The 288,358-nt window shown below is 46.3% G+C and overlaps 1 protein-coding gene and 1 long non-coding RNA gene across 5 annotated transcripts; one reads left to right on the plus strand and one right to left on the minus strand.

Moving 5' to 3' along the window:
* Positions 1-42,893: 42,893 nt before the first annotated feature.
* LOC141192318 (uncharacterized) lies at positions 42,894-48,767 on the minus strand. The gene is made up of 2 exons (XR_012265870.1): positions 48,332-48,767; positions 42,894-44,627 (listed from the first exon to the last, which is right to left on the minus strand). It is a non-coding gene; the product is annotated as an uncharacterized lncRNA (long non-coding RNA).
* On the plus strand, positions 48,523-190,420 carry RPA2 (replication protein A2). Of its 4 annotated transcripts, XM_073661803.1 has the most exons (9): positions 48,529-48,902; positions 49,095-49,201; positions 115,963-116,064; positions 163,063-163,176; positions 163,353-163,427; positions 165,326-165,439; positions 183,211-183,330; positions 187,558-187,652; positions 190,086-190,420. In XM_073661803.1, exons 1-9 carry the CDS (start codon positions 48,887-48,889, stop codon positions 190,168-190,170), a joined length of 828 nt encoding a protein of 275 aa, XP_073517904.1. In that variant the 5' UTR covers positions 48,529-48,886; the 3' UTR covers positions 190,171-190,420. The 4 variants fall into 4 exon arrangements, with proteins under 4 accessions (XP_073517907.1, XP_073517905.1, XP_073517906.1 ...); XM_073661804.1 differs by lacking the exon at positions 163,353-163,427 and having other exon boundaries at positions 48,527-48,902; XM_073661805.1 differs by lacking the exon at positions 115,963-116,064 and having other exon boundaries at positions 48,527-48,902.
* The last annotated feature ends 97,938 nt before the right edge of the window (positions 190,421-288,358 follow it).

A 288,358-nucleotide genomic window follows, 5' to 3' on the forward strand; every position in this document is an offset into this window, starting at 1 on the left:
GCCCATACATTCTAGCTGGCTCATTAGTGTAGACGCTAGAATGTATGGGCTCCTTCCAGGTCCTGACTACAGTCCATACATTCTAGCTGGCTTACTAGTGAAGACGCTAGAATGTATGGGCTCCTGCCAGGTCCTGACTACAGCCCATACATTCTAGCTGGCTCACTAGTGAAGACGCTAGAATGTATTGGCTCTTTCCAGGTCCTGACTACAGCCAATACATTCTAGCTGGCTCACTAGTGAAGACGCTAGAATGTACGGGCTCCTTCCAGGTCCTGACTACAGTCCATACATTCTAGCTGGCTCATTAGTGAAGACTCTAGAATGTATGGGCTCCTTCCAGGTCCTGACTACAGTCCATACATTCTAGCTGGCTCATTAGTGAAGACGCTAGAATGTATGGGCTGTAGTCAGGACCTGGAAGGAGCCCATACATTCTAGCTGGATCATTAGTGAAGACGCTAGAATGTACGGGCTCCTTCCAGGTCCTGACTACAGTCCATACATTCTAGCTGGCTCACTAGTGAAGACGCTAGAATGTATGGGCTCCTTCCAGGTCCTGACTACAGTCTATACATTCTAGCTGGCTCATTAGTGAAGACTCTAGAATGTATGGGCTCCTTCCAGGTCCTGACTACAGTCCATACATTCTAGCTGGCTCATTAGTGAAGACGCTAGAATGTATGGGCTGTAGTCAGGACCTGGAAGGAGCCCATACATTCTAGCTGGATCATTAGTGAAGACGCTAGAATGTATGGGCTCCTTCCAGGTCCTGACTACAGTCCATACATTCTAGCTGGCTCACTAGTGAAGACGGTAGAATGTATGGGCTCCTTCCAGGTCTTGACTACAGCATATACCTTCTAGCTGGCTCACTAGTGAAGACGCTAGAATGTATGAGCTCCTTCCAGGTCCTGACTACAGCCCATATATTCTAGCTGGCTCACTAGTGAAGACGCTAGAATGTATAGGCTCCTTCCAGGTCCTGACTACAGCCCATACATTCTAGCTGGCTCACTAGCGAAGACACTAGAATGTATGGGCTCCTTCCAGGTCCTGACTACAGCCCATACATTCTAGCTGGCTCACTAGTGAAGACGCTAGAATGTATGGGCTCCTTCCAGGTTGTGCAGTCAGGAGTTGCCAGGAGCCAATACATTCTATCGTTTACCCTACCGTTACTGCGGGCCCGGTTGAGCCTAGAATGTATGGGCTGTAGTCAGGACCTGGAAGGAGCCCATACAATCTAGCGTCTTCATTAGTGAGCCAGCTAGAATGTATGGGCTGCAGTCAGGACCTGGAAGGAGAACATACATTCTAGTGACTTCACTAATGAGCCAGCTAGAATGTATATGCTGTAGTCAGTACCTGGAAGGAGCCCATACATTCTAGCTGGCTCATTAGTGAAGACGCTAGAATGTATGTTCTCCTTCCAGGTCCTGACTGCAGCCCATACATTCTGGCTGGCTCACTAATGAAGACGCTAGATTGTATGGGCTCCTTCCAGGTCCTGACTACAGCCCATACATTCTAGCTGGCTCACTAGTGAAAATGCTAGAATTTATGTTCTCCTTCCAGGTCCTGACTACAGCCCATACATTCTAGCTGGCTCATTAGTGAAGATGCTAGAATGTATGGGCTCCTTCCAGGTCCTGACTACAGTCCATACTTTCTAGCTGGCTCACTAGTGAAGACGCTAGAATGTATGGGCTCCTTCCAGGTCCTGACTACAGCCCATACATTCTAGCTGGCTCATTAGTGAAGACGCTAGAATGTATTGGCTCCTTCCAGGTCCTGACTACATCCCATACATTCTAGCTGGTTCATTAGTGAAGATGCTAGAATGTATTCGCTCCTTCCAGGTCCTGACTACAGCCCATACATTCTAGCGACTACACTAATGAGCCAGCTAGAATGTATGGGCTGTAGTCAGTACCTGGAAGGAGCCAATACATTCTAGCGTCTTCACTAGTGAGCCAGCTAGAATGTGTGGACTGTAGTCAGGACCTGGAAGGAGCCCATACATTCTAGCTGGCTCATTAGTGAAGTCGCTGGAATGTATGTTCTCCTTCCAGGTCCTGACTGCAGCCCATACATTCTAGCTGGCTCACTAATGAAGACGCTAGAATGTATGGGCTCCTTCCAGGTTCTGACTACAGCCCATACATTCTAGCTGGCTCACTAGTGAAGATGCTAGAATGTATGTTCTCCTTCCAGGTCCTGACTACAGCCCATACATTCTAGCTGGCTCACTAGTGAAGACGATAGAATGTATGGACCCCTTCCAGGTCCTGACTTAAGCCCATTCATTCTAGCTGGCTTATTAGTGAAGACGCTAGAATGTATGGGCTCCTTCCAGGTCCGGCAGGTCCTGACTACAGCCCATAGGAGCTGCCAGGAGCCAATACATTCTAGCGTTTACCCTACTGTTACTGCTGGCCCGGTTGAGCCTAGAATGTATGGGCTCCTTCCAGGTCCTGACTGCAGCCCATACATTCTAGCTGGCTCACTAGTGAAGACGCTAGAATGTATGGGCTCCTTCCAGGTCCTGACTACAGCCCATACATTCTAGCTGGGTCACTAGTGAAGACGCTAGAATGTATGGGCTCCTTCCAGGTCCTGCAGGTCCTGACTACAGCCCATATATTCTAGCTGGCTCATTAGTGAAGACACTAGAATGTATGGGCTCCTTCCAGGTCCCGACTACAGCCCATACATTCTAGCTGGCTCACTAGTGAAGATGCTGGAATGCATGTTCTCCTTCCAGGTCCTGACTACAGCCCATACAATCTAGCTGGCTCATTAGTGAAGATGCTAGAATGTATGGGCTCCTTCCAGGTCCTGACTACAGCCCATACATTCTAGCTGGCTCACTAGTGAAGATGCCAGAATGTATGAGCTCCTTCCTGGTCCTGACTACAGCCCATTCATTCTAGCTGGCTCACTAGTGAAGACGCTAGACTGTATGGGCTCCTTCCAGGTCCTGACTTCAGCCCATACATTCTAGCTGGCTCATTAGTGAAGATGCTAGAATGTATGGTCTCCTTCCAGGTCCTGACTGACTACAGCCCATACATTCTAGCTGGCTCACTAGTGAAGACGCTAGAATGTATGGGCTCCTTCCAGGTCCTGACTACAGCCCATACATTCTAGCTGGCTCACTAGTGAAGTCGCTAGAATGTATGGGCTTCTTCCAGGTCCTGACTTCAGCCCATACATTCTAGCTGGCTCATTAGTGAAGACGCTAGAATTTATGGGCTCCTTCCAGGTCCTGACTACAGCCCATACATTCTAGCTGGCTCACGAGCGAAGACGCTAGAATGTATGGGCTCCTTCCAGGTCCTGATTACAGTCCATACATTCTAGCTGGCTCATTAGTGAAGACGCTAGAATGTATGGGCTCCTTCCAGGTCCTGACTACAGCCCATATATTCTAGCTGGCTCATTAGTGAATATGCTAGAATGTATGGGCTCCTTCCAGGTCCTGACTACAGCCCATACATTCTAGCTGGCTCACTAGTGAAGATGCTAGAATGCATGTTCTCCTTCCAGGTCCTGACTACAGCCCATACAATCTAGCTGGCTCATTAGTGAAGACGCTAGAATGTATGGGCTCCTTCCAGGTTCTGACTACAGCCCATACATTCTAGCTGGCTCACTAGTGAAGATGCCAGAATGTATGAGCTCCTTCCTGGTCCTGACTACAGCCCATTCATTCTAGCTGGCTCACTAGTGAAGACGCTAGAATGTATGGGCTCCTTCCAGGTCCTGACTTCAGCCCATACATTCTAGCTGGCTCATTCGTGAAGATGCTAGAATGTATGGGCTCCTGCCAGGTCCTGACTACAGCCCATACATTCTAGCAGGCTCATTAGTGAAGATGCTAGAATGTATGGGCTCCTTCCAGGTCCTGACTGACTACAGCCCATACATTCTAGCTGGCTCACTAGTGAAGACGCTAGAATGTATGGGCTCCTTCCAGGTACTGACTACAGCCCATACATTCTAGCTGGCTCACTAGTGAAGACGTTAGAATGTATGGGCTACTTCCAGGTCCTGACTACAGCCCATACATTCTAGCTGGCTCATTAGTGAAGACGCTAGAATGTATGGGCTCCTTCCAGGTCCTGACTACAGCCCTTACATTCTAGCTGGCTCACTAGTGAAGTCGCTAGAATGTATGGGTTTCTTCCAGGTCCTAACTACAGCCCATACATTCTAGCTGGCTCATTAGTGAAGACGCTGGAATGTATGGGCTCCTTCCAGGTCCTGACTACAGTCCATACATTCTAGCTGGCTCACTAGTGAAGACGCTAGAATGTATGGGCTCCTTCCAGGTCCTGACTACAGCCCATACATTCTAGCTGGCTCACTAGTGAAGATGCTAGAATGTATGGGCTCCTTCCAGGTCCTGACTACAGCCCATATATTCTAGCTGGCTCATTAATGAATATGCTACAATGTATGGGCTCCTTCCAGGTCCTGACTACAGCCCATACATTCTAGCCGGCTCATTAGTGAAGACGCTAGAATGTATGGGCTCCTTCCAGGTCCTGACTACAGTCCATACATTCTAGCTGGCTCATTAGTGAAGACGCTAGAATGTGTGGGCTCCTTCCAGGTCCTGACTACAGCCCATATATTCTAGCTGGCTCATTAATGAAGACACAAGAATGTATGGGCTGTAGTCAGGACCTGGAAGGAGCCCATACATTCTAACTGGCTCATTAGTGAAGATGCTAGAATGTATGGGCTCCTTCCAGGTCCTGACTACAGCCCATACATTCTAGCTGGCTCACTAGTGAAGACGCTAGAATGTATGGGCTCCTTCCAGGTCCTGACTACAGCCCATACATTCTGGCTGGCTCACTAGTGAAGACGCTAGAATGTATGGGCTCCTTCCAGGTCCTGACTACAGTCCATACATTCTAGCTGGCTCACTAGTGAAGACGCTAGAATGTATGGGCTCCTTCCAGGTCCTGACTACAGCCCATACATTCTAGCTGGCTCACTAGCGAAGACGCTAGAATGTGTGGGCTCCTTCCAGGTCCTGACTACAGCCCATATATTCTAGCTGGCTCATTAATGAAGACACTAGAATGTATGGGCTGTAGTCAGGACCTAGAATGTATGGGCTCCTTCCATCTGGCTCACTAGTGAAGACGTTAGAATGTATGTGTGGCGCCCCTGAGGGTTCGACCGCCACAGGAATGCTGCACTTCTTCAATGGAGTGTGGTGCTCCTCCTCTGAGGTAAGGGCAGTGTGATGGTAGTGATCTAGCCTTTTGCATCCAACACCACATTTCCACCAGAGGGAGCTAGTATGCACTAGGTGCTGCTCCCTTGGTTACAGGGAGACTGGGGAACACAAAGTGGTAGGAACCAGTTAGTGGGTGTGGGTGGAGGAGCAGTTAGTCAGTGACACTTCAAATTTGATATATAATAGAATGCCATCTTTGATCTTAGTCCTTCAGTCCTTTGTTGGTTAAAAGCTTTTCCTTTTGGTCCTATGTGGACCTGTCCTTCTAAGTGGTCGTACTGTGCTGTCAAAGTACTGTGTGTAATGTGACTTCCCTCCGGGAGTGCAGATCCTGTGTGGGCCTGCACCGGCATGGGACACAGCCCTCGTACCCCGATATTTGGGACGAGAGGTAGGTTGCAGACAAGGAATGTCTTAACCCGGCCGAGGACCAGGATCAAGAAGGCCCGGGAGCTTTAGAGTGTGGCTCCCTAGCAAATAGGTCCCGGGGAGGATGCAGACGGAGCGGAGCACGAAAACTGTCATCGCCTACCTGATTCAGAGGGATTCCGGCTGCAAGAGGGGTACCGGCCCCCGACACCCGACCTTGTACTCTACGTCCAGGACGGGAAAGCCCAGTTAGGCCCTGAGGATCCCGCCGGGCTTGGGATGGAGAGGAATTGCCACCCGAGCCCTACACCTGAGAGGAGCTCAGAGGGAGACCCGGCCTATCCACACACGCACAGACAGGAAAGGGTGAAGTCTGTAGGGCAGGAACACTCTGGTGTAGGGTCGCTACCGAACACTGGACTTCCTCGGAGGTTGTCGGAACCCCGTCCCTTGTGGCCGCAGGACTCCGCGAGGAGCAGGGAGTCGCCTTCCCGCTAACGTCTCTGAGTGAGTAATGCCTTAGAACCCTATGGCCTACGGACTGTTCTTTACGCGCCATACCAAGCGACTCGGTGCCCGTACTCCCCACACTACTACTCCCTTCCTCCTGCCTTGCCTGCCCTGAGGCCTTGCTCCGCCTGTGGGGAGCAGTGAGAACTCTAGCCGCCATGACATCGGGCCTGAGCGGACTGCTAGCGGCGCTAGTGGCCCTTCACCAGAAACCACAGGTGGCATAGTCGTTAATCAAGCCACTCACCCCAGAATAGCCCACACCATCTCTTTCTAATGTGACGACCCTGAGCACGGGTCGGGCCCGGGCCACGGCTGCATCCCATTTCTTCCACACAGGGCCCGACTCCGAGTCCCCCAACACCCAGGGTAAAATACGGGCTTTCTGAGTAGAGGCGTCACATATGGGCTCCTTCCAGGTCCTGACTACAGCCCATACATTCTAGTTGGCTCACTAGTGAAGACGCTAGAATGTATGGGCTCCTTCCAGGTTGTGCAGTCAGGAGCTGCCAGGAGCCAATACATTCTAGCCTTTACCCTATCATTACTGCTGGCCCGGTTGAGCCTAGAATGTATGGGCTCCATCCAGGTCCTGACTGCAGCCCATACATTCTAGCTGGCTCACTAGTGAAGACGGTAGAATGTATGGGCTCCTTCCAGGTCCTGCCGTCAGGACCTGGAAGGAGCCCATACATTCTAGCGTCTTCACTAATGAGCCAGCTAGAATGTGTGGGCTGCAGTCAGGACCTGGAAGGAGCCCATACATTCTGGAAGATTGCAGAATGTATGGGCTCCTGTCAGGTATATATTATTGGAGGCAGCAGAGTGTATGGGCTCCTGTCAGGTATATATTATTGGAGGTAGGAGAATGTATGGGCTCCTGTCAAGTATATATTATTGGAGGCAGGAGAATGTATGGGCTCCTGTCAGATATATATTATTGGAGGCAGGAGAATCTATGGGCTCCTACCAGGTATATATTATTGGAGGCAGGAGAATGTATGGGCTCCTGTCAGGTATATATTATTGGACGTAGGAGAATTTATGGGCTCCTGTCAGGTATATATTATTGGAGGCAGGAGAATGTATGGGCTCCTGTCAGGTATATATTATTGGAGGCTGGAGAATGTATGGGCTCCTGTCAGGTATATATTATTGGAGGCAGGAGAATGTATGGGCTCCTGTCAGGTATATATTATTGGAGGCAGCAGAATGTATGGGCTCCTGCTAAGTATATATTATTGGAGGCAGGAGAATGTATGGGCCCCTGTCAGGTATATATTATTGGAGGCAGCAGAATCTTTGGGCTCCTGTCAGGTATATATTATTGGAGGCAGTAGAATCTATGGGCCCCTGTCAGGTATATATTATTGGAGGCAGGAGAATGTATGGGCTCCTGCTAAGTATATATTATTGGAGGCAGCAGAATCTTTGGGCTCCTGTCAGGTATATATTATTGGAGGCAGCAGAATCTATGATCATTTCCCAGGTATATGTTAATGAAGCTAGCAGAATGTAGCCTACAATGTATGGTCTCCTTCCAGGTCCTGACAGCAGCCCATACATTCTAGCCATTTCACTGTTAAATGTACTATAATGTAAGGGCTCCTGGTGGTATATAATCGTGAAGGCATCACAATATATTGACTCCTGCCAGGTATACAATAGAACATCAGAATCAGGGCCGTAATGTACCCAGCGGACAAGGGGCTTGCCGGCGCCAGCCCCTATCTCAGCTGAATGTGCATCCTCGAACACATATTCAGCTGAAGTGTATTGCAGCGCAAAAACTTGCCGGATCCGTGCTCCGCAATACATGCTGCTGGCCAATCATGGCAGTGACGTTATTTGCTCCTGTCAAAATCAACCAAGATCAGCTGCCAGCTTCAGATGTGGACGCCGCACAGCATGGTGAGTGCTAGGAAGGTGAGTAGGAGCGTTTATTATTTTTTTCTGTGTATTGACCAACAGCGGGGCCATATATCAGGATGGGGGCCCAGGGTGAGGGCCATATACCAGGATGGGGCCATATACCAGTATGGGGGACATATACCAGGATGAGGGCCATATTCTAGGATGGGGCCATATACCAGGATGGGGAATATATACCAGGATGAGGGCCATATACCAGGATGGTGTCCTGGATGAGGGCCATATACCAGGATGGGGCACATATTTCAGAATGGGCTGTGCATTATACTATACAGAGGACTATAGGCTGTGCATTATACTACATGCATGACTATAGGGTGTGCATTATACTGTATGGTGGATTATTGAGGGTGCATTATACTATATGGAGGAGTATAGGGAGTGCATTATACAATAGGGAGGACTATGGGCTGTGCATTATACTGCATGGAGTACTATGGTGTTCATTATAGTGTATTGAGGAGTATGGGGAGTGCATTATACTATAAGTAGGAGCAAAATACTGTAGGGGGGACTATGGGGCACTATGACTTCTGTGTTCACCCCTGGGGAGTGTAATGCTTTGCTTTTTTTTCTATACAGTAAAGAACAGCACCAGAATGGGGGATATATACCGTATATACCAGTATGGGGCTCTAAGATAAGGGACCATGATGAGGGGCATATATACCAGATGGAAGTTATATATATATATATATATATTTTTTTTATTTTTTTATTTTTTTTTCCCTGGGTGGGGGATGGTCCAAATCTTGCACCAGGCCCATCAGACTTAAGTTACGCCTCTGATCAGAATGTATATGACGTGCCCCCTGGGCCTGTGTTGTGTAGCGTTGCGCACGCGGGGAATACCGGATCCAATGGGGTTAGTAGTCCTCGTGGCGGTGACCCGGTCCGTGCCCAGGGTGTCAAACTAAGTGGCGGAATTTAGTACAAGATGTTATAGTGTTCGACTACGCCACCCGTTGAATGCGGTTATGAGACCGCCGCTGCAGGGCAGACCGCTGAGGCCGGTGGTACGGTTGTGCAGCGTGGATAGTATAACCCCCAACGGGAGGGGTATGGCCTCAGGGCAGCTGACGTGGATGATGGGGATAGCAGGATTGCCCGCAGGCACCAGGAACCACTCAGAGACGGTGCGGTGTAGTTCAGGGTCTTTACTGGTGGCAAAGGTAGACCCTCCCGGGAGTACTGGCTAGCGATCGGGGTCTGGTCAGTCCGTGAGCAGATAGGATCTCCCCCGGCCAGGTGGAGTTGTAGGCCTCCCCAACTAATTGTACTCTCCCTGGCTACCTTGCTAGAAGCGGGTAAAAGTAGCCCACGTCCCTGAGTGTACCGTGTGGTGCTCACCCGTATGGCCGGTGACTCGGGACCTTCTGGTAGCCTCCGCTCCAGGACGGCGGTGCTGGTCCCTTGCGTGTGACCGTGCCTTCGGGTTTCTTGGCCAGAGGACCTGAAATCCCCTGCCGGACGGTTTCTGCTGCTGGGTATGGAACAGTCCCCACAGCCTCGGACTCCGTGTCCGGTGAGATCTCTTCAGTCAGGACCAGCTCTACAGCTTCCAGTCCCTGACCCCTTTTATCACTGCTCCCACAGAGCTCCTGTTCTTGCTCTCCCTGTAGCTGCTCCACTCCAGACCAGACTGTGTCTCTGTCTGGGACTCCTCTTCTTCTCCTTCTCCCTAACCCCGCCTCAGCCCCAGTTTTATGTAGGGGAAGTTCTTCCCCTCCCAGGACTGGGCAGGAGGTGTGGCATGCTTAGGGTTCCTGACCAGGAGACCTCCCACCTGCTCTCAGACGTAATATTGCTATTACTGTGGTAACCAGACCCCTGGGGTGCCACATATAGGTTCCTGTTCAGGATATGTTAGTGAGCAGAGATGAGCGAATGTTTCAATGTTCGGGTCAGATTCCGAACATTGACAAACGTATTAGGATTTAATGGGGGGCAACAACAAACGCATACACAACACCTTCAAACTGGTCCAAAAGCTGCCAAAACGCATCAAATTAGCGGCCGACACCAGGAAAGTGCCATCAATTGACCCAGAGTACAAGTACTATAATTATTATTATTGCAGCGACATTTATTCTGTGGCACTTTACATGTGAAAAGGAGTCACTGACTGGTACAAGAGGAGAGAGGACCCTGCCTGCGAGGGCTCACAGTCTACAAGGGATGGGTGAGGATACAGTAGGTGAGGGTAGAGTGGGTCGTGCAGCGGTATGCTGGAGCGAGGGTTACTGCAGGTTGAAGGCTTGTCGGAAGAGGTGGGTCTTCAGCTTCCTTTTCAAGGTTTCCAGGGCAGGTGACAGTCTGATGTGTTGGGGTACAGAGTTACACAGTAGGGGAGAAGTACGGGACAAATCTTGTATGCGATTGTAGCAAGAAGAGATAAGAGGGAAGTAGAGAAGATCTTGGAAGGATGGGCGGTTGCGTGCAGGGAGACTAGGTCATACATGTATGGAGGAGACAGGTTTTCGATGGCTTGGTATGCCAAACTTAGGCTTTTTAACTGGAGTCTCTGGGCAACGGGGAGCCAGCGGAAAGAGGAGAGAAGCCGGGGAATAGCGGGATGACATGTGGATTAGCTGGCCAGCACAGTTTAGGATAGATTGGAGGGGTGCGAGAGTGGTAGAAGGGAGGCCACAGAGTAGGAGCTTACAGTAATCGAGACGGTAGAGGATGAGGTCATGCACTGGTGTTTTTGTAGATTCATGGTTGAGGAATGTGTGGATACCAGAGATATTTTGGAGTTGTAGTCGGCAGCAAGTTGAAAGGGCTTGGATCTGACGTTTGAAGGACAGATCAGAGTGGGCAGCCATTGACTTTGATGGATAGGTCAGTTGGGGGGGGTGAATGAGATGGTGGAAAGATGATGAATTTGGTTTTAACCATGTAAAGTTTTATAAATCTATCAGAGAAGAAAGCTGAAATAGCGGACAGACATTGTGGGATTCTGGTTAGTATGGTAGTATGGAGGAGATATCAGGTCCAGAGAGGTAGATCTGTGTGTCATCAACATAGAGGTGATACTAAAAGCCTTGAGACTGTAGGAGGTGTCCCTGGCCGAAGGCATTGATGGAGAAAAGCAGGGGTCCTAGAACTCAATCTTGGGGGACACCGACAAGAGGTAGAGGTGGTGTGTGAGTGGGAGACACTGAATGTCCGGTCGGTTAGGTATGAGAGATCCAAGCTAGGGCCAAGTCGGTGATGCAGAGAAAGCGGTACGCTTTGTAGATGAGGGCCAGAAAGAATATGTGCTCCAGTGGATGACAAGTGTGGCATCAAGTGGCCTGTGCTCTTCTTCCTCCACCTTAACATCACACACAGTACAGTCCTCAGAGGTGGCAACCCAATTACCCTTGTTTTCCCCCGCGTCACAACTCTCCATCTCCAACTGCTCAACTGACTGTGGGGAACTACAAATGGGCAAGTCTGCAGAGCTGTTCACACATTCTATTCCGGGGAATCAGAGGTGTGATACAAAGCTTCACAGACTCAAGAGAAGGGGAAAGCATGTGTAGCAATGCCCCAATTTTTTTTCAGTTGATCCAGGCCCAGACGAAGTAGGATCCGAACAGAATCCAACCCTCTTCATCAGACGTTAACCCCTGGGGGTGGGCATGGATGGGTTGAAGAACGAAACAAATACACACCAGAACATGGAGAACTAAACTAATATACAGCAGGGGTTGGAAAAGTAAACTACTAAACAGCTATGTTTGGAGAACTAAACTACTACACACCAGGGGATGGAGAACTAAACCACTAGACACCAGAAGATGGAGAACCAAACTAATAGACAACAGAGATTGGAGAACTAAACTACTAAACGGCTAAGGTTGGAGAATGAAACAAATGCACACTAGAACATGAAAAACTAAACTACTAGGCAAGAGGGGTTGGAAAACTAAACTACTAAACAGCTATGGTTGGAGAGCTAAACTACTACACACCAGGGGATGGAGAACTGGACCACTAGACATCAAGGTGTCACTAGACAGCAAGTGTTGGAATCCTCAATGCTTATGGGACAAACCTCTATATCTAACACTTCGTCCGATGCCTGTGCCTCCTCTAGGGCCTCCACCTGCGCCCTCAACCTCTGCCTTAGTGAGACACATGTTCCAACAGTGCAGAAAGAATCCCCCCACCTCCGTACTGCGCAGCCATAGTTCACCGCAATCAGGCAGTGTTAAAATGAATATGCCTTGGAGATCACAGTCATACAGCTGAAGAGTTGTGGACAGCTCTCCAGGCCGAGTTTGAGCAATGGCTGTCTCCACTGAACCTGGAGCAAGGGAAGATCATGTGCAATAAAGGTGCAAACCTGGTGGCGACCCTACACCGGGGCAACCTCACACACCGGGGAAACCTCACACACCGGGGCAACCTCACACACGTGCCTTGCATGTCTTGCATCCTTTACCTGATGGTACAGCAATTTCTGCTCCACTATCCTGACCTGGATGCGCTGCTGCAGAAACCACGGTTGGTGTGTGCTCATTTAAAAATATAAAAACAGTAGGATCTTTAGTATAAAAACCAGACTCGCAAATGTAACCTCTTAATCCTCGCAAGCTTTAACACAATGTTCACAAGATAGACAGCAGCAGTGAGCGGTCCCCTAGACAACGAGCAAACTCCTTCATGATGACAGAACCCACTATCTCCTTAGTTTGCTGCTGGTACTTTTCTGTGGGAATGAGCTGGTCTACAACCAGTCAGGAATATCCAGTGAATGGCACACCACGGTTTGGTATTAGCACCCAATACCAGAAATGAAGCCATCCACAATTTCCATATCTCAGGAATTTTAGTTGGTAGAATGGCTGCCCAAATATTAGTTTCTCACAAAGGAGCTGAAGACACTGAGTGGCAGTAGGTGCAAGTTACTCCAGCATGTTAGACCAAAGATTACGAAAGGGAATATAGCGGGAGATTAATTCAGAGATGTACGGAGGAGAAAGGTTATGGATGGCTTTGTAGGTCAGTGTTAGTAGTTTGAACTAGATAAGCTGGGCAATTGGGAGCCAGTGAATGGATCTTATAGATTGCAATGTTATAGATTGCTGGAGCCAGTCCACAGTAAAAAAGTAGCCATAGAGTGTCCGGGAACCTTGGCCAGGGATGCTTCTCGGCAGGGTTGCACGGGCCCACCAGTGAACCGGAGACTCCCCCGGTGGGCCCTGGCTTCTCCTTCAGGAGAGTTCATAATGCAAACCTTAAAGCTGCTATGGGGCTCTTGAGTAGGGGAGAAAGGTGGGCCCTCAGAATCAAATCCTCTAGTGGGCCCACTGTTCTTCAGTCTGACATTGCTTCTTGGTGACAATTGTATTTCACCACAGCCATATTATTTAGCTTGGTGAAAGGACTGGCATAGAGGGAAACTGAATCTATGCCGGCTGTCATTTCTCCCAGGAAAGTCCTTTAATGCAGCTTCTTCCATAAGCAATGACAGCCCGTCCAACATCAGCTCACACTTCTTGGTGGTGCTTCAACACACAAAGATGTTTCTTTGCGCCTTGAATTTCATGACTACAGAGTTGGGCAATGGCCTGATCTAAAATGCGTTTTCAGAAATAACATGCATAAGCAAAGCCACTGAAGGTCATCATTAAGCGAAACTCATACAGCTTTCCCACAGTCTTCCAAGAAAGCCAAGACTTCCCTGTCCTCACTAAGAGGACGACTGTCCATGTTCTCCTCTTCCTCATTATCACCCAATCCGCCTTGAGATAAGATGAGGCTGGGCTGTGTAGCATCACCCTGTATAGTTCCTTGCTCTGCCTGCAAGGCCTTGTCTTTGTGAGCTGCAAGCGTTTCAGTAGACAGAGAAGCGGGATGATGATGCTAATTATGGCGTCATCGCCCTCACCATCTTGGTGGAATCCTCAAAGTTTTGGAGACAACACAGATGTCAAACATCCATCCCCACTCATCAGCTGTTGTGTGGAGGCTGACCTGAATTCCAACGAGTATGTTGAAGCTGGCACTCAACAACTGCCCTCTGCTGCTCACAAATCCTTCCCAACATCTGCAATGTTGATTCCAACGTATGGTCACATTGCACACCAGTCGGTGAGCTGGAAGCTGCAAACACTGCTGAAGCACTGCCAGGGTGGCGAAAGCTGTAGCTGACTTTCTAAAATGGGCACACGCACGGCGTTTTCATGAGCAGCTCTGGCAGATCTGGGTAATTTTTGAGAAACCGCTGAATCACTAAGTTGAGCACATTTAGTGCTCGCTCAACACTAATGGGTACCCATGTCTGAAGAACAATATCATCACCAAATAATTAAAAGATGAAATGTAGCCTGCTTTATATACCACAGTACAAAGAAAACCAATTTTGATTATATCATGTGTACTCCTGTGACAATATCTGTACCAAAGAATTAATTTCACTAGATATAGAACTAGTGTAATGGGGACCAACACCTAATACAGCGAATCCAGCAAATGAAGACCCAACCAGGAGTGTTCACATTTCAAAAAATTAGGGCCTGACACCAGGGCCGGCTCCAGATTTTTTTGGGCCCTGGGCGAAAGAGTCTCAGTGGGCCCCTTTAACACATACTACGATTCATGATGCACAGATACCGCAGAGAAATTATATATTGTAAATTCTACAATAGCTCAGAAACCGGCAAATCGCTCCATACAGGATACTGGCCCCCAAATAACGCTCCATACAGAATACTGGCCCCCATATAACGCTCCATGCATGCTGTGCCCCCACATAATGCCTCATGCAGGCTGTTCCCCCCACATAATGGCCCATGCAGGCTGTCCCCCCACCACTTCCTCCCTCCCTTATAAGGCCCCATGCAGGATGTCACACCCCCCCTCCCTTATAATGCCCCATGCAGGATGTCCCTTGTTCCCCCCACCATATAATGCCCCATGCAGGATGTCACACCCCCCCTCACTTACAATGCCCCATGCACGATGTCACACACCCCCACTCCACCATTTAATGCACTATGCCCCCATACAATAATAATAATAAAAAATCCAATACTCACCTCACTTCTCACCTGCTGCTGCTTCGGACTCCAGCGTCGCTGGCATCTTCCCGTTCTGCGCTGTGACGGCTCAGGAGAGAGTGCAGTGTTAAGACGTCACCGCGACCTCTGACCTGAGACGTCACAGTGCAGCAGCCGCGGAAGAGACAGGAGCTGCTGCGGAGGCACGGGGAGAGGTAAGTATTGTGCCGGGTGCCGGAGCCCTGAGCAAGCGGGGGGGGGGGGGGGGCTGACACCATAGCGAGCAGGGGTGCGCGACGGCAAGTGGGCGCCCTTGCCTGCTCAGGGCCCCGGGTGCTGAAGCCGGCCCTGCCTGACACCACCATTTCCGTGGCCGACAGATTGGAGATGGTGGAGTTCAGTCTCTTAGCTTTGTCATGTGTAGGAGGAAACAATCTTCTGCTGGCTGCAGTGCTGAGAGAGGGCAGAGTACGGTGGACCGGACAAACAGCTGGACCGTGAGTGAGATGCAGACAGAGATGTTACAATGGATAAGGTTGTGGTGTGCTCGTTCTCGGAGATCGGTCAAAAACAGCAGGCATGTCCTCTTCCATTACAGGTGATGGGCTCTCACTCAGCCTGACTGAAGTGGGTAAAGAACCGGAGGTTCTGCAGTCAGAGACCTGCTTGACAATACTTGGCATGGTAACAAAAGAGGAGGAAGAAGCAGCAGATGCGTTTGATGGGTTGGCTTATGGTTGTTTATTGAAAATCAATTTTAAGTTTAACATGTTTGTGTACCCCTGGGTGGAGATCAATATCTGCACCAAAAAATTAATTTCACTAAAGTTTTTATAATCATATTTATATATTAAAATTATTATAATAGAGACCAAAACCTCTTCCACTACAGCCAACCCAGCAGATGGAGACTCATTAAGGAGCGCACCATCCTCTCCAGTCGTTCATGTGTCAGACTTGTACTCTGTTGTGCTGGTGCATGAGCTGGTCTAAAAAATGTGTGAAAGGACTCACAGAAATTGCTTCTGCCACTTACACTACTGCTGGTACTAATATTTTTGCGTTGATAAATTGACGTGCCAGAGGTTGGAAGTGTAGAGCTGCAATGCATTCTGTGTGCCTCATTGCTGTCTTGGGAAAAACCTCTCTTAAGGTTGTGGAAAAACGTGTTTCGATACTCCAGTATTCGAGGATCCTTTTTCAGGGCGGGAAGCATGTGGCAAAATTTACTCTTATAATATGGATCGAACAGAATTACAAGCCAGTAGTCAGCATTATTTAGAATCATAACTATACGGGGATCATGTTGCAGATAGTGCAGCAAGAAGGCACTCATATGTTGGGCTCTTCCAAGAGGTTCAAGCCCATGCTGTGTTGGTGGCTGGGTAATTCTGAAGCTTGTTTCCTCTGTCCCCTCCCACCAAACACGAACAGAGAGGGGATGATTATCCTCTTCATGTTCTGACTGTTGCTCGCCCCATCACCTCTTCCATTTCTTCTTCACCTCTTGCACCTTCACTAACAATTTGTCTGGTATCACCAACCCCCCTTCAATCGCAGTGAACCACCCTCCCTTGGCACCCTGAGATGACCCCCAGTGTATGACGTTAGTAAAAGAAGAAAGTATTTTAGTGTGGATGAGGCCTCTATAACATAGCAGATATGCTCTAAACTACACTGCTCAAAAAAATAAAGGGAACACTTAAACAACAGAATATAACTCCAAATAAATCAAACTTCTGTGAAATCAAACTGTTCAATTAGGAAGCAACACTGATTGACAGTCAATTTCACATGCTGTTGTGCAAATGGAATAGACAATAGATGGAAATTATTGGCAATTATCAAGACACATTCAATAAAGGAGTGGTTCTGCAGGTGGGGACCACAGACCACATCTCAGTACCAATGCTTTCTGGCTGATGTTTTGGTCACTTTTGAATGTTGGTTGTGCTTTCACACTCATGGTAGCATGAGACGGACTCTACAGCCCACAAAACTTGCTCAAGTAGTGCAGCTCATCCAAGGTGGCACATCAATGCAAGCTGTGGCAAGGTTTGCTATGTCTGTCAGTGTAGTGTCCAGAGGCTGGAGGTGATACCAGGAGACAGGCCAGTACACCAGGAGACATGGAGGGGGCCGTAGGAGGGCAACAACCCAGCAGCAGAACCGCTACCTCCACCTTTGTTTTAGGAGGAACAGGAGGCGCACTGCCAGAGCCCTGCAAAATGACCTCCAGCATGCCACAAATGTGCATGTGTCTGCACAAACGGTTAGAAACCAACTCCATGGAGGTGGTATAAGGGCCCGACATCCACAGATGGGGGCTGTGTTCACAGTTCAACACCGTGCAAGACGTTTGGCATTTGCCACAGAACACCAGGATTGGCAAAGTCGCCACTGGCGCCCTGTGCTCTTCACAAATGAAAGCAGGTTCACACTGAGCACATGTGACAGACATAAACAGAGTCTGGAGACGCCGTGGAGAGTGATCTACTACCTGCAACATCCTTCAGCATGATCGGTTTAGCAGTGGGTTAGTAATGGTGTTGGGTGGTATTTCTTTGGAGGGCCGCACAGCCCTCCATGTGATCGCCAGAGGTAGCCTGACTGCCATTAGGTACCAAGAGGAGATCCTCAGACCCCTTGTGAGACCATATGCTGGTGCGGTTGGCTCTGGGTTCCTCCTAATGCAGGACAATTCCAGACCTCATGTGGCTGGAGTGTGTCAGCTGTTCCTGCAAGATGAAGGCATCGAAGCTATGGACTGGCCCGCCCGTTCCCCAGACCTGAATCTGATTGAGCACATCTGAGACATCATGTCTCGCTCCATCCTCCAATGCCACAGACTGTCCAAGAGTTGGCAGATGCTTTAGTCCAGGTCTGCAACCTCATCGGGAGCATGCCCAGGCATTGTAGGGAGGTCATACAGGCACGTGGAGGTCACACACAATACTGAGCCTCATTTTGATTTGTTTTAAGGACATTACATCAAAGTTGGATCAGCCTGTAGTGTGTTTTTCCACTTTAATTTTGGGGGTGACTCCAAATCCAGGCCTCCATTGGTAGATAAATTTGATTTCCATTGATGATTTTTGTGTGATTTTGTTGTCAGCACATTCAACTTTGTACAGAACAAAGTATTCAATGAGAATATTTCATTCATTCAGATCTAGGATGTGTTATTTGAATGTTCCTTTTATTTTTTTGAGCAGTGTATTTCAAACTGAGACGCACATCTCCGGTTATATTATAGATAACTGCCTTTCTGCTCTATCTGCAGCATGTGGTCGGCGGCACAGCACGCACTCTCTAGTACTGTCCTCACGTGTGGTCAAGGGCACAGCAGGTACTCTCTAGTACCGTCCTCACGTGTGGTCAGAGGCACAGCATGCTCTCTCTAGTACCGTCCTCACGTGTGGTCAAGGGCACAGCAGGCACTCTCTAGTACCGTCCTCACGGTGGTCTGAGGCACGGCAGGCACCATCTAGTACCGTCTTCACGTGTGGTCTAGGGCACAGCCGTCACAATCTAGTAACATCCAGTCCTATGGATGTCGCTGGTCTTCATCCGACACAATCATCCTCCTCAGCTTCATGTGGACTACACATCCAACGTCAGCCACACAGCCTCTGCCATCACGCTCCTGCGCAGGCACACTTCTCTGCTCTGTGCGGGGAAAAGGTAGAGAGAAGTGCGCCAGCGCGATGAAAGACACTGTCTGGATGATGTAGGACACGTCATCCACTTGAAGAAAGAAGGACGCCAATCTCAGGAAGAGGAGGCGCCGGATTAACACTAGAGAAGCCCATTGGACAGGACCGCCCTGTAGGTGAGTCGAATAGAAGGTGTTTTTTTTCTACGTTTTGCAGATCGGCTTGGGGACTTATATACAGCATTCTAGGGCATACAGGTGGTGGTCAAACTTTATATGGGGAAAACCAGGTGACAGATTCCCTTTAAGCATGTTTTCATCTATGCAGCTTGTACAAGTGAACTTCATTGTTTCAAAAGTGGTTTACCTGTCTAAGCCATGTTATTCTAGTACTTTTTACATGGTTGACACAGATGCATCATGGGCTTTTCCTGCCCTATCAGTAAAATGAAAGGCTAAAATACAATGTGGAAACTTAATCAGAAATGTTTTATTTACATTCAGAACAAGTTTAAAAGCAAGAAATAAACGTTTGAGATTTCTGTGGTAGTGGTTAATTGTAGAAATATTGTATAAATAACATTTTTACATTATGTATAGAAATAATTCTAATTTTATAAAAGGTCATTTATGGGAGGATTGTGGGTAAGGTTTTTGGCTTTGCCACAACCCCTCAGCCTGCCTCCAGTGTCTGATGTTTCAGCGTCCTGGAAATTAGATCATGATGCCTGCTTTGGATAGCAAATCAATAGCCTTGAAAAACCCGGGAATAAGGGAAGGGGGTCTTTGGAGAAATTGGTCTCGAATATAAGGCAGCATGGCAAATTCTATTTTGTGGCTGTAGTCGACAACATCTCAGACCCAAGCGTTGTTGACTACTGAGAGCCACTCATCCCAGAACCAAAGGAGACGGCCATCCAACCTCAGAAACATCAGAGGTGGGAACACCACGTCATACCGAAGAGAATCGGCTAGATCCGTACCGGCGCTGGCGAGTTCGTTGATGCCAGGAGGGGGCTAGCCTAAAGGAAAGTCTCTTTTCCTGGCGGGCCAGAGAGTTGTCCTTTTGGCTGCTGTTCTACACTGAAAATTTCCAAAAGGACAAAAAAAAACTGGACTGTGCGTCTCTTGGGAGGAGGGCATTTGGCCCTCTGTTGCGGAAACAAAATACTCTTACCCCCCATGGCATTAGAGATCATCTTATCTAGCTCTTTGATAAGGCGGGAGCCCTGGAAGGTGAGGCTGGTGGACTTTTTGGAAGCTGAATCCACGTTCCATGATTTCAGCTATGAGGCCATGTGAATGGTGATGTTGCCGCCTGCCAGGGCTGAATATGAGGCTGCAGAGGGGGTACACACTCTTGTTATAGGCAGTGAGGTGCTACTGGGGAGGAGACATTGTGGGCGGACAACAGTCCTGGCAGAGGGAACAGGTCTGACCAGAAGGAAACCTTTTGTTACAGGAGAAACATGCAGAATGAGACTCCCTGGGGTTAGGTATAGAGAGAAGAGAAAGAAACAGATGCTAGAGGGGAGCTAGGCTGTGGATAAAGAGCTGCCACCGATGGCAGAGGTTACTCAGACACTGCATCCTGAAGACCTTGAGAGGCTGAAGGTGGGGGTGATCCGGCATAACCAGGCAATGAGGCAGCAGAGTTCAAGTGAGCTGAGGCAGTGTTATAAACTGGCGACAGAAAGATGGCGCCGAATAGAAGGAGGAGAAAGAGGCAGTAACAGGAAAAACACGTGCAGGGATCTTGCACACCAGAATGCAAAGTGTGCCCTGATAGGTGGAGGGCAGAAAGCGCTGGAGAGCCGGCGTGCGTGATTGTTTAGGCTGCTAGGGGTGTGGCCCGGCCACAGGAGAAAGGCAACACTGAAGCTGGATTTTTTAAAAGAGGTGCCGCAGGAGCCTCTGGAAAACGTGGAGGTGGCGAATCGAGCACCCTCACTGCCTGGTAGGATATATCTATAGTGAAGAACCTGAATCCTTCTTCACAAACCGATGATGAAGCTGGGCATGAGATAACCTGATCCTTCTGGATCTGGGGGGGCGAGAGGGCAGAAGATTAGTGTCAAGGACAGTCTGCCAGGGAATCCCAAACACTCTTGTTGCGTTAGGGTCCTGCCTCGTAGACCACAGAGGATACAGTAGTGAAACAATTCCACTGTCGCCCTCACAAACAGTATCTGAAAGAAAAAGGGGAATCATTAATATATATAAAAAAAAAATCCTACGGGTACATACACATTGCGTTCTGTGTCCCAGTCGGGGTATATGTCCGAAATCCCCAGCAAAACAGGGTCTGACGTATGCGGTGACGGGGCCCATAGACTGCAATGGTGATGGCAGAGAGAACATGCACTTTTTTCGGGAGTGTACGCCTACAGGAGGCGGACTCTCAGACACAGTAGACGTACAGTACAGACCAAAAGTTTGGACACACCTTCTCATTTAAAGATTTTTCTGTACTTTCATGACTTTGAAAATTGTACATTCACACTGAAGGCATCAAAACTATGAATTAACACATGTGGAATTATATACTTAACAAAAAAGTGTGAAACAACTGAAAATATGTCTTATATTCTAGGTTCTTCAAAGTAGCCACCTTTTGCTTTGATGACGGCTTTGCACACTCTTGGCATTCTCTTGATGAGCTTCAAGAGGTAGTCACCGGAAATGGTCTTCCAACAATCTTGAAGGAGTTCTCAGAGATGCTTAGCACTTGTTGGCCCTTTTGCCTTCATTCTGCGGTCCAGCTCACCCCAAACCATCTCGATTGGGTTCAGTTCTGGTGACTGTGGAGGCAAGGTCATCTGGCGTAGCACCCCATCACTCTCCTTCTTGGTCAAATAGCCCTTACACAGCCTGGAGGTGTGTTTGGGGTCATTGGCCTGTTGAAAAATAAATGATGGTCCAACTAAACGCAAACCGGATGGAATAGCATGCTGCTGCAAGATGCTGTGGTAGGCATGCAGGTTCAGTATGCCTTCAATTTTGAATAAATCCCCAACAGTGTCACCAGTAAAGCACCCCCACAACATCACACCTCCTCCTCCATGCTTCACGGTGGGAACCAGGCATATAGAGTCCATCCGTTTACCTTTTCTGCGTCGCACAAAGACACGGTGGTTGGAACCAAAGATCTCAAATTTGGACTCATCAGACCAAAGCACAGATTTCCACTGGTCTAATGTCCAATCCTTGTGTTCTTTAGCCCAAACTTGTCTCTTCTGCTTGTTGCCTGTCCTTAGCAGTGGTTTCTTATCAGCTATTTTACCATGAAGGCCTGCTGCACAAAGTCTCCTCTTAACAGTTGTTGAAGAGATGTGTCTGCTGCTAGAACTCTGTGTGGCATTGACCTGGTGTCTAATCTGAGCTGCTGTTAACTTGCGATTTCTGAGGCTGGTGACTCGGATAAACTTATCCTCAGAGGCAGAGGTGACTCTTTGTCTTCCTTTCCTGGGGCGGTCCTCATGTGAGCCAATTTCTTTGTAGTGCTTGATGGTGTTTGCAAATGCACTTGGGGACACTTTCAAAGTTTGCCCAATTTTTCAGACTGACTGACCTTCATTTCTTAAAGTAATGATGGCCACTCGTTTTTCTTTACTTAGCTGCTTTTTTCTTGCCATAATACAAATTCTAACAGTCTATTCAGTAGGACTATCAGCTGTGTATCCACCTGACATCTGCACAACACAACTGATGGTCCCAACCCCATTTTTAGGGCAAGAAATCCCACTTATTAAACCTGACGGGGCACACCGTGAGGTGAAAACCATTTCCGGTGACTACCTCTTGAAGCTCATCAAGAGAATGCCAAGAGTGTGCAAAGCAGTCATCAAAGCAAAAGGTGGCTACTTTGAAGAACCTAGAATATAAGACATATTTTCAGTTGTTTCACACTTTTTTGTTAAATATATAATTCCACATGTGTTAATTCATAGTTTTGATGCCTTCAGTGTGAATGTACAATTTTCAAAGTCATGAAAATACAGAAAAATCTTTAAATGAGAAGGTGTGTCCAAACTTTTGGTCTGTACTGTATGCCCCGACGGCGACACAGAACGCAATGTGAAAACACCCTAGGGTAGAGATGGGCCTGGGTCCAGACCCATGTCTGCCTCCTACTGACACCAAGCTAAAACGGATTAGCTTCATGCCAGGTGATGATGCACCCTTCTGGGGAAGAGCTAAGTTTTTTTTGCATAGTGTCAGCAACATACACTCATGGTTTTTTGTGTCCCCCAATGAAACATTATCCCCCCCCCCTCCAGAGGCTCCAAAAGCATGCACCATCCCCCACAGGCGTGCACCATCATCTCGCCCCCCTTCCCCAGAGCCCCCACAGGCGTGCACCATCATCCTGCCCCCCTTCCCCAGAGCCCCCACAGGCGTGCACCATCATCCCACCCCCCTCCCCCAGAGCTCCCACAAACCCCCCAGAGCCCCTAGCATGCCCCCAGAGCCCCCATAAACCCACCAGAGCCCGCAGCATGCCCCCCAGAGCCCCCACAAACCTCCCAGAGCCCCATCGCATGCCCCCCAGAGCCCCAACAAACCCACAGCATCCCCCAGAGCCCGCATCCACCCAGAGCATGCCCCCACAAACCTCAGAGCCCCACAGAATGCCCCCCAGAGCCGCCACAAACCTCACAGAGCCCCACAGCATGCCCCCCAGAGCCCCCACAGCATGCCCCCCCCAGAGCCCACACAAACCCGCAGCATGCCCCCCCCAGAGCCCACACAAACTCGCAGCATCCCCCCGAGCGCACAGAATGCCCCCAGAGCATCCCCACAGAGCCTGCAGCATGTCCCCAGAACCCGCAGCATCCTCCACATAGCCACCACCAGCCCCCACAGAGCCCCCAAGCATACATCCCACCCAGAGACCCCACGAGCCAGCAGCATGCCCCCACAAACCCGCAGCATGCCCCCCAGAGCCCACAGCATGCCCCCACAAACCCACAGCATCCACCAGAGCCCCCACAAGCCCGCAGCATCCACCCAGAGCCCACAGGATGCCCCCAGAGCATCCCCACAGAGCCACCACCAGCCCCCAAGCATACATCCCACCCAGAGACCCCACAAAATTCCCCCAGAGCCCCCACGAGACCGCAGCATGCCCCCCAGAGCCCCCACAAGCACGCAGCATCCACCCAGAGCCCCCACAAGCCCGCAGCATTCACCCAGAGCCCCCAGAGCATCCCCACAGAGCCTGCAGCATCCCCCACATAGCCACCACCAGCCCCCAAGCATACATCCCACCCAGAGACCCCACAAAATTCCCCCAGAGCCCCCACGAGACCGCAGCATGCCCCCCAGAGCCCCCACAAGCGCTCAGCATCCACCCAGAGCCCCCATAAGCCCGCAGCATTCACCCAGAGCCCCCAGAGCATCCCCACAGAGCCTGCAGCATCCCCCACATAGCCACCATCAGCCCCCAAGCATACATCCCACCCAGAGACCCCACAAAATTCCCCCAGAGCCCGCATGCCCCCACAAGCCCGCAGCATCCACCCAGAGCCCCCACAAGCCCGCAGCATCCACCCAGAGCCCCCACAAGCCCGCAGCATCCACAAGCCCGCAGCATCCACCCAGAGCCCCCACAAGCCCGCAGCATCCACCCAGAGCCCACAACATGCCCCCAGCATCCACCCAGAGCCCACAACATGCCCCCAGAGCCCACACAAACTCGCAGCATCCCCCCCCGAGCCAAAAGAGCATCCCCACAGAGCCTGCAGCATGTCCCCAGAATCCCCCACATAGCCACCACCAGCCCCCACAAAGCCCTCAAGCGTGCATCCTACCCAGAGCCCCCACAAACCCGCAGCATGCCCCCACAAACCCACAGCATCCACCCAGAGCCCACAGCATGCCCCCAGAGCCCCCACAAACTCGCAGCATGCCCCCAGGATGCCCCCAGAGCATCCCCAAAGAGCCCGCAGCATGTCCCCAGAGCCCACAGCATCCTCCACATAGCCACCACCAGCCCCCAAGCATACATCCCACCCAGAGCCCCCACAAACCCGCAGCATCCCCCCCAGAGCCCACAGCATGCCCCCAGAGCCCACAACATGCCCCCAGAGCCCACAGCATGCCCCCAGAGCCCACAGCATGCCCCCACAGCCCTCACAAGCCCAGAGCCCTCACAAGCCCAGAGCCCTCACAAGCACGCAGCATCCACCCAGAGCCCCCACAAACCCGCAGCATCTACCCAGAGCATCCCCACAGAGCCTGCAGCATGTCCCCAGAGCCTGCAGCATGTCCCCAGAGCCAGCAGAATCCCCCACATAGCCACCACCAGCCCCCAAGCATACATTCCACCCAGAGACCCCACAAACCCACAGCATCCCCCCCAGAGCCCCCACAAACCCACAGCATCCTCCCCAGAGCCCACAGCATGCCCCCAGAGCCACCACAAGCCCAGAGCCCCCACAAACCCGCAGCATCCACCCAGAGCCCCCACAAACCCGCAGCATCCACCCAGAGCCACCACAAGCCTGCAGCATGCCCCCAGAGCGTCCCCCCAGAGCGTCCCCCCAGAGCCCGCAGGATCCCCTACATAGCCACCACCAGCCCCCACAGAGCCCCCAAGCGTGCATCCCACCCAGAGCCCCCACAAACTCACAGCATCCCCCCCGAGCCCGCAGAATGCCCCCAGAGCATCCCCACAGAGCACCCAGCATGTCCCCAGAGCCCCCCCACAAAGCCCCCACAAGCCCGCAGCACTGACCTCCTCCTGCAGCTTCACCAGCAGCTTATCTCCCAGTCCCTGTGCATGAGGCTATGGCGTCTGCTGCTAAACTAGAACACGCCGCAGCATCCACCCAGAGCCCACAGGATGCCCCCAGAGCATCCCCACAGAGCCACCACCAGCCCCCACGGAGCCCCCAAGCATACATCCCACACAGAGACCCCACAAAATTCCCCCAGAGCCCCCACGAGCTCGCAGCATGCCCCCCAGAGCCCCCACAAGCGCGCAGCATCCACCCAGAGCCCCCACAAGCGCGCAGCATCCACCCAGAGCCCCCACAAGCCCGCAGCATCCACCCAGAGCCCCCACAAGCCCGCAGCATCCACCCAGAGCCCACAACATGCCCCCAGAGCCCACACAAACTTGCAGCATCCCCCCCCGAGCAAAAAGAGCATCCCCACAGAGCCTGCAGCATGTCCCCAGAATCCCCCACATAGCCACCACCAGCCCCCACAGAGCCCTCAAGCGTGCATCCTACCCAGAGCCCCCACAAACCCGCAGCATACCCCCACAAACCCACAGCATGCCCCCACAAACCCACAGCATCCACCCAGAGCCCCCACAAACCCGCAGCAACCACCCAGAGCCCACAGCATGCCCCCAGAGCCCCCACAAATTCGCAGCATGCCCCCAGAGCCCACAGGATGCCCCCAGAGCATCCCCAAAGAGCCCACAGCATCCTCCACATAGCCACCACCAGCCCCCAAGCATACATCCCACCCAGAGCCCCCACAAACCCGCAGCATCCCCCCCAGAGCCCACAGCATGCGCCCAGAGCCCTCACAAGCCCAGAGCCCTCACAGGCATGCAGCATCCACCCAGAGCCCCCACAAACCCGCAGCATCTACCCAGAGCATCCCCACAGAGCCTGCAGCATGTCCCCAGAGTCTGCAGCATGTCCCCAGAGCCTGCAGCATGTCCCCAGAGCCCGCAGAATCCCCCACATAGCCACCACTAGCCCCCAAGCATACATCCCACCCAGAGACCCCACAAACCCACAGCATCCCCCCCAGAGCCCCCACAAACCCGCAGCATCCCCCCCAGAGCCCACAGCATGCCCCCAGAGCCACCACAAGCCCAGAGCCCCCACAAACCCGCAGCATCCACCCAGAGCCCCCACAAACCCGCAGCATGCCCCCAGAGCGTCCCCCCAGAGCCCGCAGGATCCCCTACATAGCCACCACCAGCCCCCACAGAGCCCCCAAGCGTGCATCCCACCCAGAGCCCCCACAAACTCACAGCATCCCCCCCGAGCCCGCAGAATGCCCCCAGAGCATCCCCACAGAGCACCCAGCATGTCCCCAGAGCCCCCCCACAAAGCCCCCACAAGCCCGCAGCACTGACCTCCTCCTGCAGCTTCACCAGCAGCTTATCTCCCAGTCCCTGTGCATGAGGCTATGGCGTCTGGGTTGAGCCTAGAATGTATGGGCTCCTTCCAGGTCCTGACTGCAGCCCATACATTCTAGCTGGCTCACTAGTGAAGACGCTAGAATGTATGGGCTCCTTCCAGGTCCTGAAGTCAGGACCTGGAAGGAGCCCATACATTCTAGCGTCTTCACTAATGAGCCAGCTAGAATGTATGGGCTGTAGTCAGGACCAGGAAGGAGCCCATACATTCTGGAAGATAGCAGAGTGTATGGGCTCCTGTCAGGTATATATTATTGGAGGCAGGAGAATGTATGGGCTCCTGTCAGGTATATATTATTGGAGGCAGCAGAGTGTATGGGCTCCTGTCAGGTATATATTGTTGGAGGCAGCAGAATCTATGGGCTCCTGTCAGGTATATATTATTGGAGACAAGAGAATGTATGGGCTCCTGTCAGGTATATATTAATGGAGGCATAAGATGTATGGGCTGCTGTCAGGTCCTGACTACAGCCCATACATTCTAGCTGGCTCACTAGTGAAGATGCTAGAATGTATGGGCTCCTTCCAGGTCCTGCCAGCTTCAGATGTGGACGCCGCACAGCATGGTGAGTGCTAGGAAGGTGAGTAGGAGCGTTTATTGTTTTTTTCTGTGTATTGACCAACAGCGGGGCCATATATCAGGATGGGGGCCCAGGGTGAGGGCCATATACCAGGATGGGGGACATATACCAGGATGAGGGCCATATTCTAGGATGGGGCCAAATACCAAGATGAGGGCCATACACCAGGATGGGGAATATATACCAGGATGAGGGCCATATACCAGGATGGGGAACATATTTTAGAATGGGCTGTGCATTATACTATACAGAGGACTATAGGCTGTGCATTATACTACATGCATGACTATAGGGTGTGCATTATTCTGTATGGTGGATTATTGAGGGTGCATTATACTATATGGAGGAGTATAGGGAGTGCATTATACAATAGGGAGGACTATGGGCTGTGCATTATACTGTATGGAGTACTATGGGGTTCTTTATAGTGTATGGAGGAGTATGGGGAGTGCATTATACTATAAGTAGGAGCATAATACTGTAGGGGGGACTATGGGGAACTATGACTTCTGTGTTCACCCCTGGGGAGTGTAATGCTTTGCTTTTTTTCTATACAGTAAAGAACAGCACCAGAATGGGGGATATATACCAGTATGGGGCTCTAAGATAAGGGACCATGATGAGGGACATATATACCAGATGGAAGTCATCTATCTATCTATCTATCTATATATATCTATCTATATATATCTATATCTATATATATATATTTTCTATTTATTTATTTTTTCCTGGGTGGGGGATGGTCCAAATCTTGCACCAGGCCCATCAGACTTTACTTATGCCTCTGATCAGAATGTATGTGTTCCTGTTCGGTGTAACGGGTCTGGGAGGCGGAACCTCAGAGCTACTATACAAGAGGGCGGTCCTTGTAAGGGAGCGGGTGGCGACCAGGGAAGACGGGCAGGCAGTCACAGCAGGTGACCGGGACAGTCTCTGGGTGAACGGACAGGAGGTCACGGCAAGTGACCGGGGCAGACTCTGGATGAACGGGCAGGAGGTCACGGCAAGTGACCGGGGCAGTCTCTGGATGAACGGGCAGGAGGTCACGGCAAGTGACCGGGGCAGTCTCTGGGTAAAGGGTTGGTACGACCTGTGACGGCTGAGCCTCCAGGTAGGCTAGCAGGCAGATGGTAGATGTGAGCTCCCAGGTGAGCAGGCGAGAGTCTCTGGATAAGCGGGTGGTCACAGCATGTGACGGCGGAGCCTCCAGGTAGACCAACAGACAGGCAGCAGATGAGCGCTCCCAGGTGAGCGGGCAGGAGTCTCTGGACAGGCGGGTGGTCACAGCACGCGACGGCGGAGCCTCCAGGTAGGCTAGTAGACAGGCATCAGATGAGCGCTCCCAGGTGAGCGGGCAGGAGTCTCTGGACAGGCAGGTGGTCACAGCACGTGACGGCAGAGCCTCCAGGTAGGCTAGCAGGCAGGTAGCAGATGTGCGCTCCCAGGTGAGCGGGCAAGCTGGTCCATAGACAGACTGACAGGAGTCGGAAGGCAGACCGTCGGACCTCAGGCTAGCAGGCAGGTAGCAGATGTGCGCTCCCAGGTGAGCGGGCAAGCTGGTCCTTAGACAGACTGACAGGAGTCGGAAGGCAGACCGTCGGACCTCAGGCTAGCAGGCAGGTAAGCGGAATATCAGGCAGGAATCAGACAGCAAACTGGCAGGAATCTGGCAGGTAACTGGCAGGTAACTGGCAACGGGACCTGAGGGCTGAAGCAGGGTAGTGAACAGTGCAACAACATTGCTCGGGCACCTCCATTTTGGAGGAGGTGCCTCATATATGGTGAAGTCCTCCGGCCATTGGCCGGGGACTCCTTAGGACGGCGCGCACGGCCCCTTTAAGAGGGAGGGAGCGCGCGCGCGCGCGCCCTAAGCACAGTGGCCGGTAAGGAGCGCGCGCTGCCAGCAGAGCGGGAGGAGGACGCCGGGCTCAGAGCAGAGGGGTGAGGGGAACAGCGTCCCTGCCTAGCAGAGGGCAGGGACGCCGGCGCTACAGTACCCCCCCCTTTAGGCTCCCCCTTTTTTAGGCTAGAGAGAAATTTAGCTAGGATGAGAGGGGCATGGATGTTCTCACGGGGCTCCCACGTTCTCTCTTCAGGACCAAACCCCTTCCAATCTACTAGAAAAAAGGTCTTCCCTCTTACCCTTTTGGTGGCCAGAATGTTCTCTACCTCAAATTCGTTTTCAGCGGAAACCGGAGCAGGAGGCGTACCTGTAGACTTGGAAAAAGAGTTAAGTACCACAGGTTTGAGGAGAGATACATGGAAGGAGTTAGGGATCCGCAAGTTGGCCGGGAGTTTCAATTTATAGGCCACCGGGTTGATCTGACTGATGACCTCCAGAGGACCGATGAACCGAGGCCCTAACTTATAGGAAGGAATCTTGAGCCGGACATACTTGGACGAGAGCCAGACCTTATCCCCTGGACGGAATTGAGGAGGATCCAGACGTTTTTTGTCAGCATGTCTTTTCATACGCTCGGATGACAGAAGGAGTGCGGACCGGGTACTCTCCCATATGGAGGAAAATTTGTTAACAAGAGATTCCGCAGCCGGATTGTCCACCGAGGTGGAGACGGGAAATGGGATCCGAGGATGCTGACCGAAGACTACAAAAAACGGGGATTTGGAGGAAGATTCGCTCTCGTGATTGTTGTAAGAAAATTCGGCCCATGGCAGGAGATCCACCCAGTCAGAATGGTGGGCATTAACGAAGTGCCGGAGGTAACTGGTCAGGATCTGATTGATCCGCTCCACTTGACCATTGGACTGTGGGTGGTAAGCGGAGGAGAAGTCCAGGGTGACGTCTAGCAATTTACAAGTGGCTCTCCAGAAACATGAGGTGAACTGTACCCCACGATCCGACACGATGTGGCGGGGCAGGCCATGAAGACGGAAGATGTGGCGGATAAAGTCTTTAGCCAGCTCGGGTGCAGACGGGAGGCCTGGCAGGGGAATAAAGTGAGCCATCTTGGAAAAGCGGTCAGCGACCACCCAAATGACCGTACAACCGGCAGAGACGGGGAGATCAGTTATGAAGTCCATAGCTATATGCTGCCAGGGGGCAGCGGGTACAGGAAGCGGAAGGAGGCGACCGGCAGGCAGGTGTCTTGGAACTTTGTTGCGGGCACAGGAGACACAGGCAGAAACAAAGTCTATTACGTCCTTGTGCAGGGTAGGCCACCAGTAGTGCCGGGTAATAAGCTGGAGGGTCTTTTTCTGACCGGCGTGGCCAGCCAGTTTAGACGAATGACCCCAGTGTAGGATCCTCTCCCGATCAGGTACCGATACGAACGTCTTACCGGGAGGGAGACGATTTAGGCTCACGGGAGCCACCTGCATTACTCTGGCGGGATCGATGATATGTTTAGGTTCTTCCTCGAGATCAGACACCAGAAAGGATCGGGACAAGGCGTCCGCTTTGATGTTCTTGTCAGCCGGGCAAAAATGTAGAACAATATCAAAGCGAGCAAAAAACAAGGACCACCGGGCTTGGCGCGGGTTAAGTCTCTGGGCATGCTGGAGGTAAGCCAAGTTCTTGTGGTCAGTGTAAATTATTACCGGATGAAGAGCCCCCTCGAGTAGGTAACGCCACTCCTCCAATGCCAGCTTGATGGCCAATAACTCTCGGTCTCCTATGGAATAATTGCGCTCAGAAGAGGAGAAGAGTTTGGAGAAGAAGCCGCAAGTTACCATCCTCCCGGAAGATGATTTTTGAGTAAGTACCGCTCCGGCTCCAGAGGAGGAGGAGTCAACCTCCAGGAAGAACTGCTTGTTGCCGTCCGGGCGATGCAGCACCGGGGCGGAAGAGAAGGCCTGTTTTAAGGAAAGAAAGGCCTCCTCTGCTTCGGGCGGCCACTCTTTGGGATTAGTGCCCTTACGGGTGAGCGCGGAAATTGGGGCAGTCCGGGAAGAGAAGTGCGGTATGAAGAGACGGTAGTAGTTGGCGAAGCCCAGGAACCGCTGAATGGCCTTCAACCCCTCCGGTCGGGGCCATTTCTCGATGGCAGACAGTTTCTCTGGATCCATTCGTAGGCCGGTCTGAGAAATAATGTAGCCCAAAAACGGAAGCGAGGTCTGCTCAAAGAGGCACTTCTCATATTTAGCGAAGAGGTGATTCTGCCTGAGCCTGAGCAGGACCTGACGAACGTCCCTCCGGTGAGTCTGGAGATCCGGAGAGAAGACCAAGATGTCGTCCAGGTACACCACTACGCAGGAGTAGAGAAGGTCCCGGAAGATGTCATTGACCAACTCTTGAAAGACGGCAGGAGCGTTACAGAGACCAAAGGGCATTACCAGATATTCATAGTGGCCGTCCCGGGTGTTGAATGCAGTCTTCCATTCATCCCCTTGACGGATACGGACCAGGTTGTACGCCCCACGGAGGTCCAGTTTGGTGAAGATTCTAGCCCACCGCAGACGATCAAATAATTCTGGAATGAGCGGAAGGGGGTACTTATTCTTCACCGTGATCTGGTTAAGGCCTCTATAGTCTATACAGGGACGGAGAGAGCCGTCCTTCTTTTTACGAAAAAGAAGCCTGCTCCCGCCGGGGAGGTAGATTTCCGGATGAATCCCCTGGCCAAATTCTCAATATATTCGGACATCGACCGGGTCTCAGCAGCGGACAATGGGTAAATACGCCCACGGGGAGGCGTAGTACCGGGTAACAGGTCGATAGGACAGTCGTATGGTCTATGAGGGGGTAATGTCTCTGCCTCCTTTTTATTAAAGACATCAGCAAATGACCAATAGGGAATCGGAAGTCCAGGTAGATTAGTTGAGGTAGGAGAAGGACGGACGGGACAAACAGGAAGCAAACAAGTCTTATGACAGTCCTGTCCCCAGCGAAGGACCTCTCCGGTCTGCCAGTCAAGCACGGGTGCATGTCTCTGGAGCCAAGGTAGACCTAGTAAGAGGGCGTGAGAGAGTCCAGGCAGAACATGAAAAGAGATGCTCTCAGAATGCAGCATTCCCACCTGCAGAGTTATGGATTCGGTGATGAGTTGGATGGGACGTGGTAAGAGGCCCCCATCCACGGCAGCGACAGATAATGGTACAGCCAGAGGTTTGGTGGGGATGCGGTATTTTTCTACCAGGGACTGTGAAATAAGATTCCCGGCCGCTCCAGAGTCAAGTTGGGCTAGTTCGAAATAACGATTCTCCCCGCAGATAATTGAGACTGACAGCAGCAGAGATGGAGAGGATTTATTCTTGTCTAGGTCGACCTCTCTGAGCGAACCTAGACACAGGCATTTCCCGACCTCTCCGGGCAGGTACGGATCCGGTGCTCCTTACTGCCACAGTAGAAGCAGCTCCCCTCGGCACGGCGTAAGTCCTGACGGGTTTTGACCATCTTGGTCTGGTCGACCTGCATAGGCTCAGGAGAGTGTACCTGGGGAGAAACGGAGGGAGTGACGGGTTTCTGAAAAGTAGGAGCTAGACGTGGAAACCTCCTCTCATGGGTGACCTCTTTGGCATGCTCCTGGAACCGTAGGTCAATCCGGGTGGCAAGAGTTATTAGGTCATCGAGAGTGGAAGGAATGTCCCGATCGGCGAGTTCATCTTTAATACGGCCGGACAGACCCTCCCAGAAGACAGATACCAGAGCGTCGTTATCCCAGGCCAGCTCCGAGGCAAGGGTACGGAACCGTATGGCATATTGGCCCACGGTGAGACTTCCCTGACGGAGGCGTAGCAGAGATGATGCGGATGAGGTCTTCCGTCCGGGTTCGTCGAAGACTTTCCGGAAAGCCGTGAGAAAGGCAGGCAAGCCGGACATCAGGGGGTCTCCTCTCTCCCATAGAGGATTTAGCCCGGCCAGGGCCTCCCCGGTGAGATGGGACATGATGAAGGCAATTTTGGCCCGGTCGGAGTTAAACTGGTGGGACAGGAGTTCAAAGTGCAGGGTGCACTGATTTATGAAGCCCCGAGCCTGAGCGGAGTCGCCTCCGAAGCCAGGAGGTGCAGAAAGCCGGGGTCCGGGGTAGGATACCATGGTATTGGTGGGCAGCGGAGCTGCCAGACTGCGAGTCATGGCACTGGCGGTGGTTGCTGGTGGAGCAGTCAGAGTTTCCAGGCGAGAATTGACATTCCGCAGGTGACCCAGGATGGACTCCTGTTGGGACCACTGACGGGACAGTTCATGACACAGGTCCGAGAGCGAGGGAGCTTGGGTGCCACCGGGTTCCATGGCCCGAGCAAACTGTAACGGGTCTGGGAGGCGGAACCTCAGAGCTACTATACAAAGGGGCGGTCCTTGTAAGGGAGCGGGTGGCGACCAGGGAAGACGGGCAGGCAGTCACAGCAGGTGACCGGGACAGTCTCTGGGTGAACGGACAGGAGGTCACGGCAAGTGACCGGGGCAGTCTCTGGATGAACGGGCAGGAGGTCACGGCAAGTGACCGGGGCAGTCTCTGGATGAACGGGCAGGAGGTCACGGCAAGTGACCGGGGCAGTCTCTGGGTAAAGGGTTGGTACGACCTGTGACGGCTGAGCCTCCAGGTAGGCTAGCAGGCAGATGGTAGATGTGAGCTCCCAGGTGAGCAGGCGAGAGTCTCTGGATAAGCGGGTGGTCACAGCATGTGACGGAGGAGCCTCCAGGTAGACCAACAGACAGGCAGCAGATGAGCGCTCCCAGGTGAGCGGGCAGGAGTCTCTGGACAGGCGGGTGGTCACAGCACGTGACGGCGGAGCCTCCAGGTAGGCTAGTAGACAGGCAGCAGATGAGCGCTCCCAGGTGAGCGGGCAGGAGTCTCTGGACAGGCGGGTGGTCACAGCACGTGACGGCAGAGCCTCCAGGTAGGGTAGCAGGCAGGTAGCAGATGTGCGCTCCCAGGTGAGCGGGCAAGCTGGTCCTTAGACAGACTGACAGGAGTCGGAAGGCAGACCGTCGGACCTCAGGCTAGCAGGCAGGTAAGCGGAATATCAGGCAGGAATCAGACAGCAAACTGGCAGGAATCTGGCACGTAACTGGCAGGTAACTGGCAACAGGACCTGAGGGCTGAAGCAGGGTAGTGAACAGTGCAACAACATTGCTCGGGCACCTCCATTTTGGAGGAGGTGCCTCATATATGGTGAAGTCCTCCGGCCATTGGCCGGGGACTCCTTAGGACGGCGCGCGCGGCCCCTTTAAGAGGGAGAGAGCGCGCGCGCGCCCCAAGCACAGTGGCCGGGAAGGAGCGCGCGCTGCCAGCAGAGCGGGAGGAGGACGCCGGGCTCAGAGCAGAGGGGTGAGGGGAACAGCGTCCCTGCCTAGCAGAGGGCAGGGACGCCGGCGCTACATTCGGGATATGTTAGTGATCAGAGATGAGCGAATGTTTCAATGTTCGGGTCAGATTACGATTGTCGAATTTGCAAAATTCGCCGAACATTGACGAACGTCATAGGATTCAATGGGGGGCAACAACAAAAGCATACACAACACCTTCAAACTGGTCCAAAAGCTGCCAAAACGCATCAAATTAGTGGCAGACACCAGGAAAGTGCCATCAATTGACATTTATTCTGTGGCGCTTTACATGTGAAAAGGAGTCACTGACTCGTACAAGAGGAGAGAGGACCCTGCCTGCGAGGGCTCACAGTCTACAAGGGATGGGTGAGGATACAGTAGGTGAGGGTAGAGCTGGTCATGGAGTGAGGGTTACTGCAGGTTGTAGGCTTGTCGGAAGGGGTGGGTCTTCAGCTTCCTTTTCAAGGTTTCCAGGGAAGGCAACAGTCTGATGTGTTGGGGTACAGAGTTACCCAGTAGGGGAGAAGTACGGGACAAATCTTGTATGCGATTGTGGCAAGAAGAGATAAGAGGGAAGTAGAGAAGATCTTGGAAGGATGGGCGGTTGAGTGCAGGGAGACTAGGTCACACATGTATGGAGGAGACAGGTTTTCGATGGCTTGGTATGCCAAACTTAGGCTTTTCAACTGGAGTCTCTGGGCAACGGGGAGCCAGCGCAGGGATTGACAGAGAGAGGAGAGAAGTCGGGGAATAGCGGGTTGTCATGTGGATTTGCCGGCCTGCACAGTTTAGATAGATTGGAGGGGTGCGAGAGTGGTAGAAGGGAGGCCATAGAGTAGGAGCTTGCAGTAATCGAGGCGGGAGAGGATGAGGTCATGCACTGGTGTTTTTGTAGATTCATAGTTGAGGAATGTGTGGATACTGGAGATATTTTGGAGTTGTAGTCGGCAGCAAGTGGAAAGATCTTGGATCTGACGTTTGAAGGACAGATCAGAGTGGGCAGCCATTGACTTTGATGGATAGGCCAGTTGGGGGGGGTGAATGAGATGATGGAAAGATGATGAATTTGGTTTTAACCATGTAAAGTTTTATAAATCTAGCAGAGAAGAAAGCTGAAATAGCGGACAGACATTGTGGGATTCTGGTTAGTATGGAGGAGATATAAGGTCCAGAGAGGTAGATCTGTGTGTCATCAACATAGAGGTGATACTAAAAGCCTTGAGACTATAGGAGCTGTCCCAGGCCGAAAGTGTAGATGGAGAAGAGCAGGGGTCCTATAACTGAATCTTGGGGGACACCGACAAGAGGTAGAGGTGGTGTGTGAGTGGGAGACACTGAATGTCCGGTAGGTCAGGTATGAAGAGATCCAAGCTAGGGCCAAGTCGGTGATGCAGAGACAGCGGTACGCTTTGTAGATGAGGGTCAGAAAGAATATGTGCTCCAGTGGATGACAAGCGTGGTATCAAGTGGCCTCTGCTCTTCTTCCTCCATTTTAACATCACACATAGTACAGTCCTCAGAGGTGGCAACCCAATTACCTTGTTTCCCCCCGCGTCACAACTCTCCATCTCAAACTGCTCAACTGACTGTGGGGAACTAGAAATGGGCGAGTCTGCAGAGCTGTTCACACATTCTATTCCGGGGAATCAGAGGTGTGATACAAAGCTTCACAGACTCAAGAGAGGGCGAAAGCATGTGTAGCAATGCCCAAATTTTTTTTCAGTTGATCCAGGCCCGGACGAAGTAGGATCCGAACAGAATCCAAACCCTCATCATCAGACGTTAACCCCTGGGGGTGTGCATGGATGGGTTGGAGAATGAAACAAGTACACACGAGAACATGGAGAACTAAAGTAATATACAGCAGGGGTTGGAAAACTAAACTACTAAACAGCTAGGTTTGGAGAACTAATGTAATATACACCAGGGGATGGAGAACTAAACCACTAGACACCAGAAGATGGAGAACCAAACTAACAGACAACAGGGATTGGAGAACTAAACTACTAAACAGCTAAGGTTGGAGAATGAAACAAATGCACACCAGAACATGAAGAACTAAACTAACAGACAACAGGGGTTGGAAAACTAAACTACTAAACAGCTATGGTTGGAGAACTAAATTACTACACACCAGGGGATGGAGAACTGGACCACTAGACATCAAGGTGTCCCTAAACAGCAAGTGTTGGAATCCTCAAGGCTTGTGGGACAAACCTCTATATCTAACACTTCGTCCGATGCCTGTGCCTCCTCTAGGGCCTCCATCTGCGCCCTCAACCTCTGCCTTAGTGAGACACATGTTCCAACAGTGCAGAAAGAATCCCCCCACCTCCGTACTGCGCAGCCATGGTTCACCGCAATCAGGCAGTGTTAAAATGAATATGCCTTGGAGATCACATTCATACAGCTGAAGAGTTGTGGACAGCTCTCCAGGCCGAGTTTGAGCAATGGCTGTCTCCACTGAACCTGGAGCAAGGGAAGGTCGTGTGCAATAACGGTGCAAACCTGGTGGCGACCCTATGCCGGGGCAATCTCACACACCGGTGCACCTCACACACATGCCTTGCATCCTTTACCTGATGGTACAGCAATTTCTCCGCCACTATCCCGGCCTGGATGCGCTGCTGCAGAAACCACGGTCGGTGTGTGCTCATTTAAAAATATAAAAACAGTAGGATCGTTAGTATAAAAACCAGACTCGCCAATGTAACCTCTTAATCCTCGCAAGCTTCAACACAATGTTCACAAGGTAGACAACAGCAGTGATCGGTCCCCTAGACAACGAGCAAACTCCTTCATGATGACAGAGGCCACTATCTCCTTAGCTTGCTGCTGGTACTTTTCTGTGGGAATGAGCTGGTCTCCAACCAGTCAGCAATATCCAGTGAATGGCACGCTACAGTTTGGTATTAGCACCCAGTACCAGAAATGAAGCCATCCACAATTTCTATATCTCAGGAATTTTAGTTGGTAGAATGGCTGCCCAAATATTAGTTTCTCACAAAGGAGCTGAAGACACTGAGTGGCAGTAGGTGCAAGTTTGAACTGGATACGCTAGGCAATTGGGAGCCAGTGAATGGATCTTATAGATTGAAATGTTATAGATTGCTGGAGCCAGTCCACAGTTAAAAAGTAGCCATAGAGTGTCCCGGAACCTTGGCCAGGGATGCTTCTCGGCAGGGTTGTACAGGCCCACCAGAGAAGCGGAGACTCCCCCGGTGGGCCCTGGCTTCTCCTTCAGGAGAGTTCATAATGCAAACCTTAAAGCTGCTATGGGGCTCTTGAGCAGGGGAGAAAGGTGAGCCCTCAAAATCAAATCCTCTAGTGGGCCCACTGTTCTTCAGTCTGACATTGCTTCTTGGTGACAATTGTATTTCACCACAGCCATATTATTTAGCTTGGTGAAAGGACTGGCATAGAGGGAAACCGTATCTACGCCGGCTGTCATTTCTCCCAGGAAAGTCCTTTAATGCAGCTTCTTCCATAAGCAATGACAGCCTGTCCAACATCAGCTCACACTTCTTGGTGGTGCTTCAACACACAAAGATGTTTCTTTGCACCTTGAATTTCATGACTACAAAGTTGGGCAATGGCCTGATCTACAATGTGTTTTCAGAAATAACATGCATAAGCAAAGCCACTGAAGGTCATCATTAAGCGAAACTCATACAGCTTTCCCACAGACTGAAAGAGGGGTATTAAGACTTCCAAGAAAGCCAAGACTTCCCTGTCCTCACTAAGAGGATGACTGTCCATGTTCTCCTCTTCCTCATTATCACCCAATCCGCCTTGAGATAAGATGAGGCTGGGCTGTGTAGCATCACCCTGTATAGTTCCTTGCTCTGCCTGCAAGGCCTTGTCTTTGTGAGCTGCGAGCATTTCAGTAGACAGAGAAGCGGGATGATGATGCTAATTATGGCGTCATCGCTACTCACCATCTTCGTGGAATCCTCAAAGTTTTGGAGACAACACAGATGTAAAACATCCATCCCCACTCATCAGCTGTTATGTGTGGAGGCTGACCTGAATTCCAACGAGCATGTTGATGCTGGCACTCAACAACTGCCCTCTGCTGCTCACAAATCCTTCCCAACATCTGCAATATTGATTTCCAACGTATGGTCACATCACACACCAGTCGGTGAGCTGGAAGCTGCAAACGCTGCTGAAGCACTGCCAGGGTGGCGAAAGCTGTAGCTGACTTTCTAAAATGGGCACATGTGTGGCATTTTCATGAGCAGCTCTGGCAGATCTGGGTAATTTTTGAGAAACCACTGAATCACTACAGTACAGTACAAAGAAAACCAATTTCGATTATATCATGTGTACTCCTGTGACAATATCTGTACCAATGAATTAATTTCACTAGATATAGAACTAGTGTAATGGGGACCAACACCTACTACAGCGAATCCAGCAAATGAAGACCCAACCAGGAGTGTTCACATTTCAAAAAATTAGGACCTGACACCACCATTTCCGTGGCCAACAGATTGGAGATGGTGGAGTTCAGTCTCTTAGCTTTGTCATGTGTAGGAGGAAACAATCTTTTGCTGGCTGCAGTGTTTAGAAAGGGCGGAGTACGGTGGACCGGACAAACAGCTGGACCGTGAGTGAGATGCAGATGGAGATGTTACAATGTCTAACCTTGTGGTGTGCTCGTTCTCGGAGATCGGTCAAAAACAGCAGGCATGTCCTCTTCCATTACAGGTAATGGGCTCTCACTCAGCCTGACTGAAGTGGGTAAAGAACCGGAGGTTCTGCAGTCAGAGACCTGCTTGACAATACTTGGCATGGTAACAAAAGAGGAGGAAGAAGCAGCAGATGCGTTTGATGGGTTGGCTTATGGTTGTTTATTGAAAATCAATTTTAAGTTTAACATGTTTGTGTACCTCTGTGTGGAGATAAATATCTGCACCAAAAAATTTATTTCACTAAAGTATAACTATTATAATAGAGACCAAAACCTCTTCCACTACAGCCAACCCAGCAGATGGAGACAATCAGGAGTGCACCATCCTCTCCAGTCGTTCATGTGTCAGACTTGTACTCTGTTGTGCTGGTGCATGAGCTGGTCTAATAAATGTGTGAAAGGAGTCACAGAAATTGCTTCTGCCACTTACACTACTGCTGCTACTAATATTTTTGCATTGATAAATTGACGTGCTAGGTTGGAAGTGTAGAGCTGCAGTGCATTCTGTGTGCCTCATTGCTGTCTTGGGAAAAAACTCTCTTAAGGTTTTGTAAAAACGTGTTTCAATACTCCAGTATTCGAGGGTCCTTTTTCAGGGCGGGAAGCATGTGGCAAAATTTACTCTTATAATATGGATCGAACAGAATTACAAGCCAGTAATCAGCATTATTTAGAATCATAACTATACGGAGATCATGTTGCAGAAAGTGCAGCAAGAAGGCACTCATATGTTGGGCTCTTCGAAGAGGTTCAAGCCCATGCTGTGTTGGTGGCTGGGTAATTCTGAAGCTTGTTTCCTCTGTCCCCTCCCACCAAACACGAACAGAGAGGGGATGATTATCCTCTTCATGTTCTGACTGTTGCTCGCCCCCATCACCTCTTCCATTTGTTCCTCGCCTCTTGCACCTTCACTAACAATTTGTCTGGTACCACCAACCTCCCTTCAATCGCAGTGAACCACCCTCCCTTGGCACTCTGAGATGTCCCCCAGTGTATGACGTAACAGAAGAAAGTATTTTAATGTGGATGAGGCCTCTATAACATAGCAGATATGCTCTAAACTACACTGCTCAAAAAAATAAAGGGAACACAAACAACAGAATAGAACTCCAAATAAATCAAACTTCTGTGAAATCAAACTGTCAACTTGAAGCAACACGGATTGACAATCAATTTCACATGCTATTGTGCAAATGGAATAGACAATAGATGGAAATTATTGGCTTTTATCAAGACCCCTCAATAATGGAGTGGTTCTGCAGGTGGGGACCACAGATCACATCTCAGTACCAATGCTTTCTGGCTGATATTTTGGTCACTTTTGAATGTTGGTTGTGCTTTCACACTCGTGGTAGCATGAGACGGACTCTACAACCCACAAAAGTTGCTCAAGTAGTGCAGCTCATCCAGGATGGCACATCAATGCGAGGTGTGGCAAAAAGGTTTGCCATGTCTGTCAGCGTAGTGTCCAGAGGCTGGAGGTGCTACCAGGAGACAGGCCAGTACACCAGGAGACGTGGAGGGGGCTGTAGGAGGGCAACAACCCAGCAGCAGAACCGCTACCTCCGCCTTTGTTTTAGGAGGAACAGGAGGCGCACTGCCAGAGCCCTGCAAAATGACCTCCAGCATGCCACAAATGTGCATGTGTCTGCACAGACCGTAAGAAACCAACTCCATGAGGGTGGTATGAGGCCCGACCTCCACAGATGGGGGTTGCGTTCACAGCCCAACACCGTGCAGGACGCTTGGCATTTGCCACAGAACACCAGGATTGGCAAAGTCACCACTGGCACCCTGTGCTCTTCACAGATGAATGCAGGTTCACACTGAGCACATGTGACAGACATAACAGAGTCTGGAGACGACGTGGAGAGTGATCTGCTGCCTGCAACATCCTTCAGCATGACCGGTTTAGCAGTGGGTCAGTAATGGTGTGGGGTGGCATTTCTTTGGAGGGCCGCACAGCCCTCCATGTGCTCGCCAGAGGTAGCCTGACTGCCATTAGGTACAGAGATGAGATCCTCAGACCCCTTGTGAGACCATATGCTGGTGCGGTTGGCCCTGGGTTCCTCCTAATGCAGGACAATTCCAGACCTCATGTGGCTGGAGTGTGTTAGCAGTTCCTGCAAGATGAAGGCATTGAAGCTATGGACAGGCCGCCCATTCCCCAGACCTGAATCCGATTGAGCACATCTGGGACATCATGTCTCGTTCCATCCACCGGTCACGTTGCACCACAGACTGTCCAAGAGTTGGCAGATGCTTTAGTCCAGGTCTGGGAGATCCCACAGGAGACCATCCGCAACCTCATCAGGAGCATGCCCAGACATTGAAGGGAGGTCATACAGGCACGTGGAGGTCACACACAATACTGAGCCTCATTTTGATTTGTTTTAAGGATATTACATCAAAGTTGGATCAGCCTGTAGTGTGTTTTTCCACTTTAATTTTGGGGGTGACTCCAAATCCAGGCCTCCATTGGTTAATAAAGTTGATTTCCATTGATGATTTTTGTGTGATTTTGTTGTCAGCACATTCAACTTTGTACAGAACAAAGTATTCAATGAGAATATTTCATTCATTCAGATCTTGGATGTTATTTGAGTGCTCCCTTTATTTTTTTGAGCAGTGTATTTCAAACTGAGACGCACATATCCGGTTATATTATAGATAACTGCCTTTCTGCTCTATCTGCAGCATGTGGTCGGCGGCACAGCACACACTCTCTAGTACCGTCCTCACATGTGGTCAAGGGCACAGCACGCACTCTCTAGTACCGTCCTCACGTGTGGTCAAGGGCACAGCACGCACTCTCTAGTACCGTCCTCACGTGTGGTCAAGGGCACAGCACGCACTCTCTAGTACCGTTCTCACGTGTGGTCAAGGGCACGGCCAGCACAATCTAGTAGCATCCAGTCCTATGGATGTCGCTGGTCTTCCTCCGACACAATCCTCCTCCTCAGCTTCATGTGGACTACACATCCAACGTCAGCCACACAGCCTCTGCCATCACGCTCCTGCGCAGGCACACTTCTCTGCTCTGTGGGGGGAAAAGGCAGAGAGAAGTGCGCCTACGCAGGAGTGCAATGAAAGACACTGTCTGGATGATGTAGGACACGTCCTCCACTTGAAGAAAGAAGAACGGCAATCTCAGGAAGAGGAGGCGCCAGATTAACACTAGAGAAACCCATTGGACGGGACCACTCTGTAGGCGAGTCTAATATAAGTTTTTTTTTACGTTATGCAGATCGGCTTGGGGACTTATATACAGCATTCTAGGGCATACAGGTGGTGGTCGTACTTTATATGGGGAAAACCAGGTGACAAATTCCCTTTAAGCAGGTTTTCATCTATGCAGCTTGTACAAGTGAACTTCATTGTTTCAAAAGTGGGTTACCTGTCTAAGCCATGTTATTATAGTACCTTTTACATGGTTTACACAGATGCATCATGGGCTTTTCCTGCCCTATCAGTAAAATGAAAGGCTAAAATACAATGTGGAAACTTAATCAGAAATGTTTTATTTACATTCAGAACAAGTTTAAAAGCAAGAAATAAAGGTTTGAGATTTCTGTGGTAGTGGTTAATTGTAGAAATATTGTATAAATAACATTTTTACATTATGTATAGAAATAATTCTAATTTTATAAAAGGTCATTTATGGGAGGATTGTGGGTAAGGTTTTTGGCTTTGCCACAACCCCTCAGCCTGCCTCCAGTGTCTGATGTTTCAGCGTCCTGGAAATTAGATCATGATGCCTGCTTTGGATAGCAAATCAATAGCCTTGAAAAACCCGGGAATAAGAGAAGGGGGTCTTTGGGGAAATTGGTCTCGAATATAAGGCAGCATGGCAAATTCTATTTTGTGGCTGTAGTCGACAACATCTCAGACCCAAGCATTGTTGACTACGGAGAGCCACTCATCCCAGAACCAAAGGAGACTGCCATCCACCCTCAGAAACATCTCAGGTGGGAACACCGCGTCATACCGAAGAGAATCTGCTAGATCCGTACCGGCGCTGGCGAGTTCGTTGATGCCAGGAGGGGGCTAGCCTAAAGGAAGGTCTCTTCTTTTCCTGGCGGGCCGGAGAGTTGTCCTTTTGGCTGCTGTTCTACACTGAAAATTTCCGAAAGTACGAAAAAAACTGGACTGTGCGTCTCTTGGGAGGAGAGCATTTGGCCCTCTGTTGCGGAAACAAAATACTCTTACCCCCCATGGCATTAGAGATAATCTTATCTAGCTCTTCGAAAAGACGGGAGCCCTGGAAGGTGAGGCTGGTGGACCTTTTGGAAGCTGAATCCACATTCCATGATTTCAGCTATGAGGCCATGTGGATGGTGATGTTGCCGCCTGCCAGGGCTGAATAGGCAGCTGCGTGGGGGGGGGGGGGGGGGGGCACACTCTCGTTATAGGCAGTGAGGAGCTCCTGGGGAGGTGATATTGTGAGCAGACTGCAGTCCTGGCAGAGGGACCAGGTCTGACCTGAAGGAAACCTTTTGTTACAGGAGAAACATGCAAAATGAGACTCCCTGGGGTTAGGTATAGAGAGAAAAGAAAGGAACAGATGCTAGAGGGGAGCTAGGCTGTGGATAAAGAGCTGCCCCCGGTGGCAGAGGTTACTCAAGACACTGCATCCTGAAGACCTTGAGAGGCTGAAGGTGGCGGTGATCCAGCAGAACCAGGCAATGAGGCAGCAGAGTTCAGGTGAGCTGCGGCAGTGTTATAAACTGGCGACAGAAAGATGGCGCCGTGTAGAAGGAGGAGAAAGAGGCAGTAACAGGAAAAACACGTGCAGGGATCTTGCACACCAGAATGCAAAGTGTTCCCTGATAGGTGGAGGGCGGAAAGCGCTGGAGAGCCAGCGTGCGTGATTGTTTAGGCTGCTAGGTGTGTGGCCCGGCCAAAGGAGAAAGTCTTGACTGAAGTCTGGATTTTTAAAAGAGGTGCCGCAGGAGCCTCTAGAAAACGTGGAGGTGGAGAATCGAGCACCCTCACTGCCTGGTAGGATATATCTATAGTGAAGAACCTGAATCCTTCTTCGCAGACCGATGATGAAGCTGGGAATGAGATAACCTGATCCTTCTGGATCTGGGGGGGCGAGCGGGCAGAAGAATTAGTGCCAAGGACAGTTTGCCAGGGAATCCCAAACACTCTTGTTGTGTTAGGGTCCTACCTCGTAGACCACAGAGGATACAGTAGTGAAACAATTCCACTGTCGCCCTCACAAACAGTATCTGAAAGAAAAAGGGGAATCATTAATATATATAAAAAAAAAATCCTACGGGTACATACACATTGCGTTCTGTGTCCCAGTCGGGGTATACGTCCGAAATCCCCAGCAAAACGGGGTCTGACGTATGCGCTGATGGGGGGCCATAGACTGCAATGGTGATGGCAGAGCGAACGTGCACTTTTTTCGGGAGTGTACGCCTAGAGGAGGCGGACTCTCAGACACAGTAGACGTATGCCCGACGGCAACACAGAACGCAATGTGAAAACACCCTAGGGTAGAGATGGGCCTGGGTCCAGACTCATGTCTGCCTCCTACTGACACTAAGCTAAAACAGATTAGCTTCATGCCAGTTGATGATGCACCCTTCTGGGGAAGAGCTAAGCTTTTTTTGCATAGTGTCAGCAACATACACCAATGGTTTTTTGTGTCCCCAATGAAACATTAACCCACCACCCCAAATCCCCACAGCATTAATACCCACACATCAACCTGAGGGCCCCAAAGCATAAACCCCCACCCCAAATCCCAGCAGACTGCCCTCTACAAACATTATCCCCCCCCTCCAGAGGCCCCAAAAGCGTGCACCATCATCCCAACAGCCCCTCCCCAGAGCCCCCACAGGCGTGCACCATCATTCCGCCCCCCCCTCACCAGAGCCCCCACAGGCGTGCACCATCATTCCACCTCCCCCCCCTTCCCCAGAGCCCCCACAGGTATGCACCATCATTCCGCCCCCCCTTCCCCAGAGGCGTGCACCATCATTCCGCCCCCCCCCTTCCCCAGAGCCCCCACCACAGGCGTGCACCATCATTCCACCCCCCCTTCCCCAGAGCCCCCACAGGAATGCACCATGGAGCCCCCACAGGCGTCCACCATGGAGCCCCCACAGGCGTGCACCATCATTCCGCCCCCCCCCTTCCCCAGAGCCCCCACAGGCGTGCACCATCATTCCGCCCCCCCTTCCCCAGAGCCCCCACAGGCGTGCACCATCATCCCGCCCCCCCCCTTCCCCAGAGCCCCCACAGGCATGCACCATCATCCCGCCCCCCCCCTTCCCCAGAGCCCCCAGTCGTGCACCATCATCCCGCCCCCCCCCTTCCCCAGAGCCCCCAGTCGTGCACCATCATCCCGCCCCCCCCCTTCCCCAGAGCCCCCAGTCGTGCACCATCATTCCGCCCCCCCCCTTCCCCAGAGCCCCCAGTCGTGCACCATCATTCCGCCCCCCCCTTCCCCAGAGCCCCCAGTCGTGCACCATCATTCCGCCCCCCCCTTCCCCAGAGCCCCCAGTCGTGCACCATCATTCTGCCCCCCCTTCCCCAGAGCCCCCAGTCGTGCACCATCATTCCACCCCCCCTCCCAGAGCATCCCCCCAGAGCCCCCACAAACCTCCCAGAGCATGCCCTCCCAGAGCCCCCACAAGCCAACAGCATACCCCCCCCAGATCATCCCCACAGAGCACCCAGAGCCCGCAGCATCCCCCACATAGCCACCACCAGCCCCAAGCGTGCAACCCCCCCAGAGCCCCCACAAAATTCCCCCAGAGCACACACAAACCTGCAGCATCCCCCCCAGAGGCCCCAAAAACCCACAGCACCCCCCCCCCCCAAGAGGTCCCAGCATGAGCCCACAAACCCGCAGCATTCCCCCCAGAGGCCCCAGCATGCCCCCACAAACCCACAGCATCCACCCAGAGGCCCCAGCATGCCCCCACAAACCCACAGCATCCCCCCAGCATGCCCCCACAAACCCGCAGCATCCCCCCCCAGAGGCCCCAGCATGCCCCCACAAACCAGCAGCATCCCCCCCCAGAGGCCCCAGCATGCCCCCACAAACCCGCAGCATCCCACCTAGAGGCCCCAGCATGCCCCCACAAACCCACAATATCCCCCCCAGCATGCCCCCACAAACCCGCAGCATCCCCCCAGAGCCCACAGCAAGCCCCCAGCAAGCCCCCACAAACCCGCAGCATCCCCCCCAGAGCCCACAGCATGCCCTCACAAACCCGCATACACCCACAGCATGCCCCCAGAGCCACCACAAGCCCGCAGCATCCACTCACAGCATGCCCCCAGAGCCACCACAAGCCCACAGCGTGCCCCCAGAGCCACCACAAGCCCACAGCGTGCCCCCAGAGCATCCCCACACAGCCACCACCAGCCCCCAAGCGTGCATCCCCCCCAGAGCCCCCCGCATCCCCCCAGAGCCACCACCACCAGCCCGCAGCATCCCCCCCAGAGCCCCCCGCATCCCCCCAGAGCCACCACCACCAGCCCGCAGCATCCCCCCCAGAGCCCCCCGCATCCCCCCAGAGCCACCACCACCAGCCCGCAGCATCCCCCCCAGAGCCCCCCGCATCCCCCCAGAGCCACCACCACCAGCCCGCAGCATCCCCCCCAGAGCCCCCCGCATCCCCCCAGAGCCACCACCACCAGCCCGCAGCATCCCCCCAGAGCCCCCCGCATCCCCCCAGAGCCACCACCACCAGCCCGCAGCATCCCCCCCAGAGCCCCCCGCATCCCCCCAGAGCCACCACCACCAGCCCGCAGCATCCCCCCCAGAGCCCCCCGCATCCTCCCAGAGCCACCACCACCAGCCCCCCGCATCCCCCCAGAGCCACCACCACCAGCCCGCAGCATCCCCCCCAGAGCCCCCCGCATCCCCCCAGAGCCGCTACCACCACCAGCCCGCAGCATCCCCCCCAGAGCCCCCCGCATCCCTCCAGAGCCACCACCACCAGCCCGCAGCATCCCCCCCAGAGCCCCCACCACCAGCCCGCAGCATCCCCCCCAGAGCCCCCACCACCAGCCCGCAGCATCCCCCCCAGAGCCCCCCGAATCCCCCCAGAGCCACCACCACCAGCCCGCAGCATCCCCCCCAGAGCCCCCCGCATCCCCCCAGAGCCACCACCACCAGCCCGCAGCATCCCCCCCAGAGCCCCCCGCATCCCCCCAGAGCCACCACCAGCCCGCAGCATGCCCCCAAAGAGGCCGCAGCATGCCCCCAGCATCCCCCCCAGAGCCACCACCAGCCCCCAGCATCCCCCCAGAGCCACCACAAGCCCGCAGCATCCACTCACAGCATGCCCCCAGAGCCACCACAAGCCCACAGCGTGCCCCCAGAGCATCCACTCACAGCACCCAGAGCCCGCAGCATCCCCCACATAGCCACCACCAGCCCCCAAGCGTGCATCCTAGCCAGAACCCCCACAAACCCGCAGCATCCACCCAGAGCCACCACCAGCCCCCCAGAGCCACCACCAGAGCCACCAGTTGCCCCCAGCAGCATGCCCCCAGAGCCAGCAGCATCCCCCCCAGAGCCACCACCAGCCCGCAGCATGCCCCCAAAGAGGCCGCAGCATGCCCCCAAAGAGCCACCACCAGCCCCCAGCATCCCCCCCAGAGCCACCACCATCCCCCCAGAGCCACTAGTTGCCCCCAGCAGCATGCCCCCACAGAGCCAGCAGCATGCCCCCAGCATCCCCCCAGAGCCACCACCAGCCCCCAACATCCCCCCACAGAGGCCGTACAAACCCGCAGCATCCCCCCAGACCATCCAGAGCACGCAACATGCCCCCTGCATCCCCACAAGCCCACAGAATCCACCCAGAGCCACCACCAGCCTTCAGCATCCCCCCCAGAGCCACCACCAGCCCCCCACAAACCCGCAGCATCCCCCCCAGAGCTCCCACAAGCCCGCAGCACTGACCTCCTCCTGCAGCTTCACCAGCAGCTTGTCACCTAGTCCCTTTGCATGAAGCTATGGAGTCTGCTGCTAAACTAGAACACGCCCGTAATGCACAGTCAGGATACGCCCCCCGGAAATGACATCATACCTGGAAGGAGCCCATACATTCTAGCATTTACCAGCATTTACCCTGCTGGCCCGATTACACTACGGAAGTGACGTTGACTATATCCATGGTGACTAATACCATAGAGAAGAGCTGTGTACAGAGCGGACGGCTCCGGTCTTGTTGGATGCTTTATTGTCTGTCACGTGGTGGCTTGCAGGCATTTTTTTCGTTGTTATTAGCACAGTGCGCCTTTGTCATGGTCGTCTACCTCTATTCTGTCTCACTGCTGCGCGCACTTTAGCCTGCGAAGTCCTGAGCTAGAAAGCCGCTGATTGGTCGGGAGATATTGGCGCGCTGCTGGAGAAGGCTTGTGATTGGTTCTGTGTGGGTGAAGCTTTTGACTGGCTTGTAATTCTTAGCGCGCTAACAGGCCCCCCTGAAGTGTGTGAAGAAGGAGACGGGGAAACATGTGGAACAATCACGGTGAGTCCCGGAGCAGCCTGCGCCCTTCGGACCCGGTGGTGTTATGCGTGTATATTACAACAGATTGTGGATGTCCTGGCTGGTAGTCTGCTGTCTCCAGTCTCCACATATGACTGATGCTGGGGGTGCCCTGGTTGTGTGGGCTATGGCTGCTGGTCAGGCTATGACATTTCTCCTTGTCTTTCTCTACAGGAGGCTTTGATGGCGGCTACGGTGGCTCTGGGATGGGAGGAGGTGGATACATGCAGTCACCTGGAGGTTTTGGATCTCCAGCTCCTACACAGGGAGAAAAGAAATCTGTACGTATATTGCCTTTCCTATAGTGTGCTGCTGCTGCTGTCTTCTCCTCCTGATGAGGCGGCGGCGGTGCCTCCAGCTCCCCTCACACTTGTACTGATGGAGATATGCTGTAGAAGGAATGTGGGTACTGTAAGGCTGTGTTCACACGATGCGTATTTCATGCGTTTCCGCGGCGTTTTTGCAGTTGCGTAAACGCCGCGGAAACGCATGAAAAACGCATGGTAGAAGGGCAGCAATGTTCCCCAATGGAAATCCGCATGTGCTGTGCCCATGATGCGGATTTTTCCGCAGCGTTAACGCTGCGGTCAAAAATCCGCAGCATGTCAATTAATTTTGCGGAAACGCGGCGATTTCGCCGCCATTGACTTGCATTAGAACGCGCCAATTCCGCAAGACAGCATTTGTACTTGCGTAATTGGTGCGTTCTAATGTGCGGATGGTACCCGGGTGTGGAGGAGAGGAGAGTCTCATCCACACCCAGGTACCATTAAAAAAAGCTGTAAAAAGAAGAATAAAATAAAAAATAAATGTATTCTTACCTTCTGTCGGCCCGCGCAGCGCTCCCGCTTGGTTCCCGGCACTTGCAGTGAGTTGTAGGACCTGCGGTGACGTCAGAGTCATGTGACGGGTCACGTGACGCTGACGTCGGCAGGTCTTTCAATTCAAAGTTGCCGGCAGCCGGGAGAACGGAGTGAGCAGGACAGCGCGGGCCATCGGAGGTAAGTGTATACACTCTCTCGGTTCACACTGTATAAATCCATGCTGTTTGCATGGATTTATATAGTGTGACCTAGTTATCAAGCACTTTCCAGGTGATGCTAACATCGCCTGGAAAGTGCTTGTCAATCTGCATGCGGAAACGCATGTGAATCTGCATGTGGATCCGCATGTATTCTGCAGGAAAAACGCATGCACAATCTGCATGCGTTTTTTCTGCCAGGGAGATGCAGAAATGATGCAGAAATTTTCTGCTTCATTTCTGCATCGTGTGCACATACCCTTAGCTAGGTTGCCAAGATTTTTTTTTTCTGTACAGCTTATCAGAAAATCACACAGACAATATATTTTATGGACATATTGGAAGACTATAATAAATTCTAAGTGTAACATGCCTACAGCCCATAGTTATGATCTGAAGGCGTCAGCTACGCTAGCTGACCTGTAAAATGATTGTTACAGTCAAAATTATCTGTATATGTTTCTTCAGACTCAAAAAAAAAAAAAAAAAATCACAGATGCATTAAATTTATGGACAAGGTTAAAAAGTGCTGTTTTTATGGACTATCTAGGAAAATATCTGTTTGATGCGACTATGGGATTTTCTTATTGTTGCCGTTAGTGTTTTTTTTTCATCCTACTTTTTGTAGTGTGTGTTTGGCATCAGGGCTGTGGAGTCGGTAAAAAATGGACCGACTCCAACTTCTAAAATATATAATAAATTGGGTGCAGTAGTTCAGTGCAGTTTATGGGTAATATTTTTTTCATAATAATTTGGAAAAGTTATGAAATGCCCTATAAATGTCTGTCCTATTCCTGATCTAAGGGTCTACACTTTTAGCTGAGATGAATCTGTGCCACAGTAAATTTATCACTTAAGGTAACCTGTCACATCCTAGGTTCTATGTACACTGCCCCCATAGTGTTGTTAGTGAGGCAATGTGCCTCACTAACAAGCTGTTTTCATTAAAATCTGTGGTAGTATAATGATGTTATAACATTTTATATACTTTGTCTTACCTGCTCGTATTCAGTCATAGGGGTGTGATTCTCAGATCAGTCACGGGTGGTCACCGCGTTCAGTCAGTACTGGCGCCACCCATGACATTTGAATATGGCTCCTGGCAAGCGCTAGGTTTGAGGGGCGCAGTGAGGCTGTCTGATTACCAGCTTCAGTGCGCACGCGCTGTGATCTGTGGCTCCCAGCGCGTGTGCAGTCAATGTATTGTGCAGTCAACGCTGCAGTGTCACTGCGCATGCAGGGAGCCACAGATCACAGCGCGTGCGCACTGAAGCTGGTAATCACACAGCCTCACTGCGCCCCTCAAACCTAGCGCTTGCCGGGAGCAGTATTCTAATGTCATGGGCGGCGCCAGCACCTACTGAACGCGGTGACAACCCGTGACCGATCTGAGAATCACACTCCTATGACTGAATACGAGCAGGTAAGACAAAGTATATAAAATGTTATAACATCATTATACTACCAACGATTTTCATGAAAACAGCTTGTTAGTGATGCACATTGCCTCACTAACAACACTATGGGGGCAGTGTACATAGAACCTAGGATGTGACTTTAAACATGAGCCATGTATGAGGGAGTCGGTGTCATGGAAATTGATGAGTCGGAGGTTTGGCTTACCGACTCCACAGCCCTGTTTGGCATACATGCCAGGGTATTCCTCCCCTCATGCATGCCATACATTGAGCCCCTTGGGCTGACAGGTTCTAAGGGCCCCCATACACATCAGACAAGTTGGCTGAACCCAATAGTATGGATATGTTCGGCCGACGGTCTAATGTGTATGCAGGCTCCAGCTGTCTGATGGTCGTGAGAGATGTTGATCGTGCATATCAAATTTCAGACGACAGACATCTATTGTGTATGGGTAGCTTTAGTGTGCCCTTTTGATATCTGCTAGGCTAGTATGTCTTTCTGTTTTATGGGAAGCACAACCTGCTGTGCAGTTGGGCATCGCAATAAACAAATAATGAGCCGTATTCTTTTAGGTTTGCGTACAGTTTTGGTAGAGCTTTATGCTGCATATATACGTTAGTAAATTTTTCACAATTCATGCACTGAATGTAGACCTTAAAAGGATTTTTTTTGCCACTCTTCCCTTCACAAATTAAAGTATATAGTCATAGTGGCACGTCATGTGACCTCATGTATGTGATTAACATATTTGCAGTCTCATGCCAACTAGTTTCAACTGTCTGTCATTTGTCTTTCCTAATAAAACACAATCTACTTGGTACAAAACCACAAACTGTATGCATGAGGTCATGGGGCCTCCCACTTACACTGCGGGTTTAGGGGAACAGTATGCATTGTACATTGTCGCGATTCTGCAATCACAGGGTGTCCTAAGTTTACACTGCAGCAGGGAAGAAAACCTTTTAATTCTTGCGTTTACTTAAATTTAATCAATATGCAAATTAAGGTGCTTGGTATGCCCTTGGTACGTGGCTCAGAACTCACAGCTTCGGTCCTTCCTTTGAGTCAGGCTATGTGCCCACGATGCAGAAATGAAGCAGAAAATTTCTGCATCTCCCTGGCAGAAAAAACGCATGCAGATTGTGCATGCATTTTTCCTGCAGAATACATGCGGATTCACATGCGTTTCCGCATGCAGATTGACAAGTGCTTTCCAGGCGATAGCATCACTTGGAAAGTGCTTGACAACTAGGTCACACTGTATAAATCCATGCAAACAGCATGGATTTATACAGTTTGAACCGTAAAAATTAAAATAAAGCTATACTCACCCCCGAGGCCCCGGCGTGGCTGCAGCGCTCGTTCCTGTCTGGTTCCCGGCTGCCGGCATATCGCGAGACACAGCGGTGAAGGGCCTGCGGTCACATGACTGTGACGCCACCGCAGGTCCTCAAGCGATGCCGGCATTCAGAGAGAAGCCTTTGGAAATGTGAGTATAAACTTTATTTGTTATTTTATTCTTTTTTTAGGTACCCAGGTCTGGATGAGAGTCTTCTCTCCTCCAGAACTGGGTACCATCCGCGCATAGAAGCCGCTTGTACAAATGTCGCGGTTTCTACGCGTCTCAATGCAAGTCAATGGCGGGAGTTCCGCTGCGCTTCCGCAAAATTAAATGACATGCTGCGGATTTTTGTACGCAGCATAAACGCTGCGGAATAATCCGCAGCATGTGCATAGAACATGCGGAATCCTCTTGGGGACCATGGGGTGCGGATTACCTAGCGTTTCACAAGCGTTTACGCTGCGGAAATTCCACAGCATAAACGCTTGAAAAACGCTATGTGGGCACACAGCCTTAGCGTTGCACAGCTCCTTCCTGGATCTTGATTGACAGTGCTCTCTTGCCTAGAATAAGCACTGAGTGAACAGATTCTGCCTTCCTGTGCGTGCACACAGTTGAAGAACTGGCGTGACCGCAAACAAACCTCTTCTGCTCGTTACTTTTCAAGACTAAATCAGTGTAATGAACAGATACAAAAGAGTACTCTGTTTCTAAGTTTGTGCTCCTAAAATGTCAGTGTGTGTAAACCAGAGAATTCTGATCAGGAACTATTTGCTATAGGCAAGCAAGCATTATTTATCAACATATGGGGAATGGGCTGTGTGTTGCTATTGCTAATTCAAGTATCAAAGACTAAGGCTGCATGCCCACTATGCGTTTTTCAAGCGTTTTTGCCGCCGTAATACGTGCCCCATAGTCCCAATGATGATCCGCATGTGCTGTGCACATTCTGCGGAAAAATACGCCGCATGTTCATTAATTTTGCAGACACTGGGTGTAATTGCCGCCGTTGACTTGCATTGAATCGCTTAATATCCGCATGACTACATGTGCACACACGGATATTAAGCGATTCAATGTGCGGATGGTACCCGGGTCTGGAGAAGAGGAGACTCTCCTCCAGACCCGGGTACCATAGTATCTGTAAAAAAACAAACAAACATTATACTCCCCTTCTGATGGCCCCCGGTCTCCTGTACAGTGCGTCCTGGCTCGCTCGCGATGGTGTCAAAGGACCTTCCATGACGTTATTTAGTCATGTAGTAGTCAATCACTGCACTACCTATATACGGTGCTCGGGCAGGGTTCAACGCCAGTAATATATATTGCAAAAACCCGGCACTCAAGGTAAAGTTTCAATCAATTTAATAAGCCAGCAAACAGAGTGTTATACAGCAGACGTTTCGGTTAACCGCTTCCCGACCGCCCACTGTAGATAAACGTCCGCGCTGCCTAGGCTCTGTGCAGCGCGGACGTTTAAAAACGGTGGGTGGTCCCGTTGCGCTCAGGACCCCCAAGGTCCTGCAAGCGCTGCAGGTGCGGTGCAGAGGGATAGCTCTGACAGGGAACCTCATCGGGACCTGATTGGATCAGGTCCCAGTGATGTTAACCCTTTGCTGTCTTCTATATGCCGCAATCTATAGTGATCGCGGCATATAGAAGACAGCAGGAGGAGAGGGGGTCGTCCACTTACCTCTCCGACGGCCCCCTTATACCTTCCAGGACCTGACGTTGCTATGGCAGCTGGAGGTCACATGACCGCCTCCAGATCTGCCATATATGTTGTCCTGCCAGGGTCAGCCTGCAGGACACACTGACTGTGAAACAGTCAGCGAAGGTCTCATGTAATGTAATATATGTCTATTACATTACATGAGATCAGTGATCAGAAAAATAAAAATTAATGTCCCATACAGGGACTAAGTAAAAATGTAAAAAAAAATGTTTTGAAACTGTTAAAAAAATGTACAAAATAAATAAAAATAAATAAATAAAATATTAAACCGATAAATCCGTATATTTATGCAAAAATATAAAAAGTACACATATTTGGTATCGCCGCGTCCGAAACAACCCGAGCTATAAAACTGTCACGCTAATTAACTCCTTCTGTGCACACCGTAATAAAAATAAATAAAAAACGGAGCAAAAAACTATGCTTTTTCCTCATATTGCCAAACAAAAAGTGGAAAAAAATGCGATCAAAAAGCAAAATGGAAATAAAAATGGTACCGCTGAAAACGTCATCTTGTTCCGCAAAAAACAAGCCGCCATACAGCTGCATCAGCCGAAAAATAAGTTATAGCTCTCAGAATAAAGCAATGCAAAAAAAATATTTTTTCTATAAAATTGTTTTATTGTGTAAAAGTGCCAAAACATAAAAAAATATACAGTAAGTGTAGTATCGCTGCAAACGTACTGACCCGAAGAATAATGCTGCCTTATCACTTTTATGAACGGCATAAAAAAAAACCCCTCAATAAACAATTCCTGAATTGTTGGTTTTTGTTAATTTTACCTCCCAAAAAAACGGAATAGAAAGCGATCAAAAAATGTCACGTACCCAAAAATGGTACCAATAAAAATGTCAACTCGTCCCGCAAAAAACAAGCCATCATATGACTCTGTCGGCCGAAATGTGGAAAAATTATAGCTCTCAAAATATGGTGATGCAAAAACTAGATTTTGCAAAAAAAGCATCGTTTAGTGTGTGACAGCTGTCAATCATAAAAACCCGATATAAATCTGGTATCTCTGTAATCGCACCGACCCGAAGAATAAGGTTGTCTAATCACTTATACCGCACGAGGAATGGCGTAAAAAATAAATAAAACCAATTCTTCACCTGCTACTGATTTGTTTATTATGTCTCCCAATGTGCTCACCACACATCTAGATAAGTTCCCTAAGGGGTCTAGTTTACAAAATGGTGTCACTTGTGGGGGTTTCCACTGTTTAGGCACATCAGGGGCTCCCCAAATGCAACATGGCGTCCGCTAATTATTCAAACAAATTTTACATTCAAAAAGTCAAATGGCGCTCCTTCCCTTCCGAGCCCTGCCATGCGCCCAAACAGTGGTTTTCCCTCACATATGGGGTAATCAGCGCGCTCAAGAGAAATTGCACAAAAAATTTTGGGGTCCATTTTTTCCTGTTACCCCTGCGAAAATAAAAAAAATTAGGTCTAAATAACATTTTTGTGAAAAAAGTTAAATGTTCATTTTTTTCTTCCACATTCCAAAAATTCCTGTTAAGCACCTGAAGGGTTAATAAAGCTCTTGAATGTGGTTTTGAGCACCTTGAGGGGTGCAGTTTTTAGAATGGTGTCACTTTTTTGTATTTTCTGTCATAAAGACCCCTCAAAGTGACTTCAAATGTGATGTGGTCCCTAAAAAAATGTTTTTGTAAATTTTGTTGTAAAAATGAGAAATCGCTGGTCAACTTTTAACCCTTATAGCTCCCTAACAATAAAAAAAAATTTTGGTTCCAAAATTGTGCTGATGTAAAGTAGACATGTGGGAAATGTTATTTATTAAGTATTTTGTGTGACATATCTCTGATTTAAGGGCATGAAAATTCAAAGTTTGAAAATTGCAAAATTTTCAAAATTTTCGCCAAATTTCCGATTTTTTTCACAAATAAACGCAAGTGATATCGAAGAAATTTTACCACAATCATGAAGTACAATATGTCACAAAAAAATTCTCAGAATCAGGGAAATACGTTGAAGCGTTCCAGAGTAATTACTTCATAAAGTGACAGTGGTCAGAATTGAAAAATTTGGCTCGGTCACGAAGGCAAAAAACAGGCTCTGGCGCGAAGTGGTTAAAGAACCTTCATCAGTACACTCTATAATAATGAAACCAAAAGAAAAAATACAACATGTATAGAAAGATGCGTAAACAAAAAAGAAGAGAAGCAAAAGGAGGGGAGAATGCAATGCAATCCTTTTAGACAAAATACATAGCTCAATCCTGGGCTTCATGAATGAGAACAGCAAAATACATTCTGACATAATACATATAAAAGAACGGAGGGGGAAGAGAAGGAAAGATCTGAAAGAAGGAAGACCATACCTGCAAGGCTATGTAGTAGAGATATAGTGGTATCTTATCAGAGAAATGTCAGGCTGTGGGAAAAAGATCAGTAAGATGAATATACACCGTGCCAAAAGACAGCCCCAGTAAAAAGAAGTCAAGACATACCATGTGACAAGTAGCAGGCCTCCTGTGTTGTGGCGTACCGACGCTGTATCCACCGCTTGTCAGTGAGCTGCGCCTGTTTAGAGAGACACCCTGAAGTGTTTTATACATTCACTTCCATTTAGTGGAAGAGCCGCGGCGAATCAGAAAATCCGAGTGCGGCGGAAGTGACATGTTTAGTTGCTAGGTAGATTAGTAACAGGTCATGTGACCTCATGGTGCGTTCCGAAAGAGCGGAAGAATGCGTTCCACATATAGAAGGTGAAAGTAAGAGGTGGGAGAGGATAGATGGGACGATCCAGGATAAGATTTGATGACCCACAGGGGAAACTGGGATATTAGCGCTGGGTCTAAAAAATAAACTATATCAATATCCCTTAAGTCAATACAATATAGGCTGATAAAGTATGTAAACGCACATTCCGTTGCAGCAATGAAGAAAACATAAAACTAAACAGCATATTGAATTCAAATAAACGACAACAGATTGTATTACCTATTCAAGCCTTTTGGTGCCAGAGTTTGTAATTCACGAATCCAAAAGGCTTCCCGGTATTTAAGGAACTGGACCCGATCCCCCTCCCCGTCTCAATGGGGGAACATGTTCAATCACTTGGAATTTTAATGGTGATATATTATGACCCAATGAAATAAAGTGGTGAGGAACTGACAAGAGGGTATTTTTACATCCGATTGTGGACTTATGTTTCGAAATCCTTTCCTTCACATACAGGAGCCCACATGGGCATTTTATAAGATTAAAGCACGTAAGAGGTATCACAGGTGGAAAAGTCCTTGATCAGATATTTCTTTCCCGTGTATGGGTGAAGTATCTGATTACCCCTTTGTACATTCGCTTAAACACTATACTCATTGGATACTGCTATCCAATGAGTTTAAGAAGTGACACACATGTGTTAGAATAAAATATACATTTTATTATTAATTTTTTTTTTAAAATCCATGTATTAAAACGGAAAGGAACTAAAAAATACACTGGGGCATAATCATTAATGCATTTCTATAATATGTAGGTACAATTAGACTGTAGTCTAAACAAGAGGTATAAATGTGTTGAAGAAGAATTTATATGTGGATATAACCGTCTCTCTACAATGGGAAATTACTGCATGAAAAGTAAATATCTTAATTGAGACTACAAAGAGTCTATATCGCAAATGATCACCATTGAGGGGAAAAGTCACCACATATATAATTAGAAACAAATAATCAAAACATTACTGTCATCAGTTCCTCATAAAATGTAAAGTATGAGGTCTATAGCCTGTCTTAATTTCTACACCAGCTTGCTATATATATTTATCAGCCATATCCTCATGTCACATAGGTGAGCAATATAGTGCGCGCAGCTATCTCCTTGCGCTAATAAAAACAACAAGTTGCTTGTATATAGGACTAAAGTGAAAAAGCTATTTACCTAATGTGATGGCTTGATAAAGATCTGCTCCACAGTGCAGCCCTGACGCGCACGTTTCGCCCTGTTTGCTTCTTCCGGGGGCGTGTCTATATTACGGAGGATGGGTGTTTAAATACTCGAATGGTCCAATCGGGTGCCACTACGGGGGTGACGTCATGGGCTCCGATATTGTTACAGCTCATGCGCCTGCTGATCCAGCTCACTTATTAACGAGGCATGGCATCTGCGGTCAGTGCCGGAAAACACGCCCCCTCCGCGTCAGGTATGTACATTGTTGCATTGTCTACATTGTAGACATGGGAAAGTCCCAGTTTTTTGTGTCTGCAGGACCCTCTGTCTCAGAGTAGGTGTGGTACTGAAATCTGCATGTACCAAACTATCCCTAAGGTTAGGAGCTCTTTTAAAGCATGGGAGGAAAGGTTGTGGAAATACTTTAATATGAGGGTATGCGGTGCTCAGAATGCTCTTGTGTTTACGAATGCAACGATATATGATGTAGGAAAAGGGGTGATACGTGTGTACGAAGGGGATCCCGTCGGTGACCGGAGGGCGTGTGGAAGTTGTAGGTCTCAATGATTCTTGTAGTACCCTGTCAGGATAGCCCCGTTCCTTAAATTTAGACTGCATTTCATTGAGTCTGGTAGCACATAATTCAGGATTTTTGACAATTCGTTGTACTCTCTTGAATTGGGATCTGGGAATGGATCTTGTCATTGCTGGTGGATGGAGACTAGTGTAGTTTAGCAGTACATTTCGGTCAGTAGGTTTTTGGTAGAGGTCCGTATGTAGGTAACCCCTGTTATCTTTGATGACTAGGGTGTCTAGAAAATTAATTTGCTTGTTATTATGTGAAATGACAAACCGTAGTTCGGGCCAAGTTGAGTCAAGGGTACCAAAAGAATTTTCTAAGGACTCCAATGTGCCCCCCCCCCCCCATATGCAGAAGATATCATCTATTTAGCGCTTCCACAGGATGGCATGGTCCCGAAATAGCCTATTTGGGTATACCGCCTGTTCCTCAAAGGAAGCCATAAAGCAATTGGTATATGGGGGGGCCACATTAGAGCCCATGGCTGTACCCGATTCTGCAAAAAGAAGGAATCAGGAAACCTAAAATAATTTTTTGTGAAAATCATAGTTAAGAATTCAATACATAGTCCCCTCACCTGTGGCTCAACTTGGGAGTGTTCTAGTAGATCCTCCATAGCTCTTATGCCCTTAGTATGGGGAATGGACGTATAGAGATCTTTTACATCCAAAATCGCGTCAGTTGGAATACATTGTAAATCATAGATGTGCCGGAGAAAGTCACCAGTATCCAACAAGAAGGAGGGGATCTTTTTGATGATAGGGGTAAGTATTTTCTTAATAAATTTAGATGATGGAGAGAATATCGATTCTGTAAATGTCACGATGGGTTGGCCCGGGGGATTAACTAATGACTTATGAATCTTAGGCAAGATATAAAACAGCGGAATCATGGGATGTTTCATTATTATAGAGTGTACTGAAGAAGGTTCTTTAACCGAAACGTCTGCTGTTGAAACTTTACTTGAGTGCCGGGTTTTGTCATTAAGTCATGTGACAAGTCACGCGACTGCTAACGTCGGCGGTCGTGTGACCTGTCACATGACTAAATGATGTCATGGAAGGTCCTTTTACACCACCGTGAGCCGTACAAGACACCGGACGCAACGGAGGAGGAGACGGGGCCATCAGAAGATGAGTATAATTTTTTTTTTTTAGCTATTAACTTGGTCACATTAAATAAATCCATGCCGGTTGCGTGGATTTATATAGCACTTTTCCAAGTGATGCTAAAATCGCTTGGAAAAGCACTTGATAACCCACATGCGGAAATGCAAGTGAAGAACGCTTCACAAACGCTTCCACCTGGCAGGAAAAACGCATGTAAAATCCGCATGCGTTTTTCCTGCCAGGGAGATGCAGAAAAAATCAGCAGCATTTCTGCATCATGGTCACTTAGCCTAAGGCTATGTGCCCACGATGCAGAAATGAAGCAGAAAATTTCTGCAGCATTTCTGCATCTCCCTGGCAGAAAAAACGCATGCAGATTGTGCATGCGTTTTTCCTGCAGAATACATGCGTATCCACATGCGTTAACGCATGTGTTTCCGCATGCGGACTGACAAGCACTTTCCAGGCGATAGCATCACTTGGAAAGTGCTTGACAACTAGGTCACACTGTATAAATCCATGCAAACGGCATGGATTTATACAGTGTGACCGTAAAAAGAAAAAATAAAGCTATACTTACCTCCGATGCCCCGCCGCGTGTGCTGTCGCGCTCGTCCTGGCTTCTTCCTGGTTGCCGGGCTCTCGCGAGACAGCCTGCGGTCACATGACCGAGACGTAATCTCAGGTCCTGGAAGATAAGCGCTGCCGGCAAGCAGAGAGAAGCCACCGGACAGGTGAATATAAATTTTATGTATTATTTTATTCTTTTTTTTTTTACAGGTACAATGGTACCCAGGTCTGGATGAGAGTCTTCTCTCCTCCAGAACTGGGTACCATCCGCACATTGAAACGCATAGAATCCGCGTGTACAAATGTACAGACACGGATTCTATGCGTCTCAATGGAAGTCAATGGCGGCAATTCCGCTGCGCTTCCGCTAAATTAATGAACATGCTGCGGATTTATGAGCGCTGCAGAAACGCTGCGGAAAAATCCACAGCATGTGCATTGACATTGCGGAATGCCATTGGGGACCATGGGGTGCGGATTACCAAGCGTTTTTGATGCGTTTCCGCTGCGGAAATTCCGTAGCGGAAACGCATGAAAAACGCATCGTGGGCACGCAGCCTAACAGCCACTTCCAGAGAACAGGTGCATAGTAAGAGAAGTGTAGCAATCTCCATATATAACAAATAAAGTTGCACTTTGTAACTCTATTGTATGCAAACATGAAATACATGAAAGTGGAATTGCATTACTGCTCTAGAAAATAGTAAAAAAAAAAAACAAAACAAAAAAACTTAACACATAAATTGGCCAATTCATGTGTGCTCAGCTGCCATGACAAGCGATCCTCTTTGCTACTTCAGAGGCAGAATGGTGCACAACTGAGCACCATGGTTTGTATATTTTAATCCCATTTTCGTTACGGGTCACCGAAGGCTTTATGGACTGAGTTAAGGAGCTCGGCTTGCTTAATACACAGCAGATTCTGTCTGAAACTTAGCCGCCACCTGTCTCTTTCAGCGATTATACCTCAGCTCCGGAAGATGCTATTAAAGGGAAGGTGCAGCGATTTTAATTTTGTATTAATAATTATTGATTATATAATCAATTATGCTTAATACACAATTAAATGTAGTGTTTTAATAGTTTTTTTTATTGTTATTTCAGCCACTGGGGGCTGGCATTTGTATATATGGGGAGGGGGGGGTATAACTGTCTAAGCATGACAGTTGCACTCCTCAAATACCGCAGTCCTGGGCATAAGAGACTGCGGTCAGGCAGCAACCGCGTCTCTTGTATTGAGGCCGCTTCTGCCTCTTAGTTCTGACCTGGGCATGCCCCCTGGGCTGTCCAGGTCACAGCTCTAGGAGGAGATAGTGGCCATTTTATTGTAGCCCGCTGTGTTTGCTGCGGTCACTGCGGGCTTCATTTTCCCGTTATCGCACGCACTGCTCAGTGAGTGTGATGTCAGAAGGTCCCGGGTGAGGTGAGTATCTGGGTGGCGAGCAGTGATCAATCTGTCAGTATTACAGTACAGGCTGTGCTCACTGCTTACCTGTTCAGGGCACAGCAGGCAGATCATCCATCTGCTGTGCCCTAAACACACTGAACAGGACGTAGCGCTGCGCGGGAGTGCAGAGAAAGAGGTAAGTGCAAGTTTTCTTTTTTTTTTCTTTTATGTAGAGAAATATATTACGCCCGGGTGGCGAGCATTTTTATTGGTACATTTTTAATTTTAATGGCATCGGAGTCAGCACGTGCGCATACCACACTATTCTGCGCCTTTTTCTCTAATAACCCCCCACAACAGCCCACATGAGGATGTAACCCCACCCTAATAGAGACAGGAAATACGAAGAGGTTTAAATAGCCCCTTGCACATCCTCCCTCCAGTGTTATTTCCTGTCCCTATTAGGGATGAAGAGGTCATCCCCGGTGTGCTGGGCCGGCTACAGACACTGGGGGACAGCTACTAGTCGGGCAGCGGAGGATTGAGTGGTTTTACCTCTCTTCCTCAGGGCGCTGCTCCCGTCTCCCGATTCGGGACCCCCTCCTGCAGTCTGCGCTCTCGGGCAAGGTCTGCAGGATCTTCTGACCGGAGGGCTCTCTGAGCTCTCTGGTACATGTCCTCCTCCTCTCCCCCACTGGATGCGCGGGCGATGCCGGCTCCAGGATATGGAGCGCACGCCACGGCCCTGGAAGTGACGCGAGGCGGTGGATGATGACGTCACTTCCGATAGTTTTGCGTACCTCTGTGGACCACATCAAAAAGCTATGGGGGAAAAAGAGCGGTAATGCCGCCGGTGATCAGAGATCTTCACCTGGACACCGGGGTGGAGCCCTCTAAACAGAGGTAGGCGCTGGTCCGGTCGCCCATAAAAGGAGCCCTGGACAGGAAGACATCTACAGGTAGGACAAAACCATGTCTGTTGAAGCTTCTCGCTCTGCATCTGTAGAGCCCAGCGCCGGTCCGGTCCTAGTAAGTATGGCACTGGTAGTCCATCTCCCAGATGCAGGAATTAGTGATTATAGCTCCCCTCCCCTTCTCCCCTCTGTTGTAGGGGGACAAGGAACCTGCATCTGGAGAAAAAGTGAAACAGTCACGCAGATGTCCCATCTGTACAAAAAAAACTATCATCCTCCCATAGAAAGCCCCTATGCAAGGACTGTACGGAGATTATCAGGCAGGAACATCCTTCCTTAATGGAGGAGATAAAGGAGATTGTACGTCAGGAGATCAAATCCTCCTTAGCCTCGGTCACTCTCCCTACGCCCTCACCTAGTCAGGGTTTTGCATCTAGTCCCTCAGCAGCTTAAAAGAGGATGATTAGCCCGCCACAGGGAGGGGAGGAAGAATCTCAAGAGGAGATATATGTCTCGGAAGATCTTCCAGAGTAAGGTGAACTAAGTCCAACTCCTGATAACTCGCAACGAAAGAGATATTGCTTTCCATCAGATAGCTTGGAGGACCTCTTCATGGCAGTAAGGAGAACTATGGAGGTCGAGGAAGAAAAAGTTCCCCAAACAGTACAGGATCAGATTTTTGGGGGGCTACGTTCCATGAAAAAATTGGTGTTCCCTATACACTAGAGTATTAGGGACTTAGTCTGAGAGGAGTGGGAATCTCCAGAAAAGAGATTAAATACCCCTACGGAGTTAAGGGCTAGATTTCCTGTAGACAATGAGACGGCAGAATGCTGGTCTGAAGTCCCAAGAGTGGATATCCAAATTGCACGAGTAGCAAAGAAAACCACACTGCCCTTTGAAGATTCCTCTGAATTAAAAGACCCCTTGGAACGCAAAATGGAGGGAGTACTCAGAAAATCCTGGGAGACGTCGGCAACCCTATTAAGCACCAACGCAGTCTCTACAGATCAGCTGGAGGAACACCTAGTTTCGGGCACCCCCAGAGAAGACATCTTGGCATCCCTCCCGCTTCTACAGAAAGCTACGGGGTTTTTAGCAGATGCTTCTGCAGAATCCGTGAGAGTGGTGGCAAGAGCAACTGGGCTATCAAACTCTGTAAGAAGGGCTCTATGGTTGAAATCCTGGAATGGCAACATGGCATCAAAAATGAAGTTGTTCCATCCCCTTAAAGGGGAAATACATGTTCGGGCCAGCCCTAGATGATCTTCTAGAGAAGGCCTCAGACAAGAAGGCCTTCCCGGAACCTAGGAATGTGAGGAAAAGGCCTTTTCGTCCCTCTCAAGAGCAGACCCCTCAATTTAGGGGTAAAGGGAAAACAGGACGATGGAGCTACCCAAAAGGTAGAGGAGACAAAAATCTTTTTCTCTCCCAAAATCGACGTCCGAACAGACCATGACGTCAGGACTGTCGGGGGCCGTATCTCGAATTTTCTCCCTCCGTGGAAAGCAATTTGCTCAGACCCATGGGTCCTGAGGGTTGTCGAGTTCAGAGTAAAAATAAATTTCTCCTCCTATGCTCCAGAGAGTATAAAGTTAACACGGCTCGCTTCTCAGAGTCGTCAGGCCACCCTGATGTCCGGTCTTAAAGACCTATTGTCCTCAGGGGTGATATCCCTGGTTCCTACAATAGAGATGGGCACAGGGCATTATTCCAGACTCTTCCTAATAAAAAAACAAAACAAATGGCTCACACAGAGTTATAATCAATCTAAGGCCACTGAATCAGTATATCCACTAACAACGATTCAAGATGGAATCTATTAGGTCGACGGTCCCCCTGATAGGACCTCCAGGATGCATATTACCACATCCCTATACATCCACTTCACAGGAGGTTCCTAAGATTCGCAGTGGCTCAAGGGGAACAAATAGTCCACTATCAATTCAGTGTTCTCCCATTTGGAATTTCACCAGCCCCATGAATATTTACAAAAGTCATGGCAGAAGTCATGGCTTATATCAGTGGTCAGAACATTTCAATAGTACCATACCTCGACGACCTGTTATTAATCGGGCTCTCAGTACCAGTACTCCGAGAACATCTACAGTTGACCACTCAGATCCTATCGTCTCTGGGCTGGTTAGTGAACCACAAAAAAATCGGATATGGTTCCCTCCATGACAAAAACATTTCTAGGAGTACTATTGGATTCCCACAGCAAGATGTCATTCCTGCCCAAACAAAAACAGGTCATGATAAAAACAAAGATCAATGTCCTAAGGAGCAGAAGACCAGTATCATTAAGAGATGCCATGTCTGTCCTCGGGTCTATGACATCCTGTATTCAAATGGTAGCCTGGGCTCAGACACATACCTGAACATTACAGACCCACAATCTTACGAATTGGGACGGATCCCCATGGTCTCTGAACAGAAGAATCCCTATACCACCACGGGTAAGGACCTCTCTATTCTGGTGGCTGAACGTAAAGAATCTGAACAGAGGAGTACCATAGGATCCAGAATCCGCTGGTAACCATAAAAAAGGATGCCAGCGAGAAGGGATGGGGAGCCATAGTCTCCCAAGAGCTATTCCAGGGTATATGGACCAAAGAGTTGAGCCAATGCTCATCAAATTTCAGGGAACTAAAAGCTGTAGAGGAAGTCCTCAGAGCAGCAGAGCCTCTGGTCCAGAAATCTCACATTCAGATATTTTCAGACAATATCACCATGGTAGCCCACCTTCGTCATCAAGGGGGCACAAGATACGAAAGCTTAAAAGCAATCTCAGCGAGAATATTTTCCTTGGCGGAAGAACTTCTTCTATCCCTGTCGGCTCTTCATATCAAAGGTTCAGAAAATGTCCAGGCCGACTTCTTAAGCAGAACAAAGATTCATCCAGGAGAGTGGAGCCTAAACCCAGACGTCTTCCAGATGTTAGTCGAGAGATGGTGCTATCCAGAGGTAGATCTCATCGCCGGACACCAGAACGCGAAAGTACCTCAATATTTCTCCCTGGATCCAAACGACCCTTGCTTGAGCGTGGCCGCATTCGTTTACAAATGGGAACTCAAACTAGCGTATGCCTTTCCCCCACTGCCTATCCTTTCAAAAACCTTAGAGAAGATAAGGACCGAAGGGACCAGAGTAATCCTAGTGGCCCCTCGCTGGCCAAAAAGAAGTTGGTTCGGAGCGTTAACCAGTCGAGAGCCCTCTAATCCTTCCTCCCATCAAAGATCTCCTTATCCAGGGACCGATTCACCATACGGATCCCGAGAGACTGCCTGCCTTCTGAATTCCTGATATTAAAACAAGAGGCCTCTCAGATAGTCATCAAAACTCTCCAGAAGAGCAGGAAACCTGTAACGAACATCATTTACCATAAGATCTGGAAAACCTTCTTAAGGTAGTGTGCACCCACTCTCCCAGACCCTCGGAGGGTGGATGTGGCTCAGATTCTAGATTTTTTTTTTTTACATCCTGTGTGCTGTTGTGGTGGGTTATTAGAAACCAAATTACCGGTAAGTCTAAGGCTGTGTGCCCACGTAGCGTTTTTCAAGCGTTTATGCTGCGGAATTTCCGCAGCGGAAATGCTTGTGAAACGCTAGGTAATCCGCACCCCATGGTCCCCAAGGGGATTCCGCATGTTCTATGCACATGCTGCGGATTTTTCTGCAGCGTTTATGCTGCGTACAAAAATCCGCAGCATGTCATTTAATTTTGCGGAAGCGCAGCGGAACTCCCGCCATTGACTTGCATTGAGACTCATAGAAACCGCGACATTTGTACAAGCGGCTTCTATGCGTCTCTGTGTGCGGATGGTACCCAGTTCTGGAGGAGAGAAGACTCTCATCCAGACCTGGGTACCATTGTACCTGTAAAAAAAGAATAGAATAACAAATAAAGTTTATACTCACCTTTCCGGAGGCTTCTCTCTGAATGCCAGCAGCGCTGAAGGACCTTTGGTGACGTCACCGTCATGTGACCGCAGGCCCTTCACCGCTCTGTCTCGCGATATGCCGGAAGCCGGGAACCAGACAGGAAGCAGCGCTGCAGCACACACCGGGGCCTCGGGGGTGAGTATAGCTTTATTTGTTTTAATTTTTACGGTTCACACTGTATAAATCCATGCTGTTTGCATGGATTTATACAGTGTGACCTAGTTGTCAAGCACTTTCAAAGTGATGCTATCGCCTGGAAAGCGCATGTCAATCTGCATGCGGAAACGCATGTGGATCCGCATGTATTCTGCAGGAAAAATGCATATACAATCTGCATGCGTTTTTTTCTGCCAGGGAGATGCAGAAATGCTGCAGAAATTTTCTGCTTCATTTCTGCATCGTGGGCACATAGCCTAATTCTATTTTTTTTTTTAAAGACACTGAGTCTGCAAATTCATAAATAGTGTCTTCAATAAAACGGTACTGGTACTTTTTGATATTCTAATTTTGTGAGAAGCACGTGTGTGTGTGTGTGTGTGTGTGTGTGTGTATATGTATATATATATATATATATATATATATATATATATATATATATATATATATATATATATATATATATATATATATATATATATATATATATATATATATATATATATATATGTGTGTACTGATAATATGGGGGTGTACTCACTTATGCTGAGCACTGTATATATAATGTATATTTACCACCTTATCAGTTTGTGCAGTTTAAAAACACAATGTGTGTGTGTGTATGTTGGTCCTACCTTGAAGCAATTTTCAAATACTGGGTTAAAGCTTTTTGGCTAATAGTTAATACTTCTATCAATTGGGAAAACTCATGGCTAGAGAAGTATTTAGTTAGTTATTATTGGTATGAAATAACTCCTAATGGACAAGTGTCTCACAGGAATTTAGCGCTGAGCTCTTTCTAGTAATGAATCTCTCTTCAGCATCAATCTCATTCATACTGACTTTTGATCTTATATAATCAGTACATAAGGTTAATAATAGTAATCTGATCAGATAACAGCTGGCTTCCCCTATTTCGTGGCTCACTATGATTATAGTATCACAAAGCAAAGTAATTAGTGTGGCCGCGGACCAACACTTCATTAATTAGTATAGACTAACTGTCAAACATTGCTAATAAAAATGATCCGCTGCCTCCCCAACTAGTTTTGCCATCACTGGCTTCATCAGGGGATTGAGGCTACAATGAAAAGTGGGCAGGACTCCAAGCTTTATAAAGCATAGGTTAGTGATGTCATACAGGTCCTACAAAGGAATTCCTCAATAAATCTAACATTGGCAGACACACATGTCAATCACAAAAACAGAACTCAATAGGTTCACAATATTATAGGAAGGTTCCTAACCTGTCCAATGCTTCTGTCAGTTCACCATCAGCACCAATGATTGAATTCTTCCAGACTGAACTTGTTAGTAATGGTCCAATCCTTCTTTTGGCGCCGAAATTCAAACAGCCAATAATAAAGTCCTTCCGGGTTAAGCAGCGTCTGTATAGTACATGGCATGATATTTAAGGATCTTCCTGGTCACATGGTATTAATCGCGCATGCTCATTTGTGCTCCAAACATGAAGTCTAAAAAAGGACTTGTCATTTTCTAGCCATTGTCATGTTGCACAATTGTGGAGGACCTGTGGCATCACATGATTGCTTTTGGCGCTCCTTATTGGTAGATAAACCAAAGACAAGCAAAATACCCAAATAACTGGAAGTAAATGGATAAATCGCACAGTGCAAAAAAATGATAAATAATAAAGGGTATTTAGCTAACATAATTTTAATCAAAATAATGTAAAAGCCATCCCGCCACGTCACAGCAACCCTTATGGGACAGTCCTAACTCTAATATTAAAACCTTACCATTTGTCAAGTGAAATACATATGGATAAGGGCAGAGAGACTGAACCCCTAGTAGAAGCATAGACCCGAGAGGCAGAATGAACCTTTCAGCTCAGACAAAGGGCAGCCACACCCTTATATGCACATCCCGTGATGTGGCGGGATGGCTTTTACATGATTTTGATCAAAATTATGTTCACTAAATACCCTTTATTATTTAAATTTTTTTGCACTGTGCGATTTATCCATTAACTTCCAGTTATTTGGGTATTTTGCTTGTCTTTGGTTTTTCTCTGTCTAGTGGCCTTATGTGAACATGCATTTACATTTTGCATGCACATCAATTTACCTTTCAGTTCAGACTCCCATGTTTTTTCTTATTGGTAGATGAATATTACATCATAATAGGACCTTTTAGTCAGCATTATGTATGCTCTAGCGAGCTTATCAGTGATGGACAGGCCCTTTAAATCACATGATCCGTATAAGCCCCCCTACTGTTAATGTTTTTTTGTCAGTGTTTCTTATTAACATCATTAAACATTATGAATTTTATTTAAGTTATACATTAGCCATTTTTAATATTAGAATCCAACGTTATGGTTGTCAGATTGCATCAACTAACCTTCACAATTGCATGATTGATTTATGGTCCCATAAATAATAATGCTCGATTTTACTTATAATACATATTAAATATTGATATACATTAGGCACGTATTTGATTAATAATACATAGGTATATAAACTCAATGGTGGTTCTTCATTGACAAAGAGTGATCACCTCTACTTATCAATGAAGGCTGTATAAGAAAAGCCCTCATTGAGTCCAATAGGACTCCTAGAGTTCAGGCGGAATATCCATTTAGATTTCTCTTGGAGGAGCAACCTGTCCAGGTTGCCTCCTTGTGGACCTAGTCATTTGTCGAATTCCCCAGAAACACAAGTTAACGGGATCTGTAGGGTGTCTGGCTCTCATGTGTAATGATAAAGATGTGTCATTAATAATTCATTAATTTTATATTAATTCATTAATATCTGGTCGGTATTTGCAAAACTTACAGGAATTGCATGGATGAGAACCAGTTTGTAATTTGTGGAGCCAGTTGGACTTTGGTTGAGATTTAACATCAGATGTAAAATGACTATGAACTAATTGTTCCCGTAAATTTGGACCTCTACGATACGTTACCGATGGTGTTATGCCAATCACCTCCTTCAAGTCTGGATCCACTGAGAATTGGCCAGAATTTTTTAAGGATTTTTAAATCTTCTATCGCTTGACTATCGAACGTACCGATGAATCTGATTAACGGATACTTTTTTCTTATTCTCTCCTTGATCCAGTAAGGTATCTCTATAAGTAGTTTTTGCTCTAATAAATGCCCTGTATAAACTATTTTTTTTATTTTTTTAGGGTAACCCCTTGCTACAAAGCTTTTTAAAGAGATTACCACATTCTCTACCGAAACTTTCGTTGTTCGAACAGTTCCGGCGAGCTCTCGGGTACTGTCCTACAGGTATCCCTGCCTTAATGGGCGAGGGGTGCCAGCTATTCCAGTGAAGAAAGCCGTTAGTGGCCATGGATTTCCGGAAAATTTCCGTATGGATACAACCATCGTCCTGAATATGTATCTTTAAATCCAAAAAAATATTATTTTTATTCCCAATATCGTATGTAAAATACATACCAATTTTATTTCTATTTAGAATCATAACAAAATCAAGGAATAACTGTGCATCACCGTCCCACAGGTTAAGTACATCATTGATGTACCTACCCCAAAATAAAATGTGACTTGTGTTAAAAAAAAAAAAAAGTAAATCATCACAAAAAAACATCCCATCTTCCCACCACCCTAAAACTAAATTGGCAAAAGTTGGTGCACAGGATGTACCCATAGCAGTGCCTTTCACCTGTTGGTAAAAGGCACCGCCAAAAATGAAATAATTTTTGTTCTGCCACATAATTAACAGTGAAATAAAAAAATTGTGTGTACAAAAGTGTTTAGCTTTGGTAGAAAGAAAATGTGAAACTGCTTGTGCTCCCAAATTATGATCAATATTTGTGTAAAGGGCCTCGACTTCGAGGCTGGTGAGTATAGTTGTTTCGGAAACGGTGATGTCTCTTAATTTCAGGACCTTGTTTTTTTTGTATTACGAATATTGTCTACTACAGGTCTGGTCCATGATTTTCAAAAATATTTTTTCCTATGTTTTTGATTCTTTCTAGGACCACTTTTCTTTTTAGTAACGGAATTAATGTTTGAGATTCTGCTGACTGAGCTATCTGATTGAGAAATATCTGTCTCTGATTTATCTGTGACTTTAATAGTCTTGGTTGCTGAGAGATGCTACTGTGCATGCGCAGCGCCATATTGCTGCACCCAAATCCTTTTTACAAAAGCAAAATGGTGCCCACGCAGTAGCATCTCTCGGCATCCGAAAGATGCTACTGCACATGCTCGGGTGTCGGCGGCCTTTTTGGGTCATGTAAATTTCACATTGGCAGAGAAATTACAAAGGCAATATTTAGTATAGTAGGCAGGTCACTGAAAGTGCAGTGACCTGTCAGAGGCCAGAGATAGGCATACATAATGAGAGCACCAGTTATAGCCCCTCCTAAAGGCCCGCCACACAGCACGAGCATATCATAATGGCAAAACTGAAAATATTATAAAAGAACCACTGAGCGGATCTCATCATCAAAGGTATAATTTTATTCCGTGTAATGTCACCCACATGACAGTGTATGCAGGTTACTAAGCACAATCCCGCTGACAGGTGCTTTAAGTGCATAATGTGGAATATCTCCTGAAAAATAATAAATCATGTGAAAGTTTTTTTTGTATAGTGCACTCATGTAAGGCTATGTTCACTCATCTTGTTTTTTGATGTTTTTTTTAATGCAAATTTTCAGCCCTGTTTTGCAGTACCAGCAAAGTCTGAGATTCCAGAAATCTCATGCACACATTTTGTTTTTGTTTTTTTATCAGGATTTTGTGCTTTGCATGTTTTTTTTGAAAAATAAAGCATGTCACTTCTTTTAGCGTTTTTTCACCCATTGGAAGTAATGTGTGGTGGAAAAAAAAACAAAACACAGGTGTCAGTTTTTTTTCAGCGTTTTGGTGCCAAAAATAGAATGTTTTTTTTTTCACTGAACTTTATGTACATGCATATAGGTAACAAAAGGACAATGAAAAAAACACACAAGAAAAATCCTGGCAAGAGATCAAGTTTTACTGCCGAAAAAAAACCCGCAATGTGTGAACATAGCCTTAAATACAAAAGAAGAAATGATAAACCATTTAAAACCATAAACAATGGGAGGGAAAAATAGAAAAACTTAAAGCTTGCTGTGTCACTGGTTTTGGCATCCTTTATATTAATTTAGTATAGAAACATTTTGACTCGCCTGTGGTAAATCACAAGAGATTCAGCTGAGATTGTTGGTGTCATGTGACATGAATTAGCCAATGAATGATGACTTCAGTATTTTAACCCCTTTAAAGCCTATGACGTATTGATACGCGTCAGTGCCCTGGGCTTTAAGAGCCTGACCCGTATTAGTACGTCATGGCGATCGCGCAGACACAGGCTGTGCGGGCGCGATCGCCGCCGGGTGTCAGCTGATAGTACCGGGTGTCAACTGTGACAATGTGCAGGGAGCTGTCCCGCACCGCTCCTGGCGCATTAACCCCCGCAATGCTGCGATCGAAGTTGATCGCATCATTGCGTTGGCTAAGGAGAGGTGATCGGTATACTCACCTCCTCTTCCGGCCTCCAGCGCTGTCTGCCGTGGCTTCCCGGATGTTGCCATGACGACCCGATGTCGTCATGACAGCATCCGGGTCACCAGACAGCAGGAAGATTTTTTTGGTTATGGGCAGTACATGACCAAACTATCTTCTCACTGTGCAGCGCTGACAGCCTGCATAGCACAGGGATGGTGCTCCATTCCTATGCTATGCAGGCGATCAGAATAACAAAACTGAAAGTCCCATAGTGGGACAAAGTAAACAAATAAAAAAAACTGTCCTAAAGTGAAAAAAAAATTATAAAAGTATTAAAAAAAAAAAATAAAAAAAATAAATAATTCACCAAAAATAAAAATATAATGTACCCATCAATAAATATTATTATGAAAAAAACAGACAAAAAAAGTACACATTTGATATTGCCGCGTCCTGAACGACCTGGCCTATAAAATTGTCCCACTAGTTAACCCCTTCAGTGAACACTGTAAAAAAATAAAAAATAAAAAACGAAGCAAAAAACAATGCTTTATCATTCCGCCAAACAAAAAATGGAATAACACGCGATCAAAAAGACGAATATAAACAAAAATAGTACCGCTGAAAACGTCATCTTGTCCCGCAAAAAACAAGCAGTCATATGACTCTGTCGGCCAAAATATTGAAAAAATTATAGCTCTCAAAATATGGCGATGCAAAACTAGATTTTACAAAACATGTGTCTTTTAGTGTCTGACAGCTGTCAATCATAAAAAAAGATATGGTTCTGGCATCTCTGTAGTCGCACCGACCCTATGAATAAGGTCGTCTAATCACTTATACCGCACTAGGAACGGCGTAAAAAATAAACGCTAGGGCTGGGGTTGGGGTTAGGGTTGTGCTAATGTTAGGGTTGGGGTTAGGGTTGTTTTTTTTTTTTTTCTTCAAAAGTAAAAAAAAAAAAAAAGACTATATGGCAACTAGTGTTGAATGCAAGTGCTCGCTACTTGAGTTTGCATCGGGTGCTCGGGTTTGCATCGAGTATCGCGGGTGCTCGAGTGTCCGCCCCATATGCTTCGCGGCCAAAAAAACCTTGCGGGGATTGCCTGCCATGCACGAGCGTTCCCCGCATGTTTTTTTTTTGGGGTGTCTAATAACCGTGAAACATGCGAGCAGGGACTCGAGCATTTCACTTGAGCACCCCCGATACATGGTGCATACCTGAGTACCCGATGCAAACTCAAGTAGCGAGTACTTGCGCTCAAGAGTAATGACAACTTATTCAATATGATGACCTAATGTTATCAAATTCTGTGTCGTACCTCTGGGTTCAAAATGTTCACTATACACCTTGATAAAATCCTTGAGGGGTGTAGTTTCCAAAATGGGGTCGCTTGTGGGGTGTTTCCACTATTTAGGCACATCAGGGGCTCTCCAAACGTGACTTGGCGTCCGCTATCAATTCCAGCCAATTTTGCGTTCAAAAAGTCACACAGTGCTCCTTCCCTTCTGAACTCTGCCGTGCGCCCAAACACTGTATTTTCCCCACATATGGGGTATTGGCGTACTCAGGAGAAATTGCACAAAAGTTTTTGGGGTCCATTTTCTCCTATTACCCTTGTGAAAATAAAAAAAATTGGGGCTAAAACATCATTTTTGTGGAAAAAGCTTACATAGTAACATAGTTTTTAAGGTTGAAGGAAGACTAAGTCCATCTAGTTCAACCCATAGCCTAACATGTTGATCCAGAGGAAGGCAAAAAAACCCATGTGGCAAACACTAAGCTCCACATTGGGGAAAAAAATTCCTTCCCGACTCCATACGACAATCAGACTAGTTCCCTGGATCAACGCCCTATCAAGGAATCTAGTATATATAACCTGTAATATTATACTTTTCAAGAAAGGCATCCATGCCCTTCTTAAATTTTAGTAGTGAATCACTCATTGCAACATCATGCGGCAGAGAGTTCCATAGTCTCACTGCTCTTACAGTAAAGAATCCCCGTCTGTGATTATGATTAAACCTTCTTTCCTCCAGACGTAGAAGATGCCCCCCTTTCCCCATCTCAGGCCTCAGAGTAAAAAGATCAGTAGAAAGGTCTTTGTACTGTCCCCTCATATACTTGTACATAGTAATAAGATCACCCCTAAGCCTTTGTTTTTCCACAGTAAATAACCCCAAGTGTAATAACCTGTCTTGGTATTGCAGACCCCCCAGTCCTCTAATAACCTTGGTCGCTCTTCTCTGCACCCGCTCTAGTTCAGCTATGTCTTTCTTATACACCGGAGACCATAACTGTACACATTATTCTAAGTGTGGTCACACTAATGACTTGTATAGAGGTAAAATTATGTTCTCCTCATGAGCATCTATGCCTCTTTTAATGCATCCCATTATTTTATTTGCCTGACACTGGCTACTAAACGTGAGCTTGTCGCCCACCAATACACCCAGGTCTTTTTCAGTTACAGTTTTGCCCAGTGTTTTACAATTAAGCTTATAATTATACATTTTATTTCCTCTGCCCAAGTGCATTACCTTACATTTATCCCCATTAAAGCTCATTTGCCATTTATCAGCCCATGCTTCTAGTTTACATAGATCCTCCTGTAATTTAAAATTGTCCTCCTCTGTATTGATTACCCTGCAGAGTTTAGTGTCATCTGCAAATACTAGATGGTGGCCCGATTCTAACGCATCGGGTATTCTAGAATAGGTATGCGGCCGACCGGGCGCAAGCAGCAGAGCGGTGTTTAAATTTGGCGCCAATACTGCTGATTGTTCGCGACCGCGACCAATTAGCAGAGCATTGTTTAAATTTGGCGCCAATCTCGCTGATTGGTCGCGGCTGGCGGTAGCGACCAATCAGCAGAGCGGGGTTTAAATTTGCCGCCCATTTCAATGATTGGTCGGGGCCCGGCGGCCGAAACCAATCAGCGTCGTATTAGTGGGGATCGGGGAGCGGCGCTGCCTGTGCGGGTACTTCCGCTGCGAGCAGCTGGGAGATGAGCGGCTGCTCGAAGCAGAAGCATCCCAACCGGCAGCGCCGCTCCTCGGTCCTCTGTTCACACTTGCCGTCGGGAGATCATAGCGCTGTTTAAATTAGGCACCAATCTCTCTGATTGGTCGCGGTCGGCTGGCAGCCGCAACCAATCAGCAGAGCGTTGTTTAAATTTGGCGCCAATCTCGCTGATTGGTCGCGTCTGGCGTCCGGGACCAATGAGCAGAGCATTGTTTAAATTTGGCGCCAAGCTCGCTTAGTCGCGGCCGATATTTAAATGTGGCGGCCAAATCGGTGATCGGTCGCAGGCAGCGCCTGCGACCAATCAGCGATTTTTAGCACAAATGTCCGGACCTTTGTAACACCATGCGGATACTGTGGGGACATCAGCGGCTAGGGTGTCGATGGAGACCCGGGGAGCGGCGCTGCGGGTCGGGATACTTCTGCTGCGAGCGCCCGCTCATGTCCCGGGTTCTCGCAGCGGAAGTGTCCGCACAGACATCCAATTGGTCGCGGCCGCTATTTAAATGTGCCGCACAAATCTGTGATTGGTCGCGGTCTTAGCCCGCGACCAATCACTGATCTTGCCGCAAAAGTTAAACACTACTGTGCTGATTGGTGGCGGACGCTGCCCGCGACCAATCACCGATTTGGGCGCCATATTTAAATATCAGCCGCGACCAATCACGATCTTGGCTCCACATTTAAACACCGCTGTGCTGATTGGTCGCCGACGCTGGGCGCGAGCAATCACCGATTTTGGCGGCACATTTAACCCCTTAAGCCCCGGAGCATTTTCCGTTTCTGCATTTTCGTTTTTGCTCCCCTTGTTCCCAGAGCCATAGCGTTTTTATTTTTTGGTCAATATGGCCATGTGAGGGCTTATTTTTTGCAGGACGAGTTGTTCTTTTCAACGCCATTACTAGTTTTAAAAATCCAAGTGCGGTAAAATTGCAAAAAAAGTGCAATACCACAGTTGTTTTTTATTTTTATTTTTTACCACGTTCACTGAATGCTAAAACTGACCTGCCCTTCTTATTCTACAGGTCATTACGAGTTCATAGACACCAAACATGTATAGGTTCTTTTATATTTAAGTGGCGAAAAAAAAATCCAAAATTTGGTAAAAAAAAAATATTAAAAAATAGCGCCATTTTCTAAGACCCGTAGCGTCTCCATTTTTCGTGATCTGGGGCTGGTTGATGGCTTATTTTTTGCGCACCGGGCTGACGTTTTTACTGATACCATTTTGGGGTAGATTCGATGTTTTGATCGCCCGTTATTGCATTTTATTGCAATTTTGCGGCGACCAAAAAACGTAATTCTGGCGTTTAGAATTTTTTTCTCGTTACGCCGTTTACCGATCGGATTAATTCTTTTTTTATATTGATAGATCGGGCGATTCTGAACGCGGCAATACCAAATATGTGTATGTGGGTTTTTTTTTTATAGATTTTATTTTGAATGGGGCGAAAGGGGGGTGATTTAAACTTTTATATTTTTTAACTTTTTTTTATATTTTTAAAAACTTTTTTTTTTTTACTTTTTGCATGCTTCTATAGTCTCCATAGGAGACTAGAAGCAGCAACTATCCGATCGCCTCTGCTACATACAGGGGACGAGCAGGTCCCCTGCATGCAGCAGAAATGGGCCTGTGCTATGAGCGCTGACCACTAGGTGGCGCTCATTGCGACAAGATCATGACAACCACAGGCGTCTGCTGCAGACCCTGGGTTGTCATGCACGCCCATCGGTGACCCGCGATCACGTGACGGGGTCGCCAGTGGGCGGGGCTTATGACGCGCTACCCGGAAGCGCGCGTTAAATGCTGCTGTCGGCGATTGACAGCGGCATTTAACATGTTAACAGCCGCGAGTGGATCACGATTCCGCCCGCGGCTGTTGCGGGCACATGTCAGCTGTAAGAATCAGCTGACATGTGCTCGGTTCAGTGAGGGCTCAGCGCAGCAGCCCTCACTGAACGGGCAGTATGCAAATATGCGTACTAATACGTCCCCGGTATTTAAGGGGTTAAATAGCGTCCGCGACCAATCAGTACAGCGGTGTTTAAATGTGGAGCCAAGATCGGTGATTGGTCGCGGCCGATATTTAAATTTGGCGCCCGAATCGGTGATTGGTTGCGGGCAGCGTCCGCGACCAATCATCACAGTAGTGTTTAACTTTTGCTGTAAGATCAGTGATTGGTCGCGGTGAGGACCGGGGAGCGGCGCTGCCTGTCCGGATACTTCCGCTGCGAGAACCCGGGACATGAGCAGGCGCTCGCAGCAGAAGTATCCCGACCCGCAGCGCCGCTCCCCGGTCCTCCCTTCCGCATGGAGGTCAGCTTCCGCTGCTACCGGCCGGGAGATGAGTGCCTCACGCCTTTCATCTCCCGGCTGCATCTCCGTCCCGCAGATGGGTCCGGCGGTCGAGGTCCTTCTGCTGTTACCGGCCGGGAGATGAGCGCCTCGCGCCGGTCATCTCCTGGCTGCATCGCCGCTGAGCTCCGTCCCGCAGATGAGCCGCTAACGGCCGCCATCTTTTTTCAGGAATCCCGCGGCGCTGATTGGCCGCTGCCGGACCATTGAGCGACGCGGGATTTCCAGGACAGACAGACAGACAGGGATAAGACAATTATATAGTAGATTGAAATATTACTCTGTATGCCCCCTACAAGGTCATTAATAAATATGTTAAAAAGAAGGGGACCCAATACTGACCCCTGTGGTACCCCACTGTTAACTGAGACCCAGTCTGACTGTTTTCCATTAATAACCACCCTTTGTTTCCTATCACGGAGACAATTCTTAACCAACATACAAATATTTTCCCCTATCCCCATTGTTCTCATTTTATGTATCAACCTTTTGTGTGGAACCGTATCAAAAGCTTTAGAAAAGTCCATATACACAACATCCACTGCATTTCCTTGGTCCAGTCCAGAACTTGCCTCCTCATAAAAACTGATCAGATTAGTCTGACAGGAACGGGTCCTCGTAAACCCATGTTGATATTGGGTCATGAGGTTATTCTTCTTCAGATACTCTATTATAGCATCTCTGAGGAAACCCTCCAGGATTTTACCCACAGTAGAGGTTAAGCTTACCGGCCAATAATTTCCACGTTCGGTTTTTGTCCCCTTTTTGAATATTGGCACCACATTTGCTATACGCCAGTCCTGTGGTACAGACCCTGTTATTATGGAATCTTTAAAGATTAAAAATAATGGTCTATCTATGACGTTACTTAATTCCTGCAGTACTCTCGGGTGTATCCCATCTGGGCCCGGGGATTTGTCAACTTTAGTGATTTTTAGACGCCGCCGTACTTCCTGCTGGGTTAAGCAAGTGACATTTACTGGAGAATTTTTGTTATCACTAATCATGTTTTCTGTCATGCGATTTTCTTGTGTAAAATACGGTTGAAAAAAAATCATTTAGCATATTGGCTTTTTCCTCATCCACCATTTCACCCAGACTATTTTTAAGGGGGCCAACACTATCATTTTTTAGTTTTTTACCATTTATGGAGTTAAAGAATATTTTGGGGTTATTTTTACTTTCTCTGGCAATGATTCTCTCTGCCTCAATCTTTGCTGCCTTGATTTGTTTTTTACATAATTTAGTTAATTTTCTATATTTATTTAATGCCTCATCACTACCTACTTGCTTTAGTTCTCTAAATGCTTTCTTTTTGTCACTTATTGCGCCCCTTACAGCTCTATTTAGCCATAGTGGTTTCCTCCTATTTCTAGCATGTTTATTCCCAAAGGGTATATATTGTGCACAGGTCCTATTCAGGATGCTAATAAATGTCTCCCATTTGCTTTGTGTAGTTTTATGTCTCAGGATATCGTCCCAGTTTATTGCACTAAGATCATCTCTCAACCGTTGGAAATTAGCCTTCCTGAAGTTTAGTGTCCTTGGAAAAATGTATTATTTTGTGATCACTATTACCCAAGTGACCTCCAACTCGTATATTTGATATGCGGTCTGGCCTATTGGTTAATATTAGGTCTAGCAGTGCCCCCCTTCTTGTTGTGTCCTGAACCAGTTGTGAAAGATAATTGTCTCTCATAGTAGTCAAAAACCTATTTCCTTTGCTTGAACTACATGTTTCTGTCCCCCAATGTATTTCAGGGTAGTTGAAGTCTCCCATAATAATGACTTCTCCTTGAGTCGCTGCTTCATCTATTTGCTTTACGAGGATATTCTCTGCTGCTTCCATTATTTTTGGAGACTTATAACCAACCCCATATCAGTAATTTATTATTTTTTCCCCCCTCCCCTTAAGTCCACCCACAGGGACTCTACATTTTCATTAGATTCACATATATTCTCCCACAAGATGGGTTTTAAGGATGATTTTACATATAAACACCCCCCCCCGCAGCCATGTCTCAGATATCCCCACCATGTCATAATTATTTTCCAACAAAATTAATTCTAATTCCTCAATTTTGTTGGTGAGGCTTCTGGCATTAGTGTACATGCATTTTATGTATCTCTTTGTACCTCTATTCCTTCTTACTATTTTGACTGTTCTAACCCCACCCCCAATTTCGTTATTTGTGGCCAGGTCACTTTCTGCACTATGTTCCCCACCTATAAAATGAATACCCTCCCCCCCAATCCCTAGTTTAAACGCTCCTCCAACCTTCTAGCCATTTTCTCCCCCAGCACAGCTGCACCCTCCCCAATTGAGGTGCAGCCGGTCCCTAGCGTAGAGTCTGTAGCCAACTGAGAAGTCGGCCCAGTTCTCCCGGAACCCAAATCCCTCCTTCTTACACCATTTCTTGAGCCACTTATTTATCTCCCTAATCTCCCATTGCCTCTCTGGCGTGGCACGTGGTACAGGCAGTATTTTAGAGAATACTACCTTGGAGGTCCTTGCTTTCAGCTTGCAGCCGAATTCCCTGAAATCATCTTTAAGGACCTTCCACCTACCTTTAACTTCGTCATTTGTGCCAATGTGCACCATGACCGCTGGGTCCTCACCAGCCCCTCCCAGTAATCTGTTTGATTTTTTTTATTTTCAGGGCTCCATGTTATAAACTTCTGTAAAAGACTTGGGGGTTCAAGGTGCTCACCACACATCTAGATAAGTTCCCTGAGGGGTCTAGTTTCCAAAATGGTGTCATTTGTGGGGGTTTCCACTGTTTAGGCACATCAGGGGCTCCCCAAATGCAGCATGGCGTTCTCTAATTATTCAAGCAAATTTTACATTCAAAAAGTCAAATGGCGCTCCTTCCCTTCCGAACCCTGCCATGCGCCCAAACAGTGTTTTTTCCCCCACATATGGAGTATCTGCGTGGTAAGGAGAAATTGCACAATGAAATTTGGGGTCCATTTTTTTTCCTGTTACCCCTGCGAAAATAAAAAAAAATTGGGTCTAAAGTAACATTTTTGTGAAAAAAGTTAAATGTTAATTTTTTTCTTCCACATTCCAAAAATTCCTGTGAAGCACCTGAAGGGTTAATAAAGTTCTTGAATGTGGTTTTGAGCACCTTGAGGGGTGCAGTTTTTAGAATGGTATCACTTTTGGGTATTTTCTGTCATAAAGACCCCTCAAAGTGACTTCAAATATGATGTGGTCCCTAAAAAAAAAAAAAATGGTTTTGTAAATTTTGTTGGAAAAATGAGATCGCTGGTCAACATTTAACCCTTATCTCCCCAATAAAAAAAAAATTGGTTTCAAAATTGTGCTGATGTAAAGTAGACATGTGGGAAATGTTATTTATTAATTATTTTGTGTTACATATCTCTCTGATTTAAGGGCATAAAAATTAAAATTTTGAAAATTGCAAAATTTTCAAAATTTTCGCCAAATGTCAGTTTTTTACGCAAGTGATATCGAAGAAATTTTACCACAATCATGAAGTACAATATGTCACGAAAAAACAATCTCAGAATCAGGGGGATCCGTTGAAGCCTTCCAGAGTAATTACCTCATAAAGTGACAGTGGTCAGAATTGTAAAAATTGGCCTGGTCATTAACGTGCAAACCACCTTGGGTTGTAAAAGGGTTAAAAAGCCACAATGTAGGGTGTAGGCCCTGTTCCTTTGTCACAATTGTGAAAACATAGGAGCTGTCTGAGAACATCCGAACTGCTATTAGTAAACACAAGACTTCCAAGGGGTATAAGACCTTGTTATCCCAGTTTCAACAGTGTGCAGTGCTAAGAGGTTTGCCAAGCATGGTACAGTGAAGAACCTCCCTGGACGTGGGGGAAGAGGAAACTGACGAGATGTCTTCAAAGGTTGGTGCAAATGGTGGAAAAACACGTCAAACATCCAAAGACCTGAAGGCCAATCTAGAACATTCTGGTACCATATACTGCACACTAAACCAAGCAGAGCGTTATGTGCGAAGGCCAAGGAAGAAGCCATTGCTGAAGAAAAGACATAAAAAGGAACGACTGATCTTTGCCAAAGAGTACCTTGACAAACCACAATTCTTCTGGGAGAATGTTCTGTGGACTGATGAAACAAAAATAGAGCTTTTTGGCAATGCAGAGCAACAGTTTGTTTACAGATGGTGCAATGAAGCTTATAAGGAAAAGAACACCTTACCAACAGTTAAGCATGTTGGAGGATCCATAATGCTGTGGGGTCGCTTTGCTGTGTCTGGTACTGGAGGCCTTGACTGTATCACAAGAATCATGAAATCAGAGAATTATCAAGAGATTTTAGAGTGAAATGTCCTACCCAGTGTAAGAAAACATGGTTTGAGTCAAAGATCATGGGTCCTCCAGCAAGACAATGACCCAAAGCACACATCCAAAAGTACGCAGGAATGGTTGAAAAAGGAAAAAAATGGACAGTTTTAAAATGGTCACCAATGAGTCCTGACCTCAATCCCATTGAAAATCTTTGGGGTGAGCTGAAATCTGCCATTGGGAAAAAACCCTGCAAACATTCAAGAGCTTGATCAAATTGCAAAGGATGAGTGGGAGAAAATTTCAGCTGAGAAGTGCAAGAAGCTTATTTATGGCAACAAGAAATGTTTGGAGGCTGTCAGCAATGCCAAAGGTTGTGCAACCAAGTATTAATTAGGGGTGCTTTTATCGCTGCACATGCTGTTTATTCTGTTTTCTTCTTTGTTTTTCAACTTCCACGTTGCATTTTCAATGTTTTATTGTTGTATTACTTGGACCACTAATTTAAAAAATCCTGAGCATATAACTTTGGTATATTTCCTTTATTATCTGAAGATATTGTACAGTCTATGGAAAAAATGAAGGGGTGCCAATAATAGTGAGCAGCACTGTAAGATTACCTTTAATATGCAGTAGATTTTGAGAACTTATCTTCAAGAGGTATTCCCATCTTGTGCATTTATGGGATAACCACAGAATATGTCATAAATGTATTGTAGATGTGGGTACCACCTATAAGACCCTCCTCTGTCTCTAGAACAGGGACCTAACATATTCCGCAATCAGACGAGAGGTGGTTGGAAATGACATTCATTTTTGTACTAATTAGGACCTTTTTTCCATTGACTGCAGCATGAGATGCCTTTTTCTTAAGATAAATGCCAGTTCCATTGTTAGGGGCCCTCATCTACAATACATTTATGGCATATGCCATGAATGTATAAGATGGGTGTGACCCTTTAATATCTTGTGTGCAGCCAGCAAAGCATGTATTTGTGATGTGCATGCTCCTCTTGCTGCTAATTGATAAATTCATCTAAGGCTATGTGCCCACGATGCAGAAATGCTCAGGATTTTTTCCTGAGCCTTTCTGCATCTCCCTGGCAGAAAAAAATGCATGCGGATTGTACATGCGGATTGTACATGCATTTTCCTGCCAGGGACATGCGGAAGTGAAGCGTTCTTCACATGTATTTCCGCATGCGGGTTGACAAGCGCTTTCCAAGCGATTTTAGCATTACTTGGATAGTGTTTTGACAACTTGTTCACACAATATAAATTCATGCAACCGGCATGGATTTATATACTGTGACCGAAAGAATGGTAAAAAATAAAAATTAAATCTCTACTTACCTTCTGATGGCCCGCGCTGTCTTGCTTCCCTCCGTCCTGTCTGCCGGCAGTGGTACACTGAAGGACCTGCCAACGTCAGCGTCGCTTGACCCGTCACATGAGTATGACGTCAGCGCAGGTTCTTCAGTCCATCGCTAGCTGCCGGCATGAAAGGACGAGTGCAGCGGGGGCCGTCAGAAGGTAAATATCTTTATTTTTTATTTTATTCTTTTTTTTTCAGTTTTCTATGGTACCTGGGTCCGGAGGAGAGTCTCCTCTCCTCCACACCTGGGTACCATCCGCACATTGGAACGCGTGCATTCCGCATGTCCTTATCTAGTGAAGCGGAATGCATGCGCTCTAATGCAAGTCAATGGCGGCAAAAACGCAGCACTTCCGCAAAATAATTGGCAGTGCTGCGTTTTTTTCCGCAATGATAATCCGCAGCGGAAATTTCCACAGCATGTGCACAGCACATACGGATTATCATTGGGGAACATGGCAGGCCTTCTACCATGCGCTTTTTAAGCGTTTCTGCAGCGTATTTGCCGCTGTGGAAAAGCTTAAAAAAACGCATCGTGGGCACACAGCCTTATTACTGCGCATAGACGAAAGCTGGCAGTCAGTGACAGAGGTGGCCTGGGGAAGTATTTGTATCAATAATATGTCTGACGATTCTTGTTTGCTCCAGATCGTGAAAACTCTCAAATTGCTGCACGATGATGCGTAAGTGACATTGTTGAAATCAGACATGGCCACATAAGAGGGCTTATATATTTCTTAACAGTTGTTTTCTGAAACTATAACATTTAGGCCCTTTCTTTAGAAAAGGCTGTCAATGTTTGATCGCTTGGCGCGGCTTCAGCTTTCTGGCTCCTGGAAAATAACAAACTGAAAAGACCAAGGCACCTTTTTTTGTCTATTTTCATTTTAACTTCCGTGTCATTGGGGAACTCGAAAGACTTTGGAATTTAGCTGCTGCCAGTAAATAGGAGATGTTTAATTCTTTTTCCATCAACTAAAGCCCACCTGTGTAAGTGCTGAGATAAGTCTGTTTTAGGTTAGTGACCGCAGTACCATTCTTCCCTATTTCTATTTTTTTTTTTCTCCTCCTCCTGGAAAACAGGAATGGTTGTGTAAGTAATGCAGGTTATGAGTGCACTCTTATCACAAAATATAAGTAAACTACTCCAAAGTAATCGCTGAAGTAATAAAGGTCCTTTTGGTATAAAACAAATTTACAAGCTGGTTTTTGGCTCGGGACCAATTCTTTCTTCAGGAGCGTCTATGTAATAGTACACATTAGACAATTTAAATACAATGGGAAAACCAATTTACAATACAGGTCAGTTGACACTCAAGTTGATTAAAATATATATATTGTTTTACTGAAGATATTTAATGTATTTTAATATGAAAAAATATATATACTAGGAAAATACATGACACATAAGTAGACATGTTAAAGTAAAGGCATAATGAAATAGTTCTCAACAATTTGGATATGTAAATATATGTAAAATGCTGCCATGATGTACAGTATGATCATTCTAATATAAATAAGCAGAAATGTATAACCAAGTATATATTCAACATATAAATGTTACGCAGTAAAAAGTGTTTATAAAATGTGTGTGTGTGTGTGTGTGTGTGTGTGTGTGTGTGTGTGTGTGTATATATGTATTTATGTAATCTCTCCCCTCAGCTAGATGAGGAAATATTGGACACCTCAATTTTCACGGTCTATCTTGACCATTCCCATACTTTTGAAAACTTATCCGCAGTAGGAGCATATGGGGGGGCTGATTCAGTCAGAATTCCGGACATCTTGACTTTCCTCCGCAGATAATACTAAAGAATGAAATTAACTCTTTTTTAACTCTTTCCCCCTTTTTTGGGGAGAAAATCCCACTGGATCTACCCTGGTCCAGATAACTGTTGGACCTTGCAGTCGAATAAACAAGATTACCAAATTTTTCCCAATAATTCCTCGGGTGACTGCTTCTCAGAAATAGACAAAAAGAAAAGCAAACCCAGAGGCAGATGAGTAAGGGGAAAACGGGGCAATTTTAGTTATCCCATCCCAAGTACCCAACTTCCCAAAAAGGAACCAAGTATAGGAATCTTTAATAATTGAACAGCATTTTTGGAAAGAAAATACATGGACTAATTAAAGCACACCTGTTAGCAGGATTATGCTTATTAAACTTACTGTCAGGTGGGCGCCGTTACACTGAGTAAAATGATACCTTTGTTGATGAACTGGTGCATTGCAATGCATCAGGACTGTGATCAAACTGCAGAAAGTTAAAGTCCCATAGTGGAACTAGGTTAAAAAAAAATTGTAAAAATATTTATTTAAAAATCACAAAATAAAAAATAAAATATATATATATAAAATATATTGTACCTGTCAGGGATTCCACAGCGGCGACACCGGGGTGATCACGCAATATTTCAATGTGTGTGTCAGGGAATTCGTCTGGATTCGTGTGCACACGATCCAGACTACTCACTCCTTAGGTATCGGCAAGCGACCAGTGATCTTATGGCGTCACACCTCCAGATTCCAACGCATGGAATATGTGTACACGCCCTGTACGGTCACTGTCAGCTGTCGGCCCAATTATTATTATTCTCTGCCACCACCGTCCAATTATATATTGAAATATAATACAGGCCTGGTCGGATGCCTGCTTTCTGGTAGCGTATGGCTTCGGGGGAGGGAGCGATCACAGAACAAAAGAAACAGAACTATTACATTTTATATTTAATCCAAAAGGGATCTAGTATCTATACCCCCCCCCCCCCCCGGCAAAGAGTATGGATCAATCTTCAGTTGGCTCTTTTATGCCTAAGGGGAGACCTGGCCACTTACCCCTGTGGTGAAATCATGTGGGCTCGGGCTCCACCCTTCATGTTTTTATTAAAATAACTAACGTCTGCAATAACTTAACTTATCCCTGGTTGCTTGCAGGCAACGCCATTTTTTCCATTATGTATATACCTTTCTGTAGAGACCACGCATGGCATAGTTGTGATCTGCTATTTTGTTACTTTTGCACCACAGCCACCCAGAGGGCTTATTGCTGTGGAAAAATAAGTGTATTGCTCCTTGGCTGACCCTGCCACTAAAAATATAGGTCCCTTTATCAGAATTATGGAACTTACAGTATTCCATATTCCATATCGGTGCCGGCTTGACTATAGATTTCCTTTTGAAGCTCGGGGGTACATTTTCCTCATCGCACTGTCAATTATCGCAAGTCTGTGTCTAATCATCCCCTGCTTCTGCCAGGGAGAAGGACCCTCGCATTTTAATTAGGTTGTAGCACTTCTTGACTGCCATTTGTTTACAGGGCACTTCTCAGGTGTGTGTTAGTTGCATACAGAAGAGAGCTCTCAGCTCTCTTCTTGTGACAAATGGTGGATAAGGGAGGGGTGAAGAGGGGCTCGGGAGAAAGACTTCTTAATATCTATGACAGGGGGAGAGAGAATATTTTCAATATTTCTCAATTTTTTCCTGACAGTACCCATAAATATTTTTATGAAGAAAAAAAAAAAACCCACACATTTGGTATCACCGCATCTGGAACGACTCGACCTATAAAACTGTCCCACCAGTTAACCCCTTCAGTGAGCACCATAAAAAATATATATAAAAAATGCTTTTTCATCATACTGCCAACAAAAAGTGGAATAAAAAGTGATCCAAGACTAAAGTAAATAAAAATGGTATCTCTGAAAGCGTCATCTTTTCTGCAAGAAACAGAACAGTATGGCAGCTTATCAGTGGAAAAATAAGTTATACAGTGGGAAATATAAGTATTTGATACACTACCGATTTTAGCAAGTTTTCCCACCAACAAAGAATGGAGAGGTCTCGAACTTATCGTAGGTACACTTCCTCGGTCAATCTTCCTCGGTCTTGGGGCTCCATGCAAAATCTCACCTCACGGGTTACAGATTCTGAGAAAGGAAAAGAATCAGCCCAGGACTACATGGGAGGACCTGGTCAATAATGAACTGAAGAGAGCTGGGACCACAGTCTCAAACATTACCGTTAGTAACTCACTATGCCATCATGGATTAAAATCCTGCAGGGCACGCAAGGTCCCCCTCCTCATTCTAGCACCTATCCAGGCCCATATCAAGTTAGCGGATTATCCAGAGGAGGCATGGGAGAAGGTCATGTGGCCATATGAGACCAAAATAGAACTTTTTGGTATCCACTTCATTCGCCGTTTGGAGGAAGAAGGATGAGTACAACCCAAAAAACATAGTCTCAGCCGTGAAGCATGGTGGGGGAAACTTTGTAGATGCTTTTCTACAAAGGGGACAGAGCGACGGCACCACATTGAAGAGAGGATGAATGATGTTGTATATAGCGAGATTTTGGCCAACAACCCCCTTCCCTAAGTTATAGCATTGAAGATGGATCGTGGCCGGGTCTTCCCGCATGACAATGACCCAAAACGCACAGCCAGGGCAACTGAGGAGTGGCTCCGTAAGAAGCATTTCAAGGTCCTGGAGTGGCCTAGCCAGTCTCCAGACCTGAACCCAATAGAAAATCCTTGGAGGGAGCTGAAACTGAAGCTGAAGATCTGGAGGAGATCTGTATTGAGGAGTGGGCCAAAATCCGAGCTGCAGTGTGTGAAAACATGGTCAATAACTACAGGAAACTTCTGACCTATGTAATTGCAAACCCAGGTTTCTGTACCAAATATTAAGTTCTGTTTTCTTATCGTATCAAATACTTATATCATGCGATAAAATGCAAATTAATCATGTAAAAATCATGCAATGCGATTTTCTGGATTTTTCTTTTAGTTTCTGTTTCTCACAGTTGAAGTGTACCTGCGATTAAAAGTTAGACTTCTCCATTCTTTGTATATGGGAAACCATGCAAAATTGACAGTGTATCAAATACTTATTTTTCCCACTGTAGGTCTAGTTTTTATTGCATAAAAGCGCCAAAAGAAACTATAAATATGATATCGCTGTAATTGTACTGACACGAAGAATATAGCTGTATTATCAATTTATTTTACCACACGTGGAACGGATTAAAACAGACCCCCAAAAAACAATTCCTGAATTGCTGTTTTTTTGTTCATCCTGCCTCCCTCCCAAAGATTGGAATAGTAATAGATCAAAAAGTATCATGTGCCCAAAAAATGGTGCCAATAAAAACATTGATTCATCCTGCAAAAAAAACAAGCCCTCACATGACTGCCAGACAAAATATGGAAAAATTATAGCTCTCAAAATATGGCGATTCAAAAACTAGTTTTTCCAACAAAAAATGTTTTTTTTAGTGTGTGCCAGCAGCCAAACATAAAAACAATCAAAAAAAGATATAAATCTGGTATCGCTGTAATTGTACCGACCCAAACAATAAAGTTGTCTAGTCACTTATACTGCATGAGGAACGGCATAAAAAATAAATATAACCAGTTCTTCACCTGCTGTTGATATGTTCATTTTTCTTCCAAAAGATCGCAGTAAAGCTCGGCTCACATTTATCCTGCGCTCTACGCTGAGTGCTTACACCAGGGTTTCTGTGTAAATCTCTGAACTACGTGATTCAGACAGAACCTCCAGCGGAAGATTCCCTATAATGAGGCACTGTGGATGCCGTCTGGCCTATGATCCAGCTGTGTCTGTCTTTTTAGGCGTGCATAAAAGTGTGGTCTGCCACAGTTTTGTGCACTTCTGCAAAGAAGGACCCCGCTGAACAGATCCCAGACGGAATCCAGAGTAACGCTGCTGCTAGTAAATTGATTCTTCGGGGGTTTCATCTGAATTACGTCATTCTAAGATTTAAATGGAAACACCGATGTAAGTTCTCATCGTAGAGCGCTGAATAAATGTGATCCAAAATGTTATGTAAAATGTTCCCAATAAAAGCTTCAGCTCAATCCATAAAAAAAAAAAAAAAAAAAAAAAAAAGCCCCCACTCAGGTCCATCATCTGTCATTGGAAATATAGGGGGCTTCCACATTACTGATAGTACAAAGGCTCTGGAAAATTGAACTGGCTCCTTGCCCCCCAAAAGAAGTTTGGCAAATTCTGCTCTTCTCCCTTCTGAGTCCCCGTGTGCCTGTACCACATTTAGCGTCCACATTTGGCATTTCTGTAGTGATGGCAGCCAATCTAATTTACAGGTGCATGTCTCCAGAAGCATGAGCTGGTCACTACAATGCACGGGTCACTACAATGGCAGTTTGTAATTTTCACTCTGCAACATCCACTCCTGCTTGTTTCTGGGAAATATAGGGGCTTCCACTTTACTGGTAGTATAAAGGCTCTGGAAAAGAAAAATTGCTCCCTGCCCCCCAAAAGAAATTCAGCAAATTCTGCGCTCCCAAATCCAAATGCCCCCTCCCTTCTGAGCCCCACAGTGTGCCTAAACCACATTTAACATTCACATATTTGGCATTTCTGTAGCGATGAGAGCCCAGGTACATGTCTCCAGAAGCATTAGCTGGGCACAATGTATGGGCACTACAATAGCAGTTTGCAATTTTGACTCGGCAACATCCACTGTTGCTTGTTTCTGGAAAACACCCATGGAGTTAATTCGTTGCTACACATGTAGATAAATTCCCAAAGGGGGTATAATTTCCAAAATGGCACTTGAGGGGGAATTCTGCTCTTCTAGCACTTAGGGGCTCAGTGTATGTAGTCCACAAACTATTCTAGGACAATCTGCGCTCCAGGAGGCAAATAGTGCTTTGTCCCTTCCGAGTCTCTCCGTGTGGCTAAGCAGTACTGTACAGCCACATATGGGGTATTTCTACATTCAGCATAAATTGTGGGACAAATTTTGGTGCCATTTGTGCCCATTTCCCAGTGGGAAAATGTAAAATCATTGTCCAATGGTATCAAATTCCATGACCCACCTGTGGTGTCAATATGATCACTTCATCCCTATATGAGTTCAGTGAGAGGTCCTGCTTTTCTGGCACTTCAGGGGCTCTGCCAATGTGACATGGCAACAACCTCAAAACCGTCCAGCGAAATCTGAACTCCAATATTTCGGTTCTTCCCTTCTGTGCTTTTTGCTGTGCCTTCAAAAGTAGTTTTTCCCATTCCTCACAACAGCACCATGGAGAGAGAGGATCTGCCGTCAAAGACTGAAAACCATACAGCTTTGAAAGTTTGAGCCCTCTAGTATGCTTCAGTGGTTTCCTGTCCTTGAAGGAGACCCTTCATCTTCCTGGTGCTGTCGATGAGGTAAGATCTTACCTGGGGCTGAGGTCCTAGCATCGCTGACGTGGGTCGGCATTTGGAGATCTTTGACTGACTGGCTGAGCCAGTGCGTAGGGACATCTCTCTAGGAGCACAGCCAGACCAGGCACAGTGCATCCCTGGGAGCCGGCTGAAATAGAGTGTCATCAGTTCCGGGGGAAAGGGCCTAGTATGGCTTGGTGCTTCCCCAGAACCCAGCAAAGCATCTGCTGTCACTTATGCTGGCTCCGAGCGATGCACCGCTCCACCATATCGGAGCATGGCCTAGTGCGTCCCCGTATAGCATAAACAGCAGCAGAATCCTGGGGGGCGGGACAGCAGCGCATTCCCTACCTCGGACTATCAGGGGCGGACCTGGAAAGGTGATGGAGGATAAAAGCCCCCCCCCCCCCCTTACTTCAGAACCATTCTGCTGGAGGCATCCCAGATGGTGGATAACAGCCAACCTGGAGAACCTATAGAAGCTGCCCCTCAGACTTCAATAGACCTGCGTCAGGTGAGGGTGAGTCGGGTTTAATCCCTGGAAAAAATTGTCATAAATGCCTGTGTTTTTATTTGTGCTTTCCTAGGCCTGTGCTATAAAACAATCTAAAACTAAGCACAAGGAATGTGCGCTATGCAAGTGTAGATTAGCGGCCACCTACACGAAGACTGTAAAGAATGTATTGGAAGAACCCTGACCGAAAAGTCGCTTTCCCTCATGGAAAATATGAAAACCATGATCAGGGTGCAAATTAAAAAATCTTTTACAGGGATTAAAGCTGGCACTTCAGCAATAGAGGCTAGCATAAACTCTAGCTCAGAGGAAGAAATAGAAGATCGAGAGTTGGGCGGTTACTATACAGATGCCTTATCCTTCCAACAGTGGCGGTAATCCATCTTTTCTCCCAGCAGAAGATGCAAGCAAACTGGTGAAGGCATTTAGGTAACAGTGAAGGTAGGGGAAGTTAAGGAGTCAAGATCCTTGCAGGATCTAATGTTTGGAGGACTAGAGATCAGAACATAACTTGTAGATGTTTTTTCCCCTTCTTCCATGGCAGCACCACCTGAGAGGTTATCTGCCCATCAAGGACAGTAAACCTACTGATATAAAAGGGCGGTACCTCTCCTCCCCATCAGTTTGGTTTCCTGTCCTTGAAGGGAACCTTTGAAGGAGCGGTGCTTTGTGGAACTTACCAGGCTGGAGGGTGTCCATGGACAGAGGATACTTTCTGGTCTGAGATGTGCTGCTGGCCAGGAGGTTGGTTGGTGCAGTGGCGTGCAGGCGGGGTCCTCTTGTTAATGTCCCCGGCTGTCACGCGTCCCGGGACTGCACACACCAGTGTCTGCCTGCTTGCCGGGCCAAGCACGCCGGGGTATGTCTCCGGGTCTTCGCAGGTACACTGGTGCAGAAGACCTCAGGTGGGGTGCGCCGTGACCTGCTTCCGGGGCTGGGCACGCTGGTGGCCATATCTGGCGAGCCCGATGACTAAGCGTACCGGAAAATAAGCGGCGTTCCGGGTCTGTGCAAAGAAGCCAAAACATCTCGGTTTCGTCAGCGTCTCTCACTGCTGTGGCTCCTGTCCAGCGTCCCCTGCTCATCCTCCCGGCTCCCTTTCCAACAGATCCCCGGGCACTGTACTTAGGGGGCACATGCGCGCAGGCCCTTTTTAAGAGATAGGGAGCGCATGGAATACCCTGGTAATCACGTACTTGGATGATTTTCTGGTGGTAAGCAGGTCCGTAAACCGTTGCCATCTCAAACTGCCCGAGATCAGAACCAGTCTGACCAAACTAGGATGGATATTGAATCTAGAAAAATCAAGGCTTGAACTTCCGAAGGGCTTACCTTGGACTCAGTAGAACAGACTTGAAAAGATCATGTCCTTGGTTTCAGCAGCAGTCACAAGATCATCTATGACCCTAAGAAAGGCTGCAAGGCAATGTCTCTACTAGGGACAATGACTTCATGTATTCCAGCAGTGTAGTGGTCTCAAATACACTCTCGATATTTGCAGCAATCCTAATAGCAGAGAAATGACTCAGAGGTCTTTTAGAGAGGAAGATAAATCTTTCCCAGTCGGCTATCAATTCAGTCGCATGGTGGCTGGAATTGGGGAACATGGCGCAGGGAGTTCAGTGGTTTTATCAAATCCAGGACATAATTATAACAGACCCAAGCGCAGATGGATGGGAAACACATCTGATGGATTATGAAGGAGTCTGGTCAGACACAGAAAGGAGTTGCTCTTCAAATATGAAGGGGTTGGCAGTGATGAAACTCTTTTCCTGCTTACAAAGGTGTCATGTTTGCATCATGTCAAACAACTGCACGACAGACGCCTATATCAACCACCAAGGGGCATGAGATCCTGCCCCCTGATGTTTGTGACGGAAGAGATCCTACAGTTTGCGAAATAGCACCTTTTAACACTCTCAGTGCTGCATATACGAGGGAAAGAGAACAAAAGGGCAGATTTCTTGTGACGGAATACACTGAGACTGAGAATAAGAGCTAAATCAAGTAGTATTTCAACAAATTGTGGACCGCTGGTGTCTGCCAGAAATAGACCTGTTTGCGAACAGGCAGAACAGGAAAACAAAGGACTTATGCTTTGAATCCAAAGGAAAAACCCTATGCAGTGGATGTGCTTCAGAATCCCTGGAACTTCATACTGGCCTGCGCCTTTCCTCCGTTAATGTGGATTCCAGCAGTGTTGAGGAAGGTCCGAGAAGAGAGCAGGTTTTGATTGCTCCATTCTGGCCATGGTTCACCTGGAATGATGTCTGAGTCAGATCCATGGGTCCTTCCAGATCTCCTCAAGCAGGGTCCTGTCTTCCATCTTCGAAGGTCGGGCCTACATTTGACTGCTTGGAGTTTGAGAGGTCATTGCTGATACAAGAAGGTTTTTTCCTGAACTTTGTCAATACTCTGCTTAAAAGCAGAAAGTCAGTAACGACAAATATTTACAGCAGAATGTGGGCAAAATTCTTGTCCAGTTCAGGGCAATCAGAGAAAAGTAGAATCCCTATAAAAGCCATACTAGCGTTTCTTTAGAGGGGCTTGGAAATGGGGTTGGCTACCAGCACCCTTAAGGTGCAAGTGTCGGCTCTAGGAGTCCTATATAATTACGATTTGGTGGCAGATAGGTGGGTCACTAGATTCATCAAAGCATGTGACAGATCTAGACAGAATACTACCCCGAGGATGCCTCTCTGGGATCTGAACCTGGTCCTAGAAGCCCTGACTAGGCCTTCCTTTTGAGCCTTTAGAAAAGTTGACCGTAAGGGCACTCCCCTTGAAGACTTTAAATTCTGGTAGCTCTGACATCGACTTGCAGGCACTATCAGTTAACCACCAGTTCGCACAGGTCACTGAGGATAGGGTTACTTTTAAGACCAGACCTCGCCTATCTCCTGAAAGTGGCCTCTAAATTTCATAGAACCCAAGATATCATTCTTGGAGGAAGAATGAAGCCTTATTTGTGTCCTTCCAGGGAGCCAGAAAGGGTCTCAAAGTTACAAAGGGCACTATAGCTGGAAGGATCAGGTATGCTATTAGCTTAGCATACTCTTCCTGTAATGTGTCACTTCCAGAGAACTTGAGGGGTCATTCCACGAGGGCCTTAGTGACCTCCTGGGCTGAGAAGGCGGAAGTGTCTATCGACAAGACATGCATGGCAGCAACATAATCATCCCCTTCCACCTTCTATAAACATTACTGACTTGATCTATCTTCATCATTTGATGATCTATCCTTTTGGGAGGAAGGTGTTACATGCAGTGATCCCTCCTTAAGGTCTCTGTTCTATATAAATCTCTCATTAGTGATGTCATGGAAGAAGGGGAAAAAAAATCTTAGTTACATACCAGTAAGTTTATTTTACAGAGCACCATTATATTCCCTCCCTCTTTTATCACTAAGTTGTGTGCTCTATGTATGATTGTATAGTGAGAATTGTTTATTGGCAGTAGTTGTGCACTAACATACTTTCAGGAGGTCCTCTCATGCTCTGAAATCCAACTGATGCGGAGGACAGGTATTTCCTTTTTATATCAGTAAGTTTCCTGACCTCGATGGGCGAATACCCTCTCTCAAGTGGTGCTGTCATGGGCTCTGTAAAAATCCCATTACCTGTACGTAACTAAGATTTTCCTGTCCATAAAAACAGCCTCACTATGTAGAAGAAGCCAGACAGGAAGACTTTTATCCCGAAATGGATTAATATAAAGTACCCTTTTGAAATAGAGGATTCAGAAATCTGGGACAAAGTACCCAAGATAGACGTGGCAGCGTGCAAGGTGTCCCGTTATACGGCGCTGCCATTTGCCAATGCAGTGCTTCTTAAGGATCTACATGATAGGAAAGCAGAGAGCTTTCTGAAGAAAGCCTGGGAATCTGGGGCAGCAGCCTTCAAACCAAATATATCAGCCACATGTATGGCGAGATTTCTAAGCATGTGGCTTAGCCAATTACAAAAACAGATTAGGAACCAATGCCCAAGGGGTCAACTGCTTGCTAGTCTTCCAAACATAGCAAAGGCGGCAGATTTCCTTGCAGATGCCTTGGCGGATGCCTTATGGCTAATAGCGCGGGCCTGTTTGTGCCTTCTCAAATTCAGGCAGGAGGACCATTTGGCTTAAAAATTGGACTGGAGGCTTCCACTCTAAATCTAGGCTCTGTGGCATTCCCTTTGAGGGTGAATATCTCTTCGGGTCATCCTTGAGTGAGATTCTGGATAAGGTTGTGAACTTAAAGGGTTGTCCCAAAAATTCAAAAGGCCCTTTCGTCTATCAAGAAAAAACTCTCAAGGTGCTCCCAGGCAAATGGACACAAAATGGAAGGGGTCCAGGAATAAAGGAAAGACCTCGCAAGGGGGTGTTTTTTTTTGTTTTGTTTTAGTAGGATTCCCTTAAAAAAAAAAACAAAAACAAAAAAAACACCCCAGGGAGACAATGATGCCAGCAGAGTAGGTGGAAGGCTGAAACAGTTTCTTCCTGCTTGGGAAAGGATTTCATTAAGCCCATGGATATTATGCATCACAGGTGAAGGGCTAAAACTACAATTTCTTACTCTCCCCTCCAGAAAGATATGTAATCATGAAAGTTCAGGGACACATCAAAACGCCCTAGAGAGGGCGGTAGTGTCACTAAATAGAAAATAGGGCTCTAACTCGTGTACCAAAAGGAGAAGAAAGGAAAGGGTTCTACAGTCCCCTATTTCTAAGGAAAAAACCAGACCAATCTTTCAGGACAATTTATAGATCTAAATCAATTTTTAGTGCTAGAAACTATCGAGTCAACAGTAAAACTGTTATTTCCAGGATGTTTTATGGCCACTATAGAACTCCGAGATGCATATTACCATGTGCAAGATTATCGAAGTCACCAAAAATACCTCAGCGTAGCAGTCAACATTCAGGGACGCCTAACACTTGCAATTTCAAGTCATCCCCTTTGGCCTGTCTTATGGCACCAAAAGATGTTTACAAAGATGGTTCATCCCTTACTTAGACAACTTCCTAATTGTAGGGAAATCGGAAGGCGAGTGTGAACAAGCTGTGAAACAAGTCAGGGAGATACTGTTCTCTTGGGTAGATGATAAACTTAAACAAAAAAAAAAAAACGCAAATAGTCTTAGGAATTTTGTTAGATTCAAAAAGTCAAACTTTCCTCCCAGAACAAATGATGATGTGCAGATTGGTGTCCGAATTGATCAAAAATCCGGTGACCTCCCTAAGTGCTATGTGAATCCTTGGGACCTTAACATCTTGCATTCCTGCCTTGACTTGGACACTGACCCACTTCAGGATACTTCAGTGGGAAATTCTGAAAGAGGAAGAAAAAGCCAAAGGAAACCTAGACAAAAGGATGATTATTTCTGTAAGACAAAAAAATAAGGTGGTGGCAATGCAAAAGAAATTTATCTCAGGGAGTTCCATGGGATATCTGGAATCCCAAAGTAAGTCACCTCAGAGGCAAATCCTTGTGGCTGGGGAGCACACGCGTAGGGAAAAATCCTTCAAGGGGGATGACCTTTCTGTTAGTAGATTAATCTATCAGACTGGATCTACTAGAAATCCAGCCGGACATGAGGGGCCACTATGTAAACGTTCTATTGGACAACAAAACAGCGATGGCATACGTAAACAAACGGGGAGGCACAAGGTCGAGATGTCATGATAGAAGCAAGCAAGATAACCTTATCTGAGGGAAACTTAACGTCAGTATCGGCAAGTTATCTAAAAGGGGAAGAGAACTGAGGCAGATTACCTCAGTCGTCACCTGATAGACCAGGACGAGTGGTCTTTAAACCCGGGGGTATTCCAAAAAATCACTGGGGTAGAACCACAAATAGGCTTATTTACAAACAGATCAAACAAAAAATCCCAATAATTCTTCTCCTTAAATCCGAAAGACCATTTGGAAATGGATGGCCGAATGAGCTAGGTTATGCTTTCTCCCCCAATCTCTTTAATTCCAACAGTTCTCAGGAAGATTCGGACAGACCAAGGTGATATTAATAGACCGCTTCTAGCCCAGGAGAACTTGGTTCACCTGACTACGTTGATTGGCTGTGGGACATCTATGGGCTCTTCCGGAGATGCCAGAGCTACAATCCCAGGGACCCAAACTACATCCCAACGTGAGGGGGTCTCCATTTGATAGCATGGCAATTGAGCGGAAACTTCTAGTGGCTAGAGGAAGCTCAGAAAATGTAATCTCCACCCTTATGAAATCCAGGAAAAAAGTTTCAACTATTGATTATTCTAAAATATGGGGCGTTATTAAGCTTTTCAGGGTCAGACCCATTAAAAAACAGCCAGGGCCCCTGGGTTTCTATTCTAGAATTTTTACAAAGAACGTGGAAGCAAGGGTTGAAAAAGAGTAGCCTTAAAGTCTACACTGCAGCGCAAAGGGCTCTTTTTGACCATAAAATTGCTGATCACCCTTTTAGTAGTTACAGTGGGTACGAAAAGTATTCAGGCCACTTTTTAAATTTTTCACTCTTTGTTTCATTGCAGCCTTTCGGTAAATTCTAAAAAGTTCATTTTTTCTCATTAAAGTACACTCTGCACCCCATCTTGAATGGGAAAAAAAACAAATGTAGAAATTTTTGCAAATCTTTTAAAAAAGAAACTGAAATATCACATGGTCCTAAGTATTCTGACCATTTGCTCAGTATTGAGTAGAAGCACCCTTTTGAGCTAGTACAGCCATGAGTCTTCTTGGGAATGATGCAATAAGTTTTTCACACCTGGATTTGGGGATCCTCTGCCATTCTTCCTTTGCAGATCCTCTCCAGTTCCGCCAGGTTGGATGGTGAACGTTGGTGGACAGCCATTTTCAGGTCTCTGCAGAGATGCTCAATTGGGTTTAGGTCAGGGCTCTGGCTGGGTCAGTTAAGAATGGTCACAGAGTTGTTCTGATGCCACTCCTTTGTTATTTTAGCTGTGTGCTTAGGGTCATTGTCTTGTTGGAAGGTGAACCTTCAGCCAAGTCTGAGATCCAGAGCACTCTGGAAGAGGTTTTCATCCAGGATATGTCTGTACTTGGCAACCAGTTGTCCTGTCTGCTGCTGAAAAACACCCCCATAGCATGATGCTGCCACCACCATGTTTCACTGTTGGGATTGTATTTGGCAGGTGATGAGCAGTGCCTTGTTTTCTCCACACATACCGCTTAGAATAGTCACCAAAAAGTTCTATCTTCGTCTCATCAGACTAGAGCAGGGTTCCCCAACTCCAGTCCTCAGGGCCCACCAACAGGTCATGTTTTCAGGATTTCCTTAGTATTGCACAGGTGATGGAATTATTGTCTGTGCAGGTGATGCAATTATCACCTGTGTAATACTAAGGAAATCCTGAAAACATGACCTGTTGGTGGGCCTTGAGGACTGGAGTTGGGGAACCCTGGACTAGAGAATCTTATTTTTCATAGTCTGGGAGTCCTTCATGTGTTTTTGAGCAAACTCTATGCGGGCTTTCATATGTCTTGCAATGAGGAGAGGCTTCCGTCGGGCCACTCTGCCATAAAGGCCCGACTGGTGGAGGGCTGCAGTGATAGTTGTCTTTGTGGAACTTTCTCCCATCTCCCTACTGCATCTCTGGAGCTCAGCCACAGTGATCTTGGGGTTCTTCTTTACCTCTCACCAAGGCTTTTCTCCCACGATTGCTCAATTTAGCTTGACAGCCAGGTCTAGGAAAACTTTTATGATGGTCCCAAATTTCTTCTATTTAAGAATTATGGAGGCCACTGTGCTCTTAGGAACCTTGAGTAATGCAGAAATTCTTTTGTAACCTTGGCCAGATCTGTGCTTTGCCACAATTCTGTCTCTGAGCTCCTTGGGCAGTTCCTTTTTGAGCTCATGATTCTCATTTGGTCTGACATGCACTGTTAGCTGTGAGGTCTTATATAGACAGGTGTGTGCCTTTCCAAATGAAGTCCTATCAGTTTAATTAAACACAGCTGGACTCCAATAAAGGAGTAGAACCCTCTCAAGGAGGATCACAAGGAAATGGACAGCATGTGACTTAAATATGAGTGTCTGATCAAAGGGTCTGAATACTTATGACCATGTGATATTTCAGTTTTTCTTTAATACATTTTCAAACATTTCTACAGTTCTGTCTTTTTTTTCAGTCAAAATGGGGTGCACAGTGTACTTTAATGAGAAAAAAATGATCTTTTTAGAATTTACCAAATGGCTACAATGAAACAGTGAAACATTTTTAAAGGGTCTGAATACTTTCCGTACCCACTGTATATGCTTTAAAGCTGTCACGCTCCAGTATATCCCCTCAACCCCGAGCCGCTCTTTGGTACTTAAACTTTGTTTAACCAGAGCTCCATTCGAACCTCTATTAGACTGACTATTTAAGATTTTAACGCTGAATACTCGCCTTCTGATGGCCCTTACATCAGCTAGAAAGGTGGGTGAACGTAACGCCCTGTCGGTAAATCAGCCTTTTACTCGATTCTTACCAGATAGGCTTTGTCAGGACTAAATATGACCCTTTCTCATCATGGTAGTAACAACCAGCAAATTTCGCATTCAAAGTCAAATGGTGCTCCTTCCTTTCCAAGCCTTACTGTGTGCCCAAACAGTAGTTTTCCGCCACATATTGGATATCGGCGTACTCAGGAGAAATCGCACAAGTTGAACTCTGCAATTTCTCCTGTTTAGCATTGTGAAAATGCAAAATTTGGGGCTAAAAAACATTTTTGTTGTAATTTTTTTTTTTTTTTTTTCACTGCTCCATGTTATAAACTTCTGTGCACACCACACATCTAGATAAGTTCCCTGAGGGGTCTAGTTTCCAAAATGGTGTCATTTGTGAGGGGTTTGACTGTTAAAGCACATCAGAGGCTCTCCAGACGCGACATGGTGTCATCTAGATATTCCAGCAAATAGTCAAATGGCGCTCCTTCCCTTCCGAGCCCTACCATTGGCCCAACAGTGGTTTTCCCCACATATGGGGTATTGGCATGCTCAGGAGAAAATGCACAACAAATTTTGGGGTCCATTTTTTTCCTGTTATCCTTGCGAAAATGAAAAAATTGGGTCTAAAGTTACATTTTTGTGAGAAAAATTTAATGGTATTTTTTTGTTTTTTTTTTGTTTCCACATTCCAAAAATTCCTGTGACGCACCTGAAGGGTTAATAAACTTTTTGAATGTGGTCTTAAGTACCATGAGGGATGCAGTTTTTAAAATGGGGTCACTTTTGGGTATTGTCTGTCATATAGTCCCCTCAAAATCACTTCAAATGTGGCGTGGTTTTGTTGAAAAAAAAAAGAGAAATCGTTGGTCAGCTTTTAACCTAACTTTCTAACAAAAAATTGTTTCAAAAATTGTGCTGATGTAAAGTAGACATGTGGGAAATGTTAACTATTTTGTGTGACAAAGCTCTCTGATTTAAGGGCAGAAAAAGTTTGAAGATTTTCTTAATTTTAGCCAAATTTCCACCCCCCCCCCCCCCACACACACACACACCCAAATAACCGCACATCATATCAAAGAAATGTTACCACTATCATGAAGTACAAAATCACTGGGATCTGTTGAAGCATTCCAGAGTTATTAGCTTATAGTGGCACTGATCAAAATTGTAAAATTTGGCCTTGACATGAAGGTGAAAACAGGCTTTTGGTGTTTGAAGGGGTTAAAGGGAACCTGTTACCAGAAAAATGCTATTGGGGTTAATATGCAGGTTAATGGTGTTTTAATATGGTGCCCGCATGTAGATGACTGTTGAAAGAGAAGAAAATGAACTTTATTCTTCCTGGCAGCATTCTGGTTTCACTCATTAGGGCAGCGCTAGTTCAGTCAGAGCTCTGGTAGTAGCGGCACTCCCGACTGACACTCACTCTGCATTGGGGCTGGCTGTCAGTCAGGGCCAGGAGCACAGTTACAGCCACTGCTCTCTATAATCAGAGTGTTGACTGAACCCGCATCTGCGCCACCCCCGTGACTATGCCCCGCAGCGTTCGGGTTTCAAAGTTCATTTTCTCCCTGCAGCGTTTCACTATGTGCAGGCATCGGGCAGGTTAATAATGCTGTTAACCTGCACATTAACACTATATCTGCAGTTTAATACTGTTTTTTTTTTCTGGTGACAGGTTCCCCTTAACACGTTAAAAATCAGTAACTTCTTCAATGCATTTTATTCTGGTACATGTTACATGGACCGTGTTGCATCGGCGTCTCTGCCTCCTGCTAGGCAGAGACGCCGTCCCTCTCACCTTCCTGTCCAGCGCGCGGCGTCCTCCTGCGCTCCTTCCTGGGCACTGTGCTTAGGGCGCGCGTGCTGCCCCTCTCTTAAAGGGACCACACGCGCCGTCCTAAGAAGTCCCCGGCCAATAGCCGGAGGACTTCCCATATATAAGGCACCTCCTCCAAAATGGAGGTGCCCGAGCAAAGTTGTTGCAAAGCATACTCACCTCTGCTTCAGCCCTCAGGTCCCGTTGCCAGCCTGACTACCAGTCCTGTTTGCCTGCTTGTCTTCTCTTCAGCCCGACAGTCTGTCTCCTGCATCCGCCAGTCTGTCTATGGGCAAGTGTATAGATAGATAGATAGATATATCTATCTGTACATACATACAGTGCTCAAAAAAATAAAGGGAACACTCAAATAACACATCCTAGATCTGAATGAATGAAATATTCTCATTGAATACTTTGTTCTGTACAAAGTTGAATGTGCTGACAACAAAATCACACAAAAATCATCAATGGAAATCAAATTTATTAACCAATGGAGGCCTGGATTTGGAGTCACCCCGAAAATTAAAGTGGAAAAACACACTACAGGCTGATCCAACTTTGATGTAATATCCTTAGAACAAGTCAAAATGAGGCTCAGTATTGTGTGTGGCCTCCCTACAACGCCTGGGCATGCTCCTGATGAGGTTGCGGATGGTCTCCTGTAGGATCTCCTCCCAGACCTGGACTAAAGCATCCGCCAACTCCTGGACAGTCTGTGGTGCAACGTGACGATGTTGGATGGAGCGAGACATGATGTCCCAGATGTGCTCAATCGGATTCAGGTCTGGGGAACAGGCGGGCCAGTCCATAGCTTCAATGCCTTCATCTTGCAGGAACTGCTGACACACTCCAGCCACATGAGGTCTGGCATTGTCCTGCATTAGGAGGAACCCAGGGCCAACCGCACCAGCATATGGTCTCACAAGGGGTCTGAGGATCTCATCTCGGTACCTAATTGCAGTCAGGCTACCTCTGGAGGGACGCACAGCCCTTCATGTGCTCGCCAAAGAAATGCCACCCCACACCATTACTGACCCACTGCCAAACCGGTCATGCTGAAGGAAGTTGCAGGCAGCAGATCGCTCTCCACGGTGTCTCCGGACTCTGTCACGTCTGTCACATGCGCCCTGTTATCTTCACAGGTGAAAGCAGGTTGACACTGAGCACAAGTGGAGACTTTGTCAATCCTGGTGTTCTGTGACAAATGCCAAGCGTCCTGCACGGTGTTGGGCTGTGAGCACAACCCCCATCTGTGGACGTCGGGCCCTCATACCACCCTCATGAAGTCGGTTTTTAACCGTTTGTGCAGACACATGCACATTTGTGTCCTGCTCGAGGTCATTTTGCAGGGCTCTGGCAGTGCTTTTCCTGTTCCTCCTTGCACAAAGGCGGAGGTAGCATTCCTGCTGCTGGGTTGTTGCCATCCTACGGCCCCTTCCACGTCTTCTGGTGTACTGGCCTGTCTCCTGGTAGTGCCTTCAGCCTCTGGACACTATGCTGACAGACACAGCAAACCTTCTTGCCACAGCTCGCATTGATGTGCCATCCTGGATGAGCTGCACTACCTGAGCAACTTGTGTGGGTTGTAGAGTCCGTCTCATGATTCCCCGAGTGTGAAAGCACAACCAACATTCAAAAGTGATCAAAACATTAGCTAGAAAGCTATGGTACTGAGATGTGGTCTGTGGTCCCCACCTGCAGAAACACTCCTTTATTGAGAGTGTCTTGATAATTGCCTATTTTTTTCCATCTATTGTCTATTCCACTTGCACAGCAGCATGTGAAATTGATTGTCAATCAGTGTTGCTTCCTAAGTGGACAGTTTGATTTCACAGAAGTTTGATATACTTGGAGTTATATTCTGTTGTTTAAGTGTTTCCTTTATTTTTTTGAGCAGTGTGTGTGTGTGTGTGTGTGTGTGTAAAATTTTATATATATATATATATATATATATATATATATATATATATATATATATATATATATATATATATATATATATATATATATATATATATATATATATAAATATATATTTTCGAACTAACAGTCCTGAGCACTAATCCAGCTGCATGTTTAATCAGTGCTAGGCAGGCAGTGTATGTGGCAGACTGCAGTGTATAATACAGCACAAGAGGGTCCATTGAACGTCCGGTCTGCTGCTGTAATAATTACAGATATTTCTAGCCATAGAAATTCAATTTTTTTTTTATCTTAATCCTAGTTATAATCCAGAGTACACCCATGACGGCATAACGAGAGAGGGGATCCACCCTTCAAGGCCAGGAAACCTTCAAGATAAAAAGGGCGGCGCCTCTCTCCGCCTCAGTGGTTTCCTGTCCTTGACGGGGGACCTTCCTTCTCGTCGTCGAGGTCAGGATGTCCCTAAAAAAAATGTACGGAAAAATCCAAGTACAGAGTATGTGATCTGTGTGAACGGGGTCTGACTAAAGACTGGCCCAAAAGATTATGCCAGCCATGTATTGAGGAAACAATCTCGGAGGGAGCCCTGGATTTGTCTTCAAATCTAAAAGCCCTTATTAGGTCTGAGGTAGAAAAATCTTTTAAATCGTTTTCCCAAACATCCCAGGCCCATAGGGCATAAACCCCACCCACCCTTTCAGACTCTGAATCCGACAAGGGAATGCTGGATGACTCCACTGACTCTTCCTCTTTGGATAACGAGGCAGGCACAGGTCATTGTTTTCTCCTGGAAAGTGTGGATAGCTTCTTAAAAGCCGTCAGGTCCACAATGGGGTTATTTGACCAGAAGTCAAAAAAATCGGTACACGATATTATGTTCAGCACCTTGGATCGGAAAAAAGTTTTCCCGATTAATGATAAGGTGCAGGGACTTTATCAGGAAGAAGTGGGATAGGCCGGAGAAAAAGGGTCCCCTTCCATCCTCCTTCAAAAGGAAATATCCCTTTAGTGAGGAAGATACCGCTTCCTGGAATAATGCCCCGAAGCTGGATGTTGCAGTGTCCAAAGCTTCTAGAAGATCTCTCCCTTTTGAAGACGCAGGGATGCTGAAGGACACTCTGGTCCGAAAGGTAGATACCTTCATTAGGGGTACTTGGGAGTCATCAGCAGGGGCATTGAAACCAGCCATAGCAGCAACCTGTACCGCAAGATCCCTTAAGGTTTGTTTAGACAGGTTAGAAGACCAGGTTAAGAATAACGAGTCACAGGATTCCATTCTGGCCTCTCTACCTGTATTCAAAGGAGCAGCGGCCTTCTTATCGGACGCCTCTGCGGATTCTGCCAGATTAGCAGCAAAATCTGCGGCCCTGTCTAATGCTGGCCGTAGAGCAGTCTGGCTGAAATGTTGCCCGGGGGACATACAAACGAAAGGAAAGCTATGTTCTCTTCCATGTGAAGGAGATTTTCTTTTCGGTGCCTCTCTTGACACAATTCTGGAGAAATCAGGTGACAACAAAAAAGGATTTCCTAAACCTTCCTTCTCAACTTTTAAGCAGTCCTTTCGGAGGAAGAAATTTGGCCGCAGAAGGACATCCACAAAACAATCTAGATGGGAGGATCGTTCCAGGAAATGGAAAGTATTTTTGTTCGGCGAGCCCTCCCAGGATAGTCGCAAACCGCCAAAATGACACTATCCCAGGTGGGAGGGAGACTCTCTCTCCTCCTTCCAGCCTGGAAAAGAATCTCTTCCAGCAAGTGGGTCCTCAATTTAGTAAAAACAGGTTTAAAACTAGAATTTCTGAGGAACCCACCAGAGAAATTTATCCCGACTGCCTTAAGATCCTCTCTACCAGAACAGCGGGCGCTGGAGGAAGAGATTTCAGGCCTCCTGCAAAAGAAGCTGGACAATTCATACAGAGTCATCCTCAACTTGAAAGGCCTAAACAAATTCCTGAACATTCCATCATTCAAGATGGAAACAATAAAATCAACGATAAGCCTTCTATTACTCGGCTGCTACATGGCAGTGTTGGACCTAAAGGATGCGTATTACCCTATGGCAATCCATCACGACTTTCAAAAATACCTCAGAGTAGCCGTAATTGTACAGGGAGTAGTCAAGCACTTCCAGTACAGAGCTCTTCCCTTCGGCCTAGCAGTGGCGCCCCGCATATTCACAAAACTTATTGTGGAGGTTACGGCTCATATCAGGGAGGAAGACCGATTTGATAATCCCGTACCTGGAAGACTTCCTGATAGTGGGCAAAACTTACGATCACTGCCTGGCCCAAGTGGATCGGGTGTGCACCATCTTAAAAAAGTTAGGATGGTGTTTAAACCTAGAAAAATCAAAACTGATCCCGCATACAACTCAGATCTTTTTAGGCCTTACTCTGGATTCGGTTCGACAGGAATGCCGCCTGCCCGAGCAGAAAAGAGAGAAATTAAAAAATTTAGTCTAGACAGCCATAACAAACCCAGTAATGACTCTCAGGGGGGCCATGTCTCTGTTGGGGTCCCTCACCTCCTGCATCCCAGCGGTATGCTGGGCCCAATTTCATTCAAGAGAATTGCAATGGGACGTCCTAAAGAATGAGATCATCCTCAGGGGACATCTGGAGGGCAGGTTAATACTCCCACAAAATGTAATTTGGTCTCTGTATTGGTGGTTAGAGACAAACCCATTCCAGACAGGCGTCCCCTGGGTTCCCCAATTTACCAGAGTGATTACTATGGACGCCAACCCCAGGGGGTGGGGGGCACACCTAGACAACCGTCCGATACAGGGGACTTGGTCAGAGAAGGAGAGTCTGGAGTCTTCCAACATATGGGAACTTCGAGCAGTAGAGAAGGAACTTTAGCCTCTTACCCCTTCTACGAGGACATCACATAAAAATTCTGTTCAACAGCCAGGTCAAGGTGGCATATGTAAACCACCAGGGGGGAACTCGTTCAAAATCACTAATGCTGATTGCTGGGAGGATATTTTCTCTAGTGGAAGGAAAAGTCCTCTCCTCTGATCTACAGATCAGACTTTAAAGAGAGAACAACACGAAGGCAGACTTTCTAAGTCGCAGGCCATTATTGCAGTGAGAATGGACTCTAAATCACTCAGTCTTCCGCCAGCTAGTGGCCATGTGGGGGTCTCCAGAGGTCGACCTGTTTGCGACCCGTCAGAACAGCAAGTTAAAAAAGTTCTCCCTGAATCCCACGGAAATCCCTTCAGTAGTAGTCGCCTTCCAGTGTAGATGGGATTTCAGTCTGGCCTATGCCTTTCCCCCAACGTGTCTAATTCCAGCAGTGTTGAGGAAGATCCGGGAGGACCAGGCTCGAGTGGTCCTCATAGCCCCCTTTTGGCCCAAGAGACCGTGGTTCTTTTGGCTAAGGAGCATGTCAGTCATGAACCCCTGGATTCTTCCAGAGATTCCCGACCTTCTTGCTCAAGGTCCTATATTCCATCCTCAGGTGAAAGGATTGCACTTTGCGGCCTGGAACTTGAGAGGTCGTTGCTAGAGGGTCGGGGTTTCTCATCGAATCTATTTACTACTCTTCTAGGAAGTAGAAAACCTAACACTACTAAGATTTACAGTAGAGTCTGGAAGAAGTTCTTGTCATCTCAGGGATTCTCCCTGGCGGGGGGGTTCCCATAACGGCCATTTTGGAATTTCTTCAAACAGGGCTGGAAAAAGGTCTAGCGGTTAGCACCTTAAAGGTCCAAATCTCTGCCTTAGGGGCCTTAAATAATTATAATCTGGTCGGTAATAAATGGATTTCCAGGTTCGTGATGGCATGCAGTAGAGCCAATCCAGCCCCTATAATAAGGGTCCCTTCTTGGGATTTAAACTTGGTGCTAAAAGCGCTAACAGGTTCTCCCTTTGAGCCCCTTAGCTCAGAGTCCATAAAATTACTCACCCTAAAAACAATACTTCTGGTGGCCTTAACATCAGCATGGAGGGTTAGTGAGTTACAGGCTTTATCTTCAGATCCACCTTTTACCTTGGTGCTAGACGATAGCGTAGTTTTGAGACCAGACCCTGCTTTTCTACCTAAGATTGTTTCTACGTTTCATATGTCTCAGGAGATAGCCCTACCATCCTTCTGTCCTGAACCAAAAAATAGCAAGGTGGAAAGATTTCTGACCTTGAATGTCAGGAGATGCCTTATACAATATTTATTTAGCATCTACAAGCTAATGGAGGAAGGATAGGGCTCTATTTGTCTCCTTCCAGAGCTCCCGAAAGGGATCAAAGGTCTCAAAAGGTACTCTGTCAAGGTGGATCCAGGAAGCCATCACGATGGCCTATACGGGATCGGGCAGAGATCCTCCTAACAATCTGAAGGCCCACTCTACACGGGGCATGGCTGCTTCCTGGGCAGAAAGAGCGGACGTGCCCATTGAGCAAATATGTAAGGCGGCCACGTGGTCATCTCCGTCCACTTTCTATAATCATTATAGACTTGACCTTTCTGCCTCCTCTGATCTCACATTTGGGAGAAGGGTTCTGCAGGCTGTGGTCCCTCCCTTACATACCTAGTTCTCTGTAATTCTCTCGTTATGCCGTCATGGGTGATAGAAAAACACGTATATTACTTACCGATAATGTGTTTTTTCGGAACCCATGACGGCATCTTTACATTCCCTCCCTATCACTGTAGTGTTCACCTTCCGGTTGGTGGGTGGTTGAGTATTCACATGGGTGAAATTCGTTTATGGTTAATAAAATGATGTTCTCTAACTGGCGAGTCCTCTCATACTCTGTAATCCACTGAGGCGGACAGAGGTGCCGCCATTTTTATCTTGAAGGTTTCCTGTCCTTGAAGGGCGGATCCCCTGTCTCGTTGTGGCGTCATGGGTTCCGAAAAAACACATTACCGGTAGGTAATATACTTGTTTCTGCTCCATTTGCTTGTTCTCACTGCGTAATAAAGCCAGATCTGTTACATATTTCAGCGATAAAAATCCAGAAATTTGAACTGAACGTGGAAAATATTTGCCTCCTTTTCCATTCTGTTGCAGTATGTCGGTGAAGCTATTAACACTAGGTCTCTGTGAAGAATAGTATTAGCAAATTACAGGCCTGCTATTTAAAATTGTGATTCTCTGTCAGATGTATCACATATAACTGCGTTCCAAAATCAGCTATTTCTTATGAATGTGGAAAATATTGTCCCCCATTAAAAATGGACTAGGTGCGTGGCAAGGGATGGGGAAGTGGACATGATGGTGATGTTGCATGCCAAGGACGTGGCCAAGCTGAAATTTTGCCACTACAAACACCCACATCTTGTCGCTCGACCTTCCTGTCCCAATTAATAGGGGACCGGTGAACACCACTATTGAACACAGAGCAGTGTCAACAGGTTATTGGTTGGATAGCAGATAATGCATCTAGTCACTTAGCAGCCACCACCACCGCCCTGTCTTCCACACGTTCAAGTCTCTTTAGCTGTGAGTCTGGACCGCATATTCCTCACCCTGATCCTCCTTCCTCGCACCATGCCAAGTGCCCGGAGACCACTGATCCCACACTTGGACACTCCAAAGAGCTGTTCACTTTTCCATTTGTAGATTCGGGCCTCTCATCCGGCCAGCTTCAAGCGAGTTAAGAGAAGAACGCGTGTAGCATGCCCAAATATTGGAGCAGCCACAGTCACATGACGGCGACGGTGGGAAAGTGCAATTACTGCCGCAAGAGGTGGATGATGACTAGACACAATTGCCAGAAAGTCAGAAGGAGGACCAGGGTGCGGAAGTGGAAGACAAGGTGGTGGATAATATAGTAACTGACCGAACCTGGCAAGGGGGACATACAGAGCGAGGACAGCAGCCCACAGGGGGAGGGAGGCGTAGCACCACAACAGGTTGGAAGAAGCCGCGTGGTGTCTGCAGACATAAGGCGGGAAAGCGTTCCTCGTAACGCCAACACGACGGAAGTTGCCAGTACAACTGTTAGGTCTTCCCGAGTCTGGTTATTTTTTAAAGACTCTGCAGATAAACCCAAAAAGGCCATTTGCACCACCTGCCTGGCTAGCATCAGCAGGGGTAGTAAAACTAGCAGCCTGATCAGGCACATGGCAGCAAAGCACCCGACTAAGTGGGCCATACCCCAGCGTCCAGCATCAGTGTCTGCGGGTGATACCACTGCTTGTTCTGCTGTTGTGTGTGCACGCCAATCCCCTGTCCATGGCGCATGCCAAGATGCCTTTCGTCCTGCACCTGTTGTTGCACACTGTCAAATAGCACCATCAGCAAGCGCGTCCATGTCCTTGTCCCAGAGCAGCGTTCAGTTGTCCCTACCCCAGTCCTTGGAACGCAAGCGCAATTACGCAGCCAAATCCCCACAGGCCACACTACTAAATTCACACATTTCGCTAATTCTTGCGCTCGAAATGTTGCCTTTTAGACTTGTGGAGAAGCTTTCCGCTGCCTGATGGCTTGCATCCCTCGGTCCCCATCCACCACTATTTCTTCCGATGTGCCATCCCCGCATTACACAAGCACTTGTCCCACAACATTAGCCATGCCCTTAACAATTCAGTTACTGGGAAAGTCCACCTAACCACGGACACATGGACAAGTGCTTGTAGGCAGGGACAGACATCTCGCTGACGTCACACTGGGTTAACATAGTGGAAGCCGGGACCCAGCCGGACCTTGGGACGGAACACATCCTCCCGATGCCGAGATTGTGGGCCCTAGGTCAATCAGGGTTGCCCCCACAGTCTACAACTCCTGCACCTCATCCGCCTCCACCTCTTCAACCTCCATCTCCGAAATGACCACACTTGTTCCACAACATTAGAACTACCCTCAACAACGCAGTTACTGGGAAAGTCCACCTAACCACGAACACATGGACAAGTGCTTATGGGTAGGGACGGTAGATCTAGCTGACGGCACACTGGGTTAATAAGTGGAAGCCGGGACCCAGTCGGACCTTAGGACGGAACACGTCCTCCAGACGCCGAGGATTGCGGGCCCTGGGTCAAGGTTGCCCCCCACATTCTACAGCTCCTGTATCTCCTCTTCAGCCTCCATCTCCGAAATGACCACATCAGTAACAAGCTGGAAGCTGGAAGCACTGCCTTGGCCAAGCTTCAACAGGCTGTGCTGAAGCTAATATGCTTAGGTGACAAACTGCACAATGCTGAAGATTTGTGGACAGCTCTGAAACACCAGGCAGATCTGTGGCTGATACCGCTGAACCTACAGCCATGCATGGTCATGTGTGACAATGGCTGGAAGATGGTGGCGGCTCTGAGGCGAGGCGAGCTTACACACGTACTATATGCCTGGCCCATGTGCTTAACCTCGTGGTTCAGTGGTTTCTCAAAACCTACCCGGATCTGTCCGATTTGCTTGTCAAAGTACGCCGCCTGTGTGCCTATTTTAGAAAGCTACAGCTTCCGCCGCCCTTGCCGTGCTTCAGCAGCTTTTGCAGCTTCCAGCTCACCGACTGATCTGCCATGTCCCTACGCGTTGGATCTCTACATTGCAGAAGAGGGCAGTTTTTGACTACCATCATCAACAAGGCCGTTGGTATTCAGGTCAGACTCCACACATAAAACCTCAGGAGTGGACATGGATGTCACATATGTACCATCCTCCAAAACTTTGACGACTCCACCAAGATGGTGAGCAGCGATGACTCCATAATTAGCGTCACCTACCCGCTTGTCTGTCTTCTGAAACTCTCTCTGCTCACAATCAAATAGGATGCATTGCAGGCGGAGCACGATGAGATGGAGCAAGGAACCATACAGGGTGATTACACACAGCCCAGCCTCATCTCATCCCAACGTGGATTGGGTGACAGTGAGGAGGAGGAGCAGGAGCTAGTTTCCTGCGCTATGGACTGTACTACCTGCACAACTGTCATACCGTCTGTTCAGCGTGGATAGCCTGAGGTCCGAGAGGAGGATGAGGAGAAGAACATGGTTAGTCGTCCTCCTGGTGAGGACACAGAAGTCTTTCCACTTTGCAGTCTGGCACACATGGCTGAGTTTGTTATGCTGCCTTTTGTGACCCTCGCGTTGTTCAAATTTTGGGTGACAGTCATTATTGGTTGGTGACACTTCTAGACCCACGCTACAACGAGAACTTTCTGTCTTTTATTCCTGTGCAGGACAGGCCTAATAAAATGGTGCAGTACAAGAAGGCCCTTGTTGCGGAATTATTTACAAAAAAAAAAATCCCATCTGAAAACGCTGGTGGTAGAGGTCACAGTTGGTTGGACAACCAAGGAGTGCAGATGAGAGAGACACAAATGCAATCCAGCAGAGGCTGTCAAATTTCTGGAACAGTTTTCTCAGACCTTCCCATCGCACAGGCCCTGAGGTGCTGGGTGCTCTCTCACAAGGAGTGCAAAGTTTCGAAAGATGGTGAAGGAGTACCTTACCTACCGTACCAACGTCCTCTGTGATTCCTCTGTGCCTTATAATTATTGGGTATCCAAGCTGGACACGTGGCATGAACGGTCTCTCTACGCCTTGGAGGTCCTGGCTAGCGTTTTGTCAGAGCGGGTTTTTAGTGCCGCTTGTGGAATTATAAATGCCTGTCAACTGAAAATGCTGACAGGTTGACTCTTTTATAAAAATGAACAAGGGCTGGATTGGGCCAGACTTCTCAACATCACAGAATGATAGCAGCGTAACATAAACTCAAATACAGTGTCTTTTTTGGGGGAGGTCTAACTCTATCCCCATGCACCTCTTTCTTTCTGTCTTCACATCCAGACATGGGTATATGCTTCCCAATTTTGTCTATTTGCTGTTGTCCTTCTCCGCATCCTCATGCTCCACCACCATATCACCACCATTTCAACATATCTACGTCTCTTGCATGGGATGTTGGAGTTCCTCCAAATTTTTGACAGCCCTTGCTTCACTGCATACCCTTTAACTGAATAGCATACCCTCTCCTTTCTAATGGAAACATGTCATACTCGTTACTGTGGCCCAGCTCTATGTGTCTTTAAATTGTTAGTGGGGTTTTTCCCAAATTTTGGCAGCCCTTGCAGTCACAGCATGGGCATTCCCACTAAAGGAGCCCCGCTCCTTTATATGTCTCTTCAAAGGGGTATTGGGTTGCGTCCAACTTTTTGGCAGCCCTTGCAGTCACTGCATACGCAATAGCAGTATAGGAGACCCAGTCGTTAATAATGGGAACAACAAAGCCTTGCTGGCTGATGACTCTGACAATAGCGAGGGCTGACTGCTGGCCATTTTAAGAATAGTAAGAGCCGCCTGATTGCCCTATAAAAATAGGCTTTGTGACTTTCAGAGTACCTCCATCATAAATGAAACAGGGTGTGTCTGATGATGTGTCACACACCACATGGCCAGATAAGGTTGTAAAATGTTAAAATGACATTTCCAGGTGAATGAATTTGTCTTTAAAAATAAAAAAAAATACCGTAAAAAAATAAATTAATAAAAACACAGTAGGGTCTTTCTTTAGTATAAAAAACAGACTCTCCAATGTAACTGCGATATAATCACATTGTCCAGCTCCTGCACCTCCTCCTCCAGTTCGGCCTCTGTCTCCGAAATGACCACATCAATCACAAGCTGAAAGCACTGCCTTGGCCAAGCGGCAACAGGCTGTACTGAAGATAACAACATGCTTAATGCTTAGGTGACAAACTGCCCGCCGCTGCAGAGCTGTTGAAAGCTGTAACACAGCAGCCTGTTCTGTGGCTCTCACTGCTGAACATACAGCCAGGCATGGTTGTGTGTGACAATGAGTGGAACCTGGTGACGGAGTAATGACAGCTGGAGTAGATACATTTTCTTTCTATGCCATTCCTTTCAGTGAGCTAAAGAATATGGCTGTGTGTTGTGTTTCTCAGCACCACCGACAAGTGCGTGCTAGGCAGTCCTTCCCAGTAAATGTACTGGGGAGGGCATGGGTAATGTTGTGGGACCCGCTCTTGTGGAAGGTGGAGATGACACCGGAAGAAATAGTGGCGGCTGGGGACAGAGTATGGACACCTGGCCGCCGCCATTAGGTTAGACAGCTTCCGCCTCCGCGAGCCTAAAAGGCCACATTTCAAGTGCAAGCAGCTTCCCAGAAATCTGACAGTTTACTATTGCAGCCTGTGAGTGGGCGGGCGGCTGGCTGCATACTTGCGCTTACATTCCAAGGAATGTGGTAGGGTCAACTGAACTCTGCTCTGGGACAAGGACGTGGACGGTGATTATTGCAAGTCTGAAACGACAGGCACATGGCGGGAGGCATCTTCGCATGCGCCAATGATGGGCACACTTTTAGGCAGTGACCTGGGTGTCAGAGATGCTTCCAGGGGTCTTCCCCATGCTGTTCCCATGTCTTTTCAGCACTGTATGCATGTGTCTGATGTGTCACACACCACATGGCCAGATAAGGTTGTAAAATTGACTTGCATTGGCGAGTCTTGTCTGATATACGTGATAATCGCATGCTGCGATTTTTTTTCTCAGCCTGATTTCAGCTGAGAAAAAAATCGCAGAGCATATGTTACACATTGATTAACATTGGTCTGAGTGCAATCCGATGTTTTATCGAATTGCAATCGTCCGTTTTTCTCGCAAAGGAGTATGAGCCCTAAGCGTGATTATTGTCTTCTATTGGGTCAGTTAATATCCTAATTATATATTATACTAAAGCCAGTTGAATGTTGATTTAAAGAGCCTCCTGCTATACCAACTATTTAAATTGATTAGCTCAAACAATGAGACCAGAGTGAGCCCTGCTCCTTTATCTCTGACCTGTGACTGATTACCTTAGCCACATATGTAAATATAAAAAAGTTTTTTTTCTATACTGCTCAAAAGAGATTTGAAACGGAGCTTGGAGAGAGACTTTACAAGGAGAATCAAAGATCATAGTCTCTGACTATCAACTTGGAAGCAAAGCTTTAACAAGAGACACAGATTTGGATTCTACATTATTCCGGCCTAAGGGTATCGGCCCTGACTGGAAAGATACGGATCTGCTCCATTGACCATCAGAGAACCCATTGATACATTTGGGAAGACCAGACTGGGACGATGAAGTCACCTGGCCCCATGGATATGTTGTTTGGGGTTGCCAGGTGGGACCCCTCCGGTTGCTTGGAGCCCATGGAGACATTCAGAGAAGCCAGATTGGGACCAGTAGGTAACCTGGCCCCATGGAAACTCTCGGAGAGACCAGGGTGGGACCCTTGGGTCTCCCGGCTTTGTATCTTTATAGACTGCCAGCTTCTTAAGTTTGCCGCTACCTTCTCTCTGTGGGGGCCCGCCAAAAGCAAGGGGCCAATGGTTGAGGTAGTTAACCCTGGAAGTCCCAAAGTTGCAGCTTTTCTATCCCAGGCGGGCCAGCAGAACGTTGAGGACTGTGTAATGTTGTACCATCTTGGGCATTTGTTGGGACTGTTCTATGTGTTTATTATTTATTTGGTGGTTCAATAAAGTATTTTCTGTTTTCTGAGTAGTATTACACCCACGGAAGACCCCGTGTCTTCACAGGGACTAAAAGTGAAAAGTAGTAAAATGTTTTAAAAATTTTTCAAATCAAAACGAAACAAATGAAAAAATAAACATATTTGGTACCGCTACGTCCACAAAAGTCTGATTTATGGTAACAAGCCATACGGTAAATGGTGTAGAGAAAAATTGCAGTTCAAGTGTTTATCCCACCTGCGCCCAAAAATTGATGTCCACAAAAAAAACACTGGTGTTTTTTTTTGTTTTGTTTTGCAGAAGCTGAGTGGAAGTTCAAATTCTACTCAAAAGCACAAAAACTAAAATTGCCCCAATCCCTAAGGGGTTAAAGATGTGATCTCCCTGACCTTTTAAAGTTTGGTATTCTTTGTCATCTTTTGTAGACGAGCATATGTGGATGCTTCTGCTACAGTAATTTTATCTCATACCAAGACACTGAGACATGTGATGTCTCGGGACAAGTATTGAAGAATTCTTTTTGTCAGTGGCGTTTGTTTGGATACGTAGCAGGTGTACAAATAGTCATGCACATAACGCGGAGCTCTGTGGGCCCATTGGTATACAAACACCAACATGATCTCAACATGTTACTTCAAATGTATTATTAGTTTAGGGTTGTTGTGTCTCGCCCCCTCCCCACGTATGCAATCTTAAAAAGATTATGTTATGTCTCGTGAACCCTGCTCATTCAGCGCTGGCTTCACTCTCCCAGCCTTCAGTCTAATCCAAACATCTAGAGGAAGTCGGAGCTGCAGCTGGCCACTCATTTCCTCTTGATGTCGGATATGTCCAAAGGCAAGGAGAGTGAAGCCAGCTTTGAATTGGCACAAGGCTTACATGAATAACAATATCACCCGAGCACTTTTTTTTTTCCCACTGTGAATGTTATTTCTGAAATCTCCTAGACTTTGCTGGTGCTGTAAAATTCAACTTAAAATTTGCATAAAAAACGCAACTTGTGAACATATCCCAGTCAGTTTATGAGAACAGTGTCCCAATGTTTGATACTTCATACCTGTGTAACGAAAATCAGGTGTGTGTGTAATATATATATTGTATAATTATACAATATAAATATAACCTTTTATTTTTTTCAGAGGTCAAGGGCACAACAAATCGTGCCATGTACAGTATCACACCTACTTTCTGCTGCCCAAAGTGATGAGTTGTTCAGGATAGGAGAGGTTGAGCTTTCTCAGGTATGTATATTGACAACAGTCTGTATTACCATAGCAGGTGTCTGCAGGTATTTGCAGGTATGTGACACATTTACATGAATGTATACAAATACAATAAACTTTTTAAATGTTGAGTAGGTTTGTAGATACTTTGCTTTGTAGTTTGTAGTATGTAACTGAATTACATTCAAGCTATAAAATGAAAGCTCAATTGAGCAGGGGCTCTCTATAGGAGTGAAAAACTGAGGAGGTTTGTTAGACAGGATGCAAAGCATGCCTGGAGTATCGCTTTTGTGGTTGCAGCTGATATAAAAACAGGAGTTTCTTGGTACACTAAAGTGTACCCAGCCAAATACCACCTCCAGGCGTTTAAGGCAGTTTTCAAATGTAGAATTGTCATCTGTTTGTAACCTATCCAGTATTTAAAAAATAAAACTATCTGATAAACAGATCAAATATAGATGCACACTTTGGTTTCTGCTTTGAAGCAGTTTTTGTTATCTTTGCAGCATCTGTTTTTACTAGAGGTGTCTCTCTTAGTGTTTTGGGCATGGTTATTGTTATGGAGACCCTCTTTGGTTTAAGGAGAACTTTGGTTTAGACAGCAAAGGGTCTTCACATTGCCAGCGAGATTCAAATTAAGGTACTTCATCGATGAAGGAAGAGAGACAGAATATATGTGACATGCATTGTCACCAAGTAGAGTCTTCTGGTGTGGCAACCTAGACTCCCCAATTTATTAGCTAGACAAAAAAGCGGAACTTCGTTTTTACATACAACTGAACAGACAACCAAAATAGCTTATCAGTAACAAACACATTTCCCTTTTGCCCAACGTAAAAACCTTCTCAGAGACTTAACAGGAAGCCAGTATCTTAAGACATACATTTCACAATGTATGTCTTAAAACACTCAAGCAGAGGCCTCATGAATCAGAATTGTTTTATCTAATTAATAATATCTAGGTATTAAAAATTAACCATAAAAATTCCTCCCTTTTTTTATTATTTTACAAAACCATTGATTCATCAGCTACTTCCCCATGCTATAAAAGCCTGGAGGGTACGAATCCCATTCACCGACAAATATCTTGCTTGTAAATCTCATCATATATGTTTATAGGAGAAGTGGCATTATATTTCGCAGGCCTGTGATGTTTAATCTTATGTGTTTTCTTGCATAGTCTCTTAATAGCAAATATACTAATCCTGGCAACTATATACACTAGTAATATCAAAATTCCTATTTGTAGAATACCTTGTAGGATGCCCATTAGCCATCCACCTATACCCTTGAACCAATTGACAGGATTAAGAAATGAGAAAGTGTCGCTCCACCAGGAATCTTTGTTGACATGATGTTCTTGGAGCCACGCATCCCTCATTTCTCTAACTATCTCTATCTTGGTCTTTACCTGGAAATTTCCTGCGGGGTCTATGTAGTGGCAACAGGTAGGACCTATTATCTGACACATCCCGCCCTCTCTAGCAGTCAAGTAATCTAACACTATGGTGTGTTGGTTAGTAACTGCAATTAGTTGTTTCTGTACAATATTAGATGTATTGAGAACGTCAAGAATCTGGAAGATCTGGTCATCTAGATAATCAGTCGCCTCTACCAACTTATCCCACATTTGCATTATGAATGGGTAAATTAATAAAACACTAAAAAAATTGTTAGCCACCCCCATTTCTACAAGATGTGGTTTACCATCTGGTCTGGGCTTGTCGTCTGCAGCTTGTCTGTACAGCGTGTGTAGCGGGATTGCTTTAATATCTACTCTTGTGTGTGGTACTATAAAAGTAGAAGGTGTCAGAAAGGCCAGTGTGCAAACTCCTGTGAAATTGTTGGGTAACCACTTGTAAGCCTGATGTCCACATACAATATATAAACTCTCTGGTGATCCAACAACAGTGTTGTTGAACAAGCTAGCAATCCATTTAGATAACAAGGTGGTGCTTAATTTTTCCATAATTTTTCCCTGATACTGAGTGTCATTTGAGGTAAAACCTGATATTAGATTTTGCAAGGTGACATTTACACAATGAAGCTTAGGATTGAGAGTGGCATCAACCGCTATACACTGCGTAGTAGTGGTAGCAGATCCATTACACTCTGAAGTCAGCTGTAAAGAAGAGAAACCCTCTGGATTTTATCTGAATACAGCTGCAAGAGTTAAAGTTCGGATAACAGTAGAGGTCAACACGACTGGTCGCCCAAGGCATTTCAGTCTGACTAAGAGTTGGACCACTCCTGTTAAACAACAACCATGAGTCAGTCACCCAAGCAGCTACAGTTAGACCTAAAGCCTTCTTTTTTTTGTCGTTCTTAGTCTAATAGGAAAAGTGTGTTTACTGAAGTAAAACATTTCTTTCAAAGTCACTGGAATGGCTAAATAAGGCATAGTATTGGAAGATATTGGACTATGGGTGCATATCCAACAGTTATTAGGATGGTCATTAGAGTTCATGTCTTGGAGTAAGACTTGGTGATGCTTTATCAGTTTGTTATCCCAGTTCTCTTTAAGTACTTCATGGAGAGTTAGGGCAAAGGGTACGGTTGCTATCACCATAGTCCAAACAAACAGGGTCATCATCTTTGCTGCTGCTGGGGTTCAAAAACCTTTTTACAATGGCTGGCGTGGATCCAAGTGTCTTTGCCTTGAAGCTTGACAGAAGTGGCAGTGGTTAACAGCACTTGGAATGGTTCACTGTATCTGGGCTCCAGTGGTCTCCTCATATGTCTCTTTACCACGACCCAGTCTCCTGGTACCAAAATGTGAGTGCCGCTGAGGCAATTGGGGTCTGGGATAGAGGAAAGAACACGATTATGAGTAACAGTCAAATGTTTATGCAACTCCAGAACATATTACGTGAGCGAACCATAGGAGGCCTGCAGCTGCTGCGGGAAATACAACCCTGTCTTAGGGACACTACCAAACAGTATTTCATATGGGGACAGCTTCTCCCTCCCCCTTGGGGTGGTCCTCACTGAATACAATGCTAGGGGCAAACAATCTACGCAGGACAAGTGTGTTTCTTCCATGCACTTTTGAATTTTTAGTTTCAAGGTACCATTGAGACGTTCCTCTTTCCCACTACTTTGTGGATGATGGGGAACATGGAAAGCCTGTTCTATCCCAAGAGTGACCATGATTTGTTTCATTAGCTCCCCAGTAAAGTGGGTTCTTCTGTCACTTTCTATAGTTTCGGGCACCCCATATCTACAAACCACCTCTCTGATCAATTTTTTAGCAGTAGTTTTTGTGTTTGCTTTAGTCACCTCCCAAGCTTCTGGCCACCCAGAGAAAAGGTCAATGCATACCAGGGCATATTCATAATTACCCACCTTAGGTAGCTGTATGTAGTCCACCTGCAGTCTCTGAAATGGGTAATCTGGTTTTTGTGTGCATTTTCGTGGGACTCGAATAGGCCTACCAGGGTTATGTTTTGCACAAACTAGACATTCTTGAACATACTTTGCAGCCGTATTCGGGAACCCTGGGGCACACCAGTTTTGTAGCACCACTGCACACATAACACCCTTTCAGTTATCAACAGGAGAAAGTGCAAGGGCACCTGCCATACCCCTGACACTGACCGTACGGCGCCCGCTTTGACCTATGCATTCTGCTCGTGGAGCCTAGGTCTGGAAGACCTGCAGTAGTTCGAGGTCCACGGCCACGGGGACCGGTGCAGAGGATGTCTCCTTATTTGAAAGGGAGCTTCCTGCACTCCCTGAGTGAGTCTCCTGGGGTTCCCGCACTTGCGATAGCCAGTATCTTTGTCAGAGGTAATCGTGCTGCTTCCTTAGCCGCCTGGTCGGCCAAAGCATTCCCTACTGCAAGGGGAGTTTGTTCCCAAGTGTGTGCTGACACTTTGACTATGGCTGACCTTCGGGGAAGGGTGAGTGCTGTGAGTAGCTGCTCTACCGCTTGTGCATTTTTATAGGTTTGCCAGCAGAGGTCAAGAAATTACGGCTTCGCCAAACGGCGCCAAAGTCATGTGCAACACCATAAGCATATTGTGAGTCATAAAATACATTAATTTCTTTACCTTTTCCCAGATTACACGCTGCAGCGAGTGCTTTAAGATCTGCCTCTTGCGCAGAGCAGCTGGAGGGGAGTGGTTCTTGTATCACTGCCTTACCTTTGTGGACTACTGTATACCCGGTGATGAATCATCCTTGTTCACTGTCCCAAGCTCTGGAACAACCTACAAAATACTCAGATACTTGAAGGGAGAAAATACGACCATATCAACCCAAAGTTGTAATAAAAATTAACTTTTATTCATAAATAGTGTAAAAAGTTTACTAAATAATTAATATAGGGCACAGTACAGAAATACGAAGAGACATATAACATGTAGAAAAAACCGTCTCACTGAAGGGACGATGTGGTCCACAAATAAAAAGGGGGGAAGGGCCTCGGCACCACAGCTAAAACATGTATATATCTAGTCCTTCATCTGTTATACCAATAAAGAGGACTATCAGATAGCCACAGAAAAATACCCATAATAGTATCCATATAGTAATACATATCACAAGCAGTATTAAAGTACTTCAAGATTCCTCAAAGGGGACTCATAATCAGTACTGTCTAAATGCCATATGTGAACTACTAAGCTGTGCTTATCATCATATCAGGTGCACAGTATAAATATAGATAAGTGTAGACTTAAATGGAGGCAAATACTGCATAATGTCAGGAAGATTACCTGGGCTGCAAGCTGTAGTGTCGGGGCTCCCCCACGTGGACCGCTCGCCCACCCCAACGCACGTTTCGGCGTTTGCCTTCTTCAGGGGGCGTCAACTTCCTCCGGGGGAGTATGAATTTAAATACTATGCTGACCAATCAGATGAGGGGGGTGGACCCATAGTGACACGCGTAGCGTCCCCGCTACCAAGCAACCAGTGACGCGGGCGTCATGCAAGGAATCACATGATGGTCACATGGACCCATGTGATGCAGGTCCTTGCATAGAGACGCCGAGCGGCACGGGGTACTCAGAAAGCGGCGACGCTCGCGCGTCAGGTCCTGATAGATTCACATGATTAGGGAACATACCGGAAAATATATATATTTTTCTTGCGTAATGTATATATATCTATTTTTCTTCTCACTGCCAACACATCAGTATATGGATGTATCACATAGTAACACCATGTCACAGACCACCAACTTAACATTATGACAGTCACAAAATACATCATTTCGTCAATTATATATATCCCATCGTACAGATGGTTAGTGTAGATCATTTGCAATCCCATAAGCATATAAGTAAATGTGTAAGAGCCATATTGTTACACCAGTAATGCATACTAAGTGAGATTTTAAGAATAGAGATACCATCACATACAATATCACATGTTCACAAAAATCATACATGGTGTGGGGATAGCAAACTTCCCTGATCCAGATTCTATTAAGACAACAGGGTATATACATATCAGAGCACAAGACAAAAAAATCCACAGTATATATATATACACCACAGTAGTTGTTCCCAGATGTGATGGATTATTCAATGTATTCATATTCACGTATTAGTCCATATGATATCAGTCATAGTATAAGTATAACTCGTCGGAGGAAGTAAGGTGCAAACGGATGGTGAAACACACTGAAAGTTAAAAAAGTATATTAAAATCATAAAAACCACAACAGAAATATGTAACAGAGGAGGGATCTAGAGAAACGGAGCGAAGCTGAGGTTCTCATTGAGTCCATTGGGATATACGGTATTCAGTCGCCAAATCCATCTAGATTCAAGCTGAGCTAAACGTTGGCTCTGTCTACCTCCACGAATACCCATTCTCAACGCGTCTATCCCCCGGACCCTCAGGAGGGAACTATCACAGTGATGGTGCAATTTGAAATGTTTTGGTATGGTCCTGAGTGTGGAGGAATCCATGCAGTCGATCGCCGCCACAATCCCCAATATATGTTCTCTTATTCTAACTTTAAGTTGGCGCGTTGTTAGACCAATATAAATGAGCCCACAGGGACATGTGGCGTAGTAGATAACAAAACGTGAGGTACATGTAATCCGACATTTTATATCATAAATTTTTGTACCAGCTGCATTCGAGAAAGTACTGGTCCTGTCCATATTGGGGCAGGCGACACATCGACCGCACGGATAACTCCCACAGTCAGGACCTGATACGCCAAAAATAGTGGATATACTTGGTGCTGTCTGATAGTGACTGTGTACAAGATAGTCTCGGAGATTCCTAGATCGGCGTACAGTAATGGGTGGGCGGTCAGGAAGGATTTTTGACAGTACCGGGTCTGTCAACAAGATGGGCCAGGCTTGAGTCAAACATTTCCTCATGCGCCCAAATTGTCCATGATAGTTTGTTATAAACCTTGGTTTATCACTGATCTTGGGACTTCTTTGCCGATAGAGCAATTCGTGCCTGTTTGAATATTTGGCGCGATGATACGCTCTTTTCACCACTCGTTTACTGTAGCCTCTCTCATAGAATCTCTTCTTCATATCCATAGACTGTCTAGCAAAATCCTCATCGCTGGAACAAAGTCTGCGGAGTCGCAGAAATTGTCCAGTGGGTACTGAGCGAACCATCCACGGAGGGTGGGAGGATGACGCGTGAAGCAGCATATTCGTGGAGGTATCCTTTCTATAGATGTTTGTTTGAATCAGATTTTTGTGATCCCTCGTAAGGGTAACATCAAGAAAGTTGACTGTATCCGTATCCCAATTGAAAGTAATGTGAATATTCATATTATTGGTGTTGAGGAGTTGCACAAAAATTTGCAAGTCCTCAACAGAACCCTGCCAGATCAGCAGGATGTCATCAATGTAGCGCGTCCAAAAGGGGACGCGCTCCATTGACTCCCGCAGATCCGGCAGGGAGAGGTCCCTCTCCCACAGCCCCAGGAACAGATTGGCGTAAGCTGGCGCAAAAGATGCACCCATAGCTGTACCCTGGAGCTGCAAGTAGAAGGACCCCTTAAAGGTGAAGAAACTGTGGGTAAGGGAAAATTCCAAGAGGCGCATCACCAGGTCAACAATATCTCTTGGTAGATTAGAGGTGTTAAGAAAGAATGCACAGGCCCTAAGACCATCCACATGCTTAATATTAGTATAGAGTGATTCCACATCTCCTGTCACAAGGATCATCTCTGGATCCAGGTACAGGCCATCCACTTTCTTTAGTAGGTCGCCTGTATCTAGAAGAAATGATGGGAGGCTTTCTACTAGTGGTTGGAGTTTACTATCGATCCATCGGTTTACATTCTCTAAAAAGTTCCCTGTTCCAGAGATGATTGGACGCCCAGGTGGTGAGGACATATTCTTATGGACTTTGGGCAACAAGTAGAATGTGGGTATCGTTGGTTCATTAACCAACAGTGCTGAAGCCAGTCCGGCAGTGATGGTCCCATCGGCTACGGCTTTATGAATGATTTTAGACAAATCGGATGAGAAGGAAGCCAAAGGATTGAATGTCATACATTTATAACAGGTTTTATTGTGGAGCTGTCTAAAGGCCTCTTTCTCGTACATGTCTTTTGGCCATAGCACGATGTTCCCACCCTTGTCGGCCGGCTTCAACACTATATTGGGGAGGTTCTGAAGGGCATGAAGGCGATCCCGCTCCTGTGTGGTGAGATTGTCCTTCTCTATATAGCGGGGCATACGTTCAAATTCTCTCGTGACCACCTGTACGAACAAGTCTATGTTGGCGCACGTGGACAGTGGGGGAAATTTCTTGGACCTTACTCTAATAGATGCAGGGATCTTACCTCCTTCTTCCATATTGTGTTCCATGGAGAGTTCATCCAGCGTACGTAAGGCTACTTGTTCCTCTTCTGTTGGAAAGAGATTAAATTGTGTCTCATCAAAGAAATGCTTTTTAAACATCAGTGACCTCGCAAATAAATGGAGGTCCTTGATAGCAGAAAAGACATCAAAGTTACTCTTAGGTGAGAAGGACAGGCCCCTGCCTAACAGAGCAAGGTCCATATCAGTAAGTTTGTAGTTACTAAGGTTAATTACCTTGTTGCCCCCACTGTCCATGGGCGGCTGTCTAGGCTGTCTACGTCGGTATGGATGGAAATTCGAATCGCGTGTCCTCTTCAGGCTTAATCCTGACCGTGTAATCACGGAAGAAGACGTAATACTAGATGAATCACTAAGAGATGAAGATGATATGATAGAGGAAGAACGTTGTGCCACAGAGTGTTGAGTATTAGTCTTTCTCCAGTGGTAGACCATATTAGAAGAGAAGTCTCTTTGATCCCTCGCCATTTTATTGGCTTGGGTATAAAGAAAGTGGATGGCCTGTACCTGGATCCAGAGATGATCCTTGTGACAGGAGATGTGGAATCACTCTATACTAATATTAAGCATGTGGATGGTCTTAGGGCCTGTGCATTCTTTCTTAACACCTCTAATCTACCAAGAGATATTGTTGACCTGGTGATGCGCCTCTTGGAATTTTCCCTTACCCACAGTTTCTTCACCTTTAAGGGGTCCTTCTACTTGCAGCTCCAGGGTACAGCTATGGGTGCATCTTTTGCGCCAGCTTACGCCAATCTGTTCCTGGGGCTGTGGGAGAGGGACCTCTCCCTGCCGGATCTGCGGGAGTCAATGGAGCGCGTCCCCTTTTGGACGCGCTACATTGATGACATCCTGCTGATCTGGCAGGGTTCTGTTGAGGACTTGCAAATTTTTGTGCAACTCCTCAACACCAATAATATGAATATTCACATTACTTTCAATTGGGATACGGATACAGTCAACTTTCTTGATGTTACCCTTACGAGGGATCACAAAAATCTGATTCAAACAAACATCTATAGAAAGGATACCTCCACGAATATGCTGCTTCACGCGTCATCCTCCCACCCTCCGTGGATGGTTCGCTCAGTACCCACTGGACAATTTCTGCGACTCCGCAGACTTTGTTCCAGCGATGAGGATTTTGCTAGACAGTCTATGGATATGAAGAAGAGATTCTATGAGAGAGGCTACAGTAAACGAGTGGTGAAAAGAGCGTATCATCGCGCCAAATATTCAAACAGGCACGAATTGCTCTATCGGCAAAGAAGTCCCAAGATCAGTGATAAACCAAGGTTTATAACAAACTATCATGGACAATTTGGGCGCATGAGGAAATGTTTGACTCAAGCCTGGCCCATCTTGTTGACAGACCCGGTACTGTCAAAAATCCTTCCTGACCGCCCACCCATTACTGTACGCCGATCTAGGAATCTCCGAGACTATCTTGTACACAGTCACTATCAGACAGCACCAAGTATATCCACTATTTTTGGCGTATCAGGTCCTGACTGTGGGAGTTATCCGTGCGGTCGATGTGTCGCCTGCCCCAATATGGACAGGACCAGTACTTTCTCGAATGCAGCTGGTACAAAAATTTATGATATAAAATGTCGGATTACATGTACCTCACGTTTTGTTATCTACTACGCCACATGTCCCTGTGGGCTCATTTATATTGGTCTAACAACGCGCCAACTTAAAGTTAGAATAAGAGAACATATATTGGGGATTGTGGCGGCGATCGACTGCATGGATTCCTCCACACTCAGGACCATACCAAAACATTTCAAATTGCACCATCACTGTGATAGTTCCCTCCTGAGGGTCCGGGGGATAGACGCGTTGAGAATGGGTATTCGTGGAGGTAGACAGAGCCAACGTTTAGCTCAGCTTGAATCTAGATGGATTTGGCGACTGAATACCGTATATCCCAATGGACTCAATGAGAACCTCAGCTTCGCTCCGTTTCTCTAGATCCCTCCTCTGTTACATATTTCTGTTGTGGTTTTTATGATTTTAATATACTTTTTTAACTTTCAGTGTGTTTCACCATCCGTTTGCACCTTACTTCCTCCGACGAGTTATACTTATACTATGACTGATATCATATGGACTAATACGTGAATATGAATACATTGAATAATCCATCACATCTGGGAACAACTACTGTGGTGTATATATATATACTGTGGATTTTTTTGTCTTGTGCTCTGATATGTATATACCCTGTTGTCTTAATAGAATCTGGATCAGGGAAGTTTGCTATCCCCACACCATGTATGATTTTTGTGAACATGTGATATTGTATGTGATGGTATCTCTATTCTTAAAATCTCACTTAGTATGCATTACTGGTGTAACAATATGGCTCTTACACATTTACTTATATGCTTATGGGATTGCAAATGATCTACACTAACCATCTGTACGATGGGATATATATAATTGACGAAATGATGTATTTTGTGACTGTCATAATGTTAAGTTGGTGGTCTGTGACATGGTGTTACTATGTGATACATCCATATACTGATGTGTTGGCAGTGAGAAGAAAAATAGATATATATACATTACGCAAGAAAAATATATATATTTTCCGGTATGTTCCCTAATCATGTGAATCTATCAGGACCTGACGCGCGAGCGTCGCCGCTTTCTGAGTACCCCGTGCCGCTCGGCGTCTCTATGCAAGGACCTGCATCACATGGGTCCATGTGACCATCATGTGATTCCTTGCATGACGCCCGCGTCACTGGTTGCTTGGTAGCGGGGACGCTACGCGTGTCACTATGGGTCCACCCCCCTCATCTGATTGGTCAGCATAGTATTTAAATTCATACTCCCCCGGAGGAAGTTGACGCCCCCTGAAGAAGGCAAACGCCGAAACGTGCGTTGGGGTGGGCGAGCGGTCCACGTGGGGGAGCCCCGACACTACAGCTTGCAGCCCAGGTAATCTTCCTGACATTATGCAGTATTTGCCTCCATTTAAGTCTACACTTATCTATATTTATACTGTGCACCTGATATGATGATAAGCACAGCTTAGTAGTTCACATATGGCATTTAGACAGTACTGATTATGAGTCCCCTTTGAGGAATCTTGAAGTACTTTAATACTGCTTGTGATATGTATTACTATATGGATACTATTATGGGTATTTTTCTGTGGCTATCTGATAGTCCTCTTTATTGGTATAACAGATGAAGGACTAGATATATACATGTTTTAGCTGTGGTGCCGAGGCCCTTCCCCCCTTTTTATTTGTGGACCACATCGTCCCTTCAGTGAGACGGTTTTTTCTACATGTTATATGTCTCTTCGTATTTCTGTACTGTGCCCTATATTAATTATTTAGTAAACTTTTTACACGATTTATGAATAAAAGTTAATTTTTATTACAACTTTGGGTTGATATGGTCGTATTTTCTCCCTTCAAGTATCTAATTATGTTCAAACGACCCAACCTTCATTCTCATCAGTAGGTGCTAGCTATTTAGCAAGAGACACACTATCTTTGATATGCACCGATTGCGAAACCTATATTGGTTCTACAAAATACTCAGCAGAGGGGTTAGTGAGTGGTACATCAGTAATATTTGCCAAGCCCTTTATTTCAGCTTCCATCAATGCCTGACAATCATGTTCATGTGCCATATCAAACTGAGCTTCCTCATCTGCTAATTTGAAAAACAGGGGCAGGTCTTGGCTCATGGTCTCTCCCTCTTCCCCATCCTGATACTTTCCTCCCTTTTCTAAATCCACTGGAAGTAGTGTACCTGGATTTAGAACATTACAGCGTTTGATAGTTATATGGGGAGGTGTAAGGAGTGAGACTTCATATTTTGTCAGCCTTGATGCTGAGAGGTGACGGGTCTGAGCCTGTTGAAGTATTTCAGATACAGCATGAGGAACTTGAAGTGTGAGGGGGCTTTCTAACACTATGTCCTCTGTCTTTTTAACAAGTTCTGAAGCAACTGCCACAGCTCTAACACAAGTAGGAGAACCCATAATGACTGGATCAAGGGTTACAGAGTAATACCCTAGAGGGCGCTGCCTACCACCATGTTCTTGGGTAAGGACACCAGACGCATGTCCAGCCTGTTCGTGGCAGTACAAAGTAAAAAACTTGTCATAATTTGGTATACCTAGAGCTGGTGAGGCAGAGAGAGTGAGCTTGAGGGTGTGAAATGCATCAATAGCCTCAGAATTAATGGTGAAAGGCTCAGTTTTGAGGCATTGGAACAATGGGGCCATAATACTAGAGGCATTTCGTATCCAGAGACGGCAGTACTGGACTAGGCCCAAGAATGCCCGAAAGGACTTGGTAGATCTTGGAAGGGGTATTTTTAGTATAGCCTCAATCCTCCCTGGGCTGAGATGCTTAATGCCTGGAGACAGGCAATGCCCAAGGAAAGTGACTGTGGACTTGCACAATTGGAGTTTATTTTTTGAAGCTTTGCACCCATTTTCTGCTAAGAATATCAGTAGAGATTGAGATTCCTTGTGGCATATCTGGTCGGTGGTGCAGCAAAGGAGGTCATCCACATATTGTAAGAGTATGGTGGATGAGTCAGAGGGGCACCAGTTATCGAGTACAGTCTTTAGGGATGTGGAAAATAAGGAGGGGGAGTTAGCAGCTCCCTGAGGAAGGACTGCCCATCCATACTGAGCACCTCTGTGGGTAAAGGCAAAATAAGAGGTACACTCCATGGACAAGAAGACAGAAAAAAGCATTGGCCAGATCAATCACTGTGAAACAGGTGGCTGTGGAGGGGACCTGATTCAGGAGAGTATGGGGGTTAGGTACAAGTGGAGTATCCACTATAGTTACTGCATTAACTGCCCTAAGATCATGTACCATACGATAGGCTACTGGCTGTCCAGGTGAGGTTTTCTTTTTGACTGGGTACAGGGGAGTGTTAAATGGGGAGGTTATCGGAATAACTAGACCTCTTAACAAAAGCTCCTGGACATTCTCATGTATTGCTGCATCCTGAGCAGCACTTAAAGGATACTGCTTTATACAGGGGGGTTGGGCACCTGGTTTAAGTTTTACAGTCAACGGGCGGATGGATAGTTTTCCCACATCAAGTTTGCTACATGCCCACAATTGACTGGGTATATCCTCAAGCCAAACAGGATGGAAATGAGGTTTAGAGTCTGTATTGTCTAAAACTGTGGGAATTGTTAGGGACAGAAGACTACACAATGTGTCATCATCCAGGGGGGTGGTCATTTTGGGACCATTTGGAGTGAATTCTATGCAGGCCCCAATTTTCTGCAACACATCTGTTCCCAACAAATTAAAAGGCACATCAGGGGAAACTAAAACTTGGGTTACAATTGAAATTGAGTCATGCAAATTTAACCGGAGAGGATGAGTCATTTGTAATTTAGTAAGTCGTCCCTCTACCCCTTCACAAGTCACATAGTCGGGGGACAAAATGTCCTCTGGAACATGTTCTTGCATTAATACTGTACGGGCTGCTCCAGTGTCTACCATGAATTAAATAGTTTGTCCCTCCCCCAGAGATTCGGGAACAGTGAGTGTGGGTCCCTGGGGGGTGACAACGGGGCAGAGGGAGACGTCTGGATTGCCAGTTTACTATGGAGGGTGCTGGGCAGTGGCTGTTGATTTTGCGGGACATTTGATGGATATATGTCCTTTTTGCAGGCAAGACTAACATTCTACATTGCTGTAATCTCTATTTCCTCCTTGGTGGTTACTTCCCCCCCACCCCACATCTTCCCTTCCTGGGCTGCACAGGAGCCAAGTTAACCCTTTTCTTTGACTTGCTTTCTAGTTCTGCACCTCAGGCTATTTCCTTTAAATCAACCCATTGCATATTGCGCCACTCCGGACGACTAGTGCGAACTGCAGTCTGGACCGTAGGTATAAGACCATTCATAAAACACTGCAACAATGATCTGCGATCCTTATCATCATTATGCTCATATCCAAAATCCAACCATGTTTGTTCTAATACAGAGGCATATTCTGAGACTGGCTGAGCCTTATCCCGTACTACAGTTTGTAACAGGTCTTGTTTTTTATCCTGCTCTGCCCGTGCCCAATTTTGCATCCTTTGTATAAACACCCGACCCGACTCTGATATATTTTTAATGGCTGGTTCCTGGCCTGGCAGCTTCTGAGTAATTTCCATAAGTAAGGGATCGCTGCCTTTCTGCAGAATGACAGAAACTAGATCATCCCATGTGGCTCGATATGCCTCCTGAACACCCTGGAGGTGCATTCTGAATGTTAAGGTTTTTTTTCTCTGGATCTGGGAGCTGTGTAGCGAGGGCAATAAGTTCACTGGGGGACCAAGGCTGATATGTTTCTATTGGCCATACTTGGGGGGGGGGGGGGGGGGGGGGGATCGTGTACCGGAACATTATCAACTATCCTAGGAGGTTGAAACTGTACATGACTAGTGGTCCTCATAGGGAACAGAGGCACCCTGGGTGTTGTCCCTGGGTGTGAAGATCCACAGGACCTACAACAATTAACCCCAGGGGGATTCTGATGACCACAATGTCGGCAAGTCCATCCCATTGACCCAGCATAAGGCGGTGGTGCTGAAGGGGATGCAGAATTTACATCAGGTACAGAGACTACAGGGGTTTGAGAGTTTTACAAACTATCATAGATTACATAGACAGTTCCATGCCTGGTTTCCTCTGATTTATGTTCACTCATTGAGAGACGTTTTGCTACTTCTAACCACATCCTAGCCTGCTCTAGTTTGTTTTTATCTTTCAACCATCCTTCCCAATTGCAGATATAGTTCTCCCATTCCTTCTCTTCCAAATTTCCCCACTTTCCCATACCAAATTTCCTCAATATTACTTCACATCCTTCTACCGCTTCTTTCCCTTTTAGTCTCTCCACTATCTCACATGCTGGAACTGGGGCCTCGCCCTTTAGGTTAGTCAATTCCTTACTGTTGCCCGTCCCCATGACTGCAACCACTCTGCCAGAGTTACCGCAGAACTCTCTTCAGCACACCTAGAGCCTCTCAGACTTCAAATTTGATCCCGTCCCAGTCTCCTCTGATCCTCGAAAGACGGATCTGATCCTGTTCCAGTCTCCCATGAGCCTCGGAAGACAGATCTTTAAGGAAGTACTAACACTTATTTTCCAGCCCTGTGAGCTAGGGAGATTCTTACACACAACCAAACAAGTAACAATACCAAGCCTACTGCTCCACCTACTATTCCAATTATTTCTGCATGATCATATAACATTTCCCAGTTCAGAGGTTTTCCTTCTACACCTTGTAAAGGCACTGCGTGACAGCTATATCTGCAATAAGTGTTACTTTTTATACTATATGTTTCCCAGTCTGGGTATACAGGCTAAGCAAGAACTTCAGCTATTATGATTTTCCCTCTCTTGAGCTTACACAAAACAGAACACAGACACTGAGGACAACGATTCTGATTCATCAAAAACGACTTACCAATATGTCAATCATTCAATGCACACTGCACAATCGCTGATATTAATCCCCCTGCTGTATTCGGGCTAAAAACTGCATTCAGTTACCCCTTTCTTGAGGATGCCCTTATCAATTTACAGGGGAATTCAATACCCTCAGAGTACTACCTTACCATGAAGGATTCCTCTGTTATAGGCAATCACACTTCCCTGATCCTCTTACGGACCGATTTTCCTCTCCACCACATGTGAAGGAACACACCTAATGGGATCCCTCATCAAGCAGAGACCGTAGTCCCTTACTGGTCAATCAAAAATCATTCAGTCCCACATTCAAGGATCCTCATAGTTTACAATATCATACCAGACATTTATGACGTAGACAAAACAAACAACATAAAACAATCCTCTGATTCCTGAAATATACAGAAGAACTGCAGAGGTGCCTAATCCCGACACGCTGGGCAAGGTTGGTTACTCGTCACTTCATTCAGTTATCATTCAACCGTCATTCAGTCGTCAATTATACATCTAAAAACCACATTGAAACATATAAGACAACAAAATCAATCGCTGGCAAGGGTTCAAAAATGATTGTCTTGTTAGGGCCACCAATTACCCGTCCTGGAGCCCTCTAGGTAGTACTGAATTAGTAGTAATACAAGGGATTACTTACCGCGGATTTCATTCAGTAATTCCCAGAGAGATCCTTGTTGACGAGTCCAGAGGAGGTCCGGTTATGACAATCCCAGGTTTCAGGCACCATGTACTGTTATGGAGACCCTCTTTGGTTTAAGGAGAACTTTGGTTTAGACAGCAAAGGGTCTTCACATTGCCAGCGAGATTCAAATTAAGGTACTTCATCGATGAAGGAAGAGAGACAGAATACATGTGACATGCATTGTCAGCAAGTAGAGTCTTCTGGTGTGGCAACCTAGACTCACCAATTTATTAGCTAGACAAAAAAGCCGAACTTCGTTTTTACATACAACTGAACAGACAGCCAAAATAGCTTATCAGTAGCAAACACGTTTCCCTTTTGCCCAACGTAAAAACCTTCTCAGAGACTTAACAGGAAGCCAGTATCTTACGACATACATTTCACAATGTATGTCTTAAAACACTCAAGCAGAGGCCTCATGAATCAGAATTGTTTTATCTAATTAATAATATCTAGGTATTAAAAATTAACCATAACACAACGGATCCATTAATTTTTTTACCCCCAAAGTTGGTTTGCACGTTAATGAACAGGCCAATTTTTACAATTTTGTCACTTTATAAGGTAATAACTCTGGAACACTTCAACGGATCCCCCTGATTCTGAGATTTTTTTTTTTTTTGGACATGCTGTACTTCATGATAGTGGCAAAATTTATTCTCTATGACTTGGGTTTATTTGTGAAAAAAATCAGAAATTTGGGGAAAGTTTAGTAAATTTCGCAATTTTCAAAATTTGAATTTTCATGCCCTTAAATCAAAGATATGTCACACAAAATAGTTAATAAATAACACCATTTTTGGAATGTGGAAGAAAACAACTTTTTATTTTTGCAAGGGTAACAGAAAAAAATGGACCCCAAAATTTGTTATGCAAGTTCTTCTGAGCACGCCAATACCCCATATATAGGTGAAAACCACTGTTTGGGCACACGTTAGGGTTCGGAAGGGAAGAAGCACCTGTTGACTTTTTGAATGTAAAATTAGCTTGAATAATTAGCGGATACCATGTAGCGTTTGGAGAGCCTCTGATGTGCCTAAACAGTGGAAATCCCCCACAAGTGACACCATTTTGGAAACTAGATCCCTCAGGCAACTTCTCTAGATTGTGTGGTGAGCACCTTGAACCCCCAGGTGCTTCACAGAAGTTTATAACATGGAGCCGTAAAAATACAATTTTCACATTTTTCCCACAAAAAATGTTTTTCAGCCCCCAATTTTGCATTTTCATAAGGGTAACAGGAGAAATTGCACCGTGCAATTTGTTGTGCAATTTCTCCTGAGTAAGCCCATAGTATGTGGGGGAAAACCAATGTTTGGGCGCACAGCAGAGTTCAGAAGGGAAGTAGCGCCATTTGACTTTTTGAATGTTAAATTTGCTTGAATAATTAGCGAACGCCATGTCGCGTTTGGAGAACCCCTGATGTGCCTAAATAGTGGAAACCCCCCACAAGTGACTCCATTTTTGAAACTACACCCCTCAAGGATTTTAGCAATGTGTATAATGAACATTTTGAACACAGAGGTACAACACAAAATTTGATAACATTAGGTCATCATATTGAATAAGTTGTCATTAATCTTGAGCGCAAGTGCTCGCTACTTGAGTTTGCATCAGATACTCGTGTATGCTCCATGTATTGTGGGTGCTCGAGTGACATGCTTGATTCCCTGCCCCGCATGTTTCATGGTTGTTAGACACCCCAAAACAACATGCGAGGATCGCTCGTGCATGGCAGGCAATCCCCGCAATGTTTTTTTGGCCGCGAAGCGTATGGGGCGGAGACTCGAGCATGTCACTCGAGCACCCGATGCAAACTCAAGAGAGCACTTGCTGTCAACACTAGTCGCCATATTGTCATCTTTTTTTCTTTACTTTTGAAAAAATCCTAAGCCCCCAGCACAGCCCTGACCCTAGAGTTTATTTTTTACGCCGTTCCTCATGCGGTATAAGTGATTAGACTACTTCATTCTTTGGGTCGGTGCGATTACAGTGATACCAGATTCATATTGGGTTTTTATGTTTGGCCGCTGTCGCACACTAAAAGACGCTTTTTTTTTTTTTTGCAAAGACTAGTTTTTGTAATCATTTTTTCATATTTCGGCCGACAGTCATGTAAGGACTTGTATTTTGCGAGAAGAGTTGATGTTTTTATTTGTATCATTTTCAGGCAAATGACAGTTTTTGATCGCTTTCTATTCCGATTTTTGGGAGGCAGAATAAACAAAAACCAACAAATCAGGAATCGTGTTTTTTTAATGCCGTTCGGCGTGTGGTAAAATTGATAATGTAGCTTTATTCCTCAGGTCAGTACGTTTACAGCGGTACGACATTTATATCTTATGTTTTGGCGCTTTTACGCAATAAAAACTATTTTATATAAAGAATTTTTTTTGCGTCGCTTTATTCTGAGAGCTATAACTTTATTTTATTTTTCGGATGATGGAGCTGTATGGCGGCTTGTTTTTTGCGGGACAAGATGACTTTTTCAGCGGTACCATTTTTATTTGCATTCTTTTTGAAAGCATTTTATTCCATTTTTTGTTTGGCGGTATGATGATGCGTTCTTTGCTTCGTTTTTTATTTATTTTTTTACCGTATTCACTAAAGGGGTTAACTAGTGAAACAGTTTTTTTTATAGGTCAGGTTGTTCCAGATGCGGCGATACCAAATAGGTTTCCTTTTTTTTTTTCATAATATTTCTCGGTACAGTATATTATTTTTTATTAGTATTTTATTTTTTTAATTTACTTTTTGACACTTTTTTTACTTTTACACTTTGTCCCACCATGGGACTTTAATTTTTTGCAGGCTGATCACTTGTATAGCATGTCACCCCTGCACAGGCACTAGTTAGTTAGAATGTGCATTGAGGACGATCTAACTAACGTGCTGATGCGTGGTGACCCGGATGTCGTCATGACTACATCAGGTCACCATGGGAACTACCGATACCCAGCACAGACCTGGCGGGACGCCGGAGACAAGGTAGGAGGCACACGCTTACCCCCCTCCCCCCACTCCCATTTTGGGGGTTAATGTGCCGGGAGGGGACAGTTCCTAGCACATAGCACCGGGTGTCAGCTGTGAAAATCAGCTGACACCCGGCGGGGATCGCCCCACACATCTTGTGTGGGGGCTCGATCATATTGTGCTCAATAGTACGTACCTGGTCCAATAGGCCCTGGGCACAGGGACTTAATATTACTGACAATGTCAGAAAGGGGTTAGTAGATGATATAACAGAGGCAGTTGAATACTGTTTTGTGTATGTCTGAAAAAGACTCCACCGAACACAGGTCAGACAGAGTCCAGAGTTACACTGCTGCCTCATTATAGTATATGGATCCCTCGGGGGTTTCAACTGAATCATGTCATGCTGAGATTTAGACTATGTGCACACGAAGCGTTTTTGATGCGTTTTCGCAGTGGTTTTCCCGCCATGGAAACTCTTCGAAAAGGCTTGTTAATAGATCTGCCAGGTATCTACCAGCAATGGTAATCCTGATGTGCTGTGCACATGATGCGGAAATTTCTGCTGAGGATTACCATTGCGGTAAAAACCACAGCATGACCATTGTGCAGGCGTTTCCGCCGCAAATTCACGCCCATTTACTTGAATTGAACCGCAGCAAAACCGCAGGTATAATATTTATTCCTATACCTACGGATTTGCTGCCTTTCAGTTGAAGCCAATGGCCATGAATTTGCGACGGAAACGCGGTGCAGGTGGAACCAGGGTCTGGAGAGGAGGACTACTACTCCTCTCATCCGACCGCCGCTCCCGCTGATAACAGCGAGAGCGGGTTCGGCTGGGGGCAGCAATAGTCTTCCAGCCAAGCCGGCGTGCCTGCTGTAAAAAAAAAAAAAAAAATTCCTTAACTCACCTTACCTTTTTACTCTGAGGCCAGAGACGGGGACAAGGCGGCATCTTCTACGTCTGGAGGAAAGAAGGTTTAATCATAATCACAGACGCGGATTCTTTACTGTAAGAGCAGTGAGGCTATGGAACTCTCTGCCACATGATGTTGTAATGAGTGATTCACTACTAAAATTTAAGAAGGGCATGGATGCCTTTCTTGAAAAGTATAAAATTACAGGTTATATATACTAGATTCCTTGATAGGGCGTTGATCCAGGGAACTAGTCTGATTGTCGTATGGAGACGGGAAGGAATTTTTTTCCCCAATGTGGAGCTTAGTGTTTGCCACATGTTTTTTTTTGCCTTCCTCTGGATCAACATGTTAGGCTATGGGTTGAACTAGATGGACTTAGTTTTTAAGGTTCAAGGAAGACTATGTTACCTATCCGGCGCTCCCCGGTGTCCTGGTCCCGGCGATGCTCTCTACCCAGTGGTGGGCGGTATATTGCTGGGAGCGCACTCGCTCCCAGCAGTATACTGTGCTTCCAGGATCTGCGATCACGTGAGCTATCAGCTGAACGCTGACGTAACCTCACTGTGGGAGCATTCTGAAGAATGTTCCCAGGGTGATGGTGGTGAGCGTTCACCAGGGCTGATCAGCTGATCTTCAGCTGATGAATCCCAGTGACCTCCTGCTCAGCAATGTATACTGATAGTGATTTTATACTCCTGTCAGTATACACTGCTGTCTTCTACAGCAGTGACATCAGTGATTGCGACAATCGATGGCGGTACATGGACTGCGTCTTGACGGTGGACAGGTGAGGAATATGGTTGTTTTTTTACTTTTTTTTCCCAGAAGATCGATGGCTTCGTGGACAAATGTGACAAGTTGGTAAATGTGACAAAGCGGTGCGCGTATTGGATGCAACAAAAATATGCTTTGTCCAAAGTGCTGCTGAGTGCTGATTCGGGGGACCTAGCGGTAAACGAACCAGCTGTGAGCTGTTAATAATGGCCATGGACCGTGTTTGCAAATGGCACCTTCCCAGGCTAAAAATAGCAGATCACAGCTGCCACATAAATTGCATGAATTGAAATGCTTATGAAGATTGAGTGAATGGGACTAGCTGACACACAGCTCTTTTGTTTGGTGATAAGGTGTCAATCAGACCTTTTCATGGCCAGACCTAATTAAAGTAAAGCGTTAAATAAACACACAGACACGGAGCAAACACTTTATTTGAAATACAACAGACACATTCTTAAATCATTTAAATTAACCAATATACTCACCCCAGTTCTGACGGTAATCCAAGAGTTTAAGCAGTGTCCCACCAAATAACTTTATTTAGTTCCAAAAAGCATTCATTGATGTACAAAAACCGCATCGAAAAACGCGTGGAATTTCCGCAGGGTTTTTCATGCCAAGGAGAGATGCAGAAACGCTCAGGAAATTTCTGCTTCAATTCCTGATCGTGCGCACATAGCCTTAGATGGAAACCCCGATGCAAGTGCTCAACGTAGAGTGGAGGATAAATGTGATCCAAAATGTTATGTAAAATGTTCCCAATAAAAGCTTCAACTCAATCCACAGAACAGCAAACCCTCGGGGGGCGTGGTTTGCCAGGGCCAGGAGCAGCAGCTTATTTGCTGTGCTCCGTGAAGGCACTGAAAACAAGCAACTTTCAAGCACTTTAATAGGAACTATTTGGACTGATCCACTACAGGAACTTCCCATGACCATGCCTGGAGAGGAACCGAAAAGAAAATTAAAGGCTACCAGGATCCTTGACTCCGCAAAGGAGCGGACCGGGAAAGGCCAAGTAAAAAGTCATCTGCTACTCAAGTAGCATACGTAGATAGGGTGAAGATTTCTCCCTGTGTGTTAAAGAGATCCTCGTATCCAACAGAAGACTGCTTGCCACGGGTGGCAGAGCATGAAGGAGGAGGTGCACCATCCCCTCTGAAGATCCCTCCTTGGAAGATAACTTCAAAGTCTCTCAGTTACTGGAGCGCAAGGGAAATGCGTAGCTTCCTACACTGCTCACATAACTCTCTCAAGCAGGCACACTGCTGACATAACTCTCCCTAGCAGGCACACTGGTCCAGACAGTCTCTCAAACTTCAAAACAAACATCAGAGGTGACAGCTTCAGGAGATAAAGATAAGGATTTAATTAAAGCCCCCGTCTCACATAGCGAGATCGTTGCTGTGTCACGGTTTTGGTGACGCAACAGTGACCTCTCCAGCGATGTCACTATGTGTGACACTTTGCAACGATCAGGCCCCTGCTGTGAGGTCGCTGATCGCTGCAAAGTGTCCTGGACCATTTTTTGGTCGTTGCCCTCCCGCTGGTCAGCACACATCGCTGTATGTGACCAGCGGGAGCAGCGATCAGGCTGGTAACATTGATAAACATCGGGTTACTAGGGGCACACGCGCACTTAGTAACCCGATGTTTTTCATGGTTACGAGCCTGCTAAAGTGAGCGGTAACCTCCCGCTCACTGTAGCAGAGTGGTAACCATGATAAACGACGGGTTACTAGGTGCGCGTGTGCCCCTAGTAACCCGATGTTTATCATGGTTACCAGCCTGCTCCTGCTTCAGCAGGCTCGTAACCAGGAGCAGGACATCGTGGAAAGATTCTTTCCGCGATGTCGCTGCTCCCCTGATCGTTGGTGAGCCTGCCTGTTTGACAGCTCACCAGCGACCACATAGCGACGCAGCAACGATCCCTGACAGGTCGTATCGTTGTCGGGATCGTTGCAGCGTCGCTAAGTGTGACGGGGCCTTTATAGCTGGGAGACCTCACCAACCAAGGTACACATACCCAATAAATTAAAGGAATCTTTAAACTTGAAGTAAACAGACTTTGCATGTGTCAGATCTACTACAAGCAAGACGCCACCGGAGAAAAGGGCTTTTAAGAAGAATACATGGCTGACAGCTCAGAGAGAGGAGGATGAGAGGCATCTGTTATCTGTTCAGGGTGGGAACACAGTGCATAGTTAAAGATTGTGGTGCAGAGGAGCTAACTGTTAATAGCTCTGATCGGAGCGCAACTGCACTAGATAATTTGGAGACATCTACTGCTAATGCTAACAATATTCACGTTTCAGAAATACAGTGCCTTATGAAAGTATTAGGCCCCCTTGAACTTTTCTACCTTTTGCCACATTTCTGGCTTCAAACATAGAGATATAAAATTCTAATTTTTTTTTTTAGAAAGAATCAACAACAAGTGGGACACCATCGTGAAGTGGAACAAAATTTATTGGATATTTTTAAACTTTTTTAAAAGTTAAAAACTGAAAAGTGGGGCATGCAATATTATTCGGCCCCCTTGAGTTAATACTTTGTAGCGTCACCTTTTGCTGCGATTACAGCTGAAAGTCGCTTGGGGTATGTCTCTATCAGTTTTGCACATCGAGAGGCTGAAATTCTTGCCCATTCTTCCTTGCAAAACAGCTCGAGCTCAGTGAGGTTGTATGGAGGGCGTTTATGAACAGCAGTTTTCAGCTCTGTCCACAGATTCTCGATTGGATTCAGGGCTGGACTTTGACTTGGCCATTCTAACACCTGGATACGTTTATTTTTTAACCATTCCATTGTAGATTTTGCTTTATGTTTGGGATCATTGTCTGGTTGAAAGATAAATCTCCGTCCCAGTCATAGGTCTTTTGCAGACTCCAACAGGTTTTCTTCCAGAATGGTCCTGTATTTGGCGCCATCTATCTTCCCTCAATTTTAACCATCTTCCCTGTCCCTACTGAAGAAAAGCAGACCCAAACCATGATGCTGCCACCACCATGTTTACAGTGGGGGTGGTGTTTTGAGGGTGATGAGCTGTGTTGCTTTTACTCCAAACATATCGTTTTGCATTGTGGTCAAAAAGTTTGATTTTGGTTTCATCTGACCAGAGCACCTTATTCCACATGTTTGGTGTGTCTCCCAGGTGGCTTGTGGCAAACTTCAAACAAGACTTTTTATGGATATCTTTGAGAAATGGCTTTCTTCTTGCTACTCTTCCATAAAGGCCAGATTTGTGCAGTGTATGACTGATTGTTGTCCTATGGACAGACTCTCCCACCTCAGCTGTAGATCTCTGCAGTTCATCCAGAGTGATCATGGGCCTTTTGGCTGCATCTCTGATCAGTCTTCTCCTTGTTTGAGATGAAAGTTTAGAGGGACGGCCGGGTCTTGGTAGATTTGCAGTGGTCTGATACTCCTTCCATTTCAATATGATCGCTTGCACAGTGCTCCTTGAGATGTTTAAAACTTGGGAAATCTTTTTGTATCCAAATCTGGCTTTAAACTTTGCCACAACAGTACTCGGACCTGCCTGGTGTGTTCCCTGGTCTTCATGATGCTCTCTGCACTTGAAACAGAACCCTGAGACTATCACAGAGCAGGTGCATTTATACGAAGACTTGATTACACACAGGTGGATTCTATTTATCATTACCAGTCATTTAGGACAACATTGGATCCTTCAGAGATCCTCACTGAACTTCTGGAGTGAGTTTGCTGCACTGAAAGTAAAGGGGCCGAATAATATTGCACGCCCCACTTTTCAGTTTTTAATTTTTAAAAAACTTTAAAAATATCCAATAAATTTTGTTCCACTTCACGATTGTGTCCCACTTGTTGTTGATTCTTTCTAAAAAAAATTAGAATTTTAGATCTCTGTCTGAAGCCAGAAATGTGGCAAAAGGTAGAAAAGTTCAAGGGGGCCTAATACTTTCAAAAGGCACTGTATTTCTGAAACGTGAATATTGTTAGCATTAGCAGTAGATCTCTCCAAATTATCTGGTGCAGTTGCGCTCCGATCAGAGCTATTAACTCCCCTGCACCACAATCTTTAACTATGCATTCTCCATTCATACTAAACTTATCGCCATTCTCCTGGCATTGTTCTCCGCATAAATCAAGGGGCTCCAATAACCTCCTTCCAAAAAAGCTTTAATCCCAAAATTTTTGGCCATTAATTCAGAAATATCTAAGGCAAACACAAGATTAGAACAAATTGAAAACTCCTCAAAAGTGCCTTTTCAAAGCCAAGCAGTAGCAACAAACCTTTTTAATTCACTACAGGAACAGGTCTCTTCCCTAAAAGATCAGATGGCTCATTTTATTGACCGTACTAGGAAGAATAATTTAAAATTAAGAGGAGTACCTGAATCCATTTCATAATCTAACTTAATCAACTACATTTCTAAAGTGATTTCATATTTAATTTCTGATATACCAAAGGACAATGGTAAGTAAGGCCTATAGAATCCCCAGACCTATTAATTTGCCCACTAAATTCTAGAGAGATGATAGTCACTTTTCAATCCCTTCAGATAAGGAACAAACTAATGGCACCCACAAAAAATTCCCAGTCTCTTCCATCACTATATAACTCAATTTTGTTGCTCCAAGACTTATCAAAAGAAACTCTACAAGCCAGAAGACCCTTTTCAGAAATTACCAAACATCTTTCTCAGGCAGAGATTAAATATTCTTGATATAATTTGGCAGTTCTCCAGGTTCATCAGGGGGCAAGAACCTTGTCCATTTCCTCTCCGGAGGAGGGCCCATCTCTTCTGCAACTATTAAATACTTTATGCTCTAACTCTCAATCTCCTTCCCCTATCAGTCGGGGAAAAGGTAAACTACAATGATTATGATTGACATTCTGCAATGTTTCGTTTAAATATGGGATTATATACTTGAGTCTTCCTTACAAGATCATATAAGGATATTCTTGGTTCTTTTGTTCTTTTTGGACATACGGATTACAACAGGGCTCGACAAACCCAGGCGCCTGGTCGCCAGTGGCGCCTAGAAAATGTTGTCTGGCGCCTAGAAAATGTTGCCTGGTGCTTGAGGAGTTGAGAAGAAAAAAAAAATTACTCTCAATCCAATCCCACCTCCTGCACGGAGTCATCCAATCGGAGGAAGCAGGGACAGTATCGCTCAGGCCGCCTTCTCCACTTTGCTCCGCCCCCCTTATGCTCTGGGACTGGACAGGGAGAGTTGGGTTACGGGGGAAGGATCGCTGTGGCCGGGGGCCCGTTCTCATCTCCCGCTACCTGTGTAAGTACATACAAAGGCCGTGCTCCCCGGGGAGACGCCGTGTGTGAGGGGGTCTATATGTACATACAGTGTGTGCCCCACCATCCCCCCTCCCCGGCCGCGTACAATGAGGCCGCAGTCGTGCAGCCGCCGCGCTGCACATTCGCTGGCCGTGGTATTGTGTGAGGAAATTCTCGTCTGCTGTGAGTGCGGCGATTGGAACCTGATGGCCGGGAGGGGGTAGCGCTGCACAACCGCCTGCGGCCGCCAGGTGGCGCTCCGCCGAGTGCTGCGCACAAAGCAGCGCGAGGGGCAGCAAGACAAACATCAGCCTCTGTCCATGGTGATCGCCCGCCGCTGACCCCTCCTCTGTGGCCGCTGAAGCACTGCCCGGTGTGTAATGCTGCAGTGTCCCCAAAATCACATGGCCACACACTACATACCTTACCCAGCAACCCCCTCCAATGTGTGTGTTATTAAAAGGTCTTCATTTTACTTGCAATCATCAGCTGCAGTATATACTGGTGTATATACAGCACTGTATATACTGCAGTATATATGTATGTACATTGGTGTACATATGTATATCCACCAGTATATATGTATATCGTGCTGTATATACAGCAGTGTCTCTATGTATATACATCATTGTATATATGTATATACACCTGTGTATATATGTATATACCCCAGTCGCTATATCTATATACTATAAAAAATTCTGGCTCCTAAATTTTTTGGCTGGCTCCTAGATTCTGAACAACTTTGTCGACCCCTGGATTACAACATGGTTTCTAACTGGATTACTCCCTACTTTTTTTTAAGGATTACAACTGTCGCCGAGCGTGAACTTTCCAAATAGGATATTTCTTCATCGTTTAAGGATTAATATAAAAACTTAAAGCTTCAAGATTAGTTTCTCTTCAAGGTCTCGATTCAGGATCTTGTCTTTATTTCTGGATTAACACCTATCCATTCGAAAAAACATTTAAGCTAATTCAAACCAAACTTTCTCCCCCTATAGGGTCTGGGTTGTATTCCCGACCAAGACAAGGGTACAATTGGCGACTAGTTGAAACAAGGTCTATTGTGTGTTACTAACATGCCTTTTTCTTTCCTTTTTAACTGGACTTATACATTATGCTACTATATCTTTTGGTTTAATTACTCTTACATTGTATTATTAATAAGGTTTAAGCGTTATTATATTTTATCGTTAAGCAATTCCAAGGCAATATTTTGTATGCTTGTCTTTTTTTCCCCTATCTTTATTTTTAGGGGGAATCCTTTCCCTTCTCACTTCCTACCCTTTTATCCCCTTTTAATAAAAATGTTTTTTTTACCCTTTCCTCATCCAAATACCCTACCCCCCCCCCTGTTTTCCTTTTCCCATTTATATTCCCTTACTATTGTGTTTTTGTGTTGTGTGTATAAAACCTTGTTAATAAAAATATTTAAACAAAAAAACCAAGACCTCACTCAGGTCTGTCAGTGGAAATATAGGAGGCTTCCATGTTACTGGTGGCACAAAGGCTCTTCAAACCCCCACTCCCCCCTCCCCCCACCCTCCAAAAAAAAATAAATCAAGCGAATTTCAGCAGCAGAAGGGAAGGAAGGGAGACACAGATCCATTACTAGTGGGTAGGCGGCGCCCCACAGGATAGTTCACCTCAGATTAGAAAAAGTGACGACCGGCCCCTCCAGCTTAGGCTCCTCCTACTCCCATGTCCTTCAGACTTAAATTTGAGGTTGCAGAGGATAGTCGCTGCCTTTGCAGCTCCTCAGAAGTTTTTTTTATTTTTTCCAAGGAGACCTGGACCCCCCGTGGTCTAGAGGTCTCAGGGGGTCTCGGCACTGCTGGGACCCCTGACCCTCCCCTAGCAGATCTGCGTACCCCCTATGGAGGTCCCCGCAGAAGCCTGCCGGCCCCGGGGGATTCAGGGCGCTCCCTGGCGGAGACGCACACCGCATCTTTGGGGTGCCTGCGCGCTCCGCCGTGGGGGGGAGCATAGGGCCACGGCGCCACACATCTCTGGGGGTCCCTGTGGCGCTCAGCTGGGTAAGTGCTCTCTTTGTGTGGAGTGCTTCAGCAGCTTCGGTGGCAGCCGCTGTTACTGTCAAGTGGTGACTGCCTGTTTTTTTGTCTTTGCAGACTGTGTATGACGTTGGCACCACCGCTGCATTCACTGTTAGCAGGGGAGCAGGGACGGAGGAGCACGGCTCCGTTAGTAGGGGGCGTGGCTTCGCGTCTCTTGGCTTCCTGCCATCATAGCTCAGGCAGGAAGCTCCCAGGAAAGCGCGCGCATTCACTTTTAGTGCGGGCTCCGTTAGTAAGCACGGAGGGCGTGGCTTCGCTTCGCTTGGCTTCCTACCATCATAGCTCAGTCAGGAAGCTCCCAGTAAAGCACGCGCTGAGCTATCCCCGCCCCTCCTGCTTCTCTCCACTTCCGGGTCCTGCTAGCTATCGGCCATTACCTCGTGCACCTCCTGCTCTCTGCTCCCCGCTCCCCGCTCACACACAGACTCAGGAGGAGCAGTCACCGCGGCCAGCTGGTGAGTCTCTTCTGCTTTTTAAGGCAGAAGATCCCCTTTTCTCACTTTTACAGCGCAGAGCACCTTAGCTGACCTGTTAAGGCAGACAAGGTGGGCTTTATCCGGCGCTACCGCTTCTCTGCTGAGAGACACTCTGGGACGCGCTCCTCTGCCCTCTTAAGGCAGAGGGCTTTTGCGTGGTCTGCGGCATTAACCCCTTCTGAACGGGGTCTGGCCTCATCAGGACAGTTAACCCTTTCTGGAGGTGCATTCTTCTGGTTCAGAGGGTGCATCTCCCCAGTCTGTTAGGTTAACTTTTGCTCTGCAGTGCTGGGGTAGCTTTTCTCCCTCTAAGGAAGCGCTATAACCCTTCAGTGCTTGGAAAAATTTTTTCTGTGGGAACAGGCTGTGATAGCGAAATCGCACATCCTCGGTTACCATACCCATTGTAAGACGCTCGCAACGGACGTGGGGGGCATGTCGGATCAGGGACCAGGGGGCGCGGACCTCTCTCCCGACCCGTTTCAGGATCGGTCACGCGTATCCGATACGCCCAGGTCTTCGACGGTGTCAGGTTCGACTCTGGTCGGGGGTCTCAGTGATGTTAAAGTGGAGGCGCTCACTCGCTCCATTGACAGTCTTTCTGACCTCCTGGGTCATTGGGTATCAGCCAAGTCCCAACCGACGTCACGAGGCAAGAAGCGCCACAGGCCTGTGGTGGCGCTGTCTCCTCCGCGCAGCGCATCGGAGGCTTCGGAATCACCGACAAGCTCTGCTGGTGAGATCTCCGATTCTGATGAAGAGGATCGGCAGGGTCGCTCTGCTTCGCTTTCGGGCCGCGTGGGTGCTCTTATTGGAGCCATGCGGGAAGCGTTACAGCTGTCTGAAGAGGTGACGAGGCCTGGCAAGTCGGCCCGGCTGTATCAGGAGTCGCGTCGGGCTCGTTCGACACTGCCGGCGCATGATGAACTTAACGAGGCGGTGGAGAAAGAATGCCTGTGTCCGGATAAACGCTTCCAGGGGATGCGGTTTTTTGATGCCCTGTATCCCTGCTCCACGGAGACGATCGTTAATTGGGTCCCCTCTCCTGAAGTGGACGTGCCATTGTCTCAGCTGAGCAAATCTTCTTTGCTTCCTGTTACAGGGAAGGCCAGTCTACAGGATCCACTGGACAGAAGAACGGAGTTAGCGGCGAAGTCCATCTACAAGGCCGCGGGTCATGGATTCCGAGTGGCCTTGGGGGCCATGTGGGCTGGTGAGGCTTCTCTGAGGTGGTTGGATCAGCTGCGGACGGCGTGGCAAGATGGGACCCCACTGTCTGAGGTGGAAAGGCTTTTCCAGCTGTTGGAAGAGGCGGCCCGATATGGCAGGGATGCAGTGCTAGATACTACTTCCGTTCTGTCCAGGGCTCAATCCTCGGCCGTCAGTCAGGAGAGCACTGTGGCTTAAACAGTGGACTGGAGACTCCGTATCCAAACAAGGTTTGCTTAGTCTAGCGTACAAGGGTGGTCAGCTTTTTGGTCAGGACCTCACGGAGCTGATTGCCAAGGCAAAGGCCAAGGATGCGGCTTTGCCGCAGCGGAAGGCCGCGGCTTCTACGTCTGGTAGGTCAAGTGCCGGTAGTGGTCGTCGGTCCTTTCGGCCCAGGGGACGATTCGGTCAGCCCTCTTGGAGATCGGGTTGTCCCTCGTCTTCCGGTAAGAAGACCACCCAGAAATCCCGTACTCCCTGGAAACAACACTTCCGTCAGGACAAACGGAAGGTTGACAAAAAGCCCGATAAGGTGGACTGACGCCAGGATTGCACTCGAGGGCTCTCGGGTGGGAGGTCGTCTGCTACAATTCGGGTCGGTTTGGGCATCCAACGTATCGGACGCCTGGGTGACGCGGGTTATGTCGGCAGGCTATTTCATAGAGTTCCTTTCTCGACCCCTGGACAGGTTTTGTCAGTCACGCATCCCGTCCGCGCCCAAGCTGGCTGCTGCGGGAGGTCGACTCTCTTCTGCAGCAGGGGGTGGTGGTTCCGCCGGAGGACCGGGGAAGGGGGTTTTACTCCAACCTTTTTGTGGTCCCCAAAAAGGAGGACAAGTTTCGCCCCATTCTGGACCTCAAAGAATTGAATTTTCATGTCCGGACCCGGAAATTCCGTATGGAGTCTCTTCGCTCCGTCGTGGCGGCCCTTTCGCAGTACGATTTCTTGGTGTCGATCGACATCCAAGACGCCTATTTACATGTCCCTATCGGCAGGGCTCACCAGCGCTTCCTGCGTTTTGCCATAGGTCAGGCCCATTACCAGTTTGTGGCCCTACCATTCGGGTTGGCCTCGGCGCCCAGGGTTTTCCCAAAGATTCTGGCGCCGCTCATGGCGCTCCTTCGGAAACAAGGAGTTACGATTCTACCTGGACGACCTGTTGATTGTGTCGTCCAGAGCGGAGGAGTCAGTGACGGCTCGCGATCTCTCCCTTCAGTACCTGAAGGACTTCGGGTGGCTGGTCAATTGGAAGAAGTCGTCTTTGGAGCCGTCACAGTCAATCCTGTTCTTGGGGATGCATTTTGACACGGTACGGGCTGTGGTGTCCCTGCCTCCGGACAAACAAGCAAACCTTCGTCACCATGTCCAGGCTATGAGGTCGGCAATGGCGATGTCCCTTTGGAAGTGTATGCGCCTTCTGGGTCTGATGGTGGCGGCAATGGAAGCCGTACCGTTTGCACAATTTCATTCCCGTGGTCTCCAAGATCTTATTCTGACCCGTTGGGATCGATCGCCGGCTTCGCTGGATTGCTGTGTCGTTATCTCCCGCAGGGTGCGAGAGTCTCTTGGATGGTGGTTACGTCCGGAGGTTTTATCCCTGGGGAAATCCTTCCTGCTCCCACGGTGGTCGGTCATTACCACCGATGCCAGCCTGACTGGCTGGGGGGAGGGGAGGGGGTTTGGAACGTTCTCTGGGTTCAGGGGGTCTGGTCGTCAGAGGAGTCGTCCCTGCCGATCAACATCCTGGAGTTGAGAGCAATTTTTCTCTGCCTCTGACATTGGACGGTCCCTTTGAGCGGTCTGCCGGTCCGGATTCAGACGGGCAATGCGACAGCTGTCGCGTATATCAACCATCAGGGCGGGACGAGGAGTTCCAGACTCATGATGGAGGTCTCTCGGATCCTGGTTTGGGCCGAGTCCAGGGTTCCAGCCATCTCCGCGATTCACATTCCAGGTGTGCTGAATATCTCGGCGGACTTCCTCAGTCGCGAGCAGGTGGATCCCGTAGAGTGGAGTCTTCATCCGGAAGTTTTTGCACTGCTGTGCTCCCGTTGGGGGACTCCCCAAGTGGACTTGATGGCATCCAGACTGAACGCCAGGATTCCGACGTTCATGTCCAGGTACAGGGACCCGGAGGCTGTGGCGGTAGATGCTCTAGTGGCCCCGTGGGACCAGTTCGAGCTGATCTATGTGTTTCCGCCGGTGTCATTACTTCCTCTGGTGATCCGGCGGATCAAACTCAAACGAGTTTCGGCGATTTTGGTGGCTCCGGATTGGCCACGGAGGACGTGGTATTCAACGCTGGTGTCTCTTCTGGCGGCGCCTCCGTTTCCACTACCTCTCCGCCCGGACCTGTTAACCCAAGAGCCTATTCGTCATCCGGACCTGAAGTCCTTTCGTTTGACGGCGTGGCACTTGAGACCGAGATCTTGACCCGTCGTGGATTTTCGGCCGAGGTCATTGCTACCTTGCGGGCGGCCAGAGGTCCAACTACGACTAGGATTTATCACAGAACTTGGGAGGCCTTCTATTCTTGGTGTTCTGGATCGTCAAGGAACCCGAGGGTTTTTTCCGTTCCCAACTTCTTGGCCTTTCTGCAATTTGGTTCGGCCAAGGGTCTGGCGGTTGGTACCTTGCGGGGTCAGATATCTGCACTATCCGTGCTTTTTCGGAAGGCTATTGCCTCACGCAGGGATGTACGTTCTTTTTTTCGCGGGGTTGCACGTCAGTTTCCACCTTGGAGGGCGTTAGTGGCTCCTTGGCGGCTCAATCTAGTCTTGGAGGCTCTTCAGCATGGGCCGTTTGAGCCTATGGATTCAGCTACACTTTACTTGCTTTCTTGGAAGGTGGCCTTCCTGGTGGCGGTCACCTCCTTGAGAAGGGTTTCTGAGTTGGCGGCACTGTCTTGCTCGCCCCCTTTTCTGGAGTTCCACTCGGATCGCGTGGTGCTTCGTACCCGTGGCGATTTTCTGCCTAAAGTGGTGTCGCGTTTCCATGTCAATCAGGACATCGTGTTGCCCTCCCTCTGTCCGAATCCGAAAAGTCCAAAGGAGCGAGCCTTGCACTCGTTTGATTTGGTGCGAGCTTTGAAGTTCTATCTTACAATCACGCAAGGGTTTCGGAAGTCGGACTCTTTTTGTGATTCCTGCTGGTCGTCGGCGTGGTCAGCGGGCTTCCAAGGACACTATAGCTCGGTGGATACGTTCGGCTATCCTGGAGGCGTACCGGCTCAAGGGCGAGCCTTGTCCGGTTAAGGTTCGAGCTCATTCCACGAGAGCTGTTGGTTTGTCGTGGGCTTTTCATCAGGGGGCCTCGGCAGCGCAGCTCTGCCGGGCGGCTACCTGGCGCTCCGTTCACACTTTTACTAAATTTTATAAAGTGGACGTGAGTGCTTCCGCCGATGCGGCCTTGGGACGCAGGGTCCTGCAGGCGGCGGTGGTTTAGGTTATCTCTTTATCTAGTTTTTGGCTCTTGTTGCGCGCTTGACTATGTTGTTGGGGTGTTGGCGATTCTGCCACTGTTTCCCACCCTTGAGTTCTGGACTGCTTTGGGACATCCCACTAGTAATGGATCTGTGTCTCCCTTGGTTCCCTTCTGCTGCTGAAAAACTGATTTTGGTAAGACCTTACCTGTAAAATCCTTTTCAGCGAAGGAAGGAAGGGAGACACAGCACCCTCCCATGGCAGAAGTGTATTATTGTTTTCTAGATGCGGCGTTACTCCTTTCTGATGGCGGTCATCTGGGCGGGGGTCAGCGCGCTAGGGCTCTGTTCCATCATTGCCAGCTCATCGCAGTTGTCAGGTCCAGTGAATTGTGCCTGGGACTGTGTGTTTTGTTTCTGTTATATACATAACCTGTTCTCTCGCATTTCTGAATTTTCGGAAGGGGTTGTGTTGTTCCGCTGGTGTTGTCTGCTCTTCCTTAGCTTGTGTACGGACTGAGGAACATGGGAGTAGGAGGAGCCTAAGCTGGAGGGGCCGGTCATCACTTTTTCTAATCTGAGGTGAACTATCCTGTGGGGCTCCGCCTACCCACTAGTAATGGATCTGTGTCTCCCTTCCTTCCTTCGCTGAAAAGGATTTTACAGGTAAGGTCTTACCAAAATCCGTCTTCTGTCCTCCCAAATCATAATGCCTCTTTCATTTCTGTGCCCCACAGTATGCCTAAACAGCAGTTGACATTTACATGTTAAGAATTTCTGTAGTGATGAGCCCGCCTAATTTATGGGTGCATGGCTCCAGAAGCACCAGCTGGGAACTATAAAGACAGATTTGCAATTTTCACTCGGCAACATCTATCCATAAGTTCCAAAATATGGTCACTTAATGGAAGATTCAGCACTTTTGGAACTTAGGTGCTCTGTATATGGAGTCCACAAACTATTCTACGAAAAAATTTTCTCCAAGAGTCAAATAGTGCTCCTACAGGGTCTCGCCATGTGGCTATGTAGTACTGTACAACCACGTATGGGGTAATTCCATGTTCAGCAGAAATTGTGACAAATTTTGGTGCCATTTGTTCCCATTTCCCCATAGGAAAATGTAAAATCTGGGGCTAAAGAAATTCTTTTTTTTTTTTGTAGTTAAAAATGAGATTATTTTTTCTTCACCACTCAATGGTATAAAATTCTGTGACACACCCGTGGTGTCAGTATGATCATTGCACCCTAGATGAATTCATTGAGAGGTGTAGTTTGTAAAATCGGGTCACTTATGGGAGTTTCTGGAACCTCAGGGGCTCTTCCAGTGGATCATGGCACCCACAAACCATGGAATAAAAAGAGCGCCATAATAGTGCAGATTTTGTTGCTAAGCTTTGCACTTTGCCTCAAAAGTATTTCCCGATTTACATGTAAGGTACTGGTGCAATGGACCGCATACTTTGTTGTGCAATTTCTCTGAAAACTTGGGGTAAAACAAAATTTTAGTGGTAAAAATGTTATTTCTTCATCACCCAATGTTACAAAATTCTATGAGGCACATGTGTTATCAACATGCTCACTGCACCCCTAGCTGAATTCATTGAGAGTTGTAGTTTGTAAAGTGGCAGAACACCTACATGAGTGACCCCCAATGTGGCAACCTCAAACCAGTCCAGCAACATCTGAACTCCAATATGGCGCTCCTTCCCTTCTGAGCTTTGTACTCTGCCTCAAAAGTAGTTTTTGACCGCATATGGGGTATTGGCGTACTCGGGAGAAAGTGCGTAACAAATTGTGACGTTTTTTTTCTCCAGTTAACCCTTATGAAAATTAAAAACTTTTGGGCCAAAGCAACATTTTAGTGAAAAATTTTTTAATATTCCATTGATTCAGCCTGAGGTTTAAAAATGCTCACTTCTCACCTTTGAATTTCTCGGGAGGTATAGTTCCCAAAATGGGTTCACTTACGGGGAGGCTTCCACTGTTTAGGCATGTCAGGGGCGCTCTATAAGGCGACATGACGTCCGCTATCTATTCTAGCCAATTTAGCACTCTAAAAATCAAATGGTGCTCCTTCCCTTCTGAGCCCTGCCGTACGTCCAAACAGTAGTTTTTCGCAATATATGGTGTATCTGTGTACTCAGGAGAAATTGTTCAACAACTTTTGGCGTCCATTTTTCCCAGGTACCCTTGTGAAAATAAAAATTTTGGTGCTAAAGCAACATTTTTGTTGGAAAAGGTAAGTTTTATTTGCTTTCAAATTGCTTTAATTTCTGTAAAGCACTTGAAGGGTTAATAAACTTACTGTATGTTTTCAGCATTTTGAGGGTTGCAGTTTTTAACTCCTTTACCCACTTCCCCTAGCCTGTTTTCAACTTCATGACCAGGCCAAACTTAAAAATTCTGACCACTATTACTTTATGAGGTAAAAATCTGGAAAGCTTCAACGAATCCCACTGATTATGAAATTGTTTTTTTTTGTGACATAGTTGTACTTCAGGATAGTAAAAAATTTCTTCGACATGACTTGCATTTATTTGTGAAAAAAAAACAAAACTGAAATTTGGCAAAAAATTTGCAACTTTCAAACTTGTAATTTTTATGCCTTTTAAATAAGAGTTATGTCACACAAAATAGTTAATAACATTTCCCACATGTCTACTTTACCTCAGCACAATTTTTGAAACCTAATCTTTTTTGTTAGGGTAAAAGTTGACCAGCGATTTTCTCATTTTTTCAATAAAATTTACAAAACCATTTTTTTGGGGACAACATCACATTTGAAGTGACTTTAAGGGGCCTACATGACAAAAAATACCCAAAAGTGACACCATTCTAAAAAACTGCACCCCTCAATGTGCTAAAAAACACATTCAAGAAGTTTATTAACTTTTCAGGTGCTTCATAGGAATTTTTGGAATGTGGAAGGAAAACATTAACATTTAACTTTTTTTCACAAAAATTTTACTTTAGACCCAAAAATATTTTTATTTTTGCAAGGGTAATAGAAAAAAAGTGCCCCAAAATTTGTTGTGCAATTTCTCCTGAGTATGCCAATACCCCATTTGTGGGGGAAAACTACTGTTTGGGCACACGGGCGAAAGGGAAGGAGCGCCATTTGACTTTTTGAATGTAAAATTGGCTGGAATAATTAGCGGATGCCATGTCGTTTTTGGAGAGCCTCTGATGTGCCTAAACAGTGGAAACTGCCAAAAGTAACATCATTTTGGAAACTAGACTCCTCAGGGATCTTCTCTAGATGTGTGGTGAGCACCTTGAAACCCCAGGTGCTTCAAAGAATTTTATAATGTAGAGCAGTGAAAATAAAAATAATATATTTTTCCGACAAAAAAATGTTATTTTAGCCCCAAACTTTTTATTTTCACAAGGGTAACAGGAGAAAATGGAACCTAAAACTTGTGCAATTTTTCCTAAGTATGCAGATACCTCATATGTGGGGGTAAACTACTGTTTGGTCTCACGGCAGGGCTCAGAAAAGGAGTGACGTTTTGGAAAACTGACTTTGATGGAATGATCTGCCGGTGTCATGCTGCATATGGAGAGCCCCCGATGTGCCTAAAAAGTGGAAAACCCCTCCAAGTGACCCCATTTTGGAAATTAGAACTCTCAAGGAATTTATTTAGATGTGCGGCGAATACCTTGAACCCACAGATACTTCACAGAATTTTACAACATTGATCTGTGAAAATGAAAAAAACATCCCATTTTTCCCACAAACATGTTGTTTTAGCCCCAATTTTTTTCATTTTCACAAGGACAGCAGGTAAGTGGACCTCAAAATCAATTTCTCCTGAGTACGCTGATACCCCATAAGTTGTGGAAAACCACTTTTGAGGCTTAGAAGGGAAGAAGCGCCATATTGGAGTTCAGATTTTGCTGGACTGGTTTGAGGGTACCATGTCACATTGGCAGAGCCTCAGAGGTGCCAGAACAGCAGAACTTCCCAATAAGAGACTCCATTTTACAAACTGCACAGCTCATTGAAGTCATCTAGGGATGCAGTGATCACATTGACTCCACAAGTGGGTTACAGAATTTTATACCATTGGGCAGTGAAGAAAAAATTACATTTTTACCCCACAAAATTTTGTTTCAGCTCCAGATTTTACATTTGCACACTGGGAAATGGCTAAAAATGGCACCAAAATTTATCCCACAATGTCTGCTGAATGTGGCTACACCCCATATGTGACTGTACTGTACTGCTTAACCATATGGCCAGACTCTGGAGGGACGGATCGCTATTTCCCTCCTGGAGCGCAGATTTTTTTAGAATAGTTTGTGGACTCCATATACAGAGCCCTTAAGTGCTAGAAGAGCAGAATCCCCCCTCAAGTGAACCCAATTTGGAAATGATGTCCCTTTGGGAATTTATCTTCAGGTGTAGTGACAATTTTGCCTCCATACGTGTTTTTCCAGAAACAAGCAGCAGTGGAAGTTGCAGAGTGAAAATTGCAAACTGCCATTGTAGTGCCCATACATTGTGCCCAGCTCCTACTTCTGGAGACATGCACCCGTAAATTAAGCAGGCTCTCATTGCTACAGAAATGCCAGATACAGTTATGTCCATATATATTTGGACAGACAACATTTTTCTAATTTTGGTTCTAGACCTTACCACAATGAATTTTAAACAAACCAATCAGATGCTGTTGAAGTTCAGACTTTCAGCTTTCATTTGAGGGTATCCACATTAAAATTGAATGAAGGGTTTAGGAGTTTCAGCTCCTTAACATGTGCCACCCTGTTTTTAAAGGGACCAAAAGTAATTGGACAATTGACTCCAAGGCTATTTCATGGACAGGTGTGGGCAATCCCTTTGTTATGTCATTCTCAATTAAGCAGATAAAAGTCCTGGAGTTGATTTGATGTGTGGTGCTTGCATTTGGAAGGTTTTCGTGTGAAGTAAACATGCGGTCAAAGGAGCTCTCCATGCAGGTGAAAAAAGGCATCCTTAAGCTGCAAAAACAGAAAAAACCCATCCGAGAAATTGCTACAATAGTAGGAGTGGCAAAATCTACAGTTTGGTACATCCTGAGAAAGAAAGAAAGCACTGGTGAACTCATCAATGCAAAAAGACCTGGGCGCCCATGTAAGACAACAGTGGTGGATGATCGCAGAATAATCTCCATGGTGAAGAGAAACCCCTTCACAACAGTCAACCAAGTGAACAACACTCTCCAGGAGGTAGGCGTATCAATATCCAAATCTACCATAAAGAGAAGACTGCATGAAAGTAAATACAGAGGGTTCACTGCACGGTGCAAGCCACTCATAAGCATCAAGAATAAAAAGGCTAGACTGGACTTTGCTAAAAAAAACATCTAAAATAGCCAGCACAGTTCTGGAAGAACATTCTTTGGACAGATGAAACCAAGATCAACCTCTACCAGAATGACGGAAAGAGAAAAGTATGGCAAAGGCGTGATACAGCTCATGATCCAAAGCATACCACATCTGTAAAACACGGTGAAGGCAGTGTGATGGCTTGGGCATGCATGGCTGCCAGTGGCACTGGGTCATTAGTGTTTATTGATGATGTGACACAGGACAGAAGCAGCCGAATGAATTCTGATGTATTCAGAGCCATGCTGTGTGCTCAGATCTAGCCAAATGCAGCCAAACTGATTGGTCGTCGTTTCATAACTACAGATGGACAATGACCCAAAACATAAAGCCAAAGCAACCCAGGAGTTTATTAAAGCAAAGAAGTGGAATATTCTTGAATGGCCAAGTCAGTCACCTGATCTCAACCAAATTGAGCATGCATTTCACTTGTTAAAGACTAAACTTCAGACAGAAAGGCCCACAAACAAACAGCAACTGAAAACCACCGCAGTGAAGGCCTGGCAGAGCATCAAAAAGGAGGAAACACAGCGTCTGGTGATGTCCATGAGTTCAAGACTTCAGGCAGTCATTGTCAACAAAGGGTTTTCAACCAAGTACTAGAAATGAACATTTTATTTACAATTATTTAATCTGTCCAATTACTTTTGGTCCCTTTTAAAAACAGGGTGGCACATGTTAAGGAGCTGAAACTCCTAAACACTTCATCCAATTTGAATGTGGATACCCTCAAATGAAAGCTGAAAGTCTGAACTTCAACTGCATCTGAATTGTTTTGTTTACAATTCATTGTGGTAATGTCTAGAACCAAAATTAGAAAAATGTTGTCTCTGTCCAAATATATTTGGACCTAACTGTATGTGAATGCTAAATGTGGTTTAGGCACACTGTGGGGCATTTGGATTTGGGAGCGCAGAAGTTACTGAATTTCATTTGGGGGCGAGGAGCCATTTTTCTTTTCCAGAGCCTTTTGTACTACCAGTAACGTGGATACGATTACAGCAATACCACATTTATATAGTTTTTTGTGTTGCTGCTTTTACGAAATAAAAACTATTTTATAGAAAAAATTATTTTTGCATTACTTTATTTTGAGCGCTATAACTTTTTTTATTTATTTTTTGGTGCTAGAGCTGGGGTTTGTTTTTTGTGGGACAATATTTCCAGCGATACAATTTTATTTACATTAGTGTTTTTTATTTCGTTTCATTCCATTTTTTGTTTGGCGGTATGATGAAAAAAATATTTTGTGCCTCATTTTTTTATGGTGTTCACTGAAGGGGTTAAGTTGTGGGATAGTTTTATAGGTCGGGTTGTTCTGGACATGGCGATATCAAGTGTGTGTGTGTGTGTATTTACAGGTGCATCTCACAAAATTAGAATATCATGAAAAAGTTAATTTATTTCAGTTCTTCAATACAAAAAGTGAAACTCATATATTATATAGAGTCATTACAAACAGAGTGATCTATTTAAAGTATTTATTTCTGTTAATGTTGATGATTATGGCTTACAGAGCCAATGAAAACACGAGTCATTATCTCTGTAAATTACAATAATTAACAAAAATCACCTGCAAAGGCTTCCTAGGTGTTAAAAAAGGTCCCTTAGTCTGTTTCAGTAGGCTTCACAATCATGGGGAAGACTGCTGACTTGACAGATGTCCGGAAGGCAGTCATGACACACTCCACAAGGTCCCAGAGTTCCAATTTTCATTTGGAATTCAAGGTCCTAGAGTCTGGAGGAAGAGTGGAGAGGCAACCAATCCAAGCTGCTTAAGGTCTAGTGTGAAGTTTCCACAATCAGTGATCGTTTGGGGAGCCATGTCATCTGCTGGTGTAGGTCCACTATTTTTTATCAAGACCAAAGTCAGCGCAGCCGTCTACCAGGAAATTTTAGAGCACTTCATGCTTCCCTCTGCCGACAAGCTTTTTGGAGATGGAAATTTCATTCTCCAGCAGGACTTGGCACCTGTCCACACTGCCAGAAGTACCAATACCTGGTTTAAAAACAACAGTATCACTGTGTTTGATTGGCCAGCAAACTCACCTGACCTTAACCCCATAGAGAATCTATGGGGTATTGTCAAGAGGAAGATGAGACACCAGACCCAACAATGCAGACGAGCTGAAGGCTGCTATCAAAGTAACCTGGGCTTCAATAACACCACAACAGTGCCACAGGCTGATCGCCTCCATGCCACGCCACATTGATGCAGTAATTGATGCAAAAGGAGCCCCGACCAAGTATATAGTGCATTTACTTAACATACATTTTAATAGGCCAACTTTTTGGATTTTAACCCCTTACTTACCGGGGACGTATTAGTACGCATATTTGCGTACTGCCCGTTCAGTGAGGGCTGCTGCGCTGAGCCCTCAATGAACGGAGCACGTCAGCTGATTCTTACAGCTGACATGTGCCCGCAACAGCCGCGGGTGGAATCGCGATCCACCCGCGGCTGTTAACATGTTAAATGCCGCTGTCAGTCTCCGACAGCAGCATTTAACGCGCGCTTCCGGGTAGCGCGTCATAAGCCCCGCCCACCGGCGACCCCGTCACGTGATCGCGGGTCGCCGATGGGCGTGCATGACAACCCAGGGTCTGCAGCAGACACCTGTGGTTGTCATGATCTTGTCGCTATGAGCGCCACCTAGTGATTGGCTCTCATAGCACAGGACCATTTCTGCTGCATGCAGGGGACCTGCTCGTCCCTTGTATGTAGCAGAGGCGATCGGATAGTTGCTGCTTCTAGTCTCCTATGGAGACTATAGAAGCATGCAAAAAGTAAAAAAAAAAAAGTTTTTAAAAATATAAAAAAAAAAAAAAATATATAAAAGTTTAAATCACCCCCCTTTCCCCCCATTCAAAATAAAATATATATAAAAAAAAAACCCACATACACATATTTGGTATCGCCGCGTTCAGAATCGCCTGATCTATCAATATAAAAAAAGAATTAATCCGATCGGTAAACGGCGTAACGAGAAAAAAATTCTGAACGCCAGAATTACGTTTTTTGGTCGCCGCAAAATTGCAATAAAATGCAATAACGGGCGATCAAAACATCGGATCTACCCCAAATGTTATCAATAAAAACGTCAGCCCGGGACGCAAAAAATAAGCCATCAACCAGCCCCAGATCACGAAAAATGGAGACGCTACGGGTCTTAGAAAATGGCGCTATTTTTTTATTTTTTTTTTACCAAATTTTGGATTTTTTTTCACCACTTAAATATAAAAGAACCTATACATGTTTGGTGTCTATGAACTCGTAATGACCTGTAGAATAAGAAGGGCAGGTCAGTTTTAGCATTCAGTGAACGTGGTAAAAAAAAAAAATAAAAAACAACTGTGGTATTGCACTTTTTTTGCAATTTTACCGCACTTGGAATTTTTTTTCCCATTTTCCCGTACAGGATATGATAAAACTAGTAATGGCGTTGAAAAGTACAACTCGTCCCGCAAAAAATAAGCCCTCACATGGCCATATTGACCAAAAAATCAAAACGCTATGGCTCTGGGAACAAGGGGAGCAAAAACGAAAAAGCAAAAATGAAAAATGCTCCGGGGCTTAAGGGGTTAAAATAATTTTCCAAGCTGTTGTTATAATGCCATGGATATCATGGAAAAAGTTAGTTTATTTCAGTTCTTCAACACAAAAAGTGAAACTCATATTATATAGAGTCATTACAAACCGAGTGATCTATTTCAGTTGTTTATTTCTGTTAATGTTGATGACTATGGCTTACAGCATATGAAAACACAAAAGTCATTATCTCAGTAAATTAGAATACTTTATAACAGCTTGAAAAATGCTTTTAAAATCCGAAATGTTGGCCTCCTGAAATGTATGGTCAGCAAATGCACTCAATACTTTGTCGGGTTCCTTCTGCATTAATTACTGCATCAATGCGGCGTGACATGGAGGCGATCAGCCTGTGGCACTGCTGAGGTGCTATGGAAGCCCAGGTTGCTTTGATAGCAGCCTTCAGCTCGTCTGCATTGTTGGGTCTGGTGTCTCTCATCTTCCTCTTGACAATACCCCATAGATTCTCTATGGGGTTAAGGTCAGGCGAGTTTGCTGGCCAATCAAGCACAGTGATACTGTTGTTTTTAAACCAGTTACTGGGACCTTGATTTCCAAATGAAAATTGGAACTCTGGGACCTTGTGGAGTGTGTCAATGACTGCCTTCTGGACATCTGTCAAGTAAGCAGTCTTCCCCATGATTGTGGAACCTACTGAAACAGACTAAAGGTCCTTTTAAACGCTTAGGAAGCCTTTGCAGGTGTCTTTTGTTAATTATTCTAATCTACTGAGATAATGACTATTCTGTTTTCATTAGCTGTAAGCCATAATCATCAACATTAACAGAAATAAACAATTGAAATAGATCACTCTGATTGTAATGACTCTATATAATAAGTTTCACTTTTTGTTTTGAAGAACTGAAATTAACTTTTTGTTATTCTAATTTAGTGAGAAGCACCTGTATATAAAATTATATATATAAAAAATTGTGATCTTTGTATTTTTTCATTATTTGTTTTATACTATGTATTAAAACCCTTTTACTTAGTCCTATTATGGGACTTTCACTTTCAGCAGTCTGATCACACTTCTAAAGCATTGCAATGCATTAGAACTGACAGTCTGCTCTCATGTAAACTTATTAGATGATGCACTGAGCATGATTTAACAAGTTTACTAGCACCATGGCATCGATTGCGCCCCCGCGATGACTGCGCGGGGCGTGGCGATCAGAGGGGAGAGGGTGCTCCCTCACTCTACCTGCCTTCTAAAAGCTGCAGAGCACTTCCCAACCATGACGTACTGAGTACTTCTAAGGTCAGGATGGGGATAAAATTGTGTCACTCTTGGGTATTTTGTCACATGAGACTCTAAGTCACTTCAGATGTGAAGTAGTCCCTAAAAAAAATGATTTTGTAAGTTTTGTTGCAAAAACAAGAAATTGCTGATCAACTTCTTAACCCTTCTAACTTCCTAACAAAAATAAAATAAAAAATTATGTTGATGTGAAGTAGACATATAGGAAATGTTATGTATTGACTATTTTGTGTGATTACGACTATCTGGTTTAAGGGCATAATTAAAAGTTTGAAAATTGCAAATTTTCAAACTTTTGGCCAAAATTCGGATATTTTCACAAGTAAATGCAAAAAATATCAACCTAAATTTTCCACTAACATGAAATACAAGATGTCATGCATAAGTAGGTACCAGAATGCAACAGCAGAGACGCAGGCGAAACAGTATATTTCTTTTATTTAGCAACTAATATTATAAAATGCGTATTATATGGTAACAAGTTCTAAACAATGTTTTTTACTGTAAAATAAGCAGGAAATCACATAATTTATTCTGTTATCAGAATACACTAGAATTCAGGAGCTGGTAGTTTAAAATGATCTACTGGAGGAAAGGAGAACTAGATTGTCATTAACTATACCAGGCAAGGAGCAGTCTTTTAAAGCCTTGACAATACTCTGTTCTTATCACAACTCGCTGCCCGTTTTCCCTGTCACACTCTATCCACTTTCGAGAATCCGCTCTGGCATCTGCTGAGCCCCGTCTGACTACTCTTTCCCTCTATCCATGCCCGTTACCACATGTCCCTGTCAAAGGTAACTGCCCATCTCGCGCGTCCTTCCTGGTCGCCGGCCCAACTGTGAATCTCTGATCTAACACCTCCGGGGCTTCTGCGACATCCTGTTGCTGGCGCACACGTCTGACAACCGTGCCGCAGCAACCTGCTCCCGTCCTGTCGATCGACATTATCATGGTGAGGAACCTTGACTGACGTCACTTGGATCTTCGGGGCTTGACCGTCGACGTCTGGGCAAATGCACAGCACTTTTTTGTTCCTGACTGGAGCTTCGGACCCTGCTGTCGTCCCTTCCGTTGCCTCAGAACTTGCACACGCGCTGTTTTTCTCCTGAGCTGGTTTCCCTGACAACACTGTACCCGGAGTCCTGATCAAACTACTGCTCTGCCATGCCTCCACGTTGTTCTGGTTCTACAGTGTCTTGTCTCCTAACACATGAAAATAAAAATGGTCTCCGAATCACTGGGGTACATTGAATATTTCCAGAGTTATTACCTCATAACATAACTGGTCAGAATTATAAAATATGGCCTAATCAGGAAGGGAAAACCGGTGTGACAGGGTCACTGGAAATATATGTGAGGGGAGATATGTATCACGAAGATTGCTATCTTCCATGATGTGAAACCTAGAAGTTTCTCTCCAGCATGTTATGTACTGAGGGGTTAATCAGCCATGACAGGGTTGGGTTTTTTGTGAGTGGTTGTAAGAGATGGGTCAGATCTTGTCATATCTCCTCCTCAAGGGTGTGGTTGAGGAAGTTAAATGTCCAGCTTCTGAGTTTTTTTCTCTGTTTGGAGGCTTCCCTGTCTCCAAACAGTCCGGTGCTCAAGTGTGAGCTGAAGTGTTGTTTCCCACAAGGCTGGAGGCGCAGTGGAAAGGACTTTCTAGGTGCTGTTGATTTTTCACTTATGACAAAAAAGGGCCGTTTTTTGTGTTACTATTTTTTTTTCTGGTTTATGAAGTAATAAACTAGCCACGGACTTTAACCCACAACAGGCTCATGGGTGAAGGAGTTAATTGGATCTTGTACTGAATTATTTTATTTGTTTGACATCCTAAAATACATCCAAAAATGGTAATTGCTACTGGCAGGTGAACATAGCCTTAGTAGTTATATGAATTTGGATAAAGTGTTTAACCCTTTTAGCTAAAAATTTCGAAGGGGATTGAAAGTTAAGTACCCTAGAATAAAGGACACCATGTAATGGGAGGACAAGCACAGTATTCCACGTCACTGTTATTAATGTCCAAATGCCTAGAGGACACTTCCTTAGGCAAGCCTGTTTCTTTGTCACCACTAACGCATAGACAGTGAAAAGTGGCTTGCCTAAATATTGAAATGAAGCAAGTCAGTGAGCCCAAACAAACACTGCACTGATGTACAGAAACAAAAAATGTTATTCTCTATTTGCAGAAGCCCTCTACATATGCATCAGCCTTAGGGTATGTGCACACGATGCAGAAATGAAGCATAAAATTTCTGCATCATTTCTGCATCTCCCTGGCAGAAAAAACGCATGCGGATTGTACATGCGTTTTTCCTGCGGAATACGTGCGGATTCACATGCGTTTCCGCATGCGGATTGACAAGCGCTTTCCAGGCAATTTTAGCATCACTTGGAAAATGCTTGTGACAACTAGGTCACACTATATAAATCCATGCAAACAGCATGGATTTATATAGTGTGACTCGAGAGAATGGTAAAAATAAAAAATGTATACTTTACCCTCTGATGGCCCCCGGTGTCCTGCTTTACACTCCGTTCTCCCTCGCCGGCAACATTGAATTGAAAGACCTGCCGACGTCAGCGTCACGTGACCCGTCACATAACTCTCATATCAGCGCTGGTCCTTCAACAAAGTGCCGGGAATCAAGCAGGAGCGGTGCGCGGGCCGACAGAAGGTAAGTATATATTTATTTTTTATTTTATTCTTTTTTTTAAAGCTTTTTTATGGTACCTGGGTGTGGAGGAAAGTCTCATCTTCTCCACACTCGGGTACCATCCGCACATTAGAACGCGCCAATAACGCAAGTACAAATGCAGTCTTGCGGAATTGGCGCGTTCTAATGCAAGTCAATGGCGGCGAAAACGCCGCGTTTATGCAAAATTAATTGACATGCTGCGGATTTTTGAGCACGGCGTTTATGCTGCGGAAAAATCCGCATCATGGGCACAGCACATGCGGATTTCAATTGGGGAACATTGCTGCCCTTCTACCATGCGTTTTTCATGCGTTTCCGCAGCTGCAAAAACGCCGCGGAAACGCATTAAAAACGCATCGTGTGAACTCAGCCTTACTGTATAATTCAATCTGTCTGCTGCTCTAATGCAGAGTGATGTGCTTGTAGCTCTCCTATGTGTTAGTGCATCTTGTAATCTGTAATGGTGACCTTCTAGACTAAATTATAATAAAAATAATAAAAGGTAAGTGTTACTATACAGCACAGGGAGTAAGATTTTATTTGAGACAAGGCACTAAATTTTCACAAGGGGCAATATGAGACACTGTGACTAACAGTTGGATGGCTAAACTTAATTCTGCTCATTATTAATTTTGCCACCTAATATTGAGCAGACTTTAAGTTGTACTTGCTGCTACTGTTAAGTTATGATAGAGCGTATTGTAATATGTATTCTTACCTGTATCAGCTAATAAGTTACCGCTTTCTATAAATTTTATATAATGCAGTAAATCATACAGCTTCTGTTATTCAGTCCTTGTACATTGATCAACAGCTCCCAACACAATATGATTCTCTTTTGCTCGCTCTTTCGTGCTCATATTTTGGTGCAGACATCTTTAAAAAAGAAAAACACAACGTTTTATGACTTGAGAATATGGCCTAAAAGGGAATGATCTGGGGAAAAATAACCTAACTGAAATACCAATAATTAACTTTTTTCTACAGGTGACAATTGTTGGCATAGTAAGGCATGCAGAAAAGGCTCCAACTAACATTTTATATAAAGTGGATGACATGACTGCTGCACCAATGGATGTAAGACAGTGGGTGGACACAGATGTAAGTTGTTTTCTCTATTCAAAAATGGCACTATAAAGTAAAGAGTAGTTTGTAAATTAATCTAATTGCATGAATATAAACTAGAAATCTTATTATCTAATATCTGATGCCAATTTCACTGCTAAAGTAGGCTGTGCTGGGTATTTTAATTCCTGTATATTATATTGTATTTGCAGGAAGCAAGCCATGAAAATGTAGTTGTACCACCTGGAAGTTATGTGAAGGTGTCTGGTCATCTTCGTTCATTCCAGGTAGAATCATAGAGGTAGTTCTAAAGGGGATGGGGGGTGTGTAAAGCATCACTTGATATGTTGAAAGTAGAAATGTTAGGACCAACTCGATCTGTACTTCCAAGTTTACTATCAGTGAATTCTTGGCATTAAACAATTTGCCTATTTTGATAGCCCTGCAGTACTGCTCCCCACTCATGCACACAATTGTCCATAGGCTGCTATGTCGTGTTGTTTTTTTTTTATTCTTTTTTAATCTATGGGGTTGCTATGCTTGTATACTTGATGTGTGATGTTTAAAACTCTATCGAATACCTGCTACCCAGTTACATTACCATATTCTTGGATGCTGTTTAGTCCCAACAAATGTGCATTTGTGAACAAGCCAGATTTGATTTGTGTGAAATGACACATAGATGCACTTAGAGGTTGTTTGGCCTTGGGCTACAAGTCTTATGTCTCTTTGTGGCTGCAGACTTGTGAATCCTCACCTTGCGCGCTGTGAGGATTCTTCTGTGCTGGCAGCAGAAGGGTGTCTGCAAGTATGTGATTTGCATACATGCGGTCATGTGCCAACTTGAAGTGTGTGGACTTGCCCAATGTAATTGTATTGAGTGAGACCAGACAAGTCTAGTCAGAATGTGTCTGGAAGTATACAAATTGCATAATTGCAGTCAAATGACTTCCTGCTTCCAGCACCAGAGACACCTCACACCGCCTTGATTGCAGCTTTGTAGTTTAAGGCCGGACAACCCCTTTAAAGGAGACCGGTCACCAAAATAAAACGCTGTTAACCTGCAGCTTTGGGGTTTAGCTGCACGTTAATAGCCTTATTATGCTGGCCGGCGCCTGCATGTAGCAGAAAGCTCTGGGGGGGGGGGATAAAATTTTATTCTCTCCGGCAGCATTCGGTTTCAGTCATGGGGGCGGCACTGGCACGTGTTCAGTTATCGCTCTGAGTATACAGACTGGCAGCTGTAACTACGCCCCTGACCCTGACTGACAGCCAGCCCCAATACAGAGCCAGTGTCAGTCACAGCCGGGGGCGTGGTTTTAGTCATGTGGTGGCTCAGTTCACTCGAAGCTCTGTATACTCGAAGTATTGACAAAATCGGCCTCGCCCCTATAATTGAAACGGGAACGCTGATGGGTGGAATAAAGTTCTTTTTCTCTCTGCAGTATTAGGCTAAGTGCAGGCGCCAGCCAGCATAATAATGCTATTAACCTGCAGATTAACCCCATATCTGCATGTTAATAGTGTTTTTCTGGTGACCAGTTCCCCTAAGGACCGCAACTGAAAAGCTATGTAGCTGGAAACATGTCTGCAATGCCCAGATGTGACATATCCTATCTAGCACCAAGTCGTGTAGTCCCCGATTCATCAAGACTAACATGCATGTTGGGATCACACGCACTTGATTCATTAAGAAGCACACCTCTTGGTTATCAGGCGCATCTGTAAAGTGGCGTATGCCTCACCACAAATCTTACTTCAGTAAGGAGGGACTGGAGTAAGATTTCTGGTATATAATAAACCCAACAGCTCTTTGTGAATTAAACAAGCTGTGCTGTCACACCACTGTTCCGCCCACTGTGACAAAACTGCCTTGAAAATGGCAAAAGCTGCAAAATTACGCATCACACTCAAATTTTGCAACTTCTCAAAGTAGTTTACTTCTAGAGTAATTGCTTTGATGAGTTGGGGTCTGGTGTCGGTAAAAATCTGAATTTAGTATTGTAGAGTTTGTGCTAAACAATAACTTGAAATATTTCTACCTTGTAAATTTAGTCCCATTGCCTTGCTGCTGAATTTACAATGCAGTCATATTTAAAATGATTTTTTTGTGTGTTCTTCAGCTAGTTGAAGCTTTAAATTTGAGTTGACTAACAAATTTTCTTTTTTTTTTGTTTTGTGCCAGAATAAGAAAAGTGTTGTTGCATTTAAGATTGCTCCTATGGAAGACATGAATGAATTTGTATCTCATATGTTAGAAGTCGTTCAGGCTCATATGAGTCTCAGTTCCCAGAGTCCTGTAAGTTCACTATCGACACAAAACAAGTGTTTATTTGGGGTATTGCATTCTGTTCTTTTGATGCCATGTTGATATGATGCATGCGTGACTGGAAATAGATAAGTTAAAGGGCCATTTCATTTACGATACATCCCCCTCCTTTCTTTGTGAGATTTGCTTACATTGGCTGATGAGAATAGTAAGTTTATGGAGCAGGAGATGCTATGCAAGGGGGATTCTTTAATCTTTTACCACCTGAACCAGTTTTTTTCACAGTTGCATTTTTTCTTCCCCTTATCCAAGAGCTATAAACTTGTTAATTTTCCATTGTATGTATGAATTTGCAGGGCTAGTTGTAGGTTTGAATGGCAGCGTACCACCCCAAAAATGACCCTCCAGGTTCAAATTGCCATTGGAACCATCCTGTAGTTCCATGGGCCCTGGGTGATACTGTACTGTGTCTAGAATGGATTTTCTACTGTGATGAATGATCGTGCGGAGTGTCTAGAGCACACTTTAGAAAGAAGAAATGTGCCTGTGTACTGGTAACTAAAAGAAACCATGTACTGCAGGATAGGCTTTTTATAGAGAAGAGACACATATTGCAGGAGGGGACTGTAAGGCAAGATATGCTGCAGAATATTGCTGTATACAGATTAGCTAAATTGTGTTTGTTTTCTGCTGCTGAGCTTTCAGTGGTGTGAAACTGCAGTTGTCTCTCTAGATGCATATTGCAAAGGATTATCTTCTACTATATGACTCAACAGAGCAGAATTTGCAGTTTCACATCACTGGGTGTGGAGTGATGGCAGTCAGTGTGTGTGAGCACTGGCATCCGCTCCATTTCAAAAACAGCTAGTCTGTTTTTAATCACATAATGTCATAGACCTAATGTAAAAGAGAATACTTAACTGGGTAGAAGGGCAATATGACTAATTGTAAGTGCACAGTGCTATATAATATGATGACTGAAATATATTAAAGAGGAAACAATTTTTGATGTAAGTGCTTCTTTAATGAAGGTATGTTATGTAAGTAGCATAACAGGTGTTTACCAACTTGTAATCAGTCTGCCTAATTAAAGGATAAAATGTAATCACTGTGCTGTTTGGTATCATGGTGTGTACCACACTCAACATGGACCTAAGAATGCTAAGGAGAGAGTTGTCATGAGATTGGAAAGAAAATTATTGACAAACATGTTAAAGGTAAAAGGCTAGAAGACAGTCTCCAAACAACTTGATGTTCCTGTTACCACAGTTGCACATATTATCAAATTGATGACAAATTGAAGAGACAGAGAATACCAGTGGTAACCAAAGAACCCAGAACAACTGCCAAAGAGGTTAGAGGAGAAATCTAACGTCAAGCTACATGATTGTCATCTCCGCATCGGTCACTGTTTTGGCCAAAATGGACTTAATAGAAAACGACCGAGTAGGAAATGGCGTGTACGGTATAACATGGTGACGGCAGTGTCTTTATGCGAGTGCTGCTGGTGTCAGGAAACTACATATCATTAATGATATCATTAATTTACATATGTGTACTGCTCTGTATTGAAAGAGAAGATGCTACCATCACTCTGTGCATTTGGTAGATGTGCATTTTTCCAAAATGACAATGAACCAAAGCACACATCTATTGCCTTTCTGAAGAACAACAGAAGGGAAGTGATTGAGTGTCTCTTGATCTGAACCCAATTGAATATCTATTGGAAATTCTGACGACAGTTGAACATCACTTTCCATCCAGCATCCAAGTCCTAAAAGGTCGTACTTGAAGAATGGAAAAAGATAGCTGTTGTAATATGTTGCCAACTAGTTCATTCCATGCCTAGAAAACTTGGTGCTGTCTTTAAAAATTATGGAGGTCATACAAAATACTAGATTTAGTAGTGTTTGATGTGAGTGTGTTTTCATTTTTTGCATCAACTAATTTAAGTAAAACTGACGGTTTTATAATGAAATTACTCTACTTTGATGCTGTAGGTTAAAAAAAAAAATTTTGGAAATGTATTGTGTTTAATGAGATGCTGATCAAAATCTTACTTTTCGAGGTCGTCCCTCCTGGCAGCACCATCAGGAGGTCATCCTTCATATCCTTGATAGAGACAGGAACACACAAGAAGTAAAAAGGCCCCTCCCTCTACCACCCACAAGTGTTTTTCTTGTCCGTATCAGGGCCAGATGCATAGAAGGTGTACTCGTGGAGCAAAAGATTTTACCTTCTACTTGAGCAGGAGTTTCTGACTGCTGGGCGCAGAAGAATTTGGGTGATGGTCTCTCTCCTTCCTCCTGCAGTAGTGTTCAGAGGTTGACACCCCGCTGAACTCACCCTGGCCATTGGCGCTAATGTTCCTTTATTGAGCTACTTCCCCCTCGGGGCTCTTCTCTTTTTGTCTATTTCTGCCCGCGGCTGAAGTACACGCAAAAGACACCGGCATGCTGGAGCATTTCCGGTTACAGAGGGGATGACTCACAGACCTTTAATACTCGGTGTGCGTTCAAGCGTGAACCACACTTCTGGGATTTGAGAAAAAGAGCGTCAAGTCCTAATTAAAGTGGAAGTGCCTTTGATTCAGATGGAAGACTAGTGAGATGGTACTATTTAGGGTACTTCCAGAATGGAGCTGAAGTTACCAGTGCATTATAGACAGCCAGCTATGGAATGACAAACTACTGGCAGTTCTGATACCCCTTCTAAATCCCTGGTACAAGTGCGTAGTCTGGGAGTTTCACACTTACTAAGGTTTATTTCATCTGGCATCAACATTATATTATGTATACCTTTTTATCCCATTTGGGATAAGGATATTCATAAAAGGTCTATGGCCCTTCAGGATATAAGAAAAAGGGAAAAAATGCAACACGAAACTGCCTGACACATATGGGACACAATTATGCCCAGAGTGTATTGCCAAAGTGGTAAAGGAAGAGAATTCCTTGTTCATGACCAATATGAGGGCCATAATGAGAGAAGAGGTCCAAAATTCCGTTATGGAGTTGGTTTCGTCTCATTCCTCCCAGGCTGCGCCTAGGCCAAAGAGGAGACTGCGGTGGGAGATGGGGTCAAATTCAGAGGAGGAGGAAGTGTAATGCTATACTGACCCTGAACAGGAGGACGGGGAAGATTTTATCCCAACCTTACCAGAAGAGAAAAAGAAATAGCTTTTCTCTTGGGAAAACACCCATACGCTCCTATAGGCACTGAGGAATATGATGACAGTTGAGGAGACTCTCCATTCCTCCTCAATACAGGATGAGATTTTTGGGGGGTTAAGGTCCCCAACGAACACAGTATTCCCTGTCAATAAGCACATAAAAGCTATGATCTTAGAGGAGCAGGAAGACTTAGAAAAGAGACTTATTATACCAAGGACTTTCAGATCTCGTCTATCATTCGAGCTGGAAGAGATGAAGTTATGGGAAGTAATCCCTAAGTTAGACATCCCAAAAGCCCGAGTAGCCAAAACGACATCTGTTCCCTTTGAGGATTCATCACTTTTGAAGGATCCTATGGACAGGAAAGCAGATGGGCTTCTCAGGAGAACTGGAGAAACTTCAGCTGCAATTATTAAAGCTAACATAGCTGCTATCTCTATTGCAAAGTCCATTAATCTATGGAAAGAGGAACTAGAGGATTATCTTGGGGAGGGAGTGGGGGAGACATCCATAGATGAGATCCTGAAATCCATTCCTTTACTCAAAATGGCAAGAGGATTTATGGTGCATGCCTCAGCAGAATCAGTCAGATTTGCTGCAAGGAATGTTGCACTCTCCAATACTGTAAAGGGAGCTATATGGCATAAGACATGGTCAGGGGATAGTCACTCAAAGAACAAGGTTGTGTTCCATACCTTTTTCCGATCTCAGAGTGTTTAGTCCACTATTGGATGATCTACTAGAAGGAGACTCTGACGAGAGAAAAAAAAAAAAGGTTTCCAAAGGAGAAATCCAAAAAAGTACCATACTTTCGGAGGACCCTTTTCCGTCAGAAACCAGATTATACAGGTAAAGGGAAAACGAGTAGTTGAAGCTACCTGAAGGGAGGCAGAGAAAGAAATGCATTTTCTGAATCCAACAACTAACACATTGAGAAAATTATGCCATGGAAATGAGAGGAAGACTCCAATTCTGAAACAGCGCCTGGACAGAAGTATCCCAGCATACGTGGATACTTCAAACAATAGTGGTGTGGTAAGTGGTAATACCAGAAGAAGAATAGTTCCTTGGATACTACTCAAATTTTGTTTTCAGTAAAGAAACCTGGGGGCAATTTCTGCACAATCCTAAATCTAAAATTCCTGAACAACTGGGTGGTATACAAAAAATTCAAAATGGAATCGATAAGATCAATGATTCCTCTAATCAGGAAGGATATGGTAATGTGCATATTAGATCTCAAAGAAGCCTACTACCATGTGCCTATTCTTCCTCACAGTCCAAAGATACAGTTGTGCTCAAAAGTTTACATACCCCAGCATAATTTTTTCTTTCTTGGCCTTGTTTCAAAGAATATAAATGATAACAAAACTTTTTCTCCACTCATTGTTATTGGTTGGGTGAAGCCATTTATTGTCAAACTGTGTTTTCTCATTTTAAATCTTAGTGACAACCAAAACATCCTAATGACCCTGATCAAAAGTTCACATACCCTGGTGATCTTTGGCTGATAACATGCACAGAATTTGACACAAATGGGTTTGAATGGCTACTAAAGGTAACATCCTCACCTGTGACCTGTTTACTTGTAATCAGTGTGTGTGCATAAAAGCTGAGCTGAGTCTGGGATCCAGACCAGACTCTTTCATCCAGCCACTGACGTTTCTGGATTGTGAGTCATGGGGAAAGCAAAGGAATTGTCAACGGATCTACGGGAAAAGGTAGTTGAACTGTGTAACACAGAACGGGGATACAAAAAAATATCCAAGGAATTGATCATGCCAGTCAGCAGCGTTCAAACGGTGATTAACGAATGGAAAATCAGGGGCTCTGTAAAAACCAAACCACGGTCAGGTAGACCAACAAAAATTTCGGACACAGCTGCTAGGAAAATTGTTCGGAATGCAAAGAAAAACCCACAAATAACATCAGCTGAAATTCAGGACTCTCTGAAAGCTAGTGGTGTGGCTGTTTCTAGATGCACAAAAAGGAGGCACTTGAAAAAAAATGGGCTGCATATTCGAGTCACCGGAAGAAAGCCATTACTGCGTAAATGCCACAAAGTATCTCACTTACAATACGCCAAACAGCACAGAGACAAGCCTTCTGGAACAAGGTAATATGGAGGGATGAGACCAAAATTTAACTTTTTGGCCACAAACATAAACGTTACATTTGGAGAAAGGTCAACAAGGCCTATGATGAAAGATCACCATTCCTACAGTAAAGCACAGAGGTGGATCACTGATGTTTTGGGGATGTGTGAGCTACAAAAGCACCGGAAACTTGGTAAAAGTTGAAGGAAAGATGAATGCAGCACGTTATCAGCAAATACTGTAGGTAAATTTGCACTCATCAGCCTGGAAGCTGCACATGGGACATACTTGGACGTTCCAACATGACAACGATCCAAAACACAAGGCCAAGTCGACCTGTCATTGGCTAGAGCAGAACAAAGTGAAGGCTCTGGAGTGACCATCTCAGTCTCCTGACCTCAGTATCATTGAGCCACTCTGGGGAGATCTCAAGCACTCAGTTCATGCTAGACAGCCCAGGAATTTACAAGAACTGTAGGCTTTTAGCCAAGAAGAATGGGCAGCTTCACTATCAGAGAAAATAAAGAACCTTATCCACAACTACCACAAAAGACTTCAAGCTGTCATTGATGTTAAGGGGTGCAATACATGGTATTAAGAACTGGGGTATGTGAACTTTTGATCAGTGTCATTTGGATGTTTTTGGTTGTCATTAAGATTTAAAAAGAGAAAACACAGTAGTTTGACAATAAATAGCTTCACCCAACCAGTAACCATGAGTGGAGAAAGGTTTTTTTTTTATCATTCATATTCTCTGAAACAAGGCCAAGAAAGGAAAAATTCTGCTGGGGTATGTAAACTTTTGAGCACAACTGTATCTCTGAAATTCACATTGTAGGAAGGGGAAGTGATTCAGCATTACCAATTCCATTGTCTTCCATTTGATCTTTCCTCAGCCCCCCGCATTTTCGCCAAATTAGTGGCAGAAGTTATGGCTTTTATAAGGGAACAAGGGATATTAATCGTTAAGTATTTGGACGATTTCCTGTTAATTCCTGAATCACTCCATCAGCCAAGAGCCAGTCTAGCATCAACCATCTTAGTCCTAAAAAACTTGGGATGGATTATAAACTGGAAAAAATCGGATCTTATTCCCAGCAAACAAAAAATCTTCCTGGGAGTTTTCTTGGATTCGGAATGACAGACATCCTTTCTAGCAGAGAGGAAACAAAAGGAACTCTGCCAGTTCTTGCCTTCAAAAAAGAGATCACAGGTCTCTGTCAGAGAGCATGAAGATCCTGGGATTAATGACAGCCTCTATACCATGTGTTTGGTGGAGCCAATTTCACTCAAGACTGTTACAGCATCAGATTCTGGCATCCTGGAACAGACGTGTGAAATGATTGAACAAGAAAATATAATTGTCCATAATGACAAAAAAGTAATTAATTTGGTGGACTTCTATGACCAGCCTACAGAAAGGGATTATGTGGAATCTATCCCGGCTTGTAACTGTTAACACAGACGCAAGCAACAGCATATGGGGGGCCCATGTACAGGGTCAGTACCTAGGGGCCAAAGCCAGATTTTCTCATATTAAACCTCAGAACTTCAGGCGGTCTATGAGACATTGAAAAGATGTATGTTAACATTAAAGGATCAACACTAGTGTTGAGCGAGTATGTTCTGTTAAGCCCTTCGCCGAGTATGCTCGGGCCGAGCTCCGAGTAATTACAGCTGCTCGGTGATATGTATGAATCGCTCCCGTGTGCATAATTTGCGACTGTTTGAATCTGGTGTTTGAACGGTTTATCTAAACCTCCATATAAGCCCCAGACATAAAATCCCTCTCTCCTTAAAGACTGCCTTCCTGGTCACCAGGGCTGTGGAGTCGGTAAGCCACAGTTGCGACTCAGACTCCTGGATTTTATCAGATTCCGATTCAGACTCTGACTCCGACTCCTTCATAAATGGCCAATTCGTAACAATAAATTTACTGTTGTAAAATATTAACATCGTGCTTATTCAGTTTCTCACCATCATATAAGTAATCAGACCACTTAGAGCAAAAACTATATTTATGAGAATACAATTAGAATATAGCAAATAACTTTTATTAACTTTTCTAAACTCTTGTAAATAAATATGCAATAAACACTGTTATGCAGTTAATAAGAAGAAATCTATAAATTTGTCCTCAGAAAAAGTATTGCCTCTGTCAGATCCTCCTTCATGGATGCCCTCAAATCTGATCTAATTATTTTGAGAGCAGAGAACAACCTCTCTACACTAACTTTGGTTCGTGGCAAAGCAGTAACCTCTCGGGCAACATCTCTGACAATGTCAGGATACAGAGGAATCGCTTGTTGCACTGTTATTTTTGATGAACGGTCAAATTTCTCAATTTCTTTTAGTGCACATGAAAAATTCTGCTGAAATGTACTGGCTGTGTTCTTTGATGGGGATGACTCTTCTTCTATGCGGGAACGCTTTGCACGGTCCTTGTGATCCAAATATTTTTCCAGCTCAGTCACCTGATTCCACTGACTTTCATTTAGCATCAGTTGAGGGTTAGCCATGTCTACAAGAAAGGTTTTCAGTTCAACCAAGCGCTGAATCATTAAGTAAGTACTGCCCCATCGTGTGGCTTGATCAATAATTGCCCCTTTTCCAGCACGTCTCTTCAAAATTGAGTCAACTTTAGGGGTTCTGGCAACAGTAGCCAATTTTCTCACCTTGCCAATCAGTGCAGCAGCATGTCTTTCTTGCAGACTGTCTCTTATAGCCAGCTGTAGCGTATGCACAACACAGCGCATGTGATGAATGAAAGAACGTATTGACACAGTTTCAACAAGATCATCTAAACTATCATGTTGCTGTTCATCTGAAGCAACTTCAGTTTGCTCCTCAGTTACAATACTGTGTTCCTCTATTTCAAACATTTCTGTGTCTGTGGACCCAGAATGTTCTTCTAGCTGCTGGTCACCATCATTACTCTAATTCATTAGCTTAATAGTACTTATCATATTTGAAGCATTGTCAGTTACGACAGAAAGACCTTGCTCTTTTTTAAGTTCATAGTCTTGCAGAACCTTTTCCACCAAGACCTGGAGAAACTCACAGGTGTGATGAGCTTTGGTGTCTTTTACTGCCAATGTCTTGGTAACTATTTCATTTTTGTCACAAACAAATCGGACATTGATGGCAAAATAGTTCACTCTGTGACGTGTGCAGGCATCCATTTTAAGAAACAGAAAGCGTCCCTTGAGAGTTTTTTTAAGTTCTTCCTTTTGTTTAAAAGCTTCTTTGATTACTAATTTTCTAATACTCTCTCTCTCTCCAGAGAAACATCAAGCTTGCGGGACATTTCCCCATTCAGACACATAAAAGCTGGTCGTGAAAATAATGAAATAGGCACACTATCCTTTACAACAAGCTCTATGATCTGTTTTTTTAAATGTATCTACGGTCATTGTCACAGTAACTTTGTCACTGACAAAATATCTTGCAACTGATGGCTGCAAAGTTCTCTGCTCCTTTGTTTGGCTGGAAGAGCTGGGCACTGGTTTATTGGTTTGGATACAGTCTTTCTCATCTTCTGCTTTCAGTACTTCTGGATGAAAGCGCTGTAAATGTCTCTTTAGATTAGAAGCTCTGGTAGGAGCATTTTTATCTTTGCCTGAATATGCACTGATCTTGGCTTCACAGCATTTGTTTTCGTCTGGATCATTTGTCATACACTGACAGACATAATGTTTTCTATCTTGAGTGATTGTGAAATGTTCAAATAGCTGATTTAATGTGACGCTTCTTTGACATTCTCAGGTTTTTAATTCTGCATTCTCAATCCAAATGACAATTGTTTTTTCTAAAAACAATTGTACAATATTATTGCCAGGTCGTACAACTGATATAGTGGTCAGTAATACTGTTATTCCTCATGTACTCAGTTAACTGATGCAAAGTTTGTTGAAAGGATAATACTTCTTACAGTCTTCCTCTTCTGAGTAGCAGCTGTGAGATGCTTGGAAGACGCACACCTAGTAAACATCTAGTCTAGAGGAGGAGCTTTACTACTAAGAATTTGCAACGCATTTTCACTTTGGCTGCATGCACACGATGCGTTTTTCATGCATTTCCGCTGCGGAATTTCCACAGCGGAAACGCATCAAAAACGCATGGTAATCTGCACCCCATGGTCCCCAATGGCATTCCGCAATGTCAATGCACATGCTGCGGATTTTTCCACAGCGTTTCTGCAGCGCTCATAAATCCGCAGCATGTTCATTAATTTTGCGGAAGCGCCGCCATTGACTTGCATTGAGACGCATAATATCCGCGTCTGTACATTTGTACAAGCGGATAATATGCGTTTCAATGTGCGGATGGTACCCAGTTCTGGAGGAGAGAAGACTCTCATCCAGACCTGGGTACCATTGTACCTGTAAAAAAAAGAATAAAATAAAAAATAAAGTTTATATTCACCTTTCCATCTTCTTCTCTCTGCTTGCCGGCAGCGCTTCTCCTTCCAGGACCTGAGATAACGTCGCGGTCATGTGACCGCCGGCTGTCTCGCGATAGCCCGGCAACCAGGAAGAAGCCAGGACGAGCGCTGCAGCACATGCCGGGGCATCGAGGGTGAGTATAGCTTTATTTTTTTTATTTTTACGGTCACACTGTATAAATCCATGCCGTTTGCATGGATTTATACAGTGTGACCTAGTTGTCAAACACTTTCCAAGTGATGCTATCGCCTGGAAAGTGCTTGTCAGTCCGCATGCGGAAACACATGCGTTAACGCATGTGAATCCGCATGTATTCTGCAGGAAAAACGCATGCACAATCTGCATGCGTTTTTTCTGCCAGGGAGATGCAGAAATGCTGCAGAAATTTTCTGCTTCATTTCTGCATAGTGGGCACATAGCCTTTCAGTTTCATACATTGTAAGTAGGGGGGTTGGGGCAGCATGAGGTTAACCAAGTATAAGATTAGATAAGGGCAGTGGAGAACAGTGACACACAAGAAGTAAGAAATGTCTCTATCTCCAGCAGAACTGCTTATCACTGTTGTTCATAGTTTGATAGAACATATATATTTGTGTAACATTTATAAAATTCATATAAAAGTTCAATTATGAAATATTAATAAATTTTTTTTAAAGCTGGAGTCGGTACATTTCTACCGACTCCGACTCCAACCAAAACGAACTCCGACTCAGACTCCACAGCCCTGCTGGTCACCATAACTACAGCAAGATGAATAGGGCAAATACAGATGTTTTTCATCAAGGATCCATACCTAAGAATCTTAGAAGACTGCATTATCTTAAGGCTAGATCCCACCTTTTTTCCAAAAGTGGTAACAACCTTCCATATGGGCCAAGAAATTGTCCTGCCTTCCTTCTTCCAAAAAACATAAGGATAGTCGAGAGCTCACATTTAATTTTCTAATGTCTGAAGAACAGTCCTCCAGTACCTAGATTCCAATGTGCCACCTTTTTGTGGTCTCTATCTGTTCATTCAGTTTGCTGGAAGGAATAAAGGGAAGAAGACGTCAAAAGCGACCTTGGCAAGATGGATTAGGTCGGTAATCAGCTTGATTTATTTGGCAGAAGTAAAATCTCCTCTGGACACCATCAAAGCTCATTCTACTAGAGCAGTAGCTAAATCATTGTCAGAAGGAGCAGGTTCCTTGGTGGACCGAATCTGCAAAGTTGCAACATGGTCTGAACACCTTTTGCAGACATTATAAACTGGACATATTATAAGCCAGAGTATGGCCTTCAGAAGAAAAGTCCTTCACCCCCCCCCCCCCCCCTGAATGTATTCTCTGGTATTCGCCTGATGTTGAGATCAGGAGGGACCTGGAAAGTAGGCATTGGTCCTACCTGTAATTGGTTTTCCAGGAGTTCATCATGACACTAACCATTACATTCCCTCCCTTAAATTTTTCTGCCTGCTATGTGAAGGTAACGTATGTAGAAAGAAAACTTCATAAAATAGAGTTGCATCCATCCTGGTGTGGTACTTGGAAAATGACTGGTAGGTGGTAGAGGGAGGGGCCATTTAACCTTTTTGTGTGTTCCTGTCCCTATCAAGGGTATGAAGGACAACCTCCTGATGGTGCTGTCATAATGGACTCCTGGAAAACGTATTACCAGGAGGACTTTAGACTCAGTCCCCTCATGAACCCCAATCTTTCTCAGCTGCTGCAGTGCCTGCACCAAGCCAATAGTGTGCAGGATGCAGGGCAGTCTACAGAGGAATAACCTCCTCCGCTGCTCCACCAGCCCCCACACCTCAACCTGATTGTCACCTCTAGCACCGGAGAGAACTGGGGAGCCAGGAGGTGCCACCTGAGTACAGAGCATGCAGGGCTATGTGTGATATTCCTACCTGCTGCACAATATCTAGTAACTCTGCAGCTGCTGAATATGATGACTGATGCAAACAGACACTGCCTGAGGCTCAGTAATCTATCTGAAGGGGTGAAACAATCCAAATTCTGCAGGAACAATGTGATGCCTCAGAGTGACACTTTCTTATTTAATATGCATGTGACTTTTAGAAAAGCGTAAATCTGTCTGCAGAAGCGTCAGTGACACTTGTACAGGCATTATTGCGACTACTGAGCTGGGGCTCATTTATAAGATTCTCAGCACAAGAGGTCCAAGGGGGAGCTTTTATCCTTGTGGTGGAGAGTGCCAAGCCGACATAAGAAGACTTATTGGACATGCAATGCTTCTCTGGGAATTTAAATATGCAAATAGACTCTTAAGCAAGGAAGAGGACTTGAACTGTGGTGCCACCTATTGGATGTAGCAATCCTAAAAGTCAATATAAACCCATTTGACAAGCTTTGCCGTATGACTAGGATTCCCAAAGGAGCATTGCATGTCCTATAATTCTCCTTTTGCCTTCATGGCCCTTTCCACAAGTCAGAGGCCTCTCACCTAGCCAAATCAGATTTCCTGCTTTACACTGAGGAGGGGCAAACACCCCAAAACACATGTCTGCAAATGGAATGTCTGGTTTGGCTTTATCCTGAGTCATATGGCAAGGCTCATTAACCCTTTTCCGACCCAAGGCGTACTAATACGTATCTGTGCCCTGGGACTTATGGACCTGATACGTATTAGTACGCCCTATCTTTAAAGCGGCACCGCGACCGAAGTCGCGGTGATAAAATTAAAATTCCGGTGCCATCTTACCTCAGGGTAGATGGCGCCGGCATCTCGGGGGGTGGCGCCGCCCCCCCCACACCCATGATCGCTGTGATTGGCTGTTCAATTCTGAACAGCCAATCACAGCATTTCTCACCGTTTCCGGCAATCAGATTGCCGGAAACAGTGCTGTGCAGCCTAGGATCGGTGCTCCTAGGCTGTTGCCTAGTAGCCCCAGCCCTCTCCCCAAACTGCTAGGATCGGTGCTATCGCACCGATCACAGCGGGACCGCGCGGTAACAGGGCGGTCACGGGGCGGTGACCGGCTTGTGACCTCCCTGTCCTCATCAATCACACCAATCAGAGTACCTGACCGGGTGGTGACCGGCCTGTGACTTGCCTGTCACCACCCTGTGACCGCCCTGCAGATCCTCACACTTGGTGAGGATTTCTACAGAGCGGTCACGTCTGATCACTCTGTGCTGGGCCTTGTAGTTCCACAATCTTCTATGACACTACAAGACCTTTCTCTTACCTACTACTGCCGCTCTCCAGGGTCCTGGATCTCTTGCACCGGCATCCTGCTGAGCTCTTCAAGCTGCTGGATATTCAGCTTCGGCGTCCGGCTGCTGTCCAGGGTCCTGGATCTCCTGCTCCTGTCTCCTGGGTCGTCGGTCTCCAGCTCCTTATCCTGCGGATCCTGCTCCTGAGCCTCTTCCAGAACCTGCTGCTGATCCTGCTGAAAGAAGAACAGAGAAGACTTTGGTAAGTGCATCTCTGTTCTCCCCTCATCCCCCCTCCCCCCCCCTCCTCCTCTCCCCTCCCCCTCTCCCCTCCCCCTCCTCCTCTCCCCTCCCCCTCTCCCCTCCCCCTCCTTTTACCAATTTTTTTTTTCGTGCGTCCTGCAGCGGCCGAGCACTGAGCAGTGTCTACGTCACTGATCAACGTCCGTGCTCGCTGCTTTTCACGACTTTTCTTTTTTTCTTTTCTGTGTTCTCTGTTTTCACGACTTTTCTTTTTTTCTTTTGTGTTCGCTGTTTTCACGACTTTTCTTTTTTTCTTTCTTTCTCTTCTTTCTCTTGTCCCTGTCAATTCCCCCCCCCCCCACCTTTGCACCACATCCGCGCACACACCCAGCAGCTGCCGAGAGTTGATTGGTGACATAGTTCACCGATCCGCACTCGTGCTCGCTGTTTGAACCACCTACGGTAGTTTTTTTTTCTTTTTTTTTTTTTCAGGAAAAAAAAGTTCACACCAAGCACACTGACACACACACACTCTAAATAAAGAACTGACACACACGCACCACATACACGGGAAAAAAAAATGGCCGGCTCATCCCAAACTCGCTATTCAGCGGAGGAGGCATACTCTTTTGTTGCCTCCGACACTGAGACCAAGGGCGAGGATCCCACATTTCTTTGCTTTTCTGACGCCTCATCGTCCTCCTCTTCCTACTCTTCTTCCTCCTCTTCTTCCTCAGGTTCTCCTGGACCGCCCCGCAGTCGTCACAGGAGAGAAGATGTTTCAGCGCCCCCCAATACTGACCCCATATGGACCTCGCCCCCCAAAAATTTTGAGCCATTGATTCCTGATTTCGTGGCGGAATCAGGAATCAAGTATGACACTGCCGGCCTCACAGAAATAGACTTTTTCAAAGTCTTTTTCTCTAAGGATTTTATAAACCTCATGGTGGGCCAAACTAATTTGTATGCTCATCAGTTTTTGGAACAAAACCCCTCTTCATCATTTTCTAGCTGGTCTCCTGTAGACGCAGAAGAAATGATGAAGTTTTGGGGCCTGGTCCTTCATATGGGGATCCTGAAAAAAACAGAGATTCGGCAGTACTGGAGTGTTGACGTTTTGTATAACACTCCAGTGTTCCGAATGGTGATGATCCGCAAACGTTTTGAGGCCATCTACAAGTTCTTGCATTACCAAGATAATGCAAGGTGTCCTGCTCGCGATGACCCGAACTTTGATCGTCTTTTCAAAGTTTGGCCGGTCATCGAGCACTTCAACAACAAGTTTGGTGAAGTGTACGTGCCCCAAAGGGACATCTGCGTGGATGAGTCCTTAATTTCTTTCAAGGGGCGGCTTGGATTCCGGCAGTACCTGCCCAGTAAAAGGTCCAGGTACGGGATCAAACTGTATAAACTTTGTGAGAGTACCTCAGGGTACACTCACAAGTTTAGAGTTTATGAAGGGAAAGACTCCCGGATTGAACCCCCTGAATGCCCCCCTGTTCTGGGAGTGAGTGGGAAAATTGTGTGGGACTTGGTGCACCCACTGCTGGATAAAGGTTATCGCCTGTACATGGATAACTTTTATACAAGTATCCCACTCTTCAAGTCCCTCTCTGGGCGACATACCGCAGCTTGCGGTACTGTCCGCAAAAGTCAGAAAGGCCTCCCAAAGACTCTAATTGGGCAGCTGCTCAGAAGGGTTGAGAGCAGAGCCCAATGTAGCGACCACCTGTTGGTGGTCAAGTACAAGGACAAGAGGGATGTCCTTCTCTTGACCACCATACATGGTGATGGCAGCACCCTCAGCACTGTAAGAGGTTCCACTACACAGGTCGCCAAACCAGACTGTGTAGTGGGGTACAACAAGTACATGGGGGTAGTTGATCTCTCTGATCAAGTCTTCCAGCCGTACAGTGCTTTGAGAAAGGCCAAGGTATGGTATAAGAAGCTGGCCGTGCACATTCAGATGGCAATGCACAACGCTTTCCTTCTGTCTTAATGTGCAGGCCAGACTTCTGCGTCGTATCTTCACTTTCAGGAGACAGTTATCAAGGCCTTGATATTTGGCAGTGGTGGCGGAGCGGGTCCCACTACTTCTGGAACTGAAGGACCTCGAATTGTACCGGGCTAGCATTTCCCGGGGCAGATCCCTCACAGCGGAAAAAAGGGTAAGTCACAAAAGAAGTGCCGAGTGTGCTACTGAAGAGGAATACGCAAGGACACCATTTACCAATGTGACACCTGCCCCAACAAACCTGGCCTCTGCATGAAAGACTGCTTCAGAAGATACCATACCTCCATGGACTATTGAATTAATTTCTGACGTATGAGAACCCGACGAACACTACACAGCTGATGTAGTGTTCGTCAGGTTGTCATACTTCAGTTGTGTAGTGTTTGTCAGGTTGTAATACACAACTGGCATATAACACTACATTATAAAATTGACAAATCAGGAATCCGTTCCAAAAAGGGGGCACTTGTGGGGGAGCGTCAATGTTTAGGCACACAGGGGCTCTCCAAACGCAACATGGTGTCCGCTAACAATTTGAGCCTATTTTCCATTCAATTTGTTAGCGGACACCATGTTGCATTTAGGGAGTCCCTGTCTGCTCAAACATTGGAGGTCCCCCACAAGTGACCCCATTTTGGAAACTAGACCCCCAAGGCACCTATCTAGATGCATAGTGAGCACTTGGAACCCCCAGGTGCTTCACAAATTGATTTGTAAAAATGAAAAAGTGGAAAAAAAAAAATACTTTTTCATTTTTACGAATCAATTTGTGAAGCACCTGGGGTTTCCAAGTGCTCACTATGCATCTAGATAGGTGCCTTGGGGGGTCTAGTTTCCAAAATGGGGTCACTTGTGGGGGAGCTCCAGTGTTTAGGCACATCAGGGGCTCTCCAATCGCAACATGGCGTCCGCTAATTATTCAAGCAAATTTTACAATCAAAAAGTCAAATGGCGCTCCTTCCCTTCCGAGCCCTGCCTTGCACGCAAGCAGTGGTTTTTCCCCACATATAGGGTATCTCAGTGCCCATGGGAAATTGCACAACAAATTTTGGGGTCCATTTTTTCTTGTTACCCCTGTGAAAATAAAAAAAAATTGGGTCTAAAGTAACATTTTTGTGAAAAAAGTTAAATGTTCATTTTTTTCTTCCACATTCCAAAAATTCCTGTGAAGCACCTGAAGGGTTAATAAAGTTCTTGAATGTGGTTTTGAGCACCTTGAGGGGTGCAGTTTTTAGAATGGTGTCACTTTTGGGTATTTTCTGTCATAAAGACCTCTCAAAGTGACTTCAAATATGATGTGGTCCCTAAAAAAAAATGGTTTTGTAAATTTTGTTGGAAAAATGAAAAATCGCTGGTCAACTTTTAACCCTTTTAGCTCCCTAACAAAAAACAATTTTGGTTCCAAAATTGTGCTGATGTAAAGTAGACATGTGGGAAATGTTATTTATTAACTATTTTGTGTGAAATATCTCTCTGATTTAAGGGCATAAAAATTCAAAGTTTGAAAATTGCAAAATGTTCAAAATTTTCACCAAATTTCCGTTTTTTTCACAAATAAACACAAGTGATATCGAAGAAATTTTACCAAAATCATGAAGTACAATATGTCACGAAAAAACAGTCTCAGAATCAGGGGGATCCGTTGAAGCTCCAGAGTAATTACCTCATAAAGTGACAGTGGTCAGAATTGTAAAAATTGGCCCAGTCATTAACGTGCAAACCACCCTGGGGGGTAAAGGGGTTAGAGGGTTGATATTGAGTTTTAGGATTACTACATCCATTAGGTGGTGCTAGAGTTCAAGTCCTCTTCCTCGCTGTAAAGGCTCTTGGCACAAGAAAACCTTTTTTTTTGTTTAACACATCCAATTGTGGAACTTATTATTATTCCAAGATCTATTGATTAAAATCTATTTGATTAAAATGTACTTTGTGAAACAACGCCTTTTAAATGTGGCTCTCGTATATTACTATTTTTAATGTAAATGAAAGTTATAGGAAACCTTGCGGTAACCTGGTATTCAGCTCGCCCATGGACCGAGGATCTCTTCTGCACGGACTGTCTTGTAGTATGTATGCAATGACTAAGGACGTAACCGTCTGAAACGCGTATGCGATTACTCTGTCTGGAGTGTTTATGGATTTGCAATACAGAAGAATTTTTAATTGCATGCATGTACCTAATTTTTCTCTATTTTTAATGTAGTTGTAGTTATTTTTAAACTGTTACAAATAACTACGATCTTTTTTTGACTATTAAGACACAGTTTTAGAAAGATTCTTCCTATTTGACCCTCGTGTAGATATAAGCTTTCACTAACCTGCGCATACTGGTCTAGCACCATTTCTTACTCTGTGCTGATCACATAGATCAGTGTCGGCAGGGGAGAGAGAAAACAATGCAACATCATGGTTATCGCTGTTATCGGAGCACAGCACTTTTTGAATGATTTGCCCAAAGATTTAAGGAGGCAGTCAGGGAGGTCTGGCATTGCTGACTATCCTAACTGCGGTCTACAACATGCACACAATTTCTAGCAAGATTACACTTTAAAACTGAGTCTTCTAATTAGAAAAATGTGCTAAAATATTTTCAAAACATGCTTTTTCATTTTATTTGCTCTAATCTTGTGATGAATTGACACTACTAAATTTTCTCCCTTTTTAATGTAGCCTGGAGGTGGGGGAACTTCTATGGTGCTCAGTACACCTAGCCGAATGGGAAGTACTGGAGGAAGCTTCACAGGAGGAAGTGATATGCAAACAAATGGACTGACACCACATCAGAGTCAGGTGAAAACATGTAGATCCGCTACTCTCTCTCTAAAGCTGGCAGTTGTTGTAAAGACATGACAACAATCCAATTCAATACAACACGTTCCAACTTATTATGCAAATAAAGTTTTTCTCTGATTTTCCTAAAATGGTTGATGCAAAGGAGTCAGTATAAGGGTATGTGCACACGATGCAGAAATGAAGCAGAAAATTTCTGCATCATTTCTGCATCTCCCTGGCAGAAAAAACGCATGCAGATTGTGCATGCGTTTTTCCTGCGGAATACATGCGGATTCACATGCGTTTCCGCATGTGGATTGACAAGCGCATTCCAGGCGATTTTAGCATCACCTGGAAAGTGCTTGACAACTAGGTCACACTATATAAATCCATGCAAACAGCATGGATTTATATAGTGTGACCCGAGAGAGTGTATATACTTACCTCCGATGGCCCGCGCTGTCCTGCTCACTCCGTTCTCCCGGCAACTTTGAATTGAAAGACCTGCCGACGTCAGCGTCACGTGACCCGTCACATGACTCTGACGTCAGCGCAGGTCCTACAACTCTCTGCAAGTGCCGGGAACCAAGCAGGAGCGCTGTGCGGGCCGACAGAAGGTAAGAATACATTTATTTTTTATTTTATTCTTTTTTTTACAGCTTTTTTAATGGTACCTGGGTGTGGAGGAGACTCTCCTCTTCTCCACACTCGGGTACCATCCGCACATTAGAACGCGCCAATTACGCAAGTACAAATGCAGTCTTGCGGAATTGGCGCGTTCTAATGCAAGTCATTGGCGGCGAAAATGCCGCGTTTCCGCAAAATAATTGACATGCTGCGGAATTTTGAGCGCAGCGTTTACGCTGCGGAAAAATCCGCATCATGGGCACAGCACATGCGGATTTCAATTGGGGAACATTGCTGCCCTTCTACCATGCGTTTTTAATGCGTTTCCGCAACTGCAAAAACGCCACGGAAACGCATTAAATACGCATCGTGTGAACTCAGCCTAATATTCAAATAATCAACTTTTAGATTATAAATCAATTTTTTATTGCACAACGATAACAGTATTTTTTTCAAAACTTAAACTCAAACTGCACTGTTCCAAATTATTATGCACAGCAGTTTCTCAACATTTTATAGAATGTAAAGCACTTAAAGCACCAAAAATGGACATCTTAATGCTACAAATTCAACACAGGTTACATTTACTGAAATCAAAAGCTTTTTCAATCAAAATCATCTTAACAGGCCTAATTACATGTTATGATAGGATCCCTTCTTTAATGTCACATTAACAATTCTTGTATTTATTAATTTGTGAGTTTTTGAATAGTTTCTGCTTTAATCTCTTTGCAGGATGCCAGAATAGCCTCCCACAGCTGCTGTTTTGATGTGAACTGCCATCCACCCCCATCATAGATCTTTTGCGTTAGGATACTCCAAAGGTTATAGATAGGGTTTTAGGTCAGGGTAGGATGGTGACCACACCAGGGGTTTCTCTCCTTTTATGCCCATAGCAGCCAATGACTCAAAGGTATTTTTTACAGCATGAGATGATGCATTGTTATGCATGAAGATGATTTTGCTACGGATGGCACGCTTCTTTTTTTGTAGCATGGAAGAAAGTGGTCAGTCAGAAACTCTATACTTTGCCGAGGTCATTTTCACACATTCAGGGATTCTAACGGGGCCTACCAGCTCTCTCCCCCGTTATTCTGGCTCAATACATGACTGCCACTTCCTTGCTGACGTCACAGCCTTGTTAGGACACGGTGGCCGTCCACCAACCATCCACTACTCCTTCCATTTGGACCATTCAGGGTTGCACTCATCAGTAAACAAGACTTCATGTCTTCATGTATGTCTGGGCACACTGCAACAGTGTCTGTGAGCACTGTTTATGGGTGACCGAATAGTAGGTTTACACACAACTGCAAGGCTAGAGGATCCTATAACTTGAGGTTTGCGAGACTTTATCTGGACGAACCCATCTATGCTCTGTATCAGCCACAAGTATCTTCACTAATTATCACAGGTGTTTTGAGAATGTCTTCAGTGATCCAAAGAACCATGAGACACAATAACTCGTCCATGAATTTATTTGAAAAACAAAAAATGACATCTTCATGACACTTAAATGCATGGCTGTGGAGTTTTAGTCGTGGATTCGGAGTTGGTGTCCATTTTGGTGGAGTCAGTATAAAATGGACCGACTCAGACTCCTAAAATATACAAAAAATTGGGTACAGTAGTTCAATGCAGTATGTGCTGTAAATGTTTTCATAAGAATTTGGGAAAGTTATAAAATGTCCTATAAATGGCTGTTGTGTTCCTGATCTAAGGATTTAGGCTTTTAGTTGAGACTAATCTGTGCTGCACTTTATGTACATGCTTAGTAGTGAGGCAGTGCTGTGGAGTCGGAGTCGAGGAAATTGAGGTGTCTGAGTTAGCTTAATGACTCCACAGCCCTGCTCTTAAATCCAATATGCATAATAATTTGGAACATGGTGTAGATTCTTGAACTTGAGAGTTGTTTACTGAAACAAAAAATGTAAGCTATGTCCACACCAATTTTTTTTTGAGTTGCTTAAAAAAACACACGTTTTTGAAGCGTAAACAGTTTCAGGATGATTTGAAAAAGTTTTCTCCAGGATCTACTAAGAAGTGACATGCACTTTATTTTTTCCACCAGACATTTTTCAAAACCTTTTTCAGGGAAAACAAAAAAGTGGATTTCCCATCAAAATGTATATGAAGGTTTTTTTAACCCCTTCGCAACCCTGGGATTTTCCGTTTTTGCATTTTCGTTCTTTGCTCCCCTTGTTCCCAAAAGCATAGCGTTTTTATTTTTTGGTCAATATGGCCGTGTGAGGACTTATTTTTTGCGGGACGAGTTGTACTTTTCAACGCCATTACTAGTTTTACCATATCGTGTATGGGAAAACGGGAAAAAAATTCCAAGTGCGGTGAAATTGCAAAAAAAGTTCAATACCACAGATGTTTTTTTTATTTTTTTTTACCACGTTCACTGAATGCTAAAACTGACCTCCCATTATTATTCTCCAGGTCATTACGAGTTCGTAGATACCAAACATGTATAGGTTCTTTTTTATTTAAGTGGTGAAAAAAAAGTATGACCTAAATACAGTATACTAATACATAAAAGTTAAAGACCTAAAGAAAGTGACCAGTGTTTGCCCTTTCTGCAGAGAAAGGTTAGAGATATGGGCCCTTTTTTATTTAGTGTTCACGATATGCTAATTTTTATGGTCTTTACAACGGGGCTTTGCTCAGAGTAATAATTCAAGTCAACCAAACAAGCCTAACCCCTTCAGAATCTTTGACCCACACGCCCACGGTAAGGACTGCAAAAATTGGCACTGAATAAGAAGACACATGTCTGTGGAACCAATGTGTGGATTAAAAAAAATAATCTGGGTTATCAGAAATTAATTAAGAACAAAACTGGCCACATTTGGCAGGTCTATTTATATTGCTAACTTATCTTTGGGATGGGTCCACAATATCTAATAGGTGGAAGGGGGACGCCCGGCATCCCCGTCGAACAGTTGCTACCAACGGAAGCTTGAAGTTCTCAGTTGCAGAGCTGCACAGCCTAGCTCCATCAACTGTATAGTGGCCGTGGCCGGGTACTGCACATCCGCCCCCTATTGATTCTAAAAGGAGTGGATGTGCGGTACCCGGTCGCAGCCACTATACAGTTGACAGAGCTATGTTGTGCAGCTCCGCAGCTAAGCGCTTCCAGCCGGCAGCTGATCAAGAGGGGTGCCTGTTGTCACACCCCTACCGATAAGATATTGATGACCTGTCCTAAGGATAGGCCATCAATATAAACATCCTGGACAGACATAATTATATAAGAATTATATTTGAATAAGAGCCATATATTCCACAGCTTGTACATATAAAAAGCAGAAATGTTTCCAAAACTGCCTTCAGTTATGGCTTTAATTTTGTATCAGGATAGAAGATGAATGCAGCCACCTGACTGTTTTATTAACCATTTCACTAGGTTTTTTGCTTTTCTTCCTCTCTCTGCATCACATGTTGGTTATACTTTTCCACTAAACTTTGAGTTGCTGATAAATCTCAACCAGATTCCCAACTTCACTTTCAAGTAAGGTGCTTGGATCACTCGTATCGGCAACACTTTTTTAAAATATTTTTTCTGATAGGCAATCATGAAACAAAAAAAAAACACTTTCTCTAATCTTTTAGATTTTGAATCTGATAAAAAGCTGCAAGGGAAATGAAGGCATGGGCTTCGAGGAATTAAAGGCAAGGCTTCAGGGAATGAACGTTAATACCATTAAGTAAGTAAAATGTATATGGATACTTCATAACACCTGGCCAGCCAATCATTTAATCTTTTCGGACAAGTCTTCCTAATTGACATTGACAGCAGGAGATTTGGGATATAGTAGATTGTGCAACTACTATAGTCTGATATGACTATATTAACATTGCAGCTATTGGAAAGTAGTGAGTTTCTTGTATAGCAGGAGCCAACAATTTACAAACTAATATATTAGATTACAGCTCGCTTTTTTTTTTCTGAAAGCAGGTAGTCTTGTAACAGTCTCTAAATGTAAGAAGGGCTCTTTCACAATGAAGCAAATGGCTGTGTCCCCCAATGCTCATCCAGACTGTCTTTCATATACATTTTGTAGGTCTATTGCTTTATAGTCCTCTCTACCCTGTATTGCATTGAAGGCTTCCTGTATAGTCAGCAGCCTTGTTCGGCAGCTATTCAGCATCCTGCTCGCATTATCTATGCATTTGTCTTCTAATATAATCACAACATTCCATATGTGATTCCTAGCAAGCAAACAGTGCTGTACTGTGGATGCGGCTAGCCGTGTTGGAAATTCTTTAATTCTTTCATGTCTGATGTTTCTCTCTTGAAGTGAGATGTTGTATACACTGCTACCGTATTTTCCGGAGTATAAGACGACTGGGTGTATAAGACGACCCCCAACTTTTCCAGTTAAAATATAGAGTTTGGGATATACACGCCGTATAAGACTACCCCTCTTCTAACGCAAATACTGTAAAAAAATAAAAAATCAGATTTGATTTCAATATGGTAATTTTAAAGTGATGAACCTTACCGGTGATTGGCTGGTTGTTGTATACAAATCCTGCTTGGATTGGTCAGCTCTCCCTTCCTGCCCAACTCTCCCTGTCTCCAAGACTATCAGAGCGGTAGCGTATCCCTCTGGCCCTTGTATCATTACTGGTACTTCCTTCTCTGCCTCTCTGATCTCGCTCCTGAGGACTACAGTGACGAGGTGAGGGGGACACCTGCAGCTTGCTTCACTTACACTTTCCTGGTGAGGCGCAGGTGTCCCCCTCACCTCGTCACTGCAGTCCTCAGGAGCGAGATCAGAGAGGCAGAGAAGGAAGTACCAGTAATAGGATACAAGGGCGGGCCAGAGGGATGTGCTACCGCCCTGATAGTCTTGGAGACAGGGAGGGCTTATAAATTACCATAAATACCGTATTTTTCGGACTACAAGACGCCCCGGACCATAAGACACCTAGGTTTTAGAGGAGGAAAATAGAAAAAAAATGTAAGCAAAAAATGTGTTCACAATGCACTTTTAAGGGGGAGGGGGTCTTCTGCTGACACTAGTATAGGGGTAATGTCCCCCAATTCTGACAATATCCCCCATCCTGGTATATATGCCCCCCCCCCCTTCCTTTTATACGTGGCATCCCTCCATTCTGGTATGCATGGAACCCCTCCATCCTGGTATGCATGGCACCCCTCATCCCTGTCCTGGTATGCATGGCACCCCTCATCCCTGTCCTGGTATGCATGGCACCCCTCATCCCTGTCCTGGTATGCATGGCACCCCTCATCCCTGTCCTGGTATGCATGGCACCCCTCATCCCTGTCCTGGAATGCATGGCACCCCTCATCCCTGTCCTGGTATGCATGGCACCCCTCATCCCTGTGCATGGCCCCCCTAATCCCCATCATGCTGCACATAAAAAAAAAAATAAACATTCCTACTCGCCTTTCTTCTCTCCTCCAGCGCTGCGTCCTGTCTGCCCGCACTGATCTCTCCATGTGAGCCCCGCATGGCGTCACTACCATGCGCAGCTCACAAGGAGAGATCAGCTGCCGGAAGTTACTGCTCCCCACGCTGGGACTGTGTGCGCGGGAAGCAGTGACTTCATGCTCCTTAATAGCTGGCACACACGCGGCTCCTGCTGCTGCCGGGCGATCGCGTGTGCCCGCTATTAAAGGGCATGAATATTCACCCCTCCCCACGCCCATGGTGAGAGGTTGAATATTCATGCCCTTTAACAGCGGGCACAGGCGATTCCAGCAGGAGCCGCGCTGCGTCTAGACTGTGTGCCGCTATTCAGGAGCATGAATATTCAGTGCTCCCACGCCCCATGGGCGTGGGGAGCAGTGAATATTAATTTTCTTTAGCAGCGGGGACAGTGTAGGCTGCAGCAGGTGGCGGCTGCCTCCTGTGCCCCGCTCCTCTGCGGCTACTGCTCACCCCACACATCTATCTATCTATCTATCTATCTATCTATCTATCTTATATATATATAGTGTACCCCCTCCTCCCCCAACATTCGGAGTATAAGGGTATACGCCCTATAAGATGACACCCGGCGTTTAAGACGACTCCTGACTTTTGAGAAGATTTTCAGGGTTTAAAAAGTCGTCTTATACGCCGGAAAATACGGTAAATATTGCTTAATGAACTTTTTTTTTTCCTCAGGCAAGCGTTGGACTTCCTGAGCAATGAAGGCCACATTTATTCAACTGTGGATGACGACCATTATAAGTCAACAGATGGTGATTAATAAAATCAAGTTACGGGTGGATGATTAGAAATTCCCAATCCGATTAGTGGTGTTTACTTTAATAAGCTCTACCCTTTTTGAAGCATCAAATTTGCTCAACAGGCCTAGTTTTGTTTTTGTTTTTTTTTGCTTGGAATTCAAGGAAACTTCATGTTGTGAAATTCTTTTTACCGGCAAAAGTACTTTAAATGCTTGTAAATAGTGTATTCTATCACACACAAATAAAGATCTTTACTAAATATTGTACAAATGTTGTAAATTCACTGTTTCATTAATTTTGTCGAGTACATTTGGTTAGATTATAGCTGTCGGTGTTCAATCATCAATTTAGGCTGCGTTCACACATTGCTTATTTCCCTGCGTTTTTTTACGCTGCGTATTTTCCTGCTTTTTTTACCTGCATTTTTTTAAGCAGGTAAAAAAACACCTCCATTTACACACTGCGTAAAAAAGCGCAGCAAAAAACGCAGTGTGAAAATGAAGGGTGACATGTGTACTGTCTGTGTCTATGTGTCGTGTGTGTCCCTAGCAGTGTATGTACAGACTATGGATACTCGCCTACCCGATGGATGAGAGACGCGTCTGCTCCGTCCCACGCTTGCAGCATCTGCCGTGAAGCGATCAGCTGACTGTCACGTGACCGGCTTGTAATCAGCTGACCGGAAGCCGGTTACAAGCCGGTTAGCTAACAGCTGATCGGCTCACCGGCAGATGCTGGAAGCGCGGGATTGGAGCGGACCGGACTGGACGCCTCTCCCCTGACATCGGGTAGGTGAGTATCCATCCTGCGCCTCCGTAAAAAAGCGATGGAATTCCGCAATGTGTGAACACCGCTGCGTAATTTCATCGCTTATAATGGGCACAATAGAGAGAAAGCGCAGGATGCAGCTGTGTAAAGAATTGACATGCCAATTCTTTACGCAGCTGCGCTTTCCCGCTGCGTAAAATTACACAGTGTCTGAACGGCAAAGTGAATTTTCCATTCACTTTGCTGGCAGACACAAAGCACATTGCGTATTTTCAAAAAGCGTGCGCGAAAATACGCAATGTGTGAACGCAGCCTTACCTTTCACAAAGCAGTATTTTGGTCCATATTTTACATCAGAATTTGTAAGTTAAAACCAGGAGTTGAGCTCAAAATACATCAATTTCTATTCTGCTTATTTCACTTTGTTCACATGTAGTTTTCCCCTACATATACTGACCAGAATTCTACCATGTGAAAGTGAGCTGAAACAATATATGTATCAGAATACAGTTATAGAAGAATTGAGACTCCTTTAACCCTTTCTCAACATATGACGTTCCAGTATGTCATATCTTGCTGGTACTTCCCACAAATGCACATACTGGTACGGTTTGGCGATTATGCGGGCACAGGAGCCCCAAAAAACAATTCCTGAATTGCTGTATTTTGTTTTTTTTGCCTCAAAAAATCAGAATGGAAAGTGACCGTTATTTGCCTGAAAATAATACCAATAAAAACTTCAACTCATCCACCCAAAAAATAAGCCCTCACATGACTGTCGGCAGGAATATAGAAAAATAATGCTCAAAATATGGTGACATTTTATCTTTACCTTTTTTTTCTTTTTGGTGTGCAATAGCAGCCAAGCATAAAAAAATAATATAACTCTGGCATCGCTGTAATCACAGTGACCTGAAGAATGTTAATAACAAAATAAAACCAGTTATTGACCTGCTGTTGATTTTATTCTGCATGCTAAAGATTGCAGTAAGGCTCGGCTCACATTTATAAACGTAAGAAAACTATATCCAAAAATTAGACTAGATAAGACTGTAAAATTTACTGTTTTACCCTGTTTTTCCAGTTTTTAACACTAAGGTTTAGATACGGCTTTAAAGAAGGCAACCACTTGCGATCTAACTCAATTTTATTCATAATAGTTAATTTAAAGGATAAAATACTAAATTAAAGTAATATTATGATATTGCGTACACTTTTGGATATTTTAACATGCAAAGGTTAAGTACATATACTCATGTCCTCACCAAGAAGTTTTTAAACATAATCAATCTGGAATGTAAGAAGCAACACTGCATAGGCGTACCCCCTTATGCAGGTATTAATACACTGTACACATAAGTACACAACTTTTTGCTTCTGTATTAGTCATATTTCTCTCGCCTTCTATATAGTGAATATGCATGCACTATGTGGTAAGTCTAGTTCACCTTTAACCTCCAGTGGTCAGCCTTCGAGAAAAGATGAATCAGAGATACAAGGCATTAATCAGACAATGGTGGGCAATAAAACACAATTCAAAAGCTCTCAAGGATCACTTAAGTCAACTGCAAACAATGGTTAAATAAATCTCCATGTTTTACAATAATAAACCATAAACATTGAACTATTTGAGAGGTGAACTTTCAGACAATGTGAGTAAATAATTCAAGATTTTGTTACTATGAACATTGTGTGTAAACATCAGATAAGAATTTGACAGAATGAGCCATATCTGTATATGTATAACCAGCAATGCTGGTTTGTAATGCATTCTGTATATTTCAATATGGACTCAAGATATAAATTTTTATGTTCACACTACATCCCCCCCTCTTCATTTTATCTCAGAAGTAACAATTCAAAGGCCAATAAATGATGACATGGTAACAGAGTTGGTGTCACAGGATTGGAGGATGGTTCATGTGTTACCAATATTTAAGAAGGGTAAGAAGGTGGATCCAGCTAACTACTGTCCAGTAAGTCTGACATCAGAAGTGTGCAAAGTTTTTAAGGGCATTATAAAAGATCACCTGCAGAGAGAGAGTGCAGAGAATAATATAATAAATGACAACCATCACGGATTCTTGAAAGGTGATGTCTAAACAACATGTTGGGTTTCTATGAGGAGGTAAATGCAAATGTGGATGTTGGTATTGCGGCTGATGTGATTTTATCTGGACTTTGCAAAGTCATTTAATACTGTACGACATAACAGCCTTATACTGAAGCTACAGAAGCAAGGACTTGGTGAAACAATATGCAGATGGATAAGGAATTGGCTAAATGACAGGAATCACAGAGCAGTTATAAATGGTACATTCTCCAAGTGGGTTATAGTCAGCAGTTGGGTACCGCAGGAATCTGTGCTATAAGCGATTCTTCTTAACCTCTTTATTAATGACCTTGTGAATGAGATTGAGAGTAAAGTGTCAGTCTTTGCTGATGACACCAAACTATGTAGGTTATTAAAATCTGATCTTGACATTACAATATTGCAAAACGATCTGGATAAGCTTTCTGAATGGGTAAACACTTTGCAAATGAGATTTAACCTTTTACCCACCACCGTTGTTTTCATCTTCATTACCAGAGCAAATTTTTTAAATTCTGACCACACTCACTTTGAGGTAATAACTTGAACGCTTCAATGGATCCCACTGATTCTGAAATTGTTTTTTCTTGACGTATTGTACTTCATGATAGTTGTAAAATTTATTTTTTGCATTTGTGAAAAAAATGAAAATTTTGCAATTTTCAAACTTTGAATTGTTATGCCCTTAAATCAGAGATATGTCACACAAAATAGTTAAAATTTCTCACATGTCTACTTTACATCAGACAATTTTTTAAACAATTTGTGTTAGGAAGTTATAAGGGTTAAAAGTTGACCAGTGATTTTTCATTTTTCCAACAATATTTGCAAAACTATTTCTTTTATGGACCACATCACATTTGAAGTGACTTTGTGGGGCCTTTATGACAGAAGATACCCAAAAGTAACAATTTTAAAAACTGCACCCCTCAAGGTGCTCAAAACCACATTCAAGAAGTTTATTTAACCCTTCAGGTGCGTCATGAATTTGAAGCAATGTGGAAGGAAAAAAATTAACATTCACTTTTTTTTTCATTAAAATTTTACTTTAGACTCAAATTTTCACAAGGGTAACAGGAGAACTTGGACCCCAACAGTTGTTTTGCAATTTCTCCTGAGTATGCGGATACCCCATATGTGGGGGAAAACTACTGTTTGGGCGCTCAGAAGGGAAGGAGCGTCATTTGACTTTTTTGAATGCAAAATTGGCTGGAATTGAGAGCGGACGCCATGTCGTGTTTTGGAGAGCTCCTGATGTGCTTAAACAGTAGAACTCCCCCCACCCACAAGTGACCCCATTTTGGAAACTAAACCCCTCAAGGAATGTATCTAGATGTGTGGGGAGTACTTTGAACCCCCAGGTGCTTCACAGAAGTTTATAACGTAGAGCCGTGAAAATAAAAAATCTAATTTCCACAAAAATGATCTTTTAGGCCCAATTTTTTTTCACAAGGGTAACAGGAGAAATTGGACCCCAAAGGTTGTTGTAAAATTTCTCCTGACTATGCTGATGCCCCATATGTGGGAGAAAACCTATTGTATGGGCATATGTAGGGTTTGAAAGGGAAGGAGTAACTTTTTCGAATGGTCTGCAGGCATCATGTCACGTTTTCAGAGCCCTTAATGTGCCTAAACTCTAGAAACCCGCACAAGTGAGCCTATATTGGAATTGATCTAGTGTTTTCCTGTTATGTGAATTTTATCATGTGGCATATACATAAATTGTGTGGAGTGCATCAGTTTGGCATACGTGAGTTGTGTAAATGAGAAGTGAATTTAGTAGTCCATGGATGTGTGGTACAGTCTAAAGCATTCTTCTAAACACAGGCCCGGTTTTTCGGAGGATGTGTCACATTACCAAATTGTGTCTTATCCCCTTTTGTAACAGACTCTGCACCTTTTTTGCAACCTTCCTTTCTTTGCAGTTTGAGGGACCTCACCTACGAAATGTTGGCCTGGTACAATACAAGCACCTTCAGTTTCATAAGTCTAAGGCTCGCTCCTTCCTGACTGCTAAATATCAGGGACTTAATCACTACCTCCTGGAATTGAAGGTATGACATAGCGTTGTACATTGCCATCTGTACAATGTGCACGGTCAGCTTCTATCACACCTTCGCCTTTCTCATGGCACTGTGCGGCTGAAGGACTTGATCAAAGAGATCAACTCCCCCCATGTTCTTGTTGTACCCCAGTAGACAGTGTGGTTTATGGACCTGTGTAAAGGTACCTCGTACAGTGCTGGGGGTGCTGTCCTCACCATGTATGGTGGTTAAGAAAAGGATAACCCTCCTGTACTTTACCACCAGCATGTTCTCGCTACATTGGGCTCTGCTCTCGCCCTTTCTGAGCAGATGCCCAATTAGTGTCTTAGGGAGGCCTTTCTGATTTTTGCGGACAGCACTGCAGGCTGTGGTACTTCGCGCAGAGAGGGACTTAACTTTTATACCAGCATTCAATCTTTATCTACATAGAGATGACAACCTTGATCCAGCATTGGGTGCACCAAATCCCATATTATTTTTACACTCACTTCCACGACAGGGGGGCATTCAGGGGGTTCAATCCGGGAGTCCTTCCCTTCATAAACCTGTGGCTGTACTGTGAGGTACTCACACTGTAGAGCTTTATAGCTTGATTCCATACCTGGCCCTCTTACTGGGTAGGTATTGCCGGGATTTGAGTCTCCCCTTGAAATGTATTAGGGACTGTGACGATACAGCTTAAAATCTTAATAAGCCAGACGATTAAATTAGTTGAGCCGAGATAAATACACTATTTTCGTGTTGACTTATCTTCGTTTGGAAACAATGATGTTGCTTTAAAGAGCCCACTGTATACCAACTATCAAGCAATGTGAACTGAGGTCTAAGATGGTACACATGCAAGAAATAGGAGCATGTTCACACTAGCCAAAAGAAGCAAAACCTACAAAAGACAAAAAATATATCTCATACCCTACCATCATTATATATAAATGTAAAGCAAAGTTGCATATTAAATATAGGGTACTTAGTGAACTATTTTTGATCAAAAAGAGTATACAAGCCGTCCCACCAGCGACAAGGTGACCCTAAATTGGGACGGTACCTACACTGTCTATATTAAAAACCTTACTGTATATCAAAGTTGAAGTAATGCATATAAAAGGGTAGACAAATAGGACCGGCTTGCAACCCATCGTCAAGGGTCCTCACGGTTTTGCGAGTCCCTACTCTAACATTAAAAACAGACAGCATAGCCAGAACAATAGACAGAATTTTTAGAAAATAGCAAAAGGCAATGGTACTCACCAGCCAAAGTTTCAAGAAAAAATGCACACCAGGGGGTGGTGAGTACCATTGCCTTTTGCGATTTTCTAAAAATTCTGTCTATTGTTCTGGCTATGCTGTCTGTTTTTAATGTTAGAGTAGGGACTCGCAAAACCGTGAGGACCCTTGATAATGGGTTGCGAGCTTACGTATTTTGGCCAAAATATCAACTGATACCTCATGATATTTTTTGCACTTTTTTTTATCTGCCAGGGCACGGCCAGGCCCAGTAATGGTGACCTTGTGAGTTGGGGCTTCACAACTCTGCGATGCACGGATAGGGTGCCGGGCATCCCGCCTAGTCGAATAGTAGGGGCGTGTAATAGGATGCTGGCTAGGCACGGTGCCGCGAGTGTGTGAATTGCACCCTACTGCAAGTTTCATCTTTGTGCAGTTTTAGTGCTGGGCAATCGCCCCTCCAGTGAGAGTGGGTGAGGGCGATTGTTCATCAGCATTCTGCACCTGTGTTACCTCTGTAGCACCCTGAGGATTCGGCTGCTACAGGGGTATTGCACCTCAACCCAGAGGTGTGATATTCCACTCCCGGGTAAGGATGGAGTGTGGAACTGAGCTCGGTAGGCTGCATGCACTACATACATCCCATTTCCGAGGAACAGGCCGACGGTACTCCCACTTAGAAATGTGCAGGTACGACCGAGTCTGTTCCTGGCTGGAGTGGGAGGGGGGTGGTACATCCCAAGTAGTGTAGGGGCAGATAGGGGGAGCAGCCTGGGTAAAGATAGGAGCTCATTGGGTGCTGGTCACCTGAGCTCACACATAGAGGGTGTATATAAGGTGGGCACCATCAAAGAACAGGGTCAGTCAGCCACAGTCAGTCAGCCACAGTCAGTCAGGCTGTGAGTCTTTGCAGAGAGAAGTCAGAGGAGCAGAGAAGCCCCAGAGAGAGAGAGAGAGGAGAAAGTAAGAGAGACCCAGAGGGGGAAGCAGAAGAGAGGACTCTGAGACCCCAAATCCAATCCACGGGTGAAGAGTTGGCATCAGGGTACCGGAACCCAAGCTGGTGGGGGCAAAAACACACCCCAGCCAGAGACCGGAGGCCGTGGGCAGCGTCTGCCACGGCCACCCACCACATCCACCACGAAGGCATACCACGTGGAGGGTCAGGGAACCCAAGGCCAAGGGTCTCCCAACAGAAGGCCCGAGGGAGCTGGACCTGGGTGGATCACTAGTAGGGACGGCCAGAGAAAGGACAGAAGGAGAGCTCAGGGTCACGCTCCGGACTCGCTTGGGGGTTGGCTGGATCCAGGACCTGGTGGATGCAGCACGGCTCGGGAGGTCACTTGAAGCTGGAGTGACCGGAACATCAGCAGTGAGTAAATACCCTAAACTGCATAACCCGACTCTGTCTTCCTTTAACACCTATGCTGCACCACCACAACCCCCATCCTCTGCACCTGACCCCCTGAGGCTATACCCCACCCGTTGGGGGTTATACCACCAAAAGCTGCACCAACACCATCAGCCTCAGCGGACCCTGCTGCAGCGGCGGCCATAGTGACCGCAATACAACGGGTGGCGTAGTCGACATTAAGAACTTAATAACATCTGTAGGACTGCCACATACAACTGAGTTTGACACCCTGGGCACGGACCGGGTCACAGCCACTCGGAAGACTACAACCCCCATCTGATCCGGCTCCGGATATTCCCCCTAAAGAATATGGCCCAGGGGGCGCGTCAACTTTGGCGTAGTCGGCAGGATTACGTGCCCGCAACAACCGGGTACTGCGTGCCTGAAGAAAAGAACGAGTTTACCTCAAAAAGAAGTCTCCTGCCGGTTCCGGAGGGTCCCCGCCATCGGACCCCATCACCAGTCGATTCCAGCCGGTTGTCCGCCATTAACAGCGTTTTCCCGCCATCTGCAGAGTTTCCCGCCACTGGGAAGCGATTCCCGCCATTTCCAAAGGTTTCCCGCCTTGGAAGAGCGGACGCCATTATGGGCGTGCCAGAGGGTGGTGAGAGGCCGCCTCCCATCGTGGGCCAGGACCGAAAATGGCGCCAAAAGTGGAAACCGCCCCCACCAACAGAGACTGTGATGCTAGAGGTGTCTGTCAGCGTGAAAGAACTGCCCCTGGAGCTGACAGTCACCAAGTGGCCCCGGGACCGCCCTAGGGGTGGGAGGAGACGAAAGGAGAGAGAAAAGATGGGTGCCGCCTGGAGCAGTCTAGAGCGAGCGCACCCGGAGGCAAGAAGCCTGGAGAAGAATATCGGAGGAGCTTACCCGGAGATGGCGAGAAAGCAGAGCAGCACCGGCCCGTTGGCCAGGAGCCTGCTAGAAACCGAGGAGGGAGAGCAGAGCAGCACCGGCCCGCTGGCCAGGAGCCTGCTGGAGACGACTGCAGGAGAGCAGAGCAGCACCGACCCGTTGGTCAGGAGCCTGCTGGAAACAACGACCCCACTAGGCCTAGTGGAGGTCCTAGCACAGCTCCCCCGAGACCGGGAGTGTGCACAGACCGCTCTGGAGGGCCTCGCAAGGAGGATGGCCCGGGTGCAGCGAGAGACGTTGGCGGAGTGGAGCCGTGAGATGGCCCAGCAGACCGAGACCTGTCAGCGGAGCACGCCACCCGAGACGAGGAAACAGACCGCCTCTGAGGATGGCGCGGGAGGACTGAAGGCCGGAGACTGCGCCGAGAAGGGAGCCGAACGAGTGGAGGCAGGTAAAGGGGACGTCTATACCCCAAACCGGGAAACCGCGTACCTGCCCCAGCTCCCCGTCGCAGAGCCCGAAGTCTATCCTGCCGTGCCCGTCGCTGCAACGTCACCGCCGCAGACTAGGCCTCAAACGGAAGCCGCGACCCCTGTGACGTCACACGCCTCGACCCCGAGCGTGACCAAGCAGGAAGTACCACCAGCCTGGTCGCAAGGCCTAGTACCCCCGGGCGCCGCAATACCAACAGCGCCCCCTACCTCCGCGGAGCCCCCGGCCTGGTCGCAGGGCCAAGTAGCCCAGGGCGCCGCCGTCCTTACGGTGCCCTTCACCTTCCAGATACCCCAGGCCTGGCCGCAAGGCCCGGGCAACCCGGGCGCTAACACCACCGCGCCCATAAGACCAAGAGTGCCGCATCTGGGAGAGGACCTGTACGCCCAGCATACGTGCCCGGATGGGCAGCCATTTATATGGCCACCGGAGTTCCACCATCCCCGACTCCGGAGAGAGAGACCCCTGGATGAACCCCTGATCCCGGCTCCAAAGCCCGTAAAGAGGATCTCGCCCCCGCTAGCGGAAGCACAGTTTGAGTGGGACCCCACCGGAGAAGATCTTATGGGGTTCACTCAAGAGACTCGGGCAGCTGCAGCGGAGCGTGCTGAGTGCTGCCGCCAACAGCTCGAGGACTTCGAGAGGGAGCGGAGAGAGAGGCGGGTCCGGGAACAGCAAGCTCAAGTAAGGAGCGCGGAGCAGAAGAGCCGGGCCAGGAGAGACCCCCGTGCAGCGCATAGTCCCCGCACCACCGGGACTGTGATAAAGTTTAACCTGCAGCATGGGTGGGGCTTCATCCGAGACCACCACACCCTAGGCGACGTCTTCGTAACCAGGAGAGACGTTGAGTCCCACCTACCGGAGGGACACAGAGGTCGTGACCTTTACATCGGGGACGAGGTCACCTTCACCCGGCACAAGTGTGCCAAAGGTCCCTACGCCCTCCATGTGCATCGCCTGACGGAGGAAGAGCTGCAGTGTGAGGAGGAAGAACAAGAGGACCCGGACGGGTCTGAAACTAGAGCCAAAGGTAACCAAAAAGCAAGAGCAGGAGGACGCCGTCGCTAAGGACAGCGAAGCAGAAGCTGTATATAGTTGCCCGTCGGGGCACAGTAAACTGAAACCGTGAACTGAAACTGAAACTGAAACTGTTGTTGCTAATATAGTCCCCGTTGGGACCAGCAAGTGTGAACTGTTACCCGTTTTTCCCTTAATCCCACTGACCGAGGACTGAGAGCGGTCATTCCTCCCTAATACCTGGCCGAGGACTGAGAGCGGCCATAATCCCTGTATATAGTTGCGCGTCCTAAAGCGCCCCCTACCGGTTTTATAGGAAAGCCAGTTTTTCCAGAGAGACTGTCGCACTTTACCCGGTCACGCGTTGCACAGTGACCGGAGGAGGAGCCAGAGGCGACGAGAATGTTTTAATATTGAAATATATATATATAATGTTTTTATATGTTTTATATGTTTATGCAAAAAGTTGTATGTTTTTGGTGTTATGTCTTACAGCCCGAGGACGTGCTGTGATTTACCAGGGGGGAATGTAGCACCCTGAGGATTCGGCTGCTACAGGGGTATTGCACCTCAACCCAGAGGTGTGATATTCCACTCCCGGGTAAGGATGGAGTGTGGAACTGAGCTCGGTAGGCTGCATGTACTACATACATCCCATTTCCTAGGAACAGGCCGACGGTACTCCCACTTAGAAATGTGCAGGTACGACCGAGTCTGTTCCTGGCTGGAGTGGGAGGGGGGTGGTACATCCCAAGTAGTGTAGGGGCAGATAGGGGGAGCAGCCTGGGTAAAGATAGGAGCTCATTGGGTGCTGGTCACCTGAGCTCACACATAGAGGGTGTATATAAGGTGGGCACCATCAAAGAACAGGGTCAGTCAGCCACAGTCAGTCAGCCACAGTCAGTCAGGCTGTGAGTCTTTGCAGAGAGAAGTCAGAGGAGCAGAGAAGCCCCAGAGAGAGAGAGAGGAGAAAGTAAGAGAGACCCAGAGGGGGAAGCAGAAGAGAGGACTCTGAGACCCCAAATCCAATCCACGGGTGAAGAGTCGGCATCAGGGTACCGGAACCCAAGCTGGTGGGGGCAAAAACACACCCCAGCCAGAGACCGGAGGCCGTGGGCAGCGTCTGCCACGGCCACCCACCACATCCACCACGAAGGCATACCACGTGGAGGGTCAGGGAACCCAAGGCCAAGGGTCTCCCAACAGAAGGCCTGAGGGAGCTGGACCTGGGTGGATCACTAGTGGGGACGGCCAGAGAAAGGACAGAAGGAGAGCTCAGGGTCACGCTCCGGACTCGCTTGGGGGTTGGCTGGATCCAGGACCTGGTGGATGCAGCACGGCTCGGGAGGTCACTTGAAGCTGGAGTGACCGGAACATCAGCAGTGAGTAAATACCCTAAACTGCATAACCCGACTCTGTCTTCCTTTAACACCTATGCTGCACCACCACAACCCCCATCCTCTGCACCTGACCCCCTGAGGCTATACCCCACCCGTTGGGGGTTATACCACCAAAAGCTGCACCAACACCATCAGCCTCAGCGGACCCTGCTGCAGCGGCGGCCATAGTGACCGCAATACAACGGGTGGCGTAGTCGACATTAAGAACTTAATAACATCTGTAGGACTGCCACATACAACTGAGTTTGACACCCTGGGCACGGACCGGGTCACAGCCACTCGGAAGACTACAACCCCCATCTGATCCGGCTCCGGATATTCCCCCTAAAGAATATGGCCCAGGGGGCGCGTCACCTCCTAACAAAAGGGGTCCGGCCGTGTCCTGGTGTGCATTTTTTCTTGAAACTTTGGCTGGTGAGTACCATTGCCTTTTGCTATTTTCTAAAAATTCTGTCTATTGTTCTGGCTATGCTGTCTGTTTTTATTGCCAGGAGGGACCCAACGGTCTCGTGGAACCCATGGAGACATTCGGAGAAGCCAGATTGAGACCAGCCGGTCATCTGGCCCCATGGAAACTTGGAGACACCAGGGTGGGAACCTCGGGTCTCCTGGCCTTATACCTCGATGGACTGCTACCTTCCTAAGCTTGCCGCAACCTTCTCTCTGGGGGCCCCCCAGAAGCAGGGGGGGGGGTTACTGGTTGAGGTAGTCGGCCCTGGAAGTCCTAAAGTCACAGATGTTCTATCCCAGGCGGGTGGAGCAGAAGGGTGAGGACTGTAATGTTGTACCATCTTGTGTATTGCTGAGACTGTTCTATGTGATTATTGGACACTGTGGCTGTGGCTCATAGTCTTTGGGGGATGAGGTCTGTACGAGGTCAGTAACGGCGCTGGTTCATTTTCTGTCCTGGGGCGTCTATGTGGCGGTTCGGTATCACTTGAGAAAGGATGAGTTGGAAAAATAAAGGCAGGTTGGATCTGTCAGTGTCGGAGGCTAGGAAAGCGTATGCCTCCTCAGCTGAATACCGGTTTTGAGACAAGTGGGATGACCGTTTTTCACGTGTGTGTAAAATAACCAGATTTTATTCAGGGGTGTATTAGTGATGTTGGTCGACCAGGGCCTTACCGGCTGTAGGACTTTCACATGGACGGGAGCAAAAAGGGGATAAAAGAAAAATGGACAGTAAAAAGACAATGATTCTGCCTCGCTCAGTGGCTGCAGGACACCCGAAAAAGAAAATGCTAGAGGTTAGCGAGCACTAAAATGCTCGGGTGCTCGTTCCTCCGGTCGAGCAAATCGTAATGCTTGGGTGCTTGACCCGAGTAATGAGCCCAATGTAAGTCAATGGGAAACTCGAGCATTTTTCCGGCGGCCCCCCCGGAGCTCTGGAGGGGGCCTAAAAATTGGTCAAATCAGTGGAAGCTGTGCTAAAGCATGGGGAAGGCACCTGGAAGCATTTCAGACTCTCAGGTCATTGCTGCGAACTATGTTGTCATAAGAAACATTATTTCCAGGGTAATGACTTGTATATAAGGCAAAATCAATAGTTAATGATTTTTATATATGTTTTTGCACCTTTGCATTTCTTTCAACAGTGAAAAATACATTCACCAGTAAATGTAATTTTAACATTTTACCTTATCTGGCCATGTGTGTGAGACATGATCGGACACATCCAGAATGAACACTCCTTTATCGATCGACCATGACAGCACCACGAGAGAGGGGATCCGCCCACCAAGGACAGGAAACCTACAGGCTTAAAAGGGGCGGCCCTCTCACCTCAGTTTGGTTTCCTGTCCTTGATGGAGGGAACCTGTGACAGGCTTACTTGTTGAAGACGTCCGGATTCTGAGGAAGCGGGCTGTCGAGCAGCACCCCTGTCTGGGGTCGGCAGCTCCAGAATCACTTTGTGCCAGTGGCCGCGGAGCTGTGCCCCTGTCTGGGGTGGCAGTCCCAGCATTGTGTGCTTCCAGATTTCAGCAGGGGCTGCACCCCTATCTGGGGTCGGCAGCCCCAACATCATACTAATGGCACAGCATCGTGGGGCTGAGCCCCTGTCTGGGGAGCGCAGCCCCAACTTCGCAGGACACTGGATGATAAGGAGCAGCAACCCTGTCTGGGGGGGGGGCACGCTCCCCTTACAACACGCGGGCACCGAGTAACAGTGGGGGCTGCAACCCTGTCTAAGGTTGGCAGCCTCAAAATTGCGCTTATGCAGGAGCAACGCCTCTGTGGGGTATTTAGTGCCGCGCGCTTCCGGTCTCTGTATGGACGGGGGCGCAGCTTGATGACGCCACTGTGCTCCCAGGCGGTCACGTGACCAGACCGAGAAGTTCTGGCCACGTGTGTGCAGACGCAGGAAGGAGCGCTGCAATAGCCCCTATGGCCAGTAGGTGGCGCGCCTAGTGAGCAATCACACCTGGCATTAGAAGTAATGAAAAAAAAAAATGTAGCGCAGGTGCTGCTATATAAGCATTTAGGCACAGTTGCTCCAGGCTTCCCAGCTACTTCTGGCTCTGTCAGTAAATGGAGTCTGAAAGTGAGCAGGAACAACAGCAGCAAATCCAGCGGCCGCCGCTTTCACCATCTCCGTGACCTCTTGTGGAGCCCCAGGAGACACGACCCGCTCGAGTCACCGGTAACTCCTGGTCTTCAGGAAGGCGGTCTGCGACCAGGTCCAGTCATCATAGCTCCAGCAGGATGGACGAATCTGCAACCTGCAGGGACGATCCCCCAGTTGATAAAGGTCCTTCCTCCAAATCGGTACCAGCCCTTTGAGCCATCTGGGTAAGTGATCTTCGAGAAAGTTCACTTGGTTATAGAGTGTCCCTTCTTCATGTCTATTATTAGGAGAAGAAGTGTACCTCCAAGTCCAAGCACAAAGAATGTGCATTGTGTAAGGCTGTATTGGTGGACTTGTATCCCAAAAGACTGTGCCAGTCCTGTATAAACCAGACTCTGGCAGACGAGACCCCTAGTTTTGCCTCCGGTTTGAAGTCGTTGGTAAAGTCGAAGGTTAGCAAGGTCCTCTCTAAAAAAAAAAAAAAATCTAAGAGAAAGGAAGCAGATTGTGACGTCTCCCCAACCCCTGATTACTCCCTATCGTGAGCCTATGAGGTGGACTCTGATGATTCCTCCTCCTCATCCTCAGATAGTGGTACAGGTCAGCACTGTTTTCCACTGAATGAAATTGACGGTCTGATTAAGGCGGTACACTCAACTATAGGCATTACGGATTCCAGACCAGAGAAATCAGTCCAGGACGTTATGTTCAGGGGACTGGAACAGAGGAAAAGATGTTTTCCATTTAACGATAAACTTCAAGATCTGATCCATAGAGAATGGAAAAGGCCATAAAGAAAGGGTTCTCTCCCCCCGTTCTTTAAAAGAAAATATTCCTTTGAGAACTCAGCCTCTTCCTCCTGGGAGAAGGCTCCAAGGCTGGATGCAGCTATAACAAAGGCATCTAGGAAGTCATCCCTCCTGTTTGATGGTATGGAGGCTTTAAAGACCCATTAGACAGAAAAGCAGATGTATTTCTCAAAGGCATCTGGGAAACAGCTGCTGGGGCTTTAAAGCCGGCGATAGCTGCAACTTATACGGCTAGGTCTTTAATGATATGGCTAGAGCATCTGGAACCCCACCTGAAAAGTAATACTTCCAGGAAGGAGATTTTATCTAGCGTCCCTCTCATTCAGGGGGGCAGCGACTTTCCTAGCGGATGCCTCCGCAGACTCAATTAGGTAGGCTGCAAGATCAGCCGCTATGTCCAATACAGCGCGTATAGCCCTGTGGCTTAAGTGTTGGCTGTGAGACATCCAAGCCAGTACTGGACTGTGTGCTATACCTTGTGAAGGGGAACATCTCTTTGGCCCAGTCGTGGATGAAATCTGGGATAAAGCAAGCGACAGGAAAAAAGGTTTCCCTAGCCTGTCCATGCCTGCGTATAAACGGTCTTTTTGCAGGAGAAGATTTGTACATAAAAGGCCACAGAGGGATCAGGATAAATGGAAAGACCGCAAGCCAAAAGGTAGAGGTCTTCTGTTCAGTGCTTCTTCCTCTACTCTGGAACCCCGGAAGTCAAGTAGGGGGGAGGCTGATGGGCTTGTTACCTGCCTGGACAAGTATTTCAGCCAGTACTGGATCCTTGATCTGATAGGTTCGGGTCTGAGGTTCGAGTTCCATGCGATTCCTCGTGGGAGATTTATCCTGACCCCGGTTCGTTCTTCAATATCAGAACAGTTGGCCCTACAAAAGGAGGTGCTGAACTTTAGTTCATAAAGCAGTCCTTGTGGACTTTCCAATGTCCGAAGGAGGGTTGGGATTTTACTCGCCTCTCTTTCTGGTCTCTAAGCCGGACGGTTCTTTCAGATGTATCATTAACTTTAAAGCACTTAATAAGTTCTTGATAATTCCCACCTTCAAAATGGAATCTGTCAAATCAACAATAAAGTTGCTGTTTCCAGGCTGTTACATTGTAATATTAGATTTAAAAGATGCCTATTACCATGTACCTATCCATGTAGATTACCAGAAGTATGTTAGGGTGGCCTTGGTTATAGATGGGGTAATCAAGTATTTACAGTATAGGGCCCTGCAGTTTGGTTTGGCCATAGCCGCCCTGGTATTTACTAAAGTTATAGCGGAGGTCATGGCTCATGTCAGGGAACATGATATATTGATTATCCCTTATCTGGATGATTTCTTGATAGTTGGAAATTCTGCCTTCCTGTAACATACCTGGCGGCGTCCTTGCATAGTGGTCCATCTCCCACTGTGCAAGAGCGCGCACTTGATCTCCAGTCCAGACTGCCACTCTGGCTTCTTTCCATGTTGTCTGCTTTGCTTTGCTCTTGCTGTTTAGGGCGACGCCCGCCGAACTTCCTGATTCTTGTAGCTGCTGCAGACACACCCCTAATGCGTCCTCAGCTTATTGCTGTCTGTCACCTGGTATTTAAACCAGCTCCTTCTTGGAATCCATGCCTGAGCATCTTGTTCTGTCAGTTGGCTTCTGGTCGCTGACATGCCAGGTCCTGTCTGTTTCCTGCCTTACGGTATCAGTTCCCGTGTCTGAACTGTGTCCTGTCTGTGCACTCTAGCCAGCTGTCTCTCTGCCTTCCTGGAGGCTGTATTTCCAGGCCTGTCTGAACACGCTCCTAGGCTGTTCGTCTCGCCCTCTGGGGGCCGCATACCCAGACTCGCTCCTGTATTTGTTGCAGTACAGTTCCTGTCTAAACTGTCTCCTAGTTTCCTACCTGTTTTGTCTTTAGGTCCGTTTTCTCCCTTTTTCTGCAGTGTCTGAACCAGCACTTGGCTTTACCTAGGCTCGTTCCTGCATTTTGTTGCAGTAACTGTTCTTGTCTGAACTGTTTCCTAGCTTCTTACCTGTTTTGTCTTTGTCTGTTTGCTCCCTTTTTCTGTAGAGTCTGGACCTGCACCTAACTTCTACTCGTTGTCATTGTACTTCCGTTTGTGAGTTGGAGTCCTTTCGCTACTTCTTTGCAAGTACCTTGTGTGTATCTGGTTCTGCTTTTCTTTTCCAGTCTGTTCCGTGTAAACAGAGCCCTATCCCTTTTGCTTTCTTTGTTTACCTCTTCGGCGATTTATCTCAGCCTTGTCCACCTCGTCTGCGGTTTTGCTCTGCTCAGCCTTGTCCACCGCGTCTGCGGTTTTGCTCTGCTCTGCCTTGTCCACCGTGTCTGCGGTTTCGCTCTGCTCAGCCTTGTCCACCGCGTCTGCGGTTTCGCTCTGCTCAGCCTTGTCCACCGCGTCTGCGGTTTCGCTCTGCTCAGCCTTGTCCACCGCGTCTGCGGTTTCGCTCTGCTCAGCCTTGTCCACCGCGTCTGCGGTTTCGCTCTGCTCAGCCTTGTCCACCGCGTCTGCGGTTTCGCTCTGCTCAGCCTTGTCCACCGCGTCTGCGGTTTCGCTTTACTCTGTTTGTTTATCGCATCTGCGGCTCTGAACTCGTCTCTACGTCCAGTCTGTACTGAACCCTACCCAGCCTGCGCTCTAGTCTGCCTGTTCCTGTATTCCCTGGTGTGGGTCAACAGCCGTGTCCGGAGTCTGACCTTGAGTAGACCCTGGTCCCTCTGCTCGGTTCCTCCCTGGTGCACTGGCGTCGTATGCCGTCGTGCGACCTTGGTCGGATCGGGCAGATACTGAGTTACGCCCTTCCAGGCACTCTCCGGTTCATGGCACAGTGGAACCACTAAACACGCACACGCCAGTCAGTCTGGGCGTGTGCATTACACTTCCAATGTAATAGACACCTAAAAGTAGTGATCACCATCTTAGAGAGTCTGGGCTGGGTGCTTAATTTGAAAAAATCTAGGCTAGTGCCCATGAAAATTCAGCAATTTTTAGGTAGTATGCTGGATTCAGATTCTCGATTCTCGGGTATGTTACCTCCCAGAAGCCAGAAAACAAAGTGTTAGGAGAGAAAGGCAGTATCAAATCCGGCCATGTCCCTTAGAGCAGCAATGTCCTTGTTGGGTACCCTAACATCGTGTTTCCCTGGGGTTCTGTGGGCACAATATCACTCTAGAGTTCTACAGTGGGACGTGCTGCATAATGAAGTTTTGTTGAAGGGACACCTGGAAGGGAAGATGTCCTTGTCACCCTGGTCAGTTGAGTCCTTACAGTGGTGGGAAGATGAGGCAAACCTATCTCAAGGAGTTCCCTGGGTGCTTAGAACCACTAGAACAATTACCACCGATGCAAGTACCAGTGGGTGGGGAGCCCATTTAGGAGATAGGGTGGCCGAGGGGTCCTGGTTGAATGCTGAAATGAGTCTCTCTCTCTCTTCCAACAACAGAGAGTTGCTAGCGGTAGTCAAGGCGATTAATTATTTCTTAGACTTTCTCCAAAACCAAAATGTTAAGATCCTTTCGGATAATAGGGTCACGGTAGCTTACGTGAACCACCAGGGGGGTACACGGTCAAGATCACTGATGAGTGACGGATCATCTGTTTCATATCACGGAATGTCATCTTCGTTCCTTAACGGCCCTTCATATAAAAAGAAAAGAAAATACAAAGGCAGGCTACTTAAGCCGCTATCCTCTGAGACAGGTAGAATGGGAACTAAAACAGGACATCTTCTCCCAAATAGTCCAATGGGGGCCTCCGGGGCTAGACCTGTTTGCCGTAAGACTAAATCAAAAGACAAGGCTCTTCTGTTCCCTAAATTCCTGAGAAAATCCCCTGGCTGTGGACGCTCTCTTGATACCTTGGGATTTCATACTGGCCTATGCCTTTCCCCCGTTGACTCTTCTTCCCATGGTCATAAGGAAGATCAGGAAGGACAAGGCGAGGGTTCTGCTGGTCGCACCCTTTTGGCCCAGGAGGCCCTGGTTCTCAATCCTGAGGAGCATGTCTTTCTCAGATCCTTGGGTCCTGCCCGAGGTTCCGGAGCTCCTCTTCCAGGGTCCAATAGTCCATCCTCAAGCGTCTTGCCTCCACTTGATGGTATTGGACTTGAAAGATCGCTATTAAGACGGAAAGGGTTCTCTCAAGGCCTAGCAGCTACCCTGTTAAAACTAGAAAACCTGTTACAACTAGAATTTATGCTAGAACTTGGAAGAAATTCTTGTCCTTTTCTGGTTCCTGGGTTTGTGAGGGGGCACCAATAGGTAAGAATTTAGAATTTTTACAAAAAAGTCTTGAGCTAGGGTTAGCCACTAATACCTTAAAAGTTTAAGTTTCTGCCTTAGGCGCCTTATATTCTTGTGATCTGGCGCAAAATTATTGGATTTCTCGTTTTATTAAAGCCGCGTTTAGATCCAGGCCCATCATCAAAAGCAAATTGGTACCCTGGGATCTAAATTTGGTACTAAAGTCCTTAACCAGTTCACCTTTTGAGCCGATAGTTGCTACTCTAAAGTCCCTCTTCCTTAAAATAGCGCTTCTGATAGCTTTAACATCTGCTAGGAGGATTAGTGATATTCAGGCTCTGTCTTCGGCCTTGCCATTTACTCAGTTCCTAGATGATAGAATAATTCTTAAGCCTGATCCCGCTTATCTCCCTAAAGAAGCTTGCTGTTTCTACAGACTCCAAGAAGTAATCCTGCCCTCTTTCTGTCCTGATCCATTTAACCAGAAAGAAGCGGAGTTTCATACATTAGATGTGAGGAGATGTGTGATTAGGTACCTCTTGGTCACCTAAGATTTTAGGGGAGACCGTTCTTTATTTATATCCTACTAAGGAGTAGGAAAGGCTGTAAGGTTACAAAGTCCACCATAGCTAGATGGATTAGGGAGGCTATTTCTCTTGCTTATACATCCAGCGGTGAGGAAGTACCACGAGGGTTGAAGGCTCACTCCACCCGGGCAGTGGCGACCTTCTGGACGGAGAACACGGGTGTCTCGATAGAAGACATATGTAAGGCTGCTACCTGGTCTTCTCCGTCTACTTTCTATAGACACTATAAACTGGATATGGGTGTTTCATCTGACCTCACCTTTGGGAGAAGGGTGCTCCAGGTTGTGGTCCCTCCTTAGACTTCTTCATCTCTGCAATTCTCTCGTGGTGCTGTCATGGTCGACCTATAAAGTCATAAGTTACTTACCGGTAACGGGATTTTTCGGAGACCATGACAGCACCCTTATATTCCCTCCCTTCACTTTTGTGGGAGCACTACTTGTTTATTAAATGAAAGATTTCACACTTATTTGGTGGTGTTTAATATAGTGGTATTGTGATTGTTTGCTATGTTTACTAACCTGGTGGTCCGCTCTGTAATCCAAACTGAGGCGAGAGAGAGGGCCGTCCCTTTTAAGCCTGTAGGTTTCCTGTCCTTGCTGGGCGGATCCCCTCTCTCGTGGTGCTGTCATGGTCTCCGAAAAATCCCATTACCAGTAAGTAACTTATGACTTTCCAGCTGGTGTGAGACATGATCAGATATATAAAGAATGAACACTCATTTCTAGCTGGTAATACAATGTAACACCTGTCCCTGTTTTAAAAGCAGCTAACAGTGTTCTCAATACGGAATATAATTTTTTTTCAGCACGGAATATAATACAATAATCCCTGACTAGATGACTGTAAGATTCTAGCCCAACTGCTATAGGTCATCCGTACATAAATCACAGATAAGAGAGGTAAGTTTGTACAATAGAAAATAGAATTTAACCGACTTCGAACAGGTGGTTTTGGTATGTTGCACCAACAAACTGTGTAGGAATGCAAGCAACCCTGCCTGCTTTCATAATTTTCTAATTACAGATCATCGTTAAATATTATGAATCGGTCAACAAGTACATGGGAAATATCAAGTAATGCACTGTGGAAGAGATGTATTAGACGACAATGAACAACACTCATCTCCAGCTTGATGATACCTTGCACCTGTCCCTATTGTAAATGCAGCTAACAGTGGTATCAATAGTGAATAGAATATATATTTTTTTGCAGCAGCAGTATAAGACTTTACCATTATTAAGGAGTGGCTCTCCTATACTATTATTGCGCATATGTTATAATACCCCCGGTGGCACTAAAAACCATCTCTGACAAAACACTAGCCGCCAGGACCTCCAAAGCATAGAGAAGACAGTTCATGCCACATGTCCAGCTTGGATACCCAATAGTTGTAAAGTACAGAGGAATCACGGAGGATGCTGGTACGGTCAGCAAGGTAGTCCTTCTGCATCTTCCAAAACATTTCCTTCCTTGTCAAAGTAACCCATGCATCAGGGCCTGGGCGCTGGGAGGGTCTGAGAAAACCCCAGCCCCAGACCTTTGACAGCGTTCTCCTGTCTCTGCTGCATCTGATTTGTTTCTCCCTCGCCTGTACTCCTTGGTTGTCCAAGACACTGTCCCTGTCCCCACCAAGAGGACAACTGTCCATGTTCTCATTCTGGTCCTCCTCCTCGTTCTCCCTCAGGCCATCCATGTTGAACAGACGGTATGAATGTTGTGTGGGTTAGTACCGTCTGTAGCGCAGAAAACCAGCTCCTGTCCCTCCTCCTCCTCTTTATTATCACCCAATCCGCATTGAAATGAGATGAGGCTTGGGCTGCGTAGCATCACCCTGTATAGTTCCTTGCTCCATCTCAGTTTTCTCCGCCTGCAATGTCTCCTGTTTAATTGTGAGCAGCGAGTGTTTCAGTAGACAGAGAAATGGGATTGTGGCACTAATTATAGCGTCATCGTCGCTCACCATCTTGGTGGAGTCCATCTCATCAGCTCTTACGTGTGGAGGCTGACCTGAATACCGACAAATGTGTTACAGCTAGTACTCAACAACTGCCTTCTGCAGCTCACTGTAGGTTCAGTGGTAACAGCCACAGATCTGCCTGCTCTGTTACTGCTTTCAATAACTCTGCAGCGATGTGCGGTTTGTCACCTAAGCATATTAGATTCAGCACAGCCTGTTGCCGCTTGGTCGAGCCAGTACTGCAGTTCTTCCAGCATCCGCCTTATGTGGTCATTTTGGAGATGGAGACTGAAGAGGAGAAAAAATGTACAATGTGGGGGCAACCCTGATTGACCTAGGGGCCGCAATCCTCTGTGTCGAAAGGACATGTTCCGTCCCATAGTTCAACTGGATGCTGACTTCCACAATGTTAACCCAGTGTGCCATCATTGAGATGTACCGTCGCTGGCCACAAGCACTTCCCAGTAACTGCGTTGTTGAGGGCACGGGTAATGTTCTGGGACATGTGCTTGTGTGAGGGGACGGCACACCTGAAGAAATAGTGGCGGCTGGGGACCGAGAACCGAGGGACATCAGTCACCATGAAGTTGAGGAAAGCTTACGTCTCCACGAGCCTAAAAGGCAACATTTCCAGTGCAAGCAGTTCAGAAATGTGGCAGTTTAGTGCTGTGGACTTTGGGTGGTTGGCTGCGTATTTGCACTAGCGTTCAAAGGACTGGGGTATGGACATGGACGTGGTTGCTGACGGTGATGGTTGAAAGTGTGCAATGAAAAGTGCAGGGTGGTAGGCATCTTATCCTGCATCATTGACGGAGGCTTGGCGTGCACGTACAATAGGGGAAGAGGCAGGGGTGTCACCCGCAGACACTGTTTCTGGACCCTGGCGTTCAGCCCAACTAGTCAAGTGCTTTGCTGTCATGTGCCTGAGCATGCTGGTGGTGGTCAGACTGGTAGTTTTGCTGCCCCTGCTGATGCTGGCATGGAAGATGTTGCAAATGGCCTTTTTTGGACAGTCTTTTAAAAAGAGCCAGACTCAGGAAGACCTAGCAGTTGGACTGGCAACTTCCCTGGTATTGGTGTTTTGGGGACCTCACTGCTTCTTCCTACCTGTTGTGGTGCTACGCCTCCCTCCCCCTCTACGCTGCTGTCCTCGCTATGCACCTTGCCAGGTTGGGTCAGCGACTTCATCGTCCATCACCTCGTCTTCCACGTACGCACCCTGGACCTCCTCCTGACTTGCTGGCAATTGTGTCTCGTCATCATCATCCACCTCTTGCGACAGTAATTGCACTTTCCCACAGTCGCCTTCGTGTGACGGTGGCTGCTCAAATATTTTGGCATCGCTACATGAGATCTCCTATTGCCCCATTTGAGGCGGACCAAGCGAGAGGCCAGAATCTATAAATGGAAATGAGAACAGCTCTTCAGAGTATCCAAGTGTGGGATTACTTATCTCCGGGTCCTTGGCATGGTGGGATGAAGGAAGATCAGAGTGAGGAACATGTGGTCCAGACTCAAGGCTACTGTGACTTGACCGTGTGGAAGACAGGGTGGTGGTGGTGGCGTCAAACTGACTGGAAGCATTAGCTACTATCCAACCAACAACCTTTTACACTGCTCTGGCTTCAAGAGTGGTGTTCCACGGCCCCCTAGAAATTGGGACAGGAAGGTAGGTCGACATGATGTGGGTGTTTGTTGTGCTACCTCAGCAGGCACAGTTTCATCTTGCACTATCACCATCACGTCCACTTCCCCGTCCCTTGCCACGCGCCTTGCCCATTTTAAATGGACTATAATATTTTGCAGCTTGCAGAAAAAAATCGGGATTAAAGAGAATCTGTCACCCCCCTGGGCGATATCCGACCTCTACTATGGCCATACAGGGTATAGAAAAGTAAATCTATGCTTACCTGTATGGCTCATAGCAGAGGTCTGATTGCAGAGAAAAGCGCTTTAATTAATTCTTTTTTCCACAGGCTTGGCGTCTGGGGAACGCCAAGCAATCCACGCCTTTCTGCTTATTATTCCCCTAAATCCCTGCCGCTCTGCTTAATTATCAGAACCTGCAGAACATAGGTAGACAGGGCCAAGATGAAGCAAAGAAAGCAAATAAAAAATAATTGATTAAAGCGCTTTTCTCTGCAATCAGACCTCTACTATGGGCCATACAGGTAAGTATAGATTTACTTTTCTATCACCTGTATGGCCATAGTAGAGGTCTGATATCGCTCAGGGGGTGACTGATTCCCTTTAATACCGCAGTATTTGATCATGTCTGGTGACCAATTCTTTTACCCAGTGAGGGTATAGTGATGCTATTGGTCAGCAAACAAGTGTGAATATACAGGTGCATCTCACTAAATTAGAATATCATGAAAAAGTTAATTTATTTCAGTTCTTCAATACAAAAAGTGAAACTCATATATTATATAGAGTCATTACAAACAGAGTGATCTATTTAAAGTATTTATTTCTGTTAATGTTGATGATTATGGCTTACAGTCAATGAAAACACTAAAGTCATTATCTCAGTAAATTAGAATACTTCATAACAAAAGCTTGAAAAATGTTTTTAAAACCCGAAATGTTGACCTACTGAAATGTATGTTTAGTAAATGCACGCAATAGTTGGTCGGGGCTCCTTTTGCATCAATTGCTACATCAATGCGGCATGGCATGGAGGCGATCAGCCTGTTGCACTGCTGCGGTGTTATGGAATCCCAGGTTCCTTTGATAGCAGCCTTCAGCTCGTCTGCATTGTTGGGTCTGGTGTCTCTCAGCTTCCTCTTGACAATACCCCATATATTCTCTATGGGGTTAAGGTCAGGCGAGTTTGCTGGCCAATCAAGCACAGTGATACTGTTGTTTTTAAACCAGGTATTGGTACTTCTGGCAGTGTGGACAGGTGCCAAGTCCTGCTGGAGAATGAAATTTCCATCTCCAAAAAGCTTGTCGGCATAGGGAACCATGAAGTTTTATTTCAGTTCTTCAATACAAAAACTGAAACTCATATATTATATAGAGTCCTTACAGAGTGATATATTTCAAGTGTTTATTTCTGGTAGTGTTGATGATTATGGATTACAGCCAATGAAAACACAAAAGTCATTATCTCAGTAAATTAGAATAATTAACAAAAAACATGTTCAAAGGCTTCCTAAGCATTTTAAAAAGTCCCTTAGACAGTTTCAGTATGCTCCACAATCATGCGGAAGACAGCTGACTAGTGTTGAGCGAGCACTAAAATTCTTGGGTGCTCGAAGCTCGGGCCGAGCTCGCCGTGATACTCGGGTGCTCGACCCGAGCAACGAGCCCAATGTTAGTCTATGGGAGACCCGAACATTTTTGCGGCGGCACCCCCGGCAGTCTTTTAAAAGCCTAACAAGTGCCCAAAACGATAGTGACAGTGCTCAAATGACATGGGGACTGCATGGGGATTGCCCCAGGATGCATTTCTGACCCCCAGGTCACTGCTGTCAACAGCATGGTCAGAGGTATTAAGCCACTTATAAAGGCTCACAATAAAATGATCAAAAATGAAACTGAAACTGCTTTCCTGTGAAATAGGTTAAGGAAGTTCCTTTCCAGGGTAAAGACTTGTGTATAAGGTAAAATAAATAACCAAAAAAAATACTCCTCCACACCTTGGGCTATGTTCACAAGTAGCATTTTTTATGCGTTTTTGCACTTTTGTATTGCTTTCAACCGTGACAAATGCATTCACCGGGAAATGTCATTTTAACATTTTACAACCTTATCTGGCCATGTGCTGTGTGACACATGCATACAGTGCTGAAAAGACATGGGAACAGCAGGGGGAAGACCCCTGGAAGCATCTCTGACACCCAGGTCAGTGCCTAAAAGTGTGCCCATCAGAAGTCATCCTTGCCGCATCAGAAGATGCTGACTTGCAACTATCCCCGTGCAAGTTCTTGTCCCAGGGCAGTGTTCAATTGTACCTCTCCCATTCCTTTCAATGCAAGTGCAAATATGCAGCCAACCACCCACCCCAGGCTGCAATACCATACTGCTTGCTTGCACTTGAAATTAGGCCTTTTAGGCATGTGGAGGCGGAATCTTGCCACCACGTCATGGCTGCGTTGGCGGCCTGGAATCCATACTCAGTCCCCAGCCGCCAGGGGGCGGCCGGGTGTCCATACTCGGTCCCCAGCCATCCCACGGCTGGGTGTCCACACACGGTCCCCAGCCGCCTGGGGGCAGTCAGGTGTCCATAAACGGTCCCCAGCCGCCCCTATTTCTCCTGTCAACTTCCCCCCACACACTTTTCTTAGCCCGGCCTGCTTTAGGGCAGCATTGGACGAGCCCACCAGAGAACCAGACTCCTCCGGTGGGCCCTGGCTTCTCCATCAGGGGAGTTGAGAGTGCCAAGGTGATGAGCATGATGATGATGATAGAAGTTAGCATCTGCTTTGTTTTCTTGGAATGCAAGCGTAAGTGTGCAGCCTGCCACCCACCCACCCCCAGGCTGCAGTGCCTTACTGCAAGCTTGCACTTGAAAGGGGGCCTTTTAGTTTGGAGGAGGCCGAAGCTGGCCACTACCTCATGGCTGCTTTGGCAGCGAGGTGTCCATACTCATTCCCCACCCGCCCCTATTTGTCCCGGTGTGCCTTATACATAAGATTAAGCGCGCATACCAAAACATTACCTGTGCCCTCCCCAGTGCATTTAGTGAGAAGGACAGCCTATTCCGCTGTAGTGTGTGTATGCCAAACCCCTGTTCATGGTACATGAAAAGATGCCTCCCACCCTGCACCTGTTGTTGCAGACTTGCAACTATCCCCGTTCAAGTCCTTGTCCCAGGGCAGTGTTCAATTGTACCTCTCCCATTCCTTGCAATGCAAGCGCAAGTATGCAGCCTGCCACCCACCCACCCACCCACCCACCCCCAGGCTGCAATACCATACTGCTTGCTTGCACTTGAAATTGGGCCTTTTAGGCATGTGGAGGCGGAATCTGGCCACCACGTCATGGCTGCGTTGGTGGCCTGATATTCATACTCAGTCCCCAGCCGCCCGGCGGCCGGGTGTCCATAAACGGTCCCCAGCCGCCCCTATTTCTCCTTGGAACATCCCCCCACACACTTTTCTTAGCCCGGCCTGCTTTAGGGCAGCATTGGACGAGCCCACCAGAGAACCAGACTCCTCCGGTGGGCCCTGGCTTCTCCATCAGGGGAGTTGAGAGTGCCAAGGTGAGGAGCATGATGATGATGATAGAAGTTAGCATCTGCTTTTTCTTGGAATGCAAGCGCATGTATGTAGTAGCGGCTAGGCCTGAAGTGGTCAGCGTTTTGGCGCATATCCTACCTCCTCTGAGGATTGCTGGATGTTTTCTTCTCCCCCATGACAGCACACCTTGAGAGAGGATCCGCCCCACCGAGGACAGGAAACCGTCTGAAATAAAAGGGCGGCACCTCTCCCTCGCTTCAGTTGGTTTCCTGTCCTTGATGGGAACCTGTCTCAGGAAGAAAAGAAGACTTACCTGGGGCTGTCCCGATGTGGAAGAGCGGGCACTGTCCTGTGCACCGGGTTCAGTATCCTAGAAGCGCCGTCCGCAGCTTCCCCTGGGGTTTCTGCGCCGAGCGGGGCGCACATGGTGAGGCAGGCTCTGTCCTCCCGGAGACCGCGGCGCCGTCCTCCCCCTGCAGTGCTGAGTGCTTCCGGGTGTGACGCGCCAGGAGGCGGCGCCCAATCCAAGTTTGCGGCGCCCATCGGAGCGTTCCAGGCCGGAGGGTTTTTTTCGATGGAGCTCCGGCCTGAGGAAGGGGGAGGGCCCACAGACCGGAGGAGGCTGGATGGCCCTATTTTTAAGGGGGGGGGGCTATCCTGGAAGCGTGGTGCGCTTCTGAAACATGGCTGACCAGGATAGCCAGGAGCAGCAACTTACCCACCATCCCCCTCAGCAACAGAAAAAGCAGAGGGATGCATCGCATACAGACAGCCACTCGAGTAATCGTAGTGGCAGCCGCAGAAGTAAGGCTTCAAGTGCCTCGGGACCATCCAGAATGGAATCATCAGTTCCCCGGCAGCCTCCGAATCCGGTACCCGTTTGTGACCTCCGGGGGTGAGTGAGCTTCGTGAATGTCACTGGTTAGTAACGGGAAGTCTCTTATGTGCTTCCTTTTTTTAGGAGCCTAAGAAGAGTAGTGCCAAGCAAAAGCATAGAATGTGTGCCCTTTTCCAAGCTTCCCTCTCGGTAGAGTGGCAGAAACCACTTTGCCAGGGCTGTGTGACCAAAACCATAGCTGAGAATTCCCGGGATTTCGCTGCATATTTAAAGTCCATAGTACATGCAGAAGTTCAGGGGTCACTGAAAGGGTTCCTTAGAGGGAAGAAAAGACCCCATAGAGAGGTTTCCTCCATCTCTGATTCCTCCCAGTCCAAGGAGCAGTGGGATTCATCGTCCTCTTCCTCATCAGGGGGCGGTAGACCCTGCTTCCCCATTGAGAATACAGACAGGCTGGTTAGGGCAGTAAGATCAACCATGGGTCTGGAGGAAGAGAGAGCATCTAAATCCCGGGAGGACATCATGTTTGTGGGCTTGGGAGAGAAAAAGAGACGCTCATTTCCAGTTAACAGTAAGATTCAGGGCCTCATTGACCGGGAGTGGAGGAGACCAGAGATATCAGGGGCTTTACCCTCCTTCTACAAAAGAAGGTACCCCTTCGAGGAGAAGGACGCAGAACCTTGGGATAAGATCCCCAAGGTGGACGGGACTGTAGCAAGGTCATCGAAAAGATCTTCCCTGCCCTTGGAGGACTCTGGCGTCCTAAAAGATGCCCTGGATAAAAGAGCCGACTCCTTCCTGCACCACACGTGGGAGGCCTAAAACCAGCGGTGGCTAGCGCCTGTGTGGCGAGGTCCTTGATGGTGTGGCTCCAGCTGCTGGAAGACCAGCTTAAAAATAAAAAGGTCTCCAGACAGGCAATTCTTTCGGATCTACCTCTAATACAAACAGCATCTGCCTTCCTGGCCGACTCTTCAGCAGACTCGGTCTGACTTTCAGCTAGGGCAGCGGGACTATCCAACGCAGCCAGGCGGGCCTTGTGGCTGAAAGGTTGCCCAGGCGACCTACCTTCAAAACAGAAGCTGTGCTCCCTCCCGTGTGACGATAGACTCCTGTTTGGCCAAAAATTAGAAGACCTGTTAGAAAAAGCAGATGATAAAAGCAAAGGGTTCCCGGGATTTTCGTAGGAACCAAGAAGATTTAGTTTTCGGAGGAGGAAATTTAATCGGGGTCGTCCTCCGGGAGACAAAAGGAGATGGGAAGCCAAGACCAAAAAGGAGTCGGGCTACATGTTTGGAGGACCATCCTCAAGTTCAAAGAGATCCTCCCAATGACGCCAGGCTGGAAGTGGGTGGAAGGCTTTCCCACTTTTTTCCAGCTTGGGAGGCGGTTACAACAAACCCCTGGATTCTGAAAATTATCAGTCGGGGCCTGAAGATCTGGTTCAGCCAGACCCCCTGGCGGACCTTTGTGGTTACCCCCCTACGAAAGGTCCAGGAAGAACAGTTAGCCCTGGAAACAGAAGTATTAGAGTTAGTAGGGAAGTGGGTCCTTCTCGAAGTACCAACACCACAGAGAGGGAAGGGGTTCTATTCCCCACTATTCATGATAAAAAAAAACAAATGGGTCCTTAAGGACCATCATCAACCTCAGGAGTCTGAACCAAGTAGTAGAAAACCAGACTTTCAAGATGGAGTCAGTAAGCTCGGCGGTGAAGCTCTTACATCACAACTGCTTTATGGCTGTAATAGACTTGAAGGATGCATATTATCACGTCCCAATCCATCCGGAGTATCAGAAATATCTGAGAGTAGCCCTGTTTATTCAGGGGGAGCTGAGGCATTTTCAGTTTGCTGCCCTACCCTTTGGCCTCTCCATTGCCCCGAGAATATTTACGAAACTAATAGCAGAAGTGACAGCCTTCCTACGGATCAAGAATGTAGTGATCGTGCCATATTTAGACGACTTCTTGATAATAGGGAAATCAGAAGCCCACTGCTCCAGTCAGCTCCTAGAGGTCATGGAAGTGTTGCATCAGCTTGGGTGGTTAGTGAATTTCCAAAAATCAAGACTAACCCCCTCCAGGACTCAGACCTTTCTGGGTCTAATCCTAGACTCTCATCCCAAACCTGCTTCCTCCCAGAGGACAAAATCTGCAGGTTGATTGCATTATTCTCGAAGGCCATTCAAGCTCCAGGGATGTCTCTGAGAGAGGCAATGTCCCTCCTGGGTTCTATGACGGCCTGTCTCCCAGCAGTAATGAGGGCCCAGGGGCATATGAGATGGCTTCAGTGGAAGGTACTGTCAGCACAGAGGTCCTGCAACGGGCATTTAGAAGGCAGGCTCTCTCCCCAGAAGTAGTAGATTCCCTTTCGTGGTGGACAGTCAGAGGAAATCTGACCGCAGGCGTTCAGTGGTCCAGACCAGTAGATCGGGTAATTACGACCGACGCAAGCAGTTCCGGATGGGGGGGTCATCTTGCAGAACTCTCAATACAGGGTCACTGGGCTTATCACGAGAGGGGGGCATCCTCAAACATAAAGGAGCTTTGGGCAGTAGAAAGATCCCTCAGGGGCTTCCGCCCTCACATCCAAGGTCACCATGTCCAGGTCAGGTCCGACAACCGGACAGCAGTAGCCTACGTGAATCACCAGGGAGGGACAAGGTCACGCCCTCTGATGGTGGTGGCAGACATGATCCCTCGTTTAGCAGAGCAAAACCTCCCATCCCTCAGCGCCCTTCACATAAAGGGGATAGAAAATGTGAAAGCAGATTTTCTAAGCCGCCATACCCTAAGACAGGGGGAGTGGGGGTTAAACCCAGAGGTCTTCCATCAGATTGTCCAGTTATGGGGGCAGCCAGACATAGACCTGTTCGCCACAAGGGCAAACAGGAAGATGCAGAGATTTTGCTCCCTAAATCCGGCAGAAAATCCCCATGCAGTAGATGCCCTCCAGATTCCTTGGGGGTTCAGGAAGGCCTATGCCTTTCCACCATTAGTGATGATTACAGTAGTGGTGAGGAAGATCCGGGAGGAAGGCGCCAGGGTGATTCTGATAGCCCCTTTTTGGCCCAAGAGGCCTTGGTTCTCTCTGCTTCGGCTAATGTCGGTGTCAGATCCCTGGATTCTACCAGAGAGGCCGGACCTTCTCATGCAGGGACCAGTATTCCATGCCCAGGCCAGGGGGTTCCATCTTTCGGCATGGAATTTGAGAGGTCACTATTGAGTAGCAAGGGGTTTTCACCAGGCTTAGTTTCTACTTTATTGGGGAGCAGAAAACCAATTAGAACTAAGATTTATAGCAGGGTTTGGGGTAAATTCCTAGAGTTTATAGATGTCCCGTTATCGAGCAAACCTCCGATCAGAGGGATCCTGGAATTTCTGCAAAAGGGGCGGGACCTGGGTCTAGCTTCAGGGACTCTTAAGGTTCAGGTTTCAGCTTTGGGAGCACTTTATAATTGTAATGTGGCTGGGAATAAGTGGATCTCGAGGTTTATCAAGTCCTGTGCCAGAGCAGGACCGGTTAGGTCCATGGGTGTTCCTCCTTGGGACCCGAATTTAGTCTTGAACGCTCTTACCAGCGAACCGTTCGAACCCCTACACAAGGTCTCTCCAAAGATTCTCACCCTCAAGACCAATCTCCTAGTGGCCTTAACGTCAGCCCGTAGGGTGGGTGATCTGCAGGCCCTCTCGGTTAATCCTCCTTACACACAGATCTTTGAGGATAGGGTCACCTTGCGGCCAGATCCAGCATACCTTCCCAAGGTGGCATCTAGATTTCACTGTAGTCAGGAGATTGTGCTACCCTCGTTCTGCAGCAATCCCAAGAACCCAGGGAAGCCAGGTTCCATAGCCTAGATGTTAGGAGGTCCCTGCTGCAGTACATTCACATGACTAGTATGTGGAGGAAGGACTATTCCTTGTTCCTGGCCTTTCAAGGGAGTAGGAAAGGTCACGGGGTGTCCAAGGGTACCATCTCTAGGTGGCTTAGGGAGGCCATTTCCTTAGCCTATACGTCCACAGGGGGTTCCAGCCCCGGACAATGTAAGGGCTCATTCCACCAGAGCCGTCACAACCTCCTGGGCAGAGAGGGCAGACGTCTCGATCGAGCAGATATGTAGGGCTGCTACTTGGTCTACATCATCCACCTTCTTTAAGCACCATCGGTTGGATCTGTCCTCTTCAGATCTCACCTTTGGGAGAAGGGTACTTCAGGCGGTGGTCCCTCCCTAGGGTGCTCATAAATTCTCCAAAATTCTCTCAAGGTGTGCTGTCATGGGGGAGGGGAAAACACCAAGGTTACTTACCGGTAGCCGGTTTTTCCTGAGCCCATGACAGCACCCGTAGTTTCCCCCCCCTATTTTTTCTATGTTTCTCACACCCTGGTGTGCACTGTTTTGGGTGGTGTGTATATGTATATTGTGGGTGTTGGTTATATGCCTAACCTGTTTAGGGAGGTCCTCTCAATGCTCTGTAAACAACTGAAGCGAGGGAGAGGTGCCACCCTTTTATTTCAGACGGTTTCCTGTCCTCGGTGGGGCGGATCCTCTCTCAAGGTGTGCTGTCATGGGCTCAGGAAAAACCGGCTACCGGTAAGTAACCTTGGTGTTTTCCTGCTACTATCCCAGTTCTATGACTCCCGTTAAAACAAAGCTTCAGATGATAAATGATCGATGAGGTAGTGGCAAAGGAGAAAGAGCAGGAGGAACAGGGACCATTCACATCAATATCACGCCAGTCAACCACATATGTCTTGTAGGATATGTTTCTGTAACAAAAGGAGCGGTTCGGCTACACAGTTATAGGGCATATAGTGAGTGTAATGCCTACCAAAAATTTTGAGGCACTCCAATGCCCCTTGAAAATGACATGGAGGTCAGAGGGACTTAACTAAACAGTTTTTTCCATTTATAGCAACTTGGTCTCCTGTACACTGTTGGCCTAAGCAGTGAATGGAAGGCTTTCCAAAAATTATGAGGAACTGCAATGCCCCTTGAAACAGACGTGGATTACAGTGTACTAAAAACCTTCTACCCATTATTGGGGAGTGGGTCTCCCTTAGTTTTCGCCTTTGCATTGAAAAGCAAAAGCTGACTAAAATTAGGAGGAAATGCAATGCCCGTTGGAAGAGTCGTGGAGGTTAGAGGTAATTAAAAACAACATTTCAATGCCCCTTGGAAGAGCTGTGGAGTTCAGAGTGGCTTAAGAAGACGCTTTTAATGCCCCTTTGAAGAGACGTGGAGGTCACAGTAGTTTAACAAGACGGTTTTAATGCCCCTCGGAAAAGTGGTGGAGGTCGCAGTAGCTTAACAAGACTGTTTTAATGCCCCTTACAAGAGCCATACAGTACAGCATATTACAAACATTATTCCCATTATTGGGAGTGTGTCTCCCATAGTCTTTGCTTATGCCTTCCAAGCAAAAGCTGCCAAAAATTAGGATGGAGGAACTTGCAATGCCCCTTACAAGAGCTATGCAGTACAGCATATTACAAACATTATTCCCATTATTGGGGAGTGTGTCTCCCATAGTCTTTGCTTATGCCTTCCAAGCAAAAGCTGCCAAAAATTAGGAGGAAATGCAATGCCCATTGGAAGAGTCGTGGAGGTTAGAGGTAATTAAAAACAACATTTCAATGCCCCTTGGAAGAGCTGTGGAGTTCAGAGTGGCTTAAGAAGACGCTTTTAATGCCCCTTTGAAGAGACGTGGAGGTTAGAGTTAATTAACCCCTTTAAAGCCCAAGACGTACTAATACGCATCAGTGCCCTGGGCTTTAAGAGCCTGACCCGTATTAGTACGTCATCGCGATCGCCGCAGGGTGTCAGCTGTGACAATGTGCAGGGAGCGGTCCCGCACCGCTCCCGGCACATTAACCCCCGCAATGCTGCGATCGAAGTCGATCGCAGCATTGCAGTGGCTAAGAGGAAGTGATCGGTATACTCCCCTCCTCTTCCGGCCTCCAGCGCAGTCTGCCAGGGCTTCCTGGGTGTTGCCATGACGACCCGATGTCATCATGACAACATCCGGGTCACCAGACAGCAGGAAGATTTTTTGGACATGCGCAGTGCATCTCCAAACTATCTTCTCCCTGTCCAGCGCTGACTGCCTGCATGGCACAGGGATGGTGCTCAATCCCTATGCTATGTAGGCGATCAGAATAAAAAAAGTGAAAGTCCCATAGTGGGACAAAGTAAAAAAGTAAAAAAAACTCCCAGAAAGTGAAAAAAAAATAATAAAAAAAATAATCCACTAAAAATAAAAATATAATGTACCTATCAATAAATATTATGAAAAAAAAAGCAAAAAAACAATAAAAGTACACATATTTGGTATCGCCGCGTCCGTAACGACCTGCTCTATAAAACTGTTCCACTAGTTAACCCCTTCAGTGAACATGGTAAAAAAAAAAAAAAAAAAACGAAGCAAAAAACAATGCTTTCACCATACCGCCAAACAAAAAATGGAATAACACGCGATCAAAAAGACAAATATTAATAAAAATGGCACCGCTGAAAACGTCATCTCGTTACGCAAAAAACAAGCCACCATACAGCTCCATCATCCAAAAAATCTAAGAGTTATAGCTCTCAGAATAAAGCAATGCAAAAAAATATTTTTTTCTATAAAATAGCTTTTATTGTGTAAAAGTGGCAAAACATAAAAAACAATATAAATGTGGTACCGCTGTAAACGTACTGACCTGAAGAATAAAGCTGCCTCATCAATTTTACCACACGCAGAGTAGAATAAAAAAATGTAAAAAAACACAATTCCTGAATTGTTGGTGTTTGTTTATTCTGCCTCCCAAAAGCTGGAATAGAAAGTGATCAAAAAATGTCACATGCCTGAAAATGGCACCAATAAAAACGTCAACTCATCCCGCAAAAAACAAGCCGTCACATGACTATGTAGGCCAAAATATGGCAATGCAAAAACTAGATTTTACAAAATATGTGTCTTTTAGTGTGTGACAGCTGTCAATCATAAAAACCCGATATGATTCTGGTATCGCTGTAATCGCGCCGACCCGAAGAATAAAGTAATCTCATCACTTATACCTCACGAGGAACGGCGTAAAAAATAAACGCTCGGGCTGGGGTTGGGGTTGTGCTAATGTTAGGGTGGGGGTTGTTTTTTTTTTTCAAAAGTAAAAAAAAAAAAATAAAAAAAAAAGATGACGATATGGCAACTAGTGTTGAACGCAAGTGCTCGCTACTTGAGTTTGCATCGGGTGCTCGGGTATGCACTGAGTATCGCGGGTGCTCGAGTCTCCGCCCCATATGCTTCGCGGTCAAAAAAAACCTTGCGGGGATTGCCTGCCATGCACGAGCGAACCCCGCATGGTTTTTGTGGGGTGTCTAATAACCGTGAAACATGCGGGCGGGGACTCGAGCATTTCACTTGAGCACCCGTGATACATGGTGCATACCTGAGTACCCGATGCAAACTCAAGTAGCGAGCACTTACGCTCAAGAGTAATGACAACTTATTCAATATGATGACCTAATGTTATCAAATTCTGTGTCGTACCTCTGGGTTCAAAATGTTCACTGTACTCCTTAATAAAATCCTTGAGGGGTATAGTTTCCAAAATGGGGTCACTTCAAGGGCTCTCCAAACGCGACATGGTGTCCGCTAACAAATTGAATGGAAAATGGGCACAAATTGTTAGCGGACACCATGTCGCGTTTGGAGAGCCCCTGATGTGCCTAAACAGTGGAGCTCCCCCACAAGTGACCCCATTTTGGAAACTATACCCCTCAAGAATTTTATTAAGGGTTAAAAGTGGGAAAAAAATACTTTTTCATTTTTACGAATCAATTTGTGAAGCACCTAGGGGCTCAAAGTTCTCACTATGCATCTAGATAGGTGCCTTGGGGGGTCTAGTTTCCAAAATGGGGTCACTTATGGGGGGTTTCCACTGTTTAGGCACATCAGGGGCAATCCAAACGCAACATGGCGTCCGCTAATTATTCAAGCAAATTTTACAATCAAAAAGTCAAATGGCGCTCCTTCCCTTCCGAGTAGTTTTTCCCCACATATGGGGTATTTGCGTCCCCAGGGGAAATTGCACAACAAATTTTGGGGTCCATTTTTTCTTGTTACCCCTGCGAAAAAAAAAAAATTGGGTCTAAAGTAACATTTTTGTGAAAAAAGTTAAATGTTCATTTTTTTCTTCCACATTCCAAAAATTCGTGTGAAGCACCTGAAGGGTTAATAAAGTTCTTGAATGTGGTTTTGAGCACCTTGAGGGGTTCAGTTTTTAGAATGGTGTCACTTTTGGGTATTTTCTGTCATAAAGACCTCTCAAAGTGACTTCAAATGTGATGTGGTCCCTAGAAAAATGGTTTTGTAAATTTTGTTGGAAAAATGAGAAATCGCTGGTCAACTTTGAACCCTTATAGCTCCATAACAAAAAAAAATTTTGGTTCCAAAATTGTGCTGATGTAAAGTAAACATGTGGGAAATGTTATTTATTAACTATTTTGTGTGACATATGTCTCTGATTTAAGGGCATAAAAATTCAAATTTTGAAAATTGTAAAATTTTCAAAATTTTTGCCAAATTTCCATTTTTTTCACAAATAAACGCAAGTGATATCGAAGAAATTTTACGACAATCATGAAGTACAATATGTCACGAAAAAACATTCTCAGAATCAGGGGGATCCGTTGAAGCGTTCCAGAGTAATTACCTCATAAAGTGACAGTGGTCAGAATTGTAAAAATTGGCCTGGTCATTAACGTGCAAACCACCCTCGGGAGTGAAGGGGTTAAAAACATTTCAATGCCCCTTGGAAGAGCTGTGGAGTTAAGAGTAGTTTAACAAGACACTTTTAATGCCCCTTGGAAAAGTGGTGGAGGTCGCAGTAGCTTAAGACGGTTTGAATGCCCCTCGGAAAAGTGGTGGAGGTCGCAGTAGCTTAACAAGACGCTTTTAATGCCCCTTCCAAGAGCCATACAGTACAGCATCTTAAAAATATTATTCTCATTATTGGGGAGTGGGTCTCCCACAGTCTTTGCTTATGCCTTCCAAGCAAAAGCTGACAAAAATAAGGACGGAGGAACTTTCAATAATGGCAACACGGACCACGGTCACCCTGGTGGTATAGTGGTGGTGGAGGCTGAGGATAAGGAGAAGAACATAAAACAGCCGAAATGAGGAAGCGTATACCCATGTGTGGGTGTGAAGCGGTGGATGTGAATACACCTCCCGAAATAACACAGTGGATTTGACTTTGTTACTCTGCTGTCATTTGGTGGTGATGAGAAGCAATCCAGCCCTTGTTCATTTTGATAAGGGTCAGCTTGTCAGCATTGTCAGTTGACAGGCGAGTGCGCTTATCAGTTGTAATTCCCCCAGCGGCACTAAAAACACGCTCCGATAACACGCTAGCGACAGGGCAGGCTAGGACCTCCAAGGCGTACAGAGAGAGTTCATTCCAAGTGTCCAGCTTGGATACCCAATAATATAAAGGCACAAAGGAATCACGGAGGACGTTGGTACGGTCGGCAAGGTACTGTTATGTTCTGCTACCAGAGCTAAGGAAAGAGAGGAGATCTGTCCCTGCAATAGAACTCAGCTTAATCCCTACGATGTAACAGGGGACCTGATCCTGCGATCAGACCTGCTAAAGTCCTAAGCTAGTCTGTACGGAGACCTATAGATGTGGGGAAGGAATCCCTACAAGTACTAAGGACTGGGAGGAATATGGGACACCTCCTAACAGAAATAGTAGCAGACAGACGAACAAACAAAATATATAGAACATAGAGGTCCGTAGACCAAGCAAACTAACAGAGCAAGACACAGAGCACAGGCTAGCTAGAAAGTAGATATACAATGAAGTCCAGCAAAGCCAGAAGGGCGGAGCAGGATTAAATAGGCCAACAAGGTCATGTGACCAGCAAAGGAAAAAACCTAAGAGCAAGGTTCTAACAGTACCCCCCCTTCTAAGAGGATCCTCCGGATCCCCTAGGACCAGGCTTATCAGGAAATCTCCTGTGAAACGCTCTGATAAGTCTGGACGCGGAAACATCATCTGACCTCACCCAAGAGTTATCCTCGGGTCCGAAACCTTTCCAGGCCACAAGATACTGCAAACTACCTCTATACCGTCTAGAGTCAAGGATGCGAGAAATTTCATATTCCCCGTCCTCCACCACCGGAGGAACAGAGGCAGAGGCGTCACCATCCGACACAACAGCTTTTTTTAACAGAGAGACATGAAATACCGGATTAATTCTCCAGGAGGTAGGAACCTCCAACCTAACAGCAGATTGGTTGACAACTTGAAGCACCTTAAAGGGCCCTACAAACTTGGGACCCAATTTCTTAGAAGGAATCCTCAACCGCAGATTCCTAGAGGACAACCAAACCATGTCACCAACAGCGAACAAAACCTCCTGTCGTTTCCTATCAAAGTAGTCTTTAGATTTTCTGTTGGCCTCCTGAAGATTACCACGCACATCCGTCCAAACTCTCTCCAAATCACCGGAAAAATTCTCCTCCTCAGGCACGGCAGATCCCAACTTGGAGAGCGACCCAAACGACGGATGTCTCCCAGAACAACAAAAAAAAGGCGAACAACCAGCAGAAGAAGATGTATGATTGTTCAGAGCAAATTCAGCAAGTGGCAGAAACTCAGACCACCCCTCTTGATTGTCTGCCACAAAACAACGCAAGAACTGCTCAACATCCTGGTTTTTCCTTTCTGTCTGGCCATTAGATTCAGGATGATATCCGGACGAAAACGACAAATGAATTCCCAACCTGTCACAAAAGGCACGCCAAAAACGAGCCACAAACTGAGGACCCCTATCAGAAACAATGTCAGTAGGAACGCCATGAAGTCTGACAATTTCCTTGACAAAGGCCTTAGCGAGAGTTTTAGCGCAGGGCAGTTTGACGAAGGGAACCAAGTGACACATCTTGCTAAAACGGTCCACGACCACCCAGATGACAGTAAAACCCTCAGAGGGGGGAAGGTCAGTTATAAAGTCCATAGCCAAATGTGTCCAAGGAGCACTGGGGACCTCCAAAGGACAAAGCAACCCCGCAGCAGGAGTATGTGAGGACTTAGATCTAGCACATATAGTACATTGGCGCACCCACTTAATGACTTCCTTCTGCCATCCAGGCCACCAAAAACTGCGACCCACCAGTCTCTTGGTCTCAGAGATTCCGGGATGACCTGCCAACCGAGATTCGTGACACTCAACAAACAAATCTCTCCTAAAGGTCCCAGGCACAAACAACCTCCCATGAGGAGTGTTAGAAGGGGCATTCTCCTGTGCTTTAAGAATCTCATCTTCCAAAACGGAGTCTAAAGCAGCTATCACAACACCTTCTTGTAAAATGTTCTCCTCTTTCTCAGCACCGACTATGGGAGAAAAACTGCGAGACAAGGCATCCGCCTTAACATTCTTAGTACCAGGGATGTAAGTAACGGAGAAATTAAACCGCGAGAAAAACAGTGCCCACCTAGCCTGAAGGACATTCAGGCGCTTGGCAGCATCAAGATATATCAGATTTTTATGATCCGTAAGAACCTGAACGGGAAATTCCGCACCTTCCAAGAAGTGGCGCCAGTGTTCAAATGCGAGCTTAATAGCCAATAATTCCCGATTACCAATATCGTAATTCAGTTCAGTCTCCGAAAATTTTTTTGAAAAAAAGGCACAGGGATGTAATCCATCCCCGTTATCCTGAGACAATACTGCTCCAACCCCCACAGAGGAAGCATCAACCTCAACCAAAAACGGCTTAGTCACATCAGGCTGCATAAGGATGGGAGCAGAGGTGAACCTCTCCTTGAGATACACAAAAGCTTCAATGGCCTCAGCAGACCACTGAACCGCATCAGCACCTTTCCTGGTGAGATCGGTCAGAGGTTTGACAATACTAGAAATTTTTTTTATGAATTTTCTGTAATAATTGGCGAAACCTAAAAACCTCTGTATCGATTTCAAACCAATAGGCCTAGGCCATTCCTGTATAGCTTGAACTTTAACCGGGTCCATCTCAAAACCTTCGCTGGAGATAATGTAACCCAAAAAACTAATTCTCTGTACAGCGAATTCATATTTCTCCAGCTTAGCAAAAAGCGAATTGTCCATTAATAACTGTAATACCTCACGTACGCTCCGCCAATGAGACTCCAGATCCGGCGAATAAATCAAAATGTCATCCAAATACACAACCACATTTTTGCCGATCAAAGGCCCAAGGATGTCATTAATAAGATTCTGAAAAAATGCAGGAGCATTGGTAAGACCAAAAGGCATAACCAGATTCTCAAAATGACCCACAGGAGTGTTAAAAGCAGTCTTCCATTCGTCACCCTCCTTCATGCGCAACAGATTGTATGCCCCCTTAAGGTCAATTTTAGAGAACCACTTGGCCCCCATTAACTGGTTAAACAGATCAGGAATCAATGGCAGTGGGTAAGGATTGCGTACAGTAATTTTGTTAATCGCACGAAAATCCAAACAAGGACGTAAACCGCCGTCCTTTTTTTTTACAAAAAAAATCCAACCGCCACAGGAGACTTAGAGGGCCTAATGTGACCGGCGGCCAAACTTGTCTGTATGTATTCCTCCAAAGCCTTCCTCTCAGGAATAGTAAGGTTAAATAAACGACTTTTAGGAAGAGTCGCTCCAGGGACAAATTCAATAGAGCAATCATAGTCTCTATGGGGAGGCAAAACCTGCGATTCCTTCTCAGAAAAAACTCTCCAAAAATCCTGAATAGGAAAAGACAATTCTCCCCTATCCAAAGCTGCAATACGCCCGTTACAACACTTGTCATAACATTTATGGCTCCAGGATTTAATTTCACTGGTAGACCAATCCAGTACAGGATTGTGAAATTTTAACCAGGGCAATCCCAATATTACTGGAGAAGGCAAGTTATTCAACACTACCAAATCCAATTTCTCATGGTGAACACCATTAATAGTGAGAGGAAATTCACTGACCTTGAGAGTAATATTCTTCAAAGGGGAACCATCCACAGAAACCACAGCAATGGGGGATGACAAAGGTTCGGGTTTTAAATTGAGTCTTTCCAAGAATCCCCCATCAATTACATTCAGAGTAGACCCGCAATCAACAAACACCCGAAATTCCATTACTTTTTCCTGAGCAATCGTGGAAGCAGCTAAAAATATACCCTTGGAATTTAAACAGGCAATACGGGCGTGACTGACCATTTTTTTTTCTTTCTTCATACGAAGCTCACAGGTTTTTATCAAATGACCAGATTTTCTGCAATAGAAACACAAGCCTTCAAAAAATCGACGATCTTTTTCTTGAGAGCGAGGTGCCACCGATCCAATCTCCATCGGTTCACCACTGTTAGTACATACATTCTCATAACCAGAAACTGACATAGCAGAGGATTTGCTCTCATTAAACCTTGCACGCAGTCTTCTATCCACCCGTATAGCTAATTGCATAGCCTGTTGCAAATCTTCAGGTGTAGGATAAGCAATTAGCAGGTCTTTAACCCTTTCACTGAGCCCAGCAAGAAATAGACTTTTCAGAGCAGAATCGTTCCACCCTGTTTGAGTAGACCACCGACGGAAATGAGTACAATATTTTTCCACATTACCTGATCCTTGTTTTAAACGTCTCAACTCAGTCTCAGCTGATGCGACACGGTCAGGATCATCATATAATAGGCCCAAAGCAGAAAAAAAACTATCCACTGATCTGAAGCATGTATCACTAGGTTGCAAAGAAAAGGCCCACTCCTGAGGCTCTTTGCGCAAAAGTGACATTATGAACCCTACGCGCTGGGATTCATCCCCAGAGGACTTGGGTCTCAAACGAAAATACAATAAGCAAGCATTTTTAAATGAAAAAAATTCTCGGTGTTCACCAAAAAATAAATCCGGCAAACATACCTTAGGCTCCAAGAAATGTGCTCCAGGACAGTTACTCACGTGCTGACGGAGCTCGGCCACCTCCAGAGAGAGTCCCTGCAGGCGATGAGCCAAATCCTGAACCGACACCATGATGGAACAGAAAAATTTTTCCTTAGAGAATTTGCAGGCTGGACTTACTGTTATGTTCTGCTACCAGAGCTAAGGAAAGAGAGGAGATCTGTCCCTGCAATAGAACTCAGCTTAATCCCTACGATGTAACAGGGGACCTGATCCTGCGATCAGACCTGCTAAAGTCCTAAGCTAGTCTGTACGGAGACCTATAGATGTGGGGAAGGAATCCCTACAAGTACTAAGGACTGGGAGGAATGTGGGACACCTCCTAACAGAAATAGTAGCAGACAGACGAACAAACAAAATATATAGAACATAGAGGTCCGTAGACCAAGCAAACTAACAGAGCAAGACACAGAGCACAGGCTAGCTAGAAAGTAGATATACAATGAAGTCCAGCAAAGCCAGAAGGGCGGAGCAGGATTAAATAGACCAACAAGGTCATGTGACCAGCAAAGGAAAAAACCTAAGAGCAAGGTTCTAACAGGTACTCCCTCACCATCTTTTGAAACTTTCCGCTCCTTGTGAGAGTACCCCGCGCCTCAGGGTCTGCCCGAAGGGAGGGTCTGCCCGAAGGGAGGGTCTGAGAAAACTGTCCCAGAACATTGACAGTGCTCCCCTGCCTCTGCTGGATTGGAGTTGACTCTCTCTCGCTTGTATACCTTGGTTGGTCAACGAACTGTGACCTCTGCCGCTAGCGTGTTCAGTTGGGAATTTTTTTAACAGTTCTGCAGCAAGGGCCTTCTGGTACTGCCCCATTTTTGTAGACCTCTCCACCTCAGGAATAAGAGAGTGAAAGTTCTCCTTGTAGCTTGGGTCTAAAAGTGTCACCAACCAGTAATGACTGTCACCCAACATTTTGACAACCCAAGAGTCACGGTTAAGGCAGCGTAACATAAAGTCAACCATGCGTGCCAGACTGGTAACGGGCAAGACTTCCGTGTCCTCACCAAGATGACCATGCTCTCCTCCTCCTCCTCCCCCCTGTCCTCAGGCCACCCACGCTGAACCGACGGTATGACAGTTGTACAGGTACTACCGTCTACAGCGCATGATACAAGCTCCTGTTCTTCCTCCTCCTCTCCCTCGTTGTCCCCCAATGCACGTTGACAAGTGGAATGCTGATGCTAATGATGGCGTCATCGCCACTCACCATCTTGGTGGACTCCTCAAAGTTTGTCAAGATGGTATATATGTCAGACATCCAGGTCCACTCCTGAGGTCTTATGTGTGGAGTCTGACCTGAATATCGACAGCCTTATTGCAGCTGGTACTCCACAACTGCTCTCTTCTGCTCAAAAATCCTTTGCAACATGTGGAGGGTAGAGTTCCAACGTGTGGGAACATCACACACCAGTCGGTGTGACGGAAGCTGCAAACGCTGCTGCAACACAGTAAGGGCGGTGGAAGCTGTAGTCGACTTGCGAAAATGAGCTGACAGGCGGCGTACTATGACGAGCAGATCTGGCAACTCGGGGTACGATTTAAGAAACCGCTGAACCATGAGGTTAAGCACATGAGCTAGGCATGGTACGTGTGTGATCTCGCCTCGCCTCAGAGCCGCCACCAGGTTACGGCCATTGTCACACACAACCATGCTTGGATGTAGGTTCAGCGGTCTCAGCCACAGATCTGCCTGCTCTTTCACAGCTGTCCACAACTCACAAGCAGTGTGAGGTTTCTTACCTAAGCTTATGAGTTTCAGCACAGCCTGTTGCCGCTTGGCGGAGGCAGTACTGCAGTGCTTCCAGCTTGTAACTGATGTGGTGATATCTGAGATGGAGGCTGAACATGAGAAGGAGGAGGAGGAGCTGTACACTGTGGGGGCAACTCTGACTGACATAGGGCCCGCAATCCTCGGTGTGGGGAGGATGTGTTCCGTCCCAAGGTCCGACTGGGTCCTGGCTTCCACTATGTTTACCCAGTGTGCCGTCAGGGAGATGTACCATCCCTGGACACAAGCACTTGTCCACGTGTCCGTTGTCAGGTGGACTCTCGCAGTAACTGCGTTGTTGAGGGCACTGCAGATGTTTTGGGACACGTGCTTGTGTAGTGCGGGGATGGCACACCGGGCAAAATAGTGTCGGCTGGGGACCGAGTACCGAGGGACAGCCACCGCCATAAGGTTGCGGAAGGATTCAGTCTCCACCAGCCTAAAAGGCAGCATTTCCAACGCAAGCAGTCGTGAAATGTGCGAATTTAGGACTGTGGCCTGTGGGGCGTTGGCTGCGAATTTCCGCTTTCGTTCAAAGGTCTGGGATATGGACAATTGAATACTACGGTGGGACGTGGACGTTGATGCTGTTTCTTGAGAAACTGCCATAACAAGTGAAGACTGAGAGGAGGGGGCATCTTTGCATGCAGTATGGACAGGGGATTGCCTTGCACACACAACAGGGGGTTCTATTGCACGCATAACAGCGGAAGAAGCAGTGGTGACACCCGCTGACACTGGTCGTGGACCCTGGGGTTCGCCCCACAAAGTCGGGTGCTTTGCTGCCATGTGCCTGATCATGCTGGTGGTGGTCAGGCTGGTAGTTTTGTCACCCCTGCTGATGCTGGCATGGCAGGTGCTACAAATGGCCTTTTTGGGGTTATCAGCAGAGTCTTTAAAAAAATTCCAGACTCTGGAAGACCTACAGGTTGTACTGGCAACGTCCCTCATGTTGGTGTTACGGGGAACTGTTGCCCGCTTTCTGTGTGCGGCCACCACACTGCTTCTTCCTGCCTGTTGGGGTACTCTGCCTCCCTCCCCCTGTATGCTGCTGGCTTCACTCTGCATGTCCTCCTGCCACGTTGGGTCAGTTACTAGATCATCCACCACCTCCTCCTCTTCCACTTGCGCACCACGATCCTCCTCCTCACTTCCTGGCAATTGTGTCTCGTCATCGTCCACCTCTTGTGACAAATTGCCAGCGTCGACTTCCTGTGGCCGTGGCTGTTCAAATATTTGGGCATCGCAACATGGGATCTCCTCTTCCACCACTTCAAGCGTATCAGGCGAGGGGCCCAAATATGGAAATGGACCAGTGAACAGCTCTTCAGAGTGTCCAAGTGTGGGATCACTTGCTGTCTGACGACACTCGGCATGGTGGGAGGAAGGAGCATCAGGGTGAGGAGGAGTATGCGGTCGAGACTCACGGCTACTAAGAGTTGACCGTGTGGAAGACAGACCGGAGGTGGTAGTGCCCAGGTAACTGGAAGTATTATCTGCTATCCAATTAATAACCTGTTCACACTCATCAGTTCGCAATACTGGTGTTGTTCTGTGCTTCCCTAGTAATTCGGTCAAGAAGTGGGAGCGAGAAGATGTGGCTGTTGGTTGTGGCACATTTTCACCTTGGCCATGGCCCCGTCCTCTGCACGCACCGTCACCAGAACGTTCAGTTCCACGTCCCTTGCCACGCGCCTTGCCCATTGTAAAGGAAGTAAAATAGCTTACACTCGCACTATCAATGGAAAAAGGGTAATAGAAAGTAGATTAGAACCGTGGAAGAGGAAAACCACAGTTCTATTTCTCTGGCCTACACCTGACTCTTTTAAACAATCTGAACAATCAGGGAGAAACTATTACTGTTTTTCTTTACGGAAAAAATACCAAAAGCTGAATAATAGAGATTTTTTACCGTGGAATGGCAAAACCACAGTTATTGTTTACTGGGGTATACCAGAAAATTTTAAATAGATATATTTGCGGCTGAACAGTGAGCGACACACTTAAACTGTTTTTTTTTAGGTAAAAATAGCCCAAAAGAGGATAATACAGAGATTTGACCCGTGGAACTGCAAAACCACACTTGTATTTCTCGGGCCTACACCAGACTATTTTCAACAGATATATTTGTGTGTGAACAATCAGGAGACACTACTGTTTTTCCTTACAGCAAAAAATGCAAAAAAAGCAGGATAATACAGAGATTTGACCCGTGGAACTGCAAAACCATACTTGTATTTCTTGGGCCTACACCAGACTATTTTCAACAGATATATTTGTGTCTGCACAATCAGGAGACACTACTGTTTTTCTTTACGGCAAAAAAGCAGGATAATACAGAGATTTGACCGTGGAACTGCAAAACCACGGTTCTGTTTCTCGGGCCTACTGTTAGAACCTTGCTGTTAGGTTTTTTTTCCTTTGCTGGTCACATGACCTTGTTGGCCTATTTAATCCTGCTCCGCCCTTCTGGCTTTGCTGGACTTCATTGTATATCTACTTTCTAGCTAGCCTGTGCTCTGTATCTAACTCTGTTAGTTTGCTTGGTCTACGGACCTCTATGTTCTATCTATTTTGTTTGTTCGTCTGTCTGCTACTATTTCTGTTAGGAGGTGTCCCATATTCCTCCCAGTCCTTAGTACTTGTAGGGATTCCCTCCTCACATCTATAGGTCTCCGTACAGACTAGATTAGGACTTTAGCAGGTCTGATCGCAGGATCAGGTTCCCTGTTACATCGTAGGGATTCAGCTGAGTCTTATAGTAGGGACAGATCTCCTCTCTTTCCTTAGCTTTGGTAGCAGAACATAACAGTAAGTTCAGCCTGCAAATTTTCTAAGGAAAGATTTTTTTTTTTTTTTTTTTTTTGTTCCATCATGGTGTCGGTTCAGGATTTGGCTAAACACCTGCAGGGACTCTCTCTGGAAGTGGCCGAGCTCCGTCAGCACGTGAGTAACTGTCCTGGAGCATATTTCTTGGAGCCTAAGGTATGTTTGCCGGATTTATTTTTTGGTGAACATCGAGAATTTTTTTCATTTAAAAATGCTTGCTTATTGTATTTTCGTTTGAGACCCAAGTCCTCTGGGGATGAATCCCAGCGCGTAGGGTTCATAATGTCACTTTTGCGCAAAGAGCCTCAGGAGTGGGCCTTTTCTTTGCAACCTAGTGATACATGCTTCAGATCAGTGGATAGTTTTTTTTCTGCTTTAGGACTATTATATGATGATCCTGACCGTGTGGCATCAGCTGAGACTGAGTTGAGACGTTTAAAACAAGGATCAGGTAATGTCAAAAAATATTGTACTCATTTTCGTCGTTGGTCCACTCAAACAGGGTGGAACGATTCTGCTCTGAAAAGTCTATTTCTTGCTGGGCTCAGTGAAAGGGTTAAAGACCTGCTAATTGCTTATCCTACACCTGAGGATTTCCAACAGGCTATGCAATTAGCTATACGGGTGGATAGAAGACTGCGTGCTAGGGTTAATGAGAGCAAATCCTCTGCTATGTCAGTTTCTGGTTATGATAATGTGTGTACTAACAGTGGTGAACCGATGGAGATTGGATCGGTGGCACCTCGCTCTCAAGAAAAAGACCGTCGTTTTTCAGAAGGCTTGTGTTTCTATTGCGGAAAATCTGGTCATTTGATTAAAGGCTGTGAGCTTCGTATGAAGAAAGAAAAAAAAATGGTCAGTCACGCCCGTATTGCCTGTTTAAATTCCAAGGGTATATTTTTAGCTGCTTCCACGATTGCTCAGGAAAAAATTAATGGAATTTCGGGTGTTTGTTGATTGCGGGTCTACACTGAATGTAATTGATGGGGGATTCGTGGAAAAACTCAATTTAAAACCTGAACCTTTATCATTCCCCATTGCTGTGGTTTCTGTGGATGGCTCCCCTTTGAAGAATATTACTCTCAAGGTCAGTGAATTTCCTCTCACTATTAATGGTGTTCACCATGAGAAATTGGATTTGGTAGTGTTGAATAACTTGCCTTCTCCAGTAATATTGGGTTTGCCCTGGTTAAAATTTCACAATCCTGTACTGGATTGGTCTACCAGTGAAATTAAATCCTGGAGCCATAAATGTTATGACAAGTGTTGTAACGGGCGTATTGCAGCTTTGGATAGGGGAGAATTGCCTGTTCCTATTCAGGATTTTTGGAGAGTTTTTTCTGAGAAGGAATCGCAGGTTTTGCCTCCCCATAGAGACTATGATTGTTCTATTGAATTTGTCCCTGGAGCGACTCTTCCTAAAAGTCGTTTATTTAACCTTACCATTCCTGAGAGGAAGGCTTTGGAGGAATACATACAGACAAGTTTGGCCGCCGGTCACATTAGGCCCTCTAAGTCTCCTGTGGCGGTTGGATTTTTTTTTGTAAAAAAAAAGGACGGCGGTTTACGTCCTTGTCTGGATTTTCGTGAGATTAACAAAATTACGGTACGCAATCCTTACCCACTGCCATTGATTCCTGATCTGTTTAACCAGTTATTGGGGGCCAAGTGGTTCTCTAAAATTGACCTTAAGGGGGCATACAATCTGTTGCGCATGAAGGAGGGTGATGAATGGAAGACTGCTTTTAACACTCCTGTGGGTCATTTTGAGAATCTGGTTATGCCTTTTGGTCTTACTAATGCTCCTGCATTTTTTCAGAATCTGATTAATGACATCCTTAGACCTTTGATCGGTAAAAATGTGGTTGTGTATTTGGATGACATTTTGATTTATTCGCCAGATCTGGAGTCTCATTGGCGGAGCGTGCGTGAGGTATTACAGTTATTAATGGACAATTCGCTTTTTGCTAAGCTGGAGAAATGTGAGTTCGCTGTACAGAGAATTAGTTTTTTGGGCTACATTATCTCCAGCAAAGGTTTTGAGATGGATCCGGTTAAGGTTCAGGCTGTGCAGGAATGGCCTAGGCCTATTGGTTTGAAATCGATACAGAGGTTTTTGGGTTTCGCCAATTACTACAGAAAATTCATAAAAAATTTTTCTAGTATTGTCAAACCTCTGACTGATCTCACCAGGAAAGGTGCTGATGCGGTTCAGTGGTCTTCTGAGGCCATTGAAGCTTTTGTGTATCTCAAGGAGAGGTTCACCTCTGCTCCCATCCTTATGCAGCCTGATGTTACTAGGCCGTTTTTGGTTGAGGTTGATGCTTCCTCTGTGGGGGTTGGCGCAGTATTGTCTCAGGATAACGGGGATGGATTACATCCCTGTGCCTTTTTTTCAAAAAAATTTTCGGAGACTGAACTGAATTACGATATTGGTAATCGGGAATTATTGGCTATTAAACTCGCATTTGAACATTGGCGCCACTTCTTGGAAGGTGCGGAATTTCCCGTTCAGGTTCTTACGGATCATAAAAATCTGATATATCTTGATGCTGCCAAGCGCCTGAATGCCCGTCAGGCTAGGTGGTCACTGTTTTTCTCGCGGTTTAATTTCTCCGTTACTTACATCCCTGGTACTAAGAATGTTAAGGCGGATGCCTTGTCTCGCAGTTTTTCTCCCATAGTCGGTGCTGAGAAAGAGGAAAACATTTTACAAGAAGGTGTTGTGATAGCTGCTTTAGACTCCGTTTTGGAAGATGAGATTCTTAAAGCTCAGGAGAATGCCCCATCTAACACTCCTCATGGGAGGTTGTTTGTGCCTGGGACCTTTAGGAGAGATTTGTTTGTTGAGTGTCACGAATCTCGGTTGGCAGGTCATCCCGGAATCTCTGAGACCAAGAGACTGGTGGGTCGCAGTTTTTGGTGGCCTGGATGGCAGAAGGAAGTCATTAAGTGGGTGCGCCAATGTACTATATGTGCTAGATCTAAGTCCTCACATACTCCTGCTGCGGGGTTGCTTTGTCCTTTGGAGGTCCCCAGTGCTCCTTGGACACATTTGGCTATGGACTTTATAACTGACCTTCCCTCCTCTGAGGGTTTTACTGTCATCTGGGTGGTCGTGGACCGTTTTAGCAAGATGTGTCACTTGGTTCCCTTCGTCAAACTGCCCTGCGCTAAAACTCTCGCTAAGGCCTTTGTCAAGGAAATTGTCAGACTTCATGGCGTTCCTACTGACATTGTTTCTGATAGGGGTCCTCAGTTCGTGGCTCGTTTTTGGCGTGCCTTTTGTGACAGGTTGGGAATTCATTTGTCGTTTTCGTCCGGATATCATCCTGAATCTAATGGCCAGACAGAAAGGAAAAACCAGGATGTTGAGCAGTTCTTGCGTTGTTTTGTGGCAGACAATCAAGAGGGGTGGTCTGAGTTTCTGCCACTTGCCGAATTTGCTCTGAACAATCATACATCTTCTTCTGCTGGTTGTTCGCCTTTTTTTGTTGTTCTGGGAGACATCCGTCGTTTGGGTCGTTCTCCAAGTTGGGATCTGCCGTGCCTGAGGAGGAGAATTTTTCCGGTGATTTGGAAAGAGTTTGGACGGATGTGCGTGGTAATCTTCAGGAGGCCAACAGAAAATCTAAAGACTACTTTGATAGGAAACGACAGGAGGTTTTGTTCGCTGTTGGTGACATGGTTTGGTTGTCCTCTAGGAATCTGCGGTTGAGGATTCCTTCTAAGAAATTGGGTCCCAAGTTTGTAGGGCCCTTTAAGGTGCTTCAGGTTGTCAACCAATCTGCTGTTAGGTTGGAGGTTCCTACCTCCTGGAGAATTAATCCGGTCTTTCATGTCTCTCTGTTAAAAAAAGCTGTTGTGTCGGATGGTGACGCCTCTGCCTCTGTTCCTCCGGTGGTGGAGGACGGGGAATATGAAATTTCTCGCATCCTTGACTCTAGACGGTATAGAGGTAGTTTGCAGTATCTTGTGGCCTGGAAAGGTTTCGGACCCGAGGATAACTCTTGGGTGAGGTCAGATGATGTTTCCGCGTCCAGACTTATCAGAGCGTTTCACAGGAGATTTCCTGATAAGCCTGGTCCTAGGGGATCCGGAGGATCCTCTTAGAAGGGGGGGTACTGTTAGAACCTTGCTGTTAGGTTTTTTTTCCTTTGCTGGTCACATGACCTTGTTGGCCTATTTAATCCTGCTCCGCCCTTCTGGCTTTGCTGGACTTCATTGTATATCTACTTTCTAGCTAGCCTGTGCTCTGTATCTAACTCTGTTAGTTTGCTTGGTCTACGGACCTCTATGTTCTATCTATTTTGTTTGTTCGTCTGTCTGCTACTATTTCTGTTAGGAGGTGTCCCATATTCCTCCCAGTCCTTAGTACTTGTAGGAATTCCCTCCTCACATCTATAGGTCTCCGTACAGACTAGATTAGGACTTTAGCAGGTCTGATCGCAGGATCAGGTTCCCTGTTACATCGTAGGGATTCAGCTGAGTCTTATAGTAGGGACAGATCTCCTCTCTTTCCTTAGCTTTGGTAGCAGAACATAACACCTACACCAGACTCTTTGTTCAGACACCAATATATCTGTTTAAATCAGGAGACACTATTACTGTTTTTCTTTATGGCAAGAAAAGCAGGATAATACAGAGATTTGACCCGTGGAACTGCAAAACCACACTTCTATTTCTCGGGCCTACACCAGACTATTTTCAACAGATATATTTGTGTCTGAACAATCAGGAGACACTACTACTGTTTTTCTTTACGGCAAAAAATGGCAAAAGCAGGATAATAAAGATTTTTTACCGTGAAACAGCAGAACCAGAGTTATAATTTACCGGTGTATACCAGACTTTTTGAAATATATATATTTGCGGCTGAATAGTGAGCGACACACTCAAACTGTTTTTTTTTTTAGATACAAATGGCCCAAAATTGGATAATACGGTGGTTTGAACCGTGGAACTACAAAACCACACTTCTATTTCTCTAGCCTACACCAGACTATTTTCAACAGATATATTTGTGTCTGAAAAATCAAAGACACACTTTTTTTTGGGGGGGGGGGTGGGGGGGTGACACCAAAAGGTTAATAAGACAGGTATTTGTACAGTGTGAAGGAGGAAAAAAAAAGAGGATTTAATGAAAAAAATAGTTTTTTTCTTGGCCCCCGAAACCAGGAGCTAAGTCCAGCAATTTCAGCAACAGGAGCACACAGGACTGTAATGCAGCGTTTTCTGGTATAACCACTGCGTCTCCTATACAGCCCGCCTGCCTGATATCTGGGATGGATATTAGTCCTGAGAAGGACTGTTTGTTTGATCTGGCAGCCTTTACAGACCCCACACTAACTATTTCGCAGGATATATCTCTCCCTAAATCAGCAGCGCTGTCCCTACACTGTCTGATCCGGAGCGACTGTGTCCAAGATGGCGGCGGCTGGTTTTAAATACTCGAGGTGATGCTGTGCGGCCAGCCAATCACTGTAATGCCCACAAACAACATGGCTGCGGCATTACAGTGACTAGCTAGCAATCCCTGCATGTTCATTTGCTCTGTAAGGAGCGCCAAACAAGCAGGGCGGAGACCCGGAAATGCTCGGTGCTCGCCGAACATCCCGAGTAGCGTGATGCTCGGTTGAGTACCGAGCAGTGTCGAGCATGCTCGCTCAACACTACTGCTGACTTGACAGATGTATAGAAGGCAGTCATGTTCATGGATGTGTGAATGAATCTATAAATCTCTACAAGTCCTTGTGCCGTCTAATAAAAAAATCTGGCAGCTCAAGGACATTTTACACAAAAATGAGAATGTAGCCTAAGGGATTTTACAGATAACATTATCACTCCAAGTCACACAGTGCAGATACAGAATAATATTTACATCCAGGCACTTACCCTGATGTCTCATCTGATCAGAGTTTGTTTTGCTGCTTCTTCTCCATCTGGTCAGACCTTCATGTTGACATCTCCTAGCCACGACTCGTCTTGTCACGATGATCTCCAACCTAGAAAATAACAAGGTCACATACTGTATAGACCAAAAGTTTGGACACACCTTCTCATTTAAAGATTTTTCTGTATTTTCATGACTTTGAAAATTGTACATTCACACTGAAGGCATCAAAACTATGAATTAACACATGTGGAATTATATACTTAACAAAAAAGTGTGAAACAACTGAAAATATGTCTTATATTCTGCTTTGCACACTCTTGGCATTCTCTTGATGAGCTTCAAGAGGTAGTCACCGGAAATGGTCTTCCAACAATCTTGAAGGAGTTCCCAGAGATGCTTAGCACTTGTTGGCCCTTTTGCCTTCACTCTGCGGTCCAGCTCACCCCAAACCATCTTGATTGGGTTCAGGTCTGGTGACTGTGGAGGCCAGGTCAACTGGCGTAGCACCCCATCACTCTCCTCCTTGGTCAAATAGCCCTTACACAGCCTGGAGGTGTGTTTGGGGTCATTGTCCTGTTGAAAAATAAATGATGGTCCAACTAAACGCAAACCGGATGGAATAGCATGTCGCTGCAAGATGCTGTGGTAGCCATGCTGGTTCAGTATGCCTTCAATTTTGAATAAATCCCCAACAGTGTCATCAGCAAAGTACCCCCACACCATCACACCTCCTCCTCCATGCTTCACAGTGGGAACCAGGCATGTAGAGTCCATCCGTTCACCTTTTCTGCGTCGCACAAAGACACGGTGGTTGGAACCAAAGATCTCAAATTTGGACTCATCAGACCAAAGCACAGATTTCCACTGGTCTAATGTCCATTCCTTGTGTTCTTTAGCCCAAACAAGTCTCTTCTGCTTGTTGCCTGTCCTTAGCAGTAGTTTCCTAGCAGCTATTTTTCCATGAAAGCCTGCTGCACAAAGTCTCCTCTTAACAGTTGTTGTAGAGATGTGTCTGCTGCTAGAACTCTGTGTGGCATTGACCTGGTCTCTAATCTGAGCTGCTGTTAACCTGCAATTTCTGAGGCTGGTGACTCGGATAAACTTATCCTGCGAAGCAGAGGTGACTCTTGGTCTTCCTTTCCTGGGGCGGTCCTCATGTGAGCCAGTTTCTTTGTAGCGCTTGATGGTTTTTGCAACTGCACTTGGGGACACTTTCAAAGTTTTCCCAATTTTTCGGACTGACTGACCTTAATTTCTTAAAATAATGATGGCCACTCGTTTTTCTTAGCTGTTTTTTTCTTGCCATAATACAAATTCTAACAGTCTATTCAGTAGGACTATCAGCTGTGTATCCACCTGACTTCTGCACAACACAAGTGATGGTCCCAACCCCATTTATAAGGCAAGAAATCCACTTATTAAACCTGACAGGGCACACCTGTGAAGTGAAAACCATTTCTGGTGACTACCTCTTGAAGCTCATCAAGAGAATGCCAAGAGCGTGCAAAGCAGTCATCAAAGCAAAAGGTGGCTACTTTGAAGAACCTAGAATATTTTGTTAAGTATATAATTCCACATGTGTTAATTCATAGTTTTGATGCAGTCAGTGTGAATGTACAATTTTCAAAGTCATGAAAATACAGAAAAATCTTTAAATGAGAAGGTGTCCAAACGTTTGGTCTGTACTGTATATTGTATACATACATGTGTCTCCCCCACACTTTGGAGGTGGGAGAAGATATCAGGTACTGAGCATCCTCCACCACATCCCAATTCATTACAAGCCCCTGACAGCATCTTCTCCCACCTTTCAATTCATTATAAAGTGTCCTATGCATCTTACCCCATCATTGCTCTCCTCCCATCTTTGTTCTACCACACCACACCTCAGTGTCCTCTCCCCCAACCTCATCATTGTTTTCCCACACCACCTCCATCATTGCTGTCCTATACCACCCCCATCATTGCTGCCCCACACCACCCCATCATTGTGGTCACTCACCACCCCCATCATTGCTGTCACTCACCATTCCCATTATTGCTGTCACACACCAGCCCCCATCATTGCTCTCTCCCCATTCTTTCTCTCCCCCCTTCACCCTCATCATTGCTCTCCCCCATCAACCCCATCATTTCTCTCCCCATCACCCTTATCATTTCTCTAGCCCATCACCCCATCATTTCTCTTCCCCCATCACTCTCATCATTTCTCTTCCCCCATCACTCTCATCATTTCTCTGCCCCATCACCCCCATCATTTCTCTCCCCCATCACCCCCATCATTTCTCTCCCCCATCATTTCTCTCCCCCCATCACCCCCATCATTTCTCTCCCCCATCACCCCATCATTTCTCTCCCCCATCACCCTCATCATTTCTCTCCCAATCACCGCATTATTGCTCTCTCCTATCACTTCTCTTTCCCCATCATCCTCATCATTACTGCACCCCCATCACTGCTCTCCCCCATCATCACCATCATTGCTGTCTCCCATAATCTTCATCATTACTGTCGCCCCTTCATCCCCATCATTGCTCTCCCCCCATCTTCCTTATCATTACTGCCCCCCCATGACTGCTCTCCCCCCATGACTGCTCTCCCCCCATCAGCCCCATTATTGCTGTCCCCCCATCACTCTCATCATTGCTCTCCCCGCATCATTGCCCCAGTGTATTGGATAAAATAAAAAACAACAACTTACATCTCAGCCCGCTCTCCTGCAGCAACTTTCTCCCTGGCACAGGTGTGCGCTGCTTGCTGACATCATCAAGCAGCGCGTGTCCGTGTCACACAGAAAGCAGAGAATGCTGCCATTTTCTCCTATAGGCAGCGGAGCTACAGGGATCGCCACACAGGATGAGGGCAATCTGATCATGGGCTCCCCTGAGCCTGGGGCTCCGATAAACTGGCCAGATTGCCATCATTATTATCCACCCTGCAAGGGCTCCCCTGCACCGCCGGGCCCCGGTGCAGTTGCACCGGCGGTATGTCCACCCCTGCATCCAGATAGGCTGCGGCATACTTCTTGTGGGGAGCTAGAATCCGGTCCATGGCTCACTGGAAATTAGCTGGAGTTCCTTGCAATCCAAACGGCATTCTGGTGTATTGGAAACACCCATCTGGCATTGAAAAGGCCGTATTCTTCTTGGCCACTTGGGACATAGGAATCTGCCAATACCCTTTTATGAGGTCGAGGGTGGTAATGTACCTGGCCGGCCCTAGTCTCTCAATTAGTTCATCTACCCTGGGCATTGGGTATGAATCAAACTTAGAGACCTCATTCAGTTTCCTATAGTCATTGCAGAACCGCCATTCTCCATCTGGCTTCGACACTAAGACTATGGGACTGGACCAGCCACTCTTGGACTCCTCGATGACCCCCAGATTCAGCATGCACTTCACCTCCTTCGAGATTACCTCTCGGCGGGCTTCAGGAATTCGTTATGGCTTCATATTCACTCTGACATGAGGCTTCGTAAGTACCTCGTGCTCTATGACCTGAGTACAGCCTGGTAGATCCAAGAACAGGTCCCTATTCCGCTGCAGCAACTCTCGGCAATGCTGCTTCTGGGCACGTGACAGCGATTCTGCCACCTTGACTTCCTCCACGTCAGTTTCAGTCTTCGCCATCAGACATGGGTCTTCCACCTGTCTCGCCACGGCTTAATGAGGTTGACGTGGTACACCTGCTAGGGCTTCCTTCTCTCAGGTTGGTGGACCCTATAGTTGACGTTGCCAAGCTTTTCAACTACTTCATAGGGGCCCTGCCACTTGGCCAGGAACTTGCTCTCTACCGTAGGTACTAACAATAGCACCCCATTCCCTAGGGTTGAAGAGTCTCACCCTCGCTGATCTATTGTACACCCTCAACTGTGCCTCTTGTGCCTTGAGGAGGTGTTCTTTCACAATGGGCATCACCTCTGCAATTCTCTCTCGCATCTGGGCCACATGTTCGATCACACTCCTGTAGGGTGTAGACTCCGCCTCCCAGGTCTCTTTTGCTACGTCCAGAAGTCTGCGGGGGTGTCAGCCATATAACAGCTCAAACGTTGAAAACCCCGTATAGGCCTGTGGGACTTCTCTGATGGAGAATAGAAGGTACGGCAGTAGACAGTCCCAGTCCCGGCCGTCTTTCTCCACAAACTTCTTTAACATGGCCTTCAAGGTTTTATTAAACCTCTCCACTAAGCCATCTGTCTGGGGGTGGTAGACTGAGGTCCTGAGTTGTGTGATCTGCAGGGTTTTGCACAACTCCCTCATCACCCGTGATATAAATAGGGTCCCTTGGCCCATTAGTATCTCCTTAGGCAACCCCGTTCTAGAGAAGATATGGACCAACTCCCGGGCTATACATTTGACAGAGGAGTTACGTAGTGGCACGACCTCCTGATACCACGTAGCATAGTCCAGTACCACCAGGATATACTGATGTCCTCTGGCAGATTTAACCAGGGGTCCCACTAGATCCATGGCTATGCGATCAAATGGCACCTCAATGACTGGCAGTGGCAATAAGGGGCTACGGAAGTGGGCCACCAGCAAGGTCAGCTGGCAGGTGGGACATGACCTACAAAAATTTACAATTTCTCAGTGACAACTAGTCCAATAGAACCTCTGGAGGATCCTTTCCTGGGTTTTCTCTACCCCCAGATGACCACCCAACACATGTATATGGGCCATATCCAACACACTGCGCCTGTAGGGTCCAGGCACCAGTAACTGCTCAATTCCCTCCCCTCTGAACTTGGTGACCCGATATACACTGCTCAAAAAAATAAAGGGAACACTTAAACAACAGAATATAACTCCAAGTAAATCAAACTTCTGTGAAATCAAACTGTTCACTTAGGAAGCAACACTGATTGACAATCAATTTCACATGCTGTTGTGCAAGTGGAATAAACAATAGATGGAAATTATTGGCAATTATCAAGACACCCTCAATAAAGGAGTGGTTCTGCAGGTGGGGACCACAGACCATATCTCAGTACCAATGCTTTTTGGCTGATGTTTTGGTCACTTTTGAATGTTGGTTGTGCTTTCACACTCGTGGTAGCATGAGACGGACTCTACAACCCACAGAAGTTGCTCAGGTAGTGCAGCTCATCCAGGATGGCACATCAATGCGAGCTGTGGCAAGAAGGTTTGCTGTGTCTGTCAGCATAGTGTCCAGAGGCTGGAGGCGCTACCAGGAGACGTGGAGGGGGCCAGAAGAGGGCAGCAACCAGCAGCAGGATCACTACCTTCGCCTTTGTGCAAGGAGGAACAGGAGGAGCACTGCCAGAGCCCTGCAAAATGACCTCCAGCAGGCCACAAATGTGCATGCGCCTGCACAAACGGTTAGAAACTGACTCCATGAGGGCCCGACGTCCACAGATGAGGGTTGTACTCACAGCCCAACACCATGCAGGACGCTTGGCATTTGCCACAGAACACCAAGATTGGCAAAGTCGCCACTGGCACCCTGTACTCTTCACAGATGAAAGCCGGTTCACACTAAGCACATGTGACAGACATGACAGAGTCTGGAGATGCCGTGGAGAGCGATCTGCTGCCTGCAACATCCTTCAGCATGACCGGTTTGGCAGTGGATCAGTAATCGTGTGGGGTGGCATTTCTTTGGAGGGCCGCACAGCCCTCCATGTGCTCGCCAGAGGTAGCCTGACTGCCGTTAGGTACCGAGATGAGATCCTCAGACCCCTTGTGAGACCATATGCTGGTGCGGTTGGCCCTGGGTTCCTCCTAATGCAGGACAATGCCAGACCTCATGTGGCTGGAGTGTGTCAGCAGTTCCTGCAAGATGAAGGCATTGAAGCTATGGACTGGCCCGCCCGTTCCCCAGACCTGAATCCGATTGAGCACATCTGGGACATCATGTCTCGCTCCATCCACCAACGTCATGTTGCACCACAGACTGCCCAGGAGTTGGCGGATGCTTTAGTCCAGGTCTGGGAGGAGATCCCACAGGAGACCATCCGCAACCTCATCAGGAGCATGCCCAGGCACACAATACTGAGCCTCATTTTGACTTGTTTTAAAGACATTACATCAAAGTTGGATCAGCCTGTAGTGTGTTTTTCCACTTTAATTTTGGGGGTGACTCCAAATCCAGGCCTCCATTGGTTAATAAATTTGATTTCCATTGACAATTTTTTTTTTGTGTGATTTTGTTGTCAGCACATTCAACTTTGTACAGAACAAAGTATTCAATGAGAATATTTCATTCATTCAGATCTAGGATATGTTATTTCAGTGTTCCCTTTTTTTTTGAGCAGTGTAGTATCTTCCCATTGACCGAAAAGTATGGATATCGGGTGTCAGCCCCCGGCTCTTGAGCAACACCATTCAAGACAGTGACATTATCAAATGCCCCTTTTAGAGTCAAGTCTCTGAGCTGGGCAGTTCCAAAGTTTCCCCCGGACACCTCGAGCTCAGGGATGTTGGCCTCCGGGGATGCCGCCTCATCCTCATCCCCAACAAGTGCACAAAAAGGAAATCCGGTGGCGGCGGACTGTGATGCGGTTTCTTCAAGAGCGTCCGGGTTGTTGTCCGGACAACCTGGCTTCCTCCATTCCTCCCGCAAGACATAAAACAAGGCAAAGTCCCGCCCTATTATAACCGGGTGCAACAGGTCCTTGACTACGCCCACCTCATGGGACCTGGCACCACAGTTTGTGTCTATGACCACTCAGGCCACAGGGTAGTCCTTAGCGTCCCCATGGATACAACGGATGCCGATCTTTTTCCCCGGAATCAGTTGATGAGGAACTGTGGCCCGCACTATGGTTACCAGACTCCCCGAGTCTAACAGCAGTCACTTGTACTCCATTCACCGATATGGAGCATGTCTGCAGTCCCTCGCCTGGTTGAGGAACAGTACTGCAGGCAGGATATGCAAAGTACGAGCAGCGCCGTCCTGCGCTGCAGTCCATTGGCTTGTTGGTCATGGGGCAACGGCTGGCTATGTGACCTGGGGTATGACATCTCCAACACACTATGTTATGGGGTGTGACCTTGGGCAGCAACTCAGACCCCTCTTGAACTCTAGGATGCCGCCCAGGTGTGGCTCTAGCTTCCCTCTTTTGGGTGTCCGCCCCTTTTGGGAACCCCAGTATGGAGAGGCTACAACCCCTTGTTTCCCCAAGGAACTTTCTAAAGCCTGGTACCTTTCCACCAACCCCACCAAGTCATTGGCATTATGGGGATCTCCCTGGGCAACCCAGGACTGCATCGAACTCGGAAGAAAGTGTATGAACCTGTCTATGACGACCCTCTCCACCATCTGTGCTGGGGAGGAAGATTCAGGTTGCAACTAGTTTTGGACCAGGTGTAGGAAGTCGAAATTTGGGACCAGGGAGGTTTGTCACTGCAATAGGTCTAGTGGTGCACCTGTTGCACCCTGATAGTCAGAGCCACTCCCAAGCGCGCCAAAATCTCAGTTTTCAATTTGGCGTACTCTTTTGCGTCCTGCAAGGCAAGGTAGGCCTTCTGCGGCTCCCCTGTTAAATATGCCACCAGTACCTCCACCCACTGCTCCGGAGGCAATTTCTCCCGCTCTGCCACCCTCTCAAAGACCATCAGGAATGGCTCAATGTCATCACCCGGGGTCATCTTTTGTATTGTTCTTCTTACCGTTTTCCTCACGTGAGAGTCATCACCTGGAGTTGGGGGTGGTGGGGTGGTTCTGCTAGGAGTTCCATCTGTCTTTGCTGCTGTTGGATTTGCTGCATCAGAAGTCTATTTGTCTCCTGCTGCTGCTCCCGTTGCTGCTACGGTATGTTCTGCTGGCTCTGAAACTGCTCCCAATGCTGCTGTTGCATGTTCTGCTGGCTCTGCAGGTGCTGCGTTTGCTGTGCCTGCAACAAATGTTTAAGCAGGTCCTCCATTTTGTCCGGCGTCCCTGGCTGGCTGGTGGTCTTTACCCAGGACATAAACGGTTTCCTCTAGAAGTCACTCTGCCTTTGGGATTCATGCCCTTGCTTCTAGCACCAATTGTGGGGTTTTGTACTCACTCTACCACGTCAGAGGTAGGCACAGGACACTGTCTCTTTAAAATGTCCAAGGCAGGTTTATTCAGAAGACCTAAACCGCACTTTCAAAGGAAACAAAACACAGCCTTCTCCGGTAATAAAACAGGAAAATGACCAGTCCATGTAGTACTGTGGGTTCGCCCGCTCACAGTCAGTGTCTTTTTGCATAGACACCCTGGAGGTCTCCACACCTCCAGCCACAGACACTGAATGAGACACTCTGTCTCCATTTTATACACACACCCTGGGGTGGGGATATGTGAGCAGCCAATCCCACCCGTCTCTTATGACTGCTCTAAAAACGGCCCTGATATGCCCTATTAACCCTCTCAGCACTGTGTTCCCGGTTTTACATTACTGAAGCTGCCAACCTCAGTGATACATATCTCCCCTCAAGGACATGTCCGGAGGCCATCTTACAGGGTCTAGACTTTTAACTGAGATGAATCTGTGCTACAGTAAATTTATCACTTAAACATGAGCCATGTATGAGGGAGTCGGAGTCATGGAAATTGAGGAGTCAGAGGTTTGGCTTACCAACTCCACAGCCCTGCTGTTCACAGTGTGCTGTATCCAAGCATAATAATGGAAAGTTTAGTGGAAGGAAAAAGTGTTGTAGAAAAGGTGCACAAGCAACCGGGATAACCGCAGCCTTGAAAGGATTGTTAAATCAGAGAGATACAGGTACTTCTCACAAAATTAGAATATCATCAAAAAGTTAATTTATTTCAATTCTTCAATACAAAAAGTGAACTCATACTGTATATTATATAGAGTCATTACAAACAGAGTGATCTATTTCAAATGTTTATTTCAGTTAATGTTGATGATTATGGCTTACAGCCAATGAAAACACAAAAGTCATTATCTCAGTAAATTAGAATACTTTACAACAACAGCTTGAAAAATGTTTTTAAAATCCAAAATATTGGCCTACTGAAATGTATGTTCAGTAAATGCACTCAATACTTGGTCGTGGCTCCTTTTGCATCAATTATTGCATCAATACGGCGTGGCATCATTTTCTAACTGGTCTCCTGTAGACGCAGTAGAAATTATGACGTTTTGGGGTCTGGTCCTTCACATTGGGATCCTGAAGAAGCCAGAAGTTTGTCAATACTGGAGTGTTGATGTTTTGTATAATGCACGGTGTCATGCACGAGATGACCCCAACTTTGATCGTCTTTTCAAAGTTCGGCCTGTCATTGAGCACTTCAACAACAAGTTTGCTAAAGTGTACGTGCCCCAAAAGGACATCTGCGTGAATGAGTCCCTAATTAATTTTAATGGGAGGCTTGGATTCCAGCAGTACCTGCTCAGTAAGAGGGCCAGGTACAGAATTTAGCTTTACAAACGTTGTGAGAATACCTCGGGGTACACTCACAAGTTTAGAGTTTATGAAGGGAAGGACTCCCGGATTGAACCCCCTGAATGCGCCCCCCTGTCCTGGGAGCGAGGGGGAAAATTGTGTGGGATTTGCTGCACTCACTGCTGAATAAAGGTTATCACTAGTGATGGGTGAGCAATAAAATGTTTGGCTGCTCGTTGTTCGGGTTGAGCACATTGGAATACTCGGGTGCTCGACCCGAGCAATGAGCCCAATGTAAGTCTATGGGAAACTCAAGCATTTTTCAGGTGGCTCCCCCCGTCGGTCTGCAGAGGGCCTAAAAATTGCCCAAATCGATGAGAACAGTGCTCAAATGGCATGGGCACAGCATGGGGAAGACCCCTGGAAGCATTTCTGACTCCCAGGTCACTGCTGTCAACAATGTTGTCAGAGGTATTACGCCACTTTTACCAACTCACAATAAAACATACTAAAACGAAACCAAAATGGATTTTTCTGGGAAATATGTTAAGGAACATCCTTTCCAGGGTAATGACTTGTATATAAGGCAAAATAAATAACCAAAAACAAAAATACTCCTCCACACCTTGGGCTATGTTCACACGTAGCGTTTTTGATGCGTTTTTGCACTTATGCATTGCTTTCAACCGTGACAAATGCATTCACCGGGAAATGTCATTTTAATATTTTACAACCTTATTTGGCCATGTGGTGTGTGAGACATGATCAGACACATCCTGTTTCATTTATGAAGGAGGGACTCTGAAAGTCACACAGCCTATTTTTATAGAGTCATCAGGTGGCATTTACTATTCTTAAAGGGCCAGCAGTTGGCCCTCACTATTCTTAGAGAGCCATCAGCCAGCTAGGCTTTGTTGTTCCCATTACTAAAGAGTGGGTCTCCTATACTGTTATTGCGTATGCAGTGAGAGGCAGGGCTGCTCAAAATTTGGACGCACCTTAACACCCCTTTGAAGAGACTTAGAGGAGGGCCTCCTGAAAACAATGTTCCCATTATTAGGAAGTGTGTTTCCCATTGTGTTTGCCTATGCAGTGAATGCAAGGGTTGTCAAAAATTGGGAGGCACTCCAATGCCCCTGGGAAGAGAGGTAGAGGGCCTCATAAAAAAATGTTCCCATTAGAAAGGAGCAGGTCTCCTATACTTGTAATGCCCATGCACTAAGTGTATGGGCTGACAAACATTTACCCCTGGGGGGTATACATGAACTTACTATATAATTTTTTTTTAGGGGCATCATAAACACCCTTTAAAAAAATTATGTGGGTGTTGCATCACGGACCACGGTCACCCTGGTGATATGGTGGTGGAGGATGAGGATGAGGAGAAGGAGGAGTACAAGAACAAATAGCCCAAATCACGAAGCGTATACCCGTGTGTGTGTGTGTGTGTGTGTGTGTGTGTGTGTGTGAAAAGGTGCATGGGAATATACCTCCCAAAAAAAGACACTGGATTTGAGCTTGTTACGCTGCTATCATTCAGTGGTGTTGAGAAGTCTGGCCCAATTCAGCCCTTGTTCATTTTTCTAAGAGTCAGCCTGTCAGCATTTTCAGTTGACAGGCAGATTCGCTTATCAGTTATAATTCCACCAGTGGCACTAAAAACCCGCTCTGATAAAACGCTAGCGGCAGGGCAGGCCAGGACTTCCAAGGCATAGAGACCCAGTTCATTCCATGTATCCAGCTTGGGTACCCAATAATTATAAAGCACAGAGGAATCACGGAGGATGTTGCTACGGTCGGCAAGGTACTCTCTCAGCATCTTCCCAAACTTTGCACTCATTGTGAGAGTACTCCGTGCCTCAGGGCCTGTGCAAAGGGAGGGGCTGAGAAAATTCTCCCAGAACTTTGACAGTGTTCCCCTGTCAAACTCAGCCATGTGTGCCAGACAGCTAACACGCAAGACTTCCGTGTCCTCACCAAGAGGACGACTGACCATGCTCTCCTCCTGCTCCTCCTCTCTGTCCTAAGGCCATCCACGCTGAACAGACGGTATGACAGTTGTGCAGGTAGTACCGTCTATAGTGCATGAAACTAGCTCCTGTTCTTCCTCCTCCTCCTCTTCCTTATTGTCACCCAATCCACGTTGGAATGAGATGAAGCTGGGCTGTGTGTAATCACACTGCATGGTTCCTTGCTCCATCTCATCGTGCTCTGCCTGCAATGCATCCTCTTTGATTGTGAGCAGAGAGCATTTCAGAAGACAGAGAAGCGGGATGGTGATGCTAATTATGGCATCATCGCCGCTCACCATCTTGGTGGAGTCCTCAAAGTTTTGGAGGATGGTACATATGTCTGACATCCACGTCCACTCCTGAGGTCTTATGTGTGGAGTCTGAACTGAATACCGACGGCCTTGTTGATGCTGGTACTCAACAACTGCCCTCCTCTGCTCACAAATCCTTCCCAACATCTGCAGTGTAGAGTTCCAATGCATGGGGACATTACACACTAGTCTGTGAGCCGGAAGCTGCAAACGCTGCTGAAACACGGCAAAGGCGGTGGAAGCTGTAGGTGACTTTCTAAAATGGGCACACAGGCAGCGTACTTTAACAAGCAGATCTGGCAGCTCCGGGTTGGATTTGAGAAACCGCTGAACCACAAGGTTAAGCACATGGGCCAGGCATGGTACGTGTGTGAGCTCGCCTCGCCTCAGAGCCGCCACCAGGTTCCGGCCGTTGTCACACACGACCATGCCTGGCTATAGGTTCAGCGGTGTGAGCCTCAGATCTGCCTGCTCTTTCAGAGCTGTCCACAACTCTTCAGCATTGTGCGGTTTGTCACCTAAGCATATTAGCTTCAGCACACCCTGTTTCCGCTTGGCCGAGGCAATGAAAGCAGTGCTTCCAGCTTGTGACTGATGTGGTCATTTCGGAGATGGAGGCTGAAGTGGAGGAGGCTGAGGAGGATGAGATACAGAAGCTGTAGACTGTGAGGGCAACCCTGATTGACCTAGGGCCTGCAATCCTTGGCGTCAGGAGGAAGTGTTCCGTCCTAAGGTCTGACTGGGTCTCGGCTTCCACTATGTTAACCCAGTGTTCCGTCAGCGAGATGTACCATCCCTGCCCACAAGCACGTGTCCGTGGTTAGGTGGACTTTCCCGGTAACTGCGTTATTGAGGGCACGGCTAATGTTTTGGGACACGTGATTGTGTAATGCAGGTACGGCACACCGGGAGAAATAGTGGCAGCTGGGGACCGAGTACTGAGGGACGGCCGCCACCATCAGGTTGCGGAATGCTTCCGTCTCCACAAGCCTAAAAGGCAACATTTCAAGTACAAGCAGTCGCGAAATGTGGGAATTTAGTCGTGTGGCCTGTGGGGCGTTGGCTGCGTATTTGTGCTTGCGTTACAAGGACTGGGGTATGGACAACTGAACTCTGCGCTGGGATAAGGATGTGGACGTGCTTCCTGATGCTGCTACTTGAGAGTGTGCAACAACAGGTGCAGGGAAGGAGGCATCTTCGCATGCATCATTGACAGGGGATTAGCTTGCATGCACAGCAGCGGAAGAAGCAGTGGTACCACCCGCAGACACTGTTCCTGCACCCTTGGGTTCGGACCACAAAGTTGGGTGCTTTGCTGCCATGTTCCTGATCATGCTGGTGGTGGTCAGGCTCGTAGTTTTTCCACCCCTGCTGATGCTGGCTTGGAAGGTGGTGCAAATGGCCTTTTTGGGGTTATCAGCAGAGTCTTTAAAAAACAACCAGTCTCAGGAAGACCTAACAGTTGTACTGGCAACTTCCTTCGTGTTGGTGTTACAGGGAACGGTTGCCTGCCTTCTGTCTGCGGCCACCACACTGCTTCTTCCTGCCTTTTGGGGTGCTCTGCCTCCCTCCCCCTGTGTGCTGCTGTCCTCGCACTGCATGTCCTCCTGCCAGGTTGCGTCAGTTACTATATCATCCACCCCCTCGTCTTCCACTTCCGTACCCTGGTCCTCCTCCTGACTTTCTGGCCATTGTATCTCATCATCGTCCACCTCTTGTGACACTTTCCCACCATTGCCTTCATGTGACCGTGGCTGCTCAAATATTTGGGCATCGCTACATGCCATCTCCTCTTGCCCCGCTTCAAGTGGACCAGGCGAGAGACCCGAATCTATAAATGGAAAAGTGAACAGCTCTTCAGAGTGTCCAAGTGTGGGATCAGTTGTCTCTGGGCACTCGGCATGGTGGGAGGAAGAAGGTTCAGGGTGAGGAATATGCAGTCCAAACTCACGGCTACGGAGACTCGACCGTGTGGAAGACAGGTTGGTGGTGGTGATGGCTAAGTGACTGGAAGCATTATCTGCTATCCAACCAATAACCTTTTCACACTGCTCTGTGTTCAATAGTGGTGTTCTGCAGTCCCCTATTAATTGGGAAAGGAAGGTCGAGTGAGAAGATGTATGTGTTTGTTGTGGCACAATTTCAGCTTGCCCACGGCCTCGGCCTCTGCATGCACCATCACCATCACATCCAGTTCCCCGTCCCTTGAAACGTGCCTTGCCCATTTTAAATGGAGGACAATATCTTCCACGCTGACTATAAATGGCTGAATTTGGAGCGAACTTATATGTGATCCGTGTGACGGACAAAGCACAAACTTCACTGACACACTGAAATAAATTTTTAATGCAGGCCAAAAATGGCAGTATTTTCTGAAAACGTATATGTGATCCGTGTGACGGTGAAAACACAGTTTTAAATACTTGGCCTGTAGGTAACTATTTTTAACAGCAAACTGGCATCAATAGCTTCACTGACACACTGAAACAAAATTTCAATGAAGGGCAGAAATGGGAATATTTTCAGCACAATTATATGTGATCCGTGTGACGGACAAACCACAGTTTTAAATAGCTGGCCTGTTGGTAACTATTTTGAACAGCAAACTGGTGTCAATAGCTTCACTGACACATTGAAACCAATATTTAATGGAGGCCAGAAATGGCAGTATTTTGTGAAAACGTATATGTGATCCATGTGACGGTGAAAACACAGTTTTAAATACTTGGCCTGTGGGTAACTATTTTTAACAGCAAACTGGCATCAATAGCTTCACTGACACACTGAAACAAAATTTCAATGGAGGGCAGAAATGGGAATATTTTCAGCGCAATTATATGTGATCCGTGTGACGGACAAACCACAGTTTTAAATAGGTGGCCTGTAGGTAACTATTTTGAACAGCAAACTGGTGTCAATAGCTTCACTGACTCACTGAAACAAAATTTTAATGGAGGCCAGAAATGGCAATATTTTCAGTGCAATTATATGTGATCCGTGTGACAGACAAACCACAGTTTTAAATACCTGGATTTTTATCGCTATAATATGGAAAGGACCTGGTGGTATTCTGCAGTGCCAACAAGCAAATGGCGCAGAAAAACTGTGTTCTCTGGATTGCTTTTTAAGCAAATATTGAGGATTAAGATCGAAAAAAAAATATTCCTGAGACCTGAGCCTATGTCTAGAAATATCTAACAGCAGCAGCAACAGCAGACAAAACTGGAATGGAGCCTATTGTGCTATATGCATTGCAGTCTGCTATATACACTGCCTGCCTGATATCTCTGCAGATGGATTAGTCAGAAGGACTGTTTGTTGAGATGGATATGTTTAATATACTTCTGTTCTACCTACACTACCTAATGAACAAGAAAATCTCTCCCTAGCTCAGAAGCACCTCTCCCTACACTGTCTGATTCCGGAGTGACTGTGACGAGCACTGCGGCACCAGGTCTGATATAGACCTGATGACGCTGTGCGGCCGGCCAATCACTGTAATGCCACAACCAACATGGCTACGGCATTACAGTGAGTGGCAGGCAATCCTTGCATGTTCATTGGCTCTGTAAAGAGTGCCAAACATGCAGGGAGGGGACCCGAGTTCCCGCCGAGCAACCCCAGAAATACTTGGTGAGCTCTGAGCATCTCGAGCAGTGAGATGCTTGGGCGAGCACTGAGCAGTAGCGAGCATGCTCGCTCATCACTAATTATCAGCACTATGTGAATAACTTTTATACCAGCATTCCATTATTCACGTCCCTCTTTGTGCTAGGTACTGCAGCCTGCGATACTGTCCGCAGAAATCAGAGAGGCCTCCCGAAGACACTAATTGGGCAGTTGCTCAGAAGGAGTCAGAGCAGAGCCCAATTTAGCAACCACCTGCTGGTGATCAAGTACAAGGGCAAGAGGGATGTCCTTTTCTTGACCACCATACATGGTGATGGCAGCACCCCCAGCACTGTACGAGGTTCCTCTACACAGGTTATCAAACCAGACTGTGTAGTGGGGTAGAACAAGTACATGGGGGAGTTGATCTCGTTGATCAAGTCCTCCAGCCATATAATGCTTTGAGAAAGGCCAAGGTGTGGAACAAGAAGCTGGCCGTGCACATCGTACAGATGGCAATGCTCAACACTTTCCTGCTATCACGATGTGCAGGCCAGACTTTTACATTGCACCTTCAGTTTCAGGAGGTAGCGATCAAGGCGCTGATATTTGGCAGTGGTGGAGGAGCTGGCCTTAGTACTTGTGGAACTGAAGGACCTTGAATCGTACAACCTGACGAATGCTACACAACTGACGTAGGACAACCTGACCAACACTACACAACATTTTAAAATTCACATATCAGGAATCAGTAGCTCAGTTCCAAAAAGGGGGCACTTATTGGGCATTTTCACTGTTTAGGCACATCAGGGGCTCTGCAAATGCGACATGACGTCCACAGACCATTCCATCAAAGTCTGTATTCCAAAACGTCACTCCTTCCCTTCCGAGTCCTGACATGCGCCCAAGCAGTAGTTTTCTCCCACACATGGGGTATCAGCGTACTCAGGAGAAATTGCAGAACAGATTTTGAGGTCCACTTTCTCCTGTTACCCTTGTGAAAATATTTTTTTTGGGCTAAAATAACATTTTTGTGAAAAAAGTTGTTTTTTTTAATTTTTACAAGTCAATGTTAGAATTTGCTGTGAAGCACCTGGGGGTTCAAGGTGCACACCACACATCTAGATAAAATCATTGGGGTGTTGGAGGGGCTAGTTTCCAAGAAGGGGCCACTTGTTAGGCATTTTCACTGTTTAGGCACATCAGGGGCTCTGCAAACACGACATAACATCCACTGACCATTCCATTAAAATCTGCATTCCAAAACGTTGCTCCTTCCATTTTGAGCCCTGACGTGCACCAAAACAGTAGTTTTCAGAGAATCAGCGTACTCGAGAGAAATTGAAAAACAAATTTTGGGGTCCAATTTCTCCTGTCTTCTCCTCATGAAAATAAAAAAAATACATCTAAAAGATCGTTTTTGTAGTAAAAAAGTTGATTTTTTTTCACGGCTCTACGTTATAATCTTTTGCGAAACACTTATGGTTCAAAGTACTCACCACACATCTAAATAAGTTCCTTAAGGGATCTAGTTTTCAAAATGGGGTCACTTGTGGGGGTTGCCACTGTTTAGGCAAATCAGGGGCTCTCCAAATGCAACATAGCGTCCGCTCTCAATTCCTGTGAGTTTTGCGTTGAAAACGTCAAACGGTGCTCCTTCCCTTCCGATCACTGCCGTGCATCCAAACAATGGCTTTCCCCCACATATGGGGTATCATCGTACTCAGGGGAAATTGTAAAACAACTTTTGGGGTCCAATTTCTCCTGTTACCCTCGTAAAAATAAAAATATTACGGCTAAAAGATCGTTTTTTTGTGTGGAAAAAAAAAAGATTTTTTTTCACGGCTCTATGTTATAAACTTTTGTGAAACACTTGGAGGCTCAAAGTGCTCACCACACATCCAAATAAGTTCCTAAATGGGTCTAGTTTTCAAAATGGGGTCACTTGTTGAGGTTTCCACTGTTTAGGCACATCAGGGCCTTTCCAAACGCGACATGGCGCTCGCTCTCAATTCCTGTGAGTTTTGCGTTGAAAACGTCAAACTGTGCTCCTTCCTTTCTGAGCCCTGCTGTGCGCCCAAACAATGGCTTTCCCCCACATATGGGGTATCATCGTACTCAGGGGAAATTGTACAACAACTTTTGGGGTCCAATTTCTCCTGTTACACTCATGCAAATAAAAAAATTGGTGTCTAAAGTAAAATTTTAGTGAAAAAAAGTAAAATGTTCATTTTTTCCTTTCACATTTAATTGCTGTGAAGGGTTAATAAACTTCTTAAATGTGGTTTTGAGCCCCTTGATGGGTGCAGTTTTTATAATAGTGTCACTTTGGGGTATTTTCTGTCATATAGACCCCTCAAAGTGACTTCAAATGTGATGTGGTCCCTAAAAAAACTGTTTTTGTAAATTTTGTTGTAAAAATGAGAAATCGCTGGTCACCTTTTAACCCTTGTAACTTCCTAACAAAAAAAACTTTTGTTCCAAAATTTTGCTGATGTAAAGAAGACATTTGGGAAATGTTGTTTATTAACTATTTTGTGTGACATACAGGTGCTTGTCACAAAATTAGAACATCATAAAACCGTTTATTTATTTCAGTTCTTCAATACAAAAAGTGAAACTCATATATAGAGTCATTACATACAGAGTGATCTATTTCAAGTGTTTATTTCTGTTAAGGTTGATGATTATGGCTTACAGCCAATGAAAACACTAAAGTCATTATATCAGTAGATTAGAATACTTTATAACAACAGCTTACAAAAAATTATTTTAAAATCCGAAATGTTGGCCTACTGAAATGTATGTTCAGTAAATGCACTCAATACTTGGTCGGGGCTCTTTTTGCATCAATTACTGCATCAATGCGGCGTGGCATGGAGGCGATCAGCCAGTGGCACTGCTGAGGTGTTATGGAAGTCCAGGTTGCCTTGATAGCAGCCTTCAGCTCGTCTGCATTGTTGGGCCTGGAGTCTCTCATCTTCCTCTTGACAATACCCCATAGATTCACTATGGGGTTAAGGACAGGCGAGTTTGCTGGCCAATCAAGCTCAGTGATACTGTTGTTTTTAAACCAGGTATTGGTACTTTTGGCAGTGTGGACAGGTGTCAAGTCCTGCTGGAGAATGAAATTTCCATCTCCAAAAAGCTTGTCAGCAGAGGGAAGCATGAAGTGCTATTAAATTTCCTGGTAGACAGCTGCGCTGACTTTGGTCTTGACAAAACACAGTGGACCTACATCAGCAGTTGACATGGCTCCCCAAACCATCACTGATTGTGGAAAATTCACACTACACCTCAAGCAGCTTGGATTGTGTGCCTCTCCACTCTTCCTCCAGACTCTGGGACCTTGATTTCCAATTGAAATGCAAAATTTACTTTCATCTGAAAACAACACCTTGGACCACTGAGCAACAGTCCAGGTCTTTTTCTCCTTGGCCCAGGTAAAACGCTTCTGGCGTTGTTTATTGGTCACGAGTGGACTGACACAAGGAAAGCGACACTTGTAGCCCATGTCGTGGATACGTCTGTGTGTGGTGGCTCTTGAAGCAATGACTCCAGCAGCAGTCCACTCCTTGTGAATCTCCCCCAAATTTTTGAATGGCCTTTTCTTAACAATCCTTTTAAGGCTGCGGTTATCCCGGTTGCTTGTGCACCTTTTTCTACCACACTTTTTCCTTCCACTCAACTTTTCATTAATATGCTTGGATACAGCACTCTGTGAACAGCCAGCTTCTTTAGCAATGACTTTTTGTGGCTTACCCTGCTTGTGGAGTGTGTCAATGACTACCTTCTGGACATCTGTCAAGTCAGCAGTCTTCCCCATGATTGTGGAGCCTACTGAATCAGACTAAGGGACCATTTTAAATGCGTAGGAAGCCTTTGCAGGTGTTTTTTGTTAATTATTCTAATTTACTGAGATAATGACTTTTGTGTCTTCATTGGCTGTAAGCCATAATCATCAACATTAACAGAAATAAACTATTGAAATAGATCACTCTGTTTCTAATGACTCTACACTGCGTGCAGAATTAGTAGGCAAGTTGTATTTTAGAGGATTATTTTTATTATTGATTAACAACTATGATCTCAATCAACCCAAAAGACTCTCAAATATCCAAGCTTAATATTTTTGAAAGTTGGAGTGTGGTTTTTTTAGATTTGGGTATCTTAGGAGGAAATCTGTTTGTGCAGGTAACTATTACTGTGCAGAATTATTAGGCAACTTAATAAAAACCAAATATAATCCCATCTCACTTGTTTATTTTCACCAGGTAAACCAATATCAGTGCACAAAATTTAGAAATAAACATTTCTGACATGCAGAAACAAAAACCAAAAAAATTAGTGATCAATATAGCCACCTTTCTTTATGATGACACTCAACAGCCTTCTCTCCATAGATTCTGTCAGTTGCTTGATCTGTTTTCGATCAACATTGCATGCAGCAGCCACCACAGCCTCCCAGACACTGTTCCAAGAGGTGTACTGTTTTCCCTCCCTGTAGATTTCAAATTTTATGATGGACCACAGGTTCTCTATGGGGTTCAGATCACGTGAACAAGGGGGCCAAGTCATTATTTTTTCTTCTTTTCGACCTCTACTGGCCAGCCACGCTGTGGAGTAGTTGGATGCATGTGATGGAGCATTGTCCTGCATGAAAATCATGTTTTTCTTGAACGATACCGACTTCTTCCTGTACCACTGCTTGAAGAAGTTGTCTTCCAGAAACTAGCAGTAGGTCTGGGAGTTGAGCTTCACTCCATCCTCAACCCAAAAAGGTGGCACAAGTTCATCTTTGATGATACCAGCTCATACCACTACCCCACCTCCACCTTGCTGGCGTCTGAGTCGGAGTGGAGCTCTCTGCCCTTTACTGATCCAGCCTCTGGCCCATCAAGAGTCACTCTCATTTCATCTGTCCATAAAACCTTTGAAAAATCAGTCTTAAGATATTTATTGGCCCATTCTTGACGTTTTATCTTATGTTTCTTGTTCAAAGGTGGTAGTTTTTCAGCCTTCCTTACCTTGGCCATGTCCCTGAGTATCGCACACCTTGTGATTTTTGATACTCCAGTAATGTTGCAGCTCTGAAATATGGCAAAACTGGTGGCGAATGGCATCTTGGCAGCTTCACGTTTGATTTTCCTCAATTCATGGGCAGTTATTTTGCGCCTTTTTGGCCAACACGCTTCTTGCGACCCTATTGGCTATTTGCCATGAAACGCTTGATTGTTCGGTGATCACGCTTCAAAAGTTTGGAAATTTCAAGACTGCTGCATCCCTCTGCAAGACATCTCACAATTTTGGACATTTCAGAGCCCGTCAAATCTCTCTTCTGACCCATTTTGCCAAAGGAAAGGAAGTTGCCTAATAATTAAGCACACCTTATATAGGGTGTTCATGTCATTAGTCAACACCCCTCCTCATTACACAGATGTACATCACCAGATTTACTTAATTGGTAGTTGGCTCTCAAGCCTATGCAGCTTGGAGTAGGACAACATGTATAAAAAGTATCATGTGATCAAAATACTCATTTGCCTAATAATTCTGCACACAGTGTATATATTAGTTTCACTTTTTGTATTGAAGAACTGAAATAAATTAACTTTTTGATGATATTCTAATTTTGTGAGAAGCACCTGTATCTCTGATTTAAGGGCATGAAAATGAAAATTTTGAAAATTGCTAAAGTTTCAAAATTTTCGCCAAATTTCTGATTTTTTCACAAATAAACACAAGTCATATCAAAGAAATGTTACCAGTATCATGAAGTATAATAGGTCATGAAAAAACTTTCTCAGAATCAGTGGGATCCGCTGATGCATTCCAGAGTTATTTCCTCATAAACTGACAGTGGTCAGAATTGTAAAAATTGGTCTGCTCATTAATGTGCAAACCACCTTCGGGGGTAAAGGGGTTAATTAAAGAAAACTCATTGCCAAAAGTTTTGCATATATTATTTATTGGTCACAACTAGTGTTGAGCGAACATGCTCGACACTGCTCGGTACTCGCCCGAGCATCACGCTACTCGGGATGTTCGGCGAGCACCGAGCATTTCCGGGTTACTCGAGCGGGAGCTCGGGTCTCCGCCCTGCATGTTTGGCGCTCTTTACAGAGCCAATGAACATGCAGGGATTGCCAGCCAGTCACTGTAATGCTGCTGCCATGTTGGTTGTGGGCATTACAGTGATTGGCTGGCCGCACAGCGTCACCTCGAGTATTTAAAATGGGGCGCCGCCATCTTGGACACAGTCGCTCCGGATTAGACAGTGTAGGGTCAGCGCTGCTGATTTAGGGAGAGATATAAACTGCGAAATAGTTAGTGTAGGGTCTGTAAAGGCTGCCAGAACAAACAAACAGTCCTTTTCAGGACTAATATCCATCCCAGATACCAGGCAGGCAGGCTGTATAGGAGACACAGTGGTTATACCAGCAAACGCTGCATTACAGACCTGTGTGCTCCTGTTGCTGAAATTGCTGGACTTGGCACCAGGTGTCGGGGGCCAGGAAAAATCCTTTTTTTTTCATCTAAATCCTCCTTTTTTTTTTCCTCCTTCACACTGTACAAATACCCGTCTTATTAACCTTTTGGTGTCCCACCCCCCCCCCACAAAAAAAAAGCATGTCTCTGATTTTTCAGACACAAATATAACTGTTGAAAATAGTCTGGTGTAGGCTAGAGAAACAGAAGTGTTGTTTTGCACTTGCACGGTTCAAACCTCTGTATTATCCATTTTGGGCCATTTGTATCTAAAAAAAAAAAACCAGTTTGAGTGTGTCGCTCACTGTTCAGCCGCAAATATCTCTATTTAAAAAAGTGTGGTATACCCCAGTAAACAATAACTGCGGTTTTGCCATCCCACGGTAAAAAATCTGTATTATTCAGGTTTTGGTAGTCTTTTCCGTAAAGAAAAACAGTAGTGTCTCCTGACTGTTGTGACACAAAAATATATCTGTTGAAAATAGTCTTGTGTAGGCCCGACATCCCAGTGTGGTTTCGCAGTTCCACGGGTCAAATCGCTGTACTATCCAGTTTTGGGCCTTTGGTATCTAAAAAAAAAGCAGTTTGAGTGTGTTGCTCACTGTTCAGCCGCAAATATCTCTATTTAAAAAAGTGTGGTATACCCCAGTAAACAATAACTGTGGTTTTGCCATCCCACGGTAAAAAATCACTATTATTCAGCTTTTGGTAGTTTTTTCCGTAAAGAAAAACAGTAGTGTCTCCTGACTGTTGTGACACAAAAATATATCAGTTGAAAATAGTCTTGTGTAGGCCCGACATCCCAGTGTGGTTTTGCAGTTCCACGGGTCAAATCGCTGTACTATCCAGTTTTGGGCCTTTGGTATCTAAAAAAAAAAGCAGTTTGAGTGTGTCGCTCACTGTTCAGCTGCAAATATCTCTATTTAAAAAGGTGTGGTATACCCCAGTAAACAATAACTGTGGTTTTCCTCTTCCACGGTTCTAATCTACTCTTTATTACCCTTTTTCCATTGATAGTGCAAGTGTAAGCTATTTTACTTCTTTTACAATGGGCAAGGCGCGTGGCAAGGGACGTGGAAGTGGACGTTCTGGTGATGGATCGTGCAGCGGACGGGGCCGTGGCCAAGGTGAAAATGTGCCACAACCAACAGCCACATCTTCTCGCTCCCACTTCTTGACCGAATTACTAGGGAAGCACAGAGCAACACCAGTATTGAGAACTGATCAGTGTGAACAGGTTATTAATTGGATAGCAGATAATACTTCCAGTTACCTGGGCACCACCACCTCCGGTCTGTCTTCCACACGGTCAACTCTTAGTAGCCGTGAGTCTCGACCGCATACTCCTCCTCACCCTGATGCTCCTTCCTCCCACCATGCCGAGTGTCGTCAGACAGCAAGTGATCCCACACTTGGACACTCTGAAGAGCTGTTCACTGGTCCATTTCCATATTTGGGCCCCTCGCCTGATACGCTTGAAGTGGTGGAAGAGGAGATCCCATGTTGCGATGCTCAAATATTTGAACAGCCACGGCCACAGGAAGTCGATGTTGGCAATCTGTCACAAGAGGTGGACGATGACGAGGCACAATTGCCAGGAAGTGAGGAGGAGGATCGTGGTGCGCAAGTGGAAGAGGAGGAGGTGGTGGATGATCTAGTAACTGACACAACGTGGAAGGAGGACATGCAGAGTGAGGCCAGCAGCACACAGGGGGAGGGAGGCAGAGTACCCCAACAGGCAGGAAGAAGCAGTGTGGTGGCCGCAAACAGAAGGCAGGCAACCGTTCCCCGTAACACCAACACGAGGGACGTTGCCAGTACAAGCGGTAGGTCTTCCAGAGTCTGGAATTTTTTTAAAGACTCTGCTGATAACCCCAAAAAGGCCATATGTTCCACCTGCCATGCCAGCATCAGCAGGGGTGACAAAACTACCAGCCTGACCACCACCAGCATGATCAGGCACATGGCAGCAAAGCACCCGACTTTGTGGGGAGAAACCCAGGGTCCATGACCAGTGTCAGCGGGTGTCACCACTGCTTCTTCCACTGTTGTGCGTGCAATAGAACCCCCTGTTGTGTGTGCAAGGCAATCCCCTGTCCATACTGCATTTAAAAATGTCCCCTCCTCTCAGTCTTCACTTGTTATGGCAGTTTCTCAAGAAACAGCATCAACGTCCACGTCCCACCGCAGCGTTCAATTGTCCATATCCCAGACCTTTGAACGAAAGCGGAAATTCGCAGCTATCGCCCACAGGCCACAGTCCTAAATTTTCACATTTCACTACTGCTTGCATTGGAAATGCTGCCTTTTAGGCTGGTGGAGACGGAATCCTTCCGCAATCTTATGGCAGTGGCCGTCCCTTGGTACTCGGTCCCCAGCCGACACTATTTTGCCCGGTGTGCCATCCCCGCACTACACAAGCACGTGTCCCAAAGCATCTGCCGTGCCCTCAACAACGCAGTTACTGGGAGAGTCCACCTGACGACGGACACGTGGACAAGTGCTTGTGGCCAGGGACGGTACATCTCTCTGACGGCACACTGGGTAAACATAGTGGAAGTCGGGACCCAGTCGGACCTTGGGACGGAACACATCCTCCCCACACCGAGGATTGCGGGCCCTATGTCAGTCAGAGTTGCCCCCACAGTGTACAGCTCCTCCTCCTCCTTCTCATGTTCAGCCTCCATCTCAGATATCACCACATCAGTTACAAGCTGGAAGCATTGCAGTATTGCCTCCGCCAAGCGGCAACAGGCTGTGCTGAAACTCATAAGCTTAGGTGATCAACCTCACACTGCTTGTGAGTTGTGGACAGCTGTGAAAGAGCAGGCAGATCTGTGGCTGAGACCGCTGAACCTACATCCCGGCATGGTCATGTGTGACAATGGCTGTAACCTGGTGGCGGCTCTGAGGCGAGGTGAGATCACACACGTACCATGCCTGGCTCATGTGCTTAACCTCGTGGTTCAGCGGTTTCTTAAATCGTACCCCGAGTTGCCAGATCTGCTCGTGAAAGTACGCCGCCTGTCAGCTCATTTTCGCAAGTCGGCTACAGCTTCCGCCGCCCTTGCTGTGTTGCAGCAGCGTTTGCAGCTTCCAGCACACCGACTGGTGTGTGATGTCCCCACACGTTGGAACTCTACCCTCCACATGTTGCAAAGGATTTGTGAGCAGAAGAGAGCAGTTGTGGAGTACCAGCTGCAACAAGGCCGTCGATATTCAGGTCAGACTCCACACATAAGACCTCAGGAGTGGACCTGGATGTCTGACATATGTACCATCCTGACAAACTTTGAGGAGGCCACCAAGATGGTGAGTGGCGATGACGCCATCATTAGTGTCAGCATCCCACTTGTCTGTCTTTTGCAACGCTCTCTGCAGAGAATTAAAGAGGAGGCATTGCAGCCAGAGTATGATGAGATGGATCAAGAAGCCGTAGCGAGCGATTACACACAGCCCAGCCTCATCTCAACCCAACGTGCATTGGGGGACAATGAGGGAGAGGAGGAAGAACAGGAGCTGCTATCATGCGTTGTAGACGGTAGTACCTGTACAAGTGTCATACCGTCGGTTCAGCGTGGGTGGCCTGAGGACAGGGGGGAGGAGGAGGAGGAGGAGAGCATGGTCAGTCGTCATCTTGGTGAGGACATGGAAATCTTGCCCGTTACCAGTCTGGCACGCATGGCTGACTTTATGTTACGCTGTCTTAACCGTGACCCTCGCGTTGTCAAAATGTTGGGTGACAGTCATTACTGGTTGGTGACACTTGTAGACCCCCGCTACAAGGAGAACTTTCACTCTCTTATTCCTGAGGTGGAGAGGTCTACAAAAATGGGGCAATACCAGAAGGCCCTTGCTCCAGAACTCTTTAAAAAATTCCCATCTGAACACGCTAGCGGCAGAGGTCACAGTTCGTTGCCCAACCAAGGCGTATAGGCGAGAGAGATGCAACTCCAATCCAGCAGAGGCAGGGGAACACTGTCAACGTTCTGGGACAGTTTTCTGACACCCGCCCAGCTTACAGGCCCTGAGTCGCGAGGTACTCTCACAAGGAGTGGACAGTTTCAAAAGATGGTGAGGGAGTACCTTGCCGATCGTACCAGCGTCCTCCGTGATTCCTCTGTGCCTTTTAATTATTGGGTATCCAAGCTGGAAACTTGGAATGAACTCGCTCTGTACACCTTGGAGGTCCTGGCCTGCCCTGCCACTAGCGTGTTATCGGAGCTTGTTTTTAGTGTCGCTGGGGGAATTATAACTGATAAGCGCACTCGCCTGTCAACTGACAATGCTGACAAGCTGACCCTTATCAAAATGAACAAGGGCTGGATTGGGCCAGACTTCTCATCACCACCAAATGACAGCAGAGTAACATAAAGTCAAATCCACTGTGTTATTTCGGGAGGTGTATTCACATGCACCGATTCACACCCACACATGGGTATACGCTTCCTCGTTTCGGCTGTTTAATCTTCTTCTCCTTATCCTCAGCCTCCACCACCACTATACCACCAGGGTGCCAGCATTGCAAGTTCCTCCGTCCTTATTTTTGGCAGCTTTTGCTTGCAAGGCATAAGCAAATACTATGGGACACCCACTCCCCAATAATGGGACTTATGTTTGTAATATGCTGTACTGCATGGCTCTTGTAAGGGGCATTGCAAGTTGCTGTGTCCTAATTTTTGGCAGCTTTTGTTTGGAAAGCATAAGCAAATACTATGGGACACCCAGTCCCCAATAATGGGACTTATGTTTGTAATATGCTGTACTGCATGGCTCTTGTAAGGGGCATTGCAAGTTGCTCCGTCCTAATTTTTGGCAGCTTTTGCTTGGAAAGCATAAGCAAATACTATGGGACACCCACTCCCCAATAATGGGACTTATGTTTGTAATATGCTGTACTGCATGGCTCTTGTAAGGGGCATTGCAAGTTGCTCCGTCCTAATTTTTGGCAGCTTTTGCTTGCAAGGCATAAGCAAATACTATGGGACACCCACTCCCAAATAATGGGACTTATGTTTGTAATATGCTGTACTGCATGTCTCTTGTAAGGGGCATTGCAAGTTGCTCCGTCCTAATTTTTGGCAGCTTTTGCTGGGAAAGCATAAGCAAATACCATGGGACACCCACTCCCCAATAATGGGACTAATGTTTGTAATATGCTGTACTGCATGGCTCTTGTAAGGGGCATTGCAAGTTGCTCCGTCCTAATTTTTGGCAGCTTTTGCTGGGAAAGCATAAGCAAATACTATGGGACACCCACTCCCCAATAATGGGACTTATATTTGTAATACGCTATACTGCATGTCTCTTGTAAGGGGCATTGCAAGCTGCTCCGTCCTAATTTTTGGCAGCTTTTGCTTGGAAAGCATAAGCAAATACCATGGGACACCCACTCCCCAATAATGGGACTTATGTTTGTAATATGCTGTACTGCATGGCTCTTGTAAGGGGCATTGCAAGTTGCTCCGTCCTAATTTTTGGCAGCTTTTGCTTGGAAAGCATAAGCAAATACTATGGGAGACCCACTCCCCAATAATGGGACTTATGTTTGTAATATGCTGTACTGCATGGCTCTTGTAAGGGGCATTGCAAGTTGCTCCGTCCTAATTTTTGGCAGCTTTTGCTTGCAAGGCATAAGCAAATACTATGGGACACCCACTCCCCAATAATGGGACTTATGTTTGTAATATGCTGTACTGCATGTGACTAGTGTTGAGCCACCCCCGTAGTGTTCGAGTTCGGTTCGTCGAACACCCGTGTGTTCGCCGAACTGTTCGTCGAACTGTTCGTCGAACACCTTCGAACACCGTTAAAACCAATGGCAGGCAAACAAAAACACATAGAAACACATAGAAAACACCTTCAAAGGTGTCAAAAAGCTGACAAACTGCTCAGAAGACACAACTAACACATGAGAAGCCGACACGTTCAGTCCGCTCCTGCCCGTGCCACCTCCGCGTCGCCGGGTTTGTGCCAGAGCCGCTGTGAACCCTGACGGCCAGCCCCCCTCTCCCAATACTGGTGCCTGTCCGCTGGTGGGTCGAGCGAGCCCCCCTGTGGTGGAGGCAGCTCTAAGATTTTTAATTTAAATTGTCTCTCTAATTTGAATGAATACACTTTAAATCCATTTACAAGGATCTATTGGAGGGCAAGTCTCATGCCAGCAGCCGCGTAATTCCAGCTCCAGTAGCGTCCACTAAAGCTGCTGCAATTAAAAAGCTTTTATAAGGATCGAGCTCGGCTGTCCACCGCAAGGCATCCTACTGCCAGTCCCAGCCCCTATGCCTTGGGGTGTCTCCTGATGCTCTTCACTGAGTATCCCGTGGTCCCGAAGCATTTCCTTTGAAAAAATTAAGTGTCCAAACTACAGGTGGTGTAGCTTGGTTAACAGCCGGGATAATCCGCTGACTAGCAGACACTGCTACTAGGCACAAAGTATTTCCTGGGCTAGATGCAGTTAAAAATTTGTAATTAGATACTCTCGTTGGATGCTGAGAAAGCATTCCATAGAGTCTCCTGGCACGCCATATATGATTCTCTTAAAAAGCTTGGGACCCTTTTATAGCCAAAATCACGGCCCTGTATCGCAATACGTCACCTAGGCTGAAGATAAATGGAACTGTAGCACCCTGAGGGCTCGGTTGCTACAGAGGTATTGCACCTCACCCAGAGGTGTGATATCTCACTCTCAGGTAAGGATGTAGTGTGGATCAGGACCCGACACCTGCATGCATTACACCACATTGCCGTGGGGCAGGGCGACCAATATGCCCCTGAGATGGGCACGACAGTCCCTGTCCCTGGCTGGAGTGGGGGGAGGGAACACTGAGGAAGGGGAACCCTGTAGTGCAGGAGCAGGGAGGAAGCAGTTCCTGGGTGCATTGAGAAGGGAGTATAAAAGGTGGGCACCATCTTAGTTCAGTGCAGAGAAGTCTGAGCAGAAGTGGCAGGGAGCAGGGGCTCTGCATGAGCTCTGCTCCGGAGGCGGGCCTAGTAACAGAGGCCCAGGCCTGGAAGAGGGAGAAGGAAGGAAGAGGAGCGGAGAAGGCTCCAGGAACGAGGAACGAAGGGATCCCAGGGGTGCGGACGGGCGAGTCGCCACCGCACGCCCGAATCCACCTGCGTGGAGGGGTCAGGCCAAAGGGGGAGACCGGTCCCCGAAACTAGTGGAGGCAGGAAACGACCCTCAGCTAGAAACAGGAGGCTGTGACATTTTATGTGGCGCAGCCCCTCGCTACACCCGCTAGGAAGGCACCACATAGGGTCAGGGAAACTGGCGTCAAGTTTACCAAGAGGAGGCCCGAGGCAGCCGGACAGAAGGGTTGGTAAGAAAGGCCAGACAAAGGACACACAAAGGGGGTCCTGTGAAGCGCTCCAAAGTTATCTGGGAGTTGTCTGAGCCCCTCACCTGGTGAGCACAGTACGACGTGGGCAGCCGTTACCTGCAGACGTGGTCTGGATAATAAGAACTGTGAGTAAAGGCCCTGGACTGCATCACTGACTCCGTGTCGTTACTGCTGCTGCCCTGCACCATCACCCCCATCCTCCGCATACACTGCCCTGAGGCTATACTCCTCCCGTGGGGAGTTATGCTATGCTCTGCTGCACCCACAACACCAGCCTCAGCGGTCTGCCCTGGAGCGGCGGTTCACTCTGACCGCAATCCACGGGTGGCGTAGTCGGACATTTAAACATCAAAACCACATAAATAGTTCCGCCACTGGTTTGACCGCCCTGAGCCACGGAACCGGGTCGCCGCCACAGAGACTACAACCACCAGCATCCACCAAAAAGGGTCCGGCTCCGGGTGTCCCAAGGCCCAGGGGGCGCATCAGAACATTTTCATCACCTTTCACAATCACCAATGGGACAAGGCAGGGATGTTCTCTGTCCCCTCTCTTATACATCCTAGTGACGGAGCACCTGCTCTCATCAATTCGCCATAACCCCAATATTAGGTGGATTGAGGTGGGAGGCACCGAGTACAAGTGCTCTCTATTTGCTGATGATGTCCTAGTATATATCACTCAATCACATATATCCATCCATGCTGTTATGGCTGAAATAGATCACTTTGTTACATGGTCAAATTTTAAAATCAATGCCGCGAAGTCTGAGGCCCTCGATGTCTCCCTCCCCAAATCCATATAGGATTCCATCCAGTCCAACTTTCCCTTTGCCTTGCCCTCACAGGGTATCAAATACTTAGGAATTCCTATTCATAGAGACCTCTCCCATCTATGTTATCTTAATTTTGGGCCCTTTATTGAACAACTCCATACAGACCACGGTTGGCAAGTTAGAACTGTAAGATTCACTACGTGAACCACTGGTGTTTTGTGGAAAAGCACATGTACACTGTGTTCCAAATTATTATGCAAAAAGTGTTTAGGAGTGATAAGGGAAGAATTTGTTTGTTTGTCAGTTAAACTCATTGATGGTGATGTGTGTCAGAGCTCTTTATATCACTGTAAGCAATTGCAGACACCTGTGCTAATTAGTTTGGCAGGTGTGTCCAATGAAAGGCAAGACTACTTAAGAAGGCTGTCTCACATTATTAAGCAGCCTACATTTTCTGCCAAAATGGGAAAGAAAAAGGATGTGTCGGCTGCTGAGAAGCAACAAATTGTGGAGTGTTTAGGTCAAGGCATGACTACAATCAACATTGTGCGATGATCAGGATGAAGTGTCTTGGCAATCAAGAAGTATGTAGCTGATTCACAGTACACACGTGTGCGTGCTGATAAGGGCAAATTGAGGACTCTTTCCTACAGGCAATTACGTCAGGTTGAAAGAGCAGCGGCAAAAAAGCCTTGTCATAGCAGCAGACAAGTTTTTGAAGCTGCTGGTGCCTCCAACGTCCCCCGAACAACAAGATGCAGGGTCCTTCAGAGGTTTGCAGCTGTGCATACGCCATCCTGTCAACCTCCTCTATCCACTTCACACAAGCAGAAACGGCTCCAGTGGGCCAAACATTACATGAAGACTGATTTCAAAACTGTTTTGTTCACGGATGAGTGCCGTGCAGCGCTCGATGGTCCAGATGGATGGAGTGGAGGATGGCTGGTTGATGGACACCCCACGCAAACACGGCTACAGCGCCAACAAGGAGGAGGTGGAGTAATGTTTTGGGCTGGAATCATGGGGAGAGAGATTGTCGGCCCCTTTAGGATCCCTGAAGGCGCTAAAGATGAACTCCATAATGTATGTGGATTTTCTCAAACAGCACTTCCTGCCATGGTTCAAGAAGAAGAACCGTGTATTTCACAGCAAGATCATTATTTTGCATGATAATGCACCATCTCATGCTGCACATAAAACATCTGCATCTCTGGCTGATATGGGCATAAAAGGGGACAAACTTATGGTGTGACCCCCATGCTCCCCTGACCTCTACCCCATTCAGAACCTTTGGAGCATCATTAAAAGGAGTGTCTATGATGGCGGGAGGCAGTTCACATCTAAGCAACAGCTCTGGGTATGTATTCTGTCCTCATGCAAAACAATTGAAGCAGAAACCATCCAAAACCTGACAAATTCAATGGACGAGAGAGTTCAGAAGCTCCTTTCGAACAAGGGGTCCTATGTGAAAATGTAACATCACCTAGAATAAAGTTTTGAGTTGAAAACTGTTTGATTTCAGTTTCTAACAACCTGTTAATGCTTATAATTTCAAAAATGACCATTTTTTTGGTCTTTATTAAAATGAAAAGGTTGATCGAAAAGTTTGGGGGATCTAAGAGTGTGGCAACCCAGTAGTCATGATTACTTCGAATTCTGACAATATGAGGGTCATGCTGCAGGTAGTGCAGCAAGAAGGCACTTATGTGTCTTGCGCATCTCGGAGCCCCAAAATTATTTTCCGGGCTAGATGCAGCTAAAAATTATTATTAATTTTAAATCTGGTGAAGCTTTAGTATAGATGGCCTAATAGGATCAGTGCTGCACACTGCTACAAAGCCCAAATTATTTTCCAGTCAAGATACAGAAAAACATGATTAGTAATTTTAAATCTGGTGGAGCTTATTATAAATTGCCTAATAGAATCAGTGCTGCACACTGCTACAAAGCCCAAATTATTTTCCAGCCAAGATACAGATAAACATGATTAGTAATTTGAAAGCTTAAAACGGTTGGTAGGGTGATTTTAACCAATCATCAAGCTTTTACTCTCCCCAGGATGACACAGGGGTAGAAAAGTCGTTTCGGATCCATGATTTGTTCATCTTTATGAACGTGAGTCTGTCTACATTATCAGTGGAGAGCCGCGTGCGCTTATCTGTCAGCACACCACCAGCAGCGCTGACACACGTTCAGACAGAACGCTGGCTGCGGGGCATGACAAGATCTCCAAGGCGTAAGTGGCTAGCTCCGGCCATTTATCCAGATTGGAAGCCCAAAAAGAGCAAGGGTCCAGTGACACAGTCATGGCTTCAATGTTTACTTGGAGATACTCCTGTACCATCGTCTCTAGGCGTTGACTATGTGTCAGACTTCTTGTCTCCTGTGGCCTTGCAAAGGATGGGCTAAAAAAGTGGTGAAATGATTCCGCAAAATTGATGTTACCAGCAGATACTGTGGTTCTGTTACTGTTTGAGTGCTGAACACTTGACGGTCCCACGGTTGGCAAGTTGGAACTGTGAGATTCACTACGTGCACCACTGGTATTTTGTGGAAAAGCACATGTAAGATTCTGCAACAGTCTCTGCTGATACTCCTGCATGCGTGCATCCCTTTCTATGGCAGGAATAATTTCTGCAAATTTACTTTTGTACCGGGGATCTAACAGTGTGGCAACCCAGTAGTCAGAATTATTTCTAATTCTCACAATTCGAGGGTCATGTTGCAGGTAGTGCAGCAAGAAGGCACTCATGTGTTTTGCGCATCCAGGAGCACCAAGTCCCTGTTGTGTTGGTGGCGAGGTAACAATCATGCTTCCTTCCTCTGTCCTCTCCCCCCAACCTCGCACAACAGAAATGTGATCAAGGTCTCCCTCATCTGATGAGTCTTCCATCAGTTCGTCCTCCACTTCTTCCTGGGCTCCTGCACCTTCCTCACTAGTTTGGCTGCTACCATGCGCCCTGGTAAAACCATCTCCCCCACCCTCACATGCCTGCCGCCTTGGTGCTGCCGACCGTCTGGACCTTGCAGATGTTAGCCCTTCCGCATACAACTCCTCCTCCTCTACTTCCTCCACCTCCTCTTGTGCCACCACCTGACTCCGAATTCTGTTTAACATGTGCTCCAGCATGTAAATCACCGGAATAGTCATGCTGATAATGGCATCGTCAGCACTAAACATCTTCGTCGCCATTTCAAAACTGTGCAGAAGGGTGCATAGGTCCCTGATCTGAGACCATTCCTCCAGCGTGATTTGCCCCACCTCTGGATCTCGTTGGCCCAGGCTATATGTCAGAACGTATTGCACCAGGGCTTGTCGGTGCTGCCACAGTCGCTGCAACATGTGCAGAGTTGAATTCCACCGAGTAGGCACATCGCATTTTAGCCGGTGAAGTGGCAGGCCCAACGACTTCTGTAGAGATGTAAGTCGCTGAGCTGCGGGATGCGAACGGCGGAAGTGAGCACACAGCGACCGTGCCCTCTGCAGAAGGCCATCTAGTCTGGGATAGTGGGCTAAAAATTGCTGGACAACCAGGTTCAACACGTGAGCCATACAAGGCACGTGTGTGACATTGCCCCGGCGAAGGGCCGCACCCAGGTTTGCAGCATTGTCGCACACGGCCTTCCCTGGTTTCAGGTCCAGTGGAGACAACCATTCATGAAATTGGTTCTCCAGAGCTGACCACAACTCCTCAGCTGTGTGACTCACATTTCCCAGACATTTCAATGTAAAAACCGCCTGATGACGTTGAGCCCTACTGCCAGCATAGTAAGGAGGTGTGCAGGATCCTTTCTGCGCAGTTAGAAAGCTTGTGGCATGACCAGACAGGCTTTGGGTACAGGTGGAAGACCGAGAGGAGGTTGAGGAGGCAGAAGCAGTGGAGGAACTTTGACATAAAGAGGATTGACGCACAACTCGTGGGGACGGCAAGACATGGACAGCAGCCCCTTGTCCTGCTGTCACCATAGTTACCCAGTGCCCAGTCAGCGACATGTAACGCCCCTGTCCATGCCTACTCGTCCAAGTGTCTGTGGTGAAATGCACCCTGTCACACACAGAGTTTCTCAAAGAAGCGGTGATGTTGTGTGCGACATGCTGGTGGAGCGCAGGCACACCTTTCTTTGAGAAGTAGTGCCGACTGGGCATCTGGTACTGGGGCACTGCGACGGACATAAGGTCTCGAAAATCCTCTGTGTCCACCAGGCGGAAAGGCAGCATTTCTGTAGCCAAGAGCTTGCAGATGGTGAAATTGAACCTCTTAGCTTTCTCATGGCTAGGAGGAAATGGTCTTTTACTTGTCCACATCTGAGGGACCGAGGGCTGGCTATTGTGCTTAGACGGGGTTGATAAGGGTGTCCCCGGCAAACTGCCGGTCTGTGAGGAAGATGCAGGCGGACATGTTAGGTTGCCTTGATCCAAAGGTGGTGCTATCGATGTCGGACAGCGCTCAACACCAGCTGGTGTTACCACCTCCAAAGAAAATGATGACCTGCCAATCACGCTGGCTGTTGCGGGTAAAGAGGTGGCAGGTCTGCGCCCCAAAACAGGTGTGACTGCTGTCCCCCCAGTCACAGAGGATGAAGAGGCCGCGGATGCACAAGATATGGCAGACGGTGCTTGGCCCGGCCGGCTAGGCCGCATTGTAGCACACTGAGCTTCCCACTGCAACTTATGCTTCATGTCCATGTGCCGGTTCATGCATGAAGTACTCAAACTATGTATTTTTTGGCCTCTACTTAGCTTTTGCTGACAAATGTTACAGATAACACGAGTTGGGTCATCTTTATCGATCTGAAAAAATGCCCAGGCTATGCAAGGCTTAGCACCCATGCGACCTGAAGAGCCACCACGACTTGTGGTGAGAGGCAGAGTTGTGTTTGAGGATGCAGTTGTTGACGTGCTTCCAGTACTACGTCTCTGTCCAGGAAGGCGCAACCTGACCTCGTCGTCACTAGCATCTTCCTCCACCTCCTCTGCTGACCTCATCTCTTGGCTGACTGTGGGTTGACAGTAAGTGGGATCTCCAACCTCATCATAATCATCCTGTGCGTTATCACACCCGTCGTCCTCAGAGCCAACCTGTTCCTGCCCTGACAAAAAACTAAAGTTGTCGCTCCAATCAGGTATTTGAGTCTTATCATCATCTTCCTCATTGTCTCCACCAACAGGAGTTACAGTTTGGGAATGAGGGTCTACATTATGGTCAGAACCTTCTGCGTCTGGTCCTGGATCCGACTCATAAAGATTCTGGGCATCAGTGCAGATCATTTCCTCGTCTGGATTCACAGAAGCGCTGGAGTCGACCTCTGATTCCCAGGCTATAGTATGAGTAAACAGCTCTGCAGACTCAACCATCTGTTCTAACTCATACTCAGACGGGCAGCTGGAGATTTGGGAGCTGTGAGGAAGCAAGTGCGATTGGGGTGACACCTTTGAGGACTGGAGTATTTGTGATGTTGAAGTTGATGTGGAGGAGAGCCCACTTAAAGGAGCACTTGATATCCGTTGAAGCACCTGCTGTTTTTGTGCCTCATCTGGAATTTGTAGCGATTGGCGTGGCCGTAAGAAAGGGATCTTATCACATTGTCCGCTAAAAGAAGTAGACATTTTAGGTTGGCTGGAAGATGGTCTTTCTTCTGCAGATGTTACTGTTGCTTTAACACCTACCCCACGGACACAACCTTTTTTCCCCTTCCCAACACGCCTATTCCCCTTTCCACCAGCAGCAGGCCTTTTTCCACTCATTTTGGTGGTTAACTAATTAACAACTCTGGAGTTGTTTGCACAAAAAAACAAGGGATGGGAACCGAGCAGAGCTGAGTGGCCAAACTGTGGTATTAGGCCAAAACTATTGGCTGGGTTAGATGCAGAAAAAAATTATATTCAATTTGCAACCTGATGGAGGTCAGTATAGATGGACTAATAGAGAAAGTCCCACACACTGCTAGAAGGCCAAATATTTTTTCAGAGCTAGATGCAGAAAAAAATTATATTCAGTTTGCAACCTGATGGAGGTCAGTATAGATGGACTAATAGAGAAAGTCCCACACACTGCTAGAAGGCCACATATTTTTTCAGAGGTAGATGCAGAAAAAAATATATTCAGTTTGCAACCTGATGGAGGTCTGTATAGATGGATTAATAGAACAAGTCCCACACACAGCTAGAAGCCCAATATTTTTTCAGAGGTAGATGCAGAAAAAAATATATTCAGTTTGCAACCTGATGGAGGTCAGTATAGATGGACTAATACAACAAGTCCCACACACAGCTAGAAGCCCAATATTTTTTCAGAGGTAGATGCAGAAAAAAATATATTCAGTTTGCAACCTGATGGAGGTCTGTTTAGATGGACTAATACAACAAGTCCCACACACAGCTAGAAGCCCAATATTTTTTCAGAGGTAGATGCAGAAAAAAATATATTCAGTTTGCAACCTGATGGAGGTCTGTATAGATGGATTAATAGAACAAGTCCCACACACAGCTAGAAGCCCAATATTTTTTCAGAGGTAGATGCAGAAAAAAATATATTCAGTTTGCAACCTGATGGAGGTCAGTATAGATGGACTAATACAACAAGTCCCACACACAGCTAGAAGCCCAATATTTTTTCAGAGGTAGATGCAGAAAAAAATATATTCAGTTTGCAACCTGATGGAGGTCTGTATAGATGGATTAATAGAACAAGTCCCACACACAGTTAGAAGCCCAATATTTTTTCAGAGGTAGATGCAGAAAAAAATATATTCAGTTTGCAATCTGAAGGAGGTCAGTATAGATGGACTAATACAACAAGTCCCACACACAGCTAGAAGCCCAATATTTTTTCAGAGGTAGATGCAGAAAAAAATATATTCAGTTTGCAACCTGATGGAGGTCTGTATAGATGGATTAATAGAACAAGTCCCACACACAGCTAGAAGCCCAATATTTCTTCAGAGGTAGATGAAGAAAAAAATATATGCAGTTTGCAACCTGATGGAGGTCAGTATAGATGGACTAATACAACAAGTCCCACACACAGCTAGAAGCCCAATATTTTTTCAGAGCTAGATGCAGAAAAAAATTATATTCAATTTGCAACCTGATGGAGGTCAGTATAGATGGACTAATAGAATGATGCTATGCCCAAAAGATTTTACTTCACTAGGTGCAGTAAAAAAATTGGTATTCTATACACAGGTGGTATATCTTGCAACACAGATAGGCTACTCCACTGACTAACACACTCTGCAATAGGCCAAAAAGGATTAGCTTTGCTAGATTCAGCCAAATGCTGTGAAAAAAACTTGCACAGCACTGGCACAGACCTGCCTGGCAAAAACTGATAGGAACTGATGTAACCTAGTCCTGAAAAGGACTCCAATTACAATTAGTCTTTACTCCCACAATCTATCTATTTAAGAGCACAGACCTGCCTGATAAAAGTCGTAGGAAATGCTGTAACCTAGTCCTTAAAAGGACTGCAATCACAACTATTCCCTACTCCCAAGCTATCTGTAGATTTGTGCGAAAATTGGCTTGAAATTAACAAGGTATAGCGCACACAGCAACAGCGGTGCCGTCTAACACGCAGCTGCAGCAGTGAGAAAATGGTGGCGACGGGGAAAATGGCTTGGTCTTATAGGGCAAGGACATGTGACATACACTGCCAATGACACATGCCCTTGCTTGTGTGAAAAAAAGCACTTCGCTCCGTGTGTGCGCTGCTGATAGGCTGACAGATTGCACCTCCCCACTGTAAATGCGGGATAGAGAAAAAAAAAATGGAGATCTTCATTGTTCCTGCAGAGATCCATCCCCTGCCCCTCCCCCCACCCCGCTGTACACTCAAACTGCGTATTAACATTAATTTTCATCATTACTGAGAAAAAATCCAGTTATGATTTTGGTGCACGAACAGTTATCGAACATAACCTCGAACAGCCGAATTTTTCTCAAATTGTTCGTGTTCGCCGAACGGCTCGAACACCGCCCAAAACAGCTCGAATTTGAGATTGGCGAACAGTTCGAGTAGAGCAACGCTCATCTCTACATGTGACGCGCCCCCTGGGCCGTGTGTACACGTGTGTGGGATACCCGGTGCCGGGTCTCTGGGGTCTGTAGTCTCCGTGGCGGTGACCCGGTCTCGTGGCTCAGGCTGGTCAAACCAGTGGCAGTCTTTCTTAGGTTTTGAGGTTAATTGTCCGACTGTGCCACCCGTGGATTGTGGTCAGGCAGTACCAGCGCTGCGAGGCAGACCGCTGAGGCTTGTGTTGTGTGCGCAGCATAGAATGGGATATCTCCCCTCGGGAGGAGTATAGCCTCAGGGCAGTGAGTGTGGATGATGGGGGTGATGGTGCACGAGCGCAGCAGAAATGACTCAGATTCTTTGCAGTGCAGTTCAGCGTCTTTACTGATGATTATAAGGTAGAACCCTCCCGGGAGTACTGGCTAGCATAAGAGGCCTGGTCAGTCTGTGAGCAAGCAGGAGTTCCCCTGGCCAGGTGGAGTTGTAGGCCTCCCCGTCTGTCTGCACTCTTCCTGGCTACCTTGCTGTAAGCGGGTAGAAGTAGTCCACGTCCCTGAGTGTACCTTATAGTGCTCACCCGTATGGCTGGTGACTTGGGGCCTTCTGTTAGCCTCCGCTCCACGACGGCGGTGCTGGTCCCTTGCTTGTGACTGAGCCTCCGGGCTTCTATGGCCAGAGGACCTGAAATCCCCTGCCGGCTGGTTTCTGCTGCTGGATATATAAGTCCTCACAGCTTCGGACTCCTGTGTCCGGTTCCTATTGTCTTCTGCCAGGGCGAGCTCTGCTCAGCTTCCAGCCCCTGGTCTTTAGCTCATAGCTCCTACAGAGCTCCTTGCTGTTACTTTCCCTTGCTCTCACTCTGACTCTGACTGTTCTCTGACTCACTCAACCCCACCCCAGATCCAGTTTATAAGGGCAGAATTCTCCCCTCCCAGGATTGGGGCAGGAGGATGTTGCATGTTTAAGGGATCCTGACCAGGAAACCACCCACTTGCTCTCCGACGTAATATCTCTATTACTGTGGTGACCAGACCCCTGGGGTGCCACACATGGCTCTTGTAAGGGGCATTACAGTTCCTCATAATTTTTGGAAAGCCTTCCATTCACTGCTTAGGCCACCCAGTTGCTATAAATGGAAAAAAAGGTTTAGTTAACACCCTCTGACCTCCATGTCATTTCCAAGGGGCATTGGAGTGGCTCGAAATTTTTGGTAGGCATTGCACTCACTGTATGCCCTATAACTGTGTAGCCGAACCGCTGGTTTTGTTACAGAAACATATCCTACAAGACATATCTGGCTGACTGGCCTGATATTGATGTGAATGGTCCCTGTTCCTCCTGCTCTTTCTCCTTTGCCACTACCTCATCCATCATTTATCACCTGAAGCTTTGTTTTAACGGGAGTCATAGAACTTGGATAGTAGCAGGAAAACATCCAGCAATCCTCGGAGGAGATAGGATATGCGCCAAAACGCTGACCACCTCAGGCCTAGCCGCTACTACATACATGCGCTTGCATTACAACAAAACAAAGCAGATGCTAACTTCTATCATCCTTATCATGCTCCTCACCTTGGCACTCTCAACTCCCCTGATGGAAAAGCCAGGGCCCACCGGAGGAGTCTGATAGTCCGGTGGGCTCGGCCAATGCTGCCCTAAAGCAGGCCAGGCTAAGAAAAGTGTGGGAAAGGTTACCGGGACAAATAGGGGTGGCTGGGGACCGAGTATGGCCACCCGGCCACCCCCTGGAGGCTGGGGAGCAAGCGGGGACACCCGGCCACCAGGCGGCTGGGGACTGAGTATGGATACCAGGCCGCCGACACAGCCATGGCGTGGTGGCCAGATTCCGCCTCCACATGCCTAAAAGGCCCAATTTAAAGTGCAAGCAAGCAAGCAGTATGGTATTGCAGCCTGGGGGTGGGTGGGTGGCAGGCTGCATACTTGCGCTTGCATTGCAAGGAATGGGAGAGGTACAATTGAACACTGCCCTGGGACAAGGACTTGAATGGGGATAGTTGCAAGTCTGCAACGACAGGTGCAAGGTGGGAGGCATCTTCGCATGTACCATGAACAGGGGTTTGGCATGCACACACTACAGCGGAATAGGCTCTCCTTCCCACTAAATGCACTGGGGAGGGCACAGGTAATGTTTTGGTATACGCGCTTAATCTTATGTATAAGGCACACCAGGACAAATATGGGCGGCTGGGGACTGAGTATGGATACCTCGCTGCCGAAGCTGCCATGAGGTAGTGGCCAGCTTCTGCCTCCTCCAAACTAAAACGCCCCATTTCAAGTACAAGCTAGCAGTATGGAATTGCAGTCTGGGGGTGGGTGGGTGGCAGGCTGCACACTTACACTTGCATTAAAAGAAAACATAGCAGATGCTAACTTCTGTCATCATCATCATGCTCCTCACCTTGGCACTCTCAACTCCACCGATGGAGAAGTCAGGGCCCACCGGAGGAGTCTGGTTCTCTGGTGGGCTCGTCCAATGCTGCCTAAAGCAGGCTGGGCTAAGAAAAGTGTGTGGGGGGATGTTCCAAGGAGAAATAGGGGCGGCTGTGGACCGTTTATGGACACCCGGCTGCCCCCAGGCGGCTGGGGACTGAGTATGGACACCCGGCCGCCGGGCGGCTGGGGTCTGAGTATGGATTCCAGGCCGCCAACACATCCATGACGTGGTGTCCAGATTCCGCCTCCACATGCCTAAAAGGCCCAATTTCAAGTTCAAGCAAGCTAGCAGTATGGTATTGCAGCCTGGGGGTGGGTGGGTGGCAGGCTGCATACTTGAGCTTGTATTGCAAGGAATGGGGGAGGTACAATTGAACACTGCCCTGGGACTAGAACTTGCATGGGGATAGTTGCAAGTCTGCATCTTCTGATGCGGTAAGGATCACTTATGATGGGCACACTTTTAGACAGTGACCTGGGAATCAGAGATGTTTCCAGGGGTCTTCCCCATGCTTTTCCCTTGTCTTTTCAGCACTTTATGCATGTGTCACACAGCACATGGCCAGATAAGGTTGTAAAATGTTAAAATGACATTTCACGGTGAATGCATTTGTCATAGTTGAACGCAATACAAAAGTGCAAAAACGCATAAAAAATGCTACTTGTGAACATAGCCGAAGGTGTGGAGGAGTGTTTTTGTTTTTGGTCATTTATTTTAACTTATACACAAGTCTTTTCCCTGGAAAGGATGTTCCTTAACATATTTCACAGGAAAAAAGTTTCACTTTCGTTTTTGAACGTTTTATCGTCAGCCTGTAAAAGTGGCTTAATACCTCTGACCACGTTGTTGACAGCAGTGACCTGGGGGTCAGAAATGCTTCCTGGGGCGATCCCCATGCTGTCCCCATGTCATTTGAGCACTGTCACTATCGTTTTGGGCACTTGTTAGGCTTTTAAAAGACTGCCGGGGGTGCCGCCGCAAAAATGTTCGGGTCTCCCATAGACTAACATTGGGCTCGTTGCTCGGGTCGAGCACCCGAGTATCACGGCGAGCTCGGCCCGAGCTTCGAGCACCTGAGCATTTTAGTGCTCGCTCAACACTAGTCACAACATAGACAGTAATTCATTTTTTACAATGCCATAACTTAGTATTTTGTAACCTCTTGCTTTAATTACTGCACCACACCGATGGGGCATTGAAGCTATTAGGGTAATAAAGACATCTTGAGGGATCTAGCTCTATTCCATTTGAAAATCTGCATACAATTCATCTTTATTGCTATGGGTACGGGCCCCAACTCGTCGACCTAACTCATCCCAAAGGTGCTCTATAGGGTTTAAATCAGGTGATTGGCTTGGCCATTGCAACAGGCAAACATTTTTCTTCGCTAACCAAATTTTTACTAAATTGGATGTGTACTTATGATCATTGTTTTTCTTGAATTTCCATCCCCTGTCTACTTTGGTTTTACCATGTGAGAGCATTACATTCTCCAGTATATCCTTGTACATGGCAGCATTCATATTGCCTTCAATTCTATGCTGAGGTACAATGGCAGATGCAGAAAAGCTGCCACAAACATTGCCACCACCATGTTTCACTGTAGGTGTTTGGTACCTTACATCATTATGTTTTCCAATTTGGCGTGTTATACAGTGGGGAAAATAAGTATTTGATACACTGCCAATTTTACAAATTTTCCCACCTACAAAGAATGGAGAGGTCCATAATTTTTATCGTAGGTGCACTTCAACTGTGAGAAACAGAATCTAAAAATAAAAAAACAAAAAATCACATTGTATGATTTTTAAATAATTAAATTGCATTTTATTGCATGAAATAAGTATTTGATCACCTACCAACCAGCAAGGATTCTGGCTTACACAGACCTGTTAGTTTTTCTAGAAGAAGCCTTCTTACTCTGCACTGATTACCTGTATTAATTGCACCTGTTAGAACTCATTACCTGTATAAAAGTCACCTTTGCACACACTCAATCAATCACACTCCAACATCTCCACCATGGCCAATGGCCAAGAACAGAGAGATGTCTATGTACACCAGGGACAAAATTGTAGACCTGCACAAGGCTGGGATGGGCTACAAGACAATAGGCAAGCAGCTTGGTGAGCAGGCAACTGTTGGCACAGTTATTAGAAAATGGAAGAAACACAATATGACTGTCAATCTTCCTCAGTCTGAGGCTCCATGCATTATCTCCCCTCGTGGGGTAAGGATGATTCTGAGAGAGGTCAGGAATCAGCCCAGAACTATATGGAAGGACCTGGTCAATGACCTGAAGAGAGGTAGGACCACAGTCTCAAACATTTTCTTTAGTACCACACTATGCCGTCATGGATTAAAATCGTGCATGCAATGTCACCCTGCTCCTGCCAGCACATGTCCACGCCCTTTTGAAGTTCGCCAATGACCATCTGGATGATCCAGAGGAGGCATCGGAGAAGGTCATGTGGTCAGATGAGACCAAAATAGAACTTTTTGGTATCAACTCCGTTCGCCGTGTTTGGAGGAAGAAGGATGAGTACAACAACAAGAATATTGTCCCAACCATGAAGCATGGTGGGGGAAACATCATACTTTGGGGTCCTTTTCTGCAAAGGGGACAGGATAACTGCACCGTATTGAAGGGATGATGGATGGCGTCATGTATCGTGAGATTTTGGCCAAAAACCTCCTTCCCTCAGTAAGAGCATTGATGATGGGTCGTCCAGCATGATAGTGACTATTAAGTTCTGTTTTTCTATTGCATGAAATACTTGTTTTATGCAATAAAATGCAAATGAATTATGTATAAATCATGCAATGTGATTTTCTGGATTTATTTTTAAGATTCTATCTCTCACAGTTCAAGTGTACCTTTGAACTGATAATGTGTGTTTTTTTATTGTTTTATTTTGAATAGGGCGAAAGGGGGGTGATTTAAACTTTTATATTTTTTTATTTTTTCAATATTTGTAAAAACATTTTTTTTACACTTTTTGCATGCTTCAATAGTCTCTATGGAAGACTAGAAGCAGCACTTCTCTGATTGCCTGTGCTACACACAGACGATGAGCAGATCGCCTATGTGTAGCAGATTTACTCAAGTGCTATGAGCGCTGACCACTGGGCAGCATGGGGAAGACCCCTGGAAGCATTACTGACTCCCAGGTCACTGCTGTCAACAATGTTGTCAGAGTATTATGCCACTTTTATGGACTCACAATTAAACATACAAAAACGAAACCAAAATGGATTTTCCTGTGAAATATGTTAAGGAACATCCTTTCCAGGGTAATGACTTGTATATAAGGCAAAATATATAACCAAAAACAAAAATACTCCTCCACACCTTGGGCTATGTTCACAGGTAGCGTTTTTGATGCGTTTTTGCACTTTTGCTTTGCTTTCAACCAAGACAAATGCATTCACTGGAAAATGTCATTTTAACATTTTACAACCTTATCTGGCCATGTGGTGTGTGACACATCATCAGACACATGCATACAGTGCTGAAAAGACATGGGAACAGCATGGGGAAGACCTCTGGAAGCATTTCTGACTCCCATGTCACTGCCTAAAAGTGTGCCCATCATAAGTGATCCTTGGCGTATGCAAAGATGCCTCCTGCCATGCACCTGTCGTTGCAGACTTGCAACAATCACCGTCCACGTCCTTGTCCCAGTGCAGCGTTCAGTTGTCCCTACCCCATTCCTTGGAATGCAAGCACAAGTACGCAGCCAGCCACCCACCCTCCCACAGGCTGCAATACTATACTGCCAAATTTTTGACAGCTGCTTGCACTTGAAATGTGGCCTTTTAGGCTCGTGGAGGCGGAAGCTGTCCACAATTTTATGGCGGCAGCGACTAAGTATCCATACTCGGTACCCAGCCACTACTATTTTTCTCGGTATCGTCTCCGCCTTCCACAAGCACGGGCCCCACAACATTACCCGTGCCCTCCCCAGTGCACTTACTGCGAAGGACCGCCTAACCACAAACTTGTGGACAGGTGAATGTGGCCAGGGACGGTACGGAGCCAGTCCACAGCTTTTTTGGCGGAGTTGTATATATCTTTAGCTTGGTGAAAGGACTTGCGAAACCATATCTACCCAGCTGTCATTTCTCCCAGGAAGTCCTCTAAAGCTGATTTCACTTGAAATGTGGCCTTTTAGGCTCGTGGAGGCCAGGGACGGTACGGAGCCAGTCCACAGCTTTTTTTGCTGAGTTGTATTTAGCTAGGTGAAAGGACTGGCATAGAGGGAAACCGTATCTGCTCTGTTGCAGAAGCCATGGCAGCCCGTCCAACATCAACTCGCACTTGTCGGTGGTGCTTTGACACACGCACATATTTCTTTGCGCATTTAATTTCAGAACTACAGAGTTGGGCAATGGCCTGATCTGCAATGCGGTTTCAGAAATAACATGCATAAGCAAGTCCGATCCACATTAAAAAAGCAGCCATAGAGTGTCCGGGAACCTTCCCCCACACTTTTCTTAGCCAGGACTGCTTCTCGGCAGGCTTAGACGGTCCCACCAGAGAATCCTCTGGTGTGCCTTGGCTTCTACCTCAGGAGAGTTCATGATAGCGCTAACTTTGCAGCTGCTATGGGGCTCTTGAGCGGGGGAGAAAGGTGAGTCCTCAGAATCAAATCCTCTGGTGGGCACAATGTTTTTCAATCTGAAAGAGCTTCTCAGTGGGAGTTGTATTTCACCACAGCCATATTCTTTAGCTCGGTGTAAGGACTGGCATAGAGGTAAACCGTATCAACTCTGGCTGTCATTTCTCCGTCACCAGGTTCCGCCCATTGTCACACATGACCATGCCTAGCTGTATGTTCAGCGGTGAGCCACAGATCAGGCTGCAGTTTTACAGCTTTCAACAACTCAGCAGCTCTGGGTGGTTTGTCACCTAATCATTAAGCATGTTATCTTCAGCATAGCCTGTTGCCGCTTAGCCAAGGCAGCGCTGTCAGCTTGTGACTGATGTGATCATTTCGGAGACGGAGGAGGAGGTGCAGGAGCTGAACAATGTGATTACATTGAGGTTAAATTGGTGATGCTGTTTTTTATACTAAAGAAAGAAACTATTGCTTTGGTTTTTTTTACGTTATTTTTTAAGACAAATGCATTCACCTGGAAATGTCATTTTAACATTTTACAACCTTATCTGGCAAAATGGTGTGTGACACATCATCAGACTCATCCTGTTTTATTTATACTGTTATTGCATATGCAGTGACTGCAAGGGCTGCCAAAAATTTGGACGCAACCCAATACCCTTTTGAAGAGACATAGAGGAGGGTCTCAGTAAAAAAAATGTTGCAATTATAAAGGAGCGCATCTCCTATAGTGGGAAAAACCCCACTAAGAATTTAAAGACAAATACGCAGGGCCACAGTAACGAAAATTCCCATTAGAAAAGAGAGAGTCTGCTATACAGTTATAGGGGATGCAGTGAGTCCAACGGATGACCAATTCTATGAAAAACGCCACTAAGAATTTAAAGACACTTAGACCAGGGCCACAGTAACATGTACGACATAATTCCATTAGAAAAGAGGGTCTGCTATACATTTATAGGGTATGCAGTGAGTCCAATGGCTGACCAAGTTTAGGAAAAACTGCACTAAAAATTTAAAAACACATAGAGCAGGGCGACAGTAACAAGTACGACATGTTCCCATTAGAATGGAGAGGGTCTGCTATACAGTTATAGTGTATGCAGTGAGTCCAACGGATTACCAAACTTAGGAAAAAGTCCACTAAGTATTTAAAGACACATAGAGCAGGACCACAGTAACAAGTACGACATGTTCCCATTGGAAAGGAGAGGGTCTGCTATACAGTTATAGGGTATGCAGTGAGTCCAACGGATGACCAATTTTAAGTAAAACACCACTAAGAATTTAAAGACACAT

The sequence above is a fragment of the Phyllobates terribilis genome, unplaced genomic scaffold, assembly GCF_046119375.1.
Source record: "Phyllobates terribilis strain yellow unplaced genomic scaffold, ASM4611937v1 Scaffold_57__1_contigs__length_8443340, whole genome shotgun sequence".
In the NCBI taxonomy this organism is placed as follows: domain Eukaryota; kingdom Metazoa; phylum Chordata; class Amphibia; order Anura; family Dendrobatidae; genus Phyllobates; species Phyllobates terribilis.

What these genes read in the sequence shown, in the direction of transcription:
- RPA2 (XM_073661803.1), top strand. An exon ending in GTCATCTTCGTTCATTCCAG is followed by an intron (nt 163,428 to 165,325) that starts GTAGAATCATAG and finishes GTTTTGTGCCAG; the next exon opens with AATAAGAAAAGTGTTGTTGC. An exon ending in GTCTCAGTTCCCAGAGTCCT is followed by an intron (nt 165,440 to 183,210) that starts GTAAGTTCACTA and finishes TTTTTAATGTAG; the next exon opens with CCTGGAGGTGGGGGAACTTC.